The sequence below is a fragment of the Dermacentor albipictus genome, chromosome 1 (genome assembly GCF_038994185.2).
Source record: "Dermacentor albipictus isolate Rhodes 1998 colony chromosome 1, USDA_Dalb.pri_finalv2, whole genome shotgun sequence".
NCBI lineage: Eukaryota > Metazoa > Arthropoda > Arachnida > Ixodida > Ixodidae > Dermacentor > Dermacentor albipictus.
In genome coordinates this window covers 323,390,248-323,601,366 of record NC_091821.1, presented here as the reverse complement: position 1 = coordinate 323,601,366, position 211,119 = coordinate 323,390,248, and the positions used below count along the sequence as shown (strand labels likewise).

The 211,119-nt window shown below is 45.8% G+C and overlaps 5 protein-coding genes and 1 long non-coding RNA gene across 15 annotated transcripts; 3 read left to right on the top strand and 3 right to left on the bottom strand.

Annotated features, from left to right (window-relative positions):
• Positions 1-11,794: 11,794 nt before the first annotated feature.
• LOC135919411 (uncharacterized) lies at positions 11,795-16,523 on the top strand. The gene is made up of 3 exons (XR_010569953.2): positions 11,795-12,077; positions 14,148-14,216; positions 14,973-16,523. It is a non-coding gene; the product is annotated as an uncharacterized lncRNA (long non-coding RNA).
• A 7,276-nt stretch (positions 16,524-23,799) lies between these two features.
• On the bottom strand, positions 23,800-119,755 carry Larp4B (La-related protein 4B). 8 transcript variants are annotated; one of them, XM_065453217.2, is made up of 17 exons: positions 119,307-119,755; positions 107,483-107,555; positions 86,895-86,945; positions 73,513-73,603; positions 61,691-61,868; positions 60,724-60,860; positions 59,288-59,391; positions 59,031-59,198; positions 56,899-57,168; positions 54,539-54,673; positions 52,781-53,208; positions 41,033-41,081; positions 40,761-40,859; positions 38,653-39,047; positions 34,305-34,494; positions 31,027-31,174; positions 23,800-26,669 (listed from the first exon to the last, which is right to left on the bottom strand). In XM_065453217.2, exons 2-17 carry the CDS (start codon positions 107,534-107,536, stop codon positions 26,518-26,520), a joined length of 2,649 nt encoding a protein of 882 aa, XP_065309289.2. In that variant the 5' UTR covers positions 107,537-107,555; positions 119,307-119,755; the 3' UTR covers positions 23,800-26,517. The 8 variants fall into 8 exon arrangements, with proteins under 8 accessions (XP_065309289.2, XP_065309290.2, XP_065309291.2 ...); XM_065453218.2 differs by lacking the exon at positions 119,307-119,755 and adding an exon at positions 117,913-118,080; XM_065453219.2 differs by lacking the exon at positions 86,895-86,945.
• Positions 119,756-122,082: 2,327 nt separating this feature from the next.
• Positions 122,083-124,028, top strand: eIF1 (eukaryotic translation initiation factor eIF1). The gene is made up of 3 exons (XM_065453195.2): positions 122,083-122,328; positions 123,464-123,621; positions 123,731-124,028. The coding sequence occupies exons 1-3, from the start codon at positions 122,295-122,297 to the stop codon at positions 123,875-123,877; spliced, it is 339 nt and encodes a 112-aa protein (XP_065309267.1). The 5' UTR covers positions 122,083-122,294; the 3' UTR covers positions 123,878-124,028.
• Positions 124,029-127,299: 3,271 nt separating this feature from the next.
• rump (heterogeneous nuclear ribonucleoprotein rumpelstiltskin) lies at positions 127,300-169,035 on the bottom strand. Of its 3 annotated transcripts, none has more exons than XM_065453192.2 (12): positions 168,864-169,035; positions 166,998-167,185; positions 161,808-161,868; positions 159,610-159,703; positions 159,043-159,276; positions 150,767-150,920; positions 149,089-149,187; positions 144,287-144,346; positions 143,414-143,847; positions 137,809-137,860; positions 130,210-130,293; positions 127,300-128,411 (listed from the first exon to the last, which is right to left on the bottom strand). In XM_065453192.2, the coding sequence occupies exons 1-12, from the start codon at positions 168,896-168,898 to the stop codon at positions 128,356-128,358; spliced, it is 1,551 nt and encodes a 516-aa protein (XP_065309264.1). In that variant the 5' UTR covers positions 168,899-169,035; the 3' UTR covers positions 127,300-128,355. The 3 variants fall into 3 exon arrangements, 2 of the variants coding, with proteins under 2 accessions (XP_065309264.1, XP_065309263.1); XM_065453191.2 differs by lacking the exon at positions 168,864-169,035 and adding an exon at positions 168,378-168,533; XR_010569950.2 differs by lacking the exon at positions 168,864-169,035 and adding an exon at positions 168,378-168,533 and having other exon boundaries at positions 128,346-128,411; positions 130,210-130,345.
• Positions 169,036-169,224: 189 nt separating this feature from the next.
• LOC135919394 (tRNA modification GTPase GTPBP3, mitochondrial) lies at positions 169,225-181,815 on the top strand. The gene is made up of 8 exons (XM_065453193.2): positions 169,225-169,636; positions 171,343-171,478; positions 171,567-171,720; positions 175,306-175,378; positions 175,438-175,581; positions 176,011-176,176; positions 176,742-177,029; positions 180,657-181,815. The coding sequence occupies exons 1-8, from the start codon at positions 169,363-169,365 to the stop codon at positions 180,886-180,888; spliced, it is 1,467 nt and encodes a 488-aa protein (XP_065309265.2). The 5' UTR covers positions 169,225-169,362; the 3' UTR covers positions 180,889-181,815.
• A 4,588-nt stretch (positions 181,816-186,403) lies between these two features.
• amx (TM2 domain-containing protein 3 almondex) lies at positions 186,404-197,257 on the bottom strand. The gene is made up of 6 exons (XM_065453189.2): positions 197,110-197,257; positions 196,794-196,941; positions 196,526-196,700; positions 194,709-194,871; positions 189,285-189,360; positions 186,404-188,258 (listed from the first exon to the last, which is right to left on the bottom strand). Exons 1-6 carry the CDS (start codon positions 197,216-197,218, stop codon positions 188,090-188,092), a joined length of 840 nt encoding a protein of 279 aa, XP_065309261.2. The 5' UTR covers positions 197,219-197,257; the 3' UTR covers positions 186,404-188,089.
• Between the last annotated feature and the right edge of the window lie 13,862 nt (positions 197,258-211,119).

Below are 211,119 nucleotides of genomic sequence, written 5' to 3'. Positions count from 1 at the left end.
CGGGGTGCTGGCACCTCTCCACTCTGCGCTGCGCGGGCCATGCCTTCACCGACACGTACCAGAGGGGTGCCGATACACCCTCCTGGCACGTCCAGGTGGCCACACTCCGTGTTTTCGGACTGGTCTCCGTAGCTGTGGCAGGCGGGACAGTCGTTGGAGCAGGGAGTATCCTTGCGGCTGGAGCGCCTGGCTGTGCAACCCAGCGCCGGCGTCGGCGGCGGCTCGAAGGTGCGACAAGGGCAGACGGCTTGCCCATCTTGAGCGCGAGTGCGCTGCAACTCCAAGCTACCGACGAAGGCGACTGTCGAGAGAGAATGACAGCGGGAAGACAGTTCCGGGCACCGGCAGCAGCAGTGCCAGCAGGAGTAGTAAATGCTGACGCCAGTCGTTTTCCAGAAGGAGCGAGCAGAGATGGGGGGGGGGGGCACAGGATGGAGGGTCGCGAAGCCAGCTGGACGTGGTTTTCGTCCCCTTTTGCACGCGCACACACGAGGCACCCGCGACACGTGCCCTTAGGGCTTGCAACGGATTCAGGCGCAGGCAACACCAATGTCTGAGGCGTCCAATGTCTCAAACCTCACTCTCATCTGACGCTCCCGTGGTCGCACGCCCCCGCTTTCCGGACACTTACGCGGCGAGTCTCAAAGACGAGACAACAAAAGAATGAGGGCACCAAGCGCCCCTCTACAGCTACGTACAATGGCGATGCGGGGTAAGAAGCGGGGCACTTTGAAAACAAGGCTATGCACACGAGGAAGGCTAAACCTATTATTCAAGCAAGAAGAAATACAAGCACTGAACAAACGGGCAAACTTTTTGACATCTAGTTAGGGCGGGCTGGAACCGTGGCGCGCTGGCCTCTATGCGGGAAATCCCGAGAGAAAAGAAACACTCGCTCGCAGAGGCAGAAAGCAAGAGTAACGCGTTTCTTTTACCAGAAAGGTCTGGCAACGCGAGGGCGAATTCACAATGGTGGTCGTCGCCTGAGGGGGTATCGATGCGACGGCCGAAAGCGGTCGGAAACACCGGACGTGCTCTGTTCCCCGGAACACCCGAGATCGCTGGGCTCCGGCGCCGGCTCGACTGGCCTGCAATGGTAGGCTTTCAAGTCGGCAATGTGAACGCGGCCCCTGGTTCTCCCCGTCTGAGGATCCGTCAGCTCATACACAAGTGGTGAAAGTCGTTTCTCCACTCGGTAAGGCCCCAGCCATTTAGGAGCCAACGCTGCGGAAAACCCTTTGCTGGCGTCACTAAGAGCGTGGTTGCGTTTAAGCACCAAGTCACCGACCTGAAAGCAGACGTCGCGATGACTCTTGTCATACTGAGCTTTCTGCTGGGCTCGGGCGGCTCCCAAGCTGTCCCTTGCTCTAGAGAAAGCGCGGGCAAGCCGGGAGCGAAGCTGCGCTGCGTACGAGGAAATGTCCCCTGGCGCATTCTCAACCCCTGCTCGGCGCTGCGTAACAATGGTTAGCGGATTCGCCAGTTCACGGCCAAAAATGAGGAAAGCGGGGGAGAAACTTGTTGAGCGGTTTTGCGCCGTCCGGATGGCGAACGCGAGTTCGTTCACGTGGTCTGCCCAATCCTTCTGGCTCCTGGCAAAGGCCGTGAGCATCGACTTCACAGTACGATTAAAGCGTTCCGTGAGGTTGGCCTGGGGGTGGTAGGGCGATGTGAGGCGATGCTCGATCTGAAGGGATGTACACGTCTCACGAAACACCCGAGAAGTGAAGTAAGACGCATTGTCAGTAATCAAACGCTCCGGAAATCCAAAGCGTGTGAAAACTTCCATTAGCTTATCCAACACTGCCCGAGCCGTCACCTTGCGGAGCGGAAATAGCTCCACCCACTTTGTAAAGTGATCGACCACTACCAAAAGGTGCTGAAAGCCCTGTTTACTCTTTGGAAAAGGCCCAATTAAGTCGCAGGCAGCAAACTGCCAAGGCCGCTGACTGTCAATCGGCTTCATTAAACCCGGCGGACGGCCACCGCGAGATTTCACCGTCTGGCAGACGTGACAAGTCCGGCAATAACGGAAAACGTCGCGCTTCATCCCGGGCCAGGTGACAGTGTGGCTGAGTCTTGCAAAGACCTTAGAGCCACTGAGGTGCCCAGCCAGCGGTTCATCATGAGCGTAGTGCAAAAGTGCGCGCCTCAGACTTTTCGGTATCACCACCTTAAACGGGTTAATTGATTCATCCTCGGTAGCGATATATCTAAGCACGAGCCCATCGTGGTCCAGCAGGTAGGAATCTTCGGAAGTACCAGCAATAAAAGCTGGCCCGGGTACTTCTGCGCTCGTTGCAACACCAGCAACGTTACGGCGCTCCGTTTCCGCTACTCTACCAGCAATTTCCTTGCAAAATGAATCCTCCTGCTGGGCCTTTAGGAGCTCTTCTCGGCTGAAAATAATCGCGGTCCCTCCAGAGTGAGAGCCGGTTCCATTACTTCCTTTTGGAGATACTGCAAAGGCCTCGTTCTCCGGTGTCGTGGTACGCGGCTGTCTTTCTGCGGCTAACTCCTTCTGCACCCGTGCGAGAACATCCTGCGCGGTGACATCGTGTTCATTAAAGGCACAGTCATGAACGGTTAAGTTACCACCAGTGCCGGTCGATCTATTCACAATGCTCCCCTTTGGCTCGTTTACAACTATTTCCCCCACTGATGGAGAACTCTCGTCACCGCCCGGCTGTACAACGCCGAAAACCTCTTTTACCGCAGTCTCCTCTATAGGTGGGGACCCGAAGACGGTCTCCCTCTCTTCCTCGGCCACTTCACCGCTCGCACAGGCGGGCGTGTCGGCGGCTTCCGTCTTTCGCCGCTCGCCTCCGGCATCAGCCGGGTGGGGAAGCGGCGCACGCGAAAGCGCGTCTGCGACGACGTTCGTGCTCCCCTTTCGGTACTGCACCGAAATGTCGTAGTGCTGTATTAGAAGTGCCCAACGTGCCAGCCGACCCGCAGGTTCTCGAATCCTCATGAGCCAGCTGAGCGCGCTGTGATCCGTCTGCACGACGAATTTCGTGCCGTCTAAATAGACGTCAAATCTCCTCAGTGCAAACACAATCGCTAAGCACTCCTTTTCCGTCACGGAGTAGTTCTTCTCCGCAGGGAGCAGCGCCCGACTAGCAAAAGCCAGAGGGTGCAGGACACCATCGAATTCCTGAAGGAGGACCGCCCCCAATCCCAAATCGCTCGCGTCCGTCTGAACGACGAATTTCTTGGTCAGGTCAGGCAATCTGAGGCGAGCTGTCTCGGCGATGGCTCGGGACAAGCCGCGGAATGCCTGCTCCTGCTCCGGTTCCCAACGCCACTCCACAGACTTCCCCAACAACTTTGTCAGCGGTGCCTGGAGTTTCGCACAAGATGGAATAAATGACCGGTAGAAATTGGCCATTCCGAGGAAGCGGCGGAGGCCGCGTACATCTTTGGGGGCGGGAAAATCCAGGAGAGCCCGGAGCTTCTCCGAATTCGGCTCAATGGAGCCTCCTCCTAGGGTGAACCCCAGCAAGTGGACTCGAGTTTGCGCCACTTGTGCCTTTGCCGGATTTAGCGTCATGCCCGCTGACCTGATCCTCCCAAGTATGTCCCCAACGTGACGTATGTGCTCCTCAAATGTTTCGGAATAGATCACGATGTCGTCGAGGTAGCACATGGCATGGGACCATTTGGCATTGCCCAGAACCCGATCCATTAGCCTCTGAAATGTGGCTGGGGCGTTGCACAGACCAAACGGCATTCGCTCAAATTGAAACAGCCCACGATGGCACGTGAAGGCGGTCTTTGCTCTGTCCTCGGGTTCCACCTCTACTTGCAAGTAGCCCTTAGCAGCGTCCAGAGTCGTGAAATACTTCGCTGAACCTAGGCTGCCCACAATTGACTCGATGGTTGGCAACGGATAGGCATCTTTACGGGTAAGTGCGTTCAGTCGACGGTAATCAACGCAAAGGCGGAAACTACCATCCTTTTTTGGAACCAGGACGACAGGAGATGCCCAGGGGCTATCGGAACGCTTGATGACACCGGTCGCCAGCATCTCGTTAAGCACACCATCGATAGCCTGTCTCTTGGACAGGCTAACCGGCCTGGGGTTGCACTTCAAAGGACGCGTATCCCCAGTCTCGATCCTGTGGCGTACAAGGTCAGTGCAACCTGGGTCTTCTGTGAACAGGTCGTCATAGCTGAACAGAACTTCGGACATGTCAGATTTTTGTTTGAGCTCCAGCCCTACCGCACGGGCGATCAAAGGATGGAACAAGCCACCTCGCGCAGGCACGTCTATCTGAGCGGTAGTGCACGCAGAATACTGCGCCAGAAAGTGCTCAACCCCCTTATCTAGCGCGCCGTGCGGGCCCGCCACTCGCTCCGCGGCGACACATGCCGGAGGGTCAGCGAAAAGCCTCAAAGGGGACAACGGTCCCACCCTATAGCCTCCGTTCGCAATGTCTACCACTATACGGGTCTTACGAAGAAAGTCACGACCCAGAATCACGGGAACACTCAAGCCAGGCAAATGAATGAAGCGATGGCGCCTCGTTCGACCATCCCAACGAACAGACAGCCTCGCTGCCCCGCCTGCGGGAACGGAGCCGCTGGCTAGGTTAAAAGTTGCTCGGCATTCGCGCAAGCGAACGAAGCGCTGCTGCAAGAGGGTCAAAACGTCGTCGCCAAACAAAGACGCACTGGCCCCTGTGTCGAGGAGCGCGGCAAATTCGCGACCAGCAATAGTGACAGTGACGAATGGCGCGAATGCATCCGCGGGAAAGCCCGCACGACACACTTCGGTCGGACGTGCGTTCACGCCCGACCCCCATCCCCGTTTCCCTGCCGGAGGGTGCGTCTGGGGCAGTAACGAGCAATGTGGCCCAGCTCACTGCACTCAAAACAGCGGGATCCGCCGCGCGCATTCCTGCGGTTGAAAGCACTCTGCCCCGGTCGTCCTCCTCCTCCGCCCGCTGCGCTGCCCTCAGGCCGTTCGGGACATGCGTCTTCCGCTGGGCGCGCGCTGCTGCGGATTGCTTGGCGTATTTGAGGGGGCGGATTGGGCCTTTGCTCCGCGCTGGCCGCGCTCCGCGCGTATGCATGAGGATCCAAGGCGCGTTCGCTGATTCCCCAAGCTTGCCGGTTTTCAAAGCCCACCGCAAAGGTGGAATGCGCGGGCGATTGCTGTTGGCGTGAACGGAAAAGAGTTCCCGTCCATGCACAGCGCGGCTCTAGCGCCTCGCTTGCGGGCGGTGGAGGGCGGTAGGCACGCATGGCCAGCAGGTCGCCTTGTATACGCTTGGCCTCGGCGGCCATGTCCTCCAGATCACGGAACCGACTTCCGCGCAGGTAGGCCGCAAAGGTTGGGTGAGCCTGCCTTATCACCCTCTCGACTCTCTCGTCGCTGGAGGCCGTCGGCTCCGCCATCTGGAACAGCTCCTCCATCGCTCGCACATACTCGAGGAGTGATTCGTCCGGGGCTTGTGTCCGCAACTCGAGCTCGCGCCGCATTCTACGATAGTAGTCGACAGGCAAAAATTCGTGGCGGAGAGCCGCCTTGAAATCTTCGAGCGTCGTTGCGCGGTGGCCGGAAAGCCTGTACCACTGTGCTGCTCGCTCTGTAAGAGCAACGGGCACAACCCGAGCCAGCATTTCGCGGTCATCAAGCCCCACAGCTGCCTGATAGTGCGCCAAACTGTCAAGGAAGTCTGTGACACTAACCGCATCCGCGTACCCGCGATATGTGGGCACTGCCAGCTTAACCACCGGCCGCGAGTGCCTTGGCGACTCCAAGGAAGTCCGGAGGGCACTCGAAAGGGACTCAATTAGTCGCGTGGCTTCGCCAAGCAACGCCCTCGCGTCCGGTGCGCTCGTCTCATCAGGAGCGTCTGCAGGCGGGATTTGGGCAGGCTGGGGCACCTGCAACCCTCCCCTCATTTCGGTTAGCGGTACCTCGCTTAACCCTACGCGACTCGAGGCCACCTCGCCACCTCGCACAACGGTGCTCGCGGCAGGCGGTAACCCCCTACTCCCTCCGCGCTCGCTGTCGGTGGTGGAGGCCACAGCCGCGAAGCTCCTCAATGCGGGTGGGGTTCGCGGCAGTCTCCCCTCTTCCATGGCGGCAAGCTCATCGTTGCTTATCGCTGCATTGAGAGATCCACGCCCGTCGTGGAGCGGCGTGGACATATCACACGCATCGGGTAGGTTTGCGCCAACTAAGCTTGCACTCCGTGTTTCGTGCTCTGGGAGTTGAGCTGTGCCTCCACGCTCGACACCAGCATCGGCTGAGTAATCGAACAGGGCGACATTCACGAGAGTCGTCAACAATGACGACTCCTTGAAGCTGGAAAACATGGCACGGCCGGCCGATCAAGCGGGTCTCCGGCTCGTTACGCACCGCAGCAATGCAAAGGCAATTACTGCCCCACGTTGGGCGCCAAACTGTGGGCTCACAGTACGTCTCCGCGCACGGCGTCGCCAAGTGGCCCCCGAGAAGTGGAGCCTCACGACGCGGCACGACGGCGCACGGCGATAGACCCACCGCAGGCTCGAGCACCGAGCCGAAAGACCTGGACGGCTCTGGCCGTACGCATGGGCGCTCTCCCAGGAACACACGGCGTCCAGGACAGTTAAGGCGTTTATTGATCACCAATGGCCAACATGTACCAGACTGCACCCAAACACACGGAGTACACTCGGCGCCCGCGGTTCCCGATGGCGAGGAAGGCGGGTTACACGCCGCGTCGAACAATGGTTTACGCGCGCGGGCCGAAATGCGTTCGCAAACGCTACCTAGCGCTTCCCGTCACCGACAATGGTCTGCGACGGTTCGGACACGCAAAATGTGATGCACTGAGCGCCTGCGGCTACCGCAAGGGCGGAACGCAAAGCCACTCAGCAAGTCACACTTACGCAAGCTAACAAAGCACGTGAACGTCCCCAGGCCGGGGCGTTGGGGACACAAATAGCTGGTCGCTCACGTACCTTGCAGCTTGCCTCTCGTGACCGGCGCTCGTCCCTCTCGCAGCACGACTCCCCCGCGCACCGCGATCGTCCCCAGTCGGGGCTTCTTCCCTACGTCACGCCCCACGACCCAATCGCAGGGCCGCGTAGCATGACGTCGCGGGACGCGGCCGCGGCGCCCGGGGAAAACGGCGCGCGGGTAGAGGGGCAGGCATTTGGGAGAGGTTTTCCTCGCAATGGCGAATAAGTCCGGAGCCTTAGGCACAGCAACGACTGCGCCCCGGTAGACCGAAGGAACTCCCACAAATTGCAATGATGGAATGACCATGACAGCCTCATGACAGTACGACAAGAATGCATGACAATGGCTGTTAAATGACACAGTGACGATGATGGCATAACGGAACGAGTACCATAGGATGGCAGAAGTTGTATGGTGACGGTGTGGAGATGACAGCATTATAAAAGTCAGATGACCAAGCTGGAGTGATGACAATCAAATGACCACGACAGCATCACAGCAATGGTACAACAATGAATTCACGACGCAGACGGCGTGGCGAGAGTCTGATGAAGAAGCTGGAATTACAACAATGCCACAACTGTGAAGGCATCATGACAATGAGCACATAGTTTGTGGCTCAAGCTATTATGGGTCAGTGTAGCAGGCATGACAAGAGGCAGACGACGACGGAACGACCATGACAGCATCACAACCACTAGCACATACTTAGTGGCTCAACCTGGTAGACAACTTGGGTCACTGGATTGGCGTAAGAGGCTAGTCACAGATAGGCTCAAGATGCCTGAAGTAGGCAAACAATGCTAATTCCATTAAAAATATTGGCGCCTTTGCGACATGAACTAAAATGCTAGTTTTTAAAACCAGCGCCTCAGCTATTGCACTAAATGCCAGCACAAGAACACTATGCAACTCACATATACAAATCGCAAGTAGTGCCACATACATTTAGGTCAGCGGACACAATATTTGAAATTTTGGGCTATTCACCAGTGTTTTTCTAGCAAGACAGAGAGACCATATATTGCTTATTCTGAGGGTAGTGGCAGTCAAGTCTATGTGCTGTGAAGGGGGAAAGTCATAGAAGACTCAAGTCCTTCTTTTATCATTGTTCCAGGAAGTCTTGAACCTTAAATTGGAATTTCAGTGGTAAATGAGATTTAGCGATGGAAACTGGTACCCTAATTGCCTTTTTGGTCAAGCTACCTGGAATTCCCAAGATGGGCTCCATTACAATATCACTTTTGTTGGACAGTCAATGAAGAGGACACTAAAGAGATAAAGTTAAACCTCGATATAACGAAGTAAACCTTCCGCAACCTCTTGTCCATAGAACACCATGTATTTAGGCCCTCAATATAATAAAGTGTGTTTGTATGCAATTTCAAGATAACGCAATTTCACTGCCACCGCAAAGGAATAGCGAGACAATAAATGGAAATGTCCGCGGACGCAGATATTCAAATCATAGAATTACATGTGGCTGCTTGCAAACGCACCTCTCAAATCACGCGCTGCGCGACAAGGGACCGCTGAAATGAAGCCACGTGTTCCGTATAAAGTCCAAGTGCGATCAGATCCTATTGCGTCCAGCGTACTGTGTGCGTTAGGTGCGAGGGTGAGACAAGATGGTGGCTTCGTAAGTGCCGCCTTCCTACGCGAGCAATGGCAAAGTGGGGGAGCTAGGGAAACGAGCTCGTGGTAACGAGATTAAGTGCGTGCGAGGACGCGGGAGGGGGGGGGAGGTGGTAAGTTGGCGGGCGTCTCGGCAATGACCGTGGCTGAGCGCATAAGCAGTCGCGCACCCTGCTTTAGACCCTGCTTTAGCGTCGTCGCAGTGCGGGCGACGTTATCAGCCGTGAAGGCGGAGTGCACGTGAAAGCGTGGCTGGCTTTTCTTAATTCATACCGCTGATGTGAAGATAAGGTCAACGTACGTGGCACGAAGCAGTATATTCATTCGTCGTAGACTCTCAAATTTACCGAAATTTATTTTCCTTAAAGTTTACTTTTTTCGATTGCCCGGCGATTCGGAAAATTCTGCGGAGACTGTACTTATTTGCATAAAAGGTCGAATTTCAATGAACAAAATTCGATATGACGAAGCAAACTGCAGATTCGATCGACTTCGTTATATCGAGGTTTAACTATGGTATGCTAAGCTGTATCATTATTTTGCAAAAGCAGCTTCTCTCACTCGGACAGGAACCGTTAAGGCAGAAAATATGCAAAAACAAAATATGGGTGTTGACACTGCTATGAACTACCCACATCAGCATGTCACAATTCAGATTTTAAGTTTCTGCTTGGGTGTTTCTTAATTCTGTAAAGCAACTGACTACTCGGACTACAAAGTTTCAATAATGTTTTCTCCACCAAGAAAGTCCAATCACACACACACAAACACACACGAAAAAAGAGAAGGGGGAATGAGAGAGAGGTAAGCTTTGAATTCTGTGACATCTCAGATGTACCAGTGTTGATATGTCAAAACAAAATTCAAGAAAGGGATGCTTGGCCAGTTTCTTTGCTAGTAATCAACCTCTACTCTGCCAATCAGTGAAAAGGGGTTCTTGATAACACTGCTTTGGTAAACTGACTCAATGTCTCTTTTTTTAGAGACCATTATAATTTCAAAAGGCATTACACAGTGAACTTCAAGGGAACCAAGGAAATAGTTTACTTAGCTGAAAGTTCACTAAACTGCATATTCAGTATAATATGGAACATTGAGTCAAGTGTGAAATGCAATTTATGGAGTTATGTAAATCAATATATACAAAGTGCGCAACAGTTATGTCGCTGCCTATCTCATATTGAGAACAGATATATAATTTTCATTTGCACTGGTGCTCTAAAGCGCAAAGAAGTAACAAAGCTGTCCAGAGAGTATATGCTTTTGTGAACTTCCTCTAGCACAGCTTGTTGCCGAGACAAGTCTTGCAACTTTCCAAGGCATCCTACAGCAGCCTCAGCTAGAGTTACAGGATTTGAATCTGCCTCTGCCATTGCATCTTCCTCGTCGCACTCTTGTCTTTGGGATGAACACTGAAAACAATATCCAGATAGTTCGGCTCAGATGACAAGCTCACTGTCACACTGCACATAGTCTTCAAAGGAAGTGCTGCTGTCAACATCCATCTGATGAGAGACCTCTGTCCACATCACAGGGTCGATCACCTCATTGCGCTGTTCCTCTTGCTCGCTTTCACCGCACAGAGGGGAAAAGCAGAATTTCTGCCAGCAGTTTCTAATTGTAGCCGGTGTTACTGTCATGCCACTAGAGAGGCGATTTGGGGGCGGCGAGCATTGGCTACGCCTGCGCTGGAAAGTGCAAAACTTCATTGAACTGATTTAGAAAATTAGTCTGGGTCCACTAATCAAGTTCATTCAACTGAAATATTCGCTAGTCAGAAATTTGTCGAACTGAAAGATTTTTGCATAGTATACATAGGAAAACCGCTGGGGATTTTCTAAAAGTTAATTATTCTGAAATATTCATTAAACCGATGTTCATACTGAGAGCTTACTGTAACAAGAAGATGGAGCATGCATGAATGTGGCATTCAATGGAGCTGCACAATTTCTTGGTGCACATTTACCTTTGCTCCCAGTAGCTGAAAGCTGCAGTATAAGGATGGCAGCCAGAGAAAGATGATAGGATGTAACAATGCACTTTTTATGCATGTGATATTTGCTAACAGGCACATCACTCTGTGAAACTTTTATTTGAATTGGTTAAAAAATGCCCCCCTTTGGATCATGGTTGAAATGCCAAGAACACAGTGGAGGCATAACAGCGCAATCATTCATCTCCCTCCTTGTAATTTTTTATATGCAGCTAAATGAATGACTAAAATTATGCAACAAGTCCAACTTGCAAGTATGACACATTCTCAAGGGTGACGCTTTGTGTTTTTCTTAATTTCAAAGTATAATAGATTGTTGATACTGATACTTTACCAGAAGTGGCGTATATTTGTAAATGTTATCATACTAATGTATTTGGCACAGCAAAAAACACGTAGAAGTGCTGAATGGTTGCTTTACCATTTCTAGTGTCTTAGACTACAACAAACGAACAGCTCCTTAGGGACAATTGATCAGTATTTACAATTTGCCAAGCAAACAAAGTTCATATTACAACAAGCCTCATATTTATCGAAATTCCACATTCCTGTGCCTTCAACCTTAATTCACTCTTACCCTACAAGCTACTCCTCCTGGTTGGCTCAGTCAGATGAGCGATTGCTTCGGGAAGATGGCAGTGCTGGGTTCGATACCAAGACCTGCAAAGCTTTCTTTGCAAGGACCTTTTGCGGGATTCCATTGCAACTCCACGCTACTTCCTGATGACTAATAACTCGTTCTCAAAATTTGTTGAAATTTTATACACAATTCAGAAAGCAACCACATGCTACCTAAATAACTCTACATCTTTCTCCTCTATTTATTAATGCAATGAGTCAAAACATTGTTCCACAACTTATTCTTGAAGTAGTCCTGGGCCCTATAATCCCAAGTTCTCCATCCTTCCATGCATGTATGACTAGTCAAGAGTGGATACCGTAACCACTAAGAATTCAGTAAATACATCTCTCTCTCTCTCTCTTTCCATTTCTTGAATATTAGTGCAATGCACATATTTTCCAGAGAGTATAGTCACAGATGAGCAAGAAAAGTATTGTGCATTACATAAAGTTTCTTGACCCTGATCAAAACTGAACATTGAGCTAGGGACTCCATCCAAGTGGGCTCGCTGGCGCCGCAAGGCGCAAAATGCTAACTTTCATGCTCTACTGTGTACAGGTATTCCTGGGACCCGGTTTGCATGGTGATGCCTCGTTTCCGGCTCCCTTCGGACACACTGCTACTGTGACACTTACAGCACCGTATCAAGTTGGCCTGACATGACCCCTGTTGCAACCATATCGCTCTTGCGGTTTGACTCTGCAACGCCCAACGTGATCCATCTTGATAAATGTTTCGGCAATCCTGCAACTCCAGCTGTCTCCCAGGAACAGCATAAATTGGGACAACGCCTGCTTCCACCCTTTAGTGGGCCCAGTGGCACGGCAAGGTGCATGATGCTAACTTTCGTGCTCTACTTTGTACAGGTTGGTGAAAAATATTGTTCTACGAAGTGTTTTACAACTAGTTGTACATGCCTAGTAGTGTTGCTGAGCTTTGCCTGTTTGTGGTCATATTGTATGAATGTGTCTCGTATAGTTAACTTATTGCTAATTATGTGTGGCGACATAAAGGAAAACCCAGGTCTTGATTCTGATGTTCTGCAGCACATTTTACATACCGTCACAGGAATTAAGGCTTCCCAAACTGAACTTCAAATCGGTATGCAGGGCGTCCAAACATGCCTGTCTCTCATTGAGAACAAGCTTGCAACACTCAAAGACTGCAAAGAAAAAGTTGAAAAGTGTGAAACAACTGTTAATGTGGTTCAAAAGCAAGTTGCACATTTACACAGCAAGATGGACGACTTAGAGAACAGAAGCCACCGGAACAATATTGTGATATATGGTATCCCAGAAAGTAGCGATGAAGGCCCCGCATCTTTAAAGAAATATGTCGAGAATGACATCTTCAACCATTTGCTGAAAGTAAAAGTAAAGACTGTGGAGCGCGTCCATTGCGTTGGCAAAAGATTAGCTAATCAACATCGACCCGCCATACTGCGTTTTTTTAAATTTTGCCGAAAAAATGATAGTTCTGCGCAACTATTCGAAACTCAAAGGCACAGACATATCGGTGTCGGAGGATTTTTCATTTGCACTTTGTGAAATGCACAGGAAGTTATGGGACTCCTCAAAACCAAACCAAGCATGCGGTGATAGGGTTGTGCTTCTTTTCGATAAGCTGAAAATAAATGACACGCTGTATGCATGGGATAAGCGCGTGGAAAAGAGGATACCTCTTAAACAAGCGTGTTCTGAGGTGACTGGTCTCAAGGGTAATAGTTCAAATGAAAGATGCCAAGAAAGTACACCGTTGTTTTCTTTATTGTGTTTCAACGCTCGAAGCATAGTGAACAAAACAGATAAACTAGAGATTTCATTGGCTTAAGAGCCTGATATTTTGATATTTTAGTGATTACCAAGACATGGCTTCATCCCTCTATCCACGATTCAGAAATAATTTTAGAATATTATAGCCTAATCCATAAAGATTGTGATAGCCGTGGAGGCAGAGTGGCCATCGCTATAAAGAATGGTCTGACGTTCCAAGAGGAACAAGGTATACCTACCCATGAGAGCCTCTAGTGCACTGCCACATTCCAAGCCACGCCTCTACTAATAGGTGGAGTATACGGACAACCCAGGGCACATGAAACTAATCGTACGGAATTACACAACTACCTCCTTAAGAAAATGCATGATCGGACAAAGCTAGTACTTGTTGGTGACTTCAACTTGGCAGGAATTGACTGGGATAACCTTACCGACAGCAATCGGGAAGTAAACAGCTGCGAACGACTTTTTGATACCATGCTAAGTTTTTCTTTATCTCGACGTGTAACGCAAGCGACACGTGTCCAAAAGCTGGTTCCTAATATTTTAGACCTTGCTTTGATTTCCTGCGCAGCAGATACTGAAATTAAGGTGGAAGATGGAATATGTGACCATAAATTGATTCTAATTCGTTTTCCTAATCTTAGCCTGGTGAAAAGTAACACTGAAAATTCACATATATTTATTATAGGTTATTGCAGAGCAAACAATGAAAGCATTATTGATTACCTGGAAATGAATTTAGACAATTTTTACGCTGAACCTTTCAATATCAAGAACTTGTGGCTAAAATTTAAAGCGGCAATTTTTCACTGTGAAAAACCTTATATTCCTATGAAACGTAAGCGGACAAATCCTTGGATAATGCCCGAAATTATTCATGTGAAACGGAGGCTGAAAAGAATCTGGGAGCGTAAATGCAATCCAACAGTAATAAATGAATATTTCCACGGATTTAAAAGCTTGTTACGGCAAGCAATAAATAACTTTCTTTTAAACACTTTAACAGATTTCATGACAAAGCAACTGAAAAATTTTGCCGTTACCTTGCTAAACCGGACAGTCCAAATTGTAAGATGGAAATCAACAACATCGTTACTGAAAATATGCACGCAATAGTTAACTCATACAATTCCTTTTTCCAATCTGTATTCACCCAAGCATGCCCAGTTCAAGTCCTGCTTGTTCACCGTGGCTCGGCTATGCCGGAAATCAAGATAACCGAACGAGGTATCTTGAACCTGCTTTTACAACTAGATGTTAAGAAATCCCCAGGCCCAGATAAAATCCCCATTGCATTTCTAAAGCGTTATGAACAACTTACCCCCTCCTTGCATAAAATATTTACGCTTTCACTGAAAAATGGTGCACTTCCGATAGAGTGGCTACGCGCTAGAATAATCCCAATTCATAAAAGTGGTAACAAACTTACTGTGGAAACATATCGACCCATATTACTAACTACTTGTTGTTGCAAATTGATGGAGGCATATCCTCAACAAAGCCATCATGGACTACCTAGAGTCTATACTGTACCCTAAACAGCATGGCTTCCGTAGAGGGCTGTCCACGGTAATGCAACTTGAAGAAATAACTCGCGACTTCGCTGGCATAATTGATTCTAAACTTCAAGCTGATGCAGTACTCATAGACTTTGCGAAAGCATTCAATCGTGTGCCTTATTTTAAATTAATAGCCAAGTTTGAATCGATTGGCATTAATACCAAAGTAATAGGATGGATTTTGGCTTACTTTACAAATCGTACCCAGTATGCAAGTTTAAACAATGTAGATTCTGATTGCCTAAATGTACTGTCCGGTGTACCCCAAGGGTCTGTTTTAGGACCAGTATTGTTTCTTATATACGTTAATGACATCTCTTGTGCAGAACCAGGTGTAACATCGCGACTTTTCACAGATGATTGTGTCATTTATACTGTAATTCGCAGTACTGATGACCAACTAAAGCTCAATTCTTCTTCACAGAACATTGCAACATTGCCCAATGGTGCAATACATGGGGGATGGAAATAAATCTCTCCAAGACAGTGTCCATCAGCCTAACCAAGAAAAAACTACCTTTACCATTTACGTACAATCTTAAAGGCTTGAATATTACACAAGTCGACAAAGTAAAATGCTTGGGTGTCACATTCTCGCAAGACTTCAAATGGGATAAGCACATTACCGATACATGTGCCAAAGAATCCAAGCAACTAGGGTTTCTGCGCAGAACACTGAGTAAAGCACCTCAGCCTGTAAAATTAACTGCCTGTAAAACTCTGGTCCGACCTATTCTAGAATACGGAAGCATGCTGTGGGACCCTCATCAAAAGTACCTATGCAATAAGCTTGAAAGATTACAGAATAGAGCTCTTAGGTTTATCTATTCAAAGTATTCTTGGCACGAAAGTGCAATGAACATGCGCTTCATTGCGCATTTGGCAACTCTTTCCTGCCGGTGTTATGTTGCATCTATGAAGTTTTTGTCTCCTCCTTTACGGACACATCAAAATAAGAAAAGACTATAATCATCCGCCTGGCCGTCGGTCTAATAGGACAAGCCACGATAAGTGCATCCGGCCATTTAGTACGCATTGATACATTTAAGTTTTCCTATTTCCCTCACACTGTGAACGCTTGGAATGAGCTACCAAGCAAAGCTGTAAATAATCCAAATTTTGATCAGTTTTGTTCACTAGTAGAGCAGCTAATGGACCCTGTATAACTACTTTTCCAGCTGTAAAACAGCATAAAGTATCTTGTGTTATGTTGCTTACGTTTGTACATTTCACTTCTCATGTATAGCATACAATCTATAATACTAGATTTTCTCTTCTCATGTACGCAAAGTGCAACTATGTAGATAATATATTGATGCACTTGTTGAAAAGTGTTCCGATCTACCTCATGTTTTGCTGTTGTCTTTTTGGGAACTTGTTGCATCTTATTACATGCCTATGATGAGGTAAGCCCACTCTCTGTATGGGTCTGCAGAAGACCTGCAGTATTGATAAATAAAAAAATAAAAAAAATCACTTTTCAGTTAGTCCTAACCATAGACTAAAACATGAGGATGCGAGTGGTAGGGAAGCTACTACTCCTATGTATGGCACAAAGCAAAACTGTGTGGCTTGTTAAAGACAGAAAGGAAAAAAATTAATTGATTACTGTTGTATCTTGTAACCAGCAGTGGGCCACACTTGTGGACACTCCAGCGCGACCATCACAGTATAGATAGCCTACCCAAGCAGGGGGGCGTGCCTTCAGATATTATGTGATGTACCGGCCAGTCGTCGTCAATAAACCTCTTGCGCAACTGTCGTCTCCTTAATAATGGCGACCAAGATCGGATGAACCGTCTGTCCTGATTCAAGCAGCAAGCAGCAGTAGAAATCATGGACAATGATCTGCCACCGTTCTCTAGCCACCAACCATTCATCGGGCGCCTGATGGAATTCTGTACCACGACAGGCAACATAGCTATCTACTTTGAGCGGTTTGAGGCTTTTGCGAGAGTTAATGAGCTGTTACGAGAAGAAAAACTGCGCAAAAAATAACAAGACAGAGAAAGAACCACATGACACAGGCACATGCGCCTGTGTCGTGTGGTTCTTTCTCTGTCTTGTTCTTTTTTGCGCAGTTTTTCTTTGTTCTCATAATGTCATACCAACTAGCCCCTCAACGAATGCTTCTAGACTTAATAAGCTGGACGAACAAAGCAAGACGGATGTTCTTATCATGATAGTGGGTGACAGCGCGTAAGCCACATTGCGAAACTTGATGTTCCCGGAGGCTCCTGAAAAGAAGATGTATCAAAAGAGATAAAACAGGCGCTTCTGAACCATTACGCGCCAAAGCGGTCAATAGTCATGGAGCATTACAACTTCCATAAACGCGCAGAGGGATCCCGGGAGGCAGTTGATGACCCCATCGTGGAATTGAAGCGGTTGGCAACGAACCGCTCGTTTGGAACGTTTTTAACTGAGGCACTCAGAGACCAGCTCGTCGTGGGTGTGCACAGAGAAACTATTCGATGCGAGCTTTTGGCCGCTGAAGACGAGAAAGGCCTAACATGGGACAAGGCGTGTTATTGCCACGTCCATGGAAGCCGCAGCAAACCACGCGAGGGAGATGCTACTGGGATGAGACGTGACCCGAGCACAAGAGGATGACGTCAAGTGGCAACACAGTGACAGTGCCGCGACTACGTGACCGACCAGCAACTGTCGGCGACGTGGTACGGCGGCTGCAAAGGAAGGGTCCACTGACAAGGACAGGATACGGTTGTGTTTTCGTTGTGGGGGGTCGCCACCACCAGCACATAAAGGCAAGGTGCTACAGTTGTTGCCAGACGGGACATTTAGCTATTATGTGCAAGAGAAGGCAGAGCAATTTCACCGCTGAAGAGGACGTGTCTAGCTTAGAATTGTGCTAGGAGGAAGAGTTGAGCCGTACTAAGTTGATATGAATGTAAATGGGCAAACCATTGCCGTGGAAATAGACACAGGCTCAGCGGTATCTGATACGCCTGAAAGTGAATTTGTGAAATATTTTGGACATCTGCAATATCAGCCTGTGCAGTTTCGCTTAAGGACATACAATGGCTCAAGCGTTCCCTTGAAGGGCAGTGTCATTGTAAATGTAGCTCATGAAGGTAATTCTGACTGTTGCTCGTGATAGCTGTGAATGAACAGGAGCGCACGGTACCAGCATTGCTTGGCCGAGTCTGGTTGAAGCATATTAGCCTAAACTGGTAACGTTTTGCGAATGAACAGTCGCTAAACAGGAGGGTTTGCTAAATAAGTACAAGGATGTGTTCACAGGCCCAATTGGAACTATTAAGGGGTTTGTGGGCTCCATTGATTTGAAGCAGGGAGCACAACCTGCATTCTGTAAAGCCAGGCCAGTACCGTACGCCCTGAAAGACAAAGTTGAAAAAGAGTTGAAGGAGTTGGAATCGGCTGGTGTGTTGTACCCCGTGTGTGAAAGCCAATGGGCAACCCCTGTCGTAGCAGTTCTGAAGAGTGATGGAGAAGCAGTAAGGCTTTGTGGCGACTACCATGCGCCTTCAAACCCCTGTATTACGGTTGCCCACTACGCGCCATCATTGCCAGGTGTGTTAAGGTCGTTGGCAGGGGGAACTTGTTTCAGTGTGCTTGATTTATCGAAAGCATACTTGCAACTTCGGATGGATGACCCTTCGCAAGAGTTGCTAACAATAAATACACACCTTGGCCTTTTCCGTTTCACGCGTTTACCTGTTGGTGTCGCGAGCGCACCTGCCATTTTCCAGTCAGTAATGGATTGGGTATTGGCTGGCTTAGAGGGCACAGTGTGCCATCTCGATGATGTTCTCATAGCAGGAAAGACCAAACATGAGTGCCTGAGATGCACTGAACAATTGTTGCAGAGACTACGGGAGCATGGGATATGTGCCAACGCTGATAAATGTAAATCTCTTAAACCGCATCCTCTACCTTGGTCACGAAATTGACGCGGTTGGCATGCATCCTACTAAAGATAAAGTAGAAGCCATATTGAGGGCTCCAACTTTGACTGGCGTCTCCGAATTGAAGGCTTTCCGAGGGTTGGTGAATGTTTACGCTCTACAAGCTCCTCAGAAAAGATTGTCCGGGGAATGGACAAAAAAGTGTGAACTCAGCTTTCAGAAATGCAAGCTACTCCTGAGCGAGGACTCAGTGCTAGCATTGTACGATGGAAACAAACCGCTGCGCCTGACATGTGACGCATCAGCATGTGGTCGTGAAGCAGTGCTCGCGCACACTGAAGGTCGCAGCGAGACACCTATCGCATTCGCGTCGCGCACGCTTACAGTGGCCGAAAGAAATTATGAACAAGTTGTGGTCGAAGCTCTCGCCATTATTTTTGGCATTAAAAAGTTTCATAAGTACTTGCTCGGTCGGCAGTTCGAAATAGTGACATTATCAGCCACTGACACAGTTGTTTGATCCGAAGAGGCACAGCAGTCAAGTAGCGATAGCAAGAGTGCAGCGATGGAAACATTTCTTGGCTTGTTATCAGTAAGCCATCAACCGGGCCACGCAGATGGCTTATTGAGGCTTCCATTGGAAACGGTGGAAGAACAAGAAATAATTTTTTTTGGGGGGGGGGCCTCTATCAGAGGTTCCCTTTACAGCCCAGGAAGTGGCTGCAGAAACAAGCAGCGATGAGGTTCCAAGAGCGGTAGTAGACCTGACATGGCGCAGTTGGCCTTAAGAAACAGATGAGCATAACCTCCCGTATTTTAATCGTCGACACGAGTTGTTGATAGAGCAGGGTTGTTTGTTGTGGAACTGTTGGGATGTTATCCTGAAAGCTCTTAGGCCAAGTGTTCCGTCTTTATTACATGAGAGCCACCCAGGAATGACGAAAATCAAAATGCTAGCGTGTAGTTGGATTTGGTGGCCACATATTGATACAGAACTAAGACATGGTACGAGCATGCGAGGTCTGTCAAAGTGTATGGAATTCAGCGCAATCAATACCGGTGCAAACATGGCCAATAGCTACAAACGCTTGGGAGAGGGTTCATTAAGATTTTTGCAAATGTGGAAGGGAGATAATTGCTGCTCATGGTAGACGCGTACTCAATATGCCTCGAGGTAAGAGTGAAGAGTAATGCATGGCACATCAGCCTTGGCCACGGTGAAGGTGGTAAGGAGCAACTTTGCGGCGTATGGCCTGCCCAGTGTCGTCGTGACCAACAACAGTCCACAATTTAGATCCAGGATATTTCAACACTCCTTGGAACAAAACGGTGTAAAGTAAATTTTCATGCCCCCGTTATCGCCCCTAGTCAAACAGTGCAGTGGAAAGGTTGGTGCTGACCACGATAGGGGGATCTTGAAATTACAGCTAGAAGATGAAAGAGCCAGCCGGACGCGGTCGTTACAACACCGCACTCTGCACTGATAATTTCTTTTCATGCAGGACGACACTACACTTGTTCACAGAATCAGTGCCCTGCGAGTTGTTCCTCGGACGAAAAGTCCAAACCAGACTGTCCATGCTGAAACCGTGCAGAATGAAAGTGTGGAAAAACAGATGCGAAAAAAATCAGCTGACGGCAGATGCAAGAAGGGCTAACAGCTATGACTATACGCAAGGCAAAGAGGTATATGTCTGTACTGTTCGCAATGAAAGGGTGAATTGGTGGCGAAAAATTGTGAAGGGGTCAAAAGTGACGTTCCTGGTACGCGTAGGTGGGGTTCTAAGGTATCGCTATGCCGATCACTTAAGATGTAAAGTGGAATCGCCAACGGCTACCAGGTCCAAAATGAAGCTGTCAAATAATGCAGATACCCAAAGCAAGGTACTCCCCGAAATTTTACCGAGGGAGGGGGCATTAGAAGCAGTCACGTCCACTCGGCAGGCGGCGCCATTAGCAGAGGGCCAAGCAACCAAACAAACTACCCCACAGCAGCCAGTCGGACCAGTGCCCCCTGCGGTGATCCACTAGGATCCGGCAAGTGCCCAAAAAGGTACAGGTACCAGTAGCCAAGTAAAGGGAAGAAAGGTGTTGCATCTTGTAACCAGCAGGAGCCACGCTTGAGGGCACTCCCAACGCCACCATCACAGTATAAGTAGCCTACCCAAGCAGGGGGGTAGTGTCTTCAGATATTATGCGATGTACTGGTTAGTCAATAAATCTCTTGCGCAACTGTTCTCTCCTTAACAATTACATTTCCTCATGCAAAATTTGGGCGTAGCTCTATCAGTGTTTTCATTTTATAATATATTGGTTGGCATGGACAGTTTTGCGTGGCATGTTGCACAACTTCGCAACTGCCCAATTTTTTTCCTGGTCTACAGATTGTACCCAGCACAACCATCTCTTCAGCAATTTTGCTCTACCATCGAAGTCTAACTAAGAGGACCGCAGTTGAGAGAGGTTTTTACACGAGGGGCGCTGTGAAATGTTGCACGAGTTTACGGTGAAAAGATTGAATAGACAGTTTCGAGTCCAGGAACATTGCCAGGCCAATTTAGTCCAGGCTGATGCATTGTCCCTTGCCTACATCTATTCCCACCATGTGAATTTCTCCATGTCAATAGACACTGCAATTAGACAATGCGAAGCGCTTGCATGAGCAACATAATGCGATTTTTTTAAGCTTCTTGTAAAACAGGTTTTATACCAAACCAAGCCACAACTTCAAACTTGGGCTACGGAGCCAGCTTTGAGTCAACATTGTATGCATCTATAACAGTAAAAATTGCACACAAATGGTAATTATAGTAACCACACAGAGCACACTTCCTAAAATCTCACACCCACTTCCCTTAAGTGAGCCACACTGCATCGACGCAATTTTTTTTCTTCGTCTTGGAAAAGAAAAAATGTTTATGTTTACAAGTAAGTAGAAACTATGAGAAAGGATCAACTACTTACCTTGAGCGAGTCATTCCTGTGAATTTTCAACAGGGAGCATCCTTGCACATGAACCTAACAGAGCAAATATGCTTTAGGACCTTCTTGCTGGCTAGTTGGTTCATGCTTCAAGGAAGGTTAAAATTGCGCAAAAAAAAAGGACAATTGGAAGGAATACTGCTCTCATGGTGTATTGTGTTCCTTCCACTTTTTTTTTTTGTAATTTGAACCTTCCTTCTAGCATAGCAAACAATGCGCTTTGCTGAATGCAAACCAAAGAGAAGATGCACTCGCACTTTAGGGAAGGGACATCACAAAATTTTTAAGACAAAATAAAAGTTCGGCATGCAACACGACACCCTTGGAGAGTGAAAAAATGTTCTAGAAACACGTCTGCACAAATTTGCCATGCTGATCGCAGCCATTTTGGCCACAGCAAGGACACTGGCCCCAATGAACTGCTTAAGAGAAATGCTATTCACAACTTAATGGCAAAACAAGAGGGCTCATTACTGACCAAACTACTAATTCTGCACACCAGCTGCTGCACTGCCATTTCCAGACTACGTTATTTTGGCCTTCTCCATGACATAGTTAACAAAAGTTATAGTGCACTTTAATTTGATTTCAGTGCTTTGTTATTTAATGAATATTTGACAATTACATAGTCTAAAACAGGCACTGTGCAGTAAAATCCACGTCGTAGAAATCTGGTGTGGCATTTCGAACGTTGTACATCTTGCTTCGCAATGTCAGCGTTATCTACCAATTTAGCTCACACTTGGCATTTTCTCTACCCTCGTAGCACTACTGAGGACTACTATACGAGCATTTGCTTAAAACAAGCATAACTATTAGTGCTTGGGTCCTTTTGAACACAGTACAGCAGCTAGAATTTGTCATACTCTACCACACAGATTTCTGGCTGGAGAGAGCTTTCCACAACATGTATTACAGCACGATGGCTTGAAAGGGTACTGCAACACATTTTGAGCAGCCAAATATTATTCCATTGCAAGCAGCGGAGAGCTCACATTTTCCGAGAACACGTCTCTTTCCTGTAGCCATCGAGTTTTTATTATGCCGCGTCTCTGATGCAATAAACTGCAGCAACAGCCCATAGATATCGTGATTTCAAGTTAACACAGCCCACCTGTCCTGTCATAGTGCCTTATCGCTATCAGGCACTATTGCCAGATAAATGTAGCAATAGGCAGGGCATTGCTATCAGGCCACCCAAGATGAGAGGAAACTTTGACTCTGGCTCTTTCTAAACATTTCTGCAGGAATATATCACAAGGCATTGCATTCACTTAACAAAGGTGTTGCAGGACCCCTTTAACCTTGCAATGCACAATGTACCATACATGCTACACTTGATCCTCACAGCTCAAAATCACACAGCCCATCGCATAAATTATAGTAGATTTTGTGTGTTGGCGCAAGTTCTCAGTTTAATGACAGAGACTTAACATGAATAACATTTCACTTTCTTTTTTTGAACCAATGTAATTTTCAAAGCTATAAAGGTGAACAAGTTCTTCGAATTTTCCTTGTCTTGGAGCTGTTAGGGGATTATGGTTAATGTGCTGTGAAAATTGTAGGGTACTTGAACTTTGTAGGGTAACAGCACATTCAACTTTCGGGAAAGAAACTTTGGTACAAGCACATTACCAGTAGGGACTATACAGGTATGCTGCGTATGCAGCTGTAAGAAAAACTGAACAAATCAGTTGTGAGGGAGTGTTTCTGCCTTGGTATGTTTATGCAAAAACAAAGACAACTGCTGACCTTGATTGGAAATCGGATAAGCCACTTTATACTGGGCAACATTGTAGCTTTATTAATGCTCGCCTACTCACCCTGAAAATGATTATGGTGCCACAAAACATGAGAAAATGTGTCAATATTGCCTTTACTGCATCAGAAAAGCAAAACAAAGCTTTTGGTGCTTTTCACCTCCAAATCAGTCTCTGGGAAAGATGCTGTGGCACAATTTGATGCAGTAATTGGTAAATGGGAGATTGCTGCTATTTGCCCAATTTATTTAACTCTGAAAAAGCGCACACCTTGTTCATAACTTGCCGAGTCTCAGTTATCCGATAGTTTTTTTTCCACTTGATATTTACTGTATTTTTAATCTTGAAAATATTATGCAGTGTTACATGTGTTGCTATGAGTGACTGCATGGCATTTTGCTGCACAGCGTGGGTAGCTGAAGCAATTTCCTAGCATGTTCAGCGCATATAGCAGCACCTTGGCTGTCACAGTACTGTTCACAGTGAGTTTCTTACTTTGATGTTTATAAAGAGGGTTAAAAAAAAAAGAACAAAGTTTACAAGCATGATGCAGCGCACTTGGTTTGAATTTCACAAGTTGACTGCATATGCAGTTTCTCTTTTAAACAGTACACCGAAGTAGACCTAGTGCTTGCATTTATTAATTTATACACCCAGCAATCCAAATCATACTTTGCAGGTTACCAAAAATATTGAATAATGAGGGAAAGGCAGAATATATGTTGCTGCGAAACACACAATCTTGGGCACAAAACTGGGGTAGGAAAAAAAAAAATCAAGGCAGAGGAAGCTAGAGATGGGGTGGAGGTATGCACGAGAGAAACTAGTCTTTCATGGCATGGACACTGAAAAGCGGCACGGAAGAAACAGCAGAATATAATTCCCGTGACGGCAGGAGATGGCCTGGGGAGGTTCCGAGAAAAAACTTAAGGCACTTGGACTGACAGAAAATGCGCTGAGAGAGAGAGTAAGGTCTCTTGTACGCCCAGTGCGGTCATCGCAAAAATATATCCTCCAATAATAACATGCCCACCAAGCTCTCTCCCTCAATCCCTCTGCAGACAACAGAAGTAGTTAAGCGCCCAAAAATCTCGGCCTCCCTTGCCTGTACCCACCTGCACTGTGCTCGTGCAGCTACGATCAACTTGCCCATTATAGGCGAGCTTGCTGCCCTTATCAGCACTGAATCCCCCTCCCTCTTTCAATGTCAGAAAAGGCATAAGGGGAAAAAGAATTGGGGGGGGGGGGGGGCAGGAAGAGAAGAGTAAGGTCGCTATTTACAAACAATGTGAACATTTCATTCGTCAGTTACCTTCCTCCCATCTAGGCTTCAATGGAGGAGAGTCCAAACGAACAAATACATTTTGCCTTTAGGGCCATCAGCCAAAACAATTTCTTTTTATGTCACACACAAATAAAAAAAAAGAATCATATAAAGGCCCTAATGGCTGTCTTCTGCCTTTCCCAAACTCTGTCCTGACTAGGCCCTTTCAAACTTCAAGAACACCATCTCCCATAGTAAGAAAAAAAAAGAGGAGAAAGCAAGACCATTCAAACATTGAAATCAAATGAGCACAACAAACACTTGAGACATCGGAGGGGAGGGAAAATAAAATCAGTTGATGAAATTTTGCAACAACATGTGTTGCTGCACTCGGCACACCAAAATGAGAGAGAACATTACTTCTATTAAAAAGAAATCTGCAGTATGCTTGCTTTACTTGTTTGTGGACCTCCTCACAAATTTAAGGTGAGAGAAACACACATTCATACCTGCAAGAAAAAGAAAAACAGCAATAGGGAGGAATAGAGAGAAAAAAGGAAAAGCCGAGCCCGTCTACTGTCACAGGATCAGAGGGCTGGCTGACAGTGCATGTGCAAGCTTCCCAAGGCAACCAGCTGACAGAGCGCGCTCCACTCATTCTGAGAATTGCAATGCACACATTCAACACTAGTCCTTACTCAGACCCTAGTCTCATGACACGCTGAATTCTGTATGTGCAAACTTGTCACGCTAAGCTGTAGCAAAATCAAAAACCTACATGGCAGGCTTTTTTTTTTTCATTTTCTTTAGCTGGTCTTTTTTTTGCTTTTAATTTTCATGGCAGGCTTTAGTGCTTTAGTGACCTGCAACATTGGGCGACATGGTGCAAGCTAAACATGCACTGCGACACCAGCCGTGGCAACATCGTGTTACAGAGAACTTGGGAAGCTGACAGTTTTATACAAAAAGACCAAAAATAATGGGCGCGGTACCGTGCACCAAGGTTGCCAGTAAACACATCTTTGACAACAGAAATCTCCCAGGGACAAGCTCACACAGAGACGGAAGACCGCCAGGAAAGAAACAGGAAGCATGTGAAATGCACTCAATGGGCAGTCCGCCTCAAAGGTGCAACACAGCCCGCTTAGCTGTGTCAGCATGCACCCCCAGAGTTTGGAACATCTAGGTGCATCTGGATGTTGTTCGTAACAATTGGCTTTCGGAGATTATACAAACACAGACAATAACATATAAAGAAGTAGTAGAAAAAAAATAATAATAAAAAAGCTATCCACTCCTTTGTTTTGAATGGTAGTAACACTCCTACAAGAACAGAGCTGGAGAACACCAATGGCCAGCTTGCCATCATTTCGGGTCTCTTCTGTGATCACAAAAAAAGAAAGAAAAAAAAAATGCCCGGTGAGGGCAGGGCAGGCCTCTTCTATAAAGTGCTAGTGCTGTGTGTCACCACTGCAGCCCTGCCCTGGGCAGCCCCTTTGAGAAATCAGCTGTGGCCTCGGACAGCACAGTCCTTCGCTGAACGGCCACTGCCGGGCACGCGTCAAGTCTTGTAGCACGTATGTTGTTGTCTTAGTGGTTGCGGCAGAGCCCGTGTCAGGTGGGTGGAAGGTGTTGTGGTCTGTCACCTGCCACCCTTGCATATTGGCCAGCAGCAAGCAAGGCCGTTTGTGCCTTCCTCTTGGGAAAGCCTGGTGGTGCTGCCACCCACGGCTTCCAAGCACACCATTAGCAACATTTTGCAACAGGAACAAAAGTGTTTTTCCCCTGCGGACACGGAAAGTCTCAGCGAGGAGCAATGTTCTGGCATCCGGGCCGACCAGGCGGTTACAGGCAGGAGGTGGCCAGGTGCGTGCACGCAATGTGAATGGAGAGACAAGAGTCGATAAACCAACAAATACTGTCGTCACTAGCACAGCACAAGACCCCTCCGGGGTCACCACCTCCTGCTGGGGCCGTTTTGGCAAAAGATGTCCTCGGCACCTCTCATGGCTGGGACAAGCATTATTGTGGCAGCGTTGGCCACCTCAAGTGCTGCACAGTAGGGTCAGGCCTTTAGTGGGCATCTTCACTGGGCGGGCTGCGGTGCCTGTGAGAGCCAGCGGCCGAGGATCGGCGGTCGCGCGAGTGGGCACGTGGCTCCATCCTCCGGCCAGGGCCCCTCTGTGGCTGACCCACAGCTGCCTGCTCTGGTCGCTGGCCATGACCTGCAGAGAATGGTCAGGGCTGTTGGTTAACCCTTTTTCTTGGATTGATTAGCCAATTTATAATATCTTAGAGGCACAGCTTTCCTTCAACAAACTAAAGATATTCACCAAGAACTTGCATGTGGCATTGCAAGAGATGCACTTTTCGATCCCAAATGGGATCATAACTGATGACTACAGCATTATCACAGAAGTGCTGACTGGATAGTTCACACAAAGGAGCGACTCCTTTCACCTCTGCGAGGAGACTGCACCACATGCCGAACTTTGTCATGCAGAATAAAGCCCCTCCTTACCCCTTTAAGCTTAACACAGGACTACGGAACCCAGATCCAAGAAGGTGTCAAGTTGGAGCGGCTGCTAGTGCCTTCAGTGCTATGGGTTAGTTGCAGCATGCGACCTTGGTGCTCACTAAAAAACAAGGAAAGGTTTGCAAAAACTGGTCCAATGCTAATGCTCTCCCCTGCATGTATACAGTTTTACTTTTTGGAACTGACTATAGTGAGGGGGCCCTTCACCATAGCCAGAACACTATATTGACAGGTAACAATAGCTGACCCAGAACCTTTGTAATAGCGAACTCTTCAGTCTGGTTTCACAGGGCCACAAAAAAGTATCGGGATTGCAATTTTGGGGTTGTGAGTTCAAATCTTGAGGATTTTTTTTTTTTAAGAGGTTGGCACACTATTCTTTTTTCATTTGACATTGGCTGTACTTGTTCTTTTGCGCTATGCTTCACCCCCAAGCCTGACAAGGAAGGCTCCTGCCAAGGGGAGTGAAGCGACCTGTAGCTCAGAGGGAGTGGGGTAGAGGCCTTAGGCAGATGCCGCTTTAGCGGCCGCAGACCAATGAATAATGACGCATTGTTACATTGTTACTGTGTGCCCCAGCAAAATGCCGCACAGATGGCTCCTGTGGGGCAGCTTATGCTTCATCTACGTAAGAGCATGGTTGCGTCGACGCTTCTAGCAACGCGACTCCTGCTCCACCGGCGCAAGAATTTGTCGTGACGAGTGCGCTTGGTGTCTTGTGTTCCTCAACAGCGGCTTCCCCATCCTCTCTTTCATCTGCCTCGGACAGTGCGATCGCATCGTCCGCTGTGCACTTGAAAACGTTTCCTGACTTGTGAGGAGAAAGAGATGGTGGAGAAAAAATGCGCTGCTGTGCAACGAGGACTTGGCACTATGTCAGTGACAGGGCGAAAATTTCAAGCAATGGAGCACGGTCCTGAATCTGCCACCGCTACAAGTGAAGGCGAAAAATTTATCCTTGTGCAAATGGATGCCCTAGGCGACCTGCTATGCGGGACCCCATGCCAGCGGTGCTTCGCGAAGGTTCAAGGAGGCACCCAACTTGGACTTGCAACAAAGCTTGAGCTGCTATGTTTACATTGTGGAGTAGTTGCAAGCTCGCAGAGTTCTGCTCGTCAGGATGACCCAATGGCCTTTGACGTGCATATAAGAGCCATTGCGGCACCAAAACAGATGGGGAAGGGACAAACAGCCCTCAATGACTTTTGGGCAGCGATGAACGTGTCCCATCGAGGCCTGCATCATAAGACTTCAAAAGCACTTGAAGAAATTCAGGGAATCGCAGACACAGTGCATAGACAAGTTCTATGCAAAATCTCCTTCTGCTGTGAAAACCACCTACAGGGAAATGGATCCATATTTCAGCAGGGATATCACAGTGAACTTTGATGAAACATGGCACAAGCATTGAATATCGTACGGGCCTCATCTTGGACGCTATTGTTTTATCAAACTATTGCCTTGGTTGCCAAGTGGGACCAAAGCCGGGAGGGCCAGGCTACGCAAGCTGGTAGGAGGATGGAGGTTGAGGCAGCCGTCATCCTTTTCTCACATTCAATACCAAGGTACAACCTCCGTTACACAACGCTCGTGTCTGACGGACATAGTGCCACCTTCTCTGCCCTTGTGAAAGAAAATGTTTATGGACTGGTCCCCATTTCAAAAGAGGAATGCCTGAACTACGCCCAGAAGAGAATGGGGACAGCACTGCACAACCTTGTGCAGAAAAGTGACGAGGCAGGTTGACAAAGGCCCTCATCGACAAGTTGACCGACTATTATGGCTGGGCCCTACGGAACAAATGCAACGATGTGGCTGCAATGCAGCGTGCAGTGATGGCATCGTACCACCACATGACATCGACAGACGAGGATCCTCACCACGACTTGTGCCCTGAGAGTACAGACTCGTGGTGTGATAATGCCAGCAAGAGTGATGGTGTGCCACCTCCAAAGCATCGATACAATCTTTCAGGCTATGTTGCAGAAGCAGTGCTACCTGTTTATGAGCGCCTCTCACAAGCTTAGTAATTTAAAACATAGCGCAAGGCAATGAGCAGCTCGTAAGCAGGCGGCTGTTGAGGCGGACGGAACAAGGGGCGACAACGATGCGAGTGTGGTGGGTGCGGCATCGACGGGAGCAGCTGCCGCCATCACCTGCAGGATTTCAACACGCTGCTCCGGCCAATCAGCGCTCGCGGGAAAAGGCCCGTATCGCCCGCACTGGGACGATGCTATCATGAGAAGCACCAGCAGCAGGGAGCGAATGCTTCGTCTGCCTCGCGCTGCAACGGGTCACCAAAACTCGAGATGATGCAACCTTAAATACTAAACACACGGGAAGACATTTTACATGCCACGCCGTCTCAGCGCACCCATACACACGCTGCAGGTTACCTCTAACGCAGTGTACGCCGCTGCGTATGCGCTCGCTGCACTTACAGCCATGGCGGAGATGCGCAGTGGATATCGCAACACGTGCCATGTCGCACCATGCGCGCTTTGAGAAGTGCATTTTCAAGCAGCCACTTGCAATTCAACCATGTGACCATCTGCATCTGCAGACGTTTTGATTTATTGTGCCGGCATTACTTTTATGCGGAAGCAAATTTCATTACATTGAAATCGCATACAAGAACACTTCTCTCTATTCAGGTTCTAATTACATGGCGTTCTATGGCCAAGAGGTTATGAAAGTTAGATACTTCGTTATATCGAGTTTTAACTGTCTATGCTACTCATTAATCACCAATTTATCTGAAGAAAAATTTTGTTGCAGTAGGCCTTTAACCTTATGCTAGGAGAATGCCAGCAAACTTTAGAGCAGGAAAAAATCGAGAGGCAGACATAGACAAAGAGACAGGAAGGTGGCTGGACTAACAACTTGAGTTGTTAGTCCAGCCACCTTCCTGTCTCTTTGTCTATGTCTGCCTCTCGATTTTTTCCTGCTCTAAAGTTTGCTGGCATTCTCCTAGCATAACCATGTACCAACTAGCCCAACAAGCCACTCTCATGAGGCCTTTAACCCTTTCGCTGTCACGGACGTACCGGTACGTCATCGCACTCCCCCCCCCACAGTGTCACTGACGTACCGGTACGTTCTCTACCGTACGTTCAAAATTTCGTGCCAGAGCGCAAAGCTGGGGCTCCTGGATTGGCCACGCTATCTGTTGACTCTTTCTACAAGTTCGTATACTCGCCCCGACCTGTGTTACTCCATGTATTGAAGAGTACGGCGGGACTGCCACTCCCCACTTTCTCTTTGCTGAGTGGCGCGGTGGCTCCGTGTTCGCTGTATCATGCGTCGTGCGCGTGTGGTTATGGGTTCAAGGGTTGTTCTGCCATCTCCGCTGGTTTGAAGGTTTTTATTTTTCTTCTGTTGGTGTGTCTGCTACGGCGCGTCAAGTTCAGGCGCACGTGCCAGTGCCGTTGCCTCTCCGAAAAGAGTGACTCGTTGCTGCTTTCGCTCTCTCGCCGCACCCTCGCTTCCGACTTGCAGCAGTAAACGTAAAGCCCTTCGAACTTTGTTTGGCTTTTTTCCATCTCTCTCTGTCATCTTGATCACGCAACGTCCCATTTATCTCCGATGTGCGGGCGACTGAAAGCGCATCCTCCCTGCGCGCGGTTACTTTCGGATGGCTCAGCGCGCGGGACCTTCGTCTGCTCATTGGAGCGGTGGCTCAATTCCCATTCAGAATACGAGCCTAGCTCGGATTCAGTCTCGGACAGAGTCGCATGCGAGGAAGAGGGTTCCGCATCGTCAGATTCGGATGTTGAAGGAATTTTATAGTCAGGCTGATGATGATGATGGTGTTTACTAACAACAGCTGCAGAACACTGAAATGTGCATATTGCATTGACTATGTTATTTGTATACCAATCATAATCAAAAATAAATTGCTATGTGCCTGTTATGCTCGTTCCCTGAAACCAAGCCGACACTGGGGGTGCGTCACGGCCAGAAAGGTCCGACAGCGAAAGGGTTAACTAGTCGCAACACTGGAACTAATGTGGCCTGCAAATGAAAGGCAGCTGCAAGGTGCCCACCTGAGTTTCGAAGGCCCGGCTTTGTGCCCTCCTTGGGCTGCTCTGGTGTGGCTTGCGTGGCTGCTCGGCTTTTGGCCATAGCTGCCACCTCCGAATAGGTCAGCTTGCGACCTCCTTCTTCGGCAGCTGCTGCTGCCTTCTGTGGTACCTGCAAGGGGAATTCATTTAGAATCGATGGAGCTGATGGTCTACACCCGAGAGCCATCAAAGAATCCGAGAGAAGAGAAAGGGCCTCAACCAGCCGATACTCTAAACCAATTTCCTATCAGATGTGCATTATGTACAGAATGCCAACATGGTCTTCTTTACTAGGTACCGCAGAACTTTGCCCAACAGGAAATGGTTCTCTCCATGTACGATGATACAGAGGCACAGGTGGGACATCAGCAGAACTGTACTACACGGTCATCAAGAGGGTGGGAGTTTATTCGTCTAGATAATGGCACATTCAGACTGGTGACTGACACCAACTATGTCAACATAAACATAGCCAAGCACGAGCTGCCTGTCTCCCCAATGAAATCTCTTGCAATCATGCATTTTCCGAATCATTAAAGTCTTAATTTTTAATTGTTGCTATATTGAAAAGGTTCCCATGAAATTTACCTTGCATTATAACGCATCCCCAAACTTTGCTTGCGTTTTGGGCAAAAAAGCATGTTCATTACGCAAAGATACAGTGCAGTCCACTTATAAAAATATACCGTAAAAACCGGAATATAGGTCGAACTTTTTTTCAAAAAACCATCGCGAAAAGTCGACCTTCGACTTATATACCGGACATTGGCGGAAAAAACTACGGAAGTCTTGCCACAATCGGCGGATAAAGTAAACAGCCGCCTTCGCCATCGCCATCATCAGCAGCACGGCGTTGGTTCTTTTAGTTCTTTATTCTATGGCGTGGTGACATTGTGGCACCGGCATTTTGCGTTTCCACTGTTGCAAAGTTATATTAATTAAAGGCTGCATTTTCATTTTGTTTCAAAATGAGCGGAAGCCGACGTCGATTCACCGTCGCCTTCAAGAAAAAGGCGATTGAGTACGCGGAAGCCCACGGCAACCTGGCGGCACAGCGCGGACTTGGAGTATCCGAAAATAGCATTCAGTTGTGGCGGAGGTAAAAGCAACGTATTACAACTTGCAGCAACCAAAAGAAAACGTCATTTCGTGGCCGGATCGCAGCGGACTGCAGAACTGGAAGGCAAGGTTGCGGAGTCCGTCCGAGAGCTGCGTGCAAGATCGCTGCCTGTTGTCGAATGCATTCGTTTGAAAGCGGTAGAGATCGCACGCGCCTATGGACTGGACAGCGAGAAGCACTCGTCATCCGACTCTGTTCAAACGTGTTGCTCTGATTCGGAATAGCGCTTGCGGACTTCGTGCCCTTCTGTGTACTGTACACCCGACAAATTTTTAACAGTATCGCGCGACCGTCGACCCGCGTGTTTGTCAGCACCTTTTATCATCACGGCACAGAGCGGCGAAATAGCGAAAGTAAGGGCATGTGTACACATGCGCGTATCTCGTTTGTTTCGCTGCTCAGCGCCGTTAATACGGTGTTGACAAGCACGCGGGTCGATGGTCGCGCGATACCGCTAAAAACTTGGCCAGGTGCACATGCGAGCAGCATTTAAATAAGTACTTTCATCATTGTGCAACCCGCTGAGTCGCATTTGTTTATAGGTAAGGGTGTCATGTCTTTCGGTACTTTTGCCACTGAAAAAGATTTTTTTCATTTTTAGAATTTGTTAGTTGGGGGATCGACCTATATTCTGGTCCGACCTATAGTCCGGTTTTTACGGTAGTCAAACCCACTTTATAACAATATTAACGTGCCACAAAAATTGCATTGTTATAACCGAGCCCCACGAAAAAAAAATCTAAATAAGGGATGGCATAGCTGTACTGAGTAAACTATAATGGTGGAGAGGCCAGTTCTCTCCACTACCGCCTTCCATCTGGCTTCCGATTATGGCGACTCCAACAGCAACTCTGCTTCCTGTGTGCTTCGATCACATGTTGTCAACAAGCAGTGGCTGTCGGTGTTCAAGAATGGCACTGCTATAACAAATGCAGACAGGCGTCACAGGCGGCACGTGACATACGAGCTCCGCCGAGCTTGCTCTGGTGCTTTCGTGGCCCCAAAAGGCGTCTTTTAATGAATGCGGGAACGCTGCCTTGGTAGCATCTCAGCTTGAGTAGACCAGAAGAAATGCTGGGACGTGACTGCCACAAGCATCTCGCCATGTACTTTCTGCTGGCTTGCACAAAAAATGCATGTCCGTCAGCCTTGCTTGCGTTATATGAAGCTTGCCGACATCCTTCTCCAGAAGGCATCCAGGTGCTCCACTTAGTGAAGTGAAAGGGCCCTTGCGAAAACAAGCCCATGAGGGACTGAATCACCTACAGGACCTCCCGCAGGGACAATGTTGAGGCAGTCTGCCCTACCGCGTCAGCGCTGCCGTCATGGCGCTCACTGTCGCTATCCGATGCAAGCACGTTCGCGAGGATAGCCTCATCGGTTATAGAAGCACTTGAGCCATTAAAAAAGGGGAAAAAAAGAAAGAGAGAGAGAGAGATGTTATCTATTGCATACCGGATGTAAGAATAAAAATTTTGCCTTCCGGTTGGTGTTTCCGATGCAGAATAACTTTCACATTTGTGTCGTTAAGTCCCCCCAAAACGAATGACGCTGAGACTTGGCACAAGTCTATGCGAGTTCATATCTGCCACCATTACTGCACAGAGTGTCCTGATCACGTGCCAAATGCAAAAGTGACTGAGAGCATTGCGAATTGATGCACTGTGCAACAAGATGATGCCAGATGCTTCGCGTCCGCATCACACATGATCATACTCCCTTATGTTATGGAAATGTGCTCCATGCGTCAAGCGAGCGGAGGGGAAAAATAGCAAAAAACGAAGCAGAGCCTGGCCTTTCAACCCAGAAAGAGCATCGAACGGCCCTGCTAGTAGAAGGTGGTGCCGACAATGCACAAAGTGGTGTCTCTTGACATTAATACTTTTCTTCAGTGTCGCTTTAATGTCTCAAAGTAGCACTAGGGCTACGACAGATGGAAAGTGAAGGTCTGATTGTGAGGAGGATTACTTTTATCTGGCTGGGCCTCTTTTAATGTGCATTTAAAATTAAGTACATGAGCTTTCTTGCATGTTTGAGAGGAATACCCACCATTTCTTTAGAACGTATAAGATGATCACTGTGTAAAAACTCGGCTGCTAAGTTGTAGTGAACGACCAAATGGTGGCAGTACGACACCTACCGCATTAGACACAGGCTGTGGCGTTGCTGTCACTGCTGGTGCCGATACTGTTGGCGTGGGCGGTGTCGTAGCTGAAGCAGCAGGAGACGAGTTCACAACAAGAGCGGCAGCAGAGGCAATTGCCTCTTCAGTGGGTGCTGGGCTTTGAACCCTTGCGGGGGCCTCCACTTCCTGAGAAGGACCTTCATGCCTGCAATTGGTAAAGGATCTACGAGTTACATCTCAAGTACCAGCTGTCCGATGCCTATCTCCGAAATTTGGTTACAAAATGCCGAGTAGTTCTTTCATTATCGTGATCTAAAGATGCGAATCCGCAAGCGTCGCCCTTTAAATTGAGGACAAATCGCGCCCGATTCTCGTCGCACATAACTCGACAACTACATGCTCTGCCAGCACCATTTTGGTATGATTCGGAAGCTCAATTTTCTCGCTTTCTTTGCTCGTTAGTCGGCAACATTTCTGGCTCAGCGGTCATGAAAAAAAAAGAAAAAGAAATTTTCCAGCACATGCTATTATTGGTTAGTTTGAGCATGTGACCAAGATGGCGAGTCATGATTGGCTCCAAGGACCACGAGTGCTCAAACGACGAAAATAGCCGCCATTTTGTCTTAGTCTTGTGACTGTGACGGTGGCTATGCTAAAGGTCTGACAAAGTTTTGTTCTGTGAATCGTTACAGACGGAAATGTACGAGACGCAATAAACTTCCGAAAGCTATTCTATCGTCGGAGTCAACACAAGATACCCGGCAGCTCCCCACTGAAGACGTACCGCCCCCGAAAGTCGGCGCCTGAACTGCTTTGCCGGATCATGCATATCTATTCGCCGGCTACACTCGACAAGATTCCATCTACGACAGCCACGGAGCAAAGGATTCGGCGTTTCGTTGAAGACTCGACCGCCAATAGTGCAACAGCCTCGGTCGCGAAGCCCGCCACTCCGTACGTTTTTGTCAGACTTGCAGCAGTGAACAATTTTCTCGAAGTTTTTTCGTGTAACATTTGCGGTGGTTCTGCGTAGCTGGTGCGGAGTGATCAGGATTATGGTTTAGCTACTAAACTGACTGTGGTTTGCGAGATCTGCGGTGAAGTTGCGTCGGGACGGAGCTCGCAGGGAATTGAGGGCCAGAAAACGTGTATTCCTTTTGAAGTGAACGTACTCGCACTGCATGCTATGTTCCATACGTCGATATTTATTATGCCATGTACAGTTTGGTAGATAGCTCACCCCCAAGCAAATTATGCAATAAAGCTGAATTTATTCAATTTCTGGAAAGTTATTTACTCTGCAAGAAAACTCCACTTATATTTAAAACTAGCACATCGAAATACATAAACTCAGCAAGTTTTATCAAAATCGACAAAGAATTTAAAAAAATTTTCGAGGGTCCCCCCTTAACATGTTAGATGTGAACTATTCGGTGCACAGAGACAAAGCTTAAGACATGTTAGAGTTGCCTAGAGGGGGTTCCAAATTGCCAAAACACTTCTAGCAATGAACTCAAATATTAGAACTGTTGCTGTCAGAAAACAAGTCAACATTGCTGCTGGCAACCTGCTTCAGTATTATTTGCTGAAAGTGTTCCTCGTTTGGAATTGGTTATTGCAAGTGGCAGAGTGCTCTACGCCTCCCAATCTAATGATCTTTGACAGCGCAAACATAAACAAATAAGGGGAAAAAAAGAAAAAAGGACGGGCGCTGCAGGTAGCGCTCGTCTTTGTCAGCATCCTTTGTCTATGTTTGCACTGTCGAACATCATGGATGAACACCAACTAGGCCGGTCGCATACCTTACTTTCGATCCAATACCTGTGGCTCAGTGCGGCATGCGGAGATGAGCAAAATGCAAAAGGGCTGCGAAAAAGTAACACAGGACCCAGAAATGTCTGCAATAGGATATGCGCATGACAGAACACGGAGCGTTTAAGCTACCCTACCCTCCCTTAAACCTTGCTTGTCTGGAATTGACTTGTGGTTCCACAACCTATACAAACAAACCTCTGCATCACAAAGTCACTTTAGCTAAAAATGCAAGTGAACTACAAATCTTGTGCCTGCGTTTTGATGTTTCTGTATCAAAACTTGAAGGGCTCTTGAAACATTCTTGGTGGATAGGAACTTGTCATTGGAGAGAGTACCATAAGGAAGCCGGCCAATACAGCAGCAAAAAGTACAAGCACATGAAGGAGAAATCTTTAAAGCAAAAGTTCTGCACGGATCATACCAATGAGTAGTGGACACCAACGTGATTCCTCATGTGCATGCACATTATCACCAGGGCCCACCAATTGCTATACTGCCATTTTCTTTTCCACGGTAGTAAATCTCGAGGCCACGATCACTGAAACATACGTAACAATGATGACACCGTGTGGTGACCAGAAAACAATCACTATTCCTTTTGTTTTTGCCGTGCAAGTAGTAAGTTCACATTCAGTGAGTTTTCCTGCTCAGGCTGGTCACTGGCGTGTTTGGGACCATATCCACGAGACCATGAACATGAGTGACAGCTGCAGCTTTGTGCAACAGGATGACAGGAAACACAGCAGTGCATTCTGCCCTCTGCTTGATGCTTTTCACAACATTTGCACATAAAAAGGCATGGGAATTTGCATGCACTGTCCAGTAATTTTTGTTTACTTATCCCAAAGGGTCCATGTATGTGCATGTGATACTTGAGGACTTCGTTAGGTTGAAACTGCACAAAAAAGTTACTGCGCTAAATTGCAGGAACTAAGGCACTTTAAATTAAAATATTTCCTAAACCACGGCTCGCTATATTGAAGTCTGGCTCTATACATGACCTGCAGCCGAATGGTTGTTGATGCTGTAGGTTACAAGTGTCTGTTGGTTACAGGCACTTTCCTCAAAAATATAAGTCTGCAAATTCCTTGTTCACAAGTTCTGCCAATTCTTCACCACAACTAATATCATCCTTGCATGTCATGCAATAGGGATGGAACACTGACATGGCATTTGCAAGCAGCTGCAGCTCTCTCTCACACACACACACAAAGAGAAAAAATGTACGCCATTGTTTATACAGTCGAACCCATATATATCGAATTCGACAGGGATCAGAAAATAGTTCAATACAGTCGCCGACTGATTTTCCGTACTCCAAAAATTCGGACATGCTCGATTATTCGGTCTGCTTCGCGGCACCGCCATCAGGCAGCTCAAAACCCGATGTGCTGTTGTCTCCAGAATAGATAAAAATCTAGTTTCCCGTTTTTAAAAATTATTATTATTACGAAGCGCTGTCTCAGGTTTTCCGACCCCAATCACTGTGGCGTCCGCGTTCTGCACTTTGTTGCCTCCTGGCCTACTCTTTCGACTGCCATGAAAGATACATGGAAACCTAGAAATCCCCAGATTTCAGAATATTACCGTATTTACTCGAATCTAATGCAAATTTTCCCCCTATAAAAATGGGTCCAAAGATTAGGTGCGTGTTAGAATAGAGTACGACCCTATATCTGCGTTACCATATCGCCATCGCCATTTCAAAATGGCCGCCTCGTTCATCACGATGCTGCAAATAAAAGGAAAGTGATCATGTGTAGGGAGACATGAAAATCAGTTCGCATCACGGGCGTTCAGAGTTCCCAAAACTTGTGTGCGGGACTGGCACAAACAGGAGAGGCGTTCTATACTGGCAGCTGCTATGTACAGCGCAAATCCTATCTTGAAAGCAATCTGCAGTGAAGACAAGAGTCTACGCATCTAGGCACACCATGTCTGTTCTTAGGCTTAGTTCAGTCAAAGCGAGAGGCCATACAAAGATCAATTCCCTTGCTCCTGCTACCACACTTCACTCCAGTATTTAAAAAGTTCCCGCAGTCATTGAGCGAGACCTGTTCATGCTTGTGTGCACCTGACACCATGCTAGTTAATTTAGCTAGTAAGCAAATTTTCAGAAGCTTATATGGTCAATAAAATTACTATTCTTACTTTTCGTATAGCTGTCTACTAATTTGCTATTGTAATCAATGCTTCGACTTTCATGCGAAACTACGACTTTATTTATTGCAACCTTAGTGCATTGGCGGTAAATCTGTTTTTTCCAAATGAGAGAAAGTTGTATTTCTGCATGAAAGAATGAGGTGTGCGCTACAACCGAGGGTGCGTTAAAATCAAGTAATACGGTAGTTAGTTATATTGAGGCGTTATTAACATGACATGGAAACTGAATAATGATCATTATTCTGAAGTGTTCGGTATTGTGAAATCTACATAGCGAAGTATTTTTACACTGAAACCATAAGAAGTCAGCTGGAGATTTCTGAAAAGTTTGTTAATGTGGTGTACGTACTGACAAGATTTTACTGTATAGGTAACAATCACTCACATGGCAGTGTTTGGAGACACAGGAGATGCAGGTGGAGTCAGCATAGTCGCTGGGAAGTCGCTGCCATTGGTCAGGGTGGCACTGTCCTTGGTGACAAGGGTTGACACTGAGTTGGCAGTGCCGGTGGCCGCTGCAGGACTCAGGGCAGACTCTGCTGTTTGCGTTTTACAGTCGCGTGTTGGAGGTTTGGTCGAGGATGCTGCATTTGTGGCCAATGCGGGTACAGGTGTGGTGGCTGGTAAGGAGGAACTGACAGCGCTGTTACTTAGTGTGCGGCTAGGCGCAGCACCACGAACTATATCAGAGAGCCTGCTGTTGGCTGTCGCTGCAGCGGGTGTCGTTAGAGCCGAAGAGCTGTCATCTGACACGACTCCCTGGCCCAACGATTCCTCCTCCTGAAATTAAGTTGTTCCAATAAGTGACTTTCTGCATCAGACACAAATTTGTGGCAAGAATTAGATGAAAGAAAAAAGTGCCAACCACCAACACAAGTTATTTGGAAGCACTAAATGTTTCTCCCGACTATAGTGCTTCACACACGGAACCTGAAGTAAGATACACAGCCCCAATTGATTACACTTGAACCTCGCAATAATGAAAAAATTGGTGGAGAAAACGGAAAAAATTCACTTCCGCACAAATTATTTCACAGACAGGGAATGCGTCATAGAGCAAAACACACACACACACACACCAGTTAAGAGGCCTCAAAGCTATGATGAAAATGTATGACCCAGAAGCTTCCTTAGTTTAAGGAGGACACTGATCCAATAAGATTACGGAAAAATCACTTTTTTGAAATCAATATTTTTGAATTCTACAGTATCTGATGCATTATATCAGAAAATTTCACGCATCTTGGACCAATATTTTGGTCGTAATGGCGTTTTATATCACATCAGTGAGCTGTATTTTTACCGACGAATGTGCAAGGAAGCACCTTTTTCCGTGCCGCGCAGTTGCCGTTCTAAGTTTCCGATTGCAGCCGTCTTGGTCTTGTTTGAAAGAGCAACTCTTCTCATTTAGTTTTTACACTACTGCTGCTACTCTGTGTGCTGAAAAAGCCAGCGAAGTAGTTTCAGTGTGAAATACCATTCGTTGACTGAGGCACATGACCGTAATATCGCCATGCCATTAGCGGATTTTCGCCGTTGTCTGCTTGGCCATGCGAAACTCAGCACGAAACCATGTCGAATTCAGTTTCAGTTTCAGTTTGCTACCCGTGCCGAACCCCACTGGAGTCTTCCCCACTTGACTGCGGAATAGGCTTAGCAGATGAAAGCGCTTTTGGCAGCGGCCGGTTTTCATGCGGCATTCCAGCACTACTAATCCAGCTCGATGATTTGAAGAAAGTGAGGAAGACCAAAAAAAGAAGGGGCATATAAAAAAAAAAAGGAAAGAAAAGAAGAAGAAGAAGAAGATGGAGAAAAAGAAGAGGCAAGACTGCTGCAATGGCGGCTTCCAAGCGAAATTCAGATTTTGTTGCTCACGCTGCTGCAGCTGCTGCTGGCTTGGATGCAATGTAGACACACTTCGTTATCGTAAGCCGCGATTCTATAAATGCTCTGCCGTCCTGTCTAAAACGCAAGTGGTGATGCGGCAGCAAGCAATGAATTGCGCACTTCACAATTAGACGCATTTTTAGACGTAGAATTTTTAGACAACACTTTTTTGCGGTCCTGAGAAAGTTGTATAATCGGGGCTCCACTAGATATCATTTTCAATTACAAACTGGTGCGTTCTTTAAAATCCTCGAATCTAAGCCGACCCTAGAGTTTGGTATATGATTACAGTCTACAACCGTTACAACAGACACGCATACAACAGACTTTCAGATACAACAGACCACATTTCAGCCTTAGTTTGTTATACCTATTTTATTAATGCAACGAAGGTCGCTTTTAAGGGGGGAGGGATTGCGAAAAAAGTTTTGGAACTGAGGCGTCTCGGACATTACAGATGTTCTTTGTCCGATTATAAGGGTCCATTGTAACGAGAGCCGACTATTAGAACTATTGGCCTAGATTCGAATAAACAGCAGTAATGAGTGAGCAAAAATAATTATTGCCACACTATACACAGACATAACAAGAGTCAACTTAACATACCAGGAAACCAGGCAAAGGTGGAAAGGCAGCTTCCTCCAGATCGAATTTTGGGGCTTCAGCTTCTTCCCTTGATTTGCTGGTGTCTGCATTACTACCATCCTGCACAGAAATAAGACATAATTAATCACAGCTGTCTCCATTGCTACCGTCCTGTGCCGTAATAAGACGCAATTCATTATTTCGGCACATAACTAAGCACACTTCAAGATATGCATTGACTGATGCATGCACACATGCAGAGAAAAACCAACAAACAAAATGCAAGTGCTTACTGTTTTGTTGGAACCATTTTCTTCCTTTTTCCTCCGTCGCATCCGGCTGCTGCAAAGAAAAGGAAGGTGGCCTAATAAGATACTGATGTTTAACCCTTTGAGGGTTAATGACGTAAATATAGGGCGCCGTGAACAAGTCCAAGAATGGTCGATGCCGTATATTTAGGGCGCCGCCTGTGCGTTTAAAAAAGCGCACCAATTTCCTAACTTTCTTTTCTGTCATGTGCTGATACTATGTGGGAATACAGGTAATTTTTTTCTTGCAGCTCCCTCTCTTGGTTTTCATAGCATGGTTTGTTTTAGAGCTAGTTTGCTCCCGCGCGTCTATATACTACCGCTCGCGCATTGGCACATGCGGGCGGGCAGCGGTTTGGGTTTTGTTCCGTGGGCGTTTCGGCTTCTTGGGCTTGCAAAACCGATGGCTATCTCGTTAACAATTTCTCAAAGGGCGACCGCTTATTTCTCACTTGTTTAGTGCTCACAAGGGTGTGCATAGGAAGGATGCCACCGTGCATGCGTTTCTGGATTTTTTTTTTGACACTCGCGTAAACTAATTGCCTCTGGTTGACGATAAGATGAACATTAGCGGGAGTTTGTCACATGTTTTGCTTTTTTGACGGGCACAAAACCAGTTTTTTTTTAGCATGCACCTGCGCAGTTCGATTACGCTATGGACGTACGTATTAGTATAAAAGCAAGAACATTTGAGTCTTGCCAAATAGTTTCGTGTGCACATTTTTAAAACCTTGAACCATGTGTACAACAATGCAAATTTTTAACTCTTATAAGTTTATTTCCTTTTTTATTGTTATTCATGAATGAAGAGTACATATATATCAACGCAAAATATTTTCTTCTCACTTCACTGTCAGCCTAGAAAAATTATGGTAAATTTTTTTCGAAATAAGTCCCCAAGAAGAATTGGAATCTGCAATAAAAAATATTATCGACCCTGGGCAGTCGCATATGGCGAAAAAAATTGATCCTCAAAGGGTTACGACCCTCAAATGCAGTGAAGGAAAAATAATCTAATGCATAATTAAACCATGTGACCCTCTTTATGGAGACTTGTTTTGACCGCAACTGACCACAACTTGAAAGCCACTCCACCTGTACTGCAAGCCATGAGAAGCCATGAGACCGAACTTTTTTATTTTTTAAGATATCCAGATGAAACTTTCAGGGTATGTTCACACCACCGATCTATGAGGAACCGCAAAGTTTTATGAAGATATGTTTATTAGTTCCAGAGTTATTGAGGTCTAACTAGGTGATTCATGTATCTGCCTGAGGAAGAGCCTGGAGAAATGCCAGGACATCGTAGGAAGCTGAAATTCACTGTGATGATCCCTTGATAGATATCCCAGGGGGCTAAAGAGCCCTTTTCTTTAATTTCCCCTCCAAAAAATTTTAAGACAACTTTGAATTTGATGTAGCCAGTAATGACGACATTCATCAAAAATTAATTGCTTATAATAAATTAACTGCACCAACTTTCAAGAAAAGAAGCCTGTTACCCCCTGGCAAAGTCATTCAGGAACAGACTAAAAAAAACGGCATACTAATCTGAAAAGCGGTTCTTGAGATATCGCCTTCCCCAGCACCACTACTAGCGAAAAACATTCCGAGAAAACAGGCCTTAAAGTTGAACACGTGTATTTTTTTTTTTTATTAGAAAGCACCTGCGGAGCTTCTAATTAGCTCTTGCGGCTCCAGGCGCACTCAGTGTGTCGGATTTTCGACTGGCGACAGCCGAAAGCACAGTTTCCCCGCAGAATAGCGTCTACGCAGTCGGCACTCGCTGCGGAAGATCGGAAGTTCGATGCTCGTACAAGACGCATATCGCGTTCCCGTGCACCGAACATCTGCACTGTCTTGGGTTTTGCCGGCATCGCGTGCAGCGAAGAACTAGCGAAGAAAAAAAAAAAAGCTGAGCAAATAATCTAAAAGACAGCGCTAGGCGATGAACAGCTCGAAAGCAGGCGAGCAAGGGACGCGAGCGCGGCGGGTGCGGCATCAAAGGGAGCAGCCGCCATCGCCCGCGCAGCAGCCAATGGCAGGTGCGCTTTAGCCCGCGGGATTTGAGCAGCCGCTGCCGCCCGCGCAGCAGCCAATGGTAGGCGCGCTTTACCCCGCAGGATTTGAAGGCGCTGCTCCGGCCAATCAGCGCTCCGCATCACATCGCGGGAAAACGCCAATAGCGCCTCAACCGCGCCGACGATGCCATTTTGCAAGGCGGCAAAATAGAGACAAAGAATCCACGGTTAAAACGACACCAAGATGGCGAGGGCAGACCGCATGGTCCGGGAATGGCGCGCGCGCGAAGTTTGACTTCATTTCGGCATTTGCGCGTGTTTTGTGGGCCGCGGTGGCCTCAAAAGTAGCGTTTTTTGTACTTTACGGTTGAATTAGGTGCTGATAATTACAGAACAGGTAGTGTATGAGACATACAACCCAAAAATATGGTTTTTCAAAAATCGACTTTTTCGCGATTTTTCGGTTTTCAAGGGCCGCGTCCCCCCTTAACTCTTTCGTTACCGCGAGAAAATGGCCGTTTTTCATAGGTCTCGGAAGAAATTTTTTTGCCAGTACAAATAATATTCCAGAACACGTTGCAGCATGCCAAATTGCACATAATGAAATGCTCTTTCCAAAAACATAAGTTACAAAGCAAACAATTTATTAGGGAACATACAAAAAATTCGGAAAAGTGCCATTTTTGTGGCGAGTTGATAAAAACAAGAAAGAAAAGGCACAATATCTACATACACATTATAAAGAAAGAAAATTTAGAATATACATTTTGAAGATCAATGACTCAGGAATACTGTCTAAAAAAATTAATTCTCTGTACCGCGCCGTTCTTCAGCTACATAAAAAAAAGTAAAGACCGGGAACAGCTTCAGCGCTCGTGCCATGCGGTGAAGCAGATGCGCGTTTTCGTGAGGCACAGGTGCACTTCGCAGTTTTCGCAGAAAACGTTTGTCTTTTGTTCGATTTTGCGTTCCTGATAGCACATCCTTCAGTTTCGCCTTTTCGGCATCTTTTGCGGATGGTGCGGCACTTCTTTTGGGACAGGATGCACTCTGGGAACCTCTTCATCATCAAGCTCGAGCAGCTGTTGGGTGAGCTCCATCCGAAAAGAAAGTTGGTCGAAGTGGGCGCTCCTCTGCAATTCCGGTGTTGAGAGGTGTTGCTGGCGGTGCTCTTGAAAAAGAATGAAGCTATTCACAACAGCCATGTCAATACAATGAAAGAAGAGCGTCTTCCACCACCTCACGCACTTCATCAAAACGTTATAGGATGCATTCAGCTGATCCGACTTATCAACTCCAAGCATCCCGGAATTATAGTCGTCAATCAGCACCGGCTTTTCGATTGGGATGATAGTCCACACGCCGCCTCTTCTCTTCTTTCCTTCTCTTTCCTTTCCTATAAATGAGCAGTCCAATGAACTTCACTAATTCGTCGGGAGTCACTTCCTTCCACGACCCATCTCTTTCAGCATAGCTTGGAAGCTCCAAAATATGCATCCAAGCATATTTATTCGTGTTCTTGCAGATAGTATTTATTACTTCTGCGGTGAAGAACAGGAGGAAAAAATCGCGCGCCGTTGTAAAGCGTCTTGCGCTGCTCCGAAGTGCTGGGCCGAGATGTGCTCCGGGCGGCCTTGTTGGCGTGAACTGAAGTTTCTTCACAGCCGGTGGCAGCACATCCTGGCCTAGCGACGTACGGACCCTGCAGATAGCAAGAATAGCTCTAAGCTTGTGCACAAAGGTCGGCAGATAAGCGCGCGCGACGCCGGTGACTGCTCAAGGCCGTAAAGGTAACTCACCGGTGAGCAGCTGCGGATGTCCCGGGCTGACTCGAAACATCGTCGCCGTCAGAGCTTGAAGCAGAAGTACTGTCATCTTCGGACTCGAAGCTCGAATCCTCGTCACTAAAATCAGGTGCGGGTGAAGAATACTTTCGAGCAGAACGCTTTCCGCGCGGCGCAGTTGCGTCCGACGACGACGCCATGGCAGAGACCGGAGCGACTGGCGTTGTTGCGATAGTAACACCGGATGCGGCCCTCTGGCGGATTTAACAAGAGAAGCGAAACCAAAACTGCTGCAAACTGGCTGTAAAGGCTAGGTATACATGTTGGACATGAGGCGGACCTTCAGGAATGCGTTTTCGTGGAATAAAACGACCCGAACTCCAAGTCAAAGCTCACTAGTGAATAGCTGGCGTCATTTTCGGGTAATTATCCCCACTCAACGCCGCCAGATAACAAAGCCGACAATATGATTCAATATTTGACTTGCTGGGAGCCTTTTGATCACAAAAATTTCACGCTAATGCTGAATTACCACGAGTGGCAGTATTTTTTCTCAAGCGCGGCCGCCACGCCCCCTTTTGCAACAACACGCGCACATTAGTTCTCAAAAAGGCGCATCAAAAATCAGAACGTCGCCAGAGCGGGAAAATTTAAACTGGTTCTACAAGTGCACTGCCTAGACTAACCACTGGATGGCGCTAGCTGCACGAGAAACGATTCCAACATGTCGAAATCGGCCGTTTAAAGCATCGATCACCGGTGATCGATTTGAATAGGCGTGGTAACGAAAGAGTTAAGGCAGTAACGCAGCTTTTGCATGGCAAAAAATGGACAAAAAAATCAATTTTTCAGAATCACACTTTTAGTTGCCATAACTCCTTTTCTATCAGATTCCAAAATACCACTGAAAACCATGTAGAAGGGCTAAAAGAAAAAATTTTTAGATCAGCGAAGATGGCAAAAAATTTCGGAGAAATCACGAAAGAATGGAGTTTTTGAAGCCACGACATCTCTGCAAGGGCGCAACCCAACACCACCATCTTGGTCTTGTTGGAAAGCGGAATTCTCCACCTTCAAATCTGCTGCTTCAGGTACCTCCTCTATACAGAAACAAGCACACAAAAAGCAAATGATTGAAGGTCGTGCCGGAGTCTGCGATTGGTCGCTTCTGCCACACGATTTCAGCGTGGTTCGCTATTGGTCCTCTTATTGGAACTCTTATTGTCTGCTCGGTTCTTTGCACCTCGCGAGTCTGGTAGTCTCCACTTCCTGTAATATCGACGTGTCAAAACGGGCGCTACGTGGACATTGCAGTAGCGTGGCCGATCCTTACGTTTGTGGACATCTCAGACCTGCCGCAGCTAAGCATACCGAGCAGCGGTGACGCGGACATCACGATCAAGATTCGCACGCAGAATAGTCGGGCACACGGCTAAGCCTTTCAGCACTCGCTTTTGGAATTCGTGACTAAGCACAGCGCACACGGAATCCTCGGACCCGCAGCTAAGCACATCGAGTGCGGACATCTTGAACCCTCGCCTAAGCATTTTGTGCATCGGCACCTCCGACTGCGCAACTAAGTACATCGAACGTCGACTCCTCGAGCTCGCGTCTGGGCATTTCGTGCGTCGGCACCTTGAACTGTGTAACAAGGCCCATCAAGTGTCGACTCCTCAAGCCTGCGACTAGGCATTTTGCACGTTGTCACCTCGGGCTGTGCGACTAAGCACATCGAGTGTCGAATCATGGAGCCTGCGGCTAGCAATTTCGTGCATCGGCACCTTGGGCTGCGCAACTAGGCATTTCGCACACTGGCACCTCAGACTGCGCGACTAAGCACATCAAGTGTCGACTCCTCGAGCCTACGACTAGGCATTTCACGCTTTGGCACCTCGGACTGCGCAGCTAGGTACTTCACGCGTCAGCACCTCGAACTGCGCGACTAAGCACATCGAGCGTCGGCCGTCAGTGAGCCAGAAAATTGTCTCGTGTGCACGAAATCAAAGGGCAGAGAACCAAAAAGCCACCTGAAAGCAATGACAGCAAAAACTACAATCCTGATGCATTTTGAAAGGTGTGAACTGCTACAAAAAGTTTGAGGGACGTTTCCTCAAAAAAATTTGTTGGGCATTCTGCATTGTCTGTGGAAAGGGTAGCATGGGAATGCCAGGCCCAATTTTGATCCTGTTTGTTTTTATGTATTCCCGAAGTGTGCTTGAGGGTATGACAGTTTTCAATATCTTGCTGAGGGCTTAGTTTTTCTTCTGCATGCTAATTTGTGAACAATAAGTTCTGGTGCAATTAGTGAATGTGAATATGATGCTCTGTGTAAAAAATAATAAAGCGGTTAGAGAAGTTTTGGAACTGTTGCACCCTGTATTGCTCTCTTGAGCAAAGACTACAGGCAGCTCCCCGGCATGTTTCATTGAAGTGTGAGGTTTTCCACAAGCAGAACACATGTAACTTTTTGTAACTTTAAAACTAGTCAAGGTAGCATAATGAAACTGCATATTTCCTTATTTAGGACACTTTCAAGTGTGGCTGCCAAATTTCGTTGCTCTAAATCAAGAACAAAAAAGTTAGGTCTGATCCCCACCTAGTCTCAAATTTTGGGATCAGCACTGTGTTCCTTGTACTCATTCAATTCTCGTCATTCTTTCTTTACCTGAATGCAGGCGAGTCTGAGTGAACAAAAACTGTGACATATAGTCTTAGGACACTTAAATATCTGTAGCTGTAGAAATCACCAATAAAGATTCACATTCTTAAAGCTGGAACTTTAGAACTTCATAACCTTGGGTAAAGTACAGATACAAACATCCAAAAGATAACTTGCAGTATTTGAACATCTAGGAACATACAGTGAAATCTCGGTACAACGAACTTCAGGGGACCGCGGGAAAATGTTCGTTATTCTGAAAGGTCGTTATAGTGAAAGCCCAAAAATTAGCCATAACAATAGCATTTCAGTAACGCAAGCGTCCTACCTTTGAAACGGTACCTCCTTGAACTCGTTTCTCACACAATGCACACGTGATCGTCAGACAAGGCACATTTATTTGAAATAGTCCGTGATCGTCTTCTGACGGGTGCAGCACAGACTCTGCAGCACGAACGATTCCAGACCGTCCACATTCTTATGCACGCCTTCGGCCGCTGTGCCGCTTTTGGCTATAAATATGCGGAGTTTTCGCAAGCAGTCCAACGCATCTGTGGCCGACACGGACTCGTCGCGGTCTTCGGGTGCTGCCGTAACGTGCAGCAAGATTCTTGCTGGTGCTTAAAGATTTTCTCCTTATCTTTGAGAATCGTGGCGATCGTCGACCGCGCCACTCCACGTTCTTTAGCCACGACGGTTTGTTTCTTCCCGTCTTCTATCTCGCGAAAAATCTCTACTCTCTCGCTCAAAGAAAACTGCTTTTGCTTCTTCGCCGTGCTTAGAGTTGTTAAGCTCATGGCAACGCGAACGCCGGCACGCACTTCTAACACAATAATATAACCAGAAGAAAAACAAGATGGACAGGCCTGATACGGGTGACAGCACGCGAACAACTGAGAAAACAAGCAAGAAAAACGTGATGCGTCGGCACCTCCGCAACAGGAAAAAAAAAAAAGGCCCACTTCAGCGTTAATTACAACTTTTTTTTTTCTTCTGCCGCACCGTCTTAGGTTTTACGAGCCCATGCTCCCCGCCTCTCCACTCACAAAACCTGGTGCGTCGTTGCCTCCACAACGGAGAAGGAAAAAAAAAAAGTCTCCTCCCGCATCTTTCTCCTTCCGCGCCATCTCAGGTTTTTGCGGGAAGCAAGTTGCAAAGCGGCCCGCTCTTCGCGCTGCGTCGTCTGCTAGCTTAGAGCTCCGACTGCCGTGACGGATACACGGAAATCTAAGAATCCTCGCATTTCGGGATATGAGTTCGTAGTACTGAGGTGTTGTTAAGATGACACGGAAATTAAATAACGATCGTTATTCTGAAATGTTCGTTATTCTGAAGTTCGTAGTAGTGAAACATTTTTACATTGAAATTATAAGCAGTCGGCACGGGATTTCATAAAAGTTCGTTAATCTGAAATGTTCGTTAATGTGGTGTTCGTTGTAACGGGGTTTGACTGTATCTGCTTCACTTTAGCTATGTTGTTGCAGTAAATTTTTTTTTGGAAATCAGATCCCAAGTTTTTAACAGAAGAATTGTAACTACTTTTTGTTACTGACCTCAGAAAAAATCTAATTGCATATTTATAAGCAGCACACAAGACTGGATGTGTCCTGAAAGTTTCATGTGTCTAGAGCGAGTATCAAAAATGGTTGTTCTGGATGCCATGTTCCCTCATATTTAATGCTGTTTGTTTTTTGTACTTTTCTCAAAACACACAAATTTTGGGCTCCGTGTAATATTCAGGCCTCGAGATCTCAACACCAAGAACAGAGCTACATTTTTTTGCAGAACGGAGCCTAATCTATACGCTATGCAGTATAGCAAGCAATTTTTTCTTTGTTTTCACTGGAAATTATTAATTTTGCTACAACTTCTGTTAAATGGTTGCCATACCTTGAGGGCTTGTATTCAATGGGCTGTAAAATATTAAGGGTCAGATAAAAAATGCGCTTGCTATCTCATTCCTTAGGCTATCTAAACATGTTTTACAAATAATCTTTTATAGTGCCATTTTTTTCCATTGTGGCCTTAAACAATGGAAGTGAAATGTTAATTATCTTAGAAACTGCACATCAATATTTGCTTTGTAGATTTTCTTTCTTGTGTACCAACAGAGGTAAACCAGGTGTTCCGGGCAGAGATGGCCGGATAGAACACCAACGATGCTTGACCGTGGTTTTTAATGTTGCACCCCTTTACGAGCAGTGACGACAATGACATCCCCACTGCAGATACCAAGAGTGCATTAGAAATGTCAGAAACATGCACTTTGTGCAATGTAGTTCCATCCTGAGCAGTCAATTTGCACTTATGAGCAAATAGAAACAGTATTAAATGATGCATGGGGAGCTGTCAAAACTGGTTTTCACAAGTAATGGATTGTATTATCTTGTACCTTTAGTTCCTTTCCATCGACTAATAGCAAACAAATGTGGTCTATTCCTGGGTTAAGTGACAGTGCGAGCAAGCTATGGAAACAATGTCATAGTCACTCTCATGTTAATGCAATTAAACAATGATATAACGAAGTTGTAGTTATGCCGAAGTATTTAACTCTTTATGCATAGAACACCATGTGCTGTATTTACCACACACCTTTTATCTGAGAAAATAGGTCAGAGTATTTGCCTGTGTAAAATGGCACATTGAGCAAAAAAGCTGGAATTCGATATCTGTAGCTGCAAAATGGTAGGTTAATTCCCACTGGCTGCAATGCCACATCACGGGTGTGTCTTGATGGAGCAGAGCGTGTGTAAGGAAACACCTGCTGCCCCGACAATGCGCCAGGTGTTACATTAGGGAAGAGGGCGTTGCCATGACAGCACATCACTCTCGCAAGCCCATGTTATCTGCACAAGCTCTCGCCTGCGTTCTAACTGCAACTCGGTAAGGTCAAATGAAAATGAGCCTGTTGCGAATGTGTCGCAACAAACTATATCACAAGCTCCCCCGCCTCCGATAGTTGGTGCCGCTCCAGACGCGAGTGCCATCTGGTGGCGCCTTCAAGGCGGCTTTCTCTGCTTTCCTCCTCATGCTCTGTTTGCTCTCGCCATCTTTCATCCACTGCTGCACTCCGCTCTTTCATCGTTCGCTGTGCTTGTTCGCCCGGTTATCCCGAGGGAGGACGAGGCATGCCAATGCTCAAGGCTGGGACAAACACCCAAGAGCTGCGCTCTAAAAATGGTGGCTTCATTTACAGTTTCGGAATGACAAGTGATTGGAATTGGGCGCCGTTTCAAAACAGCTATTTGATGCCACATTTCATTTTCTGGACGGATATTTCTAATGGAAATTAGCAGCTAGGAGCAAGAACGCATCGACAACAAAAATGGCAATGAAAATTTGGTTTTGTGACCAAAGTGCTGCCAAATCATAACTGCCGAGCCAGCATCAGCGTGGTTATTTTTTGAGCGTTTTTAAGGCTCAAACCTCGTTAAACCATGGGCTCCTCACCAGCACCAATAGTAAATTTTGGTTATATGCAGGAAGTTGTTACATGCCCTCTAGGAAGCATTCTGCCGCAAAAAATTTTCTAATTGGCTCATTAATAGCCAAGCTAGAAATATTTCAGTGCCGCAAACCCACAATTTCAGCAGACTGACTTCACTGGCAAGCAAGACGCTCTTCCACTCGCCCCGTCTAGCCTACGCAAGCAGAATTCCTTCCCTACATTCGCCCATACCGGACCTCAAGAATCGCGTGCCATACATGTCGCCTTGATATTTTGTTTTTGCCCCTCGCTTTTTTCTTCGGCGCTACGTACTTCCACTGACAGCGTCGCGTGCGAGCTGTTGTTTCGTTCGCCCAGCGCAATATTTTGCCCGCTGTGCATAAGGAAACATGACTAGCAGTATAAGTCAGTACTACATGAATAGTCATCGCTAGCACGACGCCAAAACGCTCTCTGGAACAGCATCGAAATGATGTTGATGTGGTTTCACACGCAAACGCGCAGGGCGCTTGGAGGCCGTTGTTCCGATCTCCGAGGCTTGTTGTTCTGCCGGGCCGCTCGATAGAGACGACACACCGCCGTGTTTGCGTGCCGAAAAGTGGAAACGCTACGTTTTAACCGATGCGTACGCAATAAGCTAGTACGGTTTATGTGGACACAACACACGTTATGTTCAATGGCAACTGAATCGGGGATTCGACATTACTACTTTTAAAACGAAACTACTGTTTAAGCGGGTACAGTTTAACGCGGTTTTACTGTATTTGAAGACAACAGCAATGAGGAAGACAGCCACAAGGCGATGATGACGTAGAATGGGCGTGGCATGGTCATTCTTCAATAAATGCTGTTTTCATTTTGTGAACGCTGTCCTCACTTGTCTGTTCAGCCTACATTCGACGCAGGTCCCTTATCCCGCTATGAGGAAAAGCCCGAGCAGCAGGGAGCAAATGCTTCGCCTGCCTCTACGAAACTAGACTACACAACCTGCAATACTAAACACTCAGCAAGCCAGCTTACATGGTGCCATATCTGCACAAATGTTAGATTATTTCTAAAGCAGGGTGCGCGGCTGTGTATCTGCTCAGTCACGCTTACAGCCATGTGCAGCCACCACAGACACATGCAAGAAACAGACGTGCGCCAATTTAACTCCCCCCCCCCCCCCACTTTGGCCCCTCACACACATTTGATTGCGTTACCACGAGCTCTTTCCCTTCACTCGCTCATTAAGGCAGCACTCTTGAAACCACCATCATTCTCGTTTCACCCTCGCACAAAGCGCACAGTGCACAAGGTGCGAAAGGACCTTGTTGCACTTGTACTAAAAACAGAACATGGTGCAGCTGAATTCAGCAGGCGTTCTTGTAGCACACTTTGAGAGGTGTTTGCAAGCAGCCGTGTGTAATTCAGTCATTTTACCAACTCCGTCCGCGGAATTTTCCATTTATTGTCTCGGCATTCCTTTATGGTGGCAGTGAAATTTCATTATATTGAAATCGCATCCAAACACTTCGTTATATTGAGGTTATAAATAATTGGTGTTCTATGGACAAGAGGTTTTCAAAAGTTGGATACTTCAATGTATCAAGAATTTTGTTGTATTAAAGTTCGTTATATCGAGGTTTAACTGTATATACAGGTTCGAGCTACAGATGGGGTTTTATGGTAATCTTCTTCCCTTTTGCAGAAGTACAAAATAAACAACCACTTGCAGTTTTAATTGCACGAGAAGAAGCAGCATCAACTGTATAGAGCTCCCCAGAGTTTCAACGAGGGACCACCTTTCTTGACGCAGATTGTCTCCGTGCCAGGACTTACTCTTGGTACTTTTGTGAAGAGCCACTGCCGCCTCCGGAGTCCTTGCCCGTGTCCCCCTTGGGACTTCCCCTGGAGTACAGGGAGTAGAGAGAGTTGCCAGAGTCCCGTTTGCCACCACCAGTCGTGGGCAGGAACTCCTGAATATATGCAGGTGGAGGTCCCCCACCCCCACCCCGGGAAAGTGGGAAGGCAGGTGGACCAGCAAGGTAGGTTGATGGGTAACCGGGACCTAGGAGGCTGCCACCATGCCGCTCATAGAATCCCCGGGAATCGCCATCATAGGAGGCACCACCTGTCCGCAGGTAAGACTTGGACGAACGGCCACCACCACCTTGCCATAGGACAGGGAAGCCATGCCGACCCGTGCCACCCGTTCCATTCAGTGGCTTGTAGGTTGCCTGGGGTGCCAGGCCATTCATAGAGAACACCTGTGTGCCAACAACCACAATCACAGACATTAAACCTGGAAGGGGAACAGGAAGTTGTACAAAATTATGGGCAGCTGCACCACCTGAATCTAATATTTAAGGGTCTAAAGTATGATAGCCATAAGCGGAAAGAACAGCCTGCAGAAATACAGCAGAACCGTGTTGATACGTTCCTGTTACATACGTTTTTCTGTTGTCAACATTCACAACTGAGAACGCAAAAAAATAACCCAAGTTACTATCATTTTTTACCGGTTCATACTTTCTTGGAAAACAAGATTTTTGGTACCTGCAATCATTATGTCACCAAACTGTGATCATATGATACATTTTCCGGCAGCTAGATCCTACGTAAATAAGAAAATGTACTGTATAGCTGCCTACCGCAGCAGCTTCACCGCAATACTCGCCCACCCATCTCGCATGAAGACACCAGCGTGCACTCAATTTCTCATTTCGGTACTGCAAGTCTTCTCTGGGGGTCGTCACATGTAGCATTTATAGCTATCACAGTCAATCCTGTTGCGATAAGGATCTTCGCACTGTTTCACAATGCGTGGTGCCATCAGAAGCGTAGCGAGCGTCTTTAATAGGCGATAATTGAAATGAGCCGCTGTTCCCTGCTGCAGACTGCGATTCTATATGTTTTCTGGCCAGATGTGACCGAATAATGCCTAGTGCTAGCGCTCGTCCTACACACATACAGGGAGCTCATCACACTGCCCTCACTATGAAAGTACAATTATGGTAGACAAAAAAGTGAGAAAGCAATGACCGTGCTCTGAGGCAGACATTTTTTGTAGCAGCACTTCTTGAAGTCCGAATTTATTTGAGTCACAATAGGCAGACGTGTCTCGTATGCCTCAAGTGCCTCGTGACAAAGTTGCAGAGGTTTCCGCCTAATGGCTGGTGTTGTCCATATGTGAAGCAGCAGCATAGTGCAGATAATTGAGCTGACAGTGTCAAGTAACCAATAGCACCAGCAGGGGCCTCTTGACAGTGCCCCTAAACTTTGATATGCGTCACTGCATTGAAAATATGCTTTACCGCAATACACTATGCTCTACTGCATAAGATGACTACACTGCGGCAAAGCTAACAAAGAAGTGAGAACAGGAATTTTGGGTGGTTCGAATATTTCGAATTGTAAATTTACCTTTCAAATCAAATAGTAGAAGTTTCAAATATTCGCACCACTGGTAGTCAACTGCTCTCTCAGTGCCATTCACAAAGAGAATTTAATTGATCATGCAAGGCATGCGTAGTGGTGGCACACAAGAGGGACAAAACCAAGGGATCTCACGCTGCCATGTGCTGAGGGAAGGCTCACCGTTCCCAGGTCAAAACATGTAGGAGTGGCTGGTGTCCAGGTCTGTAGCATAGCGGGAGGGTAGAAGGGCGGGTACAGCTGAGCAGTGCCCGGCCCTGCACTGTTGCTGCCTGCATTGGCCGGACCATAGTTCACCTGAAAGCAACAATTAATGAGCCTCGCAGACTTCAGATTTGCAAAGTCCAGTCAACACAGAGACAGTAAACAGATATAGAACAGCATATGTTAAACGTAAGCCCTTTTGGAGGATACAATGGAGATTTAGTTTAATGCATGGTAATGCACATGTAAACAAGTTGAGGAAAATAAGTTATCGGCTAAATTTTCAAACCCGCTAGTTTATTTGAAGTTCCCCGGCCTCACCACCAACCCCACAGAACTAAGGTAGAACAGCAAGTGAAATTTCTCATGCCATACAGCGCCTCATTAGATTTCTCGGACTAACCATCATTCCTCGATCCTCAAACTAACCATCATTCCTCGAAAACATGGTGAAAGTGAACCAAGTTGCCAGCATTCAAGTGTTGCTTGTGCTATCTATGCCCTGCTTTCCAAGTGCCGCACAGCCACTGCGACACATTTTGTTGACTGAGCACCAAACTGAAACTTTGGTCAGCTTTTCCCGGTGAGGTGCGCTGTAGCTGGTGCCAGGCAGTACTCCGTCGCGGGAAGCTTGCCCATGAAACGTCGATACCCGCAAGAGGAGATCGCCATCTGAAGACTACTACGCGTCAAGCGTTCGGCAAGGCGCGTAGAGTGCTGTCATCAAAAATTGTGGAAAAAATAATAGGGCTTCGGAAGGCCCCTATGCACCGCGGATCACCCGGCTATCCGTTGCCGCAGCGCCGTCATCTTGGTATCATCGTAAAGAGGAGAGATCGGAGCTAAAGATAGCCAGAGCAACGCATTTCCCCATTGAAAAATAAACCTGCACACACAAGCGAAAAAAAGGCACATACAGCATTGCGATTGGGCGTAGCAATCGCGTGGGGCACAGAGCACGCTCCTATTGGTTGTTGTACATTTGAATTGCTGCTATCCTCTCTCGTGCGCATTTGCGCAGCAGCAAGCTGTGCATTCTGATCGACCTGATTGACGATCGTGGCAGCTTACGCACCTTTTCTGTGATGAGCCCCAAATGAATGAACGGCCCACGTGTACGGAAGACCATGAAAGGCATAGAAAAGAGGGAGAAAGCTACTTGTAGAAGCGGATGCCGCTGAGCTTGTTGGCGAGTCACAACCGGTGCACGTCGGTGACTGGGAAAGCGCGCCCGCGTGTGCTGCTGATGACGCGACCACAGAACACCTACGCGACCGCTAGCGATGGCGACGTTACGTCTGCGTGTGGTCGTGTAGGCAATGCGACATCGGCAGAGCAGTTTTCGTGTCAAATATTCAGCTGCAGATTTCAGCTCCTACGCCACTAACAAAGAGGTTGCACAACGAAAGACAAGAGCAGACGTTTTGAGTGCGCTGTCACCTGCCTCTGCACGACGGATGGATGCACGATGACCAAAAAGGCAACTAAGGTGCGTGAAACTGCTGTAAGAGCGCAAAAAACTATGTCAAAATGTAAAGAAAATGTGTCCCCGCAGGCAAAGGACTCCATCTCAGGCGGGTTCTAGGTGCTGAAAATGAGATTTAAATGTTTACAACTAATGAAACAGCTTCGTTTTCTCAGCTTTCATTTTTTGTGCAGTTGCTTTCCGTCATCCCAGTGCTATATTACAACGAATTAAGACAAAATCATTGTCTTTTGTACTTAGATCCTGAAACATTGATGAGTGCAATATAGCTGTCCAATAAAGCTCAAAAAATTTGTAATGGGGTTTTTGCAAAAGTCATTAGTAAGACAATATGCAAAGCAAAGCTAAAAAATATCTTTATGCTCATTTTGGCATTTAAATATAAAGCAATAGCTTTATTGCACAGAATAGGCCTTTGTGAACATGCGGATGTGAAAATCTTGGCGAACTTATAGTGAACTTGGCGAATTTGGGAATGACTATTAGAGGCTGTCAATTGTAACTCAAAAACTATAATAGATAGTACAAAACTAAGTTCAGTAACGATATCCACATAACAAATAACATCTGCTTGCCAAACTTCACCAATTTGTTCCCATAAATTAAAAAAGAAAAGTTTTCATTGCCACATCTACCCTTAAGAACCAAAATACGTAGTCTCATCGTTTCTGCCTCAAAGACACGAGTAACATGAATAAGTGTTAATCTTGCTGATACTTCTAGTTGCACAGACATTTTCAGCATGTGAAATGATCTGATCTGGCGCTTTCTCAGGGCCTTTGTAGAAAACTGTTTCAGTAGGTGCTACACAGCACTAAAGCTGCAATCTTACCTGCAGTGGCCCCTGATAGAAGGTGGATGCCTGCGTGGTCTGCTGCGGTGCCACGGGGGTGGCGGCAGCTGTTGGTTGGCTTGTGCTCAGTGGCTGTGTCGAGACCCCCCCTGGGGCAGGCCCACTGGCAGCGGCAGGGGCAGCTGCAGCGGCAGGGGCACTGCCAAGCCCCTCTCCACCTGCCATCAGGTGAGGAGGCTGGTGCCGCAAACCATTCTTGTACGGTGGCAGAAATGAGGCTCGTGAAATGGGCTTGGCTTTGATGCGGGCCTGCAAGGAACACACCACTTTTCTATCATGAAAACAATGCACCTGATTGGTTCATTATGCACCATCAAAGGTACAAGAGAAAACTGTTCAAACTGAAAATCTTACAGAACTTTCTGGAATCCTGTATGCATGTTCAGTTTTAAGGGGTCTTGAACCACTCTTTCAGCTACGGGAAAAAACATTCCGCGGATAGCGTACGCTGCTGTGAACATCGAAGTCAAATTTTGCGCACATGCACAGTCCACGAGGCTCACCAAGCGCAGCGCGAAGTCACCTATTTTTTCAAGCACTCTCTTTTGAATAGAGGCCACTACAAGGAACGCATGCCAGCGAGTGCTTGCTTCCTGCCACTCCTGGCTGAACACGCTTTGATTTGAGCTTTGCACTGAGCACTACAAAGTGAGCAATCCACGCAGGACTAAGCTGGTCTGCACCACATAGCACAGCCAGGCTGGAGCATGTGAGTGAGCTCTCCAAACCTGCCATGCACTTACAGTTGCGCGTAGCTGTCTGGTGCAAATGCCGTGGTGGTTCGCAAAAAGCCCTCTAATCGTAATGTCATAGGCGGGGCATCGCCACCGGTGCCCTAATGTAACGAAGGACATTGAGGAAAAATGGGAAAGGTAAATATAGCACTGAAAGTGGCCACGCTCAAACTAAGTCTTTCTGATAAATCCTCGGTAAAGTATTCATGGGAAGTACCCTAGTCATTCCAAGGCGTTTTTGAGGCTTCAAAGAAAGGTGGTTCAGAGCTGATTTAAGTAGGAACTACAGTGCAACATGTGCAAGAGAGCATAATTAAATTTTATCAACGTAGGCATGCCCCTGGTAAAAACCACTTTCCCTTCAATCATCTTTGTATTCCTGTGTGCCAGTGCAGAAGTAGACAACTCGATGTATTCTCTCACCATACTGATCAAGAGTCACTTTTGTACGAGTACAAAAATATATTCTGCTTGATGGTTCTGAAGCTCTACATGAGAAATTTTTAAAATACTTCAGAAGTCATAACTGTAACACTCAGAATGCCTACTTGCAGACAGCCTTAATTAATCCAGCATGTTATAACCCGAGAACGCTCACAACCTGTTTCGGCGACATTTTTGTACTTAAGAAATAAAGTACAAGTTAGTCACTTTTTCGATATGTCAGGCATTTAAGCAGTAAACTAATAAATTCAACCATGACAAGCTTAACAAAAACCTGTGGGTCAAATTACATACCACAGCTTTTGTGAGGTAAAAAAAAAAAGGTAATTCATTTTGAGCTGTCATTTACTTTTTTAATGTGCTCAAGAAAGCTTGCTATGCAATGTGTCAATATAGATGGACAGACTTCCAACATTAGCCTAATGGAGGGGGGTGTTCTGGAGCATATAGCTTACACCCAACATATGCCGTGTGCTTACACAATAGCGTCACCAGCATGTCGAACGTGGCTACTGGTTGCGGAGCAATGCCACATCAGCATAGGAGAGCATTAAAACAAGATTGGCACCTTTTGCCTTCACTTCCCCCACCCATTCGCTTGGAATGGATTTTGCCGAGCAAACTGTTACCGTTTTCCTGGTCGCCTTTAAAAATGGAGACCAGCATTTCCCATTCAACAACTCCTTGCACAACTCCCAGCAGAACTTGGCCATTGCTTGGAGCAATGCCGGTGCATGCATACTGAGAATCAAGCAAAAGTCACTTTCAGGATAAAAAAAATAAGTAACGGATCATAGAAATGCATGGATGCCACCCCAGAACTTCCCCATGATCTAATTTGCCTAAGAAATTGAATCATTGGAGTTAACAAATGGTTCTACTGTAGCATCAGCAGGAAAACAATATAAAGAAAGCGCCAAAACTCTGACTTACCATAATGGGCTTTCCTTGGAAGGAGCGCACTTCTTCGCGCAAGTACCTGTACGCCTGCTGTGCATCTTCGTCCGACTCGAACGTCACATACCAGCTGCTATTGTGGGCGAATTCGCAGCTCATGAACTGCGGGCACTTGTCGCTGGCCTTGAAGAGTGCCTCGATGTCCTGCACACACAACAGTATTTAGTGTAGCACAGGCAGCCCACATTTTCTCATCAGCACTTCTGCGTTAAAAATTGGTAGAGTGGACTTACTTTTACAGGAGTGCTCTCTGGTATTTCCCTAAGTATCAGGACACAGCGTTTGTGGTTGGGGCGTACCTTTTCACCAGCCTCATCTACCTGGACATTAGGGGATTCTAGAAAAAAACAACACAAGAGGTGAGTGTGACTGCTTACAGCCTCTGTGTAGTCCTCACAAAAGGAGCTCAGCTTGAACAGAAAGTGCAATTGAAGCTAAAATACAAAGGAGTAGGGCATTAAAAGTTCAGATGCACCAGCTCGAGGCCTTCATCAGTCCTTACTGTGCAGCTATACTCCATTAGGAAGCTCAAGAACCGAAAACTATTAAAAGTATTGCAGTTTGGGTGAATGTGCCTATTGCACAGTCTAATGTGCAGAGGCATGGCTCATCAGGAATAAATTCAATCAAAGCACACAATGATGTTTATGGTGCAAGGCTAAACGTAGCTACAGACAAGCAACAAGTACTGATTTTATTTCACTATAAGCGTATTTAGAATGACCCATCAACTAGCCCAAACTTTTACCTTGAATAAAAGCGCCTTCAGACACGTTCTTGGAATACATTTGAAGCATAAATAATTTGTGCTAACAAAATGTAGCAAAACATTCGCCCCCTATCTCCTAGATCTATTTTGATTTTACTTATTATCATCATTATCATTTTTGTGGATGTAATAGTGTCCCAACAGGAGTAAACCAGGTGTTCCGGGCAAACATGGCCGGATGGAACACCAACGATGCTTAACCGCGGTTTTTACTGTTGCACCCATTTACGAGCACTGAGCACAGTGTGCGCACCCAATGCAGATACCAAGGGTGCATTAATAATGTCATAGAAGTATGCACTACAATTGTACAGCTTAGTTCCACCCCAACAGTCATCTTACTGAAGACATCAACGTTTTTTCATGACCAAGAATCAACATTCCTCTGTGAGTAATGAGAGCATAACGACTTTAACAAGACACCAGTTTTATTTAGCATTTTGTTACTTAGTGATCTCCAACACATTCAGTAAAAGTATGAGGAAGAACTTGCATGTAAGAGATCCATTTCTCATGTGCCAACAGTTAACTACATCTCAGTGCATATTTATCAGTGCCTATACTTTCTTGCTCGATATATACATTACAGCATGTGGCATCACACTACTGTACTAGGTTCCACTAAGAAGGCACTGCTACATTGGAAATAACTTACGAAATGAATTTTGAGTGTTGGCCCATTCTGTTCGTCCAATATGAACTTACCCCAACTTGACCAAGCTTTCCTTGCTAATGTGCAGTGCGTCGAAATTCGTACCGCATGAATAATTATGCAGCAACAGAACAAACTACCATTAAAATGGTGGTGTTGTTACTCTTCTAAGACTTAACACAATTCACAATTGTATCATAGCAGTTGCTCAATGGTTATGAAAAAAAAAAAAAAATCGCTATACTTGCCTCGTAGGACGTCGACAATGAGACTAAGATCCTTGGTTAGCTTTTTGATCTGATTGAAGTTGGCCACTGTACCAATGGGCACATATTGGTCACTGTCCATTTGAGACAGCAGGTATGTGTCATTGGCAAGATTTTCCCTGCAACATAGGAGGAAAAAAGGGCAAGAGTCAAAACCTCAGAAAAATGTTAGTCGGATTATTGAAAACACACATGCTGCGGGACACGTGCGAAACTTCCCTACAACCAGTTGGCTTTCTTTTTTCCTTTTCTTTTTAATGGCATGCCAGTGTTATGGAAATTAATAAAATCCCACTAACAATAATTGGGGGCAGAGTAGGGGAGATAACATGCATTACTATTAATGTTTGTCATGCACCTTATAGAGGTAAATATGCGCTTAATGATTGCTTACCTTTAGATGCAGCACCCAAGAAATACCAAACTTACAACAGCAAATATTGACAATAAACACGTCATTATATAAGCTATTATTCTGCATGGGTGTGACATTTGCATTCTTACTTGCATTATAATCTTGGGGGGGACAGGCGTCAATTTTTATCAGACAAATTTTCTCATTATAGATTTATTTTAATTGTATTCAGGTGCCAGTAAACTTTGTGCATTCAAAAATTTGTTAATGCTATCACTGAAACTTCAGTGCAATTAAAGACAATCACACGGCAGTGAAGATTAGGAATAACGCAGTAAGAATGAAGTTTACAAATGTGTAACCCAATAGTAAAAATAGGTACCACAATACTATGAACTGCATTAATTATGACATTAAAAGCTCTAAGCAAACACGCTTTGTTTGTCTTCTTTAGACAGCCTGATACAGTTCACGGAATTGTGATGCCTGCTTTTGGCATGAAGTTACCTATTCTTGGCATGGCACTACTGAGCATGACAAACAGCTCTGCAATTTAAAGACAGGCATTGGCAAAATCTGGTAGGAAGAAACTACCTGGAGAAGTAGTACTCGAGCTGCTGCATGAGCATGCGACGCAGGTCCGCCAGGGGCAGCTCATCAGGGTTGAAATGGGGGGGCCCCAGGCCGTGGGGCGGCGGGGGCGCCATGGCCGTGCCCCCCTCCGGTGCTACCTCCGATGCATCACAGCACACTCCTGCACCTCCTCCTCCTCCTGCACACCACACACATCATGAGATGGCTAAATCATGTGCTGGCCACAGTTTTTATAAAGCCTCTCCATCCACGCACCATCGCCGACCAGGTTAAGTACCGCCAACCTTCCTTCCTCCTCCACGCTGCTCTCCCACTCACCCCCTTAGCTTCCGGCGTTAAGCGGAACTTACGTAGCTGCAGCTTCCTGTTCCGAGTGGAAGTGACACTGTTTTTTAGTGTTGTTTACTTTCGAATCAATGGAGAGGCTTTAATTGCACCAGCTGCGGTTCAAACTGCGAATGCGATTTCATACAACCACCACCACTTATTGTAATCAGCGATCTGGTCGTGTTCGCTGCTTCGCATCAACCTGCAACGGGTTGTGCCTCGAAAGACACTTGGGCGCTTGGAGACCACTGCAGTTTCTCGTGCATTTGGAAAACAGCAACCGCGAACTACTACTTCAGCGGAATAAAACAGCCTGTCCCCTTTGCATTCTTCTTATGGTGACTGCCACAGCTCTGCTAAGCACGTGCGGGCACCTCAACATCGTCGAACAGCAGTCAAAGCAGACATTCCCGCAGCGCAACTCCAGGAAGCGGAGACGCCGGAACCGGATTTCGTGTGAGGGGAAAAGGCAGCGCACAAGAAAGGTTGTCGCTACTTAAGAAAGCGGCGGTGGCACATGGATGGAGGGGCTTTAAGTTCTTACATTCCATTCACTCAATTTGCGATGCTAAACTGAAGCAGCTCTAACAAGACATAACACAACAATGTGCGATACATTGAAGGTGTGTGCAGAATGTTGTCAGTATTAAGCCTGAAGAAAAAAATTATGTCAACTGCTTTTATTTCAAGGCTGATTGTTAGTGGTGATGTAATAAAGCAGCAGGACCCACTGCAGCACAATGAACGGATGAAACCATGATGATGACGATCATCATCATATGGAATGCAATAACACCATACCAACTCATCCATCCATCTTCAGAGGAGCCTTTTGTTATGCCGAGTGCTCTTACACAATAGGCTGAAAGCTAAAGCTGCGTGAAGTGCTCCACCCCAACAAAGGGTGCCAAGAAAAATCTTTATGGGCGAACACAGTTATTGTTACAGCTGCAAGAGAGCAGGTGCACTGATGGAAACAGAAATGGGACATGAGGTAAAATCTATAAATTTTAAAGAAGACAGCTAAATTTCTGAGCTAAAAGCTCTAAACCCACACAAGTGCAATTACTGAACTTGTCTTCAAGTTAGAAAAAGGACGAAGTTTGACATAAACAGCTAGTTATAATGAACAAGGGTGAAAAGAATACTTCTAAATAATTTCAATGCTAATAAACATTTCACGTACTAATGACCAGAAGCAGTTTAGACACCAGAAGTTCAACAGTACATTTCGTTGACCTGATGCTCAGAGTAATGTTTCAAAACAGTGGCACTATGGCACTATAACATTGCGGAATAGGATTCCACAATGTTTCAATTTGGATGAAATTATAAATGATGAGACACCAAGAAAACAGAAAATGATTAAAGAAAACTTACTGCACAAGTGCCAAGGAAACAAGTACGGATGCATAGCTTCTAAGAAGGTTACGTGCAGTAGCACCAATTCAGATGTCAGTGTGCAGTTCCACTTTTATACATACATAAAAGCCTAACCTAGGTTTCAGCCTCCCCTAGTTATTTTGATGAAAAGTTCCTGGAATCAATTACAATCCTGAAATAAGAGCACAGAAAGCATAAATAATTTAGTAAATGTACTTTCATAGCAGGTGATATTGATGAACATATCTTTAACAGCTGCAAACTGAGCCCTACTTCTCATCAAGTAGCAGTAGAGGAGTAAAAACTAAAAAAAAAAAAAAAATGGTGGTTTTATCAGGCATGAAGCTTGATGAAGATATGATGACTGTTTCTTGCACTGAAGATGAGAAAAAATGTGTTTCTTCCTTGCAGCAAGACAACATCCAGAGAACGGAACGTTGTGGTGCATATCCCCACAGCAGTGCGAGCTGGCCAAGTTAGAATGTTATTAAAAACATATCCTGCCTTTCTCTCTTCCACTCCCTACACGTACAAAATATTTTATGGCAAAACTGCATACAAAGATGCTGATTCCCTGCATTGAACTTGCAATGACAGGTACAGCACACTTTATGAGATTGCTGGCATAATGATGGACCAACACTGTCTCACTTGCTAAGATCACTAGGAAACTTCCCCACTTAACACTATCAGCTGGTAGAAGGTGTCTTCACTAAGGATAATAAATAAATAAATAAATAAATAAATAAATAAATAAACAAACAAACGAAAGCCAAGAAGACAAAGAATGAGATGTTATACACTATACTACACGAAATGAATATCAAGTGCAATGTACCCTGTGTTTAGGCTTTCGACAAAAGGTTACAGACTGGACATGCAATAATCAATGTCTTGCATGCCAAGTCTAAGCTTTTGCCAAAAGCTACCCTTCTTGCCCTTCCTTATGTAGGACAGCAAACTCAAATTACCCAAGCAGTCAACTGATACAGGATATGAATGAGCTGCACAAAGCAGAGCATGTCCTCCAAGTGCTAGTTTTAAAATGTCTACATTAGTTCCCAAGTTTATGTTACATCATAATACAGTTGTAATGCATGAAAAACAAAAACTGTAGAAAAGGAGCTTCCAAACTGCACAAAAATACATTTACACTCCCACATGCCATAGATCTATGCCTACTATGGGGCTCAAAGACGCTACTCGTTATTCTCGAAGGCTTACGCTTTTTTTAAATACCAGTGCACTATCGGTTTTTTAATAAAAATAACAGAATGGGAGCCACTGTAACTAATGAGTGCCTTTAGTGGGTGGTCTGGTCTTGCTAGAACTGTGGTTGAATTGCAAGTTCACTGCATTAAAATGGGACTCCACTTTAGTGACTTTCACACAAAATATGTCAAAATGGCACAGTTCAGTATATAAAGGCAAGAACAGCCAGTAATATACTGTGTGAATGTGTTTGCATATGTGTGTGGGAGTGTGTGTGTGAAAGTTTCAAAACGCAAGTTTTTATCCATAGCCTAAAATGCTGAGATGTTTACTCTTTCCAGAGAGATAGCAACCTTATCAGTGATACTTGGCTAATTATCTGTGACAGGCTTCTGGGCAGCTGTGAGAAATTACATTTGATTATTGTGGAAGTGAAAAACAACCCTGTGGAGATGAGAATGCAAACAACTTCCTGTGCAAGGGTTGGAATACATCCAGACTGTGAACTTGCTAGGAACAACTCGCGGTTCGGGTCTCAGACACCCATCAACATCATTAGGGTCTGACGATTCAAGTAGTGGGCAAAATACACCAACAAAGTCTGAATAAGAGTTTCTGTGCTAACACATGTAAGACAATAAAAATAATCTGACCCAAACACGAGCCATATCTAAATAAGCAATATCTGAGTAAGCAACCACGTCCATGCAGTGGAGCCATGGAAACCTAGAGCTTCAGTGCTCGTTGAATAGCCCTTATTGTCATTTCTTATAGTAAGAAAAATGCGTTTAGCACGTGAACACGTGCCATGCGAGTTTAATTTCAGATTCAAAGGAAGCTAAAGCCTGCCTGTACGTGGCTCTGATGGCATAACGGCCGGACGTCAGCATACCACCATATAAAGAGCGCCACAAATTGCCTACATTTCCCGAACGAACAGGGTGAACAACACGTTCGAGACTTCACGCACCAGTGTGGCGTTTCCTTCGCCGCCGGAAAGCCGGCAGCAGTGCACCTTGAGCCGAGCTCCCGCATGTTACGCAATACGCAAGGCTTCTTGCACCCTCCCCGCAACACCGATTGAAACGATACATGGACACCCAATGTGCGAAATGAGGTGAGCTGCGCGCAAAACAGACATTTTAAAGGGGCCAACGACACCGAACGGCACCAGGGAGCTGCGAGGCGAAAGGAACAAACAAAAATGAACGCTAGATGGCGACGAGGAAAAGGAATGCGAATACTGAAGGACAAGCGGCTTATCGCAAGGCGAAAGGCGAGAGACGACCGCGGGGACAGATTATATGCAGTAATGCTGCTGTTCGCAAATCCGCTACAAATCCCGGGGGGAGGTAGGGGGGGGGGGAGCAAAATATGTTGTTCCAGCGAGCTGGCTAGCCACGGCGGGTGCCCGGACATGAAGCCCACCCACACCAGACGTGGCCTGAGCGTCGCCCCACCGAGAAAACCTCGGCGCCAATAAACCGGGGAAACAAGCGAGCAGCCGGCTGCTGGCCAGCGGCAAAAATCACCTTCACGGTGGTGGGGCGGCGGCGCGGTGCCGCCGTGGGCCTCCACGTCGACGGCCGGCGATGGCGCGGAAACGCTCGCAGCGTCCGATGCTCACGCAAGTGAGGACGGCACACGCCGATCACCCGCACGTCGTCGTCGTCGCGCGGCGGAAGGCGGCGGGCCTCCTGCGGGGCTTGGAACACAGACGACGGGCGAAACGTGCGCTTGCTGGGGCGACTGACGACCGAAGCGCGACCTTTGCTTCTCGTGGAGCTTGCGGCACGTCGAGGTGACTGGACGTGGCAGCAGCATCGCCCGAGGAACAAGCGGTGGGCCCAACACGCGCGCCGCGGTCGAGCCTAGGCCGCCGCCGGCATCCGCCGATAGGAAGGAAACAACGCTGCCGGTGACCGGGCCGTCCGACGTGGCACACGGCTCCCAAGTTGATCGACGACGACGATAGCCACAAACGCCCCAGAGAGAAGGAAAGGCGCCGAAATGAAAAAAAAAGGAAAAAAAATTCTGCTCTGGCTCAACCAAATACCAAGCGAACAAGCGAGAAGAGAGACACCGGCCGCCGCCGCCGCCGCCGTCGCGGCCTCCTCCTGGGGTTCGTGGCGCCATCTGAGAGAGCTGGTTTCAAACGACGACCGAAGCCGCGCCGGAGGCCGTGACGCCAGATTATACCTCCCCACGGACACGCACCTGTATTCTCAATCGCGTGGACGTGGGCGAGAGAAACAAACGGCCGACAACAGCCGCGAATGCGAACAAGCGTACCGCTCGTAGCCAACCTCTCCATCACTCAAAAATTGAACTACGTCCCATCAAGGCTAAGGATGAATAATACGCACTGGACTCGCTTTTTTTTTTCTTCATATTTTTACGGATACCTCCGCAGTATGCAGTCAAGTGTGCTTGACGAACACAACGACCCCCATATGGCGCGCGCTGCACCAACCCCGAGGGAGAAAAAAAATCGGTTTCAGGCCCAAGGCACAGCTACGAGTCGGCAGAGCGGACTGAGACGTTTTCCGAGCCAAGTGCATCCTGGCGGCCTTGACGTCAGGCACTGCGCTCCTCTCGGAAGGAGGTCGACACTCTATAACCGATAAGCTTTTTTTCTCCCTCCTCAGACTAGATGGTAGGCGAACAGCAAATCGACGAGAGGAACCAGTTTGTGACAGGCGTTTAACAATTCTTACTCTGTCGGAATTCTCGACTGACCCGCTACACCGTGCTGGTCCGTCTTCGAGGCCTGCAGCCGCAAAACTTGCATTTTAGCGTGTGCTCCAGCGATACGATCGCATGAATGTTCAGTTACAGCGAGTCGCGACAGTGCATGGCAAAGACCGCCCAAGCATTGCGCGAAATATTTTTAGTTCAAGCCAAAAGTTTACCAGAAGAACAACTTGAGAGGATTCAGGCGAGTGGTAACAGCAGCACTGAGAACGAAGGGCATGATTACGGCACCGCACAAATATTCATTCACGGAACAGATGGTGAAACCCGCTTAATAACTAGGTCAGATACAACGCCCCACGTCCAACATGGAACTGCCGCAAACACGAACGCTGCCAGTGCGAAATATACTCGTATCGAACTCCATATTGGATACGTCGAGCTCTTGAGTTCACAACACTATCAATAGTATCGGGGACATCAGTAAGTGTTTTTTTCTCGCCTATTATCTTTTCTACACGATCAAGAGCGCGTGCAACCCTTACGAAATGAGTTTCCTATAATAATTACTAGAGCGAACTCCGGCGCTACTGTCTGTGGGAGCTGCAAGCATGGGCTGTTCAGTCAGCATGGGAATGACTGCAAGTACGTGCATTTGGCTAAACACTGTCGTTCTGGCTGCAAACAGCTTTGTGTCTTTGCAAACGGATCACTTTCAGCAAAATATTGTGTTACAAATGGAACAATTCACGCTGATTATGCACGTGCGGAGTGTCTCACTCTTCTGCGTTCCAAGATTGCTTTGAAATATAGAGGGACATGCATACTAAATGCGAAGCACTTCTTCGCGAAAATCTGTAACTTCGGCAGTATCTCTGGCAAACATTTGCCACTGACAATATCTATCTAGCCGCCAACCTATCTATCTAGCTCTCAAGGTCGTTTCGTTAACTTTGTTACATGCGGCTTTCAGTGCACTATAAACGCAGACTAGCCACGGAATAGGCACACGACGACGGCGTAGAAGTGAGAGGGTATACTAGTGGTGCAATTCTGAAAGCTTAGAGAAACACCAAATAAGTTTAGACGGATAATGTACCTTTTGAAAACTATTATAAGAAGACGAAATGCAGGCCAAAGTTAAGTTTTTGTAATTCCGCGCCGAAAGCTGGTACTCCAGCCTTTCAAGTCTTGTGTCCTCGTCTTAAGAAGTAGCGCTGGATTACTTTCGTAAGAAAAAATAGTATATAAAATTTCTTGCTTTTTTTTGCATTTGGGCCACTGTTCAGTCTTAGGCTCTTATAATACAGTGTACTAAGTGGGCCACACGCCGTAAAAAATCCGACATCAATGCGAGTTGGTGCGGCCACATTTAATTCGCTTTCGCGTCTTCGTTGGCTTACCGAGCATATTCTCAGGGGAAGAGTGACCACAGTAATTTACTAATGCAACTTATTTCTCATTTTAGTGTCTCCTTCCGCATGGCCAAAATTCAAGACCTGGCGCAGATATGTTGTCTGCCACATGGATTGACATGCTAGATAAACTGGCAGCATTGAAAACATTTTAATATGTCATGCCAGCAAGATCCTTGTTGACATGTTTTATTTTTTATGTCAAAGCCGGCAATAAAGGGAAAAAAACAATTCTTAGTCCAAAGGCCTTTTCGAGTGCCCGCTTGTCTGGGGGTATCAAGCACAGACTTTACGGACGCGGTTGCAGAGTCCGGGGGATCAGTGGACGCTTCACACCAGCTAGACGTGCCCGTGATAACGTCAACGCCGAACCACCAACCCTTCCCGCCTTTCGCACCGCGTCCCGTTGCAGCTCGGCACGAAACCGCCTCACATGCGCCCGGCTTCACGAACCACGGGCCTTCGCAGCCTCACCTCTGACTAGCAGGGCTGGCATTTTGTTGCCCTCCCAACAAAATCGCTAAGGAAAATACGTTCCGGCGACAGATTTGCCTCACAGGGAAACACAAACGTCGCGGTCATTTTAGCCGTCGTCTCGTGGCGCCATCCCGCGCGACACAGGAGCGCTCCGTTCTCCGCACGCGAGGCCGGGGACACACGCGTGCGCAGTATTCCTGGCCCTCTTGCTACTTGGAATTTTCCTCGGGCAGTTCGCTCGACTGCGACCAAACTCCGCGCAACGTTACCTCTCCTGGGCACTTACTATGCGGTCGCTTAAAGGGGTCTCGAACCAACCCCTCGGACTTGGTGAAAAAGCATAGTCCGCGCATAGCACACGCTGCCGTGAACATCTCAGCCAAGTTTTGCAGTCGTGCGCGGCGCGTCGAGCTCGCAAGCGGAACGCAAGGTTGCCGTTCTCTCAAACGCTTTCTTTTCAACCAAAGCCTGCTCCTCACTCTTTTCTGGACGCTTTATTTCGCAACACAGCGGATTCCCATGCACTTCTTACTGTTACTGTGCATATTTGTCCACAAACAGGCTGAAGTAAGCGAAAATCTGCCTTCGAATTTCGACAACTACGTACACTTCCGGAAGATATGTTCATGCTCGGCCACCAGCGTAGGAGTAATGCTTCAGCCACTCTGCTTAACGGTGTCGCAGCCTTTTGAACGCTCAACTAGCATCGAACCATGCGAAACACGAGGTCCGACCACACGCCCGCTTGCCAGCGCGCGCTTCATAAAACGAGCAAGTTGGATGTGGCTACTGTTGGATGTGGTTGAAGGACAACGTCAGTCCGCCCCACGTAGCACAGTCAGAGTGGAGCGTTTTAAATAATGGAAACGTTAAGAAGCTACTCCCGATCTTGCGTATTTCAGTAACACTTAGCATCATTTAGGTGAATGGCCTAGTTAAAAAAGAAGCATAAATTATCCTTGTTTTGGCGACGGCTATGTGTAATTATTAGCGCAAAGTCTTGTGACATTAAATTCTTAATGATACACAGCGCTAAATTGCCAACTGTGTAAACAACTACAGCTGTCGTTCTGACACGCGGCCACCTTTCTGGATCGCAGATCTGGGTCTGAATTGCCGGAACACACCCACGCGGCGTGCCCCTTTTCATTGCTGCCAAAACACGCTATCGCAATTATATTTCGAAAAGTCTAGTTGTTTTTACAAACTGGTCCGGAAGCGCGCTTCTTCCCGAAAGGGGCCAGCATTGAGTGAACGCGCCCCCATGTACGCAGCTCACTAAACATTTTATCGCTGTGTACATAAGGGCTACTCCATTTATCGCACGACGCGGATCGAAAAAAGACACGCGAAGTGAATAACGCGCGATGTGACTCGATTACAGCTCGGCACTTGTCTCACCTACGAATTTCCCTGAAATATGCAGTCGCCCGGGGCTGGTCTCGGCGTTGGCGCTTGAGAGACAAAAATACGGCATACCAGGCTTGTGGGTTGGCGAGGTCACGCTTGCCGTCGTGCTCTTACGGGATAACAGGCGACCGTCGAATGTGCCCGCTAGGAAAGAAATTGGCGCTAGCGACGCAAGCCGAGACTTGGTTACCTTGAATACTATACGGGTGGTCACTTTTAAGTTCTACTGAATTTGTTAAATGTCGCCTGTGGCAGATTGCATAATTCTTGTAGCTGAGATGGATTATTTGAAGAGGCGAACATTGCGAGCACGATAAATCGAAGCACCTATTCAACTAATTGACGATAACTAATTCGATTTTTGACTAATTACATTTCGGCACATTGCAATTTACGAATTGTAGCCCGAGAGTTTAAAGTCGCATCCACTTGAAGTAGAATTCCAGGATGACACAAGTTCCGAGATATTGCGATGCAAACTAGAGCCGCCTGTTCGAAGCGTAGATATCGGAGACACGCATTAAAATGTTGCTCTCTTGTACACTGCTTCGCTTCCAGTGGAATTAAGCGCAGGGACGGCTAATAAAAGCGTGATTTGGCTAAAATTATCGACAGTTAATTGCGGTATTTGCGTGTTCTCTTCGATATAAACGATGGTACGAACAAGCAACTGGCGCTATGAAATAGCGCTAAGAAAGGCGAGGACACATACTAACTGTAAAGAACGGGCGGTCGCAAGAACAGGACAACAAAAATGGCGATACAGAGCATAGTCGCGCACTCTGTTGCCAGGTAAAGGCAATTGCTGCAGTCATTTCTGTAGCACACGTGATGCAGTTCAAGCTCATAAAAGATTTGTTTTCATTAAGTTCAAGAAGGCTAATTTCATTTGTGCAACTCGTAGGTGCTAAGAGAGCTTCATCACCACATCAGCGAAAGAGAAGAAAATCCGATTCTTCCAAGCCAGACTCCTGCAAGCAAGAGGAGTGGTTTTTACCACATAATTAAGGATCTCAAGATGGCGGAGGCTTTCTCAACTTTGCTGCCTTGCGGGAGCACATACAGGAATACAATATCCTGTGCCACCCAGCTTTACTAGATTACGTTAGGTCACTGCCTGCCGCGCGCCCCCATGTCGCTGAAAAACCAGCTTTGTGGAACTCGAGGACACCACGGGAGCCGGTGGCATTAAGACAGCTGTGAGAGAGGAGCAAGTGTGTTGCACTAGTGACTGCAATCCGCTATTCGTCAAGCTTAATTACCGGATGTGCGCGCAGCAATAAGGTTGAGTTCTAAGATACCTTCGTGTTGCGAAAATCAACAGTTTGAAGATGTACGCCCTATCGAGAAAATAAAAAGAAGCCGGCCGTTGGCGGCAACGGCATCAGCTTTCTTTTTTTTTTCATTGTTATTTCGATGGGCCACAAAAATGTTTTGAATATCAGGCACGTCTTACAGCTTGAGTTCGGTGCACTGCGTAGGTGGTTGAACTCTAGTGCAAAACGAACCCAGGAATTCCAAGGTGGCGTGCCTAGGCCGCAGAGTACATTTTTCTGCAGTTGCCGCATTCCAAAACCTCGTAGACAGGGCGCAAAATACGTACACGCCACCCGAATGACCCCCCCCCCCCCCCAAGACATTCAGGCGACTGTCCAGATCGAACCAACTACTCCTCACATTCACAATGATTTTGCCCTACGACAAACGCATTAACCAGAATGTGCGAACAGCACATTATAAGATTCCCGCGAGCGTTCCGATTGCCAGAAATGAATCTGCGGAGTCTGAAAAGCAATTCCTGTCATGTTTAGCGAACAAGGCGCTTTGGTCGGGAAGCTCCCCCCCCCCCCAAAAAAAAAAATAAAACAACCCGGCGCAAGCCGAACTGCGCCTTCGCAGGAACCGCGCCATTGCGGTTTCTTGCAATGCGCGTTGACCCGACTGCGGCGAGGGGGTTTCGCGAGGCGGGCAGCGCAATCACGCAGAGAAAGTCATCGAGCAGCCGAGTTGATCTCCAAAAGTGATACGGCCCGCGTTATGAGCGGACTGTACTCAGACGTAGGCCCCGAAACAGGAGCATATAAGAGCACGAAACTTGCACGGACGAGCCGCGGGAGAGAGGAACAAACACGGGGAAGGGTAACAGAAAGCGAGTCCCACTCTCTCTACCGCCTGCGCGTCTGCGGCGGCCTTCAATGGAAGGAGGGGAAGCACTAGCCAACCGAGCGAACAAGCTTTGCGCCCGGACCGGCCGGGAGAGAGATCTCGTCCTGTTTCGGCGCCCATGGAAATGCGCCCGGCAGCGGCGGAGCAACCACGGTCACCGTGCGTGGCCGCGTGGTCAGGTGCCGCCATCGCCAGGGAGGCTAGCGCGGTGCAGGGGAGCAAACGGCGGCAGACCACCGCTTGGGGAAGCCACTGCGACTCGGAGAGACAGCTTGGCGAATGCAAGTGGCGGGGGAGAAAAAATTCGCGCTCGGCGCTGTGAAAATGCGCCTACAAACTAGTCTTCGCAGATTGAAAGCGATACAATTAGCACTTTGACTGCTGTCTAACTCTCGAAAATGCGCGCGTGACAGCCTGTGGGGCAAGCCCTGCGCGGAGACGAGCAGTTATAAAAAATGAAATTGCTGTCTTAAGTCACAAAACGGCAGGCGAAATAGCGACGTATACCTGCTCGCACGACGTATATCATGTACCTGTGAACAGAACTTTTGAGCCGTGACATTCAGGCTACACACATATCAAGAGAGATTAAAATGCAATCCCGCATTGCCTATTCATTGCGCGCGCCCCTCCTCGCCTCAACAAGGCTTAAGACTTACTTAAGCCGTGCCACTTACTTCAATGGAGTGTATTGCCTGGGCAACAACGTAGAAAAATAATAAACGGACACAAACTCACCATCGTCATCTTCGGACTTGGCCAGCGCATTCTTGCTGTAGAATATGTCGGCGTTCGGGTTCAGGCTTTGCGTGGTGGTTGCTGGTTTCGTCTGCGGGGCATACATCCAAGGCGACGGGGCATACATCCGAGGCGACGGGGCATACATCCGAGGCGACGGGGCACGAACACCGCAGGCACAAGGTCGGGGAAGAAGGAGAGAAGAAAAGAGAGAGAACCGGTACAGTCAGGCACAGGATGATCCCAAGGGCCGCCACAAATATTGCGGACGCAAAGAACAGCCTCCAACTGTTCAACACGACACTACGAGAACTTAACACGTGCACTCCCGACGACAGCTAGAACTAATGTCCTCTCTGTCGCAGTGAGACCCGGATGACGCTTCCGGCGACAAGTTCTACAGAGGGCAGCTGGTCCTTCCTCGACCGACCAACGTTGGCAGGTCTGGCCCTGTGCACAGCACACTCGGCGAACCACGAAAACGCGAAGTGTCGGCGGGAAAACTCCGACGCACTCGGGAATCCACGTGTTTCCGCTCGACCACGTGTGTCGCCCGCGTACCACTCATTTTTGATCACAGCACCAACGTCATCAGCAACGCCGAGCCCAACGACCCAATCGTCGTAGCTCACTGACACAAAAGGGACCTCTCCCCATCTCCACGAGTCCGAGGGGGGAAAGACGAGCTGTACAGGAATGCGCGCTACGAACAATGCAAACGCCCCGGCAAGTCCTCTCCTCCCGAAGGTGGTGTCGACGTCCTGCGCCTTTCACGCCGCTTCCCTTCCGCGTAGCACAGCGCGTTTCTCAGAACGCTACCAGCGTGCCTCGATGTCGCCCTCGCGCCCTAAGCACTACCCCTAAACGCGCTAGCACACCCAGAAGCAGCAAACAATGCGGCGTGGTTTACGCTCCCGTCGTTTTACGCGGGCAGCCCGCTGCAGGCAGACCACATGGAAATTTTTGATACGGACACGGCTTCAAATCACGTATCTACACCGCACAATTCGCATACGGCCAATGAGCGGAAACCGAGCAAGAAACATTGGTTAAAAACCGGCGAGATGGTACGCCGTTGCGGAAGCTATTCTGAGAAGCGACATCATTTTTCACTCGCGTGAGCAATCCGCGCAGGTAACCTAAAGAGACAGCCACGTACACGATATAGTCAAGTGACGGACAGAACCTGTCGCACCGCGGTGTGAAGCAATCGCATAGACGCCGATAAGTCGCGACAAGTTTCCATAGTTACTTGATTAAGTACAACCGCCGGCCCCCAAGAAGTTGCGATGCATTTTAACCAGTGAACTAGATTTACTTTTATGACTAGGCGGAACTAAAAAAAAAAAAATTATGCAGATCCCACGCAGTGTGGAAATCGATGTAATGAATGAATGTTTGACGTTTAGTGGCGATGTAAGCGAAGCATTCCGTGCTCGTTTGACGATAATTAGCGGTGATGTTGACGGCTAAAGCATAATTTTTTCAACGTTTAGTTAAACATGAGGGTGGTGAGTCGATGTTACTCGTCGCCTTGTTGGGACCTCTGCTGTTTGTCTGCGCAGTACACAGAACACACAGGGAGAGGTGTTTGCTTGAGGCGTTGTTGTGCCCCATATTTCATAACCTCTGGGACGGTTTAGCATAGCCATTGCCTCACGTGGCACACCGCATTGTGGCAGAAATATTAAACCTGAATTGGATTATGGGGCTGTACGTGCTTTTGGCACGTACAGCCCCATAATCCAATTCAAGTTTAATATTTCTCGGATTAATACATAAATTTCTCGAACTAATACACTTGGATTATGAGGCACGACGTAGTGGCGGACTCGGGATTAATTTTGATACCGTGATGTTCTTTAACGTGCCCCGATATCTAAGTGCACGTGCGTTTTTTTATTTCGCCACCGTCGAAATGCGGCTGCCGCGGTTGGGATCAAATTCACGGCCTCTAGCGACGCCATAGCCGCAAAGCTAACGCGGCGAGCACAGAAGTGTTGATTTGACCGTTGACCGCTTCCGCACAGTCGCTTGGACCCTGCGGTGTGCGTTATTCCAAGCGGCTCTGCTTCTCCACGCCCTGCGTAGTTCGTCCGCTTGACATATTTGCCTGATGTTTATTTTTTAGAATTAGGAGCAACCTACTGCATGTACCGTACCTTGAACTTAAGCTTATCCAGTTTCTTCTTCATGGTCTGGGTGAGGGAAATTATTCTGCAGCCCATATGGGAGCAGGGTGTTAGGCAGGGAATGAAAGATGAGGGTACAGAGGGGAAAAGGGGGAGTAGGTGTGCCGCCGTCGTATAGTAGCAGGTTTGCTCGCAGGGGAACTACCTCTTCTACCTCCAGAGAGAGTGAAAAAAAAAACTTATTTTTACGCCAGCGTCCGGTGCTCAACCATCGGTCAGCTACCAGTCCTCACCCAACACGTCTCTGACTCCATTTCTATCTACATCCCCTCTGGACTCCCAGCTTAGTAGAAAAAGAAGCATTGTATTTTCTGCAATGCTTCTGAGGAGAGTCACGGCTAATTACAGCTGTGAAGAGGCTATTTTGGCGACGGCTAGGGAGCTCCAGAGGGCATTGTGCATATTCGACGCGGTGGGGTGATTATAGCTGTGAAGAGGCTAATGTGGGGACGGTCAGGAAGCTCCAGGGGGCACTGTGCACGTTCGACGCGGTGGGGTGAAAACGAGTTTCCAGCGTCGCCTTTCCTCTCTGACTCACTCCTGTCATGCATGCCCACGCATTCATGGAAGGCACAGACGGGGCCGCCTAGTTGGTTGCAATTCAACACCACGTGTTCGATGTTTCATCGGCACTTCTGCATGCGCACCTTTCGTGGTTGCAGCGGCCTCTGGCCAAATTCAGGGTAATGAAACAAAATAAATACACCTATTGATCACTTTTATGAAGTAAAACGAATATACATAATTTATTTGGCCACGAAGTATCTAGACGTGCGCTTGTAATGTGTTACCGGTCCATTTTATCAAGTGGAAAATAAAGCGCCATATTAGGGTACGCCACATCATAGCCAGCGAGCTTGCTTTCTGCATCCAACCCAATCCTTTCTGACGCCAACACGAGCCAACGAGCTGCATAGCACGCTCCGCTCAGGCAGCTTGTAAGCGGGCCGTGTTTGTCGATCCGCTAGCCCGCTTGCTGCTGAGCGGAGCTTAAAAACGCCGAACTAAAATTCATTGACTCATTGGACGATTCCAATGAGTCGTCCGCTGGCGAATGGGTGCAGCAGGGTATATGAATGCTGTCAACATGGGCTGGTCACCCTACCAAAGATGCACATAGCGCACAATACACGCGTGTGGCCCCGTGTATTGTTCGCTGCGACGAAGCGGGCCGCGTCAACAGACGGATCGCGAGTCTTCTAAACAGCGCGCAATTAGCGCACACTTCGAACAAGTAACGAGAGTACATACGCACACAAACGAAACGTGACAATGCACGAAACCGCTCACCGTGATTAAAAGAACACGCGGTCAGACCCGTCCAACCGCGCCAGCTAAATGGATGGCTGTTATGAGCATCCCTTCTGAAACGGGGTTGGTGGGTTGCGCCACCGAGCTCTTCAAATAAATAACAAAAAGCGCACGCACGCGCGCTCACAAATTCCCAGCATCAAACTTACTGAAACATTACGGGGAACCTTGTTTTTGTACACTTCCGTTGTTTGTGATCTCCCTACTTTTCTGCCACCAAAGCTCTAATGGCCTCTTAATTTAGACCCCCAGTTTTGTTTGTGGCGGCAGCCGCTTGAGGCGCTTTTTCGACGTGGGAAAGGTCCGAATAGTGAAATTTCCGGATAGAATCAAATATCTTATTTCTAAATACGGTGAAATGTGAATGCTTGGAGTCATCTCGAAAAAAAAAAGGCTTATTTACGCAGCTTATTTCCAGAAATACATGTAAGGTCATTTGCAAATTAACGTCGGGTCCTCCGAGGAGCTTGCATGAGAAACAATTGTTTTCAGTTATCTCGTGCATTATGGCAACGACGGTATTCAGAAACCGCACATCGGATGAACGTCGAGAGGTCAGTTTGTTCAAGGAGATAAGCGCGATATAACACCGCACACTGCTTCAAGTCTATGGAAACATGGTGCGAATGGCCAAATAATACATTGATTGTACTAAAACACAATAGCTTCGCATACAGGATGCCTGAAAGTGGCGCATTCGTAATGAACGAAAAAAAAAAAGATATTGCGCATCAACCGAAACAGTTATCACTTCGCTCTCCTTTGATACTCCAGTAAGTGTTATCCCTCAGAAACTCGAAAGAAACGAATATTCGATTACTTTGATTAGTAAATTCCCAAACCAAACACTAGGCAAAAGGCAAGAACTGTTCGGATTCAAAATTTCGAATATTTGCCCCCTTCCGCCTTGGTAGAAACCCAAAAGCTTCCGCGGTTCTCAGCGGCGCCTTATCCCAGACAGCGTCAAAGCAACGCCAATACTTTGTCCTGGGCGCGAGACGAGACAAATGGCTCATTCCATTTGCAAAAGGAAAGAGCCGAGCACAGTAGTAAGGCAGCGAGTGTGCGACTGATCCCGCCCTCATTGAAACGTTCTATGCACACCGAGAGCAGCTGCGAGGTCGAAGTTGTTTCACGTGACCAAATTGTTTACCTTTCCGCGGCGATCACCACACGAACTTCGCTTCTCAGCCGACATTGATACTATTCGCTCAACAGAACACAGCTACTTTTGAAAGCACTCTGGGGACGCCTGTGTATGCTCCTGTTCACCCGATGAAATGTGCGATAAGCGATGGCTGATTTTATCATTTATTTATTACCGCCACGACAGTGAGCAAGCAGCGAATTGAGAACAAAGCGGTTGACCACGGAATTGCCACGTTGTTACCAAGTCGCGGTAACCAGCCGAGGCGCCGCGCGGACTTCTGGGCGGCAAACTACATTTTTGGCTGGTCGGTCGCCCTCCGCGAACGACCAAACTGGTCGCCGTCGCTTGAAAACCACGTGGACGAGGTTCCAGCATGAGACACTTGTGTTTACTGGGATAGTGTTTTAGCTGGATCCACGTAACGTACAGAGTGTGGCCAGTTGTCCGCAACAGTGTCCGGCGTACGCCAGACACCCAGTTAACTACGTCACCTGTCGTGCTTCGTTTTCCTTTTCATCTTGCGCTGGCACAATGATCCCGCTCGAGTCGGTACATTACTGGCCGAATGCAGCTTTTACCAGAGCGTTAAACAAGCGTCAACGGAGAAGCATGACGCCGCAGAAGCGCGGTCACTCGCTGCACACTACCCTACGCTGCAAAGAATGAAGGTGGCTTGAAGTGGATAACACGACAGAGCGCATCACTCATTCGTTCCGCCAAAAGTGCGAGACGTTCTGAAAGGGCGCCGTCGAGGTAGCTACTGCATGCGCCCATGAGAGAAGCCATGCTCTGTACTTGGAACGCTCTCGAAAATCGATCCTGCGGCCGCTTCTGATGAAACACAAAGTACGCCAGACTCATCGCATAAACTGATACCACGAAGGATTCAAAAGCAACGTAAAGAAACGTTAAAGGTAGCACTAGTGAACGCTTTTCGAGCTAAAGTGAACCAGAAATAGAGGCAACGAACGTGCAGTAACACAGAATGGATACGCTGAACTTCTCTAAAGCTCACGACGATTTCGGCATGCTTCAGGTTGTTCTATAGTGCAGCTAGGGACAGGAGGTAGCGACAGGGTTAAATGTTTCGAGTCACATGAAGCGACCTTTCACGCGCCATTCCAGCGCTGCCGCCTACGGAGGTCACCTCTCGCAATGCGCCCTGATCAAGGCGGTGTGCCGGAAGGGCCGGCCTCCGTCGCCGGAAACATCGAAGAGGCGTCGAGGCAACGCGAAGACCCTTCCCGCGCATTCTCCGAGTAACCATGACAACAAGGCGACGGTGCACTGAGCAGCCACAGCCTCCCTCCGAATTGGGCTCTATTCCCGGCGCCGGCTTTGCACGCGGAAGCGAATGCGAAGCGGCTTCTAGGATATTACGCCCACAATATCCGATCCGCGGTAGACACACCGCCGCCCTTTCAGGTCGACGCCCCAAAGAAGCGACTAATCGGACGCACGCACACAGATCCAGTTGCAACTTGACACAGGATACCTTCGTAGCATGGGAGTTCTCCATTGGGGAACGCAAGCGGCTCTCGCCGTACGCAGGCCTCTTGCGTCACTTTAGCCTACAGCTCTCTATTGAGTGCTTGCCTCAGCATTCCTCCACAGTGCGCATCACTGCCACTCCGACGCATCGCTTGTTCTTTCGCAAGCGCGCCAGAGACCTTTCTTCAGGGGACCCGTTCTGAAGGTAACATAGGCATTCGGTGCTGAAGGTCTCGCATCAAGCTCATTTCAACAGAACTGCAAGCAGCGCGAGTCTCTTGTGCGCACTGCATTTCGCGCCCAGCTAAATCCCGCTCCGGCGGCGATCGAACCAGCGACCTCAAGCTCAGCAGTACAACGGCACAGCCACGGGGCTACCGCGACGGGTGTGTTCAAGTGTTTTGAAGTCCGCAGCTTGGGAAGGATGTGCGAACCAAATCAGCAATGATTTATCTCTCGGCTATGAGAACGAGCTTTATATTTGTAAATCGAGAGGCATGGTAGGCTTGGGAAAAAAACTTCCTTCAATATACGGCTGGATTTAGTGCGTCCGCCCGTGCAGCAAAACGTAAGGACCGCTAGTTTCACTCACTCACTCACTCACTCACTCACTCACTCACACACACACACACACGCACACACACACACACACACACGCGCACACACACGCACACACACACACACGCGCACACACACGCGCACACACACGCGCGCGCGCGCGCGGGCACACAAACACACACGCACGCACGCACGCACAAAGAAAATACTACTAAGTTACTAAGAAAGTATACTGCGGTGTTCGTGCGATAAAGTTTGGACTGCAGTAGCCGATCGCAGATTTCTCAAAGATGCGAAGTAATTCACTTCCTTTTTTCTGTTTCTCACGGGTGCACGTATCTCTCGACATTATGTTTGCTTTATGTGCAGCGCAGGTGAGAGACCCCTCCCGGATATCTCCAGTTACCATTTCTTGCGCCAGGCGACAGTCAAACAGCGCGCGCTCCAAGATAATGGCCAGCTACCTAGTGAGGCCGCGCCTAATTCGCTCCTCCAAACGCGCACCCTCCCGGAACGCGTCACCTTAATAGAACGCCCAGCTGTAAGCGCGCCAAAGGACTGAGCAAGGAATGGTTGCAGGCCGGAGCTTGACAGGCCTAATGAATGAGCTTAGCATGCGCCAGAGTTACGAATACGCACCGCCCCCCACCTACTGCTACCCGCACTTGGGATCGAGGGGGTTCCAGAGAGAACAGAAACACAACACAGCTCACATAGCACCTAGCAGCTTTGCGATAATCGCATTACGTGCGGGTTTGCCCGTGCAGGTAAAAATAAAGAGATGGCGCTCAACGTCCCAAAGCTGCACGCACCTGGCTGGTCTATGGGACGACGTAGTAGTACAGCACCGTGAGGAGGCACCGGATTAATTATTTTACTACACTCGGTTCTTTACGGCGAGCCGCAGTCTATACTGGTACACGAATCTTTACGCAAAGCACACACACTGGAACGCGTCCGCCATTGGCAGGAGTCGCACCCGCGACAACGTGTTCGGCTACAGAGCGCCACACTTGCTGGCCAACTGCGCGGGTCACGCTGAAGTGTGGGTTAGTCTTTCGTGCAAAATTAAAGAAAGAAAGGAAGAGAGAGACCTCAAAAACGCAACGTCAATTCCTTGCACCGAGCGTTGACGAAGTGTTGAAACCCGAGTATTTGGCACCTTCAGAAATATCGCCTAAAGCGAGGAACTTGGACCAATTTCGTTAGCGCGAGCGAAAAGTGACCGCTCGCATGTTATGCGACCTCTCGACAGAGAAATTTCACGCTTCCCGAGCGTAAGCGCCTCGATTCACACACCGCGGAGCTCCCCCATTGGTCGCTGTCACGATGGCGTTGTTCCAAATGAGCGCGCGTGCCAGCCTCCCTCCTCGGGCGCGCTTTTTCTCCGTGATGCGGAGAAAGCACGACACCACAGCTTCGAGGAAAGCTACGACACTCGGTTTCCAATTGGTGCATCGCACACTTCGCATTTAACATTTACCTGACCATTTTGCCATCCGGAAGATAAATCGATCGCACTTCAACCGTCGGCGCGGTTTGCGACAATTTTTGTGCATAACTTTTAAGTTTTCCAAGGCCCTCGCACAGCTTTCTCAATATGACCACTACAGTATTGTTAAACAGCTTGAAGAGCAACAAGTTTTCATTCAACACAAAGACGCACATGAAAAAAAAAGAAAGAAAGAAAAAGAAAAGAAATGCTGCTAAGAACAACGAAGCTACTGAAAGGACTCGGGACTGGCGCCAACTCTGTGACCAGAAGTTTAAAGAAAATTCGCTAAGCTTAGTACAAAATGATTTTCATTAAAGCACTAAGGGTTTTAAATACCGCTGCAAACTCAGCGTTGGTTATAACTCACATGGAAATATATATATACAAGGTGTTTCATTTGGGCCAAGCTTTAAAACATGCAAATGCTATGTGGCTAGACAGAACCAAAGTAATGTTTGCCGTCGCTTGGAGATGCTCAGATTATTATTTTTTCATTCCGCCTAATTAGATAGTCTTAATCAACTTCTAAATTATCATAATTAGACAAAATGTGTCAATGAGCAAATTGTAGAGCAACATGAAAAACTCCCGATACAGCATTCTGTTGCTCAATGCATGCTACATAAAAGTATTTCCGAGCGTGAAAGAAGTCCCTGAATACGCTCGATGCATTTTGCCTGTATTCGCGGGTTTCTTTCACGCTTGGAAAGACACCTCTATGCAGTACGTATTGGGCAACAGAGGGAGTTTCTCATGTTGCTCTATAATTTTCTCACTGACACTTTTCATCTAATTAAAATGGACAAGCTGATTAATTAAGACTACTTTTTCTAAGCGACAGCAAACAACCTTACTTTGGTTCTGTCTAGCTAGGTCTAGCTAGCAACATTTCCACATTCTTGAAGTTTGGCCCAAGTGAAACACCCTGTATAAGCGCGATACGAACTTCACCACAAGCAAAGAAAAAAAGTGACAATGCCTCCAATTTTGACAACACACTGACTCCTTGGACACAAACACGAAAAAATCTCAAGGTACCGCGCTAACTCGGTAACGTCTTGAGCGAGCAAACGAGAAATAAGCTTCCCTGAAGGAAATCACATTTTGTCCTAACTAGAAGCTTCGCGGTAGGTTTGCTTTCGTCTAAATGCAGGCAAAATTGATCAACGAGGAAGCACGGTAGCAACTAGGAAAAATACCCGAACCCTGTAAAGTAGACCGGCTTACGAGCATCTTAATGACAACGCTGTCGCGACGGAAGAATAACAAATGGACTTATTGAAAAAGGTGTTACCGAATTACTGCAAATGTGCAACTTCACATCTCGCTGTCCATTCTTGATTTCGGTACAGAAAAACTTAACGAACAGTTATCAACGCAAGTTGCGTGTCGCCTTTCACATCTGCTTCGGCCAAGAATTAAGTGTTTTAAGGCTTCCAAGTTTATATATCTTTCTGGAAACAGGGAGCAAACATTGCAGAAAGGAATTCTGGACATGTAGAATTAGAAGTCGCTAAGAACATTCGTCATAATAAATAAATAAATAAATAAATAAATAAATACAAAATATTAAAAAGCCCCAATTACTAATGGCGACTACTTAAAGATAATCCGTTATATCGGGAAACGTACTGAAACAGTTATCCCAACGCAGAAAAGAGCACTAACAGCAGCGAACCACCCACACGCTAAACTTCTCGCCAAGGCTTCTGGTGCACCTCTTACAAGTGGCATTGCTTTTTTAACGGATGGCCACTAGAAGCATGCGCTGGTGCATTGATGCTGTTTACATCAGCATGATGTAATAAAAAGAAGCATCCGTGAAAACAAAAAGTATAATAAAGACGTTTTCCAGTGTGAGAAAGGTACTGTTTCCCTCCCTGCTAGCTGCCCATTACACTTTTGCATCGCCCTACACACTGAAGGGACTTACACGACACCGTTCTTGGCTAGCAGGGGGTTATGGTTTCACATTCGGCTCTACGTTTTAAGATTTTTTTTTCCTCGTCGCCGCTAGTCGGAAGATTCAAAAGCAAGTTGCGTCTACGCATGGAGACGCAGTGAATGAAAGGGACATATCGTCACTCACTATTACACGCCTTCGCAAGAAAGAGAGAAGGTGGGCGGAAAGCAAACGCAACCAACGCCGTCCGTGCAAGGGCCACCGCGTACGCGGACAACGAGCGTTTGATCAGCTGCAACGTCACTTCCGCGTTTGCGTCACGCGCGCGCAACGCTCCGTCGCCGAGTGAGTTCGCTCAGGAATCGCGCACTGGCGTCTTTCGAACGACGACTCAATTGAACTGCGGGGCTGGGTTGCCGTCCAGAATATGCACAGTGGAACGCCGAAGGCTCCAAATGAATATTCACCAGCTTCAACGTGCACCTAACAAATGCCACTGCACCCCCCCCCCCCCCCTCCGGTACCACGGATGTCTTTGAAATTCCACCCTTACAGGAACGCGGCCGGAATCGAACCCGAAACCTCCTCGTGCTCGGCAGAGCAACGACACAGCCGTTGAGCACCTGCGGGAGATTCCAGCGACGACTCGCAGGCGGAAAATGACCACGGGCATTTCCGCCGCTGCCTCGTCCGCCGACCGTTATAGGCGGACTTACATCGCCGAACAAAATGTGAAAGCGGCAACAACCTCGACCGGCGACACACTGCCTCGAGCGGCGAAAGCTATAGGCGGGCGGGCGAACGAGGAATCGGAAAACGTTCCGAACGCCGCCCACCGATTCGTGCCCGTTTCAGTGTGAACTGGATCTCGCTCGCTGCGCCAAACAGAACGGAAAGAAAATGTGCCCGGTTATTTCCGCACCCGCGAATATACAGAGGAGGCCACCCCGAACCAGACAATTAAACTGCGCTTTCATTAACTCGCAATCTCCGGCAAAATAAGGCCGATCCAGCCCCCCCCCTCCCCCCCCCCCAAACTCATACACACATGCACACTTCTCGAAAAACCTACCGACGTGTCGCTTCGTGTCGGAACACTCGGGTAAAAAAAACTTGCACGGGTTGCCCGCCGGAAGCTCGCGCTGATCGCCCGGGGCCGACATCGGCAGAAGCGCACTCGGGCGGCGGCTGCTGTACTTCGGCCATGCGCTACAGTGGCCCGCTCGTGCGAGGCGTCAACTGCGCGTGCGTCACCAGCACGCAAGGCCGCCTGTACACGGAATACCAAAACTTCCTGGCGTTTCCTTAGCCGGACTCCCGACACTGGACGCGGCGACATTCACCCGCACTGCCGCGACGGACGCCCAAGCCAGACAGGCTAATTTAGTTGACACTTCGAGCGAGTGCGCTTTGCCTCGCCGAGTGTCGTATTTCGGTGGCATGGTGCTAGACGGTAAAACGAAGTGTCATTCGGGATTGATGACAATGACGGTTCAGAATTGCAGAGCTTCGTCCGTATCTTTGGATTTCGAGTTTTTGGAAACGGTTACTCTTCTTACAAGAAGAAATGCTTATTTAGAAGTTTTGGAATAAGAAAACGAGAATATCGAACTCATTAACGCACCCATTTCTGAGTCTACCAAAACACAGAGTCAAACTGGCGGATTCCACCAAAAATGAGCGTTTCAAGGTTATTTTGGCTTCACTAATTTCATAAAGACGCTTATTAGATGAAATCACGAAAAATGAATCTTAGAAGTAGTGCCGACTCCGCTGCGAGCGCTAATTTATGTATTCTTGAAGCACTGCTATTGCAAGGCGAAGCGAGTTCGTTTAACACACACTCGCTGGCAAGGGCACTTCAGAGCAAGTGTCACTAGATGTCATTGGCAAGTGTCACTAAATCTGCAGTCTGACAGGGGTATTATCTGCCACGCTGTTCATAATCGCGAACCCTGAAGGTTAGCGAGACGTCGAAACGTTTGTTCTCTATTCATAAACGACACGAAACTTGCTAGGGCATCACACAACCATTAGAATTTACGGATTATCTACTAACGGACTAGAGAAAAAAAAATCCCACTTGCTTCCAGCCTCTCTAGCTGCTATTTCCGGCAGCGTACAGGCGAAGGCAACGCAGTGTCGTGTTTTCGGGGTGGACACGGTCGCACTTTAAGCTGAACATGTCCGCGCGTCTTCGTATACTTCTAACGACATCCAAGAGCTTTAGCCTAAGGTCTTAGCCTTTAGCCCTAGCTGCATCGAGGAGCCACGCGGACACTAACGCTTGTGGCCTTGGGACGGCGTGTATTTAGCGAAAGCGCGCCACCTCCATGTAATGGGCGACCACTCCGCTGTTCCCGCCTGCAGGCGGGGTCGGCACGATCGCCCCGCCGTGTAGCACCGCTTCGGCGACGACGCCGAATCGAGGGCTACGCGGACCATCGACGCAAAGCACGACGCATGCGATTCATCTTGGAGCCCAAGTGCGAAGCTGAGCGAGGGAACGAGGCTGCGGCAATTTTCTCGCGAAGCACATTTACGATGTTCGCATCTCGCCACGAGATATCTGAAAGTCGTAACGTGTTTCGTTGCGATACAGTTGTACTGATTGACGACGACCCACCGCCTGGGCCACGAGAGACGGCGCAGTAGAATAAGTTCACCACCTCTAGGTCACTTAAAGTACGCAAACGTACGCGAACGTTTCGCCAACAAAGAAATGCAACATCGCCCGTTCGTCAGGGCACACCGTAAGTTTAAAGCGGCCACTGAAAGTGTCGGGAAATTGACACCTGCCGAAGATGTCAAACATCCGAAACTGTCACCGTTCCGCGACGCGCTTCAAAATTCGGTCGCCCCCCGTGTCACGCCTCGGTCGACGCACTGCGCCCCGCGGCGGCCCTTCGATGCGTTCCAATTGACGTAATAGCAGACGAACAGCCAGGCTCTACTGACAACCTATCTCTGGCACCAACAACGCGCGCTTCCTCTTCGACCAAGCTACAATGAATCCCCAACGAGGAAGAGTGGCCACAAAAAAGCGTGAGCTGTGCGGTCTTTCACACTGAAGCCGACTGCAGGGGACAAAAATTACGAAGACGACGACCACGTAGCAGCAAAACGGTGTTCTCTCGCGACTCACCCGCCCTAAGCGAACGGAGTGTGAATTGCCATGAGCTGCAGAAACCCTAAATCGCGGAAAAGGGGGTGAAGACCAACGTCAGACGGCGCGTTAAACATCAGAGGGCGTACGTCTCTGACTGCTGCTGCCACACTTACGTCAATGTACTTGTCCAAATACATGCGATCCGATGCGGCACTGCCGGAATTCTGTAAAAATGCGAAGAAAAACACAGAAAGAAATCAAAACAGAGCAAAACGACACGGTAACGACGATTAAGTGCGCGCGATCGGGACAAGAGACAAGTCATTAGCGCGCAGAACCGTCAAAAACTATCGCTGCACCGACTGCGCTAACGAAATATCGCGCTCTCTTGAGTAGCGCGAACGCCGCACAGGTGGAAAGGAAAATGATAGGATGCGGCGAGAAGTAACTCGGGCGGCACACAATCGAGAAGTTTGTAGGAGCTCCCCCAACATATACCGCGCTGGAGGTGGAAGGCTGGGGGTGAAAAATCAAAATGGGCACCGCCACCATAGTGAGCGCGAAATCCAACAGACTACGGAGGCGACGCGGTCACCGCCACGTCTACGGTTTCTTGCATATTCACGCGCGCGGCGCTAAACGTAAAGAAGCGAAACACGGGAGAGACGTCAGGTGGAGAAAGCTCCCTGCGTACTGCACTGCCATGCGCTTTACAGGACGACCGCGCAAGCGTTCTATGAGAGCACAGTAATCATCGCAATGGAGACGTTCACGCAATATATATATAAAGTTAAGGAGAGGAGGCCAGGGAACGACGACTACGCCGCGCGCACAGATCCAGCGCGCCGTCCGGCAGGCTCGACAATCTGCGCCGGCAACCACACGATGGTGGGGCTACCAAAGAGCACGCACATACACACATACACAGACACGCACATAAACGGTACGGGCGCCACTTGACCAGCGGGGCGACCGAGCGTGTAGCAGCAGCAGCAGACACCAAAATAACCAACTCGCCCAAGGAAAAGACGCACAGCCACACGTCGCGCCGCCGAGTTGGACAGCGCGAGAACAACACCTGTTGATCGTGCCAGAGTCGCGCTATGCGGGCACATACGGCAGCATTGTCGGCTGCATGACAGGAGGGGGGGGGGGGAGGAAGAGAGGGCGGGAAGGGGTTTCCGTGGGACAGTAGGCCCAGCCGCGGCGGCAGTCCCCCCGCGGCCCTAGAGCGCGCGAGCCGAGCGGATTCCGGCGGCGTGAACCGATCGTGGTGCGCCGGGCACGACGCGGCGACCGCGTTTCCACGCCATCCACGTCGGCTGGAGGCCGGCGCTGGCGAACCATCTGGTAGCGCGGCTCGCCGGCCGCTGGGGCCGCACCGAGAGAGCGGAGCTCACTGCGCACCTTCTGGATGATGAAGCAGCGCGGGCTGTACGCGGCACAGCAGAGCGGGGCCCCCGGCGGCCAGTCCCAGGCTGCGGGGTGCAGGGCGCCTCCGATGTAGGGCTCGACCATGGCCCGGGACCGCGGCTGACTCCGGAGCCAGCCCCACGGCTGTCCCGACGGCCGCCGCTGCGGCACGGACGGACCGCGGCGCTGACGTCGCCCCTGGCAACGCCTCCTCCTCCTCTCGCCCCCCTCCTCCTCCGCCAGCTCACACCGCGGCAGCCCTCCCCACCGCGGGACGAGCGAGCTCCTCCGTCGCACTTCCGCAACAAACGGCTGACCGACAAAACGCGCTATGCCCACACGAGAGGGGCTACGCCGCGCCACGAGGTAGGCGCAACAGGGTCGCCAGCGCGCGGGCAACACGCCCCCCTCGACGCGCGCCACTCACCAGCGCTGTGCGGCAAGCACAGGCCTCACTTATCACTCGCAACGCAGTCTCTCGTGACCACGCTGCGGCAAAAGAGATGCTCCCATCAAGGTTCAGTTGAACTTAGCGCGCGGACTGCTGTAGACTAGTGAACAAACGCCAAAACCGAAACTCGTGAGATGGCGGCCGAGACGGAAACCGTTTTTCGCCAGAGGAAGGAGGTGCCGGCGTCCCGCTTTCGTGCGTCGCCACGCGTTCGTCCGGCCAGAAGTGGCCCGAAGCCCCGCGTGCCCCCCCGAGGCGGAGGAAGAACGCCTCTGGCGAACACCTTGCTCCCCAACCGCCCGCGGCGACCTCCAAGGTCATTATCGGTGCGGCCCGGAAACGCTGCCTGTGAATTGCGAAAACAAACAAGCACGCACAGGTATTTATACTCCCGAAAAACCCCGCATGTTACATGCGCCGTCGAGCAGGCGCCGACTCACGCCCGAGGTACACACGTCTTCGCGCCAAACGCTTGGCGCAGGAGCAGCGCCTGTCCACCTACACATGCGGACAACTTTCTGTGGCAATGAAGGGAAACTTACGGAGGCAAAGCGCGCACAAGAGAGCGCTTCTGAAAAGAGTCCTGTGTTTTCATCCACGGTAGTTTAAGCTCGGGAAGTGAGAACAAACACCTTATTAGCAGTAGTTAAATAGGTCAAAACACATCACCGAATGTAAACGTTTACTGATTTTACGGCTGTTCCCTTCCGCGTCTGGGCAAACGCGGAACTGTCACACGTGGAAGCTGCGTCGATTCAGCGTCTGTTCCGAGCAACCATAAGCACTGTCAAACGCTGGCAGTGTACTTGGCGCGGTAACACATGTGCAGAGGCTCCGCCCCCGTAGCTTTCCCTTCATTGCCGCAGAAAGTTGTCCGCGAGTACAGTGGACTGTCCATTTCGGCCAACGGTGATTGGCTGGAGCTGTACGAGCGAGAAGAAGAGACGCCAAGGGCGCCTGCCTCCTCGTTTGTACCCCAGCCAATCCGCACTTCAGCAGCAGCCGAAATGGTTAAACCACTAGGCGGACACTAAAGCCCCTTAAACTGGGCTTTAGCGGACACTTGCAGACTACGCCCGCTGGTTACAGGGCATAAGGCATCCCTCCAGTGTAGGGCTCCCCCATAGGTCGGCAACCAGGGGAGGGGGGTATTCTGTAAGAGCACCTAGTGGATTGTCTATTTCAGCCGCTGCTGAATGGCTAGGGCCGCTCGTCTCCCTCTCAAGTATAGCTGCATCCAATCAGCAGCCGAAATGGACAGTCCACTAGGTGGACTCTTACAGAATACCCCCAGTACAGTGCGCGCACACTCAGCACGCTCATATATATCACTGATGAGTTTAATCAATTAAATCCTGAACTGAAAAATTGGAGTTAGAATTGTCCCGAACAAGGAACCACTGTTAATAAAGTCGCCTCCAGCACCTGTCGATGGGTGCTGCGCTACAGTTGACCTACCAAAAATGGGGAGGGGGGTGAGCACCCTTCTTAAAAAGTGCCCCCGCCCCCACAGGCTCCCCCTTGACTTCAAGCACTGCCCTGGTATATATCCGAGTTCCACCCTGAAGGCTCGTAACTGTCACAGAGGGAATGAAGGTCCCTAGGTTTACACGGGTTCCCCCTGTGCAAATGAAATTCAGAGAAATTTCATTTACACCGCTCTAGTAGGCATACAAAATGGGAAGATTCATAGTGGTAGTCGAGCAAGTTATCTCGCTCAGGGATTAAGATTTTACGAGCCAAACTGCAATAATTCCCACTCTCAAAAGAATCCTCCATATGCAAACTATGAGGGACAGTCCGAAAGTAACTTTCCTCATTTCTTTTGAAAGAGTAGATGGTACACCTGGTGAAGCAAACAATCGCTATAAAAATCTACGCCTGTTCCCGATTCAACAACAGAAGACGCGTCAGCTGAGGAGGAATAACACACGTGCAGAACGCTAAGAAAGAGTAACAGACCAGTGTGCCCAATGTTATGAGTAGAAATCATGATTTTCTCCATGAAGGGGCCATCAATGCGGCACGCTACCACGACACCCTGATCAAACTCGAGTTCCATCATACAACAAAAGAAACCCGGGCTTTTGAGTGAAGGTGTTGTACTCTCGGAAGACAATGCAAAACCACACACAACAAGGCTCACACCAGATCAGATTCGTCGCTTCAGATGGGAGAGATTGGACCACCTACCCTACAGCCCCGACCTTGCTCCACCGGACTTTCTACAGTTTGCTGCACTGAAAGCTGCCCTCTTCGTACATCCCTTGCAAAACAATGCTGAGGTGGAGCAGGCTGTGCGACAATTCCTCGCATCGTAGAGCACCGAGTTTTACCGGAGTGGTTTCTTCGAACCGATTGCACGCTATAACAAATGTCTCAATGTCAGTGGTGACTATGTGGAAAAATAGTGCAAGGCATATAGTTCATGATGGCATGGCATTTTTCTTTTTTTTTTCTCAATAACGTTTCAGCGTGAAAATAAACTATGAAACTTACTTTTGGAACATCCCTCATACATATGTTTCTAATGATCCCTTTGTGCCTTTAATAAGCAAGGCTTCCTAATGTGCAAAGTAATGACAAATTTGCTGCCATTATTAATACCAGAATGTGAACACTGTTTTAAAGTAAAGGTAAAAACCACTATTAATTATTCACAAAGTACTGAATATCCATTTCGTATTCAATTTGGTCTCAAAGATTAATATATGGTCAACCCTACATAACTCAGCAAGGCCTGGCTGACATAACAGCATAAACAAACAGCCACTCAACTCTTAAGCTGACACAGGCCCTCATGTATGATGGCATTGACTAATTGATGAAGTGGCTTCCAGAAAAAAAAAATTAAAAGAAAAAAAAAGAACTTGAATTTCTCCGGGCAGCTTCGCTACCTATCAAGTAAGCCACAACTCAGCAAAATACAGCCCCATGTGTGCCGTAGTGCTAGCGACAACATAATTGGCCACCCTGGAACCCCCATTGTCAAACCCTAGATCACCAAATGTTAAAGCTCCAGCAGAGCACTGATATAACTGCTCTGCTTGCACGAATAGCCCCGTATTGTAATTAATGGCTATAAACCATTAGCAGCACAAAAAAAAAAAATTGGGCACCAGGCCTTGGAATAATTTTCTTTCAATTCTGTTTCATTGTTGCACCAAATGACTTAACAATAAAATGCAAATATTCTGAAATGCTGTCTATGTATTTAAATCCATAAAGTTGAGTAACTTCTACTGAAGCAACAATTTATTCCTGCTATTTCATGCATCTCTTTACTCAGCCAAAGGCTAAAAGCATATTTGAGAACTTCTTTATTTATTTTCAAAATACTGCAGGCAGCAGCTGAGTTTCTTTTTTTTCCCCATCAAGTGCAATGTCAAAGAATTCACAACGGCATTTACATTTGTATGATCAACAATAGACGCTGGGAGACAATTCCACTCTTCAATAGTGCGCGGAAAAAAACTTTTGAAATATCTTCATCCTTGCCAAATACAGCCGGATAACATTCGAGTGATTAATTATATATGACCTGTGTTGTGCCCGGGAAAGACAAGTTTCATGCAGCAGACTAATTCTGTTACGATGGATCAAATAAAGCATTCTTAGTCTTGCAATCTTTCGTCGGACAGGGAGGGGCTCCAGATTCAGTCACTGCAGCATATCAGTAACAGATGAAGATCCAGATACAATAAATCTAGCAGCAAGGTGCTGAATTCGTTCTACTTGTGCAATATCTTCATAGTGCGAGTCCCGAACTGTGGAAGCACACTTGGGGACTGGTCGAACTGTAGTGCGGTATGCCTCGAGTTTAACACTTGATGGCAAGTCAATTTCCTGCGCAGGAAGCAAAGTTTCTTAAATGCTGTTGTGCGAACGTTCTTCAAATGCTTCTTCCATATTAAGTTGCTTGCGATAGTTAGTCCTAGATATTTGACAGACGTCACGGACGGAATATTTTTATTGGCAATTTAGTACGTATGAAATAGTGGCTTTTTCTTTGTGGTTACTGTCATAGCAACTGTTTTATTAAAACTGATTTGCATGCCACTTTGTTCACACCAATCCGCAACTACATTTCAGTAGTGCTGGTAGGCACCATTAGGGAAAGGAACAAGATGTAGCAAACAAAGCTAGGAGCATAAAATGAAGTACATATAGACTTTCACTTGCTTTTCCCTAAAGTTATGTGTACCTAAGCCTTTACGTATATTACGTTGCACAGAAAGGCAAAATATTTTTTTACACTGCGCACACTTTCCCGACTAAAATATTTTGCACCTCAAGCGTATCAGCAGAAAAATGGAGGTAGCCTCTGGTTCTGCAGCACTAATGCAAAAGTAATCAACTAAAGGTGTTCCACGAAAGTAGTAGTTTCCAAAAAGCCACATTATTCTGAATGTTTGCATTTCAGATCTGCTCTGCAGTGTGTGTGTGCCATTAACAGTCGTCAGTCATGCTGTACACACAAATCTCCTTAATGCAGAGTAAGTGCATGCAGACATTTTCCTTAGTACAAATTTAAATGTCCCACAAGTCTGTCCATGGTAATTAAATTATGGGGCTTTATGTGCCTAAATTAAGTTCCGATTATAAGGCCTGTCTCATAATCCAATCCAAGTAGATAAACATTTTTGGCATTTCACCCTCGTAAAAATGGAGCCATCACAGCCGGGGTTCAACCTATGACCTCAAGCTTAGCAACACAATGCCATAGCCATTGGGCTATTGTGGAAGGTAGTCTATAGAAACTGACTCAAGTCAAAAGTGTGCAGTAAATTAAAAGCCCTCTTGCTGGTGCTTGTATAGCAGAATGGTGGCCTCTGAAATGCCATAACGTTTACGGTTAGTTCAGCCAAATGAATCTGGAGCACACATGCTTTCCACCATGGTCAATTTAAACGTAACAGCAGGATAACCAAGCGCAAGTTCACAAGCAAAAATCAAGAAATTACACTTCTTAGGTGAACATACATACCCACCAACCTGTGAACTTCAAATTCGTAGAAATCCCACAGACACGAAGCCAAAGATAGAAGGTAGGAAAAGTAGAGAGGAGGCAAATTTCATTTTTCTTTAAAGCTTGCATGTAACACTCGCCTTGCGTGGGGTACTATTGGATCTCGACGTTGAGTGTGGGAGTTGGCCGACGTTAAGGAGGATGTTGAGATGAAATTGGAGGCTCATTTACATTATTTACAGAAACAACACAAAGTAATTAACAGTCATAAGGTCATTGATGGCCGGCAGCAAATCAGACACTGTGGCTCGTGGCAAGAAGCCCGAAAGAGATGAATGAAGGAATGCTTCTCTCGGCTCCCTGTCTCCCGCTTTTAAAGGGAAGCTGAAGAGTCTGTCGAATTCAATAAGACGCTCATATACGAATGTGGGAACCTTATAAACCACGCACGTAAAATTTTGGGCGGGATTTTTCATTTAGGAACGACGCAATTGCTGGTTAAAATTGCGCTGTCGCTCCGCCCCCCCGTCCAGCGCCGCATGCTGCGAGCGGAGACCAGAAACCGCGGCGTAGTGACGTCAGAACTGGTGTTCCACTCCTTTGCAGTCGCTGCGCACGTGCCTGACCACACTCGTTTCTGCGTGCATGCCGTCATAATCTGCCTCGCTCGAGCCTGCATTCATTTGTTTGTGTGTATGTAGAGTGGTAGTTGACGTGCGCAGCATCAATTGAAGTGGTGGGCCGATCATGCCGGCATTCTGTGCAGCCTACGGCTGCACGAACACCAGCGGCCGCGACAATGTTCCATTACTCCCCGGAAGACAAGAAGCTTGCAGCTAAGTGGGAGGCTGCTGTGAATCGAAAGAATTTCAAGCGCCCAAGAGCTACAGTGCTGTGCTCTAACCACTTCCATGACAACGATTACTACCAGAGTTTATCAATAATGCATGAATGAGTGAGAGTACGGCTTTCTGCTAGCAGGCTTTCTAAACGCAGCGCGAGAAGGTTGAGGCAACGAACGCACAAAGGCGGGACGAGTGCGGGTGGACTGATGGCAACTGGTCTTGGAAGACCTTCTGAATACATGAACTCGTCCAAACCTGGATTTTGATTTATTGCTAGCTCCTTCGTGTTAGCACGCTGAACGGAAGGTGCATGTTCATCTCCCACCCTTGAATCAGGTTTCATTGCAAACCGCCGTTAATTTTCTATTCGCATGTGTGTTGTGAAACAGCCAACATGCAGCTACCATAATGCAGTGCAACTGTAAAGTTTCGTGTGTTTGAAAGCAGGCGCATGCCGGGACGCTCCGCTCCCCCTCGCGCACAGAGAGAAACCGGCCGTCTCCTGTAGCCGACGGAATTCGCCGCCTTTCCGGTTGCGAGTACCGTGCGGATGGCGTGATGATGAAGGCCACTACACGTGGTACAAGAGCCGGAAAACTTTTCCCGCATGTAAACCGTCTGTGTAGATTGCCGACAGCTTTGGGGCAGCGCACAAATGTCGACGATCACATACCTCCTTAAGTTCCACGAGGAGGCATGCAGGAACATAGCAGTACAGTTGTTTGCCCAGAAATGAACTCACTGGATCGCTGAATACAGTTTTGCAAAAAACATGCTCACCAAAGAACATTTCTAACACAAGGAGATGCTAACACAGTGCTTTCGTTCGCGTCGAAAGTACTGCTTGCTACCAGCATCTTTTGCTTATTGGAGAGGCCGGCTACGTATTGTCAGGATTGGGGGCTTAATCCCATCGTCCGTGGTCCTTTGCCAAGATTGGAGTACGGCATGAATTCGAAGGTAGCTGGCCCATGCCGTCGTCCAACTTATTTACGCTGAGATCGTTGATGAAGTGAAGAACTGCTTCTCATCGAGAACGAGGAAAAAGGGGTTTAGTTACAGAAATTAACTCAGTCTAACATAACTGCTTGAGAAAAAGTGTATCAGTCCAACATGACTGCATGAGAGAAGTGATTCAGTCTAACATGACTGCTCAAGAGAAGTGTCTCAGTCTAACATGACTGCTCAAGAGAAGTGTCCTCAGCATTCGCACAACCACAGTTTTTATACACTCGATCCGCCGGTCCTACGACGCGGCGACTGTTCGTTTACTCATCACCAACGCGCCGCTGCTCTGCAGAACAGTTTACGTACACAAAGGCAACCGCGCTCTGATGCCCGACGACGGCGTTGGCGGGTGCCGTTCCGGGAACTATCGTTGCCGATCGAGGGTCGCTCGTTGTTCCGTGCCACTCCGAACCGTGAGAAGCACAAAAATACGTCGTTCCCGCGGCAGCTTGTCCAGGCGTGTCAAATCAGCTCTGCGTTGGGGAACTCTGGAATCATTGTCCACACACCGAACTCATCCCGTCACAATGTCGATGGGGCTGGAGGAAGGAAGCGGGTTTTCAGCACAAAGGCCGCTTCTTCGAACGCCTCCTAGCTGCAGTGACGGAGAGGGAGCGGAATGCGCGTCTTGCACCCCTTGTCGTAATCGGGTGGCAAGGTGGCAATCTTGCTTAGCGGCTCGTCATTCTTAACAGCGTCTCCATGGCCCGAAAAATCTCGACTGTCTAGCGCTGACAACCGCTAGGCAGGTAGAGAACGGCTGCTGGTCAGGGGGGGATTGATGTCTTGGCTCGCAGCGACCACTTGTGCATTGATGTCACCGCCCCAAAACATCCAACAAGGACAGGCAACTGCAAAATGAACCCCACAACACGGCTCTGCGCCGAGATGACGTGCATTGGCTCTCACTTTAGACTCGCTAGGCTTCAAAAAACAACAACATAAGTGCAGAAGCAAAAAAAAAATGCTGCATTTCGCTATGCCAATTTCTGAAGCAAATTCCTGCTGACACATTCAGCAATCATGGAGGGAATCCTGCCAAATGAGAGGGGATCTTCTTCGCTTAATAAAATTAACACTAGTAACCCTAAAATTTAGGCGGGACCCTCAAACGCAGAATTCAAATTAGCCTGCTCAAACCATCCGCATTGCTATGCAACTTTCCCTTCTTATATCTAACGGAGAAGTTGTACTCTTGGAGAGTGAGGCTCCATCGGAGCAAGCGGCCGTTTTTGTGTGACATTTGATTGAGCCACGTCAGAGGACAGTGGTCGGTCTCGAAGATGAACTTCGCTCCGTACAAGTAACACGACAACTTCTGGGCGGCCCAAACCAAACAAGCGTATTCCTTCTCTGAAGCGCTGTAGGCTTGCTCTCTTACATTTAGTTTACGGCTGGCATAGAGGATAGGATGCTCCTCGTTATCGTCGCCGACCTGACTAAGTACCACGCCCATACCTCTGTCGCTTGCGTCGCATTGAACTATGAATTCCTTTGTGTAGTCTGGCGCGCGAAGCACAGGGCGAGAAACCAATAGCGTTTTCAAACTTTGGAAAGCGTTCTCCTTGTCCTTATCCCAGTGTACGTTACTCGGTGCTCCCTTTCGGAGGGCGTCTGTTAATGGACTTGCCAATTGCGAGTAATTCGGAATGTACCGTTGATAGTACCCCACAAGTCCCAAAAATGAACGAAGGTCCGTTTTCGGGCGCGGCTGAGAAAAATCTCCAATCGTCGCTATTTTCAGCTCAGCCGGCCATCTCATGTCCTGACCGACAACATGGCCCAGATAAGTAACCTGTGAACAACCGAACCTACACTTTTCCGCTTTCATCGTTAAGCCGGCTTCAAACGTACGAAGCCTCGTATTCTTGTCGTAATAGACTTTGGCGTTCATTTGAGCTGTTGCCAAGTTCTTTCCGACTAATTTCTGGGTTGCGCTTAGCCGTTCCAGTAAATTTAGCACGTATTCAACCACTGTTGGACTCTCCCCTCTTTCCTTCCACATCTCTCTTAACATTCTCAGTGGAGACCGGAGTGTCCTCCCATACACTAGTTCTGCTGGTGAGAACCCTGTCGCCTCATGTGGAACCGTTCGCAAAGCAAACAAAGTTGCCGGCAGACAGTTCTCCCAGTCCTCCTTGTGCTCGTAACAGAGCGCACGCAAAACTCGCTTAAGCACCGAATGCCACCTCTCTACACTGTTTGACTGAGGGTGATAGACAGAACTGTGTATTAACTTTACCCCGCACTTTTGCAAGAATGTGGAAGTCAATGCGCTCGTGAATACTGACCCTTGATCTGCCTGAATTTCGGCTGGAAACCCAACTCGTGCAAACACTGTCAAAAGCGCGTCTACTACTTCAGTGGAGCTGAGCTCTTTCAAAGGGATTGCTTCTGGAAACTTGGTAGCCGGACACAGCATGGTAAACAAGTACCTGTAGCCTGATTTTGTTTTTGGAAGAGGCCCTACCGTGTCTATTACAAGCCGTCTGAAAGGCTCTGTTATTAAGGGCACTACCTTCAGTGGAGCTTTCCAAGTCTCTCCTGGTTTACCAGAACGCTGGCAGGCGTCGCATGATCTTACAAAGTTTTCTACATCTTTGAAACAGCCAGGCCAGTAGTATTCCATAAGCAATCTTTCCTTTGATTTGTTTATGCCTAGGTGGCCGGACCACCCATTTCCATGACAAAGACTCAAAAGGTCCTCCCTATACTTAGTAGGTATGACTAACTGATCTAAAATCTTACCCTTTCGATCTCTGTAATGCTGATACAACAATCCTCCTCTCTCATGTATCGTTACGTTGCGCCTAGCAATGCCTTCTTTAGCTGTGTCACGTAATTTAGCTAAGCTCTCATCATTCTTTTGCTCAGCTGCCAGTGACTCTCTATCCACGCGTAAGAGTTGATCAAAGTTCTTTGAGGCCGGTGATAATAACGACCCTGTCTCGCTTGTGAACGCGTCTGCTTGCTCTTCCTGCAGGCTAGAACTCGGACACTCTAGTGCTACGCTCTCATTGAGCTGGTCAGCTGGCAGGCTCTCCTCAACTGTTCTTTTGTCCCTCGGGCCTAGCTCGGATTCGGGTATTGAAGTTATCCCCTTTTCTGCTTCCGCTGGAGGAGCTTGAGCATTTTCAGCCGAAAGCGCCGCGATCTTACGAGCTTGGCCTCGGGTCAATGCCTGTACTATGCCCTCTCCCAGTTTGAGCCCTCTGTCACGCAGTAACTGATTCGAACGATTCGAAAAGATGTAGGGATACTCCAGTGACAAAAATTTGGAAACTGCAGCCTCAGTCTCTAGCTCCCCGAATGGTCCACTGATTTTGACTTTGGCCATGGGCAGACACACGCTGTGTTCTTCTACAACCTGTTTTATCCACGCTACTTCTCCGGTGAAGTCATCTACCATCACGTAAGACGGATGGACAATGTCCAGCGTGGCGGCACTGTCTCTTAGCACTCGGCATGGTTTTCCATTAACTTGCAGGTCGTGGAGATATGGACTTAAAAGTTCCATATTCTCATCTTTTTCCTCCACGTAGGAAAAAACTACGCTAGACTTCTCGCAGTTTACAGCTATATGTCCCAGTTTGTGGCATTTGTAACAGCGAATTGATCTAACAGATTCGAATTTTCTTTTCTGTTCTTTTTGTGCGGTTTCTCCGTTAAGTTTCTCCTCGCTCTTTTCTGCGGGCTTTTCCGCCAGGTCTACAGGCTCGGATCGTCTAGTTTGCGCACCCTTTTTGAACGGAAATGGTTTCCGCGGTCCATTTCGACCGTCCCAGTTTCCCTCCTCGGCGTTCAACTTTCTACGGGTTGCGTACTCTTCGGCTAATTCAGCCGCCCTTTCCACAGTGTTTACATTACCTCTGTCTTGCACCCACAGTTTCACAGCTTGGGGGATGGTTTTGTAAAACTGCTCTAGACACATGCATTCAATGATCATGTCTCTGCTGTCGTACGCTTCCGCGCTTTTAAGCCACTCGACTAGGTTGGCCTTTAAGCTATATGCAAACTCCGGATAGCCCTCGCTATCTTTCTTGCCTGTGCTCCTAAACCTTTGCCGAAAAGCTTCGGCCGAAAGGCGGTATTTCTTCAGGAGACTAGCCTTAACTTTTGCATAATCATATGCATCCTGCACACTCAGTCTGGCGATTACTTCCGCCGCCTCACACGGCAACATAGACAGCAACCGCTGTGGCCATGTACTCGGGCCGAAGTTCATCTTCTCGCAAGTCCTTTCAAAATTGCTTAGGAACAAGCCTATGTCGGTCCCGACCTCAAATGGCTTTAATAGCCTGTCCATGCGGTACGATTCTGCCTCACTTGATCGACCCAGAGCGCCTTCACTTCCTTGAGGCAACTCCAAACGTTTGCTTTCAAGTTCAAGTTGCATTTTCCTTAACTGAAACTCGCGATCTTTATCGCGTTCCTCTCTCTCTCGGTTTTCTCTGTCCCGTTCTTCTCTTTCTTTTTCCCGTTTCTCTCTCTTTTTGAGAAGTTCCAATCCCATTTCAATATCTTGCTCACTGGCCTGATTGGAAATTAGCTCCAATAATTCCGATTTGAGCATTTCCTTGCGTACATCTAGGCCCAGTTCCTCACCAACAATCAACAACTCGTCTCTCAGCAGTGTCCTTAACTCCATGACTGCTGTTTTACTGCCTTGATTCTGCTCTCTAAATCAAGCTAGGTAAACACAACCTAGCTAACACACAACAATCTAGCTTCCCTACTGTTCTAAACGGAACAACCACAAAATGAAGCCTAGAGAGTCAAAGCAAAAACCAAGCACTCACCGCAGATACAGCACCATGTCGCAAAGTCCATCTCACCGCTGTCAGCCAGTTGTCAGGATTGGGGGCTTAATCCCATCGTCCGTGGTCCTTTGCCAAGATTGGAGTACGGCATGAATTCGAAGGTAGCTGGCCCATGCCGTCGTCCAACTTATTTACGCTGAGATCGTTGATGAAGTGAAGAACTGCTTCTCATCGAGAACGAGGAAAAAGGGGTTTATTTACAGAAATTAACTCAGTCTAACATGACTGCTTGAGAAAAAGTGTATCAGTCCAACATGACTGCATGAGAGAAGTGATTCAGTCTAATATGACTGCTCAAGAGAAGTGTCCTCAGCATTCGCACAACCACAGTTTTTATACACTCGATCCGCCGGTCCTACGACGCGGCGACTGTTCGTTTACTCATCACCAACGCGCCGCTGCTCTGCAGAACAGTTTACGTACACAAAGGCAACCGCGCTCTGATGCCCGACGACGGCGTTGGCGGGTGCCGTTCCGGGAACTATCGTTGCCGATCGAGGATCGCTCGTTGTTCCGTGCCACTCCGAACCGTGAGAAGCACAAAAATACGTCGTTCCCGCGGCAGCTTGTCAAATCAGCTCCGCGTTGGGGAACTCTGGAATCATTGTCCACACACCGAACTCGTCCCGTCACAATGTCGATGGGGCTGGAGGAAGGAAGCGGGTTTTCAGCACAAAGGCCGCTTCTTCGAACGCCTCCTAGCTGCAGTGACGGAGAGGGAGCGGAATGCGCGTCTTGCACCCCTTGTCGTAATCGGGTGGCAAGGTGGCAATCTTGCTTAGCGGCTCGTCATTCTTAACAGTATGCATGAAGGGAGCAACGCCGAACTCCTCAGAGAAACACAAGCTCTCGAAATTTACCATTACCGTCTCACCAAACCACAACGCCAAACCACCTTGCACCGTGCTTCATGTGTGGCAGCAGTGGCCGGTGCGGACGAACACCAATGTTGACGTCACGAGGTGCCCGACCAATCAGAGGCAGAAACGAGGCGCGTGAGCTGCCCGAGTGTGCTGCTGCACTATTCGTCGAAATAAAATCTGTTTGCGCTTTCTTTCACTCAATTTCGATGCGATATTTGAATTCGGAGGGTTGAAAACCATTAGGTACAGCTCTTCACTAATTTTTTTCTGGAAAACGCTTCAGCTTCCCTTTAACCCCTTCGGTGCCTCGGGGTCACGTCATTTTTGGTCAATCATCGAGCCTGCTCAGGTGTTGTCATTTTCTTCCAATGGTAGGCACCCATGCCAGTGCAGTCACATTCGGTTCAGGGGGTCGCTCCAAGGGTTCCACTGACCGAGGGATGACCTGCCACTGGTGTTGCCTCCTGGTCTGCAACTGCCCTCGCAATCGGCTCGTGAGGGGTGACTTGCCACGGCGTGGCCTCCAGATTTGCGAGCGCTCAGCGGGGAAAGACTGGTTGTTTTCGAGCGGCCTTTCAGAGCTGAAAAACAGCTTCACTCGGGACCAAGATTACCTGGAACCATGCCAGGCTCCCGTGGCACTTTCGGGAGAAGTCAAGCAGGGGGACAATAGCTCGACCTGCGGTGCACGAGGTGGGGGTCACCAACATGTCTGATAGATCCAGGAACGTGTTAGACGCGCTTCTGCGCACTTTAATTAGGTGCGACGGCAATTGGATGTGGTCTGGTGAACTCGAGTGATGCCAGGAAAAAGGTCCGTATTTAACAGTACATTTGCACTTTATTAAGAAAGATTTACCTTTAGAAGCAGCAGACGAGCAGCAGAGATTTTGGAATAGAACCGGTTGACAAGGAACACATCATTTTTAAATCACAATGACTTTGCTGTAGCCCATTTTGCCTGCTTCACGAACTTCTTTGTATAAACTTAATTGACACAACTACCATTCTGGCGCTCTTTCACCATTAAAAGACTTTCAATGGAAGGTTCGGAGACTGGTGAGTGAAACCCTTTTCTGAACAGAACTTATGTTCGGGAGAACATGACACTAAATTTTATGGAAAATTCAGAGTTTGCAGTTATGACCACATACACTTATGGATAGAATATCACAGCCGCCATCTTCTATGTAGTTCAGATTCTTCCACCAGGCGACACCACTCAGTCATGTTTGGGAAAAGGGAAAAAAATCTGTTTTTCGCCATTACAGCACGCTCCGGTCTGTCCGTGTTGTGACGCCACGACAGGTGATCTGCTTGGCAACTCGTCTGCCACTGCCACTTTTGACGTGGCTGTCACACGAGTGTGGGCCACTGCTTCGAAAACCGTCTCAGTAGATGTCCTGCAGACTACAGAGCTCACAATTTCGTCCGAACACAACACTTGTAATAAAGACCGATTGAGACTCAAGTGGACAGAACCTGGAGTGACACTGATAGTCAAATGGTTTGGTTTCTTTTCGTTCCTAGTGTCTACTTTTCTTTTTTTAGCATTCTGCAAAGTACGGGCCTGCTAAAGCAAGGTTCTAGGCTTGAAACAGTAAATGTAGCTTTGTGTCTATAAACACACAGATAGAAAGGGAATTAAATTAATCCACTATCTGTCCAGCACAGTCTACGGACACCAGAACAACAATCAGCAGTGGAAGAGAGGTGGACACGAAAGAGCAGGCGCAAAGGTTAGCAGAGAGTATAGAGTAACAACGAAACATTTACAAGAGCGACTAAGTAAAAACAGTTTTTGGAGCGACTTCCTCGAGAAAGGTTGTCACCGGCACTGATAGGTTCCGTGGAACAGCAGAGTGGGGAGGCCCGAGGTTCTGTAAGCTAACCTAGACCAAGTGCACATGTGTATGTCAGTCAATGGTTTTCAGTTGCACACTACTGCTCTCAGCCTTACTTTCATCAAACTGCCTACCTCATTGTATGCAGCTCTACTCAAACAGTTTCTGAAGATTACTACACAGTCTCTGATGGATAAAGCCCCTAAGCACACTGTAACCCATTGTATGGTTACCACAAGACTGCCTATTCACTGTCGCCCCTCGCCGACTCAGTCCCCACAAACTTCGAGTTACCTGCAATGAATTCGAGCATATGTTGCAACTAAAAATCATTCGTCCGTCATCAAGCTAGCGGTCATCAGCACTACACATGGTGCCTAAGAAGAACAATGACAAACAACCCTGTGGTGATTATCGTGCAACGAATGCGGTCACTGTTCCCGACCGATACCCACTACCCAATATTCAGAATTGCATGCCTTTTTAACTGGCACAACAATATATTAGAAAATATATTTTGTGAGGGCTTATCAGCTTATCAAAAGATTCTCATTGAGTCAGCCGACATTCCAAAAACTGCTATAACTACCCCATTTGGCCTTTTTGAGTATTTATGCATGCTTTTCGGTTTGTGTAGTGCAGTTAAAACCTTTCAGCGTTTTACAGACGAAGTCACCAGAGGGTTACCATTTTGTTTTGCCAACATCGATGATCTCGTCGCCAGCAGCGATGCTGAAACCACAAAGCACATCTACATAAGCTGTTCATTCGACTTTGTGATTACAATCTACTCATCAATGTTGACAAATGTCAGTTTGGGGTTCCAGGGATCGACTTTCTCGGATATCATGTCACCAATCATGGCATCACTTTGCTGCCGGACACGGTTCAGGCCATCATTGACTACCCACCACCAAAGTCCACACATAGCTTGCAACTCTTCTCGGACTTATCGCCATTTCATCCCTGCATGCTCTAAGTTGCTGCAGCCTCTTGAAGCACTCCTTTCCATTTCGAAGGCCAAGTATACCGCGCTTCCTTGGAACACCATCTTGATCAAGCTTTCTCCACTGTTAAGACCGAGCTTGCAGAAGCCGCCCTCCTGCATCATCCTTCACAGACTGCGCCCGCTAGCCTTATAGTGGACACTTCTTTGGAAGCCATGGGAGCTGCTCTTCATCAGTGGATTAATGGTGCATGGGCTCCCATCTCCTTTTTCTACAAGTTACGCAACACTGAATGCCGATACAATACTTTCGGACAGGAGCTCCTCATGGCCTACCTCGCAGAGAAGCATTTCGGGTACTTTCTTGAAGGGCGACAATTTATAATTCTTTCCGACCACAAATCACTTGTTTTGGCTTTACATTCCTGCAGTGCCACCCATACTCCTAGAGCTCCGGCGTCTTGCTTTTATTGCCGAATTCACAAGACATAGGCTATGTCAAAAGGCAGCCGTAAGAGGATAGCGGATGCTCAGTTGTAGTACCGTCAACGCCACGTAACGTTCTGCCCACCTTCCACAACTCTGACCTTCGACATCCCCCCACTTGGAGCCAGTCAACTTTGCCGACCATGACGTAACACTCTGGTGCGACATTTTATCTAACAGTACCCACATTCATGCTCCTGCTCTTATTCGTTGTGCTGTGTTTGATACACTGCACTCAATCTGCCATGCAGGCATATGTGCCATGCAACACCTCATCACCGAAGGTTATGTTTGGCCAGGCACACATGCTGATATACACGACTGGGTCCGCACTTGTACAGCATGTCAACGTATCAAGCTGCAATGACACACCAAGCCTCCATTGGGCAAATTCTCTCTCCTTGATGCATGTTTCGACACCATTCATTTGGACATTGTTGGCCCTTTGCCACCGTGCCGTGGTTATACGTATTTGCTTATGCGTATTGATAAGTATGCACGGTGGCCTGAAGCAGCTCCAAGCAGCTCCAATGCCAAGGCAGTTGGCAATACTTTTCTGTCTACATGGATTAGCCATTTTGGTGGGCTATCAACGGTGACCACTGATTGAGGCATACAGTTTGGGTCAGCACTTTTCCTGTCTGTAACATCCCTTCTGGGTTGTGCACGCATTCACACATCTGCTTACCATCCTGCATCTAACGGCATTGTCAAGAGGCTACATCGACACTTGAAAGCTGCACTCACCACTCAGCTTCACGTGGAGGATTGGGTATCGCACCTACCTTCCAATCGTGCTGCTCGGCCTTCAGTCAACACTCCAACCAGAACTCACCTGCTCTGTAGTTGAGATGGTTTACGGCTGCACTTTCCATATGCCCAGTGACCTCATCAGCCCGGTAACTATGCCGAATGTTTCGGATACATCTTTCGTCTAGTGTACACGCATTTTCATGCACAACTTGTCTCCACCGCGAACTTCTGCTCACACAAATAAGCAAATTTTCCTACCCTCAAACCGGCAAACATTCTTGCATGTTTTTGCCCGTGTTGACATGGCTCGTGGTTCTCTTCAGCCCAACTACAAAGGTCTTTTCCCCGTCATCAAACATTCTGAACATTTCACAATCCTGTGCAATGGGCGTGAAGACACAGTTGTATCGCAAGGATCAAACCAGCTCCTATTATCAACACCTCTGTCTGAGCTCTTCAAGAGACCATGGCCACTTGACCACAGGGCTCATCTGTGGCAAAACTTTCTTCTGGCACGTTGCTGGTCTTAGACATAATGAGTAGCGGGTTACAGCTTGAGAAATGAGGGAGAGGAGCTAGATGATGGAATAGATCAAGTGAAGGGATGTACAAATAAAACCCCTGTGCTCTCAACTGTGCTTGGTGATTTCACACAATTACTTTCTTCAGTAACCAATTACATGTAACAAGTTACATTTGAATGAAACAAGCTATACAGGCGATCTAGCGTTGAGCACTTAAATTTGTAGACAACTACAGTGTCCAAATGGATGAAAACCTCTATAGACGCTTTTCAAAGACCAGTTTGCTCTAGAGGAATGAGATGTCACTTATGGTGCCAAGGCGCACATTGTCTCAGCGAAAGCGCACAAATACGAAACCATTATCGCTTTTGCCTTGCTGCTACGCGATCAGCTGTCCGAAACGCAACTGCGTGTTTGCTAACACACCGTGCTCCATTCATGCTGCAAAACGTGGAAAGAGAAGACAGACGTGCGCAGTAGCTGGCTGCAAAAATAGTGACTGGCAGACCAGACAAGTTTGTGTGGCCAAGTTCACAAACTGCTGCTACATAAGGATTAGATTGGATGTGTCAAGCTTTTGCAATGCACGGTCTTCAAGGATAAAAATTTATTCCTCCGCCATCACTGTATTGCTATCCTCCAAAGAAAGGACTTGAACTCTGGTATGTTTGCAAGAGTGTAGCGCTCATTACACAGTGACAAAAAGAGTAGCACGGCTTCTTGACATAGTAAGTTTCTCACATGTTATCTACGCACATTCACTCCGACTCACATGCAAACTTACATCCACTCTATCACCAATGTATAAGGAATAAATTAATGGGAATACTCTTGAACCAATCTTCCGAAACATGGGCTATAGCAATTCCACCAAATGCAAACAAAGATTCGAAGCTGAACGTTTTGTGACGGTCTACAGAGTAAGTGAGCAACTAGCAATAATAGGTTTTTGCTACATGATATAACAAAGTACAGAACATCTACACTATCAATTACTGTTTTCAAGGAAGTAACTGTAATATGTTACTTTTTTTCTGTAACCTGTACAAGTCTGCAAGGTAACATGTCCTTTCTATTCTAATGGTTTCACATAGAACTGTCCGATATATAAATACAGTTAAAAAAAAAACCCAAATATTTAGGCATGTTAAGGCTACTACAAGGGCCAATATTTCAAGCCTTTCTTGCCTGTTTTGTGGGCATTGCAGCAACATAAGGTAATGCCTAGCCACCGCATGAGCAAGTTAAAGTCAAGACACAAATAGGTTGAGCTGTACTAGTACATAAATTATGCTTTACAATACCAAAAGGCCACTCTTACCATGACAGGAGGCAAAAAGAAAATACCAGTGGTGACTCAGTTTTGGAGTTTCCAGAACAGCTCGGGCACAGTTAATTTTTGTTATCAATAGACACAGACGACATTGTATTCTAAAGGCGTCAAAGATTGAACTTAGAAAGTGTCAAAAACATTTATACTGCACTGAAACAAGCCAAATACGGGACGATGCTTTGAAATGTGTGATGTCCCACTTACATATCTGTGCTGAAGTTCTGGTAAGAAAAAAATAAGCTTGGCCTTATTTTTTGCTTCTATAATCAGCACTTACTGCCAAACTAAATTTTGATAGAGTACTTTATCAGGCTAAGCACATTCAGCACTTCTCTGTAGTGCCCCTTCATGAGTTATGCTGTGTACAGGAACATCCAGTAGACTCATCCCTCTTGCACTGCTATGCAAACTAATGTTGATGGTTGACAGATCTGTTTCTGACATCAATATAGCTGCACTTGCAAACATGACAGTAAATAAAAAGGTTGAGGTAAATAGCAACTTACTGTCTGTTGCAGGGTGGAACAAATATCCTGTCTGTCTCCAAGGTCAGAGGTCATGGGATAAGTCAGATGTTTGCTGAAAAAGTCAAGACAGAGATAAGAGGAAACGTATTTGTTACCATAAATGCACACAAAAAATGATAAATAATTCACGGAGGACGCCCCCAAATTTAATTTATTCATTTGGGCATCTATAATTTAAGCAAAATGCGCTCCTGGTACCATGATGGCTACAGCACATTTATGTTACTGGCATGAAATGCCACTGCAAATCAACACCCCCGCTGCCAATTGTGTTACCTAATCTTTGAACCCGCAAGCTCACAATGGAAACTGCAGCAATATTTTGCCACAATAAGCGGTCACATACTTTAATCAAACAATATGTTCATTTGCAAGGTCTAAAACCATTGCCGTCAGCCAAGCTGCCGCCCAAGAGGAGCACGGCGACAGGAATGGCCATTCTACATAGAATGTTTTCGCCCATTATGTCATTTGGAATAGTTGAAGCGCTCCAATTAGCTTATTTTTTAATAGCAAATGCATACATAGTAATTTGTGCATGCACAAAATAAATACACAAATGCAATAAATATAAGTGTTTCTATAACGAAATGACACTTTCGCCTGAAGATGCAGATTGTCTGCCACAACTGTCTCTACATGTGCATTTGCACACATTTTAGGCTTTATAGAAATTTTGCGAGGCTGCACGGAGGAAAGTGAGGGGCAAGAAAGAATGTGAGGAAGGCTAACAACAGCACAGTGGTGATGACAGCCAGTGGGGTGCAGAAGTGTTTCTTGGTGGCAGAACATGAATGGTATGTAGAGGAAGCAAGCTGCAGTGACTGCATGCTGAGAAAACACGAGGCTGCACATAAACTTTATTTTAAGGTGAACAGAAATAGACAACCCTGACGTCACTGCAGTATGTCGTCAATTTACATGTACAAGAAAATTAAAAACAATAATTGTTATGCTACACAGTTCAAGATTAAAGTGAGTGAGTCAATTTCTACGGTGCATTGTCCCAAAGCAACTATCTGGCTATGACAGATGCCAGAATGGAAGCTGCGGCATAAATTTTAACCACATGCGACCTAATGGTGACTAGTGGTCAATGCTTATAATACAATGAGGAATTTTGTGTACCACGCCCACTTAAAGCATGCCATAGCAGCCAGGAATTGAATCCTAGTGCTAATGTCACAACAAAATAGTCGCTGCAGCAGGTAGGTAGAAGCAACCTGCCAAGTTCAGTGTTAGTGTAGCTTGTTTGCTCAGTGTGGGCAAGTGTAGGCAAAAACCAGCAAAATACGCGAAACAATTCACAACTATGCTAGAGCTAATTTCGAGGCAATCAACGATGAATTAGCCGATTTCACTAACACATTTCTGACTAACTTTGTTGAGCATCCTATTCAACAATTATGTAATTGGGACATGTTTTCAACTAATGTAAACCAATTGAACAACACATCTCTGTTCGTATTATCACATCTAATCCTCAAGCACCATGGCATAACACCCGTATCAAACGGATTTCCGTATCAAACAGGGGGGGTGGGGGGGGGTGGAACCTGTATCGCTTGGCCAAATTGTCTTCAAACTCACGCTGGACAGCCCACAAATCTGCATCTGATACTTACATGGCAGCATTACCCGGTCTGCGACTGCTCGAAAACTTCCAGCGTCAAGTCCGCCAAGACAACTTCGCAATACGTAGCATAAGCTCGCAAAACCTACAAACAACTTAGCCAAGCCTACCGAAACTTCGCAAAGCCTAGAAATGACTTTAAAGGAAGCTAAATATAATTTCAATTTTAGTACCTTACCATCACATCTGACATCTAATGTTGAAACATTTTGGCGTGTGATTAACCCTAGTCTTGATAACTCCATTGCTTTGGTAGATACAGCTGGCAACTACATTCCAGCTAATCAATGCACTACTATTCTAAATAACGCTTTTTTGAGAAATTTCTCCGTGGTTACAAATACTCATGTTCAGACATTCTTCACTACAGTTACCTCTTCATGCCTCCCATTATTGTTAACGCTGCTCGAACGACGAAACTCATCAACTTAGAGCACCATACATCTCCTAATAATAATAATATATGGGGTTTTACGTGCCAAAACCACTTTCTGATTATGAGGCACGCCGTAGGGGGGGGGGGGACTCCGGAAATTTTGACCACCTGGGGTTCTTTAACGTGCACCTAAATCTAAGTACACGGGTGTTTTCGCATTTCGTCCCCATCGAAATGCGGCCGCCGTGGCCGGGATTCGATCCCGCGACCTCGTGCTCAGAAGCCTAACACCATAGCCACTGAGCAACCACGGCGGGTACCATACATCTCCTGGTTATGATTCTATTGTTAGCAAGTTTTTGAATAATACTTGTGCTTACAGTTCAATCATCATCATCATCATCAGCCTGGTTATGCCCACTGCAGGGCAAAGGCCTCTCCCATATTTCTCCAACAACCCCGGTCATGTAGTCATGTAGTCAGTTCAATCATACTAACAGAAATATTTTAGCAGTGACTTAACCCATCAACTCTTCCAGCTCAACCGAAAATTGGGAAGATGATTCCAATCTTCAAAAATTGGGTAATAAATGTTTACAATTTAATTAATGGCCCATTTCCATTACTAACACACGCTAGAAACTCTTAGAACACATTGGAGAGTTTTATTATAGGGGCTCCAAAGAGCTTTGCGGGTGTTAGCGTTGGGGCACGCAGGAGTGAAGAGATTTACAATAGGGCTTTGCGTTTTCGGATAGCGTCTTGCGCCGACAGTGCCACTGCGGCATCAAAGAAAAGCAATAATATTTAGCACTTCATGATAAGAATAGTAATTCTGACTTTCGTGTATTCGCATTTAATGACAATTTAGAGAGACAGAAAGCCGAGCTAGTTGGTAAGGATTCATAATGCAAAGAGGTGTTTAAAGGTCCGTTGCGCGGCCCTAGGAGACGGCCAACATTGGAACCACCTTTAGGCCGATTGGAACAGGTTAGCCGAGCAGGACGCGGACTTCTTGTGGAGGATTAAACTTCCAGAGCGGCGTTCGTGTTGTCCACCTTTCTTCTCTTGTGTCTGTGTCTGCACGCCTTACCCCTTCTTTGCATTATCAATCTAGAGGTTATTCTGTAGGCAGCAAACAATTAGTTGCACATAGTTTTGAGTAACCAACTTTACATGCCTTCACCAGCCAAGCTTAGCGGTGTCAGGCCTACGAGCCATAAAATCCACAACCGAATTCGGAATCAGCAGCGTCTAATGAATCAATCTTCATAACACACACTAGCTGAAAGAAAGCGACAACCACAGTCACTTCTCCTAGCTTGAGAACTGCACGCGTTAACACGAATCATACCTAGTTTGGTGCTAGGTTAGACTCATCGCTTCGATAGGTGCCGTCATGTTTGTTGACGCAAATCTTTTGGGGCCACCTTTAGGGCTCCGGCTGAATCAGTGAAATAGCGTGCCCGACGCAAAACCCAAACGCAGTTTGCATCTCGCGCATGCCCAGTGGCTCCGATGCTATTTATTTGGAGCCCTTACTCTAAAACTTTCTATCATATTCTCGAACCTTGTCACCTTTCTTGAATCTAACTTCTTTTGCACCAGCTCATCATTTACTCATAAACTACACCACATTCTTGATCATTCTTCTTTACTAAAGTGTTCGACAAGGTCCAAGCGTACAACAAGATCTCCCACATACTTCTGTTTCATAAGGTTAGTCAGCTTAATATTGACCAGTCTTTTTTGTGGATCAAATAGTTCCTTCCTCCAACCAACCAATGTCCTGTTCAATCTGGAGTCCCACAAGGCTCTGTATCAGGCCCCCTTCTTTTTCTCATTTACATTAACGAGCTTCCTTCTCTAGTTTCTTCTAACATTCATCTTTTTGTTGACTGCATAATTTTTCGTGAAATAGTTACTGATAGCGATGCTAACATTCTTCAGTCAGACCTAAATTCTACATCTAACTGGTGCAATACTACAAAATATTAATATTAAAAGTGGAATTAAATTAAGTGTAAAGTGATGCTTGTATCTCGCATATCTAGTAGTCCTTTTATATATTACCTGAACAACTCTCCCTTAGCCGCAGTTTCCTCCTATAAATATTTAGGTGTTCATGTCACATCTAATCTAAGTCGGTCTTTGTATACAGAGAAGATAATTAACGCTAATCACATGTTGGGTAACTTATGACATAACTTTCCAGCAGCTCCATCTTTAAAGCTCTTGTTATATGAAACCCGCATTCAATTGAAATTATAATTTTAAAAAGTTTCGCTTGAACATTTTTCTTACCCTTTACTATCACCTAACCTTCTGTTACAAATTCATTCTTCAGCTACATTATATATCGAACAATACTGACCATCGCTTTAAGGTTGGTATCAAGCTATGTCATACTAAAACTTTTCTTTAGTCTTTTTTACCTCGAACTTCACAAGACTGGAATCGCCTTCCTTCCGACATTGCTTGTATTTAACACCCAATTTAAATCTTATTTAGCTAACATTGTATAATTAGAAGTTACCATGCCTTACTTCGCTTTGTTATATTATTGTACACTGTGCTTATTGTATACCCACTCCCCTCTGTAATGCTTCAGCCCTGAGGGTAACTAAATAAATAAAATACTCTTTTACTAGTTCACTAGTTTGTGGAACAAACAACATGTTCCACTAAGTGGCAAGTTCCTGCAACGATACTAGACTACAGACTAGCCCCAATATAGAAACCATGGTGTGTCACACTATGAAAAGACATACAGTCCAAGGGCTTTTTACTTAAGGCATGATTGCACTATTTGGCATAAAACCTTTGCACCAGTACAAACTTGTTCGCTGCCTTCTTGCATAGCTTTGTTCTTTAACTAGGCCAGTGAACTAAGTGCACCTCATCAATTGTTCGCAATGAGCCACACACATCTCAATGCACACAGTTTCTTTAGGAAGCCTTAGATGGCCATATGCTAGCAGTGCACTGCAGTGGAAAACCGGAACAGAGGAGTTTACTCAGTTCAGGTAGTAAGTGTAAGTACGTATTTCCCTTTACAATATGTTAAAATAGCCACAGGAGTGCCACTGCATCACCGCTGCCACTGTTCATATCCTGCATTGTTCCATATAGAGGCAATACCTGCAGAATGTGCATTACATGCACACATCTGCATGGCATGTGCGGCTTCCTTTGAACCCATTTTCACTACCAAAGTAAGTGCTTTAATCAATAGACAAATAAGGAGAGGCTACACAGCATATGCCAGTCTCAAAGAAGGGAATCCTTCCGAGGACTGCTTCGGGTATTAAAACTTAAATTTTTAGAACTTGTTTTCCAAAGATTATTTGCACAGGAACCACAACATTTGTTTTAACTGCATGCAGTACAGCAACTAGCAAAGAGTTTACTAGAACTTATTCCTCAATATAGCATGCTATCACACTGTCACTGTAGTATTTTAGCTAAGCAAGCCATTAGGCAAATATGCTTACACCTTTCATAACTACTAGTCCCCAACCATTTTTATGTGCCAGTCGTGGTAATGCATGCAGTTAAAGGGACCCTGAAATGATAGTGTACAAATGTACTGAGTTGTTAGGGCAGGCCATTCTGATCATTAGGTGATGCATTGAAGCGCTCTGCGTAAATCGTACAATTTATTATAAAGTTTTAAAAATGTGCATTGCTCCCCTGTGTTTTCAGCCGCCCCCTCCAAATAGACATGGTTAGCCAAACTGAAGTCAGTTGGGCAAGCTATATGACTGGCTGCTACCCAGGTCGCATCATCGATAATTTGCCCAAATTTAGGGTAAAAAACATTGTTAGTAATAGCTGGAATGTCGGTTAATTTGTCTCTATAAAAAAATTCCAGAGAGAAAATACATGACAGTTTATCACTACACAAGCACTTTCCGCCGATGGCAAGTGTCTGTGTTACAAAGTTCTCTGTGCTAACACAAGCTGCGCAGTCAGTGCTGGTCTCGAGCTTTCTTTTCACGAGCACAATGGATCGCCCTTGTTATGTTGTGGGCTGCAAATCTAGTGATCTGCAACATGTCAAGCTGCAACATCGTGTCCCTCTAGAAGTCAACAGGCGAGTGGCGTGGCTACAGCACATAGGGTTGTCAGTATCCAATTGGCGCTGGCATCTACGTGTTTGCAGCCATCACTTCACGCCGGAAGACTACTACCACAATAGACAGCTTTAGTATGTCAAGTATTCAGGTAAACTCAAGCGCAAGTGCACTGGGCATTTTACCGGATGAGTGGAGGTGCAAACATGAACGGCCTGCACGGTGCAGCAACTTGATAGCAGAGCTCAACCACACAAACACAGAACTAATATAGCATCAAACACATGTATTCTACTTTGCTGCTGGTGTAAATTTTCGGCAGGAGTGTAATCATAAACATATTGTCTTTTTAAAGGTTTAAAATGTTTTACACTTGGTTACAGCAATAACACCTGTCTGTGTGTTTGGCTGGTTAAGCCCTGCGCCAGCAGGTGGCTGCACTGTGCAGACTGCTCACGTTTACGCTAAGTGCCTTCATGACACAGGTGGTAGTATGGAGGGGCTTTAGTTTATTAGTCCCGCCATTCATGAAAACACCCAGCTCGCCTGCGGTTACTGCAGTACCAGACACACTCAGCAACACGACAGAATGTTTGCAACGCACACTGCTTGGATAAGTCTCGCGGGGGATCGACAGCCAGGTGGCTAGCAAAGAGGGTGGTGAGGTTTCGCGCACTGTCTCTAAGACAACTGGAAGCAGATGACGTGATGTGATGCAGAGCCAGTGAAGGTGGAGCTTAGCTCCTATCATCCAGTGAATGAGTCAAGGAGAAAAGCATGGCTAGGGAGGAGAGTAACTTGTAATCGTATGTAGCTGTCTTAATATGAGAGACTTCACTTAACTTGGGGCACTAATGTTTTACTGTAGCTGTACCCTACAGGGACCCTTTAATTCATAAAAATTTATGCTTGCAGTAGGACAACACCTCTAATGCTGGGGTGTTTTGTGCGTATCAGCTGCCTGCCACTTCCATAGCCTCCCTTAAATGTCAACTACGGCATTTTTTTTAACCATATTAGGATACTGTCATTTTCAAATGGCATTGAATGTCCTGTAACCGGTAGGATGGTTCTATTTGCTTAGAAATTCTTCAATATTTTTAAATAACCACAAAATCGAGATACCGAAACTTGAACGGGTAGCTGCTTCGTATGATGTCATGATGAGTCGATGGCGTCAGATCCTACACTACCATGCCACACCGAAAAAGCGAAGCTGATGTCACCTGACGACACAGGCAGCTTTTACAAATTGCAGCCATACTGTTCGACACAAATAATCAGAGTGCAAAAGAGAATGTAATCTGAAATTTTATTAAGATCGGTGGACATCGAAAAATCGCCGGGGTTGCCTTAAAGAATGAGAGCTGCTGAAGTGTTCAGAGAGGATATCGCCAGATAAGGTCTTGCAGAAAGTACCATTAATGCTATAAAACTGTCAAAGCTGTACCTGACTAGCTGTGGTTTAATTTATATTTCTTCATTGAGAGTGCCCCTGCAGTGCTTGATTCAGAAATAAATGCATTTCCTTTGTCATTACCGTTCATCTAATATATTTTCTGACAGCTAGTGCCCACACAGAATGCAGAATTCCAATGAAATTCAGAGCTTTCACGGTGCCATGTCAAATTAAAATGAACGGTGTCAATCTTGTGAAAACAACTTGTGCAGGGACTTGTCTAAATTTTCGCTCAAACATTTTCATGATTGAAGTGATCCTCAAATGACTGCATTCTTTGAGACCATCATGTGCCTTGTGTCTTTAACCAGTCAAGTGCAAATAGAGGTGACAAAGATTGCAGGAAAAGAAAGCCTTGCCTGCCACAAAGCCATACACTCTGCTGTCATGTGTGGGCCATCTTTGGGCAATACAACACAGAACGAACTGTAGTGGCAGCGACACAAGTGGCGCTCTGGTGGTGGTGCTGGCAGAACAAGCATGCCGCAAGCTGCGGCATCCGTCACCTGAACTGACATACAGGTAACGTTGATACCATTATTGACCCCAAACTCCGCTGTTCCCGTTTCAATTGTTCAGACAGTCGCAGTGAAAAAAAAAAAAAAATTGTTGCATGCTTGTAACCTGTACATTAGCACTCAATACTCAAAGCAATACAAGCATACGAAATATGCTTCTGAATGCAATGAAATTATTTAGCTCCAAATTTTGATAAAGCAAACCGCAACTAACTCAGCTGCAGGTGTGGTAATGAAATAACGGTTACAGTGGAAGTTGGTTGCAACAACCTCAAACAAAGCAAATCACGCCCTAAGAAGAAGCTGCAAGTGTATTACTGCACACTAGGTAACGTTGAAACTGGAGTGCACACCACGAAGCTGATGTCTGCCAAAATTTAATCCTTTGTTGTCTTTCTGCACTTCCAATCAAATGAGAAGCAGTATCAACTTCCGAGTGTGCTAGCACAAGCCATGCTTCATATGGAAAACATTGCCCTTAGTTTTTTTTTTTTTTTTGCTCTCTGCTAAAGGAGAGGTCATGCATTTGTATGCAAGCAGATTTTATTTTGCAGGCACACAGGCCCCAATTGTGTGGGGAATAAAATAACGTGCAATTTAAAGCTGTCAGTAAAATTTCTCTTTAATGTCAGGATGTCCATTTAAAATAGATTAGGCTTCGAAATGTTCTTTTTAGAAACATACTTGCTAATTTTTTAAGGTGCATCTGCACACAGTACCAACAGTCTTTTAAACTTCAGAAGACATTACGGTTGAGCAGAAAGCAACAAGAACATGCATTTTATTAGTACCAAAATTACTATAGCCCCGGAAGGCTGTGAATAGAAAGGAATTGCCTTAAAGAAGCACTAAAGAATATTACTGCATTCTATTAGGAAATTAAGTTTTTGGAACAGCAAAGCAGCCACTCTTTCATGAGAACAGACTGTAAATCAGAAAGGAAGCAAAAACAAAAGGCGCGAGGGAAGAGTTTACACCCTTTGATCTTGTCCACCCAAAAAATAATCTGTTGTGCTTTCTTGAATACACTGCACTCGCTACTGTTCAGTCAAGTATCCAATGCTACGCTGATAAATGCACATGCCATTAGTGTGATCTGGAAGCAGTAGGTGCAAAAAAAAACATTTTCGGGGTGGTATGTGCCAAAGCCACAATCTGATAATGAGGTAGGTGGGCACACAGTATTAAAGGAAGGAAAGGCAAGAAAGATAGATGATTATTGTGTGGGGACAAGATAAGCCACAAAGTGCAAACTTTCGTTAAGAGTGGTGGCCCTTTACTTGCCACACCAGCTCTCTAGACAATGGCACCTAGAGTAGGTGGTGTTGGTCATGACATCATGGATTTTGTGAACATCTACTCATGTCTGGTTAACTTTTCATTGATAAAGAATAACTTCTGTATTCTAAAGCAACCAAGAAGTTGGCATAGCAAGACTCCAGGAATCTTGCGCCACCGAAATGGCCAAAATAAGAAAAAATTTTTGAAATTTGCGAGGTCAGACCGATGCACTGGCTTTGAGAATCTGGCAACAAATGCAAATGGAAGTTTGGTCTCATTTCCATAGCACGACAAACCTTTAACCACCAGAGTAACACAAATAAGTAAGTGTGTGCAAATAGTAATTTTTTTGACTGAATATCAAATAGTTTTCTAATACCGAACAGCTGTTTACACAATACAATACATTATCACACCCTAGTGCAGTCATAATATTAGCAAGTTTTGCAATTACATTTCAAGTTATGAAGTGTTGTTTACTAAGAATCCCAAGTGGAGCATTATGAACAAATAAGCCGTTTGTCTGCATACACAGAGCCTTTTGTAGTGTGTGAATGATCACTGTATAGCCAAAAACTTCCCGAGATTGTGGTGCCCATGAATTGAGAAAAAAAAAAAGCATACACCACTAAACTGTGTATATTTCAAAACCTTCCAAGAAATGAAAGGCGAATGCGACTGCTAAAAAGCAAACACCACAGGCACCAAAGCCAGCTGCTAAGCCAAATTGTCTAGGATTAACACTCCCTCACTTGTATCCATACATAATTAACAAGCTGCAAAATTACTATGGAAACATGTGATGCTATTCGGAAACCTGTTATGCACGCGACCTCCACAAAATGTTTCTGCTGTAAAGCCTAATAGCAAGTGTACGAAAATAAGAAAGAAAGTAAGGTAAACACACGCGCGCGCGCGCCGGCTTACCTAATAAACACAAGTTTCTTGTCACTCAGTGATCAGATTCAGAGGTCACAATAGTGCGACATGGCAAACAAGCCTATCTGAATAGTGTGACAAGCCCAACGGTTTGAACTAATTCAAATACCAAAAAAAATAAACTTACTGCGATACATGAGTCAGATACCTAGCTTGTATTTGTTCCAGAGAGCGCGCACAATGCTCTAATTGATAGAGCCGTCACGCATACGGCAAACTGTCCTCACAATGCTTACAGACCGCGTTGAAGAAAAGCTGATGCACGCAAACCAAGAGCCGACTTTACACAACCACTCCGCCCGGCAAGTGTGCGTGTATCCACAGCCAGCCACAGAAGCAATTGCGGCAGATAACTCCCGCCGGAACCAAAAACCTGGCTGCCAAGGATGGCTGCAGACAGCAAAAGTTAACACACGCGAAAGAACGAATTACGGCGAAAATTGGCGTGACACTTCAATTTTGTACCAACGCCGTATCTTAAAATTACAATATTTTATCTGATTATACTTACACCGTCACCCGCTAAAGCGATCGGACCGGCGGTTCGCTAGGGAAATGCCGCGCACGTGATCACTGCAAGGTCGGTATGCTGGCTGGCCGCAGGGTAAAGGCCACAATTTTTTTTTTTTTCATCCGCTAAGCCTTCGAATATTTTCACTTCTTTCGTGGCAAAAACTGTGGCGAAACACCGTGAGCATTCATATACGCGTTGCAATTGCTTGAAGTATGTTATGACAATCAAAACTCGTGTTAACAGTTGCATATCGGGGACGCCCGACCAAACCGATTCCACCCCACCGGCGAGTGCCATGTTTTTGACATCTTGAAAACGCTTCGGACTTGTCGCAGAGCAGAGCTGTAGCCAGACTTCATCGCGACGACAGTTTATCTGCATTCTTAAAGTTACAGGCGCGTCTGCTTAGCAAGCGCAGCCGGCACCGGGGCCAATTTATAATAACCCAATTTGCGGGCGCCGAGAAACATGCCTCAAAAGAATATGGGGAAGGAGGGAGAAGGAGCGAAGGGCGCCCCGCCGACGCGAACACGGCTGCGGCGTTCCATACTGCGTTTTCTACTGCGAAACCAGCTCGCTGTTTCGGACACGTGTCAAAAGCTAACGAGGCGCAAATGCGTTACTGAACTGTAACATAATGTCAGTGCCGGGCAACAGAGAATGGCTGGCTTCCCTCCTAGCACCCCCTCCGCCACAGTCCGCTTTCAATGAAGCGATAGCCACTTCTCCCGACGTCGCAAACAAGCAGCGTCCGGGCGCTCGCTTAGTCACGTCAGGGCTATAACAAACTCTGTTGCACGGGCGAGTGACTATAGAGCACGCGGAACTGACTATTGTACATCACGTTTAGCGAAAGTAATTCAAAGCAAAGTCAATTTCAAAGGACCTCGTGGTCTTAGGCCTACTGGTCGAAGTATGCCCCACAGGCCCGCGCCAATGTCACGCCGAAAGCAACCTCTCAACCGCTCGAACAGCTATGATCACGGCAAAAAACACCGGGTACTCACGAATTTGTAGATGAGTCCAAATCCTAGCTCAGTAGGATGCCAAAAAATTACAGGTTTTGTTCTGAACTTCCTAGTTCACGTCGACAGTCCGACTTTGCAGACCGCTGGCATAGCCTCGACACCAGCACGACTCGGGCAGCGACTTGGACCGGCGGCGTTGAGATCGTAGCCGTGGTAGCGTTCGAAAACAGAACAACCGTCACTAGCCGTTCGCGACTATCGAACGACAACACCGCCAAAAACCGCAACGCAGTGTACAGTTGCAATATGCGATTTCAAACACGCTTCATCAATGCATTTGTCACTTCAAGCAACCGGAGCGGTTCACAGTGGCACACAAAACAGCCCGCCTACCCCACGATAGCTGAAGCCGATAAGCACCCATTTTTTCAAAATGCCGCACTACCGTACGCTTGCCTTTGATCTTTTTTTTTAAAATGAAAGGCAAGTAGTTTGCGGACTGTCACTTCGTGTAGGAAAATAGAAAAAATTAAACACGGCTTTTGTCAAACGTCACGTGCCATACAGATTCACAACAATAAAACTCGCATGCTAGGAAGGAATCGCAGAATCGAAACTAGCCTAGAAACAAGGCTTTATATAATTAAAAGAAAAGTATATTAGCTGCTGATGATTACAATTTTAAATATATTCTTGTAATATATCAGTCATTTTTAAGTTATTTATTATTTATGAACAAAGAAAAAGCTAATAGTAATGATAGTGCAATACATTACATACCATGACCTAGTGAACTCCAGACCTGCACAGATCTCCCTCCTCCAGCACGCCTGGTCTAGTTCGCCCCTTTCGCCGCTAGAAAAAGAACGTACAAGCAGAGGGGCGCTAGTTATAACCTGTTCGCTGTCGTCTGCTTCTGCGATCTGTTCAGCGCTTGTCTTGCCATTTCGGCAGGCACAAAGCGCTTGTATTGGCGGTAAATGAATAAATTCACAAATATACAAAAGAAAACATATTTGTGAATGCTTTGCATTTGAATAGTGAAACTAGAAGAGGAGGAGCGGTGCAAGAAATGTAAACAACGAACATAGGTGGCAGCTGCAATGCTAGATCGACGGCATAAATTTCCCTTCCCTAGCCCCCGTAAGAGACTGGAAAAATTGTTTTAAAAGATTCTTAGGATAATATAGCTTTTTTAGTTGATTACAGATAGCCTAGTGTCGTAGATGACGTTAGGATTTACTGCATTGTCCCGTAGTGAAAGGCAGATGATCTGGTAAAAGTATAGCAAAATAATTCACGAGTAAGTCCTCCGTCCGATATGTGCAATATGTTGATCGATTCTGTTTCAAGGAAAGGTGAGCTTATCTTGTTTTTATTGTCGTTGGATGTCTAGCTCTGTAGAAAGCTTCCAAAAAATTAAGCGATCCCAGTGGTTTAAAACGTGCTGCACTGCTAGCCTTAAATCGTGTCACGGAACTCTTTTCAAACTGCAAAGCTAGCTTTTCAGTGTCGTACGGCGGCAGCATAACGGTTGTGCTTATAGGATACGTACGCAGTGAAGCTGTGTGCGTAATTCACTTTTTGATCTCACGACGCATTCACGGACAACCTTTAAGAGTTAAAATGAGCGGTAATCGTACTGTCGTCGAACATTACGGTGGTTTCAAGTTTCTAATGAGCGCAGAATCGAATTTTACAACGTGTACAATGAAACTGTTGTGTACGTTGCGAACTCTATACACAATGTGATTTACAATAATCTGCTTGAAAAAGGCAGTAGGAGCGGCTATATAACGCTATTTTCGAGAGCAGCGGACTACACGCTCCTACATTTTTTAGGTTCGGGCAGTCAATTTTTGGAGCCAAGCGACCGATCAAAGCCTTGTGACATCACTGTCACTGTGTTAGAAAAAATCATCAACTAGACAAGCAGTTCGTCACAACACAACAGCTGTCGTACTAATTACAACGCCGCACAGCCGCCCACCGCATAGCAGACGAACAGATTATAAAAGCGCCACCAACGGCCGTCGGTTGAACGAATGTGGGCGTAAGCTGTTCCCATAGAAGCCGGATATCTGTGCAGGTCTGGAGTTCCAGTAGGTCGTGGTACAGACAAATCCTCCTTTACTGGATGCCTGCCGCGTGAGCCGAGAAGCTGGCTCCTGCCTCTCTCCTATTTGAACTTCCCCATCCGGTTTAACCCGGGTCGGCTGCGAGCGCTAGCTGCGGTGGCCGCTGCAAACCTAAATCACGTAGCCCTGCCTCCGAGATTTTAACGGCGTTTGTTGCGATCCCGGAGGCAGGGCCCGCGGTTTCTTGTCAAGCCATTGGTTGAGAGCACGCCAGCCTTGTAATCGTCATTTCCTCCGCAACAGGAAGTGGGTTGGCTGCGAGCGCCTTCTCTCCGCGACTACCCTGATCTACGGGGACCTCCAATGGGAAGACTAGCGACGCGGCAGGCATCTAGTAAATGAGGCATCGGTACAGATCAGTGGTGTAGTACCAATAGTTTACTGAAACACTGTAATTGAAACCATAGTCTCTCTATGACTGCAACGATACGTTGACTTCAACTCAAGAACTTCCGTCAATTTCTACCACTATCATCCCTCTACCAGATTTAGAGTTCATCTATTGGCAAAATAAAACTAAAGCTACGTAAAAAATTATTTTAAATTTTATGCTTTAGTTACAATTGTTAGAAGTGGCAGTGCAACTAATAAACATTAAATGGTGATCTAATTTTTGTTTTAGTTATTTTGCAGCACAAAAGGACGTGGGGAATATATTGCGTGCGGCGCCGGCCCACCCTTGCACTGGGCTGGTCCATTCTACATCCGGGCAAGTCTCGCTCCCAAATCTCAACTGCGTTTTACGTTTAGTCACCCCTTTCCGATCGTCGCCTCTTACGACTTTTGAGCGTGCGCGTTCACTGCGGTGCATCCACCCGTTAGGAACGTTAAAAATTTTCGTACAGGGGAAATTCCTTACCTTTACTACAAGGTTTTAAAGGATTGCTGTATGTCTGCCGGTATTCAGAACCTCAAAACTTTTGGTAAGTAGGCCTTTATGATGTGTTCCTTCTCTGTGCTCGTTGTTGACACAAGGTCAGGCTAAAGCATTTGCGTCATATTAGTTCATGGTCGTATTTGCGGGCAAAACGAGATCTTAGCGCCAAAAACACTCGTTCTGTGGTTAAGCAGCCCAAAATTATTTTACTGTTTAGGAAGCTTACGCGGCTACGGGTTGCGTTAACACTTCGATTCGCTTGTGGTTGCTTCTAGCGTGTTTATCGGATACTGGAAACTGTAGTTAGGACAAATTTTAGTTGCCCTTTATATAAAGGCCCCAATTATTGTAACGATTTCCGCATTACTGTTGCGGATGCTTGCTTGACGAGTTCTTAGGTGGTGGCCGCAAAACGTGCAGGCGCGTAGATAGGCCTAACTTTTGTCCGCCTCAAGGCCTTTTAGAGATTGGGCGCAGAAGGTAGCGGCATGGTCTAATTAAGCTTTTTTAATGACATTAGCGCGCGCCAGACTTGCGCGTAGCTGGAGACCCGTACATATTTCAGTGGCGCGTGTTTAGAGCATCTGAAAGCGCTACCAGCCGTCAAGCGTCATGGCCAACATTACCTGCTTCAGCCATGCTAGCGTAAACTAAAACCCAACATGCCAGCTACCGAGCGGTCGCACTTCGAATTTTCTAACCAACTGTTGGGTTACCAGATCTAACGTTGACGAGGTGGCCAGTAGCACGGTGTAGGCAAAAACTGTGGTGTGGTCTTGCATATATTGCTGCTTGTGTTTTTTTGGCAAGGTTCTTACTGGTGTTGCGCAAGTCGCGGGTCGCCTTTTTTTGTCGCGACGATAGAGTGGTTTTTTTACAAGCACTGCCCCAGGAGGGCACATGTAATCTGCAGACGGAGGCCTCAGGATAGCACCCGATGTTACAATTAAGCAAGCGGCGCAGGATCTCCAGGGCGCCCAATGGGTAGCTACGTTCAAAGCTAGAACACCCCACTTATACACCCCACCCACGGACCAGTGCGGGTTCTACCTTTGCTGTCCTGGAGGCCAACTTCTCACGTTTAGTTCAGCACTGCCGCGGCTTCTGCTACACCAGTCAGAACTTTGCCCCTTTTCTGTTTGTGCGGTTGTTTAAAAACGAGTCCGCGTTCTCTCGTGCAGACCCCTTCGCGGATGCCATCAGGGGTGATGAGCAAGGTGTCCAGGACGGTCTAATCCACGTTCGTATCCAGCAGCGCAACGGTCGAAAGACCCTCACGACTGTGCAGGGCATATCAGATGACTATGACAAGAAGAAAATCGTGAGGGCCTGCAAAAAGGTACAGACTGACTCACAGCTTCATAAAACTGGTTGAATACCGCTAGCCACAAGAGTAATACTTGGATCACAATGCAATTGCAGTGATAACAAGGCGCGCTTGTTCGCAGGAGTTTGCCTGCAATGGCACTGTGGTGGAGCATCCAGAGTATGGCGAAGTCATGCAGCTGCAAGGAGACCAGCGCAACAACATCTGCCAGTTCCTGACTCGCATCGGCATTGCCAAGCCCGAGCAGCTCAAGGTGCACGGCTTCTGAGCAGCACATCATGTACCTTCTGCTCGTGGACCACTTCCACCAACAAAAATCGGCACCAGATTGACGCCCAGGCCTTTCCGGGAGGATGTGACTGGGAGATTTTTTTTGCTTGTCTGTTCTTTCTGTCCTGAATAAAATTGTACAAAATGGGTTGCTGCTAACACTGGTGAACTTGCTGCTTCCCCTCGCATGTGTAGCAGTGGCAGCCCAATGTAAAGGATGCAGACGAAATGGGTACTGAAACCTTTCCAGCTTTCTTGAACAGCCCTTCATATAGGTGCAATTTCCTTGATAGGTATACCGGAATTTGCAACTCCAGCCTCCACACAATCCACACTTGTGCATTTCTGCAAGTGTGACAAATAAAGAGTGAAAAGTTATTGCTATACGGAAAACATCCTTTAATTTAACATCTCCATAGAATGCACTCGCCACCTGGGCTCCCATAAAGTAGGTATTCGTTCACTGTTGGTTTGCAGAGGTGTGCCCCACTACCACCTGGATTGGCCGCTTGCAACGCCGGACAGAAACTTAAAAATGACCCAGGTCGCGCCAGTCGCAGCTTTCCATCTTTAGCAGACAGCCACGTCCCCTTGTTTTTTTTTTTTACATCAGGTGGACAAATAACTGCAGATAGCATTCAACACCACGGAAAATATGCAAGTGCATTTATTTGATGCTCAAAATCTTCCACGGTTGCCACACAGCCTTGACCTAGTACATGCATTGCATAAGCATTTCGCAACAAAGAATGCCGATGCCCAACAAGGAACACCAGCATACCTTTATATGGACATGTTAGCTTAGTTTGCTGGAATGAAAGATCAGGACTTTATTGGAAGAGGAAAAAAAAAAGTGAAACTCACCATATACTTACCTAGGTACTTGGGCTTTCACATCCAAAAAGTGTAGAGGCTTTTTTTGAGAAATGTCAAGTTCAGAGGGCTTCATAGATGCATGATGGAGTCTCCTTCCAACCACACATACCCACCAGCACACCACAGAGCAGACAGGCAGGCACCTTTTTGTCCAGCAGACTATGAGAGCTATCAGAAGTTTGGACAGCTGTTCATCAAGAAGTGGAACAGTGGAAACACCAATCTCTACGAGTTCCATTCAGTTTGCTGCAGACATTGGGTACACAGAAGCAGCCTAATTTTTCAGATTCTAGGCCAATATCATTTTACTTTGCTGGCCATCAACGGGATATTCATGCCTACAGGAGGGCACTGAACTTGTAACCAAACCCCATTCCATTTCCAGAAGATAATCGGCAACACGTTGCACATACGTATACATAGGTCGCACGGAATAAACAGCCATTTCTTGTGCAACTGTGAACAATTCCTTATTCGTTTGCTTCAAACCAATCACCACCACCAGCTCAAGACGACTGTGAAGATGTATTTCAATATGAACTTGCCCGTGCCATTCATGCTCCTGATGTAAAAGAATTGAGAGGCCCATCATGAATATATGAGTGCACTGTCTAGCCTGTGCAGCCATCGCAGGGCGCAACCAAGTATTCGGCAATGACATCAGGGGTTATAACTACAAGTGAAGCAGGTACAAGTTTGGAGGCAGAGAGGGAGGAGGCATGGTGAAACCAGTGCCCTTGTGGCATTTATGAAACATCTAGTTTCTTGAAGCAACATCTGGTCCTCTTGACGGCTTTAGCTTGCAGTGTTGCTCAGTTACCATACTGGTCGGCAAATGCAGAACATGTGAACAAAGTAGACCATACAAATACCCTGCCAGGACCGGAACCCGGACCGGAAGTCACATTTCACTGGCTCACTTGCATTATCTATTGCTGCTTCTAGTACATTTAGTATTGCACTCGCAACGAGCACAGAACTAGTTAAATCCCAGCAGCCTCACTTGCACAGCAATTACACTTGGCAACTGGCTATTTATTACAAGGCATAGCAACCACAGACCAATGCAACGAGTGAAACTTGGAAAATGGCAGCCCGCTATTGAAAAGTGTGAATTCTGCTTGCGCTGCATTGTGCCTTGGATCAGCCAGCCTTCGAGTGAAGAGCACCTAACAGCTTAAATGCAGAAGTTTGCTCAGCTTTAACTTCCACAGATGCAAACCATCAACACAGCAGAAAAGACCACCCAAGCATGCTTGCTATGCAATAGTGTGAATACTGCCATTTTTCAGAACAGCAGACCTAAGCAGATCTGTGAAAATGCACATGCTGTCACTAGCAAATTTTTTTATTACAGCAACCACAAAAAAGGCAGTTCTTTATGCATGGTTTTATTTGCTTTCAACTTTCAGCAGTGCGACCACACCACGTCCCCAATATACTTAAGTTGAGTGGCTGTCGGCAAACCTTTGCTAGTGACAGCGAGTACCTATGCCAAATGACTTATCTGAACCTGCCACTATATGGGACAGTTACACGGCAACATAGGGGTGAAAGAAAACAGTTTGCCATATCAGAAACACATGTCCACTCGACCTTTGTATTGAAAGGTGCACCAACAGTATGCAATTGTAGCTGGAATTGCAACATGAAAGCAGCGGAAAGAACCTATTTTGTTGGGAGTAGAGCTGGAAACATGCCACAAACTTCCAGAAGTGCCAACAAAGAGCACGAGAAGCCAGTGTGCATGAAGCTAATAGGAGGGAACTTTATGTGCATTTTCACTTACTGCTTTCAAGGGAACTCCATGCTGGCCACACACACACACACGCACACTAAAGAAAAATTGCAGCTAAAAGCATTCGGGCAGTAACGCGACGCAGACCAGTTATCCAAGGACATATATTTTTTAAAGTTCCAAATGAAGTCTTGCATGAAAAGTGAATATAGTTTTCCCTTGCGCCAACATACCAAGAATAATTGTGAGGTGCACTAGCTTGGTGTTCATAATTTGGCTAGGCAGCCCTTTTTACACAAAAGTTGCATGCCACATCTGCCTGAATACTTAGAACAAGCTGCAGCAAAACATTATGCGAAGGAAAGGAATGTCCTATTGGTTCACTGCTAAAGACCATATGATAACAAAGCTCAAAGGAATAAAATTTTTTCAGAGGTGTAGCCTTGCAATAGTTACCTATTTCAATGAGACAGACCTCCAGATATCATTACTTGCATTGTGAAATGCAGATAGGGAAGAATGAGCAAAGGCAATTTCATAAACCTAAGCTGAAACAGAGCCGAGCACTCTTGAACACCTATCTTTGAGCAATGGCCAATTCTAGTATATGTACACCACCAGCATGCCACTAAGACACGAGAAGTTGCAGGCAGGAGCGACCAGTTTGGCCGGCATGCCGGTTCAACCGCTGCCAGACTTCCGAGAATGCACGAAATGACCAGCAGGGTTAGTCCGACGTGTTGTGAACAGTGGACAAGGGCGCCGCATTAAGAAGCAAGGACACATCTCAAACAAGAGTAGTAGCACACGGAGACAAAGGAAGCTTTATTCTAGAAGCAACAAGGGTGGTTTCGCGGCAAGTGTGACCACCTGCCTCGTTATAGCTTGTAGAGCCCACGCCGCAGCCCACACAATCAACAGAAATGGCGAGGTGACTTGCAATATGTGACTACTAAACTGTAGCATGAACTGAAGGCTTTTCCGACCAAAGTTGCAGACTGGTGCATGTGCAAATGTACATATGAGGATGCATCCATCAACGCCACTGCTCTGATGCTAAACAAAAGGAAGAAAAAGAACGACGAGAAAGGATAAAAACTTGTTGACGCTTGTGACTTATGGCAATTTATATTCAAAATACTTCAAAACTGAGTAGCAATTAAAAAAAAGATAAACAATGCCCCGCACACTTCATCTGCACAATGGATAAGATATAAAGAAAAATAAAAGAATAGAAAAGACTAAGTCAAGGATGATTCGAAAGCAGGACGTGGTGCTGCAATGTCACAAAGGCTTGTCAAGTTTATGAGCCCCCTAACGCACCACTTGCTGATTCTTAGCTTTCTTCAGCAACACCACTCATAACGAAAAGAAAGTTTGGGACCACTGGCAAAGAGAAAACAGTAAACAAGCATTCGCAGGCAAAATCTGCTATTTTGTGAAGTGAGGATACTAAGAAAAAACATGACCAAATTTAAAACCAATGACCATCCTTGTCCTTGCAGGTCCTGGACTGAAAGTGATGATGTGCTTGGACTGTACAAGCAAGAGAAGCAGGCTTAAAAGAAAAGGAAGGACAGGACCATTTCCCCTCCACACAGTGCACGTGTGGCCAGCCGCTTCGCAGTAATTGGAGCCAGCCATCATGCTTCGATGGACAGCTGTGGAATGGAGGAGATGGAACTATACATGAGTAGTGGGAGGATTTTTTTTTTTCTTGTCTGACGGTAGTACACAGGATGAAGACATCAAAGGCTGACAGTGACAGAACATGGAAGAAAAACACAGGAGCCCATGGAAAGAAGAAAAGAGGGGAGACCAGAACAACTGACGATGACAGAGGACACGACGACCCACGATGCTCAGTAGAGGCGCACATCAATCTGGCGATTCTCGATGCGGATGCCATGCATCATGTCTGGAGGGAAAGGTGGTCAAGGATTAATAAGATCGCAATGACAATCACACTATGACATTGAAGCTTAAAGGTGCAGCATTCTTTTACAAGGGCACCTGAATGCTAAACTATTACTTCACAACAAGCTAGTTCTGGAATAGAAAACACGGACTACATGACAAGATATTGACACTTCTGCTTCCAATCTGCACTTAGTTATAAATTTACCTACTTTCCACATGTGTATGGATCCCCCCCCCCCACACACACAAAAAAAAAGAAAGAAAAAAAAAGAAAGGTGTTGGAGGGGGTGATGAAAGAAGAAAACAAATTTCCAATGTGTAGTTACGAATTACCTTCAACTCCGCAAACAAAAAAACTCATACCCCTGTCAAGCGGCCAAGTTAAGTGCATTTACGGAGAGTGCACTCGGTTTCAATTATGTGCACTTTACCAAATCTAAACGTCGCAAGCTGAGTGTATTCGCAAAAGAGTGCGCTCCTGTCGGAGTGCATTCACGGAACGCACTTTGCTGGTCGAGTACGTATCCTCGCCGCCAGCGGTTTCAACGGTACAAAATGTAATGTACAGAAAAAGCACACAGAAGTTAATTATAGCTGTTCAACAGCTTTTAACAAAATAATCAGAGCATAACTCGCCGATATTCTAGCAGGATCAAGTGGCGCCTCGTCGCACGCCATCAAGCTTGTTCTGGATTGGCTAGGCATTCATCTTGGCCGGCCTTGACTTGCAAGACTCTTAAGATCAAAATACTTCATTTTTTTTTCTTGAGTAAATGTACATTACGATTTTTTTTATTTATAATACAACTAAAGCAATCGCCTTTTAGAACTTTTTAAAATTTTAATCTACATCTTCAAAAGATCATCGTTTTAGTCTAGACTAAGTCCCCTTTTCTTTAGTGCGTGTGCACTCTGTTTTCTCATTTAGCACCACGTAGCCTAAAGTGTCACTCAGGGTCCCGAAATGCACTCCCAGTAAGTGCACTTAATTTGCCCGCTTGACAGGGGTATCAGCGCCAAAAACTTTTGATCTCACAGCAAGTTCTAGCTCCCTTCTTCCTTGCAAGAGCATTACAAAAGCACAATTCTAACCGACTAAGTAACTGAATAAACACCATTCAGGTTCACTATGAACTACTTCAATGAGGGTTGCTATTTCCTGCATACATTCCACCAAAGTAGCATTTAAATCTACTAGGAGAAAAAAAATAAGCAAGAACAGCGAAGTCAATATACCAAGCAAGCAGTTTTACACACTGCAACTTGCAGGCAGAACACAGCTGTAATGAGGTACTCATAGCTTTCTAGCCAACATGTTTAAGGGACCCTAAAGAAGAACTTAAAGCTGAGTTAGTATATTTCAGCTTCAATAGCAAAAGAGCAAGTGGGCAGAAGTGCTGAAGCTAAAGTCCCCACACCCACCTACTATGATGTGGATTTTGATAGTGCCTGCTCATGTCTCGTTTATTGGTGACTAATGAATGCATTACAATCTAAAGGAACAAACCATTCAAACTGTAAAGTTCCATATTAAAACAATCCAAATACGAGACAACACACTGGCATACCTGTGCCAAAGTTTCTATAGGAAATTCAATGAAAGAAAGTTTGGCCTTCACTTTTCCTAACTAGTAATCGGATCTTTTTTCAGAAATTACAAGCCTAAGTGATTTATTGTCCCTTTAAAGTGCCATCATCCTGCAGATGTAGCAGAAATTAAACTAAAATGGCAACGCCACTTGCCGTACGCAAGGAAAGTGTGCTACTCATGCACAAGGTCAGCCGTCAAAGGATACCAACAGCTCGCTGGGCATCCCGCTCGGAGTTGAAGCGCACAATTGCGGTACCACGTCCCTTCATGTCGGTGTACCGCACGCTCCCTGCATCAAAAACCAAAGGAGGACCTCGAACTGGGCTGCTTGCTGCGAGGAGCTTGAAGAAAAAAAGACCAAGGCGTGGCCTCAGAACGCAGTTTCTAAGGCTGCTGTCATGCAGGTCCGCCTTGTGGGTATGCGAAGCACAGCTTCAGGCTGTCAACTTCCCCGCCAACCTTTAAGGGGTACTGGCATCAAAAACTTGCTTTTCTTGCTTGGAAATTCCAGGAATCTTGACATTGTGGATCGCAAATCAAATTCATAAGTACTGCTTAGGATATTTACTTTTATTCCCTTTTCATTCTTTTTTTTGCTATTTCGTTTAAGGTCTCGGAACTCCACAGCAACTTATGAGATGCACTGTACTGGGCAGCTCCACACCAAGTTTTTTTTCTTCTTCAACTAAATGTATTTGGACATCTAGACTCGAATTCCGCCCCTATCGAACCACAACCTCTGCGGTTGAGGAATTGAACTCAGCTTCATGCCCAGCAACAGAACAACATAGCTGCCACCGCGGTGGGGAAGTTTACAATAACTCACCAAGACAGAGCAATTATGAAATAGCTGATCGAGACACAGGAGCAAATTTCATGAGTCTCACAGATTTGTGAGCTCTGCATCGCAATGTGGCAAGAAAGTTAAATACAATCCAAATTTTCGTGCCTGTACCCCTTCCAAGGTGTACACACAACACCAGAAAAGAGACGAGGTCACCAGCACTCAACCAGGATTGCGTCCTGCAGCCAGAAATGTATAGCAAAGAACTTGAAAGACGGCTTTAAGTGTTCCACAAAGGTTCTTTTCAATATCACATCTGGCTATTCAGAAACCTTTTGAAGGACACAAGCTTTGGAAAAGGCAAATGCACAGCTGGAACATTTACCAGCGAGGCACATGGCAACACAATACCTGAGCACAATTTTGTTAATGAGTATTTTGGCTGTAACAACCATATCCCTAAAATGGGTATTTTGACTGTATGCATCTGCACTCTGGAAGACATTTAACCACACGATCTAACTTTGATGACAACCACAATTGTTCGACTGCCTCACTTCTTGAGCATCCTTAATTTTAAGCTTCGGGCATTTTATTTATACAAGACACTGCGACCTTCAACCAGGCAAGGAGGTTTTATAGAAAGGTACATTAGAGTACCAGTTTCATGTGGAAAGGACCCCCCTCCCATTGAACCATCACGAGATTTCCAGACGAGCACTAAAACACATTTCGCCTATGTTTTTTCAGTCAGGCACAGCTACCCTCAAGGATTAATAGCACCCACTATGTCATGTGAGTTCTTCAGCATATTGTTGTGGGCTATCCAACCAATGGCACCTAGTCACACTTCTCACAACACACTTCTCACAACACTTCTCACTTCTCATTGTGCACAAAATAAAGTAGTTCCACATATGGGCCCAACTTTAGGCAAATCATGACAGAAAACATCTGAACAGTAGCTCACAAAATTACTAGAAGTTATTCCCTATAGTGTCTTGACAGTGGTCCGTAACTACAAAGTATTGTGGAGGTAAAAAAACCACTGCTTTCATCACTTGAAGGGCCCCTAAACCACTTCCACAGTTTTCATTTACCTTGTTTAAAGTATATTGTGACAGTGATCTTTTGTGAACATGGCCACTCTTATGTGCTACGGAGTCCTGTATGAGAAGAAAGGGGGGTTGACCGAGGGGCTCGATCTTATTAGTCATATCATAAGAAGCCAACAAACAGTGACACCAAGGACAACATAGGAGAAATTACTTCTGCTTAAGCACATGTTAAGTAATTAAGCACAAGTAATTTCTCTTACGTTGTCCTTGGTATCGGTGTTTGTTGGCTTATGATATGACGGAGCCCTGTATGTGACTTCACCAGTGTGAAAGCTGTGGAGAGCCACCTGTGTTTTGCAGGAAGGAGCATGGGCTGGCCAACTTTGTCATTCATCCTTTTATGAAACGTTTGTGGGGAAGGTAGTAAAAGAAACTGTGATGGCCACACCAGACATTTGTCAAACGTCTGCAAATTCGCTATTATGGCATTCTTTCAAAAATTCTTGTGGCTGTTTGTTCATTGTAGATGTGTACATAGCTGCCTCTATATAACCACTTTTCAAGCTCAGAGTGGTCTAGGGACTCTAATGTAATGACACTTCAGGTTAAAGACACTATACATGACAATTCAGGCACCACCCCTTCACTGTCATGGGAAAAGTGTGTTGCTGTTGTTTCCTAAACTTGAATGAGTGTTCTTGTGCCTTATGTTTGAGCACAAAATGACAGTCGTACCCTAGTTACAACGACAGATGAACTATTCAAGCGCATTTTGTGCATCACTCAAAGAAGGGCAAGCCTCGCGAGCTGGAGATATGCAAGACAAGAGCAACGCTGTAGTGAAGAGAATTATGAAGTATGCGTTTTTATGCTCATTGCTCAGAAAGGAACTTCAACCGCTACTAGCCGTGCCATAGCCAACTGAAATACACAAGTGATGTCACCATTTTGACCTGTGTTGTATCGATATGGTGGCTAAGTACCCGCGTGCGGCGTGGTGTTATCGTAAGGCACCAAACAGGCGATGCCACAAAGGAAAAACTGTGCTAGCCGCAGAGGCATAGTCAAACGTTTCAAGCTAGGCGGGACTTCAGCATCGATGAGAAAAACATCCGTCGTTGGAGGGGGCAAAAGAAGACTCCTTTTGCATGTGTCCCAACAAGCAGATGATAGCGATAAGGAAGATAAGCGCGCCATAATAGAGAGGAGCTGTTCACTGACATTGCGCCGCGTATGTATGGGCCGTGCTGCACTGTCTACGTATGCGTGGGGACGCGGACGCAAGCTTGCACGCGTCCGCAAGCATACCAGGATAGCATCAATGACGACATAGAGTGAGCTCACCATGTTCACATTCAATAAATACCGTATTTACTCGCATAATGATCGCACCACTAAATTTTGTCATAAAAATTCTATTTTTTTATTTCCGTGTAATGATCGCACCCCGAACTTGCCGAAGCGATATGTCTTGTGCCAAGTCTAGCTAATAATGATCGCGCTTATAATCTGTTGAATGCTATGCAAACGACTAAGACAAACCAAGCAGTCTGCACGCACCAAACATTCTTAAGCAGATGCCATATTTTATTCCTTTCATCACTTTCCGCACTTCCACGGAAAAAAAGAGAGAGAGAGAGAGAGAAAAAGCTACGACCAAACTTGCTTTTCTTATGTGTAGGCTTTATAATGGTTGTAGTCAACAACAACAAAAAAGGCGCTTTTCGATTCTTCTCGTCTGCACTCGTGGGTACGCAACAAATCGTGAGCGGCAACGATAGCAGCCACGTTTACACTGATATATTAGAAGTGTGCCCCATTCATACGCTGACGCTTGTAACACAGCTAAGATATTCGGCCACCCTTAGCGGAAACCTGCAGTATTAGGATGGTAGTGAAGACAAATGCCGCAGTTTCTGCAGCATGCGCGCCATGTGTTCCTATGTCACTGGCAGCTACCGTATTTACTCGCGTATAACCCGCCCTTGCATATAACCCGCACCCCTAACTTTGAACCCCATGAAATAAAAAAAAATATCCTCGCGTATAACCCGCACACTTACCTGAAAAAATGAGGACTAGGAAGTTACAACTGAGCAAACAGTCACCATTTTAGTTTTCAAAACAAATATATTTGAAAACGACTGCCGCAACGTTGTCAGTGCTGTCGTTCAATTGTCAATCGTCGCCACTCTCACTGCTGCCGTCTGAGGCTTCATCGCCGCTCTCAAAGACGTAATCATCTTCGGTACCATCTAGGCTGTTGCTTATGGCACACTTCTTGAAACTCTTGCGTACCATGTCGGCCGGGATCATCCCCCATGCATCTACAATCCACTGGCACAGCAGTGCAATATCTGGCCTTCGCACGCGTCCCGTCGGCGTAAGGGCGTAAAGGCCATCGGCCATCCACTGGGCATATAGCCGCTTCACGTGAGCCTTGAAAGGCTTATTGATGCACACGTCGAGTGGTTGGAGCATGGAAGTCATGCCGCCAGGTATTACGACAAGGTCTGTGCCGTTGTCGGCGAGGCGAGCTTTCACCGCGTCAGTGCAGTGGCCTCGGAACGAATCCAGCACCAGCATCGAACGGCGTGCCAACAAGGCACCTGGTCTTTTTTCCCAGATTGCTTGAATCCAGTCAATGACGAGGTCACTGTTCATCCACGAGTTATCTTCCACTCGCACAACAATTCCTGGGGGAAGTGGTGTACTCGGTAGAGTCTTGCGCTTGAATATTACATACGGGCGCAGTTTGGTGCCGTCGGCCAAAGCACACAACATCACTGTGCAGCGCAGCTTGGTGTTGCCGCCAGTCAGCACACTAACAGATTTTGCGCCCTTTTTTTCCAGGGTCGTGTCCATAGGCATCTCGAAATATACTGGCGTTTGGTCAGCATTTCCCAGCTGAGATAGCAAGTAGTTGCGCTCTTTCCTCAGTCCGATGACGTAACGTTGAAAGTTGAGCAGCTTCTCCTCGTAAGCGCCGGGAAGCCGCTGGCACATGGTAGTTCGCCGCCGCATCGAAAATCCATGCCTGGCCATAAAGCGCTGCAGCCATCCGCGGCTCGCATGAAACTCGCGTGGAATGTGCATTTCCCGGGCCAGCTTCAGGGCTTGCATCTGCGCCATCTCTGTAGACACAGCGTGGCCACGACTCCTCTGCTCCTCGATGAATTTTGCAAGCTGCGTCTCGAGGTGAGGGTACGCGCCAGTCTTCGGGCCGCGAAACGCTCGCCTGTCCTTGTTCGCAGCTTCGAGAGAGTCTTTTTTCTTCCGCCAGTCGCGAATGCAAGATTCGTCGACATCGTTCTTTCTCGCAGCAGCTCTGTTGCCGATTTGTTCAGCAGCGGCGACGATCCTGAGTTTCTCCTTCGCCGTGAATGATTGCCGCCGAGACACACTCATGATGCCTAGACAAGGCTGGCGAACTGTGCAAACTGGGCGTACAAGAAACGGCACCTTACTCAAGGCCCATCAACGTCTGAACAAAGCGTATGCAAAGCATGCGAAACGCGTGGCTGGCGTGGGACTAAACAGACTATGGATGTGGATCTGGCTGTGACCTGCGTTGGCCTCTTGTTGGCTGGATGGATGGATCATAGTGGCTTAGCCCTTTGTAACGGTGGTGGCTTGCGCCCCCTAGCCTAGGATTCCCCCCCTTTTTTTCCCCCGTAATTTTGTTCGTATTGTGAACTGTAATTTGTCCCTCTTTTATAGACTCACTCGTCCCTAGCCCCTTTTGCACCAATCTTCCAACCTACTCTTTGTCACCACTACCCTTCTCTCATCCACACGTCCGTCCTCCCCTGCAAATCCCAGGGCACCCTCTATATCTATCGCCGCGTCTTCGGCAATGTCCGGACGAAGTGTTCTGCACCGCAAAACGATATGCTCCATGGTCTCCGCTTCCACGTGGTCTTCTTTCAGTCCATACTGGCCTTCGGTGGTCAAAAGGTTGGTGCAATATTAATATGCACTGCAACACACGTTGATGTCGATGGGGATGCGGACTCTGCACGGCAGGCCACGCGTTGCCGTGAAGCCGACCCGCCGAGCCCCCCTTCTCCGGAATATTCGCGTATTACCCGCACCCCCACTTTTTAAACACATTTTTTCAATTTTTGGTGCGGGTTATATGCGAGTAAATACGGTAAGCGCGCCCATCTGTTTCTGTCCTCTCAAAGTGGACATGGCTAAAAAAAACTTGCAAACTTGCCGATATTAACGATATTATTCATTACTGATACGGAAGAAACTGTTTCTGCACGTAATGCACGCAGGAGAAGAAAAATAATCGCATTCGGTATGTTCGGCTTGCTCCACCGGCCGACATTTTTGTTTTAGTGTCCCGCACTACATACAGCGGCAGCCGCCTATTTGTTTAGCTGTTGTCATCCCACAGCAAAGGGGGGCTGAAAAAAAAAAAAATCTTTTTGCAGGAAATTTAACCTGCGTAATAATTGGTCCCCTGAATTTGCGTCAATTCTTTTTGACCAAAAAGTGCGAGTAAATACGGCTTTGTTTTCATTTTGTGAATGCTGTCCTCACCTTTTTGTTTAGCTTACAGTCGAGGTCAAGTTTTATTTGTTCTGGCTTCAGACATTAGGGGGTAGGCTTAGAATCTAGACCGGCCTAGATTAGAGTATATACAGTAGTGAGCAAAGTAACAAAATTTTTAAACTTAGCAGACGTTTCTAAGGGTGACAAACATTATTTCCCCTTCTTTAATTCTACAACTGTATGATCTGGATATCTTACCCAGTTCCTGGAACTGGAAGTTTTTTTTTCACTGCAAGTACTACTGTATATACAGCCGCCGACTGATTTTCCGGACTCCAAAAATTCGGACATGCTCGATTATTCGGTCTGCTTCGCGGCACCACTATTTTCCCCATAGACGATAATGTGTAACAACTGCTGAAAGTTCGGACACCTTGCAACCTCTCGTCCGACTTTTCGGAAACTCCTTGAGCCAACTCGATCGAGGGCACCATGCACCGACTCTGACCGGTGCATGGTTCGACTTGCTGAACGCCATTTTTGTTTTGAACGGAGCCTCCTCGCTGCCCCCCGAAGTGGCGCTACTGCAAATCCCCGATCATCATCGTTTCTGCCTGGTTCGATAGAGTGGCTCTACAGCAGTTCCGGTTTCAGCTTAGTAAGCCATCTCAAGACAATCCAGCAGCTGATTTGTTTCTTGGCACATGACGCTGCGAGTAGGCGACGTTTTTCGTTTGTGCGACTGGTGTCGACGTGGTGGTGTTTGTTTTGCGTGCTGTGTCGAGGTTCCGGTGATCCAATGCGGCATACGGAAACATTGCGTCAAATGTCTAAAGGCACCAACAGTGCCCGTGCAGACTGCGCTGGGGAATGCCGGCAAGTGGGTGCCGGGAGGCCTAAGATTTGTCGCCTTTCGATGTGCTCCATACTGACGCGGAAAATGTTCTGCCGAGACCTGCGCAGTGGTTGCATTGCGATTCCAGACACCGTCTAATTTGACAGTTTCACAGGTGCTGACACGGCTGTACTGACATGCGCAGAACTCGATGACTCCGAGCAGGAAGATGATGCACCATGTGCTACGCTGCCGTCGCATGCGGAGCGTGTACAAGCAGTGACTGTGCTTTCAGCCGCCTATCGTGACCGTACGACCCTCTCCAAGATTCAGGCTTATCTGATTGCTCGTAAACGGAACAGCATGCAACAGCGCATTCCCGATTTCTTCAGGCCTCCTGCCGAGCCCGAATAAAAGCGTGGAAATAAAGGATTTTTACATCTGCTTTTTCGGACATTTCCGCAGTCCCCGTGAGGTTCGAATAAACGGTCGGCAACTGTAGTATGAGGTTCCACAGTATTCAACACATTGCATTAGCGAATGGGAACATCATGTAATATGCAAGCAGGCTTTGCGTCAAAGCACTGTTTCTGGTTTTATACAGCGAAGGTGGGAGTAACTCACCAACATCCCGGAAACGATCACGCAGGTTCTGCCAGCTGTAGCCCATGGGAAGCTGCAAAGACCAAAGCAGCAATCAGAAACTTCTTGCAGAGGTACACAGTGCTGCCAGACCCTACGCTTGAAAACTTTTTTATTTAATTCTAAGACTTTGATGGAACTTGCTGAGTTTATGTGTTTCAATGTGCTAGGTTCAAATCTACATCCAGTTTTCTCGCAGAATAAATAAATCAACAGAAATAAAGAAATTCAGCTTTACTGTACAATTTGCTTGGAGATGAGCTATTTACCAAACTATACAAGGCATAATAAATATTGACATACGAAAATTAGGTAAAACCAGCAAAGAGTGCAAGTTAGCAAGCATGGTGTTCTAACCAAATTCTATATCAAATGAGAACATTGCAAACTTCAGTGAGACTGCTAAAAAAGGGGGGGGGGAAAAATAAATCTAATAGTCTAATAAAAAACGTTATTTAATAAATTTGCACTCAACACAGCTTTGCTTTTCTGGAAAAAAAAGAAGAAATTACGGTGATAGTCTAAGTAGAAGCAGAGATAAAGCCCCTCCAATATGTCATTGTAGTCAAAATTGTGGTTCTGAGAAAACAACAAAAACATTGCAGAACCAATATATTGAAAGAACGTTTGGAAAAAAAAAAAACCAACAAAAGACATCGGTAGGAATCGTACTTTCATTCACGGCCGTTTGGCCGCTGCCAGTCGACAATATAGCACGCGCTGCGAGAACATTGTTTTAAAGGATTACAACGCAGTGCACTTATAAGGATATCAAGAACGAAAAATCATATACAGTCGAACCCCGCTACAACGAACGTCGCTTCAACGAAATTTTCGCTTCAACGAAATATTTCCAATTCCCCGTCAGCTCGCTATACAAAGTAATGGAACAAATTTCTCATCACAACGAACCATTTTTGGGGCGCGTTTCCGCTTCAACGAAATTTTTGCTATGCGAAGCTCGATTTAAAAATATATCTTACAATAAAACAAGCATATCGCCGCCCATCTATGTACTTCCATAGGCCCACGCTGCTTTGTTTCGCTAAACATTCGCTGGACCAAACTAATCCACTCACTGAAACGCACATGATCACCGCCATAGCTTGGTGTTGATGACTATCGGGCTGGCTGCCTTGCGACAAGGCGCGGGGGCAAGCTCCCGTTTTCTTCCAATCCAATTCAGAGCCGCAACCAATCCGTTGCCAAAGGACGCAGCAGCCTGGCAACAGCAGCGCGTTTGCCCTAGTTTTTTTCACTCGTGCTTGTGCTGCTAGTGCGCTGTAATGAATGCGAGCATGGCGACTTCATCTAGAAAGCGGAAGTTCCTCTCGCTTGAAGAGAAGGCACGGATTATCAGCGCGGCATCCAGTGGCAGGAAAAAGGGAGATGTTGCAGCGGACTTCGGCATCTCACAGAGCACGCTGTCAACGATCTTGAAGTCGAAAGACGCGATAGCGCAAGCTCTTTCTTCGGGGACATCCGCAAAGCGGAAAAAGCTGACGCAAGCGGCTCATGAGGACCTTGAGAAGGCTCTGTACACGTGGTTCCTCGACGTGCGCGCAAAGAAGATGCCGGTCAGCGGAAACATGTTGCAGCAAAAGGCACTTGGCTATGCCTGTATGCTGGGCATCAATGATTTCAAAGCCAGCTCAGGGTGGCTGACCCGTTTTAAGGCCAGGCATGAAATCGTCGCTAAAGTGCTGTGTGGGGAGTCGGCCTCATCAGACGCCGACGCTGCATCTGCTTGGGCATCAGCTACTGTGCCGGAATTAATGGAGAAATATGCCACATCAGACATATACAATGCCGATGAAACGGGACTTTTCTTCGAGCTCCTCCCCTCCAAGACGCTTCACATGAAGGGCCAGCCATGCAGCGGAGGGAAGCATAGCAAAAAGCGTGTGACTGTGCTCCTGTGCTGCAACATGGACGGGTCTGACAAGCGCTGCCCACTGGTGATAGGCAAAAGTGCGAAGCCGCGGTGCTTCAAAGGTGGCAAGAGCCTGCCCGTCAAATATGTTGCCAATAAGAAGTCTTGGATGACACGGGCCGTTTTCAAAGAGTGGCTAACCGCTTTCGACCGTGACATGACGGCAAAGAAACGTAAGGTTTGTTTGCTCATCGACAATTGCTCAGCGCATAACGTTGAAGACGTTCAGCTTCAAAGCGTGGAAGATTCTTCCCGCCGAATTGCACGGCTTTAATCCAGCCGCTGGATCAAGGTATCATCAATAGCGTTAAAAGCGCTTATCGACAGCGACTGATTCAGCGGCTGGTGTTAAACATCGACACCGGTCGGGCAATCGAAGTGGATTTGTACATGGCTGTACAGATGGTCTCAGCAGCGTGGACGGCAACCAGTCGCAGTATCATCTACAACTGTTTTGTGCACGCCGGCTTTCACTCCGATGCTCAACTGGCAGCGAACTCCACGTCGGACGAGGAAGGCTGCAGTACAATTGCTCCACCCTCCACAGAGGCCAATGCGGCATGGGCAGCCCTTCAGGACTCCGGAGATGTGCCGGCCGATGTTCACATCGGCGACTACATCGCTGTTGACAGTGAAGTGCTAGCTCACGAGGAGCTGAGTGACGAAGCTATAATTGAGGGCGTTCGCCACAACGACGCATCATCGGATGATGACAGCGACGCGGAGGACTTAGCGCCACCACCTGCAATAAAAGTGATGGATGCTTTTGATGTGATCCGCAGATTTTTCGGTGCTCACGATGACGACGTCGCGATGCAACTGTTCACCGAGTGCGAAAGCCGCGCCACTGCACTCGTGGCAAAAAAAAAGAAGCAGAAGAAGCTGACCGACTTCTTTGGAAATAAATGATGTTTTGGGACTATGTGGTCCAACCTGACAGTGTTTTTGGCCTGTTTTCGCCTCAACGAAATTTCGCTTTAACGAAATTTTTCGCGCGCCCCGTCAGTTTCGTTGTAGCGAGGTTCAACTGTAGTTATAACCGATCATCACTATATATCTGGACTGCCGTACATGCCTTTGTAGCTCCGAAACCGAATTTGCCACTTGTGCTAAAAAAGAGACACTGTATAAATTAGACTGTGAGAAATAAAACATTTATACCTATAAACAGCATATCTAGTGTTAGGCACAATGAAATAATCAGAAATCCAGACTTGCTTTCGCAGGAGCTTCAGGTTCACAACTGCGATGTCCTGCTGCGGCACGAACATTAGCGGCAATAATTTAGCATGCGTGAAATAATGAGCGACTCGGCCGACGACAGTGCACTCCGCGTGAACATCAGGGTCACTGTCAATCTCATCGCCCCCGTCGCACAATGCTACCGTCTGTCGTGACTACAATCGCCCGATTGGTCATCTCTTCGCATAACAAGGCAGCACTATCTGCACTCGAAAACTCCTCCATCAAAGCACCACCTGTTTCATAGTCAGTAGCGACGTGCTCCCAGAGCTCAGTAATGTCAGCGGCTTCCACCATATTGGTTTCACTATAATGCAAGGTGGGGGGTGTCAAAGACAGTCCACTGTCAATATGGTCATCACTGCCGTTGCTGTCGTCGCCTCCGTCGCACCCCGCCGTCTGTGTCATGACAACGATGACCTCGTCGGAGATTCTTCACAGAACAAGGCAGCTCTATTTCCACACAGAAACGCCTCCATTGAAGCACCACCTATTTTATTGCCAGTAATAACGTGCTCCCAGCGTTCGGTAATGTCAGCGGCTGCTACCATGTTGGTTTCACATGCGGGGGGTTTCAGCCGGGCGCACGAAGCCCGCAGTTTTCAGAATCGTCTATATCATCAACTGCGCGAGTCTTGCAAAATTTGCAGTTTCGTCCCAAGCGACACATCTTTGTACTTAGTCGGCACACTGACTGCTGCTTCTGCGGCACATTACCACACTCGCTGAGGAAGAGGGAGATTGCAGAACGAGTGCAGGCACTTCGTGAGCATGCAGGCACCGTTTCCTTCACGACTGAAGAAAGTAGCGAGTGCGCAGCGAGCGCCGGAAAACATGCCTGGCGTCGTAGAGTGCAATAGAACGAAAGTTCAAGCTGATGGGTGTTGACACGAGAGAGGACATCAATGACAGCAGAAATGAATTCGCAATCGTGGATTTATCCATCGTACAAGAGCCCCTTGGACCCGTGCTGTGCCCCAGGTGCGGTTAGAAAGTGGTGAAGCTTTCAAGGACCCCGCCAAGGAGTACAGGCTCTCAGCAATGTTCTGTCGTCACAATGCTGCGAGAGCAAAGGGAGAGCCTGAACCTAGGCACCACTACAACTTGCCAGAACATGTGGCAGAAGCAATGTTGCCTGTATATACGTGGCTATCTGAAAAAACCCTGCTACAGAGATGCCAGCGAGGCAAGACACAGAAGTCGAATGAGAGCCTTCACTCAGTGATTTGGAGTGTCTCAAAGGAACAGCATGCATCTATCTTTGCCGTGCAAGATGCTGTTGGGGAACCTGTCCTACGCTTCAACACTAGGAACCTGCTTGCGTCCGCTGCAATTCTACAGCAGCTACACATGAATGGCACTGCATCTCAGCGAGCAAAGGAGAAAGACGGCCATCGAAGTGCTAACTATAGCAAGAAACTTCTTTGAGCGCAAAGAAGCTGGCCAAAAAGCGGCGTAAAGATAGGATGCATCCAGTTTATGCCCCCTGGTGAATTTCCTTGAGATTTTATTGGTATGTTCTCAATAAAGATGTTGCAGAATGTTTTTCCTTGATTTCGCAAAACAACAATTTTGACAGACTTCCAATTTGGAGGTAAAATAGCTTCTGTCCTATTTCAGCTATCGGCATAATTTTTTTCTTTTTTTTTTTTGCCAGAAAGAAATGTATGCAGTAAGCAATATGCACCTTTTCAAAGCAGTACTCTTCTCAACAAGTTTATGAAATGGGTCACATGCTTGACATGTCAAGATGGCATTTTTTTCTCACAATTTTGATGAGCTCTAACTCTTGCTCAGATTAGCCTAGAACATTTATTAATACCTTATGGCACTCCCTGAACATTCTAGATAGTCTTTATACTCAAATTACTGTGTTAGAGTTTTCTGTTTAGATGCTAATTTTCCTCCAAACAAAGGACCCAGCGTATACAATGCTTTTAGAGTATATCAGAAACTACTTATCCTATGGGAAAATTATTTATATTTTCAGAATCTGCATATTAAAATACACCAAGTGAGAAAATTTCGTTCAGATCTGTCCACAAATAAAAAAGTAGTATTTCAAGTGTAGCCTCCCCCCCTTAAACCACTCTTCTCCGATGTGCATGTTTCGAAGAGTACATTTTATGGTCTAGAATGAAGAGGATCAAAAGGAGCTGTCATTACACTGCATGCACCAGCCAGTGTTACTAAGCACAAAAATATGGGGTTTTACATGCCAGAACCACAATCTGTTTATGAGGCACACCGTAGAGGGGGACTCAGGGTTAATGGTTGATGGAACTATGGATAAAAATTAGTTGATAGCTGGTGGATATATCCTGTTCAAATCATTTGTTCGGTCACTTGCAATGTTTGATATGTTCAGCGTAAACCAACTAGCACAGCATAGAATCCCTGTGCAATACTTACATTCTGCACCATGATGGCATCTGAAGAGCGGGGACTACGGTACCCGTCGCCACCGCCAAGGTGCCGATCATAGTCAAGACCCCCACCGTTGCCAGCACCCAAGGCCGAGGATCCACCACCCAAGCCTCCTGACAGGCCACCCATCAGCCCTGTGGGCGAAGCCATGCCGCCGCCCATGAGGTTGCCCGAGCCCAGCATCGAGCGGTCGGAGAGCCCGCCCAAGCCTCCAGCCGATCCCATGCCACCCAGGCCAGCACCTGCTGCACCAAGGCCTCCAGTTCCTGCAGCTCCGAGGCCACCAGCAGCGCCCAGGCCCATACCACCAAGGCCACCCAGGCCCATGCCAGCCGCAGCTGCTACAGGATTCACACCACCACCCATGGGCATGCCACCGCCCACTGGGCCCGTCATGTTCATCTGGGCCAACTGGGCAGCTGCGAAAGTACGCACAAAAATACCAAACAAAGTCAACAACCTCACGGATATTGGTGTCGCACCAAAAACCGCATAGATTGCACAGATCGCAGAAACTCCGTCACAACGCGACAGAAATGGCTGTTTTGCCGAGTGGAAATCGTGATATGCGAAACAGTCGTAAAGCCAGCTGAAACAATTCACCATTGCTAAATTGATTATTAGGCATGTGCAAGTTCAAAGTGAATAGGGATTTGGGATGAATATTTTTTAATTGAATACTTGCTGTGCTAACAAGTCCATACCTGACAAGTCCGCAGAAACCAAAAACAGGGGATTTTAGTTCTCTCTGGCTTTCGTTATTGCAAGGTTGGGCTACGCTACTTATTTATGACCAACTAAGGCAAAGCGAATCCCTGTAGCAGTCTGCCTAAAAAGAAAAAAGAAAAATGCTCTCACCACTCATTTGAAGAGGGTTGCCACCAGCTCCAAGGCCCTTGCCGATGCCTTGAAGGCCAGCTGTAAAATGACACGACAACGTTTTGTGACCAAATTCAACCCCCGTAAACTGTGCTCTTATATTCATGCTACTCTATAAGACTTTTTTTTTCTGAGGTTTGAAGCTGGAAAATAAAAAAATTAAGGTGAAGGATACTATAAATGTCCCTATTACTAAAGAATGAGGCTCGCATTTTCGAATGTGATAACAATGCACTATAATTGGCCTCTATGAATGCAAGCCTGGTAATGTACACACAAGGCCTGAAATGAAAAAATTATTATGAAGTACTATTAGTTAAAATACACAGGTGTGCAATTATATTATGTTCAACCCTGTAATGTCCAAACAGTTCCACATCAAGAAAAATGTTGACCAATTGTTGACATTTATTTCTGACCATTCTAGAATATTTTGTTATTAATTATTTAGTAATTGGTGTTAATCTACAGTGGAAACTTCACTCCAGCATATCAAAAATGCCACTATGGACTTTGCATTAAATGTTTTGAGCTTTAATCAGCATTTCAAGCTTCTATCTTAGCAGAGCACATATGATACATTGGGCATTACAGGGTTAACCCTGTAATGTGTTTGATAAGTTTACAGCAATAGCAGGTGTGGGAATGCCAAAGTAATTTTATAGCAATTTTCGGAGCAGGAATAACTTATTTCAAAGCAGATAAATTCAGATTTTGGAGCAATTTGTTGTACATATACAGTCAACTTAATTCAATCCTGACTGGGCAGACGAAATTGGTCAAATTAAACAAGAGTCAGAAAAAAAAAATTGATTCACTTTGCAGTACATTTTTAAAGTGAGCTTCACTGCAATACATATTATGCAGTGAAGCATACCAAGCAGGAAAAGGTGCCACCATTGTTGGACATGGGGGACACGTTAATTTACACACGCACACGAGTTCTAAGAAAGACCTTCACCCTTATTTTGGCTTTAAACGTCCCTTCAACTCTCTGAATTTGCATTTTACCACCTTCCTTTTCACTAGCTTTCCCAAAACACAGATGGTTTTTCTTTACTACCAAGTGCACAGTGCGTGCCTATAATTAAGGTACATGTACCAGGCCCCAATAACGGTCTTGTATATGAGACGCGCATGGGGGGGTGAAACGATGGCTCTAACTGCTACAGCAACGCCATTAACAGCTCTAATTGGTGTAGGGCTGCTAAGCATGAGGCCACGGGATCAAATCCCAGCCACGGAAGGGCCACATTTCGACGGTGGTGAAATGCGAAAACACCCATGTAATTAGATTTACCTGCAAGTTAAAGAACCCCAGTTGGCCCAAACTTCCGGAGTCCCTCACTATGGCGTCCCTCAATCAGATTACGATTTTGGCAAGTAAAACCCATAATTTCAACAACTCTGAATGGCTGCCGGTACGCCCATTAGGTGTCTAGGCATTTATACTGCGACCAGATACAGGGCATGTGTGCCTGTACAACACATACATATGCCCCATGACAACGGCCTTTTTCCAACACGGCTGTGTTGCGGCGAAGCCAACTAGTCAAGTTCTAATTATCCGGTGAAGGAGAATGTTGAGATTGAAATAGAGACAGTTTGGGCCCATACAGATGTATCGGTGCAGTCTGGGACCTTCAGTTTGGATGGAATTAAAAGAAGTCTACTTATTATTAGAGCAATGATTACAATGGGAACAGCCACAAAACCTTGTATTCTCCAGCATTAAACTGCAGAAAAGCAGTTTAAAGGCATTTTCCACACTATTTTTGTACTAAGTACTGGGGAAGTGACTGGACATGTCTTCCAATAGATGTGAAGAAGGTAGCATGAATGAATGCCACAGTGGTTTATTTATAGGTAATGTGGCAGCTCCAACTAGCTCAAAGCAAGATACAGCACGTCACTGACTTCGCTTTGCCACTCACTAGAGTCAACATAAGCAGTGCGACACATGGAGTGAGTTCCAGGGTGTCTATCAAGTTGATATTTCCAAATTCCCGGAGTTTTCCAGGTTTTCCCGAGTGCCTTTGCAAAACTCTTTGAGTGACACAGAACTCTGTTTCATGTCAACAACACGTCACCTGATGTCACTCTCTAGTAAGCATGTTACAAAATAAAAAAAAATCTATACTTAATTCATTTGGAATTGTAAGGATTTGTGTTTGTTTTATTCAAAAAGAAAACAAGGGAGGGGTTAGTAAAATGCACAGCAATCGAACAAAATATCTTGGGAAAAAAAAACATTTGCAAATTGAGTAACATTTTCAAATACGAATAAAAAGAGTCGCATACAGAAGCAAATATATTCTCTCTCAGCAGCTGGAGTCAACCTCAACTGGCCAGACATACTCTTTGCCAGCACACAACACCTCAGTGTTGCGTGTCACTGCTTTAAAGAATTTATTTCGGTTCATATGAGGAATACCTGCACCTCGGCAACAGCCAACACCTTGTTTTTTGAGCTCAAGCTCCTTCAAAGAAGCAGCAGCACACTTCTTTCCCCATTTATTCCCCAATGCGATGGCCCTTTCTGTTCTCGTCCTCCTTCCGCTGCTCATGCAACCCCACAGACCATTTGAAGCATCCTCTTGGTCAGTAGCACAATCAACGTCCAATTTTATTGACCCCCTAGAGGCCACGAAAACGGCCGAAAAATCGAGAAGTCCGAACAAATGAACGCATGTCCTAAAAAAGCTCTGAAGGCCTGCCTGTACACTTATTAGGCCCATTAGTGCTCGTACTGCAACAGGAGATGGCAAGTGCATGCGTGTATAATTTAGGAATACATACCATGTCCCGTGACAATTGCCCCTTCACACTCTTGATATGCTTCACCGCAATACTTTGTGTATGCTTCATTGCGTAACACTACTGTATTGAGGCGCAGCTGACTTTCGGGATTCGGCATTATGCATCGCAGTGTACTTTCCGAACTTCAAAGTCAATGGCGAAGATTACAAAGGCGGAGTTCATTGCTGACAGTGGCAAACTCTTTCAAAGAAATGCCACCAGCGGATCTGCGTGCAAGAGACCCTTTGATCTTGTTAAAGGGCGACCGGGAGGGAATATGAAGTGGCCGTGAAACTAGCGGTGAACTGTGCCAATTTCGACGACATAAGCACCGGGTGAAGCTCGCCAACAAGAGGGGAATACAGGCTGCAAAAGACCAGCACCGGCTAGCGGCGCCTGACAAGAAGTACGCCAGAGCAAAAAAGTTCATGCATGCCATAAGGAAGAGGCGCATGAAAGAGAGCGATAGTGATTATGTGCCTGGTGGCTTCTAGTTCAACGTGGACTTGAATTTCTTGCTGTAATTGCTAAGAATAAATCTAGATCATGTCCTGGAACTTCGTTTTGCATTTTCTCAAAAGCTGCCTTTCTCCTATGACACATGCTGTTGCCCACAGTATCTTTTGATGTAACAGTCCGATTTCAATTATTATTGTTGCTTTCAAAAGCTTACGAGTTTCTACACACAATAAAATTAATAAAATATGATACCCCTTATGCTAGAATTTTTTATGTGGCAATACGACAGATAAAAGTTTTCAGCTTCATAACCACCACATTAGACATGGCAATAACTTTTGTAACAATAGAGCTAAAATTACAGTGATGGTCTAATTGTGATCTCCGATTGTTTCAGAATGTGTACATATAATTTTCTCTGATATTCAGTGGTCAAATTGTTGAAAAGTTGGGCACATTGATTTTCAGAAGGTATTATCACAAAAGCTACTCAAAGTAAGAAAAAATAGATTGCATATATGCTTCTAGCAGGCTAAAATATACCTTGTCTGAAAATTTCATTTGCAGATGACAATAAATAAAAAAAAAAAATCAAACACCCGTGTCTCCCCGTAAAGCAACTGATACCCACAAGCGCACCCTAAGCTTGGCTCATTCTTGGAGCTGTATTCTCAGTTCTACTCACTTAGGCAACAAGAAAATTTATGGAGGTGTAATAAACGCACACACACACAAAAAAAAAAGACAGCGGAGTTGTGTTCGTAAATTGCCTTTCAGAAATAACAAGGAAGTCACTCTTTGAGTGAGATAAGGCTTGATAAGCCAGAAAAGGTGCAAAAACAAGACAGATGGCAACACCGCCTTGAAGCTTTGCACCAGCTCCTTATGACAGCAGGGATTTTTGACAATGTATGCTTGGGACTAGGCAATCTTGTACTGGTATATATGGACTACACTGTATTACAAAGAAAGACTGAAATCCGCCGTGGTTGCTCAGTGGCTATGGTGTTGGGCTGCCGAGCACAAGATCGCGAGATCGAATGCCGGTCACGGTGGCCGCATTTCTATGGGGGCGAAATGCGAAAACACCCGTATGCTTACATTTAGGTGCACGTTAAAGAACACCAGGTGGCCAAAATTTCCGGAGTACTCCATACCGCGTGCCTCATAATCAGAAATTGATTTTGGCACATAAAACACCATAAACGGTTGCTCTGCCACAGCCGCTCTCAAGTACTTTGAAAAGCGCGAGGTCATAGTGACGAGCAAGTGCTGGGGTTTTGCAGCAAATACAAAAATGGAAGCTTGACTTTGATTTTCCCTTCCATTAAACAACCCCTCACCAAAAAATCAACGATTACAGATTTCCAAAAACTATTATCGATCTGAACTGATGTAATGTTTCTATTGTGTCCCTTTAACTAATTCACGTGCACTGAGAAAGCTAGAGATATGCTGCACACTTCAGCTTCTGTGAGGTGCATTTACAAAGCACAAATCAGTTGCAAGATGCAAAAACTTACTGGGAAGCTTTGATGGGAGCCCACCGTCGAGATCTTCGTTGTACTTGTCCATGCGGACGCTCATCGCTCGGTTGAACAACTTCTGGCCATTCAACATTGCTGTAAGTCTACAGTCAGGGAACAAGACCACTTGCAAACAATTAAGATCAAATTAGAATTCAAGGACTGACGACTTTCCTCCACTGTGAAATATGCGATAAGTGACATTTTGTGGCGCCCATAGTACGCGAACTAGTGCCTTTTAGGTTTGAGTTATGGCACCTTGTCACAGAGGCATTTATGAACCAAGAAAACAAATCCCGTCACATGCTCCAATTTTGAGTGAGTACGTTTTGCCCCAGTGAGCGTGACCTAGATGGCACGCTACTAAACGGGAAACTGTCACTTGGAATCAGTGGCAGTGCCAACGAGCAAGCCAATTTCAGACAACACTAGCAAAAGAACATTCAGTTGTCGTAAGCCAAGACAAGACAGCATTGCTCCCAACACCCAACCAACCAGCTGTGCGTTTGAAAGTGCCAAGTGTGGCAAAGCATCAGCACTTAACAATATTAGTTTTTGTTGGCAGGGAAAGAGTGGTGGTTTTCACTGGAGACAACACAGGATGCTTAAAACATTTCAGATTATGAAAAAGTTGCTCCAGAATTAGTTCCAGGACTCTGCATCGGGTAGGGTACTGCTCTGCACTGAGCACTGCTATTGAAACTACATATTTAGATGCACTAAAGGGGGTTAAGGGTCTTCAGGCATTTGTATATTAAAAAAAAAAAAAAAATGTTGCTTCGAAAATTCCATTTTCAGAATATGCATCTATTATTGTGTTTATCTGCAGTTTCTGAACACGCATGTCTATATTTTAGCCATAATATATTACTTTTGAAACTGTAGGGTAAGTGACTTGCTTTTATCATTTTCCCGAAATACCATTTTATGCACAGCCAAAAAACTTTTACTGTGATACATCAGTACCTATTAGATAGGAGATAATTGAAAAAATAGGGCAAACATTTTTGTTATTCCTATGTGTATGCGTGTGTATGTACGTATGTGCTGTGCCCAAATGTTTCTGTGTCTCAAAGTTCAACGCTGCCAATGTGCAAATGTGCTCTGGGAGGAGAGGCTCAGTCGTAGTCTCCTCTTCCGACTTGCGCTAGGGCACGAGGGGTTGACTGCCTGTTGGGCACACCCTACCATTTGTTGCTGGTCGTGCAGGTCCCAAGTGACAGCATGGACTTTTCCAGAGGAAGCTATGGAGTCTCTAAGAGTCTCACAAGACAATGATCATGTCCCACCCACAAAAGCGCTGTGATTTTTTGTTATTCCTGCATAGGTTTTGTTGTCCCCCCCCCCCCCCCCCCCCCCCATGTGCCTCCGAGGTCAACAGCAGCTAAGTGCACACATTTGCTCTGGGAAGCTATGGTGTCCGCAGTACCAAGATGGAAGCTAGACGAAGTAGAACTGGCTATAAGCCTTTCAGTTGATGTTTCATTTTCCTTCCATCTAATTTGAATCATCTTTACTCACTATGCAGCACTAACAAAAGCTGCATCCTGAGGAGATTAACGCAGAATTTTGGCAAGGCTATCAGCATATTGCATTAGTGGCACAGGTCCCAAGAAAGAGTGACAGGTTGTCACCTACAATACCAAAATGTGGCATTCACTAAATGAGAGGATACAGATGGCCTGGACAGCTTCAATGGGGTGCTCAAATTCCACAATTCCATGGCCCTTGCTGTTGCCTTCCTTGTCCGTCCTGAGGTCAACGTTTGAAATGCGGCCTGCAATCCTGAACACCTCTTGGAGTTTCTTTGCAGTCACTTTGTAGTCCAGCTAAAAAACAGAAGACAAAATGACAACTTGTTTCATTTGTAGCAGCTGCTTGCAAAATAAACAATAACAAAAGTGACAAAGCAGCAAATACACTAGATGGTTTTCTACACTATTATTGTGACAGGGCACTGCATATACAACACTTAAAGAGCCTTGAAACATTTGTATAATCAGAATAACATCACTATTAAATTAGGTCACCTTGCAAATCTTCTACCACACATTTTTTTCAAATCCTTTAAGGGGGGACACGGCTCTTTGGGACCGAAAATCGGTCAAAAAGCCCGATTTTCAATCTTTTCATTTTTGGATTCATGGCATAATTCCGCACCTTTGAGCAAATTTCCATTTAAATCTGATGCGTAATTGCGCCGTAATGTCGATTTAAAATAATGTAGTTTCTGAAAGCGCCCTTTAAATTGAGGACAAACAGCGCTAGTTACGACCGCGCGCCGCGCAAAAACGAAAAGCCGCACCTATGCCATCTTGGTCTTGTTTGAAAGCTCGCGCGTCCGGCTTCCCACCCTCTTTCAGCCAGCCACCATGTGCCAGCCGCAGTAAAATAAAACAAGCGCAAAGTTTTCTTCAACGCGCGTTCTTATTGGTCGGTAAAAGCACGTGACCCGAATGGCACCATCTGATAGGCTTAGGCCGGTTGCCCTGGCATGAGCGCTGCACATGCCGCCATTTTGAGCGGGTCCTCGCTACTGCACGGAACTATGCCAGGGGGACCGAAGAAGCACCATTCCGTGTATATGTTCGGCCGGAGACGAAGGAAAACGAAAAAGAAAGTAGGGGAATCGTCTTCTTTTCCGTCTGAAGTAAGCGACCGACGAGGAGCAAGTGCAGACGAGCAACCGCATGATAGCCGCGGAGAAGCAAGCAAGGCATCGCTGGACGACGCATCGCTGAACAGTGCTCCCATCACTTCTGCGGATCGTCAGCCGCCCGATTGTCGCGGAGAAGCAGAAAATGCTTCGCTGGACGATGCTTCGCTGGACAGTGCAGCCAACACGCCTGCGGACGCCAGACTCGCCGACCAACACACGGACGGGCAACCGCCCTGCCGCGGAGAACCAAACAATGCCTCGCTGGAAGTTGCATCGGTGGACAGCGCACCCGACGCGTCTGAAGTGTCCGCCCGAGTGAGAATTGACTCGAAAACTGTGACCGACAGCGACGTAAGGGAGGCAAGCGCTCGTGAAAAGGCTACGCTCGAGCGGCTTGCGTCGACGGCAGCAACGACGCGAAAGATGGAGCAGTTCACGGAACTCGGCGGCGCGGCAGCGTCGGTAACAGACGAACGTAAGACAGCGTTTACTGCCGTCGACATGCGTGCGATAAACTCCCTCCTTGGCTTTATGCGCTGCCAGACTTGTCAAGGACGCGCGGAGATGGTGACAGGAGATCGCGAGTACGGCCTCGCAGTGAAACTGATGCTCATCTGCGAGAGGTGCGGTGAGATAGCGACTGAGTGGAGTTCGCGAAGGGTACAGAGTGAAAAGAAATGCAACCCGTTTGAAATTAATATCCTTGCCGGGCGTGCGATGCTCGCAACAGGTAACGGCCAGACAGCCATGAATGACATTTTCGCAGCGATGGGCCTGTCTGGCCGAGGTCTCCACAACAAGACGTTTCAGCGGCATTTGAAAAAAACTCTGAACCCCGGTGCGACGCGCGCAGCTGAGGCTGTTATGGTGCAGTGTGCAGAAAAAGCGGTTACACTTTACGAAAACTTGTGTTTTGGACACAAAGGCAACATTGCTGTGTGCTTTGATGGCACCTGGATGACGCGGGGCCATTCTTCGCATATAGGAGTAGGCGCAGTGGCGGAGCTATTTACCGGCTACATCCTGGACTACGTCGTGCTTTCAAACTTTTGTTTGGGCTGTGAAATTGGGCCCAGACCTGACTCTGATGAGTATGCTGGGTGGAGGAAATCCCATCAGTGCCAGAAGAACACTGATTGTAAATCTGGCCAAATGGAAGTTGAGGCTGGATTAATCTTGTTCCAGCGTTCTTTAGAACGCAACAAAGTAAAGTACTCAACCATGCTGTGCGACGGTGACAGCCGCACTTTTAATGCTATCAAGGATGCAAAGGTGTACGGCTTTGTAGATGTTCAGAAAGAAGACTGCATCAATCATGTACAAAAACGTATGGGTGCAGCGCTTCGAAACCTGCTCCAGAAGCACAAAAGTGAAGGCATGCGGGGACTTGGTGGCAAGGGGAGGCTCACAGCAGACCTCATCAACAGGCTGAGTGCCTATTATGGTCGAGCACTCAAGTCTCACTGTGGTGATGTTGACGCCATGCAGAGAGCGGTAATGGCAACGTACCACCATGTCACGTCAACCGACAGCTGCTCTAACCACAGCCTGTGCCCAAGTGGCAAGGATTCTTGGTGCCGTCATAATGCGCCAACAGCAAAAGGTGAGCCACAACCAAGGCACAAGTATAACTTGCCAGCGGACGTGGCAAAGGCCCTTTTGCCTGTGTATGAGCGCTTGGCAGATGTAAAGCTGCTGGATAGGTGCAAGCGAGGGAGAACCCAAAACTCCAATGAATCATTCCACTCAGTCATCTGGAGTATGATTTCCAAAGAGCAGCATTTCTCCCTTTTTGCTGTGGAGGCAGCCGTTGCAGAAGCAGTGCTACGCTTCAATACTGGAAATGAATATGCAGCAACAGCCATTCTTCAAGAAATGAATATGAATGTGACAGACTCCGGCTCAAAAAGAGCCAAAGAAAAAGACTTGCGTCGCACCACTGCTTCCAGGAAAAAACGGGCATTATCACTGGGCCTCCAGACGATGGCAAAAAAGAAGCACCAATCTGGGATGCACCCAGATTATTCCCCAGGTGCATTTTCGTAATTTGAGGTGCTTTCGTTCTCATAAAGGTGCTTGAAACCGTTTTTCTTCGTTTTCTCAAAACTACAATTTTGACACACAAGCAGTTTTGGAGTGAACATATTTCTGTTTGTATTTGTGCTAGCACAGTAATTTTTTTTCCCCTGAAAACAGAAACTCTTACTCTATGTAGTAAGGCTAATTTCACTGCGCATATTGGTCAGTAACATTTTTTAAAAAGATACTGTGTATAAAGCAGGTGAGGGAACTTTTACTGCAATGGGTTTAGCAACCCCTAGATTTAGACCTAATTGGCCTAGGAGACTCATTCTTGTTTTACTACATTCCTTAGATGTTAAACATTAATTTGGTATGCTAAATTTTATCATTGCATCAATTGTTTGGGAAATTATCAAACTCCAAATGAAAAACATAATATTGTAAATATTTTGAAAACTGTTTATTGTATGGAAAAAATAAATGCAGATTTAGAATCAGTGCATAAAACTTAATGAAACATAGAAGTTTCATTGAAATCAATCCACAAATAAAAAATTTTTTTCAAAGAGGGGTGTCCCCCCTTAAGCGCAAGCAAAGTTAGACATAGTTATGAGACCAATGAGGACGGCTTTTTCTCCAGCAGCGTGTTGGAAGCTACATGGAGGCAGTGGCAACGGGGTGCAAGGGAGCAATTCCCCACTAGCCTCACCAAAAGGTTGAACGTCTTGGTCGCGAGATGACTCGTGACAGCAACCTGTGGCAGCCCCGACAACTATGGCTACGATTTACATTCCAGAGGCCACGTGCAGCAACTGTCGTGTGCAGACCTCCAGTGCAAAGAAATGGCCTTTCTGTTGTTTTGAGGTAGCAGGCACATTTATTATTTTATTTATTTAACTCAAATGAGCAATAAGTATTACTGAGAATGTTCTCACGATCCCCAAATTATCTATAATAGCTGCTTGCGATGACGCCACATGACGACACTGCAGAGAGTAAGATTCTTTTACTGCGTTTCACATGAGATAGTAAATTGCCTGCTGCATGCAGTGCAGAGATAGTGAAATCTTGATATAACAAACTTCAGGAGACCGCGGTAAATTGTTCGTTATTCTGAAAGATCGTTATAATGAAAGCCCCATTCTGCCCATCAACCCATCAGTTCATAAGTTATCACCATATGAGCTATCCATGAAAATGTTGCTGTTGGCTCTCAGCACGTGCTGTTGCTATTTTCCAGATTCCGCAGCCACGCCCCACCAAAGCACCATATAATAAGAGTAACGCGTGCAAAACAGAGATTGACACAGAGAAAACTACAGAGCCCCATGTCTCCTCTGAAGCGCAATGTTTCTTGCTTTTTGTTCGTTTTCCATATTCCTCGCCGTGGACACAACTGTCTCGCTCGAGGCGGACACCTGAACTACGTCAGAGCGCAAGTGCGCACAAACGACACCACCTGGAAAATGCTAAGTGCGACCATGTGGCACCTCTGCGAGTACAGAAATTACATTTTACCGCGCATGTAGCTAGCCCAGCCGCAGAAAGAAGTGCGAAAGCAAGAGGAGTGTACAGAAAGAAGGGTGTAAAAAGGAAGAGACACCCCTCCGCTCCTAGGCGACACACTTTCCTGGGCGGCGCATATGCTCGCAAAACTTGATGCGTCGTCGCCTCCGCTAGCCCGCATTCTTTGTTTCTCGAGAACCGTCTCAGGTTTTCCAAACCCATGCGCCGCAACATCCGCTCTCTACGCCTAGTTGTCTGCTAGCCTACTCAATGTGTCTACCAAGTTGACATTTTCCAATTCCCCGAGTTTTCCAGGTTTTCCCTGAGCGACACAGAACTTTATTTTATGTCAAGAGAGGCTGACACCGCATCACCCGAAGCAGTAACTCAAGTAATCATTTTAAAAATTTTTTGAAAAAAGAAACTTAATCCAGTTTCAATATTTAGCAGTGCTTATTGTACTCAAAATAGCATTTCATTATCTTCGAAAAAGAAAAATGATCAAGCCCACTGTCAATTGAGTCGAGCATTTTCAAATACGAATACATAGCGCCCATTTTGACACGTCGAGATTATGGCCAGTGGAGACTTCCAGATTCGAAAGGTGCAAAGAGCCGAGCAGATGACGCGAGCGCCGGACCAAAGGTGAACCGCGCCGGAGTCACGTGGCGGCGTGGCCAATTGCAGACTCCGGCACAACCTTCAATCATTTGCTTTTCGTGTGCTTGTTTCTGTATGAAGGCGGTAGCTGAAGTGCCAAATTTGAAGACTGAGAAATGCGATTTCCAACAAGACCAAGATGGAGGTGCTGGGTTGCGCCATTCTGGAGATATCGTGGCTCCAAAAACTCCATTCTTTTGTGATTTCTGCAAGATTGTTTGCTGCCTTGGCTGATCTAAACACTTTTTGAGCCTGCTACATGGATTTCAGTGATATTTCGGAATCTGATAGAAAAAGAGTTATGAAAACTGAATGTGTGATTTCAAAAAAATTGATTTTTTGTCCATTTTTTTGCCATGAAAAAGCTGCATTCCTCCCTTAAAGCTCTTGCTTTAAAATAGAAAGATAGAAAAAAAGTAATAGAAATTGAAAATGTGATTTTCAAAAATTCAATTGTTTGGCCAATCTTCAAGATGCAAAAGTCTCGTCACCCCTTAAGGAGAGACACGACTCTTTGCGACGAAAAAATCGCGAAAAAAATCGATTTTTTGAAAAAGAAATTTTCGATATCTACAGCTAATATTCCTTTAATTCACAAAGTTTCGAATCTCAGGATCAATTTATAACATCACTGTGAGCTGAATTCCGCGCAAAAACAGCCCTTTTTATCGCGGCGCGTAGCTCTTTTTCTACGCGTGCGATCGCAGCCATCTTGGTCTCGTTGGAAAGAGGAGCCTTCCTTCTTTAATTTCCCGCCAAAAGTGACTCCGTCGGTACGCCAGTGACGTTGAAATCTGGGGAGAAAGAAAAGCTCGAACGCGCGATCCGATTTGTTGACTAGCGCACTTGACCAAAAACGCGTGCTGTGGTTGGCTGCACGAGGTTCCCATCGTCTGCTCCACTCCGCAGGCGACGCGGCTGCGCGTCTCGTAGGTTTGTTGGCATATACCCAACGATGTCCGATCCACCGGGAAAGTTCGCCACGAGGCACAAGTTCGGCAAAAAGAAGAAGCGATCAGCTTATAACTTTCAAAAGCGCTCCATTCCTTCTGAAAGCATCGAGAGTAGCTCGCCGCCAACCGCAAATAATGCCGAAACCGCGGACGATGCCGAAGTAGGCCTAGCCAGCTCACAAATGAGTGAAATCGTTACGGATGGCGGCCGAGTTCGGCGTGACACTGCAATGTTGCAGCGTGCAGATTTGTTGCAGAGGGAGATGAATGCTCAAAAACACTTTCCAGTTCTTGCGTCAACGCCAGCAACAAAGCGGGTGTTGGATTTGCTCACTCGCGCCGACGGCGTTGCAGCCGCGACAGTCGACGCCGAGGCAGGCTTCGCTATCCTGGCAGGCATCGCTAACCAGTGCAATGTGTGCGGCGGCAGCGTCGCAAGAGGCAAAAGCAAACGGTAATCTGGCCTCGCCATAAAGATCGTTATCATGTGCGCGTGTTGCGGCGATATCGCGTTGAGGTGGAACTCGACCCGCATGAACGACAACCTTGCCGCGCGCGCGATGCAAGCCACCGGGAATCGGCGAACGGCGCTAAACTTATTTATTTATTTATTATTATTATTTAATAATACTGCCAGCCCATGAAGGGCCGTTACAGGAGTGGAAAATACAAACACATACAAGGATACAATATGACAACAAAAGCAAGTAAATGAACAGCAGCAGACATTTCAGCAGGGACGCGAATCGGTTTGGATTTTATGCACCTACAAACTTCCCCAAAATAAGAAACAAAATGAACAGATACACCTTTGACAAAGTTATGATATACATATTAGTTAGCGGCAAAAAGAATAACGAATAAACGATGTTTTTGCCGCATTTGGGTGGCCGTGGTCTGAGCGACTAGATTCCTGGTGGCTTTTAGCCACTTTCACTGCAAAATAATGCAAAATTGTTTCTGTACTTTTGATTAAAAGCGAATGTATCCCTTTTTTCTCGTTTTCTCAAAATACCGACTTTTCACTTGTACACACTGTAGGGTCAGATTTTGGAATTTATGCTTTAAAAATTTTCAATACTGCTTTAGATCAGACAGTAGGGTAGCCACAATTCGAACAGTAAAGATTGAATTGCTATAAAATTACTAATATTTGATATATCAAAATAGTATTCCTACCATTATGTTCCTTATGTTTTCTAGTACCTAGGCATGTGCCAATACGAATTTCTTGGCGCATTTTTTTCGCGTATTGTTTTTGCAAATTATGAACAATGAATTTCATTTATCTTCAGAACTAAATGGCGTATTGGAAAATTAATTACTTATTTGAAATCAGCACAAAAGTCTTAACAAGAATGGAAAGCTTCATGAATATTGATGGAAAACATCATGAACATTAACTGAATTTAGTGTCCCCCCTTAAAGAAGCGAAAGTTTTATTCTTGCCTGGTTGGACCCCTGTATCATCCTTGATCAATTTAGTATTCAAGCATTTGCTGCAATCACCATGAACATGTCCTGAAATGTTTTTTCTCATTTTCTCAAAACGACATTTTTGATGGTAGTGTAGTTTTGGAGTGACAATATCTCTGGTTTTACTCATCTTATTGCAATTTCTTTTTTCGTCAGAAAGGTGGACAAATTGGGAGTGCAGTAGGCCTAAAATGTAAACAAATATCATTACAGAAATTTTGAAAAAGTAACAATTTCTTCAGGGTTTCACTAATTCCTTCTGCTTACAAAAGTTTGACATGCTGTAACTTCGGCATAAATCAGTTTAGAACATTCATTCTGTAGCACTGCAACCTCTGATCATTCAACATCATTTTGATGTGCCAGTCTCCTTCATTAACAGCCAGCATTGTAGAGAGAACTTGCCTCCAAATTAGTCCATACAAAAAAGCATGAATTGCTTATATTTTGAGAAGTACTTGTTGCATGGGAAAACCAATTGAATATTTGAAATCAGCATGTCAAAATACATAAGTGATGGAAGTTTTATCAAATTGTGGCCACAAATAAAAAATGAAAATTTAAGTGGGGTGTCCCCCCTTAAACACGGATGAAGCAACAACAGATCTTCCCAATAGCCTTCACAGAGCTTGATTTTTGATTACACATGCAAATGAGACAGTGTATACTACTTACATTGGCCACAAACACTCTGTTTGAGAGGGGTCCCACAATACCGAGAGAGTCAAGGAACTGAGGGCTCAATCCGTATGTGTTGAAACCAACGCCACCGCCGCCGCCGCCGCCACCACCGCGGCCATAGCCATCTCGATCACCATCGCGGCTGCCACGGTCGTCCATCATGCGATCACCACCCGACCGTCCCCGAGGAATTGGGCGACCATAGCGGTCACGCTCCACGTCAAAATCCTGCATTATGGATGTCAAGTAACAGTTAGAAAAAGGCAGGAAGCATTTCTCACAAGCAAAAGTGCTACATGGTAGGTGGCCATGATCACAGTCAAGTGCCGACAGTCACAAATATAGCATCCTATAGCATTTCAGACAAAGCCTAGAATAAGTTGGGCCAATTTCTAAATGCATTTCCACGTTAGCATGTTCAGCAAAACAGAGGATGTTGTCCGATGTTCTTTATTGACATTTTAAGATGATGTGCCAAACACTAACCTAGCATTATTTACAAGAGCTAGCTGACCGAACTGAAACATTATATACAAAGCATTTCATGTGCTCAGAACTCACCTCCTTGACAACAAGGAATCGGCCTTTCATTTCATATCTGTGAAGCACCTCAATTGCCTTGGGCACAGAGGCTTTGTCCTTGAGTTCCACAATCCTGCATAAAGAAAGCAACCCATGAGTACATGCACAATACTAATGGCATCAGTACAGGGCAAAGTTCGCCTACTATCACCAGTGAAACTCCGGTCCCATGATCAACTGAAACAACTGAAATACAAGTAGCAGTCCAGCTCTCAGTGCTTATACTATGCCTATCCAGAATGAGTGTAATTCTTATAGAAATGCCTTGCCTACTGTTACTCGTTTCTTGCCTCAAGTAGCCAAAAGCGACAAAGTGCAAGAGTACAGGCAGGATGCGCTGACAATGACTTCCCATTTCACAGAAGCCCTGGAAGGGCACACATATGTGCATGAGGCTTTCTTCTAATTAATGGTCTTAATGAGCCCTCAATTGCTTGCACCAAAGTCATGCTAGTTGCAACAGCATTGCTGATGCTACCCAAGGTGGAAAAAGAGCAAGCAATGCACACAACAAATGTACAGTAAACCCCCATTAACTCAAAGCTGCAAAAGTAGAAGCCCTCTGGCTGCCCACAGATTACATGTGGCCTTTCCAAAATACCGTATTTACTCGATATTAACACACCCGTTTTCCATGGCACACACACAAAAAAAAAAAGGAAGAAGAAGAAGAAGAAGAAAAAAAAAAAGAGAAGTGCTCTCAATTTTAACACGCAACCATTTGCCGTGACCTAAAAAAAGAAAAGTCCTTCACAGTGTTACGTACCTCATTTTTTACAGTAATACAACTTTCTCTCATTTGGAAAATGAAAGATTTACTAGTAACCCAGTGCAATAAAGTTGCGATAAATAAAATACAGTCACAGTTTCGCCCGAAAGGCCCAAGTATCGAATGTGATAGCAAATTAGTAGACAGCTATACAAAAATAAGGATAGTAGTTTTATTGGCCATATAAACTTATAAACATTCACTATGTAAATTAACAAGCATGGTGCCACGCCCGCACAAGCGGGAAGTTAAACAGGAACGCAGTAACAACACTTCATGCAGGCTCAAACAAGAGCATAGTGAGCTTACGTTCGGCAAATTATTTTGGGGGGGTTAGTGATTCGTCACGAATAACATTTCATCGTGCATTAGCTCGTCCGTTCGCAAATCATGTACTTGTCGCGAACAGAGTTGCACTAAGGTGCATGCATCGAGGATGGCTGCGCTCGCTTTGAAATAACATTTGCGAGATATGACTTTAGCGAAGTGATGACTGCACAAAGAATTGCCGTGCTATGATGCGGCCGAAATTGCGGCAAATGAAATGATGCAGGCGTTAACATTTGGGCACCATTTGTTCTCTCACAACATAATCACACAGCAGCCTAAGTGCCCTAAACGCCAGTGTGCCTCGGAGACACAGTGACCGCACGAACTACAGTCAAATCTCGATATAACAAATTATGGGGACTGCCAGAAATTGTTAGTTATTCTGAAGGGTCATTACAGTAAAAGCCCCAAAATTAACCATTCCGCCCACCCACCAGTTTATAAGATGTTGCCACCGGAGCTATCCACGAAAACAATGCGGTTGACTCTTGGCCCGCGCTGTTCCAATTTCCATAGATTCCGCCACCACGCACCACCGAAGCACCACATAATTAGTGATAATTAGTGATAATTTGAAACATCGCGCCTCCAAAGCGCGATGTTTCTTATTTTTTTCAAAGTGCAAGCGCGCAAAAGTGCGAAGTGAAACCGTGTGACATCTGTGTGTGTACGGAGGTTACATTTCTCCACATGCGTAGCTAGTACGGCCACAGAAAGAAGTGCGGAAGGAAGAGGCATGTGCAGAAAGAATGGCGAGAGAAGGAAGAGACATGCCTCCATTGCTATGCGACGCTTTGCCTGGGCGGAGCATGCACTCCCAAAATCTGATGCACCATCGCCTCAGCAATTTTTTTTTTTTAAGTGTGAGCCTACCCGCCTCAATTTCTTGATCCTCATATTTGCTTGCGCTGTTTTTTGTAAAGTATGAACAGACACCAGTTTGCATAAGTTTCCCCGCTACTGCATATGCTCAGCAGCAGAATGCAACAGCTCCTGAGCCATCTAGGCGAGTAGAGGTTCCGAGGATAAAAATGACTAAGCATGAGCACATAGGAACAGGTTGCCCTGGAGTACTCACCCACACCCCCGGAACTTGCCATTTTCATCTTCAAACAGCTCTACGTAGGACACATCACCAACTGGGGGGGAGGAAAAAAAAAAAAAAAAAACACAGATGTGACCACATCTCAAGCAATTTCTTCTGAAAAGGTGCCTTACTTAGTAGCAATGGCTATAGCAGTGTCCACTATTCGAACTGCTTAGCAACACTCCCAGTCAACATGCGCATCTTGTCTATGTAGCAATTCAAAACAAATACCTTCCTCCAAACAAAATCCAAACTTGCAAAGTGAACATAATTAGCTCAACCATAGAAAATTTTTTGTCGTTTGTTTTTTTTAGAATTAACAAAATTTCTAAAATTCATCAGTGTCCTCTGTAGCAGAATTTTACTCCTTGAGCTTGTGAGGAATTAGGCTCGCACCGTCACCTTTGTGTGGATGTTCACTTATTCTGCTGCCCCTGCACCTTTTTCTTTTCACCTGCGACTGTTTCAGTGGGTGGATACAGACACCACAAGGTAGACTGCTCTGAGAGGGAGACAGCAGCTGACAGTGTTCACATTCTCACACAGGGCCAAGCTCTGCAGCCATTCCCTGTCAACGCTGTCACGACGGTGATTTGTGCAATGTTTGGCTGCTGAAGAAGATGCAAATTCAAGTCAAATGAAGAGGGACTAAGTGCAGGAATGTATTGTTTGCCTAAGGTGATAAGAAACCAGTGAGTGCCTGAAGGTGGTGTCCGAGAAGCAGAGAGGGTTGCGTGCATCAACAGAAACGATCTCAAACACTGCTCAATGTGTGTGCGGGCTGTAATTTATAACAGGCATATTACCGTATTTACTCAATTCTAACGCACCATTGATTGTAATGTGCACCCGACTGCCGTGACTTAAAATAGAAAAGTCCTTTACAGTGCTGCGCACCCCATTCTTTACAGTAATACAACTTTCTATAATTTGGAAAATGAATTATTTACTGCCAATGCACAAAAAGTTGCAATAAAAAAACATAAGTTTCACCCAAAAGGCAAAGTATCGATTGCGATAGCAAATTAGTAGACAGCTATACGAAAAGTAAAGATAGTAGTTTTATTGGTCATGTAAACTTAAAGATTTTCTAAGTAAATTAACAAGCATAGTACCACGTGTGCACAAGCAAATGTGAACATGTCTCACTCAATGACGGCGGAAACTATCAAAACACTGGAATGAGGAAGCGCAGTAGCTGGAGCGAGCAAATTGACCTTTGTGCAGCCTTTTGCTTCAACGCAAACTAAGTGACGAAAACACAGCTGCCTAGACTGTCTTCATTACAGATCGGTTTCAAGATAGGGGCCACGCGACCATGCCGTACACAGCAGTCGCTAAAGTACACCACCTCTCCTGTTTGCGCCAGTGCCGCACGCAAGTTTCGGGAACTGCGAACGCCCTTGATGAAGCCAGATTTCCGTCCATCACCGCACAAGTGATCACTTTCCTTTTAATTGTGGCGTTGTGATCAACTCTGTGCGTCTTCGCAGTTGGCACTTCCATGCTGATAGAGCAAACGCAGAAAACTGGAAGATGGACGGTGGACTGACCTAAGCACACATACTACAGCACACGGGGGAAGCTGCAGCAGCTAGGCTCGAAGCGTGCACGAGACAGCCATTTTGAAATGCCGATGACGATATGGTAATGCAGATTTAGGATCCTACTCATTGCATCCTACACACGCAATTTTTGGACCCACTTTAGAGAGAGAAAGAAAAATTTTAAAAACGTGTTCATTAGATTTGAATAAATACCGAAATACCGGACACAAGACATTTTTTATATTTAAGCGGAACAACCACGTAGCCGAACCTGGAGCCTCAGAAATTCCCATAGATCTAGGAAAAGACCCGCTCCATACACAGCGTTCAACTCAAAGCTGGTGTTAGTTTCAAAATTGCTCTGAGTGGACGTGCTATGTGATATCACTAAAGTAATTAAAAAGCTGAATGCTGATATGTTAATTACTTCATTATGCATTTTGATTTCTTATGAAAGTAAGGTTTGCCTCTTCCAGCTAAATGAGTAGGTTAGTCGCATGCAATAGGCGATATTTTTTTAAAAATATGGTACATTTGAGATTCAGTGATTAGGCAAATTTAGATTAACAAATTAGGGTTTTATATCGCTGTCACACATACACTTCCGTCTCCAATCAGGGCTGATCCAGGTGGGACTTATTGATTGCAATCAACAATGATCACTACTACACGGTCTAATGATCCGAATAGAGTTATAATTGTCTGCCGATTGTCAGCAACTCCGAACTGCATAATGCCTTGGCTACAAATTCAGCTTTGCAAGATATGGTTAAATTTTGACAATATTACAATTTTACAACTTGCTATTGCTGATAAAAAGGGGCTTTAAACTTTTTTTTTTATTGAGCAGCTGGAAGTGAGGCACTGGAAGTGGTAAGGGAATACATCTACTTAGGACAGGTAGTGATTGCGGATCCGGATCATGAGACCGAAATAGTCAGAAGAATTAGAATGGGCTGGGGTGCGTTTGGCAGGCATTCAGATCATGAACAGCAGGTTGCCATTATCCCTCAAGAGAAAAGTTTATAACAGCTGTGTCTTACCAGTACTCACGTACGGGGCAGAAACCTGGAGGCTTATGAAAAGGGTTCTACTTAAATTGAGGACGACGCAACGAGCTATGGAAAGAAGAATGATAGGTGTAACGTTAAGGGATAAGAAAAGAGCTGATTGGGTGAGGGAACAAACGCTAGTTAATGACATCATAGTTGAAATCAAGAAAAAGAAATGGGCATGGGCAGGACACGTAATTAGGAAGGAAGATAACCGATGGTGATTAAAGGTTCAGACTGGATTCCAAGGGAAGTGTAGCAGAGGGCGGCAGAAAGTTAGGTGGGCGGATGAGAAGAAGAAATTTGCAGGGACAACATGGCCACAATTAGTACATGACCGGGGTAGTTGGAGAAGTATGGGAGAGGCCTTTGCCCTGCAGTGGGCGTAACCAGGCTGATGATGATGAAGGTGCCTTAATTTGCCTCCCAAAGCACTCTTCATGGCTTTTTAACTTTACTAAATCCTTCCTTGGTGAACGCATGGTGTTCGTCAGAGTTGGGACGGTTACCGAAGGGCCTTTCCCTCTAGGTAGTCTCGGCAAAACCCAAGGATTGGTGCTGTCCCCCTGCTCTTTCATATCACTATGGACAGGCTCCCTGAGAGGTTGGCTGGCATCCCAGATGTCAGGCATGTCATCTATGCGGACGACATCACTATCAGGGTCCCCGGAGGGTCGCTAGACAGATTAGAGGAAACCTTACAGGCAACTTAACATCACAGAGGATTTCCTCGTTAGCACAGGGTTGACGCTCTCTCCCAAAGTCAGGCCTACTCCTGTACAGAAAATCATATAATGAGAAGCCAACAAACAGACTCCATAGGGGAAAGACAACATGGGGAAATTACTTGTACTTGTAAATTCAATTAGCAAGTACACGCTTCCCCTATGTTGTCCTTGGCATCTTTGTTTGTTGGCTTCTCATGGTACGATTCTTAAAGAAAATCGAGCCCCTAGGTTAATCCCCTTTCTTCTCGTCCTGTACAGGAAGAGAGACAGTGAGCTAAAACTAAAGGATTAGCACCACTGGACTCGCTTCCTATTTCAGAGTTGATTCTGTTAAAGTCTTAGGGCTAACTTAATTCCAAAGGGTGTAATAGAGAAGTCCTAAGTTGTCTAACAGGACAGGCAATGTGTTCTAAAACTCACTGCTCGGGTATCTAGCCGAAAGAAAGGATTAAGGGAGGACAATCCCATACGGGCCTTTCAGACGTTCTTCCTAAGTCGCGTATCTTACCCTGCACCTTATTCAGAATGGACATGAGCTAGAAAAGCTAAGCTTGACTCTCTCCTTCGAATGGGACTCAAGAGGGCCATTGCTCTGCCACATGTCGGCTAGCACGGAAAAGCTGATGGCCCTGGGAATTCACAATAGTACTGATCAGATTATTAAAGCACTTTGCATAGCCCGAATCACTCGGCTCTCTGCCACTAAACCTGGCCTTAAAATACTGGAGGAGGCCGGCACTGAACCCTGGTATAGCACCTAACACACTAAATCTCTCAGCAAAGATAACAGGTCTCACTTCGTAACAAACTCTATACCCCGTAACATCCATTCCATGTATAACGTGGGCCGGAGGAATGCACGTGCAAGGGCAATCCTACAAAATGTACACCAACACAAACCAGATGCACTCTTTGTTGACGCAGCATAGTATCCCACAGGGGAAGGATCCCAGAGGGAAAAATTCACGCAGCTTCTGTAAGGGTCAAGATGTCCCATGTGGTGGAGGAGGCTGCTATCGCTTTAGCTATTAATAGTCGTAGCCTTTATACACTGGGGCTCACGCTTGACCATCTGCTCCTTCTCGTCCGGACTGGTAGCGGAAACAAGTAATATCCTTCGGGATCAGGACTTCACTGTCAGAAGTGAAGAGCAGGGATATCACCACATTTCATGGTTCCCTGTCCACTTAAGGGATATCAGTGGACCAATAGGATTAACCCGAATGAGGCTGCCCACAGGTCTGCGCGTGACCTCACGAACCATGCAGCCGAACCTGGGGCCTCAGAAATTCCCATAGATATAGGAAAAGACCCGCTCCATACACATGGAGCTAAGTGGAACATGACGTTACCACTTACTATATAGCTGTAGAACCTTTCCCCTGTCACACCCCAAGCTTGACAGGGCACATGCCTCTACACTTAGAATGCTACAGACTAGATCTTACCCTACTCCTCGCTTAATGTACTTAATCGATCAGGAAAACTCACAGGGATGCCGCAATTGCGGATGCGAATGTTGTAACTTAACACATGCTCTGGCTGTGCCCAGCCTTAGAGGCCACTTCGAACCAAGGACTCCTGGAAATCCGCCCTCAAGTGTCCAGAACATCAACAACTTGAGGCTGTCCAGAAGGCCCACAATGTTGCGGTGGGTCTCGGTCTGCCAGTCCCGTCGTGGGTAAAACCAACGGCTCATCCCGGGTCCCCCTAGACGTGACCTCTTCAGGACCTCAATTAAGTTCTTGTCATGTCATGTTCATGGGCATCTTTTTAGCATCTAAACTACAGTCTAATGCAATTTCGAAAGTACACTAGTTCAATGGAGCAGCTCGATATGTGCTGTGCACACACCTTTATCCCGGAACAGGTCCTTGATGTCGGTCCACTTGCAATCAAAAGGCACATTGGCAACATACACACGCCGGTCAGAGGGTGCCCGAGACCGTCTATCAGGGCGCGAGTCTGACCTCCTGCGGTTGCGGCTTGAATCGCGGTCCCTGTCATAGTCCACTGGAGACCGTGACCGAGACCTGTAGAAACTGTTGCAAAGAAGGCACGAATTCTGTATCACTGAATACTACCTGAAACCAACACTGAATGTTGCAGCAATTTATTAAGTTTATGAATGTTTAACACTTTCAAGTTTGCTGAATGCGTAGGTTACACCTTCCAAGAACCACAAACAAAATACAGAATATGGCACGCAGAAAAATACAGATCAAGGCTCAATTGCACAAGTACAAGACAGCAAGGCAAAAGTGTAGATTTTTGGCCTGAAAGGAAATCGCTGTCCCACGCTTACACTACAGCGTAGGCAAGTTCTTTGGCACAAAATAAGACCACGCTGCGTAAGCGTGGCTCCGTTTTAACCTTTCCGTTAAAGCCTAGTCAAGGCGCTAACATGCACGGATTATTGACTTGTGCCTTGTTTTCTAACGCTATCACAGAAATGCCAACGTTCCTGTGTTAAATACGTAATCTGAGCTTACTACATTTATTGAATGTAAGGACGGCAGCACGCAGCGTCTCGATGGCGAAATCGAGACCCCGGGTGGACGCGACCTTGAATGCTCAAGTGTCTACTTTTACGGCACGTGGAACTGCATAAAACGAGCAATGTAACGCAAGCTTTCCTGTTTGCTATAATCTGCGCATGGCAACCATCGTTGCACTTAAGGCGTCATCGATACGATACCGAACTACCGGCAATGCCTAATCATGCAGTTTGTACTGAACAAAAACTACATATTACCACATTTTATTTTTTGACGACTCTTTACCATAAAAAGTAACCGAATTCACCTCCTTACAGATTTATGCGGATAAGGGGTGTGCAAAAACGCCCTTCAACCGTTTTCAAAAGCTCCCAAGACACATTTCAAAAGCTTCTACAAGCCTTACAAACTTCTCAGATGCGACACGTCAGCGTCGTTACGTGTGCGCGCTGCGACTGGCCAATTATTTAAAAGCTCATATTTTGATGATCGCGACCTCAGCGCAAGATGAACAGCAGGGTTCCAGCGGGCGCAGATGGCGTTAAAATGGCGCCACGTTTTTCCATTGTTCACAGGGAAACCTTTACGACCGCCGGCAGAACCGGTCCGAAGCAACAAAGAGAAAATTCGAACAGACCTAAATACACAACAAAAACGTGAAGCTATCCAACAAGCTTAGTACATTTGATCACGTGAAATATTGCAACAAGAAAACTGTCACATATTCAATAAATACCGGTTCATTTTCGACGCAGCTTCGCTGGGAGCCGGCATGAACACGTAGGACTAACGATAAAAAGAACTGCGCGTGCGCACGAGGCGCCGCGCGTTAAGTCGAAGCGCCAAGACCACAGAACGAAGATCGCTTCATAAGCGTGAAAATTAAAAATTGGATTAAATAAAAACGAATCACGCAAAAAGGAGCTGAAAGTGCTCTTTCAATCACTTGAGTGCCACAATTTTAGCCGCATAGATGTAACAACCCGCTACATCAAAAGCACACGCTCCAGAACTACGGTCTCGAGTCTCGAAATAAAGAGTTCGGTATATAGCTCAATTAAACATAGCATTGCGCTAACATAACGAGTCGTACGCGTTCACAAACAACCTTTATCAAGCAAAAACCGACGAATTTGCGACAAACAAGTGAAAATCGAATCGGGTGCTACCGATTCTGCTCAAACAGTGGCGCGCAGTACAAATCGAACGTAGGCATACTTACCCCTTGCCATTTTCACCAGAGCCGTTCTGATTCATGCTGTACGTGACGGTAATATAGACTCCTAAGAACACCAAGTATTAAATACTGCAGCGCAGTGCGAAGGATCAGAAAGACCAAGACGAATAGCAATGCGATCCGACGCAGCCGATTTCGCCAAACTACAAATGTCGCAGCTGACGGTGGAGGCCGTGGAAACTGGAAGACACAGCTGCACAGTTGCGCACCTAATAAATAAAAAAAACCTTTAAACGATAATTTTTTTTATGTAGGGTCACATAATGCCGAGTATTCGATACAAAGCAATTTTTAGTACAACATAAAGAAGGTATGATGCACCTAATACATTTAGACACTGCCCACGCTACCGCGTTTGCAACCTATTATTCTCTATGACCTAGCAACAACGGCCGAAGCCACGCCGAAGGTGTTCTGTGGTGGAAGGTCTTTTTCGTTCTTCGGTGTAGCCGAGCATCACAGCAGAAAAAAGAGGGAAAGAAACATGTGCGCGCTCTTTGCGATAAAGACATGCTTCCACGCTCGTAAATTTTCACCGTTCTTTAGAAGGAGCTCGACGTCAACTATTTTCGCGCTTTCGTCTGGTTCAATACGGAGTGCATTAGCTACAGTCAGGGTCTCTGGTCCGCACGCCGCAGCTGTGCTTCGTCGCATCGCAAACCTGAAGCAACCGATACCGCGAAAAGCTCTTTTGCGGAGACTCGTGCACCCTTGCTCGGGCGTTCATCTCGACACTGCTATTGTGCTGTGGTTTCCATGTGCGAATTACTTGCAAGCAGATTCTACCGGGCGTAACCTTTAGTTAATAAACAGTACCGCCCTTGAACTATAAAGTGCTCAAATACAGTTAAGGTCAACAGACATTGAAGCCAAGGAAAGCATAGAGGAAATTAACAGTTTTTAATAGGTGCGTAAAAATAACAAGAAAAATAAAAGTGAAAGAGAAAAAAAAGGAAACGGGTAATTTCACCTATACTTTGCTTGAATCTATTGTCTGTTGGCTTCATACGAGTGGCAGAAAAGAAAGGAATAGTCAAGTCAATTGGTCTCCTGGTATGTCTCGCTCAGTTACATTTAAATCGTACATATATGCATATATATATAAACAGTTCGTACATTTAATAAGACTGTGGGTATTGAGTTTCATTATAGTGATGTCATGCAAAATCCACCGATACGACTGAATCTAAGTGAGATTGCGGGATATATATATATATATATATATATATATATATATATATATATGTAAAGAGAAACCAACCAGAGGTAAATTTTGGAGGTGATGCTGGTGCTTCATCTCCATTTGTGCCCCCAAACTTTTCTTTTATGCCACAGAACATAAAAATTATGTATAAATTGGAAAGTCAGTTTCTCTGTCCCTTGTGTACGTATCATCTTCTGGACTGCTTTATACTGCTTAGAGTTTCAACTCAAGTTGCCCAGAAAGCAAGCTTGCCAAATGTTGGAGGTTGAAATACAATGTACTCAAATGTAGTATCTAAAATAAGGCTATGTAATAATAGGCAATAAATTTACTCCGTAGAGCAGGAAATACCCAAATTTCAAAAGTATATGAGTGGAGAAAAGTATTTAGTTACCTTCAAGATATTTTCTACATATGAGACTTTTAAACAAAGGAGACATGGTTCTGCATAAGTTCTTTGCTCTGTAAGGGGCTGAATTACCCAAAACTGTTGTTTGCCCTCCGAAGAAGCTGTAGTTCTGTGTCACTGAAGTGCTTTACTCTGAAACAAAGCAAGGGGCCAAATTACCCAATATTGCTGTTTGCCCTCTGAAAGAGCTGCTTTAAAAAAAAGTGTTAAGCAGCCTGCCCCTTGTCTTTTGGAGATATCATTGTTGAAGCCGAAAAGCTGCTTTTTGAATGCACTCAGCTGCGGGAAAAGCTCTGAAAGGCAGAGGTTCCTTTAAGTACTAATGTTACATCTTGATCCTCACTATCATATCCAATGTAGCAGCGTGGTTCTTGCACAGCTGCCTTTTCACTGTTGTTCAGTGCCAAGTTGTGGAAGGAAAAAAAAAGTTATTGTGCTAGACCGTGTTGCTTCTATCCAGTGGGACTCACTAGCTTGAAGTAATACATCAACGGCTTGCCTAATTTTCATGCGCTAATTTTTTGACAGACAGTATTGCAGTGGTCAGGAGCTTGTCGTGTTGATGGCTATCATAATAATGATCTGTAAAATGCCAGTACACCTAATGGGTCAAGTACTTAGTGCACCTGCAGTGTCCCTCCGCCTGCAGCCAGTTAACCTTGGTTGGCATACCTTGGAAAATATATTAAGAGTATAAAATACCACCAGAAGGTATTTAAGTTACAGTAGTAAATACTGCCTTGCAAAAATATTTGTCGAATGCCAAAATACTCACAGAAGTATTTAAGGTATGCATAAGTCTGCCTGCCTGGCATGTACCATGCAGTTAACTATTTCATGTTTCGGTACAGCACCTCACAGTTACACTGGTGAAGACTGTTGTGAGCTACACGTCCATGGAGGTGTTGGAGTTGTCAACGCAGTATTGGGTGCCTTGTCGCACATTGAAGGCGTAAGACATGCAGAGCCAGGCGAGTTCACAAAGAGGTGGTACAAATTAACACAACACTATGCTTAAAATTAAGAGACAGAGAGAACTCTGTGCACTTCTTAATATCATCATCTTTATTTTCAGAGCTTTCATGAACGGCAAAATGGACCTAGCAGAAGTTGAAGGTTTGGCTGATTTGCTAAAGGCCGAGACAGAAGCCCAGAGGGTGCAGGCATTGGCACAGATGGAAGGTAGCCTTAGCAAGCTATACAAGCAGTGGACACATGATCTCAAAATGGTATATGTTTCATTGCCTCATACAAACCTTTTCATTGAGGTGTGAGAGCATGTCCTCTTTGTACTGTTGTGTGTGGGCGTAAAGTGTCACTGTTACTACTGCTTTTGAGCAGAGGCTCATGTAGGTGCACAGTCTCTGACTATGCATGCAATACCATAAAATCCTTCACCATGCAATACAATACCATGCAATGCCAGAGCAAGCTATAGCACAGGCCGACCTCTCTGCCATTCTGTAAATAAATTGTTCTCTCTTGCCCTTGCCATGAATTCTAGAAATGCCACCCCCCCCCCCTTAAAAAAAAGAGCTCCTGACACGGGGAAGGGCAGCATTCGACCTTGAGCTTAATTGTAAATTCAATTACACACATACAATTTGGAGTTTAAGATGTAGTTTGTGGCTGGTAACACAATTTGAACTCCAAAAGAACTATGAAAAAAAATTCTTGTATGAGATAAATTGAACAATTGTAACATTATAATTGCTTCATATGTTGCTCACCTTCTTCTTACATTGAGTTTTGCAGGGAAATTGAGTGTTTATTGAACATGCTGATTGATGAAAACAGGAATATTCTCTAATATGTACACTATTGCCTTTTATCATTTTTCTGCAGTGTTCTAATCTTTATATAAAATTTCATGTAAGCATTATGTATGTATATCATGTTTTGTTATATACCCATTTAGTCCTTACTGTGACACTCCCCTTATCCAATACCTCATACGAGGCCTGTAGGAAAATGCTAAATAAATAATAAATAAATAAATAAATAAATAAATATAGTGACATCAACATTATCGACCCTGACAGTCAGTATTGCCTTGAGTACATGTGCACTTTTCTTAGCTGAAATTTTTCTCACCAATTCATAATCCAACACGATGTGAACTAAGCAGATCTAACACTTTAATAAACCACATCCTGTCCAGCTTGCCTACTGGTAATACCATGGCTGGAGTTGTGGGCTGTGATTAACCAACTATTATCCTATATTTTCTCGCACACGTTCCGTAACATCTTGTCTGCCTAGAAAAAACATTAGGTCATCCATTGATTCAAACAAGTTTATTCACATGATTCGTGTGATTGACTGGGTTGATGTACTTCAGGAACAATCTGTAGAAAAAGCTTTTGAATCTTTCTCTGCGAAGATACCAGAGTGCACAAACTTTTGCACATGTAACACTACTGTGATGCAATGGTTTAGTTCACCAAGAAGTGTTGCATCAGTAACTGTTTAATGCGGTCTATAGTAAAAGAAATATTATCTTCATAACGAGCTGAAAGCACAGCCATTCAATAACGCATTGCGGTCACGATTGAAAACATACTCAAATGTTCTTGCAGTCACTCTAAATGAGGCTAAATGTATGAGAACAAAATCAGGCGAAATGAAAATGACACCAGGTGAAACAAACAATTAGATATTAGATAATTTCTAAAGACTAATAGTAGGGGCTGAAAATTGCATATAGTAAGGTCACTTACAATTCAATTAATTTCACCGACCCTAAAGATACAGCTAACATTTTCAGTAACCATTTCGGTGCTGTAGGTGATGTACAGCGTTAATCAACTTTACCTAGTACCAAGTAGCAACCATTTATCTTATTTGTACCTTACAACATCACAAGAAGTGTGTAGTATCATAACATCTCTTAAAACGACTAGTCCTGACCTCAATCTGATCCACTCATCGAACGTCAAGCTTGTGTCTCAAGAAATTTCACCAATATTAGCAGATATAGTAAAATTATTTAAGGATGGTGTGTCTCTCGCCTCAAAGCAGGCAAAGTGATCCCAATCATTAAGAAAGGTGATTGTGAGTTCATGAATAATTATCATCTTATTTAGATTTTGGATTTCTTTAAGAAAGTCATAAAAAATTGAGAATATAGGTGGTTAACTGCTTGCTTATCCAAATTTAAGCTTTTATCTTCCTGATCAATTTGGTTTTTAGAGAGGGTTTGTCAACAGAACTTGCACTCGTTACATTTACTGACAAAGTTAAATTAGCCATACATGAAGGCCTATTAGTCTGCCCTCTCTTTATTGATTTTACTAAGGCATTGATACAATTAACCACTTCATTCATCTACACAAAGTAGAATATGATGCCATTCCTGGCCCATCTTTGCAGTTAATTTGTGAGTACCTAACAGACTGACCAGAAATAGACCAAGTGAATGGTTTCTTCCCTTCACCGAAAATTATTAATCACAGATCAAAACTAGGGCCATTGTTATTTCTATTATTCATTATTGACATGCCACAAATACTAATGCTTGCCCACTGATAACACCACTAGTTTCACATTCGACACAAATTATTTCGTGCTGAAAACAACTTAACAATGATTTTGATAATGTTCATTTGTGGTGTATGAAAAACATGTTACACATTAATCCATCAAAGACAACATTTATGGTATTCTCTGCAAACATCATTCATACATTGCTTGGTGGTGTCACTTAACAATCACATAATTAAAAAAATCTAAATCAACAAAATTTCTAGGTGTTATTTTAGATGAGCACCGAAAATTCCACTGCCATGCCTAATCCCTCATTCAAGATATTTCCTTAGGTATTCACATTACTGTGATAACATGCCCGTTTTCTCCATCAAGCATGCTCTTGTCTCTGTATTACATGTATATACACAGTTATCTTTCCTACTGCCTTTCATCATAGGGTAATGCATACTTCACACATCTAAAATAGCTAGAAGTCTTACAAAAGCAGGCGCTATGACTGATGACATTTCACCCGCTTTAATCTTGATCTGCTCCCATTTTTTTCCCCTAAACCTTCTACCTATGTGCATGTTATTCAATAACAGGCTGTTACTAATTATGTTTTGTCTCATAAAGACTAAGTATTTAAGGTTTTACTAGCACTAGTATCGTTAATATTAATAACATGGTTTTGAGCACATCGTTATCTACTCCTTCCTAAAATTCCAACTGGTTATAGGAAATTTAGTGTCATGTTTTTAGGTATATCACTGTGGAATGCAATCCCATCTGATAACAAGGCATCCCCATTTCAATTCTTCAAGGGTAAACCTAAGGAATAATATATTGACAGAATACCTAACTTATAGTATTGCTTAAATAGTATAATAAATATTCATAAGTATATATGCATTATATCGTTGATTTTTCTTTTGTTGCTGTAAATTATACTTCTGTACATTGCTTGTTCCACATTCTACCACTCAATTTTGTTTTCGGCATGTCCCCCCCCTCCCCATTGTTGGTAAAGAGCATGTGCTTTGTATGATATGTTAGCTGCTACTGCTTGCAGCAGTTGCACTAAAGGCCATTTATTTCCTGTTAGGAGGCCCTCCCGACAATTGTTACTTCGAGACCTCCGATTGTGTATTTATATTTCCCTGTGCCTATGTACCATACTAATGAAATAAATAACATTGAAATACTAAAAAGAAAAATTTGCGGTGGTACCCTCTCACTGGAGGGACATTCCAAAACTTTTTGTCAGAGTCTTGCAAGCACTTATTAATGTTGATTCCTGGATAATGGTCACCCATCGTAATTTCTGTGCCTTTTATGTCTTTCAGTGCCTCGCAAATGTTGAAGCCTTTATTGACTTCAGTGAGGACCAGGGAATCGAAGAGACCATACTGGATTCTGGTATATTATGCACAGCTGACTACCTACAGGGATTTATTTCTAAATCATGGTCATTCCAGCCGCAGCACAGGCGGAGAAACTGGCTACAGAAATCCAGATTCATCTGCTGGACGGGCGGCGTGGTGAAAGACTACGAGATGGTGTAAAGGTTGCCATTATTGGCCGGACCAATGTTGGGAAGAGCAGCCTGTTCAACGCCTTATGTGAGTGGAGCAAAGTCTCACATAAAGCACAGTTATGGCTTGTTCTACCACAGTGCGCATATTTTCACTGCTAGATTATCAGACCCATAAATTGTAGACAGCAGCCTCTCATTGTGACAGCCATTAATGGGCTTGATCAAACACTGGGATGATGTGGAAGCTACGAAATGGACCTCATTATGCCATCCATATTCTGTTCTTGTACAAAATTTAATGAAGGTTTCAGTTACTTTTGTTCACGCAACTGTTATTTCAAGGACGGCCGAGATTGTGACCACTGTGCATGTGCGTTCACCTATTTGACCTCGTACTGGAGGGAAAGATATTAAATAAAAAAACATGCTGAAGCTTATTGTTTATTGTTTACTTATTGTTTGCTTGTGAAATATGTCTAAACACAGAAAAGATTTTGTTTTTTTCAACGAACAGGTCAGAGGGATGCAGCCATAGTATCACCCATTGCAGGAACAACCAGAGATGTAATTGAGAGCACACTGGAAATTGGTGGTTACCCTGCTGTATTCTCCGACACTGCAGGCCTTCGCCACAGTAATGACCCTGTTGAATGTGAAGGAATTCTGCGTGCCCAACACTGGTATGAACAGCTAACAATCTCTTGCTGTTATGTTTGAGAGCTCTTTAGCTAGGTTCAGTTATGTGTGCATTTGCTTATTTTGTTCAGTGATGGTCTACCTGGCTTAGTGGCAAAAAAAAAAAAATAAATGTCCACGGCTTAAATGTAGAAGTAAATGTTAAGATTTGCCAACTGTTGTCACATTATAACATAAGATAACATTAACAACCATTGAAGCCAATTAAGAAAAGCTTGAAAGATCAGAAAAAAGAGAATTCTCTGATTTTTCCCTGGGCTTCCATGTCTGTTGAACCCATATAGTTGCTTCATCATACACTTCAAATAGACATTGAATGCAAAGTTTCACTAGGAATCTTGCAATAGAAATATACAGCTCTTTCGGAAACAAAATTTATGGTGAACTGCTTTAGATTCATTTTACCATTTATGATCTAAACTTCGAATAGAGTGGTGGCAGGAAATATTTGGAGCAAATAGTATCCCTTCAATATAAACTCTCTGCATCGCCCTGAATGTGCCATAATTTAGAGCCCGTGATTACAGTGCAGTGTAACATTGATTTCAGGGCAGCTAATGCGGACCTGGCACTCATAGTGGTGGAAGCGAGGGAATTGCTTCAACTCAAGCCCACAACTGATTTCATTGACGACCACCTGAAGGAACTAGGTGTAGAGTCATGTGCTCAGCACCGCCTCATCATCTTCAACAAGCTGGATCTTTTGTCTGAGGATGAGCAGGTCGCAGTTGAGCAGCATGCTAAGAGCATGTGCGTTGACAACTGCTTCACTTCGTGCACAACACAGCAAGGCATAAGTGACCTAGTGAAGATTCTTGGGGGACATCTTGAAGACTTGTGAGCTTAGATTTTTTCTTATTGTTATTAGGGACATAATGCTAAGGTGGTGTGTGCAGATTTATCAGGCTGAGGCTTTGGGAAGTGTTATCAACAATATATGTACTACTGGGCCAGTGCTTGTAGGACCATTAGAATATTCCACAAGATCAGTTTGCCACTTTTGATGTTCTAGTCCATGCTGATACCTTGGCCTTTTTATAGTGTTGCATTGAGTGCTATCACCATTATTAGGATCATTTGACTGTTAGAGCAAATGACATTTGCAAGATGTTGACTTGTAAGAAAGAGAGGCATGGCATGTTTGTTTATGCTTGGCTGGACATTGTGAATGCTGTACGGAACCAAGATAAGCATGGCACCAATGATGAAAGGGGAGGGACAAGTAATCAAATAGTAGCTATGCTGACTAAAGGTGTTCCAAAAATTTCTGCCGTTACTGCTTAATACATGGTGCTTCAGCAAATCATAATGCAAAAAAAAAGAAAAGTTGAACAGACATGTCAACTATTGCAGAAATAAAAAGAAATATTTCATCATTATGTGCCACAGCATGAAAACGTTTTGAGTTACACCCGGCGACAACTGTCTGTGGCAGGACAGCCAAAGCTACTGAGCCGAAGCACATACTTTATTACTGCACATCAGCATGTAGTCCGCGAATGCAAGCAACTGGAAGCTATGTAGTGCACAACAATTTGTTCGATTTATTTGATAATAAAAAAAACTCGGTTAGAAAAAAAGATTTCCGTTACTTGCTGTTGCTGGTTTTCGCTTTCTGGTGTCCGTGTCTGGTTCTCCTGGTCCTGTAAAGCACCAGCGAAACGTCAGCGCTACTCGGCATAGTAACACAAAAGCCGAAGCCCTGCATGCGCGAGTGCATGCACTGCTACAGAAAGTTCTCATTAGGTGTAGTATATTATCTAAGCATTTCCAGACTGGCAGCGTTTGTCGCTCAAAACTAAAGTAGCCTATAAAAAGCACAGCTTTTACCTCTTGATTATTTTGTCTTACCCCTTCTCACCGGACCTGAACATTGCTCACATGTCGCTCCCATTCCTGAGATAGAATTTTTGCCAACACCGCTGCCCACATGCAGTTACCATGCATCAATATTGGCTATTTTTGTGATGAGGTGTCTAAAAAGATAAGCTGCTTGTGGCTTATCATGCTAATGATGATGTATAATTGCACTCTCAAATTACTGGAAATCATATTCTTTAGTCCTACAGCATCACTTGCTAGAATTCCATGCAATCTGTAGCACTGAACTATGCCTTGTCATTGCCAGCATTCAGCAGAAGCAGCATGTTTATTTTATTTCTTTAAACACCCTCCCTTCTGTCCACCAGGTCATTTTTCTTTGAATGCATTAGAACCATATTATAACGCATTTGTACCTCACATGAAAGTAACTTCATTTGGTGCTTGCTTTGCAAAGTGGCATTTGCAAGTTTATCTTGCTTAGGATTCTGGGTTCCTTTTATTGGAGTACTTATTTTGATCCGTGAGTAAACAAATATTTGCTTCACTGCAATTTGTTTTACATCAAATCTTCAGAGGTGGGCGAATATCAACCTTTTCGAATATGTATCGAATATGAATCGTGAGTATCAAATATTGAATTGAATACTAAATAGCCAAACACAGATGCATATATTTGCAGTGGGAATATATACTTCGCTGTAATTAGGTACCACCCCTGTACTGCTGACTAGTTAAAATAGGGACAACCATCTATCACGTACAATTAGGATCATCTTTAAACGCAATATCCCTAATTGTCATTAAAATAAATGCACTAATATCTACTCAACATCTTCAGAGCCTTGTTGCAAACAAGCTCTCCAAGAATGTAAATGGCTGCTGTATGACTACCTTTCCAAAAACACTAAATAAATGGTTGTTGAAAATAGGTAAAAAGTTGTGGAAAAAGAAAAAAGAAAAAGCTGCTGAAGTACTTGTGTGCCATAGACACATGTAACAGGGCACATTGCAAGAAAAACATGATTGGTAGCGCAAAAGATAAAACTGCGACATGACTAGACTACAAGAAACACTAACCCCCGTATTCAGAAATGCAACTTAAGTTGAAGCCCATGCTTGACTTGATCCGAGTGACGCCTATCGGGAACGCGCCGAAAAAAACGCAGTGAGCGTCTTTGGGCACGTTAACGCCAGGCGTCATCTAAATCAAGTCAAGCATGTGCTTCGAATTAAGTTGCATTTCTGCATACGGGGGTAAATTACAGACTACAAGCAAAACTCACTGGTTGTCATGTAGGCCTCTACTGCCAAACCAAAAACAAAGCTTCATTACCCATTTTGTTTCTGCATTGCTTTGAAAACTTTTGTCATTATTTCACTTCCGATAATTTGTGATACTTTGCTTAGCAGACGAACAGTAACCTGACTTCAACAGTCAGATGTTGTGAAATATATGGTTAGTTTCGATATTCGAAAATACTGAATAGTTAGATTTCAAATATGAATAGTTAGTGTGTAATATTCAATTTGTACGCCTACAGATATTGCATATTCAGTTTCGTTACAGCCGTAAAGAACTAGCTGATATAGAGCATATCCAACCAGATTTTATATTTACTTTGTCATATCCTATAATATATTATGTATGTGTTTGTTATATTGAGGTCTGAGTGCATTTTGTTAATTTCAAGTAGTCTGAAAACAGTGAACCATCAGCAAAACATCTGCATGGCAGTCTCCTAGATGTAGTAATGATGTCATACACATAAGGGCAGAGCTTTTATGTGTGCTTGTAGCATTTGCTATCTCATACTGTTCTTAGCATCTGAAGCAGGCGAAGATAAGTATATCATTTTGGAAGTTTCAGAGTGTTATAGTTTCGATTAGCTGATTAGAAACATATTTCTTCGCAGCTCGTTATAGCCCCAACAGTCTTCCCCAAAAGGTTGCGGAGCTTTTGCCTGCATTGCTCCCAACTTGTCAGCTCCGCTTTGTGGATCTCAAACCACACCTACACCATGCCTTTCAAGTAGAAAATCACGTTGGTCAACATAAAGGTCTGGCCCCACCTATTGTGTGTGCTGATGCACTTGTTTATCTGGAGCAATCTTTGATGTCAAGGTATCAGTACCTGAAAACATTCCACAGTTGCGAGGTTGAGACAAGAGTACTGTCGGCATTGTGGTCGCTTTTGCTGCAGCGTCTCCATCAGTCAGCATGTTGCTGGTGGCCAGGCTACGTTCACTTTGGAGCTCTGTGTTGCATCAGATTTACCCAGTACCTCAATGTGGCACAAGGAATAAGCAAACACGTAAATCTATTTAGATTATTTCCAAGACAAGGGCAGAACAGGCAAGACCTTAACATTGTCGTTTTCAGCACAAAGCTCATGCTCTCCTTCCTCGATGTTGCACACAGCATTGTAATGGTACGAATGGAGGCTCGCGATGCACTAGGCATAGGCACAGTGTGTTAGTAAGTTTACTTGCTCAGAAACAAGGTGCCACACGACTCGGCAATTCGGCATTAGTGGACAGGACACAGGGAAGAATGTGTAGTGAAGGTGTCTCTTAGTTGTGTGAGCCTCAAACCCAATATTTGCTATTTAAACAGTTTCTCTCTCTGTGCCCTGTGTTACAGATGTGGCAAGCCAGCAGACTTGAGCCCCACTTTGACTCGGGAGAGACACAGAAGGCATCTGGACCAGTGCTTGAAGCATCTGAAACTGTTCAGCACAGAGGTGCGACACGACTCTGTCATAGGTGCCGAGCACTTGAGGATTGCACTTTCTAACCTGGGCAGAATAACGGGCCGGGTTTTCACAGAGGAAATACTTGATGTTATATTCAGAGATTTCTGCATAGGAAAGTAACTTTGTATGGTGGCGTGTTCACAAGCTGTGGCAAACAGGAGGAGGACAATAAATTGAGTATATATACAAAAAGAAGGTTGTGTACGATGCTTTAGGTGCATGTTAAAGAACCTGAGGTGGTTGAAATTATTCTGGAGCCTTCCCACTATGGCATCTTTGACTGTGTATTCCTTTGAAACATTTGGTCATATTTAATTTTAATACTGAGTTAACTTTTGGGAACTATAGCAGTCTGTAGCTGTTAGATTGTGCTATATTACATTGCATACAGTAATATTGTACAGAGCTCAGATACGTTAACAGGAATGCACGAATGCATGCCCGAAGCGTAAGTCAAGATACAGTGCACTCTCTCAGCCACTCATCACTACATACAGGTGCGGACAATTTGGTCTGGCCACACTGTGCGATGATGCTTGCCGTACTGAGATAGTTTTGCATCTGTTTTATTTTCCTTGATTTGAAAATGAGAAAACAAAAAGAAAAGGAAAAGGCTAAACAATCACAGTAAGGTAAGCATCCTTGCACCTTGGGGGCACACCGGACGTGTGCGCCTGTCTTTGGCGGTGACTGGCTGATGGGGCGCAATGTACCTTCAGTTATGCTTTGGCCATGCATTCACACATTCCTGTTATCTGAGCTCTTCTTGCTTTTCTTTGTTCACATTAGGAATCTTTGCTGCCAAAATTATCCCATAAAAATCAATCTTCCATCTCTTGTGATCGTCTGTTGAGTTCCTCATTGTGGGTCAGTGCTTGAGACAAGATGTCTCTTTTTAAAAGCTACATGTCCAGAGACGTTTATGCGCACTACAGCGGCCCAGGAACTATGGCATCCTGCTGCCAAGCACAAGTGCACAAGTTGGATATCTGCCTGCAGTGGCCTCATTTCAATTTGGGTGCAATGCAAGACCACTTGTGCATTAAGCTGCAGCTACACATTAAACTTCTCCTCAAGGAATTATTGTGTACACATATTAAAAAGTCCGGCAGACACAACATGTGCAAAATTTATGTTACTATCTACTATTAGAAAAAACATGTTGGCACATTAAAAGCAATAAAGCCTCAACATTTACTGAATCGCCACGAGAGTTCAATTTGATTCCACTGTGTGGCATGTTTCTGCTGTCACGTGAAAACACGCTAGTGTAATCTGAAGACGTACGAGTCTGGAATGTTGTATTTCCAGAAAGACAGGCCAGTCGTAGTTTGTAGGTGCACATATAGGTGTTGTAGGTATTATAGAAGTGTGGCATGTTCTGGCTTTTACCTGGTCACTGTGAACACATCTGGAAGGTTTGATGACGCATATAAAAGGCACCGTTATTTAAGTACATTTAATGCGAGTTCATTCAATGCTCTGACAGGAAGAGAAAGAAGTGCCCAGGGCTCACCAGTGCTCTGGGCCTCTCGCTCTTATGCAGTTCTTTATAGTTTTGCCAGTTTCGTGAATGCACTTTCATCAAAGATGAGCAAGACGACGCTTGCACAACCAGCTGAACAGGGTCAGCTGTCTACTTTATCACTCATGTTTGAATTATTTGCCTTCGGAAGTTCAGACCAGCTTGATTCCTAGGAGAGCTCAATGCCGGAAGCTATATACTTTGACAATGAGTACACCATAGCCAAAGGCTATGGTGTGCTGGATGTTGAAGATGCAATGAATGTCGAGTGAGCCAGCTTCATCTAACCAGAGTGAGCAAGTGAGATGCTTGGCGGCGCAAAGCTCGAGAGGGTGAAGGAACAGTCAAGGGTTTGAAAGGAAGCGGATAAGAGTACTAACCCAGGCATCCTTGCGTTGCTCCGAAGCCATGTCACAGCCTGCTGAGAACGAAAGTACTGGGTCAACGGCAGAGAGGCAGGCATCGCTTTCAGTTGACACAGGCGAATGGGAAAGCGCGTCGGCATCGGTGTGCCGGCCAGACCTGTAGACAACGCGCACGTTGAAATCTTGCAACCGCAAAGCCCAGCGAGCTAATCGACCTGAGGGTTCCTTCAACGTGGACAGCCAACAAAGTGCGTGGTGGTCAGTAATACGTCGAAGGGATGGCCATAGAGGTAGGGTCGAAATTTACCAAGTGCCCAGATTATGGCCAAACATTCCTTCTCCGTAACGGAATAATTCTTCTCAGCTTTGGTGAAGGTGCAGCTTGCGTATGCAACGATGTACTCGTCGAATACAGATTTGCGCTGCACGAGCGCAACGCTGAGTTCAACACCGCTGGCGTCGGTGTGCACTTCAGTCGGAGCTGTCGGGTTGAAGTGACGCAGTATAGGCGGCGAGGTCAGTAGATGACGCAACTCTTGGAAGGCATCGTCACAAGCGGACGACCAGGCGTAGTCGTTCAAGTCGCTCCGTAGAAGCTGATTCAAGGGAGCGGTGATGGATGCAAAATTCCGAATGAAGCGGCGAAAGTAAGAACACAGGCCAAGGAAGCTGCGAAGTTCTCTTACGGAAGCAGGTTTGGGAAAATCAGCAACTGCATGGAGCTTGGTGGCGTCAGGAAGAATACCGTGTTTAGATACTAGATGGCCAAGGATGGTGAGCTGACTTGCACCAAAGTGGCATTTCTTCAGGTTGAGCTGAAGGCCGGCGGCAGTTAGGCATTGTAACACTTCCTCCAGCCTACAGAGATGGGTGGGAAAATCGGGCGAAAAAATAACCACATCATCTAAGTAGCACAGGCACGTTTTCCACTTGAGGCCACACAAAAGGTTGTCCATCATACGCTCGAATGTTGCGGAGGCATTGCAAAGCCCGAAAGGCATTGCACGAAATTCATATAGGCCATCTGGTGTTACAAAGGCCGCTTTAGGTTGGTGTTCACGTGCCATGGGGACTTGCCAATAGCCACTGCGTAGGTCTGTAGAAGAGAAGAACTCCGCGCCTTGGAGACAGTCAAGGGCGTCGTCAATTCTCGGAAGAAGGTAAACATCTTTGCGAGTTATTTTGTTAAGACGACGGTAATGGATATAGAATTGAATCGATCCATCCTTCTTAACAAGAACAACGGGAGATGCCCAGGGGCTATCCGAAGGCTGAATGACACCGCGCTTGAGCATGTCGGCTACTTGGTCGTCGATAACATGGCGCTCTGTCGCGGATACACGATATGGTCTTTGTCGCAGTGGAGCACTGGTATCCGTGTCGATGCGATGACAAACAGTTGACGTGCGGCCCACGGGAACATGCTGGCAGTCGAAAGACGAATGGAACTTGTCGAGAAGGCGTAGAAGCTGGGCATGTTGAAAAACAGTCAACGTGTCGGCGATGGAGCTATGTAAAACATCGGGCGAAGTCGGCTCCCGCGTGGGATTACAGGTCACTCCGGCGACCTCATGAGTGGCGATGGAACCAGTTGGCATGTCAATGATGGCAGCAGGGTCTACACACTGGGCACTGCCAACGCACTCCCCACGAAGCGAAGTGAGAGGACAGGACAATCGGTTGGCGACGAGCAGTCTGCTGACGCCGGCATGAACGTCCAAAAGAGCGAAAGGCAGCAGGGAACATCTGTGGTGAGCGAAAATTGCAGATGGCGTAAAAAGTACGCTGGCATTAGCAACAATGTTGCATGGCACTATGGAAAGGGCAGATGAGTGTCGTGGTATTGTAACGTCTTCGGCAACAAATACTTCATCTCAGGTTCACGAGCGTCAACGAGTGGGGCATTAGACAGCATTTGAAATTCCACTTCAGCATGAGAACAGTCAACGAAAAGGAAGTCCTAATCCAAAATAAGATTGTGGGAACAAGAACACAGCACCAAAAATTCGACAATGTAGAGGAGGCCATTGATCACAATGCGAGCAGTACACGCAGCTGCAGGCGTGATGCATTCCTCAACACTACACTTCATTCAAATATCCCAACTGTCCTGGTTCTCATGAAGCAATGTCAAAGGGTTACCTGAAGATGCAACAGAAAGTTTGTATGGTCCAAAAGATAGCAAAATACAAATCTTCTGATAAAGAGGCTGCTCAATCTGTACACCGAGACAAACAACACTCTTGAAAGAAACTCCACGCGGCCACTTCAGAACTGCATAGCAGGGCACAGGTATCATGACTACCTCTGCTTGTGTCTGCATCGAGGACGGTAACCACACCTACTGAAAACTCAAGATCGCTGAGAGCACACGGTGAATATTCGTTGCCCCTGAGTGACGCAGACAAGGCGTGGCCTTTGCTGCCCTCTAGAACCCTGGGCATGGCACCGTGCCGTAGCATTCCTCTATGTCAAGGAGTGGATACTAGGGCTAGTAAAGCCGTCAACCATATATAGGCAAGCAAGGAGCCAAATAGAAGGAAAACATCGAGAAAAAAAACAAAATATCTGCTAGAATCAATGTGCATGATTCTCTGTGGTCTCCAGGCACTAAGAGTGCTGTGCAGGTCCTCGCTGTAGTGGAGCCAGTTATCACTGCTCTTTACATACTGTAGACCTTTCTTGACACCTGTGCTGCTCACGCAACAGAAGCCTACACAAAAGCTTGTTCGTTGCAGTGGAGCCAGTTATCACTGCTCTTTACATACTGTAGACCTTTCTTGACACCTGTGCTGCTCACGCAACAGAAGCCTACACAAAAGCTTGTTCATTGCACATTTTTGTGAAGGTTCAAAGGGATTTGCGACTCCAGCCAAAATCTCGAAGGCGGATGACACTTGTGAATAACTTTTTTTGGACATCGTTGATAACCATGAGAATGCTGAAGCCTTCATTGTTGTGCATCCCCCTTCTATGTCATCACCATCCCTCATCCAGTCTTTATGTCCTCTCTCCCCCTAAGAAGAAGAGAGCAGATTGGGTGAGGGAACAAACGCGAGTTAATGACATCATAGTTGAAATCAAGAAAAAGAAATGGGCATGGGCAGGACATGTAATTAGGAGGGAAGATAACCAATGGTGATTAAAGGTTACGGACTGGATTCCAAGGGAAGGGAAGCATAGCAGGGGGGACAGAAGGTTAGGTGGGCGGATGAGATTAAGGAGTTTGCAGGGACAACATGGCCACAATTAGTACATGACCGGGGTAGTTGAAGAAGTATGGGAGAAGCCTTTGCCCTGCAGTGGGCGTCACCAGGCTGATGATGATTCCTGGCCAAAATGCTATTCTTTGCCACCTCTACAATCTGACAACAAAGAATTTATGCTGGCAAATTAACCTGCAGTCTACACTTCCATTTCTTGAGTTGCACTTTTTTTTTACATATGATGATAAGTTCATAATTATGGAAAATACTACTAACGACTGCACTTAAACTATTGTGCTTTAAGCAATATTTTATTGCCACTTAATTTTCATGTTATTAGGACGTAAAGACTTGCTCCTCTCAAGCTATTGCCCTATGGTACTTGACATATAACCAATTAAATGCAAATTGAATGACACGCGTACACTTGCTCGCGTGGCCTTTACTGGCAGTCGTGCCAAACATGGATGCACTGACATGCACGAAATGAGGCAAGGTAGACAACAGGAAACTTGACATCTGAGAAAGGTAACAAAAGATGCAGAAGTTAATGAGTTTATTTCCAAGCACTCAAACAATACGTTGTGTACACTATTTACAATAACTGCTCTGCCACATGCCCAACACCAATAAACAGTTGTTTAACTGAAGCCCTAGTGATCCACCTTCAATTTGCAAGCATGTCATGGTACAGAGAAGATATGCAAGCACACTCCCTTTGTAATGCAACCGAGTAACGACACAACTTTGAAAGGAGGCTTAGCCCAAATAAGCAATTAAGACTTCAACAAGAAGAGTCACTGCCTGATGACACATTTTTGTGCGGTAGGCAAATCACGCTGAGAGCATTTGTTTCACAGTATACAACAGCTCTTGCCCATATCAAACATTCACAATGCGTTGGTTCTGTGGAAACGTTGAATTTGCAAGCAGTTTGTGCTAGGAGCCAGTAAAATCGTACAACGCTATGATGAAGCATATGCATTTGGGCTCATGACTTTTGCAGGAACAGAGAGAAAGAACAGGATGCAAGAAAGGGACTTCCATGCTCTTTCTGCTAAAGGTCATGTTGTTCACATGTACAGTCGAACCTCGCTATAACACAAGTATAATGAATTATCGGATATAAGGAAGTAAATATAGCATTTTGTTGGCCAGGATTTATTTCAGTGGAGTATTCTCCTGCAATAAGGAAACTGAAAATGTGAGATTGGACACGGTATCAGTTACACATCGAGGAACATTTTTGCTTGCACATGTGGTGATGCAGAGCATGTTTATTTGGTGCAGAGTGCATGTTCATAATTTATTATTGTTCCCATATCTTGTACCGGCACGGCAAGATGTCGACAGGTCAAAAATGCACAGGAGACTTGCTGCTGGCCCATAGGAGCCACCCCACTTATGTTTCTTTTACATACACCTGACTGCAATCATTTTTTAGTTGATTACTCACGTGCATGCTTATAATGAATATCAGATATAATGAAGGTATTTTCATGCCTGATTCGACTTCATTACAGTGAGGTTCAACTGTATTAAAACAGGCTGTAAATCCGAATGCAGGTCCAGGCTGCCGAAACATTCACCTTTTCTTTGGGTCCCATGAGCCATAAGCTCAATGCCAAGTGTGCATCCCAGCTGTCTGGTTCTTTTGCCATGAGTGCTTCTGCTGGTTTGACCAACTGGCACACATTAGCAATGATCGACGGAGAATACAGCGCCAGAACACACCCGGAGAAAATATTGAACTACAGAACATGATAAAATTTCTTACAAAAATTCTATAAACTGCTTGAAGCATTACAACACTGAACTGTATGTTTGTATTCTCTATATATGTGCAGCTTTGGTTTAGGAAAGAAACGGGGGGAAAAGAGGAAAGAAGGAAAAATCGTTTTATGTAATGGAGATGATGCTTCAGGTAAAATGTTGTGGGTTTAGAGAAATGAACTAGCATCACCTGGTTAGTCAGAGGAGGAAAACCAGTCTGGCTTTTGTCACAAACCTCATTGCACACATTTTTCTGAGGAACTGCACCAGAATGTAGGCACCCAGAGATCGGGCCTTGCGTTCGTTGTGCTATCACTACAAGTGGGGTGGAGGGGGAAGATTTTCCTGCTGCAACCCTACCCAGAGCTTTTTGGCACACCTGCAGCTAGCATAAGTGCATCAGCCCGTCTGATTGCACTGTAACAAATCCTGCAACCATCTAGAATGCCCCATCACGAAATGTACAGGGAACCATCAGCAGGTCCCAAATAGCCTGCAGCCACGAGGACAACATCGACCAGCGTCCAGACACCGAGACCACCAAAGCTGAACAGCTTGCCAATGCCCTCTTGCCACATGCCCAGGTAGAACCGGTCTGCTCCAAAGCCGCCAAGCACAATGCTGCAATGTCAGTGCAAACTGATCAGAACTGATGTACAAACTTTAAACCTTAATTAACAGCACAAAGACACCAGAGGTGACAGAAGCAAGAACAGAGCGCTGACTTCCAACAGCACTCAGTTTCGCCTCTGTTCCCTCTGGTGTCCTTGCGCTGTTAATCAAACTTCTTTATTTATTTTATTTAGTACTTGCTGCCAGACTTAATCTCGGGCCTTGGACAGGAGTGGGTATATAAAACAATACATTTGTTGAATGATGGCATTAAACAATACAAGAATGCATTTGAAAAATTACCGTACACAGCATCTTAACGCTGTTTTACATTTTATAACAAGCAGGTATTATCAACAATCCCGACATCACACCCTTCCATGTACAAAACTGCAATGAGCCTTATGAACACTGCAGAGTACTGTTTTGCTCATTATTGACCGGCTTAGTTCTGCTTAGCGTTGGTTCATGTTGGGCAATAAGCTTATGTAATATATGTGTCACAAGTTGTATTGCACGAGTATTCAAGATGCACGGCTTATGTTCAGCATTTTTTTATCATGAGACGAGTACATCAAGAGCCAAAAAAGATCTCAATTTTTGATTGTGAGGGTATTGCTGGATTAAACAATTGGTGCACTGAGAAGATAACACACTTGACCTATATTTCCCCTCAAAACTTGGTTAAGTTGGACAAGATGCTGAGTTCACTTCCTTGCTTTGACATTTTCAACACGTTAGGCTCTACAAATATGTGTCAGAGAATTGAGATCACTTCATTAAATATTATTTTGTAAAGTTGGGTCTATGTAAATAAATGTTTGACTGTACTGTTGTTGCCCTGTGGTCAAAGAGGAGGACAGTAAACGTGAGAGAGCCATGGCTAGATGAGAGCTTTTGCCAATGTCCTTGCAGAACAGCTCATCAGAAGAATCAAATCACAAGTGCAGGTTAGAAGCGTGAACAAGTGTGTGTGCATCAATTTCATGGCAATTAAGCACATTAATATATGGTATGCTACAAAAGTATACAAACCTGAGCACTAGGGCTGTCCACCAGCTGTAGCCCCTGGTATAATTGCAGAGCAGGTTCTTGTGGAACTGCCTCCTACCTGAAAACGAACAAGTTTTTTGTCACAGAGCAGTCTACCATGTATTCATCAGCATCTAATGGTAAGATTCTTACTATAAATCTTCTTCCAAGTGGCTGAAAAATTCCTTGCTAAGTGTACTACTTCTGACATTGCTTGACAATGAATTATCATGGGCGGTAATCAGTAATCACATGGTTTCTTAGAAGCAAAAGCGTGTTCCTGTTTCTTGTACAGGTTCTGCTTGGATTGCTGCTATTACCAGTGGGACTATTACCGATCACCAAAATGCTGCTATCGTCACCATTCATTCTCGTCACTGATCAAGAAGAGCTACTGCCCATACTGGACTGTCTATTCAGTGCTGTCTCAGGAAGCACATGACCGGAACCGCCAGAAGCATTGGCATCAGCAACCGAAGCCAACGCTATAAAACTATGCTTTGCCAGAGCACTCAACAGTGGTTATGGCAGCGATACCATGACGTGGACCTAAAACACATTCCTGTTGCTTGTCCAGGTTCTGCTTGTATTATTGCTGCTATTACCAGTGGGACCAGAACCAATTTGCCAAAACACTGGTATCATCACCATTCATTCTCATCAGCGTTCAAGGAAAGTTACTGCCCCTGCTGGACTGTCCATTCAGCGCTGACTCGGGGAGCACAACGTCACCGAAACTGCCAGGAGTGTTCGCATTAGCAACCATAGCCAGCGCTATAAAACTTTTGTTTCACCAGAGCACCTGACGGTGGGCATGGCAGTGATACCATGATATGGACCTCAAACCCGTCCCTATTTCTTGTCCAGGCAAGCAGGCAGTACGGCAAATTTTGCCATAGGAACAATGTCTACCTAATTTTGCTGCCATACCTATGGCCATTGTGTCAAATGCTTTCTGATGTGATTACTTCCCTTCGATTGCTGTTGTTGCTTAGTGGTGATATAGAAAACTAATCCGTGCCGACGGATGACGAGCTAACAAAGCATTTGGAATCGATCGCAGAAGACAAAAATCAGTGACCAACCAAAAAGTATTTGGAATTGATAAGAAACTTGCGTAAAGCGAATAGTAGAACAAAAATATTGTGTGAAATACATGAACAAAAATAAATTGACGATCTTGAAAACAGAAGTCGGTGGTTGAACCTTATTGTTTATGGAGTCCAGGAACAGCAGAATGAGTTGTTTGAAAGACTTTAAGATATAGTGTCAAAGACAAAAACTTTAAGGACACACTGCAGGTACAAATATCAGGAATCGAGCATATTCACCGCCTTGGTAGAACCAACTACCATAATACATGTAACCTGGGAGTGCACTAAGCGCCCTCATAGGCCAAATAGCAATAACACAATAGAGTAGTGGGACGAACAGCTCAACCATTCCGACTTGGCAGAACAAAAGTCCTTAATTAGCCAGGTCAGGCAGGTGGCAGAGGCCAGTGGGGTCCTGGACTTGAGGGTTCTGACCAGCCCTCCTTAAACTTTCTTCCTGTTAAATAATGTTTCTCTCTCTCCACACACACACACACTTGACTACCACGACGAAGTTAAAATACTTTAGTCTTGCTCCAAACTGAAAGGCTTCGGTTACTCGATAGGCGAAGATTACCCATTTGGCGTTCGTGAAATAAGAAAAAAAAAAAGTGGAATACAACCAAACAACATCACAGCAAGGCGAAAAGCTTAGACTGATCTATGACAAAGTTCAGATAAATGGTTGTCCTCATGTTTAGGATGATAGCCGTAAGAACACTGTGTAATAAAAAGAAAAAAGGAAAAAGCCAAACTGCTAGCAGCTCGGTCTTCCTGGTGGCAACGTCCCTAATGTTCCTCAATGTTACCACGTGAAGTCTTACGAATAAGATGGACCAGCTGGAAGCATTTTGTTGACATTAAAACCTGATATTATCACTGTGATCGAAACGTGTTTGAATGCAGCTCTATACGGCCATGAAATCATGCCGCCGAGCTACTCAATCATTTACAAAGATAGAGATACCAGAGGGGGAGGCATTGCAATACCCTTGTGGCAGGGAATTTAATTATGCCGGACATGCCTGGTGTCGAGGCAATCTGATTTAAGCTATATCTTAATGACAGTATCATGCACGTTGGTGCCGTTGATAAGCCCCCGAATGCTGTAGCTCCGTATGTGCACCCTCTTTTTGACTAAGTGAATTCGAACATGCTAGGTGGCAGGACAATTACGGCGGGTGACTTTAACCTACTCGATGTAAACTGGCTCTCGCCGAGTCCGGGTTATGTGCACAATACTGTAATAGACTTCATGTTTACATTTATTTTCACCCAACTTGTTGTTCAACCTACACGAGTGCATGGAGCATTCTGTTCTGTTAGACCTAGTATTTGTGTGTGATTACTTTTCAGCTGACAGCACACGAGTTCAAACAGTAGATGGAATATCCGATCACAAAATTTTGTGCACCTTGCCTTTATCAGCTCCCTTTCGTCAACGAGGCTCGGTAAAGCTCGTACTCTCTTTCAATAAAGCAGATGATGCCGCAATAATGACCTACCTTTCACATGCATATTCTGACTTCTCAGATCTTTGTTCAGATAGTAGAGCAAGCATAGATGATGTGTGCACACATTTCAAAAACCATGTCATGTATTGTACAGGTAATTTTATTCCCACATGGAAAAAGTCTACTAGAAAGCACAATCCATGGTTTAGTCACGAAGTAATTCACTTAAAGTTCAAAATAAAACGAGTAAGAAAGTACAGAAAAATACAGGGGAGCACTAGCTCTCAGATAGTGTCAGTCACGTTGGTCTTAAAAGGCAAGATACGGAATTTGAAACACCACCATTTCGGACACACATTCCACATCTTTATCAAAAACTCGCCTGATAAATTTTGGTGCTACACGTGCACTAAACACACAACCCAAACCACTTTACCAGCCACAGAAGGGAAGATAAAGGCAAATATTTTCTATTCTTACTTCCACTAGGTTTTTAGTAGTGACAATAGCATGATGATTCAGGTGCACCTTGATTACAGCGACCAAGTTAAAACATTACCATCTTTAGAAATCACAGCCACTGGTATTCTTTCACTACTCTTAAAGCTTGATGAAAAGTAGTGGCCTGGATGAAACACCGAAAAACTTCTTAAAACGCTATTCTGAACTGGTTAGCAGGTACCTCCATCTCATATTCATGAAATCAATTTGCGATCAGCCTTCCCAAGGACTGGAAAATTGCCAAGGTAATACCGGCGCGCAAGTCTGGTGGTATCAACCCCGTCAAACTACAGACCAATTTCTCTCACTTGTACTCGTCGTAAAATTCTCGAGCACGTTATGCTAAAATTAATAACAAAATATGTGTATGAAACCTGATTTCCCTTTCTCAGTGTGGTTTCAGAAGCCAGTTATCTACAGTCGCCCAACTTGTCAAGGCAATGCATAACTTCGCGCTGGCCTTTAATAACCACTCACAAATTTATATGATATTGTTGTACTTGTTAAAGGCCTTTGATCATATGGCACATGCTAAACTCATCTCTAAACTTACAGATAAACATGAAAATGGATCGATAATGGACTGGATTAGAAATTACCTTACAGATTACTAGCAGTTCGCACAATATAATGGCCACTGTTCTGACACAGTTAAGGACCTTTCAGGTGTCCCGCAGGGATCTGTATTGGCACCACTCGTTTCTGTTATTCATAGACAATATTGTAGAAATCGTTGATGTAAAAATTAGGTTATTTGCATACTACTGCATGCTCTACAGTGAAATTAAAGACCATAACGATCAAGTGGCCCTCAATAATTATCTGAACAAGGAGCCCAGTGGTGTCGAGACTGGCGGATGGTAGCTAATACTGAAAAAAAAAAAAAACGGTCACAATGACTATAACAAAGAAGAAATGTCAACTTTCATTCCCATTCTCATTTAAGGGCATAACCCTTTGAGCGGTAACTCAGTAGAAATACTTCGGGTTTTCAATAAAATCTGACCTCAGCTAGAAGCAAAAGTGCAACATGTGTAATAAAAAGCAATGAATAAGTTCTTTTTCCTTAAACGAACCCTCTGCAATGCAACTCGAGAAACCGAGCACTTGTCATATGTCACGTTTATTAGACCAATCCTAGAAGATGCAAACATAGTGTGGTTTCCGTTCACAAATACAAGCATTTCTGCACTTGAGGGCATACAGTGCAAGGTGGTAAGATTATCCTTTAACTGCTACAAGCGAACCAATTCACTTACGGAGCTTCTGCAGCGCGTGGGGCTAGCTACACTGTGCAACGGAGCAAAGATACATAGCCTGAAGTTCTTTTACCAGTTGTTGAATGGTCACTCCAAAACTAACATTGTAGCTTTCGTTAACATAAAAGAAAAAGAGAAGGTACGCCAAAAGCACGATTCAATGTACAAAGGCTATTTCTGTAATAACAATGTTTAATTCTTTTTCTTTCTCTCAAGTAATCAGGAAATGGAATGCGTTTTACCAATTGCATGTAGACCAACCAACGCTACAAATGTTTGTAGAAGAAATTGAGAAATATATACTGCATGTGTTCCTGCCAAAGTGGCAAACTTATGTGTGCCACTAACTCTAGAGTGTTTTTTAATTTTTTCTTCATACATCGAGTACGATGCTTGTGCCTGTATATTATCTGCAGTATACAGCCACTCCTGTAATAATCCCACTCATGGGATTGACAGATTCCAAAATAAATAAATAAATAGCATAATCATATCCTGCATTCAACACGTCATTAATAAACAATAAACAGACTGTCACTTTCATGAATAATTTCTTTTTTATGCAACATGACAGCCTGTGTGACATATCACTGAAGTGATGGCATTTCGCCCACTCGCCATGGTGGTGTAGTGGCTTTGGTGTTGTGCAGCTAAGCTCAAAGGTGTGGAATCAAATCCTGGCTGTGGCAGCCACAATTCTATGGGGGCAAAATGAAAGAGAGAGAGAGAGAAAGAGAGAGAGAGAGAAAGAGAGAGAGAGAGAAGTGCACGTTAAAGCACCCAAGGTGGTAAAATCGATCCGGAGTCCACCACTGTGGTGTGCCTCATAACCACAGTGTGTTTTTCTTGGGATGTAAAACCCCAGAATTACATTTTTGTAGTATCGCCCACTGGCTTAGGTATTGAAGGCCCACCAAAATTTATCCAAAATACAGCCTGAAGTCTATTTCTTGTGATTGTACAATATGCTGACTCCCTTGGCAAATAATGATGAGCCTCTTGGCTTTCTCAGTATGAGTAAGCCAGTGTGTGTGGTGGCGGTGGTGCTGCTCAGAACAGGAGCTCCATAAGCATCAACAAAAAAGCCTCTTAATACAAAGCCTTTGCACAGCTCCTTACCAAGACAGAGAACATCAGGCCGAACGTTGCATGTTGCAATGTAGCGCTGACGTGGAGCACTGTTCACCTGGCAGGTGCTGTTGTGGTCACAGGTATGCTCACTGTTTGCTGTCTGATAGCAGTAGCGGCAGATCATCTTCCGCTCAAAGGCACCAGACTTGTCCTGCATAGTATTGCCGTCCATTGCACTGTGCTTCTTGTATGTGATACGTCGAGGGCAAGCCTTTCTTGCGTAAAAATTGTATGGAGAGAGCTCAAAGAAACATTTTCTAAATAGTAGCAAATTGCCAAGTGAGTTTAGGATGCCTTTATTTTTTTGCTTGCTGTATTACAACTCAAGTGCCATTAGGGACCTTTCTGTTAACATTATGCAAACTGAATGAGAAAGCATGTCAGCATGCATCATTTCCTTTATTTCTTGCACAGATAGAATTATGAAACAATGTGTGTGCTTGAGGTTTGTTTGTGCTAGTTAGTGCTCCGCAAGAGCAGGTAGTTAAGCACGAGTATAGACAGGAAAAGAAGACATGATACACACAAGTGCTAAATTCTAACTGAAATTTAATAGTGATGACAAGTGGTGTATGTACTCAATAAAGATGATGATGCTTCATCGTGAGGATGTTCTTCAGGCATATGATTACACAAGAATAACAGAAACTGTTTCTTCAAGTCATGCCCATTTGTGGTTTGCAACATGCTGGGGGGTGAGGTCTGTTGCTTTGCCTTTGCAAAATGGATGGTAGGATGGATGGAAAGAACAACTCTGAAGACTCACTGCCACCAATCTTCGTCTTCCTTGGTTTCATTTCGTACATCAACATTGTTGAGAATAGCAGGCTTGTAAAGACTATACTGTACAGCATACATCTTATAATTGTACACTATAATGGCACTGGGATCATTAGGAGGTGCCATTACACAAAAAGCAAGATGAAACAATCAGGCATCATGTCTGTAAGCATTTATAGTAGGCTTTGTGCAGTGAACATGACAGACACTAAACATGCAAAGTCTAAGCACACTAAATGACCAAGAACCCATAGCAGCTATTACTGCAGAATCAGAACGGGGAAAAAAAAAAAAACTAGCACCATACGTGGTCATAGTACCTGTGCGACCAAACAAATGTTCTTTGACAAGTGTCTATAAAAGCAGCTTCAAGCTCCTTGAAAGGAAAGGCTTTCGTGGACCGTAACCAAAGCTGGTGGTTCGGCCACACATGATGATGGTATTATTGTTGTTCTCACTTTTTTTTTTACGCAAACAAGATGCAGTAACTAAATTTTAATTGGAACTTAGGGCTCTTGCGGGTCATTCTTTCTTTCTCGTCCGCGTCTATGTTCACGCCACACCATCTACTGTCCCAGAAATAATTATGATTAATTTTCTAAACAAACTCTAACAGCATGATAAATAAAATGTTTCGGGCACAGCGCATATCAGACTTGGGGCGAGCGTGTGGCTAGCATTCCAGTGCAGAATAGCATTCCAGTACAGAAATTTACCGCCCTGACTACATATGAGGGACTGAACACAGCTACCAGTTCCCTTCACAATACTGGCCCCTTCTATTAAAGAATAAAACATGAAATGTGGACATAAATTTCGCTTAAGTTTAGCCTGTGCTACACACAGCAATTTCAAACTGTACTCGGATGAGATGCAATTTGCGGATTAAATGTATGGATTTCAATTATGCGCTGCATCGGCCTTTTATTTTTCGCAAGCAGCTCATACGTGCAAAATTCGGACAAATATAACACCGAGAAAAATAGGAAAAACGAAACTGGCTTCGCGCTCGTGGTGTCACTCACAATGCACTTGATTCCCGACTTGGGCTGACACATAACAGCGACTTCATCACCATAAACGCAAGAGTAGTTGAATTTGCACGTAAGGCACTCGGCGTTGAGCCTGTTGCACGGCGCGTCCGATGGGCAGCTCTCGTGGCCAGCATCTCGAACCAGGGGCCTCGCCTGGAGCTCCTGCCTGTTGTAGAAACGTGGCAGAATCAGTATTAAATAAGACAGAGCACTAAGGTAAGAAACCAGAAAGAGAAAGTTGTCACTTGGCGACACTAACTGGGGAATATCTCCGACGCTGTAGATCAAGTCTGCTTTGCTTCTGTAGACACGAGAAACTGTGCTTTCGTTTCCGAAAATCAGGTGATGAACGTTTCCACTGGAAGGATGCCTCAGGACCTGAGATTCAGCACTGGAAATCTCCACCCCTGCAGTTAACAGGAGAGCAAAGAAGCGGTCTTGAGAATGGAGACATTTGGAAACGGCGTCTGCAACATGTTTTATGTCAGCGAGAAGAACACTAAGCTATGGTGATTAGAATGAGAATGACAGAACGTAGGCCTGTTTGGCTAAAGGCTGCAATGGCGCGTTCTTACCGTCGTGCACAGATCCACTGCAGAGGCAGAAGGAAAGAACAACGAAAGAAAAAACGAATATAGTTTGAGGTCCTCGATGTAACAGTTCCGCAACATCCAAAGCCACCATTATTGTTGTCACACAGTGATGCCAGAGCAGGCCAGATTTTGATTCGACAACCGCCAAATAAACAAAGTAAACGTGGTGTTTGAAATTCTTCTTGGAACTAAGTGTTGCTTATTACCTTCATAAAAATGTATTCAACAGTTTAGGTCAATAATAATTTTGCGAATTACTTACAATTTTCTTTGTCATTTTCGGTTTCGTTTCTTGAGCGAGTAACGATGCGTTGCAGATTTTTTTTTCTTCTTTTTTTTTCACAGGCGTATTTGGCGTTTCTTGGTGCTTTCCTCCTAGCAGAATACACAGTAATCCGTGAGGTACTCCATCGGACTTTAGTTAAAAACTGCAGTCTTTCTCTTTGATTGCGGGATGCAATCCGCACCAACGTTACTAGATTTTTTGAGCCCTCCTCAGGCGCCGTATATTGCGGGCGCATCCTGGCAAATCCGCGCCTTGCCTTGCCCTCAGATGATACGTGGGAGCGCCGCAGGTAGCTCTCGAAATTTTTGAGAGAGCTTTACCTAAAAAATACCGCTTGTATTGAATGGGAAGAGATGAGAAGCGAGTAGAAAGTTGATATCAACAAGGGACTGAGGCAGGGTGCCCTTTATCCCCACTGCTGTTTATGATGTACATGGGGAGGACGGAAAGGACGCTAGAAACAAGTAATGTCGGGTTTAATCTCTCATGCAAACAAGTGGGTACAGTAGTAGAACAACAGCATTCAGGTTTGTTTTATGCGGACGACACTGTGTTGTAAGCTAACAAGGAAAGTGATATGCAACGTCTGGCTAATATCTGTGGACAGAAAGCCGATAAGTTAGATCTGAAATTTAGCGTTAAAAAATCAGGTGTTATGGTATTCAATGCAAACAGCGAGCAGACAGGGACAATACAGGGCCAGTAAATGCCTTGCGTAAAAGAATATACCTTGGTATATGGATAAACGAAGGCAATATATATGTGGGAACACAGGAAAAAACAATGAGTAAAGGTGAAGAGAAATGCGCCCATAATGAAACATAGAACACTATGGGGATACAATAGGTACGAGATGCACCGGGGTATGTGGAAAGGTGTAATGGCTCCAGGACTTACATTTGGAAATGCGGTTGTTTGCTCGAAATCAGGGATACAATCAGGACTCGATAGAAACCAAAGGTCAGTGGGACGCCTCGCATTGGGCGCTCAAGGGAAGACTACAAATGAAGCTGCAGTGTGCAGGGTGATACGGGCCGGACAAGTTTTGAAGTGAGGGAAGCTCACAGTAAAATTAATTATGAAGAACGACTGCGCAATATGGAAGAAAGTGAATGGGCTGGGAAAGTGTTCACATATTTGTATACAGGAATAACATTGATTCACAATGGATGAAAAGAAACAGGAAGCTTACCAGCAACTATGTGGCCTGTTTGGTGAGCAACAGCAACGAAGTCAAGCGGAAAGTCAGAGAGGCTGAGATAATCTCATGGGTGGCGGCAATCGAAAATAAATCTGCAATGAGTGGCTACTTAAGAGGAAAAACGAAATCAGGAACGATACAATTTATGATGACTCAAAGAGAAGCTCATTACTAATCGAAGCGAGATCAGAATGACTTAGAACACACACTTATAAAGTCAGACAAAGGAAGAAGCATGTGCTTGCTGCAGTAAAGCTAGGGAAACGATGGAACACGTTTTATTAGAATGTGAATATATCTGCCCAGCGGTCGCTTTAGGCATCTCTGGCCTCATGTTGTTTGTTCATCCACTTTCATTTCCATTAATTTATCATTTCTTAAATTTATTTAGTAAGCACAAGTAATTTCCCCTATGTTGTCCTTGGTGTCGGTGTCTGTTGGCTTCTTGTACGTGATATGACTTCAATGAATAGGAACTTTGCGTATAATTACTTTTTGAAATGTTACCGGAATTGACACACACACACACACACACACACACACACACACACACACACACACACACACACACACACACACACACACACACACACACACACACACACACAGAGCAGAATTTTGCAGAGCGGCAGAGCAAAATTTCAGTTTTTCTTTTAAATGCAACACACCTCATATCAGATGTTGTGCAGTGGTTGCCGAGAAAAACTAATGCACTTTCTACATGTATTTAGATAGGAGCATCAGAGATAAAGCTTCCTCTTAAGGAGACCAAACTCCAACGTGAGCCCCCCCCCCGAACGAAATTTCTGGCTACGCCACTGACGTGGGCCGATCCCGAAGAAAGTGCAATGCCAGCTCGACCCGCGGCGGAAATGAAGCAGGCGTTAAGCACTCCTCATACGTGGGCCGATCCCGGAGATATCTATAGTGCAATGCCGGGCCGACCCGCTGCGGAGGTGAAACAGGCGTTAAGCACTCTCCATACGTGGGCCGATTCACCACAAAAGTAAAATTAAAGGCGCGTAATTTTATGCGTTTTCAGTCATCTATAACAGTGGAACGGTGAAAGCGTAATTCTTTATTGAACTGAAATAAAATGCTTGCTTCGCGGCAACTATTTACTGTCAAGTTTCACTTCAGTTGGCATGAGTAAAACGGGCTCAGCAGTGAAATGAATTATACCGCGGACTTTTGAAGAGTGAAATGCTTAGACTCAATACACTTTGTCCAATGTCTGCTGCACACCTCATCGCTTTCGCCGATTAAAAGACTCCAAAAAGAGCAGATGCTCTGGAGGTATCAAGTACGACGCCATTTTGGAAAGGTCGCATGACGACGACTTCGTTTGCCTCTGTGATTGGCTGGCGGAGTAACACAACGCCGCGCGATCAGTGTGCCTTGGTTGCCAATTGCTGTTTTTTTTTTTTAAGTTGTATCCTGCTATAGTAGGCGTCCGCGAGTGGCGTCCCTGCTTAGGCTTCGGCGCGTCAAGCGAGTAAAGTTAGCTTGCATTCGTTAAACTGAAGAAGTGCTTTTAGCTAGGCTTGATGGTGCATATTAACTTTTGGGTGAACTGCGCGAGGACGGGACAATGAAGGAAACAAACACGAGCGCAGTGCTCGTTTCCTTCCTTGCCCCGTCCTCGCGCGATTCACCCAATAGTTAAATTCATTAGCATGCCCCGCAACTATCAGCAGCGTCAGCTTCATGCAAGTCTGCGTTATAAACTGCTCGGACCACGGGTGTCAGTTCTCGCTCATATCGATCTTCCGACTTCTGTTAAAAAGTCAAATCTTAATTTTATATTTTGTTGCTTGAGTATGCTCCTTCGGCCCTACATAAAATGCTTGTCATCGTGATAAAATCAGTCCCGATGAATTTGCTAGCCAAGCTTTCTTTGCCTATCCATCCTCATTCAGTCGGTCGATTTCTTGTCGAGCAGAGTGGGACCATTCCGGAGAGAATGTAATAAGAAAATGAAACGAACCTGGAGATGGTGTAACCTGTAATTAAAAGTGAGCTGATTTCGGAGACTGTGAAAGGGAAATTGTTATCCACCAGGCTGTAGGACGAAGCTGTATAGGAAAAAAACGAAACAACTTTCACAGTTGAAGAAAAATTCGTCCTGGAACGAGGGTCGAATCCGGAACCAGCGTCTTATTTCCGGGGTGGTCATTCTGCCATCTGAGCTAACCTGGATGCTGTAGCAGATCGCATAGCGAGGGCGAAACACACGCGATCCTGCAGGCAGTGCAATCCCGATAATCCCGATACAGTCGCTCAGACATGTGGCATCTGGGCCTAGCTTCTTTGTCTTTAAAATCTTCCAGGTCTGGCCTCAGTTCCCCGTCGAGTAGACGTGCAATCTCCCAAAGAGCTGTAACGCGGGAAACGTGCTATATACGCAAGCCAAGAATTGCCATGGAGCGTCAATGAAGAGCAGTGACCACTTCTGTCGACTGGCGGTGCCGCTATATCCACTTCGAGGTGAGGTGCACTCTCGAGGGGAGGAACGCACGTTATGGAATACGGGGACAATCTGTATTGTGATTTTGCATCAGGTTGGCGGAATGAACGGAGAATCATGCTTGAATTCTTTAGGGGGACACGACGCGCAGTAGAAATATATATATATGCCGCCGCTGCCGTTTTCTACCGACAATCTCGGCCGTCCATCCATCCACCCATCATGAAAATTAAAACACACCACGCATATGCACGCTTTCAGAGCGCACGACACATCTCGATAGGCGCAAGCGTTTCAAGTACGAAGAAGGCTTTCCTTCAAGACAGCCACGCGCCGACATCATACATACTAGCACAGTGGTTCCTCGCTCAGCGAACATTTCGCAAGAGCGAAGTCGTTCGCAATTTTTAACTCGCAGTGCGGTCCCGGTCCCTCTGAACGAACCAGGCAGGCGTAAGTGAGTGGCATCCTAAAACAACAGAGGCAAATAGAGCGATTGATTTGTTTCATGACAATACCACTGGCCGATCCAGTGTTAATGGAGAATGCCTTAGTAACTTGCGATTCTCCGATGATATTGCCTTGCTTAGTAACTCAGGGGACCAACTGCAACGCATGCTCACTGACCTGGAGAGGCAAACCGAAGGGTGGGTCTAAAAATTAATATGCAGAAAAGTAAAGTAATGTTTAACAGCCTCTGAAGAGAACAGCAATTTACAATAGGTAGCGAGGCACTGGAAGTGGTAAGGGAATACATCTACTTAGGGCAGGTAGTGACGGCGGATCCGGATCATGAGACTGAAATAATCAGAAGAATAAGAATGGGCTGGGGTGCGTTTGGCAGGCATTCTCAGATCACGAAGAGCAGGTTGCCATTATCTCTCAAGAGAAAGTGTATGACAGCTGTGTCTTACCACTACTCACGTACGGGGCAGAAACCTGGAGGCTTACGAAAAGGGTTCTACTTAAATTGAGGACGACGCAACGAGCTATGGAACGAAGAATGATAGGTGTAACGTTAAGGGATAAGAACAGATTGGGCGAGGGAACAAACGCGAGTTAATGATATCTTAGTTGAAATCAAGAAAAAGAAATGGGCATGGGCAGGACACGTAATGAGGAGGAAAGATAACCGATGGTCATTAAGAGTTACGGAATGGATTCCAAGGGAAGGGAAGCGTAGCAGAGGGCGGCAGAAAGTTAGGTGGGCTGATGAGATTAAGAAGTTTGCAGGGACAACATGGCCACAATTAGTACATGACCGGGGTAGTTGGGGAAGTATGGGAGAGGCCTTTGCCCTGCAGTGGGCTTAACCAGGCTGCTGCTGATGATGATGATGAGGGACAACATGGCCACAGTTAGTACATGACCGGGGTAGTTGGAGAAGTATGGGAGAGGTCTTTGCCCTGCAGTGAGCTTAACCAGGCTGATGATGGTGATGATGATGAATACCAATGACCCCTTCTAAATGTGCTGAATAAAAGGAAAAGGCACGCAGGTGACTTTTGATCAATTCTTCTGTCCTGGGTGTTTAAGAAAGGCCGGGACACAAACAGGAGTAGGTCTTTCACAGCAATTGTGCTACGCCTCATTTAGCCGAGGAAGCCGGTCTTCGACTGAGAAGTGTTTCTAAAAGGGCAGGTGACTGCAAACATTAGCGCCAAATAGCCTCCTTCCTCCATCACATCTCTTTGAACACCTCTCCCCCGCACCACACCTCGTTGGTAAAGAGAGATCTTTTTATAATGTGCTGTAATATTTCTTGCGGTATAGTTGTATTAAATGTCGTATTAATGAAGGTTTTGGTAATACTAAAAGATTTCCCATATATAACAACGACGACGACGACAACGACGGAAACCATGTCCCGCAGAACGAATATGTCTCGTAGAACAAGCACACCCACGGAAGGAATTAGATTCGTTCTGCGAGGCCATGATTGCAATATATAACCTGGACAGCACACGGGACACGTATTTATGACACATACGTGACAGATACGCGTGACACATATGTATATAAATATACGAACGTTACTTCGGGTAATATTCTAATGCATTGTTATCGCTGCTTCGCTCTTCCCGGGCCCGACGCTGCAAAGTTTTCTTGAGCACTTTCTTTTCTTATTCCTGCTAACACTTGCGTCTTTGCGCCATTTGTTGTGAGAAATGCACCCTCCGGGGTTGAAGCGAACAAGCTGCGAAACCCGCTACCCGAGCGCATCGCCTGCGGGCGTGCTCTCGGGCCGTGACCGTAATATATCTCCCGCGCGCAGCTACAGCTCGTAGCTGGAACCGCGAGCGCTGCAAATTAAAATTCCTCCGCGCGTGAATGACTCGCGCGTCGCCATGTCGAGTTGCGTCGCGCTCGATGAGCGCCATTCAAAACTGGTCGGCGTGGCAGTTGTACGGGGTAGAGGGGGCGGGGGGGGGGGGGGGGTGGAGGGGGAGGGGAAGGGGTGGCTGTAGAGGGCGAGAAGTTCTACGCGCCGCCACCGGTCGGCTTTCGCAAGATGGCGAAACTGCGAGCTTGTCGTCGGATTCCAGGCACGCGCCAAGAGCTTCGACACTGTGGTTCGGCGCCCCGAGGATCCAGTGACCGTGGCCTATAGCTGAAGGAGTTATCCCCTTCAAGTGCGTTGTACGCACTTGTGTACGCAGCGCAATTTGTGTTTGTCAATTATGTGAACAAAAGGCAATACACATTGCGCTTTGGGTACATCGAGCCCCCTGCGCACTCAGCGGGTTCCCATTTCACGTGAATCTGCTGTAACTGCTGCGTATTGCTACGCGAGACGGCTTTGGTGAAGGCGCATATATATATATATAACTGCGAGTATATATATATGATCGTTCTCCACCTGCGGCAAGTTCTTTTTTCATCCACTTTCATTTCAATCAATTTATCGTTTCTTTATTTCATTTGTTAAGCACAAGTAAGTACCACTATGTTGTCCTTAATGTCAGTGTTTGTTGGCCTCTTATGATATCACGTCACATAATGCAATTTATGAATTTTAGCTCATGAGACTGCAAGACATATCCACTTCAATATATTTGTCTTGATGACATCATTTTCGAGATATTCACCATCAAATTTGCTGTAAAATTGCACTGTGGTTTCGCTTAGCTTTTTAACAAAACTCGGTTTTACGCATTGCGGCAGAAAAGTAACTGGACCACCAATGTATTTCTTCGCAAAGTTAGGGAATTAATATCTCGAGACTGGTGTCATCCTGATAATTCGCTCCAATCGGATCTACCTCGCGAACTGCCAGGCTCCAATGTGTAAATTGCAATATGCGCTGTAAGGTAATTGGTTAGAAACCTAATTAGTGATCTTTTTGTTCATTAGTCAATTATGCATTTGTATTTTCCATCCAGGTAATGTCCGCATGTTGGTCAATCCAGCACAAGGATTCTAATTGCGCTATCTGCCACAGACACTTTTACAGTGAAGCTCTATCTCGGGATTCTTGCGCGTCCGTCGACGGAAAACTATCATCATCAGTGGCTCATACCCCCGTAAGGCAGCGGCTACAAGCACTCAGCAATCTGAATCCAGCAGTGCATACATTCTTTGGAATCACGCATACAATATACAGAATAGCATACGTTTCAGTAAAGCGCAAGCTAAAAAAAAATGCATCCGAGCCACATAATTGATAATAAGGCGCTAGTGAGAGCAATGCGAAGCGCATAGCGCTCCCCGCATACGTTTCCCGGTAGACATTACTGTTGCGCAAGCGGCCGCGACGATATCCCAACTTGCGACGTAGTGTGTGACGTCACTAGCCTTTCGTATACAAAATAATCAGCCTAGCAAATGATTTCAGTGTTGTTGCGGCACCGCTGCGGACGGCAGCGTGCTGTCGAAATTACCATCACTCTCATTCCTATATGTCATTATTCTGAAATAGCACTACCACCATTATCCTAAAGCCATAATGCAACGCATACCCGCCTCAGCCGTTGTATAGCGGTGGTTTTCAAGAGCTTCGGTGGGCATCCAATTTCGAAGACCCGGTCTGGCGAGTTTATTATTTTTTTTCTTAAGTCTTCGCACAGACATTCGGTATACACGTATAAGTCACAATGGGTTGCAGAACTTCGTGGCGTACCCAACCGTCTCGGTCGGCGGACCGACCGAGTTATGTGCGCGTGTGCGTGTGTTTAGGCGGCGTTCGTCGCGCTTGCGATTGCGCCTCCTATTTATGAGGCGAAGATGGTATACAGTCAGAGAAGCGTCTCGAGAGTTTGCGCGCCGAGTCACCGGCGTTTAATTTGTCGGGTCAAGTTTCGCAACGCTTCGAGCACGAAGCGCTTTCAAGACCCGCCGCGTCAAGCGTGAACCGTATCCGCCCGTGACCGGATTTCAAACGCGGAAAAAATCCTCCTGCAGAAGGATACCGAGACGTATAGCTAGAGGTCACGCACAAAGCTGTAACGCGGGGAGCGAATGACACGATCAACGTTTACAGGGCAAAATCTATTCACAAAAAGGCCATCGCGCCGGATAACGGGAGGTCACCGCGCAGCCGAAATGTGCGGCGAAACACCCGAAGGTCTTCAGTTGACATTTCTGCGCGTAAAGAACGCAATGAAAAACACAGCTTCCCGCGAAACGTATAAAATTAGGAAAATAGAGGCGTAAATAATTTATTCGGATGACCACATTGGAATTGTTCCGGCATGCTGAACGCTGCAAAGAAGAAGCGAAACAAACAAACAAACAAACAAACAAAGCATAGCGGGGTATACATTTGTTGATCATGATGAATTGATGATACCCTCCAGAAACAACCTAAACACACTTTGTTGGGTAATTGGATAATCAGGTGGTAGCAGGGAGACAAAAACGCATAAATAATATACGATGGAAACCGATCACGAGTGAAATAAAGAAACGAGTAACAGTGTAGCCATGCAGCTGTGCTAAGAAATATAAAGCTTGCGCATAAAGCCTTCGGCATTGCCAAAGTGAGCGAATAGTCGAACACTTATAGGAGGCTATTCGCTTTAAAAATAAAAAAAAAATAAGAGAGAGAGAGAGAGAGAGAGAGAGAGAGAGAGAGAGAGAGAGAGATTCTTTATTAGAAAAACAGAATTTTGCCGGCGCGTACCTAACCGCTGGCACGATACTCTGTATAGGGATGGGGAATGGGATTAAAAGATTTCAGAGGAGAGGGGGAGTAAAAGAGAATAAAAATAAACATGAAATGTCCAAGTGGACCTGATACTAATATTCACAGGTGGCATGGCGGGTAAATTTAGGCTTTTGTATATGAAGTGTGCAATCTTTAAAGCTTTCCTATTAGACCAATTTCTGACAGGTATTTGAACAATAAATCCAAAACCCACCGCTGTTATTAAATGAATGATGTGCTCGAAATCGTATATCTCTTGCAGTGAGGACATTTAGGTATTACTTTGCTTTATTGGCACCGACATGCAGGGTCGGCCGCCGGCAGCCCCCCCCCCCCCCCCCCCTTCCCCCTACTTCGAGTCACCTCCCCGTCCCGGCTACGACCACTCGAGAGCTGGCAAGCCTTACTGTCGTCGTTGTCACTGATGTTCTAAATATCTTCATTGTCATTCTCGTACTGCTGTCTTGAGTATATAGCAACGCTGACGTCTTCTTCTGCTTCCTCTTTTTTTTTTTCATTCCGCTTCCATAAAAACGTGACAGCCCTCCTTGGCCGACTTCGAGCTAGCCAGCTCGGCATCAGAAAGGCATATCCACTGGAAAACAGAGGCGAGCATACAGGACGGATGGACTATGCGCAGACTTGCGCGCGCAAGAAGCGTGTGGGAGGCGAAGTGGATAACGAGACGCATATGACAAACTTGACGCTCTGTCGACGTCTTCCATGGCGTCTCACACGAGGCTTTTTTTCTTCTTTTTTGCGCTGCGGTATACCAGCTTCTGCAGACTGCCATTTTACTATATGCGCAAAGGGGTGCGCGATATTGTGTACCCAGAATTAATAGCCACTGCAGTACACTTACTCTTGCAGTGTTTCCTTTCGCTCTCTCAGCGTCTTATTTTACTTAGAGTCAGTGCACTCTATAGAAATCACTTACAAACGAACCAGCCTCGTATTGTATGAGAACCGCGATTTTGTGGCTTTTCTGTGTTTCTGTTGCCACTTCGAATGTCAAGGACACGGACGATCGGGTTTCAACAAATGAAAGCTATTTTCGTGCAAGGAATGCTTGCTCATAAGCGTAAGCATTATTAAGGTGAACCGTGTCTCGTTTTTCTTGCTTTTGTGACTTCAACCTTTACATAAACCGATAAAGAAATAGAAAGAAAAGAAAACGATGCTCTATATAACATGTACCACATGCGTAAGACAACGGAACCTCGTAAGAATTTTGCTGCTCCAAATTATTTACTTTAGTTATGTTTCCCTGGCTATGTTCCATACGACAATAACTTGCTAGCAGTCGTTCAAAAGCGATCCTGGTTTCAAAGTAATCTTTCAAGTGCATTCTTGGCAGCAGATTACACGCGCTTTTCTTGTTTTTTCATGAGAATTTCATGTTCAAGTGAAATAGCTGGGTAAGTAGTGAAATAAGCACAACAATGGGATACATACAGAGGAAAATGTTTTGAGCGGTTCGTTTCAAGAGAGTGTAACAACGCTTAGGATTTGGTCCCTTTACAACTAAAAAAGTACCTATCCAAAAGTTCGGCTCCACCGACCAAGCCCCAATAGTTATGCCATTTCAATCGACGAAAAAGCTCAGTACACTCACTCTAGATCTACATTCACTATTCATGCGATATTTCAATATCGGCGAAGCAAGATCAGGACGTAAATGTACCAGCTATGATTGTCAGACACGGTTGCATACACTATGCAGGGAGCTTCAGCATTACATCTGCGTACTGTGATTTTGCGTTTTTTCACCTAGACTGATTGATATTAAGTTGCCCTGTAAGCATGAAGGACATTTGGGTTAGGTGTAGGTTGCTCGCAAACTGAGGACGACGAGCCAGCACGAAGAATTAGGGCCATGTGGGGCCACAACAGATAGATTCTGTCATCTCGGAGAGCATCGCAACAATATCCACGAAAGGAATGGCGTTTTTTTCATCATTATTCCAAGTTATGCAATTAATTGTCGGCGATTGTAAAAGCAGCGTCTTGAGAGTTTGCGCGCCAAGTCCCCGGCTTTTAATTTGTCGGGTCAAGTTTCGCAACGGTGTTAACACGACGCGCTTTCAAGGCCCGCCGTGTGCAACGTGAACGGTATCCGACCGTGACCAGATTTCAAACTCGGAAAAATCCTCCTGCAGAACGGCGCCACCACGGCCGCGGTCACCAGTTTTATATTCGGTGGTAAATGACCAGGATCGAATTTCACCGTGTGCATATATGTCATATGGATGCACCTAGACAGACACACCTCCAGGACCGGCCAACAGACCAATCACGCTTATTTAACGTGCCCAGGAACGACCATAAGGTCTGAGTGATGGCGCAAGAATGCATTACAATCCAAAAACGAAAAACAAAAACACTGTAGGGGAGTGTAATTAAAAAAAATCAATGAATAAAAAGAACAATTGTGAAAGGAAGAGAGTAGGTACAACAAAGCGCAATGTAAATATAACAGGAAAAGGAGGAGAAGCGTAGTTTAACAATGCATGAAACTATGACGCAACATAGCAAAGCTCGGAAACGAACTATGACAGCGCGTTATGAAAAAATCTATAGGTGATGAAAAGAAGCGTTATACAGACACTGTATTCTGTCGACGGCTGCGTGTTGTTGATGACAGGCAGGCACATGACAAGGTCTGTGTTCTTTAGCGATCTTTGCCGGAATACGAATCATTATGCAACTGAGGAGTTCGGGACAAGTGGCGATACCGTGAAGGAGTTTCAAGAGAAACAGAAAGTCGCGCGATTACGTCGGGCGCGAAGTAAGGGCAATGACTATAATCCAACAATGTGAACAAGGTCCAATATCAGTGTTTGGGAAGCGGTTATGATATAAGCTTATAAACCTTTTCTGTAGCCGATCTAAAATTTCACTTTTGGATCTGGAAAAGCCATTCCAGACGACCGACGCATGCATATTCAAGTTGAGGAAGACAGATAGTTGTATGCAACTTGCGTAACGGTGTAGGAGACTTGAATTCCCTCGATAGTCTTCAAATAGAGCCAAGAGAGACATACCTCTTAAGCAACGCGTTTAGTGTGAGCAGAAAAGTGTAAGGTTGCATCAAAATGTACACCAAGATCACTGATCTGACAGACCTCACACAACAGTACAGAATCTAGAAAATAAAAAAAGAGAAATGCTTGCTGTTTTGCATGTGAAAGTCACAAATTCGGTCTTAGCTGCATTCAAGGAGAGGTTATTTGCACCATTTAGCAAAGGAAAGCAGATTCGAACGCAGGGTGTGACAGTCGTCAACAGTGTGAATTTTCTTTAAAATTTCGATGTCATCGGCATATAGAAGGAAAGAAGAGTTCCGAATAATGGAATGAACGTTATTAAAAAAAAGGACTGATCCTAATACCGGTCCTTGAGGGATGCCACTAGTGGCCATGTAAAGAGAAGACGTTTGGCGATTGACGTTAGCATAACATGTTCTATTGAGAAGACAACTGTGCAAGCGATTGACAACTGACGAGTCAGCATCACAGTGCGTAAGCTTGATGAGAAGCAGCAGGTGGCAGACTATATCAAAGGCTTTGCTCAGGTCACAGTAAACGGTGTCAACTTGCCGCCCTTTGAATTACCTGCACGGAGATCTGTGTCATGAAACTTGCGAGATTTGTGATAGTGCAGCGGCCGGTGAGAAATCCATGCCGATCCGGAATGAGCGAGTTCTTCACAGTAAAAGACAATACATTGTGAAGAGGAAGCTCAAAAATCTTAGACGAGGCACAGAGAAGAGAAATCGGGCGATAATTCGAGACATCGGTTTTACAAACACGCTTAAATACAGGAAAAACGCGAGCAGTTTTCCACATGAGTGGGAAAGCGGAAGTAGTCAAAGAGTTGTTAAGTTTAGATGTCAGTAGTGGAGCAAATATACTTCCGCAAGCTTTTAGAATTGCGGAGGGGATGCCATGCCGCAGGACAGGGAAGGCTTCAAGCGCTTAAGGCATTCGTGGATGAGCTTTTCATCAAACAACGCGTAGCAAACAACGCCTCCAAGTACTTCGTCAGGTCGGAAGAAGTTGTTTCAGTGCTCAACTTGGGAACCAAAATAGCATTTTAGGTCGTTGTGGCTGTTGGCCTATACAGACAATGTCGAACTTTTTAGGGTTCGAAATGAGACAGTACTCATGCTTTCTTTTTTTTTTGGTTCCTGGGGCATTTTCAGTGGTAGAAGCGAAATCACGTCGGGAAACGGCGTCTCGTTGTTCTGCGATGCGTAGAAACACAGGTAGATCAGGTCGCGTCGAGGCAGGAGCAGAAGTATGAGGTATACTACTACTACTACTACTACTACTACTACTACTACTACTACTACTACTACTACTACTACTACTACTACTGCTAGTAGTAGCAGTAGTACTTCTACTACCACTACTACTACTACTACTAATAATAATAATAAGAAATTAACCTTCTTGATATAGTTCTTCACAAAACACCGCCGGGCGGTGAATATTTAATAACACATGCCTCAACTCCTTTTAAATCCACGTTATTAAAAGAAATTGAGCCAATAGTAGTTACAGTCAAAATACTGTGATAAAATAAGTTAGCGCACAATATCACACCCCTCTTTGCTAAAAGAACTGAAGTATATCATAACGTTTCCGAGAGTTATGGATACGTGCAGTTTTGTTTAAATGTTTCATAGGCGAGTTTGAAGGAAAGTAAAGAAGAATATTGTGAGCTGTATTAGTAAGTTACGCTTCCGCAATAGGGCACGTCTTATGCCAGGAGTGAAGGCTTGGTTATAAGTGAGAAAGAGAGAAACGGGATGGGAAAGGCTAGAAGGTTAACCGGAAGAATGAGCGAAGAGAGAGAGAGAGAGATAAGAAGAAGGCAGGGATGTTAGC

Bases quoted from the DNA above. Each gene is read 5' to 3' on its own strand.
- Larp4B (XM_065453215.2), bottom strand. From the start codon at position 88,239: ATGGTCGAGCCCTACATCGGAGGCGCCCTGCACCCCGCAGCCTGGGAC. The intron at 86,946-88,128 runs GTGCGCAGTGAG...GCATTTTTACAG, and splicing joins GCTGCTTCATCATCCAGAAG to AATTCCGGCAGTGCCGCATC. The intron at 60,861-61,690 runs GTAGTTTCTTCC...CCTATGTTGCAG, and splicing joins CTCGAGTACTACTTCTCCAG to GGAAAATCTTGCCAATGACA.
- eIF1 (XM_065453195.2), top strand. From the start codon at position 122,295: ATGTCTGCCGGTATTCAGAACCTCAAAACTTTTG. The intron at 122,329-123,463 runs GTAAGTAGGCCT...TCTCTCGTGCAG, and splicing joins TCAGAACCTCAAAACTTTTG to ACCCCTTCGCGGATGCCATC. The intron at 123,622-123,730 runs GTACAGACTGAC...GCTTGTTCGCAG, and splicing joins TCGTGAGGGCCTGCAAAAAG to GAGTTTGCCTGCAATGGCAC.
- rump (XM_065453191.2), bottom strand. From the start codon at position 168,415: ATGCCGGCTCCCAGCGAAGCTGCGTCGAAAATGAACCG. The intron at 161,869-166,997 runs GTGTGTGCACAG...CCTCCCCCCCAG, and splicing joins GGACCTGTTCCGGGATAAAG to TTGGTGATGTGTCCTACGTA. The intron at 143,848-144,286 runs GTGAGAGCATTT...GTACTTTCGCAG, and splicing joins CAACCCTCTTCAAATGAGTG to CTGCCCAGTTGGCCCAGATG.
- LOC135919394 (XM_065453193.2), top strand. From the start codon at position 169,363: ATGTGCGCGCTCTTTGCGATAAAGACATGCTTCCACGCTCGTAAATTT. The intron at 175,379-175,437 runs GTATATTATGCA...TGGTCATTCCAG, and splicing joins AGAGACCATACTGGATTCTG to CCGCAGCACAGGCGGAGAAA. The intron at 177,030-180,656 runs GTGAGCTTAGAT...CCTGTGTTACAG, and splicing joins GGGGGACATCTTGAAGACTT to ATGTGGCAAGCCAGCAGACT.
- amx (XM_065453189.2), bottom strand. From the start codon at position 197,218: ATGGTGGCTTTGGATGTTGCGGAACTGTTACATCGAGGACCTCAAACT. The intron at 196,942-197,109 runs GTAAGAACGCGC...TGTTAACTGCAG, and splicing joins CAGTGGATCTGTGCACGACG to GGGTGGAGATTTCCAGTGCT. The intron at 189,361-194,708 runs GTAAGGAGCTGT...GTTCGTTTTCAG, and splicing joins GCCTGATGTTCTCTGTCTTG to GTAGGAGGCAGTTCCACAAG.